Genomic DNA, 288,358 nt, shown 5'->3' with positions numbered 1-288,358 from the left:
CGTAAGTAGACAAATTGATGAAATAGCAGAGGATACTGAGGCACAATTTTTAGAGAGGATAAATGAGTCACCGTGGTACGCAACCCAGGTTGACAAGTCTACTGATATTGACCACAAAGCAACAATGCCTATTTTTGTGCAATATATTTTTCAGGAGGATGTGCATGCGGATATGTTATGTGCATTTTTGTTGCCAACCAACACTACAGCTGCAGAACTATTCAAGTCTGAATGATTACATAACAGGATAACTGAATTGGTCATTTTGTGTCAGTATATGCACGGACGGAGCAGCTGCCATGACTGGACGGCTTTCTGGTTTCACTACTCAGATCAAAGAGGTCACTTCTGAATGTGAGTCTACACACTGTGTCATCCGTAGGGAAATGCTGGCTAGCCAAAAAATGTCACCTGAACTTAACAGTGTTTTGCAGGATGTGATTAAAATTATCAACCACATTAAAGTACATGCCCTTAACTCATGTCTGTTCACGCAGCTCTGTGAGGAGACGAATAGAGAGCACACACATCTTCTCTTATACACAGAAGTGAGATGGTGTTCTAAAGGTAGATCACTGGCCAGAGTTTTTGAGTTATGAGAGCCGCTCCAGAGATTTCTTTTAGAGAAACAGTCACCACTGGCAGCACATTTCAGTGACACAGAATGGGTCGCAAAACTTGCTTACTTGTGTGACATATTCAACCTGCTCAATGAACTCAATCTGTCACTTCAGGGGAGAACGACAACTGTGTTCAAGTCAGCAGATAAAGTGGCTGCATTCAAAGCCAAACTGTAATTATGGGGGTGACGAGTAAATATTGGGATTTTTGACATTTCAAACATTAGCAGAGATTTTGAAAGAGACTGAGCCAGGGCCTTCTTTCTCCCAGCTGGTGCATGATCACCTATCTCAGCTTTCAAAAGAGTTTGAGCATTACTTCCCAACCACAATAGACCCCCGAATTGGGAAGGAATGGATCCATGACCCATTTGTGAATAAGCCAGGTGAATCACCTTTGTCCATGCTAGAAGAGGATCAACTGCTTGAGATCGCAAATGACGATGGTCTTAAAAGTATGTTGGAGACTCCAAATCTCCATACGTTCTGGATTAAAGTCAAGGCGGAATATCCTGAGATTGCCACAAAAGCACTGAAAAGCCTGCTTCCATTTCCAACATCCTGTCTTTGTGAAGCAGGGTTTTCTGCAGTGACAGCAACCAAAGCGGGATCACAGAGTAGACTGAACATAAGCAACACACCTGGGTGTCACTGTCCCCCATCACCTCCAGATGGACCATCTAGTTGCAGGAAAACAAGCTCAGGGCTCCCACTGATTCAGCATTATGGTGAGTTGTATAATTATTTTATTATATATTACAATGAAATAATAATAGAAATAAAGTGCACAATAAATGTAATGCGCTTGAATCATCCCGAAACCATCCCCCTCAACTGGTCCATGGAAAACTGTGTTCCGTGAAACCGGTCCTTGGTGCCAAAATGGTTGGGGATTGCTGGGATACATGATAAATATCCAAAAATCAATTGTATTTTTATGGAGTAGCAATGAACAATACGAAAATGAAATTACAAAAACATTCCATTTACAATAGCATCAAAAAGAACAAAATACTTAGGAATACATCTAACAAAATGCAAGTCTTGTATCTGAAAACTACAAAACATTGTTTAAAGAAATTGAAGACAAATATTTGGAAAGATATATCATGTTTGTGAGTCGGAAAACTTAGTATTGTTAAGGTGACACTATTCTTCAAATAGCCAAAACAATCTTGACAAAGAACAACAAAAATGAATACTCACACTTCCTGACTGCAAAACTTAATTTAAAGCTATGTAATCAAGATTGTGTAATACTCACCTAAGAATAGATATAGTTCAATGGAAGAGAGCTGAGAGTCTAGGAATAAACACTCATATTTATGGTCAATTGACTTTTGATAAGGATGCCAAGACAATTCAATAAGGGAAAAAAAGTCTTTTCAACAAATGGTGCTGAGACAATTGGAACCTACATGCAAAAGAGTGAAGTTGGATTCCTACCTCACACCACACACAGAAGTAACTCTAAATAGATTGCAGACCTAAATGCAACACTTGAAACTATAAAATTATTAAAGAAAACATAAGAATAAATCTTTCTGACCTTGGATTAGGCAATAATTCCTTAGATATAACATCAAAAGTGAAGGAAAAAATAAATTGGACTTCATCAAATTAAAAACTTTTCTGCTTCAAAGAACACCATCAAGAAAGTGAAGAAACAGGACTTCCCTGGTGGTGCAGTAGTTAAGAATCCACCTGCCGATGAAGGGGACACAGGTTTGATCCCTGGTCTGGGAAGACCCCACATGCCTTGGAGCAACTAAGCCCGTGCGCCACAACTACTGAGCCTGCATGCCACAGCTACTGAAACCTGTACACTCTAGAGCCCATGGGCTGCAACTACTGAGCCCACGTGCCACAACTACTGAAGCCTGTGAGCCTAGAGCCCATGCTCCACAACAAGAGAAGCCACCACAGTGAGAAGCCCATGCACCGCAACAAAGAGTAGCTCAGTCTCCTCAACTAGAGGAAGCCCTCACACAGCAATGAAAACCCAATGCAGCCAAAAAATAAATAAAAATTTTTTAAAAAGAAAGTGAAGAAACAATGTACAGAATGGAATAAAATATCTGCAGGTCATTTTTTCTGAAGTTTTTAAATCACCGTTTCAATTTCATTACTTGTGATTCACCTGTTCATGTTTTCTATTTTTTTCCTGGCAAGTCATATTTTCTATAACAGGACTTGTATCCACAATATGTAAAGAACAATTAAATTCAACAATAAAAAGACAAACCAACTTAAAAATGGGGAAAATTGAATACAAATTTCTTCAAAGAAGATATGGAAGTGGCTCTAAGTACATGAAAAGATTCTCTACTACACTCTTCATTAAGGAAATGCAAAAAAAAAAAAAACCCACAATGAGATAGCACTTCATATCCACTAGGCTGGCTAAAATTGAAAAGGGTTGATGAATATGTGGAGAAACTGAAAGTATAATACATTGCTGGTAGGGAGGTAGAGTGGTGCAGCTCATTTGGAAAACAGTTTGGCTGTTCCTCAGAAAGGCAAACTTAGAGTTATCATATGATAACATGAAGCAATTCCACTTCAAGTATATACCCAAGAGAATTAAAAATGTATGTCCACAGAAAATCTTGTACATGAATGTCCATTACAGTATTATTCATAATAGTCAAAATGTGGAAAATTGAATGTCCATCAACTGTTGAATGGATAAACAAAATGTGGTGTGTCCATACACTGGAATATTATTAAACAGTAAAAAGGAATAAATTATGATACATGCTACAACATGGATAAACCCTTAAAGCATGGTAAAAAAAAACCAGACAGAAACAAAAGGCCACATATTTACAATTATATTTATATGAAATGTTAAGAATTGGCAAATCTACAGAGACAGAAGATAGATTAATCACTGCCAGGGTCTGCAAGGAGGAAATAATGGAAAGTGATGCTTACAGGTACAGGATTTCTTTTGGGGGGTGACAAAAAGGTTCTGGAGTTAGATAATGTTAATAGATGCACAACTCTGTTAGTATACTAAAAGTTGAATTGTACATTCTAGAAGTGTGAATTTATGGTATGTTAATTCTATCTCAACAAAGCTGTTATTTTTAAAAAGTCCAATAGACAGGGAGTCATAGAACCTGGATTCTAATCTAGATTCTGTTATAATTTTACAAAATGACTTCAGACAAGTTTCTAATCTTTCTGGTCTCATTCTCCTCATCTGTAAAATGAAAAATGATGCATAAGTGCCCTTCCATTTCTGACTATTTATGGTTCCATGCCTCTATCACTTCTTTCATGAAACAGTCCTTTGCCCAATTATCTAAAACTGATCTTTCCCTGCTTTGAACTCTCATAACATTCACTGCCTTGTTTTGCTACTATTTGTGCTTCATCTTATCTCCTCTACTAGAAATGTGAGATAATTAAAGGAAGACTCAGGACCATCTTGAACATAACAGAGGTTCAATTTTTAGAGACTAGGGACATGAAATTATTTATATTTAGAAGACATTGTGTGAATGAAGCCATCAGTCAAAAAATCAAAATGTTAGTTTTGGTTTACATGTCACCAAAATAAGGGATTGGTAATTTCCCTAAATTTGACACAGATTTTATGTTACTTCTTGGCATAATAGAACTTTAAACTTGATAGAGAGCTTGATACACCACATTAATTCCCTTTTATCCCATACAGATGAGCTTCTGCCCTATTTTAAAATAGATTGCCTGTACCGTGGCAGCCTCACTGATGTTGATATTAAGCATGATGAAAATCCAAAAATGAAAAGAAATAAAATGCTTGAACCAGTATTTTTTAATTGCAATTAACCAAGTATTTAGTATTCCAGTAGGTGTTCTGAACCACACTGTTTTTAAGGAATGAAATCTTACCAATAGAAGACCTCAGTAGAGTACACTATTATTAAATCCTCATTGAGAGGTTAGGCCACTGTTTTCCTGCAATCATTATTGACTTTGCAAAACTTTTAAAAAATAGAAAATTATACAGGCTTTGCTGCTTTATATAACTTTCCATAGTATATGTTTGACAAACTGAAATTTTTAGACTAAAAAGAAAGTTGAGTAAAAATGTAACCAACTGCTTTCTTACTTCCTTTTTTCTCTAAACACAAAAAACAATTATCTGAAAACTAATCTTCAATTTTGTATTCTTTCCTCCACTGCTGAACTACATAGTTTAACTCAAAAACATTTATCCCTCATTATTAAAAATACAAAAGGAAGAATTATGGAAAATTAGTCCTAGCCTGCTAGGATTCAACTATAACCTCATCCCACCACATTCCCTTTTTACTCTGCATAACTACCAGTTCAGAATACCTGACTCCATTCCTAAATGCAGAGTTTAGAAAAATTTTGTAATTGATAAGAAAAAAACTAAAGCAGCATCAAAACATGTTGAGAACCTATGCAAAATTTGGGGTGCATAACTGGTAACACCTGAGAATATTTTTTATTCTACACTTCATTTTGCATATGGGATGTACCTGAAGATCATGTTTTATAATATTGGAGGTGGTTTCAGTAAGTACCCACATCTCTCAAATGTATTGAGTTAAAACTTGTATATAGTATTATTTTTTTCATCTTGGGCATAATAACTTCTATCTTGCTGTCATTTAAAATTTGTATTTAATAAACATTCATTGAGTACTACCTATTCTTCAGGTACAGATAATAATAATACACACAAAAAAATCAGATTTATTGAGTGTTAATTAGAGTACTAGGCACTATATGAAATTCTTTAGAGTCTTGTCTCAATCAGCCCTAAAAGCAATTCTGTGAGAATGGTAGTTCACACTTACTATCCACATTTTACAAATGAGAAAATTGAAGGTTAATGACATGAAGTAATTTGCTCTAAGTTACACAACGAACAAATGGTTCAACTCTATGCTAAACAGTTTAGGGGCACACAAACAAAAAAACACCCAGATGTCCTCAAACAATTTACAGTCCAGTGAGGCTGTCAGAGAAGGAACCAAATAACAGACGTGAACTGTAAGTGATGATTCATGGTTCAATATGAAACCAATCAAATTAAAGGTTACAATTTAAGCCATTAGCGTCATGGTATGAGGTGTGCATTGCTCAGAGTTCTCCAGAGAAACAGAACCAATAGGATGTGTGCATAGAGGGAGACAGAGATTTCTTTTAAGAAATTGACTCATGTGACTACTGTGACCCAGGGAAGAACTAATGTTGCAGTTCAAGTCCAAAGACCATCTGCTAGCAGAATTCCTGTTTTCTCAAAAAAGTTTAGTCTTCATTTTATTAAGACAACTGATTGGATGAGGCCCACCCACAGTATGGAGGGCAATCTGCTTTATTCAAAGTTCACTGATTTAAGTATTAATCTTATCCAAAAAAACATCCTCATAGAAACATCCAAAATAATGTTTGAGCAAATATCTAGGCACCGTGGTCCAGCCAAGTTGACACATAAAATCAACCTTCACATGATGCTTTAAAAATATATAATAATAACTCATACCATGCCCTATGATAGAGTCTTACAAATTTGTCTTTGCCAACAGAGCTACACAGTAGAAGACTACTCAACATTCTGTCATAACGTACATGGGAAAAGGGTCCCAGGAAGAACAGACCTATGTATATGTGTAAAAGAACCACATCTTGCACACCTACAACAAGCCAAACGTTGTCATCAAACTTGCTGTAATAAAAAATAAAAAATTAAATTAAAAACACGAATTGAGGACTATGTTATATTTACTTGTCTATTCTCAGTGTCTATTACAATGAGGAACACATAGAATCTTTTTAGGAACTGTTGCTGAAGTAGACTTGGGCTTCCCTGGTGGCACAGTGGTTGAGAGTCCGCCTGCCGATGCAGGGGACACGGGTTTGTGCCCTGGTCCAGGAGGATCCCACATGCCGCAGAGCGGCTGGGCCCGTGAGCCATGGCCGCTGGGCCTGCGCGTCCGGAGCCTGTGCTCTGCAACGGGAGAGGCCACAACAGTGAGAGGCCCGCGTATCGCAAAAAAAATAAAAAATAAAAACATGAAAAAAATACTAGTAGACTTGTCTTGAATTGAATTGAATTAAATTCAGTTTCTGGCCTTTTAAAATCTCTATAAAAAAATGTGTCCAGAATAAAAAAGTTCCATTGATAAATCTAGCAGTTTGGGGGCTCGTAGGTCTATCAGTTTCCATGGTTGCCCATTCTGTGGTAACAGTTATATACTAGTCATATGTTCTACATGACAAATTACTACAAACTTAGTAGCTTAAACCAGTACACACTTAATAGTTTCTGTGAGTCAGGAGACCAGTCACGGCAGAGCTGGGTGCCCTGCTTCAGGGTCTCTCCCAAGGTGCAATGAGGGGTCAGCCAGGGCTGGCATGTCATTTGAGGCTGACTGAGTCACGTCAGGGGATGTCAGTCCAGAGATGAGCCCAGATGAACCACCCTGCCTCAAAGAGAAAGATGGCGCATGAACCACCCACCTCAGTCCCATTGTCAGGAGGATTCCTGAGTTCTCCCCTACAGCTAGACACCCCCTTGGAATGAAAGATCAGCCTCTGGGAATTGAACATTCAGTTTTCTAAATGTTGAATTGAAAGAAACTGTTAAAACTGGAAGAAAATGATTTCTTACTATTTAGCAAGCTAAAGGTTTAGTTGATTGACCAGTTGGGATGTGTGTGTGTGTATGTATGTGTGTGTGTGTTTCTCTTACTATGCTGGAGATACATATCAATATAGGTATACACAAAATTTACTGTTGAATTTATACAAAATTGACTATTTCCAGTGTCTATCACAACGAAGAGCACATAGAAAGGTTTTAAGACCATTGTTGAATTAAATTGAATTAAATTCAGTTTCTGGCCTTCTAAAATCTCTAAAAAGGAAACTGTTCAAAATAAATAATTGCCATGGATAAATCCAGGGGCATATGCTTGTATACACACATTATATATATATACACACCCATCTTTTTTTTTGGTTAAACTATTTGAAAGTTGTTTTCAGACATCATGACACTTTTTACATTCCTTGCAATAAGTTGCCCAAGTTTGCAAAGCCGGTCAATGGGAGTGCTGGGCTTAGAACTCTGGCAGTCTAAGGTGGAGCCTATGATCTTAATAACTGTGCCGCTGATTCAGTTAGGGAAAGCTGAAAGAAGTATGATAGGTGGAGTAGATGGGGCTCCTGTCAACCACAGTCAGGATGAAAGCAACACCAGAGAGCTTGCGGGGAGAACATGGGAGAAAGGGGGAAAGCAGGTCAATTAAAGGTCAGAGAGATGGGAGGGGAGAGAGGAGAATTTTTGTATTAGGAGAGATGACAGTCAAATGAGAAGTGCTACTAAGACAGAATCTCCCACTTTTTCCTTTTTTCTAGGGCAAAACAAACTATTTTATACTTGATATTTTAGAGTTTAAACCCCCAAAGGGCAGAGAGCAGGTTCTGCTTGCTCCTTTGGGCTTCCAGTGTTGTATGCAGTCAGTTTCTTGGTTAGACAGTTAGTCTTTGCTTCTCATGTAAATGGACATAGATTTCTGAAGCATTGAGTTATCCAGTCATTAGAATTATATTTAACAGTAGATGAACAATATACCAACCCTCATGAAAGCTTTTTAAATTTATGTCTTTAACTATCATGAATATAGCCCTGAGGATCTGTAATACAGGAACAATGATAGAGGATGTACAACATGAATATGTATTAACCCTTGCTCATAATAGCTGAAGAAGGAGCACCCAAAGAGTTAGAAAAAAATCCTCAAATTCTTTAAAGATGAAGTACCCAAGTTAGGTCAGAGGGTTATTTATTTTGTTTAAGATCGAGAAACTAACTTCATCTCTGTAATCAATACTCAGACATAGTTCTGTATCTCTGTATAGCTTGGTATACAACTCTTGAGAAAAAAGTATTAGATGAAGGAAGGAAAGAAAGCAATCTTAGACGTTTATCTAATAATTAAGAAATAAAAAATAAATGAAAACCAATATTGCTGATATCACTCTGCTTCCCCCACAAGGCTGTCCGTTTTATTTGCCCACTTGCCTCTTCCATCCTCTTACTCTTTAAGGCAGCAACTTGCAAACTTTGTTCACAGTAACTTATGGTGAGAAATACATTTTGTACATACAAATATATTTACAGAAACATTTGTATTTTAAAGTATTATATTTGTATATTTTCAATCTTTTCATTCTCTCAATTAATGAAGTCTTTTTCCATCTGATTAACAACCTTGTAAACGGTCAAAGAATCAATTTGGTGAGCTTAATAAACATTTTAGAAAATAGAAAAAAAAGAAAATATCAAAAGTACATCACAGGAAATGTAGGTTAAGCATTGTTTCGCGAAAATTTTCTTTCAGCTTTGCATGTATGTAGGTGTGTGTGTTCTGGACACAAAGCAAAATGTATTTCTCATGGGGGGGTCTTAGTCAAAAAAGTTTGACATGTTACTGTTTTGTGGCATTGCAGTTTGAAAGACACTGCAGTCTATGGGACCACAAGTAACTACCCTTACCTTCAAAAAAGCTCTATTGCAGTGTTCAGAATGTTGAAAGTTCTCATTATGTCACATCTCAGTGTCTTACTCTCTGGCCAAGGGGAAAATGAGTTTGAGAAATGTGACTACACAGAAAGCCATTTGGGCATATGGATCAAAGACACACTGAATCTTGATGTTCTGCTCGTTTTTAGATTCTTGGGAGCACAAAAAAAGGTAGAGATAAATGCAGACAATATCAAAAAAGCAACAAATGCTTTCAACACTAAAAATGCACTTACAAGGAACTACTAGTAAATAGTAGCTATTTCTATATTGACTGAAATACCATGATTGAGCAACATAAATTCTCTCAAATTTGATGTCAGAAATATATGGTTCTGGTGCACAGGAAGGGGACTTCCTTCTTAATTATACGTAAGCCTATTTTCACCAACAGCAGATTTCTATGGTGAGAGCCACTATAAATATCTGGAGGCAAAGATAATCAGATAAATATGAACTGAGTATTATGGCCCAAGAGAGGATAGCATGACAATTGTTAAAACTTAATAATCAAAGATAAATAAAACTTTTTATCTTTGTATAAAAAAGGCATTTTATAATCATGGGAAGAAGTTCTTAGTAAGGAGAAAGCTTGAGTTGATTCCTAAAGAACATTTTGTCTTTTTATGTTTTAACAGTAAGAATTATTAGATTAAAAAAAAAACTTTGAAAAAAAATCAGCAATTACAGCTGAAACAGTACACAGCAGCTAAACCAAGAGAAGATATATAAGTAGTGCATTGAACCAAGGGGTTTGATAAGATTACCTAACGACTTTGTCCTTTTCTAAGGACAAAGATGGATTGAGGTGGTGGTGATAATCCCTGTAAATTCTCTTGTGAATGCTCTAATTTTCTTAGTGAGGAAAAAGATATTGGGGTTTGGAAAGAAAGAAAAATATTTAAAATCCTCATCAAGAGAGTGGGGAAATGAATCTTTAAAAAAACATCTAGTATGACTGCCTTGCAGAATTAAGGCTCTACTTCTGATTTCAAGTCAATATGGCTGTGTGTTTTTCTCCAGACGATTTTAGTTTCAGAGCTGCAGATATGGAGGAGGCAAAGAGTTGGATTTAACCAGGATTATGGATCTGCCAAATGACTAAGGCAATGAGAGAGGAGCAAGGGAGTGGTGGGTGTTTACAGTGGAGTGATTATAATGATAAAATTTAATCTGGAAGGATGTGAAGTCAACTAAAAAACATAGGATCAAAAGATCAGAGGTCTCATTGGGGTCTGTAGATGGCTGGGGTCCTAAATACTAGAGAGAGAGGGCTGGAAAGATAGGATGTGGCAGTGATAGAGGAGGATAGTTGATATGGAGGTTATGAAGGAGTCCAGGCCTGAGCCTATGATAGTGGCTAACATTAGGTTGAGGACAAGATCACTGGAGGAAAGGTGGTCAAGGAATTCGTAGACCAAAGTGTTAGAAGAATCACTGATACATCTATTGAAATCTACCATAATTAAACAGGAGTGTTATTGGAGAGAATGAAACAGGTGCTTTTATCACCAAGAAATCACGAAAAATAACCCAGGAACCCATAAATGATGGCAACAATGAGGGACAGGTTTCATATCATCTGATGGCATAAGATTCATGGTTGGTTGTTTTTAGAAAGGAGATGGGGAGAAACATCTGAAAGCAGCAATGAGGAGCCAGGAGGACACCTACCCCTCCTCCAGATCATTAGACCTGGGGCTCTGAAAGAAAAAGCAGCCACCACTTGAGAGGTTACAAAGAAAATGTGACCTTAGGGAAGAGTCAAGTTTGCCTTAGAGCAAGAGGGTAAAGAGAGGCCGGGGATATAGGTTATTCTGCTACCAACAGACTCTGAATTCAGGGAGCACACTAGGTGAGTTTCAAGACTTGGGGAGGGTGAAAGGAATAAGGCAGTGGTTTTCCACTGGGACCACAAGCATCCGCGTCACCTGGGAACTTGTTAGAAATTCCATTTCTTAGGCCTGACCCTATGCCTACTGAATCAGAAGCTAATTCAGGCCCAGCAATCTGTGTTTTAGCAAACCCTCCAGTTGATTTTGATATGCAGTAAAGTTTGGGAACCATTGGAACAGGAGCAGATTCACTTGGGCTTACGCTGTAAAAGAGGAGGGTGACCTGCAAGTCTGGGTGTTTTAGGGTGGCTGACGTCATCATGGATAGAGGACAGAATGAGATTATGTCTGGTTTCAAAGCAGACAGTGGAGAGGAGCCTTGAGTGCTGGGGAAAGGGGGAGAACCGGGAAAAGTAGGTTCTAGGGCTTTTCACCCCTAAAGGTCTAGAGCAGGGGTCCCCAACCCCTGGGCCATGGACAGGTACCAGTCCACGGTTCCCGTTAGGAACCGGGCTTCACAGCAGGAGGTGAATGGCGGGCTAGCGAGCGAAGCTTCATCTGCCGCTCCCCATCACTCCCATTACCGCCTGAACCATTACCCCCTCTGCCCCGCCCCCCGGCCATGGAAAAATTGTCTTCCACAGAACCGGTCCCTGGTGCCAAAAAGGTTGGGGACTGCTGGTCTAGAGGATCAGAGATATAAATTTTCCCCATCTCTTTGGCATGAAGTGTCACTATTGTTCCATGTTGTCACCACACTAGAGCTTATACCCATCAGTATCTCTCTTCCTTTCCCTCCATTTTGTCTATCTAAATCAAATCTTTGGATTACAAGTCACAGAAAGCCACTGTAAAGAGCTTAAATGAATAAAGGAAAATTTATTCTAAGGATATAAGGATTCCAAGGCAAAAAGGGTAATGATATCTGGTAAGGAGTTTTCTCAGTGTGTGTGTGTCTGTGTGTCTGTGTGTGTGTGTGTGTGTGTGTATTTCTAGAACAGTCTGGGTTAGGTAAGTACCCTGGTCAGCAATAGCTTCAGATGTGCTGTCATAGAATGCAAGCATGGTTGTCCGGGGCCGTCTGTATGAGCATAGTTAGGAAGGGGGGCATTTCTTAGAGGAGTGTCGGGGGCTGGGCTGCCCCCACAAAATGTGTTCACTACTGACACTTTGTTCTAAATCAAAGACTTAGCATAATTTAGGTGGATAAATACCTAGTACGTTTCTTTCAAATGGAAAGTGGGATAGCAACTTGGCTAAGTATATCTTTTCTAATTGTTTTAAACACTGACTTAATAATTTTAAAAAGCTTTTTTTGTGAGACAGAGGGTAGCAGTTACCTTGAAATTGTAGCATATATACTTACGCAGCATTTAATAGATCAAAATGTTTCCTCTCATTGACTTAAATAAGATAGACCTATCATTCTGGATGTGTGCATGTGCAAGTGTGTGCACACACACACACGCATGAGTATATTTTGTGTTGGATGTGTGTGCTTTACCAACTCTACCTGTACCATATATGACTTCTGTAAGGTAACAAAGTACGTTTCACACTTTTGACATTATCACAGACGTTTGTTGAGTAAACTTTCCCCAAATGGATTTTAATTGAGTAAGCCTTTTAACTTCTCGGACTCCCCAAATATTTTATTATATTTTAGTAATACTTTCTACTCTTCTATAAGTTATTTCTATATATCTGTAAGATAAAAGCAGGAACAGAAGCCCTAATATAGCTAAAGCCAAATGACAAAACAGACTCAAAACATGCATTAAAACCCGGCTCAGAAGGGACCCTCTGTGTGGTCAATGGCCTGTGCCTATGTTCAAGATCTTTTCCTCCCTCCTTGCTGTCTGTCTCTGTCTCTGTCTCTGTCTCTCTCTCTCTCTCTGTTCTCACTTGGTCTGTCCAAATGCCATACTTCTGGGGTTTTTTCTTATTCACTTTCATTACTTGTGATGATATTTTCTCTTTCATGTCTCAGGAAAACATCTGAACAGCATTTGTAATGCTCAGCAAGCTCCTGTTTTTCTGGGTTAAAGCTCAGAGACCAATATGTTTATGCAGAACAGATATTGAAGGTTCCACAGACTTTAAAAAATACAAGTGTACTGCCCTCATTTTTATCTCAATTCATCTTATTCATGAGATATTTAAAGGAAATAAAAACAGACATAAAAGTCTTCAAAATACCCATCCAGTTGTGTAGTAGTTCATTTTTTTAAACAAACTGATTATGTGTCATTGCTTTGATGATGCCAGGCAGAATGGAAGGTGTAGGTGTTACTAATATTTTTATAATGTTCTGGATTTGGATAACATTTCTCTATCTTACTTATTGGAAAAAATTACTTGGTCCCAGGCTATTTACATTATTTCTGTATTGATGTTACTAAGTGTAGAAAAATGCCACAAAGAATTTCTCAGTTCATAATCATTTTTATTTTCAGTACTTTTCCACTTCAATCATTGTTCTCTTGCAGAAAGACAGTGAGGGGTGGTAGAACTTACACTGATTTGGGGAGACCTGAATTTTTCTATCATTTCTGCAAATAGGTGAGGTTGAGGGCAAGCCCCTTAGATAAAGCAATATTTATAAACACAAACTTTTAGAATCTAACACTAAAACAAAAGCTTGCTACATAAGTTTTAAATGAATGGATTTCTTGGTTAGCCCCTCTTCACACACCTAGACACTAACAGAGTAAGTTTTCTTTAAAACCTTGTCTTTAGTCAGAAAGAGAAAAACAAATACCATATGCTAACACACATATGTAGAATCTAAAAAAAAAAAAGAAAAATGGTTCTGAAGAACCTAGAGGCAGGACAGGAATAAAGACGCAGACGTAGAGAATAGACTTGAGGACATGGGGAGGGAGAAGGGTAAGCTGGGACAAAGTGAGAGAGTGGCATGGACATATATACACTACCAAATGTAAAACAGGTAGCTAGTGGGAAGCAGCCGCATAGCACAGGGAGATCAGCTCGGTGCTTTGTATCCACCTAGAGGGGTGGGACAGGGAGGATGGGAGGGAGACGCAAGAGGGAGGGGATATGGGGATATACGTATATGTATAGCTGATTCACTTTGTTATACAGCAGAAACTAACACAACATTGTAAAGCAATTATACTCCAATAAAGATGTTTAAAAAAACAAAACAAAACTTGTCTTCATTACAGGTTGACCAGTTGTATAGTCTGTCTAATCTGGACAACACAGATTTGATACCACATGAGGCCTAAACCAGTTAAGACTTAAGTGTGCTTTCATTTGATGTTTTCTTTATGTTTAAAACCACATTTGTTTAAAACCACAATACCGGGAATAAATGTTGAATTAAATGTGTATATTTTGCATAACCACAGTATTTGCCAGTGACACATGCTCTTCACACAGAAAGAATTCACAGGATGTGAGTCTCCCAAACGTTAAAGTGTATCTAAATTAGGAGGAGTAAAGACAAGGGGAGAGGGGGAGAGCGAGAGAGAGAGAGAGGAAGGGGAGGGAGGAGAAGGAATGGGTACCAAGTTCTGAGCGTATATAGTTTACAGCAGCACCCTATATAGGATAAAGATATTATAAACCCAAGTAGTGTCATCATAACAGAAAACAAAATAAAACAAAAAGCAGAAACAGGCAGAGTTAGACAGAAGTCCAGTAGAAGTATTCTAGTTCCTGACGGCCTTAGCAAGAGGGCTGAGGATGAGGGCACCGTGGAAGGAAGGATGTGGAAAAGGGAAAAGAGGAAAAGTCGGGAGTCTCCATCCTATGAATGTGAGGGTGAGGGTCTTTGCTGACCTTCCCCCAATCCTGTGGAAACCGAGAGAAGGAATGAGACCAGATAGCCCTCCTTTCCCTCACCCTCCACATCCAGCACCAAATCCCATCAAGCCCCCTAGGGACACTGCTCCTGACTGCCCCCCACACCACTTTGTTCTCCCTAACACAGGGCTGCATGGCCACCAGCTCATCACCTCCGCCCTGGATGACTGCAGTCACCTCCCAACCAGGCTGTCAACCCCAGGCTTCCTCCACCACCACGGTGCCTTGTCAACTAGAAACCATAATGACTTTCCAAAACAAACTAGCCGTCATCTTCAGCCATCATCTTCAAGATAAAATCCACGCTCCTTCTCAGCCCCTTCCATCCCTACCTCTGCAGCATCACTTCTCACCTTGGGATGGAAGATGGCAGGGAAGTCGTATATTTGTCCACAGTCTGGCACTAGCTGAATCACCTGGATGACATCATACTTCCCACACATTTCTATACCCCCCTACTCATTGCCTGGTGGCCCGAATTGTCTCCTCACGCCCCCTCCACCCCTACCCGTGCCCTTCACTTTGCTCAGACAACTCTCTAAAGTCCCAGGCCCCAAAGGCAACATAATGCAGAGGCTCCACTGAAGAAACTCTTATGGGCAGAATCGAAATGGAAGTGTGTTTGAGGTCCACCCATTTATGTAGGCATTCTCTTTGGGACACTCTTCTCCTCCTTTATATCCATTACATTCTCATTAAAAGGCATTAGATTAGACCTATACCCATGGGGGGACAAGCCCCTGGATGGCATCCTGCCCTTCCCCCCACCAGACACCAGCCATCGCCCAGGGTCCAGCCAGCGCTTCCTGACAAGCTGGAGCAGTTTACCTTCTGGAGCCTCTGCAGGGGCTAAATGCTCAGACCTCCACCCTCAGCCTGACAACCTGTCTCAGTGTTGAAAAACAGTTCAGGGTAGCACTTGGGACCAAACGTGTCATTTTCCTTGTCAAAATGAAAGCTGTAAATATTAAATCTAATGCTTAATGTATCCAGATATTGAACACAGGGAATTTTATCTTCAGCTTAATGGTCTGTCTAAAAACATCAAAAAAGATTACTTAAAAACTCTGGGCCTCAGAGGTCCTATGAAATTACACAAAGCAAGCCCCACCCCCCCATCAATTCCTCCAAGTTTTAAAAAATTTATTGGAAAACACTTATGCAATATATGAACTCCTTTTTTCTTAGCCTTAGATACTGAGACTGTGTGCTTGATTGCTGGGGGGTGGGTAAGAAAAGCAATAGGATAAGATGAAATTTTATTAGATTACAATCTAAAATTTTAATAGACTTTCTGCTTCTGGGAATGGATGGCAAACCTTATTCAGCATCTTCTTGAGCAGGGAAAATGTAAAAGCATGGCTTTCCTCCTTTAATATAATGTGACAATAAAGAATGGCAGAGCTTTTTAATTTTCTTTTTAAATTCAGATATTTGTGAAAACCTGATTACAACAGAAAGACAGGAGAAGGTAAATGAAAGCAATAGAAAGAGAGTTAGAATGTAATTATTTTCTCAGTAAAAGGAGACTTGGATCCAAAGGTAATTGTTGAGATTTTAGGAATAGAGAAATTATAACACTGGACCTTAGTAGCTTTATCAAAAACTCGCCCACAAGCATACATTAATCTGAGACCTTAAAATCCACTCCATGGCCAGAGTATTTGTGGTGCAGTGATGCGTTTGCTTCCAAGGTCTTACTGAAAAATTCTTTGTTGACACAAACAGAATCTTTATTGTCTCTAGTCTATAAAGAGACAGGGAGTGTTTTGCATACAATCGCTATCTTTCTGCCCAGCGAAAATTATGAACCATGAAGTTTAGAGGGGTCAGGACTGCTTTCAATTGTTGTATTAAATCCAAGACTTCATCCTGTACACGGCTGCCTGTTCTAGAGAAGAGTGTTGCCAATTAGGGGGAGAAGATGTTTGGAAAACTGGAAAACTTCCAAGTTCTCCCTGAATTCAGAATTTCCAATATTTTTAAAGCACTATAGATTCACAGATGGTAATAGTATCATTTGCTTTATCCGCCTTAAGAGTGCTCTCTGATGTATCTGCTTCTGAGATAATAATAACTCCATTATGGATCCCACATTTAAGGTTCTTACTTTAATGCCCCAGCATTTTGGTGCATGTCTGGCTGACCCACAACACAGCAGCCTCGTTAAGGATAACTCCTGGGCTAAAACAGCATCTAACGGGTTAATGAGGCTGGGCAGTGTGAGCCTGTAGCAGCTGCTCAAGCAGCAGGCTGGGAAAAGCTCTGTTGATTTCCATTCTTCACTGCTGAGTGATGAAGGGCAACCTATATGCTCGAAGTCTAGTCAGGCCACAACCTGTACTGATGTACAAAAAAATTCAATTCAATCCGTGCCCCAGGTCAACAATTACTCCATGATATATGATATGAGGGTAAAGTCAACGCATTTACAGTGTATAAGGGGCTAAAACCACGGGGCTTGGGAGGTTAGCCACTATTTTGTTTATCCTTTACTGGGGAAAAGATTTTATTAGCTCCGATATAGAATCTGAATAATTCTTTGATCCATGATTATATACATCTTGATTCATTTTATTGATGCTTTCAGCCATGATATTGCTCATCTGGTCACTTTGGATCTCTGCACTCATTGTGGGATACAGAGCCCAAAACTCTACTACTAAACATAGCCCACTGCTTTCCAACAAAAATACTAAGTTTTCAAAGATTAAACAATTTTAATATGAAAAAAGAGTTCGTCACAAAATGTTCTGGATACACCTGAAACATCTCCTTTGTTTGAATTCACAGGGTAGAAGAATCACCTGGAGTGCTCCCCAAAAGATTCCTGAGGCCCACCTCCAGGGATTTTTATTCAGTAGGCCTGTGGTGGGGTCTGAGAATTTACATTTCCGAAAAGCTCACAGGGGCCACCAGTGTGGCAGGTCCACCAACCACACTTCCCCCAGCAGCACTGTTCTAGAATGCTGCTTTCTTCATCTTCCTTCTCATTCTCCTTTTCTGGATTTTTTTCTTTTTTTTTTATTCTTTTTTTTAATTGAAGTATAGTTGATTTACAATGTTGCATTAGTTTCAGGTATACAGCAAAGTGATTCATATATATATATACATATATATGTGTGTGTGCGTATATATATATATATTCTTTTGCAGATTCTTGTCCCATATAGGTTATTATAAGATATTATAGTTCCCTGTGCTACACAGTAGGACTTTGTTGGTTATCTATTTTATATATAGTAGTGTGTATCTGCTAAACCCAAACTCCTAATTTATCCCTCCCCACCGCCTTTCCCATTTGATAACCATAAGTTTGTTTCTGTTTCTATTTGTAAATAAGTTCACTTTTACCATTTTCTAGATTCCACGTATAAGTGATATAATGATTTTTGTCTTTCTCTGTCTGACTTACTTCATTTAGTATGATAACCTCTAGGTCCTTCCATGTTGCTGCAAATGGCATTAGTTAATTTTTTATGGCTGAGTAGTATTCCACTGCATCAATATATATATACACCACAGCTTCTTTATGCTGGATTTTTCATCTCCATGACCTCTAACTTGACGTGTTCTAAGACTCAGGTCTACACATCCTCTATCTTCCCTCTCCAAGCATCTCATTTAATCCCCGGGCTCTATATCATATCTATAAGCTGATAAAGCCTGATTTTCCCCCCTAAACTCATGATTGTGTATCTACTTGCTATTTGACAGCTCCTGATTCTCCTGTCAAATCTGGTCCTCTCTACTGTTCTCCAACTCAGCAAATGGCACCAACACTTATAAAACTGTTCAAGCCAAATCCTTCATCATCTATAGCTCTTCCCTTCTCCTCACATCCCACTCCAATCCATCAGTAAATCTCATTGGCTTTCTTTTCAAAATATGTCCAGAATCGGGCCATTTCTTACTGTCTACCCTGGCCAAACCCCCATCATCTCTTGCCTGGATTACTGCTATTATTTTCCGGCTCATCTCCCTACCTGTTTCCTTGTCTCCTACCCTACTACCTACACAGAGCAAACAGTGACCTTTTAAAATATGTCAGTTCTCCTTCACTGTTCTGCTCTCATCTCTCTCCATAGAACCCAGAACGAAAAGCTGGAGGTCTGACAGTATCCCTTAAGGTTCTCCATGATCTGATCACATTCCCCTACACTTCTCTCACCTCCTATGCTTGCATTTTCCCCCTCACTCACACATTCTGGCCACACTAGCTTCCTTGTGCTTCCTTTCCCACGCCAAGCATATTCCTGCCTCAGTGCTTCTGCACATGCTGTTTCCTCTGTCTGGAATACTTTCCCCCGGTTATCTCCAAGGCTCACTCCTTCAATCTGTTCAGGTCTCTGCTCAGATGTCTACCACAGGGGCTTCCCCAAATCCCTCTTTAAAAGAGACATGGCCCCGACCCACGACACTCTCCAATATCCTTACCCAGTTTCACTTTCCTTGCCTTGGCGTTTATCATCCCTGGTGACTTCTTATTTATGCATTTGTTAACGGCTTGCCTCCCTTCACCAGGATGCAAGCTCCATGAGGGAAGAAATGATTTTTCTATCCACTGTTATATTCCTGGTACCAGAAATAGTATCTGGTCTGTTGTAGGAGCTTGATAACTATTCAGGGACTACATGAATAAACTGATTGAAAAGTGATCATTTTAGTTTGTAAAAAAAAAAAAAAAAAACTGACTGTTTTTTTTTCTTCCTCTCTAGAACTGATTCGTTATTCTTCTCAGCCTTAATCACTTTAAGATACAACATTTCTGCAATATTTACTTCAAGGGATTTATATGGATAATTTATTTCAGTAAAAATTACCCAAAAGACTGTTTGTGCAAGTTTTGGTTGCACACTCCCAATAAAAGTCTGCAAAACTCTCAGGCCACTCCACCTCCTTTACCCCACACCCATTTTCCTCGAGTCCAAGACCGTTAGCCTGAGAAACAAGACCGTTAGCCTGAGAAACAGGATCTTTCTGAACACTGTAAGCTCAGAAAGAGCTGCTCAGTCTATATGGCAAGCTGACTGGTCACAGGTAGTCACAATGTTGGACAAAGAATGTAAAGTTTGAGACACTGGCCACTGCATAGAGCGATACTGCCTGTTTGAGATGCTACCAAAGCTAATGAAGGCAGCTCCAGAGTCCTCGCAGTTGATAAATACGAGATGGAATAGTTGGAGAGTTGGGTAAAGAAACCAGTCTGAAAAGAGCTTTGGAAAAATACTCAGCAGTACACTGCCACCATTCATCCCTTACACTGAAAAACTGTATTAGTGCTTAAAATGACTCCTCTCACTAACTTTCCACACCAACTCAACTTCGTTTAACTCAATTCAGGCTCACAGGCTTCTACTCTGAACTCCACTGTCTTTGTGCTTTTGAAAGAGTAGTGACATTGATAGTTGAACCTGTGGACCATCTTGCACGTTTTCTAATGTGATTTGTTGGGCCAAGGCTTGCAATGAAAGGCAAAACTATTAAAAAAATAAATGCGTGTAGAGATTAGAGTCCACATTTTGAAATGTCAGTAAATACAGTATTTGTGTGACAGATCATAATGATTTGTAAAAGGCGGCCATATGTGTATCAAGCTCTCAGTCTTCCTAATGTTTTTTTCTTAAAAAATCTTTTATTTTTAAATCTGAAAAAAAACGGCATTAAACGAGAATCATCTTTCAAATTTTTGGAGGAATGCAGACTAAAATCCCACGTCCTCAGCCCATGGATTTTTCTCTTTCAAAGAGAAACCAGGGGAACGTTCCCAGCTTGTGCGTTCCTGTCATATTACAACATTGAGGGCGATAGAAAGGTTTAAGAAAAAAGAAATCAAGGATAGAACATTCATGTCAGTTCTTCAGTCTTTAATGTACTGTTTCACTACTTAACAGTGCCTAAAGGTAGTTTGCCGGTGTACTCTCACAAATAGCACCATTAACAGAATTTTACATGCCTAGGTCACTTTCCTTTGATCCCAAAGAAGTCTTAAACATTGTACAAACAACAGACTGGTGGCTACATCCCTGAAAGACAGTCACTTCTGGGGAGTAGAGGTGGTCCCTGACATAGCAACAGAATGTACAGGATAATTTCAGACAAAGAACAAAAGCAAACGATGGTCCTTCTGAAAACCGCTAAGGATGTTAAGTGTTTTCAGAGAGTGAAATCAAACACAACGGCCTAAGGCCAGTGGAGAATTGTCCTTGGAGACAGAACCTCTGCTTAAAAGTGATTAAGTACTTAATGGTCATCACAGACCTCCAAATTTCATAGTTCCCTATATGCAAACCATGTCTCCAAATGCACTGAAATTACATCTCAGGCATAAGCTTTCTTTTGTTCTGATGCCAGTTTGTAAGAGATCTTTACATGAACAAAAGCTTGTCTTTACAATAACCATCTTTCTTTAGAAGAGGCAAGCAGTATACTTTTGGGATGCCAAATCGCACAATAGAGGAAACCAAATAATTCCAGCGAGGTTTGATGAGCCCTCAGCAAATCCTACAACAATTCTAGTCATCTGTCACTCAGGAAGTATCTCATAAAGAACTGTGTGGCATTGCTACTGTCTATTACCTGCAATGTTCCTTTTGGTTCACTTGAGATTTTTAAAAAATATATAATGAATGCATTCAATAATTGTTTGAATTGCTGCTGTGCATTCTATCATAAATGGTTTATGGATAACCATCAATTGGTTCTGCTCATCAGTCTAACAAGTGCAATGTACTACTCAGAGCAAAGGATGACTATTTATTTAAGAGATCTTGGCAGGAAAATTTGTTGCATGCCACAACTTTACAAAGAACATTAAAATCAATGACAATTTATAAACCAAAAGCTGGGAATTATGCTTTGGATTCCCATAATTCATCAGAATAAAGCTGTCAGATACCTTTTATTATAAATTAATAGCATGTTGTCTAAGAGCCCTGTGGAACAGATGTTTTGCCAGTTCAGTACTGACATCTAGTGGACAATGAAAAATACTCCCCCCTCTCCTCCCAACTCTGGAATTTCCCTCTTTCCCAAAGTCAGAAGATTTTATCATGCAAGAAACTGCATTTGAATTAAAGTTTTGTGTATTTGTGTTTGAGCTAACAAATAGACATTGGAACTTTTAGTGATAAACATTGGCAATGTGTACTTATCATAATTTAAAACCTACTCAGCTTCTTTTCTTTAAAGCTGTTTCTATAATATATTGTGAACTTTTTAGGACTTTTCATACTTGGGGACTTAATTACTAATTCTCTACTGTTAAATTAACTATACTACTTAAAGCGTCAAACTTCCAAATCCAGTGTTCTCATAAAGAAATAGAAAAATAGTTCTAAATATAGTTTTAAAATAAGCATTTACTTAGCTTGTATATGATTCAAAGTTAGAATTCAACTTAATTATTGCGAATTTTTCTCTCCAGTTTAATGTGACTTACGAAAGGCCAAAATATTGCAGAGAGAGAGAGAGAGAGAGAGAGAGAGAGAGAGAGAGAAAGAAAGATTGAGAGAGAAAGAGAGATTGAGGGAGAGACTGCGTAAACGCACTGTTTGTGGATTTTACTTCCTTAAACAATATTTTCCGGTTGGTCTGCACAATAACATTCCATGGTCATTAATGTATTGAAAAACTGAAAAACATCCTCATGTACACTGGCAACCTCTCAGGTACACAGTCTTGGCAAAGGGACCCCCTGGAGCAGGCTAGGTAATTTTATGCCCCAAGTAAGGGACAAATCTGAGACTTCCCAAGTGTTCCAGGTTACCTGATCTGGATGCATGCTGGACCTTCCAGGGGACTGAGGAGATCAAGGAGAACAGCCTCTTCGGAGCCTTTTGGAATTTAGAGTTCCTAAAAGTGAAGAAAAGAGAAATAAAACTAACATTTCCTGTGTACCTGCTTTTGTGTCTGGCACTGCGATAGGCACTTTACATAAGAGATGAATGAAGTACAGATCAGTGATGAACATCATTGGTCCAACTTTGTATTCCTTAAAGGAAAACGAATGACATGCTCTAGGGCAGGCATCAAGCTGAAATTTCTAGGAGAGAAGGAATAATATCTTTCTACCTTGATTTTTATTGAGAGACAATGGTAAAACTTAACCAGTGTCATAATCTGCCCCATTCCAATTTACCAAACTATAAAATGGTGAAACAGCATATGAAACCACCTTACACATATCGTGAAGTTTATAAAATCTATTCTAGGTTACTTTCTTTAGGTTACTTTAGGTTACTTTCTTAGGTTAACATCTTTCTAAACTAGCTTTTCAAAAGTCATTAAAATAAAGATTCATTGCATGAATAAGGACAACTGAATAGCATTTTATCAACTAACCTGCCCTCTCCATGGGCAGCTTTTTTATATTAACTAAAAGACAAACTAGGCTGTCTCCTGCTATCATGAACAACTAACTTCAGAACCCCTATCACACTCACATTAGTTTTTGACTAACTTTCCCTCATTCTAAAAATAATTTTTAACTCTCTAATCATTCTAAATCTTATATTCTCATCTAGCTATAGACCTGCACAAACTCCCTTTACATGGATACATTTCAAAGATCCTCATTAATGGAGAAGTCCACCAATGCTTATGTAAAACTGTCACCTTTAGCCCAGAAGAAGTGAGAAGAGCTGGTCCAAGGAGGCAAGGCTTGAGAGCCAGATAGATAGGACATTCAAAAACTCAACAAGTGGGACTTCCCTGGTGGCACAGTGGTTAAGAGTCCACCTGCCAATGCAGGGGACTGGGGTTCGAGCCCCGGTCCGGGAAGATCCCACATGCCATGGAACAACTAAGCCTGCGTGCCACAGCTGCTGGGCCTGTGCTCTAGAGCCGGTGAGCCACAACTACTGAGTCCGTGTGCCACAACTACTGAAGCCCATGCGCCTAGAGCCGGTGCTCCGTAACAAAGAGAAGCCAGCGCAATGAGAAGCCCACGCACAGCAATGAAGAGAAGACCCCGCTCGCTGCAACTAGAGAAAGCCCGCGCGCAGCAACAAAGACCCAACACAGCCAAAAAAAAAAAAAAACCTCAACAAGTGCAGGTCTAGGGTGGGTGTTTTAAGTTCAGAAGGAAGTAGGTTGAGTAAAAACAAAAAACCTCATAATGTGGAAAGGACAGCAAGAAAATGGGACCCATAGGTCTAAAAGGAAAGATCGTATGGAGGAGAAGCAAAGCTGAACTTGAATCCCAGGACAAGTCACTGTTTCTTCATGCAGCCCGCTGTGCCCAAAAGTGCAGCAAGAGAACCAGAGACCTGCAAGGCCAGGTTCCTCCTGATGAATATGAGGTCAAGTTTTTCCATTTACAACTTTTATTAAAGTCTTCCCCTCACTGTTATTATTTTAGGTTATGAGTGAAGTAAACAGAATCATTACACATTAGATCTGGAAGGGACCTTGAAGAACACTCCAACTTCTCAGCCCCAGCCTCGGAGAGGTTAGGGGTGCCGGAAGTTGGTAATACACTAACGGAGTGACATGAACAGTGGGATGGGAGGTCATCAGGGCTGAGACCGTAGAAAGCCATCAAGCCCAGGAAAGACTGAAGGCCTGGAGGATGAGGTAAGGCTAGGAGTAAAAACTAGGAGAGAGCCACAGGCCTGTCCCAGAATTACCAGCCAGGCAGAGTCAAAATTTCCCAATGAAGGGAGCAGGACACATCCAGGTGCTCAAGAGCAGAATCAGGCTTTCTACCAGAACTCAGGGAAGCGAGTGAGAAATCAAGGCAAGCAGTGCAAGAAAGGAAAGCAGAGCAAGGCAGATGAATAAGAACCCAGAGATCCACAAAAGGAAAAAGGACAGTCAAGCTCACAATCCAAAGCAAGACTTTAACCCTAATGTCTACTACCCGGAAAGGACTTCAGAAACTAAGGTCACTCTGACTCAGGCTCAGAGATTCTTTACAGTTCCGTGAAGATGGGATTCAATCCCAGCCCAGCTAACATGGGAGGTTGAGCTTGTCACTGAACCACCTGGATAAGGTGATGAGTAAGTGGGCATTAGGTAACCAGAGTGTCAAGAAGGCAGATCCTAATAAAAATCTATGTCAGTTGAATGCACTATACGTATCTGAAACTGTGAATCAATTAGATGTGTGATTTATCCACGTGCACTAGTATTTATACACACATGCAGAGACGGCAACTTGATAACCTAGAGACATTCCTTGTTCATTTCATCTCCTTATTTCCTCTCCCTTCAACTTTCAGTCATTTTACTCTTTGTTGATAGCCTTTCAGCACAGATTCCCCAATGCATTTTGAAATTATTTTCCTGGGTAAATTCATACCTTCTATTTATTTTTCAATGTTGTTCTGAAAAAATGTCTACTTTAAAATGTCATTTCCTAGAGAAAGGGTACATATTTATTTACTAAATGTTTATGCTTCTTTTGACACTGCCTTAGCATTCTGTGTCCCACTAGGGGCTCAAGAACAAGACATGTGGTGAATTCAAATCAGTCTGTTTTCCAGATGAAAATTCTGAATTTTACCTAAACATACCAGAAAACATCTTTTTATTGTGTATTAAGAAAAACGAGTAAATTCTAATTAAATGGTTTAGTTTATATGATGAAAATAAAATTACATCTAAAGGCATCTTTAACTGAATAATCTCAGGTTAATAAGTGAATAGCAGCAGAAAGAAAGCTGGGTGGTTTATAAATTAATGGATGTAATCAATGATTTATGGTTAATTTACTTCACTTAAGTCCTTCCTTCAATCTACCCCTGAGACTTTTATCTTTGAATTTCCAAATAAAAAAGCCAAACTCTTATTTGGAGAAATGGGCAGGGGAGGGGTCATTGAAAACTCCAATAGCTTTCTGTGTATTCCTTTTGATATTTTATCTGTAAAGCTTTAATAGTTACACAAGAACCACATGTTGATGTAATGTGATAGTCCCAAGCAGAGATATCGATGATTGTAACTGATGAAATAACTAAATATCAACAGTAAAAGGACCTCCAAGACAGTAAAAAAAGAACATCACAGAGGGAGGAAAATGAGTTGCTGGCCAACATGTAAACAAGAATTTGACCCTGTTTATTTCTTCCTTCCTTCAGAATCATTGGAGAATTGCTTTGTGCCTTGAACCTCTCATGGTCCAATTTAATATCTTCCTGTTTTTAAGAAGGTGTTTTATGCAACTTACTGGAATATCTCCAGGAAAAAACTGAGAGAAGCCGAGAAATAGAGGAAGGAAGGAAGGGAGGGGAGAGGGAGGAGAGAAGGAAAGAAGAGAAGGAGGGAAACTCATAGGAATACAAGGCTCAGTATATAATAATGCCCTTGGCAAAAGCTTTCCAAGTCCCCCACTCCTGTCTTAAACTCCCATTTATTTTGCTATGATATATGGTGTCAAAATAGTGATCCCTGAGAACAAAAATTTTTATTTTTGCCCCCAAGCCAGTAGGTAAAGAGAAATGCCAGTTTCTCTGAACTCATGTTTATTTTCAACCCTGAAATGATCTCGTTCACAGACCTCAAAGTCTCTCAAGAGAATTTCAGAAGCTCAAGAAAAAAAGGCCTACCCCTTTCCATGTTCTCGCTAACTGTGCAACAGAGGAAAATGACTGGGAAGAAGGGGGATTGAGCGTCATGTCTGCTTATCCTATGTTGCTTCAAGCTAAAGAATCTGCCAAGACTCTTCCTGCTTCAAGGACAGAAATTTCGTCTTCTGCTTCCCTCTTCACTGAGAAACCACTGCAGGCTCTCAAAGTGCGACACACTGAATAACCATCCAGACTTTTTTCCAGTTGCTTAGGAAGAGGTTCGAAGCTTCACCCTGACTCTATGAAATCTAAATGTGGAAATTCCCAACTGCCCTTGCTTCCCGCCTCCAAAATGTACCCACATATAGCAATGTGTTGTGTAAATGCTACTGCATCTGCTTATGGGTGAGTTTTTGGTGATTCACTGTGTTCATGACCTATAGATGTCTGTCTACATCTGCACTGCCCAGAGTTTTCTCAGAGAGAAAGAACTGGATCACTATACAGATATACTTTTCTTTTTAAAAAATCCAATCTGTAAAAATGCCAACAAAGATAAATCTTTGCACCAGAAGACATCTTGGATATCATTTTGTCTAAATTCCTCATTTTAAAGATTCGTTTATTCATGCATCTAACAGATATTTTTAATCCCAGAATTTCCCAAAGATGTTAAATGACTTGTTCAGGGAAATTAAATATGGTGTTCAGTGTTGCACAGAAATTTAAAAAGAATTTGAAATACTGTATGGTATCATTTATATATGGAACTTTAAAAAAAAAAAAAAAAAGAAAGCTGATCTCATAGAAACAGAAAGTGATATTTTGGTGGCCAGGGTCTAGGGGAAGGGGAAAATGAGGAGATATAGGTCAAAGGGTACTAACTTTCAGTTTTAAGATGAATATGTTTTGAGGTTCTAATGTACAGTTTGGGGACTATAGTTAGTAATTCAATATTGTATACTTGAAATTTGCTGAGAGTAGATCTTAAGGATTCTCACTACACACACACACACACACACACACACACACACGAAGAAGTAACTATGTGAAGTGATGGATGTATTAATCAACTTGATCTTGATAATCATTTCACGGTGTATATGTGTATCAAATCATCACGCTGTACACTTCAAATATATACAATTTTATTTGCCAGTTATTCCTCAATGAAGCTGGAAAAAATTTTTTTAGAGTTTAAAGTTTCCTAAAATATCATCCATGTTATTTCAACTCCTCCAATTTTAAGAAGTGATTATTGGTATTTCCAGGCCAGTCAAATCAAAGCAAATGTTAGAAATGTTTAAGTTTCCCATAATCACTCCTTAAGGCACTTTCTTAACATCCTTTCTCCCTCTAAACTCATCGTAGTCCCTATTCCCAGCCTCTTCTTTTTCCTCAGTGTCAAAATGAATATGGAATTAATCAAATAGGCGAGGGGCGGCAATCGTTCCTGCAAAGGCCAGATATTTCAAGCTTGCAGCCATATGGTCTCCATCTCCTACTCAGCTCTGCCATCGTAGCACAAAAGCAGTCACAGACAATAAGTAAATGAACAGGCTGTGGCTGGGTTCCAATAAAACTTTATTTACAAAAACAGGCTGAGGGCCAGATTTGGCCCACAGACTGTAGTTTACTGACCTCTGATATAGACTATTACCTGGGAGTGTGCCAGTTAATTCACCGTCTTTCTTAGAAGATAAATTGCCTTTTCCTCTAATTACAATGCTCATCTTTTGATGAAATCCCTAAGGTAGCGCACTCCAACAGAACTTTTAGCCATGATGGAAATGTTTTATATCTGTGCTATCCAATATGATCACCACTCATATGTGGCTACTGGACATTTGAAATGTGGCTGGGTGACTGAGGAACTGAATTTTAAATGTAAATTAATTTTTACTAATTTGAATTTAAGTAGCCACCTAGGAGCTCATGGCTATCATGTTGGACAGTGCAGTCTTAAGGAGTAATGAAGACCATCAGGCACTATTTTAGACAGAGCCAAAATATTGGAAGGTCTATTGTGCCCTCAAATCACAATGTGTAGATAAGTATCTATACCATTATGCCTATGACCAGCCCTGGGCATTTCAAAGGCATTCTTTTTATAAAATAATGCTTTTAGTTAACTCTCCCAGTAGAAAAAGTGTAATTTAATTTATATACCTTGAATTTTCAAACAACTTTTGGGAATCCATCAGTTGGAGTAAATGTGTGACATCTTCATTTCTCTTTTGAGTTAATAAATAAATTGCACCTACAACTGTAAGAGTTGAGGATTTATCACTGCCTTCAATGTGCTCACTATCTATCTGAAAATACAGATAGAGAAAGCAAATCCATATCCTACAATGTCTTAAATTCCCTATTAAAGGTATGTATTTCATTAATAGGCACAGAAAACAATTAAATTGCCCTGGAATGAGTGAATCAGAGAAAACTAAAAAGAGCAGGAGACATTTGAGCTGGGCATTGACCAGGAATAGGGAGGAAAAAGTATTTCAGGAAAAGGGAACAGCATTAGCAAAGTCATGTAAATGGGTAATGCGTACTGGTTTTAGGGAATGATGAGTAATCTGATATGACTAGACCATAGGATGGAGAGGCTAGAGATAAATTCAGAAAGAAAGGCCAGGACAAAATTGAAAAATCCATTGTATGTTTGGAAAATATGTTGCAAGCACTGAGGAGCTATCATAGGTTTTAGAACTGGAGGAGTGATGTAGTTAAGATTTGTTATAATTCTGGCAGCAGCATTGAAGATAGTTAATAAAGACTGGTGGCAGGAACAGAGTGCAAATAAAAGCTTTGTATTAATTGTTAATGCTGAAGATAACAAAGTTTAAGAAGATCATACATCACTGGATTAATGATTACGAATGTTACCCCTGAACTTGGTAAAACACAGGGCAGAGGTCACAAACTGTTAGGTTGTCTGACCAAATTTAGCCCACAGATGTGTTTTGTTTGTCTTACAATGTTCCTTTAATACCTTGATTTGGTTACCAATATTTATACACCAGGAGATTTTACATGAAAATCCAGATTCTCTTTAGAAGGTCCAATTCCTTTTAAAAATCATAAAATTGGACAACACTGGGTCTGCGTTCTTTCCTGGCAACAGTCAGCTGTGACTGGGTAGCAGTTGTCAGCCTCGCCCCACAGACTGTCTAGTTCTCCATGGTCCCCACCATTTCCTATTACTTGACATCTAGTAGGTTTCACTCATTTATAACACCTACCTGGCCTCGAAGGTGTTTGAGTGTTTTACTCCTACTTAAGATAGTTAATTTGGCTGAAAGTTCAAATTTTCATTTTGTTTCAGAAACTTCCTCTATGAATGTTATCTTCTACAATACCCACGATATTTTTATTCTAGCCACAATGACTTAAATATCTTGCTTTCTTTAAAATATTCCACATTCCCAACCTTTTCATTAATTTAGGCATATTCATCTTCTGGAATGGCTTCATCTCAAAAATTTGGAAGAAAGAAATGATAAATAATCAGAAAACAGACATTGGACCTTAGCCTTAAGCAGTTATGTTGTTTCTTCTGTTGGACCTTTTGCAGTTGGCAGGTCTTAGGTTCAACTGGCTATCCTGCGATGACTTGTACCAAATATTTATGTGTGCCATCTTCCCTAGGACCTCCTGGCAAGTATGGAAAGACCAGTTGTCAGGATTTGGCCAATCCTGAAGCTTAGGCTTGCTGTTGGCTAGGAAAAGCTCTCAGTTATTTTCAATGTCTGGTAAAAGTAACCATTTTGTAAAAATTTTTATTTTTGGCTGCATTGGGTCTTCGTTGCTGTGTGCAGGCTTTCTCTAGTTGTGGCGAGCGGGGGCTACTCTTTGTTGTGGTGCACAGGCTTCTCTTTGAGGTGGCTTCACTTGTTGCAGAACATGGGCTCTAGGCATGCGGGCTTCAGTAGTGTGGCACAGGGGCTCCGTAGTTGTGGCTCATGGGCTCTAGAGTGCAGGCCCAGCAGTTGTGGTACATGGGCTTAGTTGCTCCGCAGCATGTGGGATCTTCTTGGACCAGGGATCAAACCCATGTCCCTTGCATTGGCAGAAGGATTCTTATCCACTGAGCCACCAGGGAAGTCCCAACTCATCCATTTTGAGATAACTTTTCTAGTTGGAAGTTAGAGGGTTTAACCCGCTTAGTATCAATTAAGATTCAATTAATGAGCAATATCAGCACAGGTCAAATTGGAATTAATTTTTTTTTCTGAACAAGAGCTCTTTTTATTTTTTTTCCTGTTTTTTTTATTTGATTTATTTTTTAATGTCTTTATTGGAGTATAATTGCTTTACAATGTTGTGTTAGTTTCTGCTGTATAACAAAGTGAATCAGCTATATGTATACATATATCCCCATATCCCCTCCCTCTTGAGTCTCCCTCCCTGGAATTAATTTTAAACTGAAAAAGTTGTAATACATCAAGTCCTTGACTGAGGAGATGCTGTAGCTTTGATGACATGCTGCGTGCCAAATAACAAGATGTCCACATATGATTGTCAGTAATTGGTGACATCTTTTCTTCTTGATTTGCAAAACTGTGAGCTATGTGTGCATGTATTTCTTTAGAACTATTTTTATTGTACAAAAATACTGGGTAGAGTGAAACATGTTTCTTATGTGTTGGTATAAAGCCTCTATGATCTTACACAGAACAGTATAAAACCACATTTGCCTGATAAAAAGTCTGTATTTGTTTGAAGTTTCATAAAGTGAAGAGGGGCTGGAGCTGTGAAACCATGAATAATTCTTACTGTGATTACGTGACTGTAGGGACAGGAGGGCAAGGAAGGTTTGTGAGGAACCATTTTCTCTCTTTTAGTAAGAGTTTACAATGTCCCACTCTTTTTAAAAAAATGGGGGTTGGGATGGAGATCAGGAAGTGTTTCATGTGTATATTCCTATCCTAGAACCAGAAGTAATTGTGATATTTAAATACTAAATCCCACCCGTAGGCTAAATTTTGAGAGAGATGATTCTATCAATCCCTCTGTTCTATAAATAAAGCATTTAGGGAAACCCCGCAGAGCTGCCAGGAGGAGACACAGCACAAAGGCAGTTGCCTCTACTCTAGGCTCAGAACTTTGATTCCATATGGCTCCTCCCGAGCTGCTAATACTGGGCAGAGAGTCGGAGAAGAAGGTCGTTTTGCTAGCTGGGGCTAAAAATTACTCCTTCATCAGCTTGACTAAACTAATGCAACCAATCAGATGCTTAGGAAAAAAATTCTTGCCGAGGCTAAATGGCAGGTAGCCAAAGAGGAAAAAAGATCAAGAAGTTTTAGATCCAAGGCAACAACTTTGAGGCATAAGCCTAACTCTACCTAAGGAGCCTTAGTAGTCTCTAGGGCAATACACAGATATAACATCTATGTTGTCGAAAGCACTTGTCGTCCATGCTTGATAAGTTCTTTTTAACCCCAAAAGGGAAAAAAACCCACACAAATCCTTCTTCTATCCACATTTCCCCTCTTAAGAAGCTCACTCTTGCCTAAGCAAATTCTTTCCCTGTTCACAGGGAGCCCACACTAGACTTCGCTTTGGGATTATTTTCTAAATCAGAACAATTTGATGTAGCATGTTGACTCGGGGTATGTTTGGGTGTAGACATCTTCCATCAGCCATTTAAAACACACACACACACACACACACACAGAAGAGTTAAATTATGTTAGAAGAGACAATTGTGAAAGATTATGAAATCTGAGAAGGTGGGGTGGTCATAAAAATTCAGAAGGCTTCCATATCGCTTTATGAAAATCTCTAATTTCTCTCTATATTTTAAATAAACTGAAACTGTATTTTGGAATTACAGTGTGCTTTAGGGAAGAAACACCAAGCAGAACTCCAATCAGCAAATCCACACTGAATGAAGAGCCTTGCCTCTGTATCAAAAATTGGTGAATGGGCTTCCCCGGTGGCGCAGTGGTTGAGAATCCGCCTGCCAATGCAGGTGACACGGGTTCGATCCCTGGTCCGGGAAGATCCCACATGCCGCAGAGCAACTAAGCCTGTGTGCCACAACTGCCGAGCCTGCACTCTGGAGCCCGTGAGCCACAACTGCTGAGCCCGCGTGCCACAACTACTGATGCCCGCATGTCACAACTACTGAAGTCCGCGCGCCTAGAGCCTGTGCTCCGCAACAAGAGAAGCCACCGCAATGAGAAGCCCCAGCTCGCCGCAACTGGAGAAAGCCCGCGCGCAGCAACGAAGACCCAACGCAGCCAAAAGTAAATAAAATAAATAAATTTATTTCAAAAAAAATTGGTGAATGAATGTACATTTATATGTTTTAAGTTAGAGTAAAACATTTAAGATGCACGTGTAGCACTTTTATGAGCCTGGCTTTCACCATCTTCGATTCATAAACCAAGTCTCAGTTACATCACATAGGACTTTTAATATATATATATATTTTAATATATTATATTCATAATAATTTTATTTTATATAAAGTTTTTTAACGTTTTATAACTAGTTAGCCTTTCAGAGGATAGCAAACCCCATACCCTTAATAATCTTTATAAAAGAGTTTTATTATATTAAATACAACATATATATTACTAAAAGTGCTAAACAAAAGTGTTGGAAACTTTAAAAAGACTTTCCTGTGTAGTCAGGAACCTAGGAAAAGTAATCACATTATGGCTCAAAAATTCTATCTTCAGCATCACAAACTTTTGAGTATTAATCTGAGAGTTTGAAGTACAGAACACTCGAGATACAAGTGAATTCTCTGAAACTGTTAGCAATTTGGCTTATAAGGACTGCAGGCCCCTCCTAAAATGTACACATTACATGCATTTTGAATGCCTTGTGATGCTGAAGCCCTGGCCTACTCCTCATCATGTTCCTTGTCCCATCTCTGGGACTCACGTGCACTTTCTCACCCTACACCTCAGAGTGAAACTCAAGAATAAGAGAACTTCTTTACATATTACTCGGTAACTTTTTTTTAACCTGTTAAACCATTTTAAAGTGTATAATTCATTGATGTTAAGTACATTCACAATATTGTGGAACCATCACCACTATCTACTTCCACTATATACTTCGTCCTACTGATGGGCTGAATTTATTATTTCCAGGGTGAATATATTACAATTCTGACATCTCTTCCCATACCACTTAGTAGTTTAATATTCATTAAATACTAAGACCAACGATTAATAAAGCAAAAGAACTTTAATGAACCAACATTTAGTATGCAGGTCTTGAACTGCTTTTCAGAAGTGACCACTTTAACAGTTCTGCAAATCAGTTCAGTGCATACTGGGAAAACAGGGATACGTATTCACTCTAGCCTACCCATCTTAAGCAATTTTGCAGTTTTTTCAACGTGACAGTCATTCGAATTGGGAGACTGGGATTGACATACATGAAGTACTATGTATGAAATAGGTAACTAATGAGAACCTACTGTAGAGCACAGGGAACTCTACTCAGTGCTCTGTGGTGAACTAAATGGGAAGGAAATCCAGAAAAGAGGGGATATATGTATACATATAACTGATTCACTTTGCTGTACAGCAGAAACTAACACAACATTGTAAAGCAACTATACGCCAATGAAAAAAAAAAGATGCCAGAAAGTGACAAAAATAGTTTATCTCTAATAAAAAATAAAATAGTGATGCATAAATAATATAATATGGCATGCAGCTGTAATATTAATTTCAATTTTGATTTTCCTCGAACTTAGCTTTACTTAAAACAATTTAGTGACTGGAACATGTTGTCAATGTTTTGGCTTGAAATTCAAAAAAAAGAAAAAATCAAGAAATTAGTAGAAATAACCAGAAGAATAAAACATGAGACTTAACTTAAAACAAAGTGATAGTCATTTAAAATTCAATTAATAAAACACTAGGTCTGTTTAGATGAGCCCCGTAAAAAGGACAGGCCCCCAAATATGACCAATTTGATATATCTATCTTTTTTAATATATAAATTTATTATTTATTTTTTTTTGGCTGCATTGGGTCTTCGTTGCTGCACGCGGGCTTTCTCTAGTTGAGGCGAACGGGGGCTACTCTTCGTTGCGGTGCATGGGCTTCTCCTTGCAGTGGCTTCTCTTGTTGCGGAGCACAGGCTCTAGGCACGCCGGCTTCAGTAGTTGTGGCATGCAGGCTCTAGAGCACAGGTTCAGTAGTTGTAGCACACAGGCTTAGTTGCTCTGTGGCATGTGGGATCTTCCTGGACCAGGGCTTGAACCTGTGTCCCCCTGTGTTGGCAGGCGGATTCTTAACCACTGCACCACCAGGGAAGTTAATATATCTATCTTGATTCTCAAGATGACTTCCATTTTAAGTTAAAATCACCAGACACCATCAGGAAAAACAGCAATGAATTCCAAATCAAAATAACTGGACCCTGCGCTTGATTCCCCAACATAATAGCTGTTTAACCTTGGGCAAGTCATCTAATCTCTCATCCTCAGTTTCCTGGTTCATCAGTATAAATAACAATACATACCACCAGGGTTGCTGTAGAAATTAGAATAATACATTAAAAAAAATCTTTGAAACATATAGGGTGTTAATAAATATTAGGATGATATCAGAATAATAATAATAATAATAGTAGCCATAATGGCTTTTTCTCTCAGTTACTGACTGAGAGTTCAAGCCATAGAGGTTTGCCATCCAACAAGGGAGAACACACTTCAATTTTTTTAAAAAAGAAAATATTTCAAAGTATATACTCAGGATGGATATTTTCTTAATTCCACAAAATTAAGTAGAAAAAAAATCTATAATGTCTCTAAACCACTTTCAAAAGCAAGTAGTGGAGTAATCTGAATTAAAATACTGATATAAGATAAAGAAATGTTAATCCTTGAGATCTCAGAAAGAGAAAACTCCATTCATGCAAGGTTAGAATATTGTTCCTTAAAGGGAGAAAAACATCTAGGCTTAGGTACTTAGGTATATGGATAACATCTGGTCCCTCAAACCAAATCACCAATCCCTACTTTATCTTTTATCTCAGCATTATATAGGGCAAAAGAATGAAAGAAAATATTGCTAAAAGCAGCAAATTTACATCCATCACAAAATGATCATACCACTTCCCTTGTAGCCCAGAGTGCATTTAATGTAATTGAAGAGAGAAGAAAATGCTTTAAAAGGAATAGCACTTTTTTTTTTCAAAAACATAACTGAAGGAGCTTTGTGCTTCTGTCCAAGATGGAGAAAGAGAAACCATGTTTACCTTTCTCTTAGAAACAACAAAAAAAAAACAGGCAAAATATATGAAGTAATGGCTTTCATAATGTTGGATGTTACTGAAAAAGGACAGAGATCCCTGAAAGATGAGAAACAAATGAGGTGAGCCCTGTAGTTGTTCAGTGTGTTTCCTCAAGAGAGATTCCAGGCCACGATACAAAGAAAGGGATTGCGGGCTTCCCTGGTGGCGCAGTGGTTGAGAGTCCGCCTGCCGATGCAGGGGACACGGGTTCGTGCCCCGGTCCGGGAGGATCCCACATGCCACGGAGCGGCTGGGCCCGTGAGCCATGGCTGCTGAGCCTGCACGTCCAGAGCCTGTGCTCCGCAACGGGAGAGGCCACAACAGTGAGAGGCCCTCATACCGCAAAAAAACACACACACACACACAAAACAAAGAAAGGGGTTGCAAGGAAAGCTTGGTAGTTTGCCTGAGTTGAGGAGACCTTGCTGAGAGGTTAAGACAGCTAGAGTTCCCCGAGCAGAATACTGGAGAAGAGAGAGATGCACAAAAAGAGGACTGATGCAGGTCATCTGCAGAGGATTCTCCTCATGACTTCTGCTGAGTACTGATCAGAACATGCACATGTGGTAACTGCCCAAGACTGGGGACAGAACCACCTGAAAGAATTAGAGGGAACAATCCCAGGAGCTAAATGAGAACTGGAACTAGTCCCTGTTCCCACCAGCCTGAGTGAAAAACTTTACAATTCAGAGGAATTACACAGAGGCCTCAGAGGGATTTTGCTTGAGTGATGGGTCAGAATTAGCTCTAGATTAAATGCAGCTTTGCCCCACCTAAAAAAGTTCAAGAGCAAGACCAAAGAGGATTGAACTGTTTCCAAGTAACTTACCTGCATCACAAAACAAAATGCAAGAATATTATAGGAATACGAAAGATATGGAAATCAAGAAGATGAAACTCTCAATGTCTAACAACCAAATATAAATAACCAGGCATGTAAAGAAGCCAAAAATATGACCCATAATAAGGATAAATATCAGTGAATTGAAAAAAACCCAGAAATGACAGATGACATACTGTAAACAAGGCCATTAAGTTACGGTAACTGTATTCCACAGGTTTAAGAAGACAGAAGACTGCACGTGTTAAGCAGAGACATAGAAGACATTAAAAAAAAAAAAAAAGACCCAAACCAGACTTGTAAAAAATGAAAACTACAAAGTATGAGATGAAAAATACACTGGCTGGGATGAACTGCTGTTTAGACATTGCAGAAAAAAAGATAATGAACTTGAAGGTATAGGAATAGAAGCTATCTAAAATGAAGCTCAGGACTTCCCTGGTGGCACCCTGGTTAAGAATCCGCCTGCCAATGCAGGGCACACGGGTTCAAGCCCTGGTCCGGGAAGATCCCACATGCCACGGAGCAACTAAGCCCGTGCACCACAACTACTGAGCCTGCGCTCTAGAGCCTGCGAGCCACAGCTACTGAGCCCATGCGACACAACTACTGAAGCCCGCACACCTACAGCCCATGCTCCGCAACAAGAGAAGCCACCACACTGAGAAGCCCGCGCACCACAGCAAAGGGCAGCCCCCACTCGCCGCACCTAGAGAAAGCCCATGCCCAGCAACGAAGACCCAATGCAGCCAAAAACAGATAAATAAATAAATAACTTACTTAATTAATTAAAATGAAGCTCAGAGAGAAATATATTTTTTTAATATACAAATCATCAGTCAGCTGTGGAACAACTGCATACAATCTAATATGCCTGTAATTGGAGTCCCCAAAAGGAATAATAAAACATTTTTGAAGAAATATTGACTGAAGGTTTTCCAAATTTTATGAAAATTTTAAACCACAGTTCCGAGGTGTTCAATGAACTCCAAACACAAGGAATGTGAAGAAACATGTACCAGACACGGTATAACCAAATTATTTACAAAATGGTTAAAAGAAAATATAAAAAGAAGCCAACACAAAAAGACATTATGTGTTAGGAATTCTGGTGGGATTCAGCAACATCTCTGCCACTCATCTCCCAAGCCTGCTGTTCCTTCACAGGCAGTGGATTACAGGTCACCTTACTTCCTTTCTTCCAGTTCCATCCCTTTCTTAAAAACATTCCTCAAAGTTCCAGCATATAGTTTTCACCTTTCCAGTATTTCTAGCATTTTTAGTTTATTTCTTTTATCGAGGTAACATTGGTTTATAACATCATATAAGTTTCATGCTTACAACACTGTATTTCTACTTCTATATACACTACAGTGTACTCACTACCAAAACTTTGGTTTCCATCTGTCACCATACAGTTGACTCCCTTTATCCATTTCACCCTCCATTCACCCCTTCCCCTCTGGAAACCACTATTCTGTTCTCTGTATCTATGTGTTTGTTTTTGTTTGGTTTGGTTTGTTCATTAATTCTGTTTGTGATATTTCACATATGAGTGAAATCATATGGTATTTGTCTTTCTCCATCTGATTTTTATTTCACTTAGCATAATACCCTCAAGGTCCATCCATGTTGTTGCAAATGGCAAGACTTCATCTTTTTTTATGGCTAACCAGTATTCCATTGTGTATTTGTACCACATCTTCTTTATCCATTTATTTGTTGATGGGCACTTAGGTTGCTTCCATGTGCTGTGATGACATAGGGGTGCATGTAACTTTTTGAATTAGTGTTTTCATGTTCTTTGAATACAGTATTTCTAACATCAATACAATGTGTGTGATATTTATTTTTTTCTTTGGACATTACAGTGGAAATCTAGAAAGAATTTTATTTACATGTAGTATACATAAATAATATATATATATATATTATATACATATTCAAGATGACTTATACCCAGAAATCCTAGAAGTTTCAAATTTTTCAAGACACAAAACCATCAAGGGTTCTCTCTGTGATTACTGCTATTTCTTTCAAGTTTAGAAACTCCTTCCCCACAGGAAATGTATTTCCTTCTAGCTTTTTCTATTGATATGATGATACCGTTTTTCAAATAGTTTAACAATTACTACATAAGATGAGAGGAAGGACTAAATTTACAAATTTGTAGGGAAAGTTACATCTAGGGAGGGATCAGTTTATGAAAGAAATGTGAAAAAATGTTATTGCTCATAAATCTAAATTTACGAACTAGATGTTAGCCTTATGTAAATCTGAACATTTGTGTTCCTCAAGGTCAAAGTGTATTTGTGAAATTTCTTCAGAAATAATTAAATACAGAAAAATAATCAGGCATTATTTGCCTTTGGCTTCTCTGGTTATCTAGCAATTAAAGCTATTGCTTAATTTTCAGGCTTTGTAGAATCATTAGCTTGCAAACAATGCTGGCAACATAAACACTTAGTCATCATGGTGTGGCTTCAGCATCATTATTATTTCTGAATAAATACTAACTCTTTGATCCACCCTTTTCATAAGCAGGTATGAAAATGACACAGTGAAACCTGAAATAATAGTATTCTCACTAAACCAACATTTATTTTTTTGTTATACTCATTTTAGTTTGTCTTTTAATAGGTGGGTTTTTTATTCTTTTCCATTATGGTTTATTACAGGATATTGAATATAGTTCCCTGGGCTATACACTAGGACCTCGTTCTTTATCCATTCTATATATGAGTTTGCATCTGCTCATCCCAAATTCCCAATCCATCCCTCCCGGGTCCCCCCTCCCCTTGACAACCACAAGTCTGTTATCTATGTCTGTTGAGTCTGTTTCTGTTTCATAGATAAGTTCATTTGTGTCATATTTATATTCTGCTACTTTCTACTTTAATGAGAATAAGGTAAGAATACAAGTGGCTAACAATCACTGGAGGATCCTATGGGCCAGACTCTGTAGTAAGTGCTTTCCACAAATTAACTTACCTATTGGTTCCTTGCTACTATGAGTCAGGTGCTGATGGTCACACCATTTTATAGGTTAGGAAAGCAAGCCTTAGGTTGCTTAAGACACTTTTCTTAAATAGCCATGAATCAAATATAACACTGAATTTGCATGACATAGGAAGACGTACCGCCTAATTGTAAACAGTGTCTCTCTACCATAACCTGCAGGAACATTTCTTCCGTGATCCTGTCCCGTACATATTTTTTGCAAATCTCTCCAATCTGCTCAATATTGAAGAAGACGATTCACTTCAGTGAAACTTGTGTGGCTATTTTAATCATAAACAATTAATTTCACTGTGTATATGATTCACATTGCATATGAGACTCTTACAGTATATGTCATAGAACAAATTACCTAATTTTACTTCTTCTATTAACAATTATTTGACACATCTTTACACTCTATCCCAATGTTGAATTTAAAGGACATTTTTAATCTCAGTATTCTGAAAAGACATATTTTGCAATAATTAACATACTTGTTTCATATAAATGTAATATCACAAACATTTCTTTTTTAATGAAAAAAAGCAGTCCCAAGGACTCTAAGACACATATTTTAAATGAAATGCATGCTGGTGTTCTTGGTACTTTACTTTAACATGCTCCCTAAAGCCTCCTGCCACTACCATCACCTAATCAGATATTCTTCATTTTTAGTGTTTTCTCATATTATCCCCACTTCCTGACAGTTTGCCAGATTCTCACAGACTTTCAGAATTGACGAAACACACTGTGAAAAAATGTCTTAACACTGTGCAAAGTTTTTCATGTATTTTATTGAAATACGTGCATATTACTCACAATATTGCTTAATAAGACATAAAACTGGAAAGTGTTCAAAAGTTAAAGCCCAGGCTGCTGTCATCATCTTCATTCCTGTGAAGTTAAATTACTTTTGTTGAAGACAAAGGAAAAAGGAAATAACTTTGGGGTTCACAAAATATCCCTCCTAGATACTGGAAGAAAGCAACACATTCTGTTTCCTATGAACAGAGATTTCCAGCTAGAATGAATTGTGAAGGACATTGAGTCTAACCCCATTACTTTATTTTTTATTTTTTTATAAATTTATTTATTTATTTATTTTTGGCTGCGTCGGGTCTTCGTTGCTGCTCACAGGCTTTCTCTAGTTGTGGAGAGCGGGGGCTACTCTTTGTTGCGGTGTGTGGGCTGTTCATTGCGGTGCCTTCTCTTGTCACGGAGCACGGGCTCTGTAGTGGCACGCGGGCTCAGTAGTCGTGGCACGCGGGCTCAGTAGTTGTGGCTCGTGGGCTCTAGAGTGAAGGCTCAGTAGTTGTAGCATGGGCTTAGTTGCTCCACGGCATGTGGGATCTTCCCGGATCAGGGCTCGAACCCGTGTCCCCTGCACTGGCAGGCAGATTCTTAACCACTGCACCATCAAGGAAGTCCCCGTTACTTTAAAGATGTGAAAACCGAGGCCGATCAGTTTCCAGAGTAAGTCAGTTGAAGAATCCAGAAAAAAACGTATTCTGATCTCACTTCAGTGCTTTTTCTTTTATGGTGCATGAGCTTATTCAGATACATGTAGTTCTAGGAATAGGTCATTGCTTTTATTATTAACTGAATTATCGTATTATCCCTAATTCAATAAACTAATAAAGAGCTTAAACTAAGCCAATAATTTGTCAGTTTCATTAATAAATGAGATAGATAGTGGGAAGCAGCCTCATAGCACAGGGAGATCAGCTCGGTACTTTGTGACCGCCTGGAGGGGTGGGATAGGGAGGGTGGGAGGGAGGGAGACGCAAGAGGGAAGGGATGTGGGAACAGATGTATATGTATGACTGATTCACTTTGTTATAAAGCAGAAACTAATAATAAAAATTAAATTAAATTAAATAAATAAATGAAAAAGATAAGAGATTTCTTAGTAGCCTTTGGTGTTAAAGAAAATTAAACCTGCCCTCAAAGTCTTTCCTGATGACATAAAGAATATATGACAGTTCATTTTTTAAATGTACACTATAAAATAAAAATATATGAATAAAAATACAGGACCAACAAAAAAATATCATTGAGATCAAGACGTGTCAGGCTGGTGTGGGTTGGATGGGATAGGAGGAAGATACTTAATACTTAATTCTTCAGAGTTCCTGTAATGGAAACTCAGATTAGGCTCTGAGATCCTGAGCGGCCACAGTAAAAAGGAAAATCTAATTATGTCAGTCTCATTGCCCTCAAGCAAAACAAATCTTCTTATAAAACTTGATCAAAAACTAATATTCTTATTTGTAGATTTAACTAGTAATAGTTATAAGTATCCTTAGCAAATACAATAGAAACTACCTGCAAGAACATTTGATTGTTCCCAACTTAATTCACTTAACTGACTTGAACCAATTAAGCTACATAGGGGCCCTGACAGAATGGCCCTCTTCACTAAATATCTCTTAAAAATCTGACTTATCTCCTCATTCTACTTTTCTACTTTCCTTTCTAAAGTGAGAAATCTCTTTTCTTGATTGTTTTAGAGCATTCATTGCCCTTCATATTCAAAGTCCATTTAGAGCAAATGATTTCATAGTAAATGACAGATAGATAGATAGACAGATAAAAACTTACACATATATACATACACATATATATAAGAATCATAGACTTTAAAGTTGAATTGAATCTTACATATTTTTAGTCCAACTCTTTTATTTCACAGATATGAAGAAATATACCCCCAAAGGTGTAATATTCTACTCATTGTCTGAATATTAATTAGTTTCCAAACATCTAGGAAATGTCTTTTCTTGGTGTTATAAAACTTAGGAAACTCAGACTTGCACATAATTATAATTGTTATTTTATTGTTTTCCAAACTATTATTAGTGTAATTGCTGAAGGGTTATCCAGAATGTTGCCAAAGACATGGTACAGTACTATGTTTTCTATGTTTTCCGAATATTCTTAATGGATAGTTCTTTTGTTGTTGTTGTTGTTGTTGTTGTTGTTGAGTCGGGTCTTAGTTGTGGCACATTAACTCTTAGTTGCAGCATGCATATGGGAGCTAGTTCCCTGACCAGGGATCGAATCCAGGCCCCCTGCATTGGAAGCATGGAGTCTTAACCACTGCACCACCAGGGAAGTCTCCCTTAATGGATATTTCAATGTGTATTTTTTTTCTAAGGGGCCAAAGGACACAGGACAGTTTGAACATGTGTCTGACTTAATGATCAGTCTTTTGTACCTCAGTATAATCATCAACGAGGTACTCTTTCTAACGAAAAAGGTAAGCAACTATGGTTCTCTTTCTGTTAATACTGAAATTCTCATATCATGTAAACAAAGTGTATTAGGGTTCTCAGTTGCAAGCACATTCTTGATGAGGAATTTATTTAAAAGATCTTGCTCACAAAATTGCCATGAAGGTACAATTTTGGAAGAGGGAGAGAAACAAGAGATTTCCAAAAATACAGCCGGAGTGACATCACAAAATCAGTCTGATGAGGACACACATGCACCACCCCACACAACAGTCCACTAGAGCTTGTCCTGCCACCAGGACCAGAACCTGACCCTGATGGTGCTGCTCTAGGCCTGCCACAGTGCCCCTGGACCCCCGTGTTGCTGTCTCTGCCACCACCCACCAACAAAATGAATTCTCTGTGGTCCCTCTTCATTGCATCAGCTGCTCCCAGTTCAAAGTTCGAAGCAAGTACATCCAAATGGCTGTTCAATTTTCCCATCCCTAGCAGTAAAGGTGACTCAGAAAGCAAGTAAGTGGCAATTTTGAACTCCACAGTATGAGGTGAGATACACCTTCCACCAAGATTCTTAAGGAGGGAAATTCCTCCAAAATAAAGGAATGGGGTTCTGAGGCACATGACTTGTGATAATTAGCTAATTCAAATCTTAACCAAAACCCCATAATCAAATATTTTCATGTAATATTCTAATTTTATCACTAGCAACATTGTTAATAGCTTAATTGATAGTGATCAGTCTTCAAAAAAAAATAGCCAGCAAATAAACCACCTTGTGAGTCACTCTTTAACTTGAAAATAACTATAGATTCATTTACTTTATCCAGATTTTGACTCAACTATGATGTCAAAGTTTTCTCCATGATAAAAAAAATATAATTCCAAGTCTAAAATTTCTGACCGTAGCTTCTAATTGACAAGTTAGCATACCTCCGTGTGGTATGGACAATTTCAAAGTTTTTCTCCCATTTCATTACAAAATTGTCCTAAAAGATGAAATTCAAATAAATAAGACATTTTTACTGAACCCACTGAAGAACATCTTTTTCTGAAGAAATATTCTATCTGAACAATCCAGTCACTTCTGGCCTAACAAGGGTCCCCAGGTCTGGGATGAGCTGCCCCCGGCCACAGATTCATCTATCTAACCAAAATGTTTGCTAAAAACTAGCATCTTCTTGTAAATTTTCTGAACAGCTATCTAGATATAACAATGTCATGATTTTATGGAGAAGACGACACTCCTTCACAATATAGACAACCATCTAGACAGTGTGAGGTGCCCTAAAATAAACTCGCCCCTTGGTCTTGTACCAATGCCTTAGATTCACGGTGTACCCAAGAAATTGTGGACTTCTCTGACTTTCCAAATTCTTGTTGTATCAGAATTATTACTTGTTGATCCACTAATAATTTGTTTACATTTTATGACCTCTATTTCCTCACTTGTACAATGAAGTTAATAATTCCTACCTTATCAGGTCATGGTGAGATTTAACCCAGCTGAGTATTTGAAGCACAAAACCACTCACAGAACAGACCCCTCAATACATGTCAGTAACCCTGTCCATTTTAACATAAGATAGTGAAGGAATCAAAGGTCCCTACTGAGATGCAAGTGTCACCTGACAAATGATTAAGTGGGCATCAAGCAGAACCAGAGGGAATGGTAGAGGCTAAGATGCGAAAAGGCAGAGAGTACGGGGTTTTGGCAGCCTGTTGGCACTCTGGTTAACAGGGGGAACATGAAAGTTGTACACACTTAGCAGCAAGTTCTAGCAATGGTTGGCAGAACGAGTCAAGAAGAAAAGAAAAAAGATACTTTAATAGGACAAGACCCTAGAACAGGATAACAGTTAAGACCTAGTTAAGCTTACCAAATCCCTACACTGGCTTAAACAACAGACCAAGAATTTAGTCTCAGACACTATACGTTCTTCAAGATTTAATTCAATAAGAACATTTTCGATGCTACACCCAGACTATCAAGATATGAAAGGTTGGGGGCTTCCCTGGTGGCGCAGTGGTTGAGAGTCCGCCTGCCGATGCAGGGGACACGGGTTCATGCCCCGGTCCGGGAGGATCCCACATGCCGCAGAGCGGCTAGGCCCGTGAGCCATGGCTGCTGGGCCTGCGCGTCCGGAGCCTGTGCTCCGCAACGGGAGAGGCCACAACAATGAGAGGCCTGCGTACCGCAAAAAAAAAAAAAAGATATGAAAGGTTGGAAATTCCAGTCAAAATTTGGCAATTATGCAGACAACAAACTTTGCTAACAATCACTGGGACATGATTTCACTCTGCTTTCTTGAACAATTTTCAGGAAGGCTTCTTACAGGTTTTGCTATGAAACAAATATCACTTCCTATTCAAGAGAGATTTCTTTAAAGTGTCCAAGTAACAATAGGGTCAAGGAGCTTAATTTTTGTGATACAGAACTTACCGAAATGAAGGAAAGAAATGAAAGTAACATTCAAGTGGTACAATTTAATTACCAAATGTAAGCATTCCTTCTGACAAGTTGATCTTTTTTTAATAAATGTAATTAGCATTTAAAGGCATTGTCATGATGGCAAATTATGTCACTGGGCTTTTTTCAGGCAGTGTTTTTCAATTTGGAAATAAGAAACTATTCATTTAGATATCCCTTCTAAGACACAAAAAGCAAGGAAATGGCCTTGATCAGAATCAGAAATTGAGACCACTTATTGTAACTTTAATCCTTACCTCACTTTTTTTTTTTTTTTTTTTTTTTTTGCGGTATGCGGGCCTCTCACTGCTGTGGCCTCTCCCGTTGTGGAGCACAGGCTCTGGACGCACAGGCTCAATGGCCATGGCTCACGGGCCCAGCCGCTCCGCAGCATGTGGGATCTTCCCGGACCGGAGCACGAACCCATCTCCCCTGCATCAGCAGGCGGACTCTCAACCACTGCGCCACCAAGGAAGCCCCCTACCTCACTTTTGATGTGCTTTTGTGACTGTCCAACTTATTTAAATCATTTGGTGATTTTATAATATCTTGTGAAATAGCCAAACTTCTCTGTGTCACTAAAGATACCTTATCTTTACCAACTCAGAGAGATTTTATGAGTAATAATTATAAAGTGATTTGAGACATTTCATTTGAATGCTAAATTTTATTAGAACTTTTATTTATGCATTAGGTTTTTTTGATTGAACTAACTCAAACATATTTACCTAAAAATATGTAGAACTCTTAAGGCCTCTTGAGTTAACCAAAAGCAATTTTTTCCAATAACATTTAATAGTCTCCATTTCTTTTTTAAGAAATAATACTACTGTGAGCGTTTTTGTAATATTTCACCCACTAAATAAAAACTTATGGCAGTTTAATTCCCCAAATAAAAAGGGGCTGCTGTAAACATAACTGAGCTACCAGGAAGCAGATGGTTTTAATTACCTACATAAAAAGCTATTTAAAATGGGAATTTGGAAAAACAATCTAGAAACAATACTGATTGTAGAAACATATATTTTAATTAACTGGGGCTTTAAAAAAGAATAACGAGTGATTATTAAATGCTACCTAAACTCCAGTTGGCATTAAAGGCTTGATATGGAACCCTTGAGTGGTTCTGCAGCAACCTTCAATAACTGCATTTGCATATGTAATTGTACACTTGACCTCTTATGAATAAATTGAGGGGCAGAGGATTACTTGAAATCAGCACAAGCCCACTTGCGTGATGATATACAATAATAGCCATGTTTGAGTCAGGAGGTAAAGAGTACGTATTATATTCTGTACAAAGCATCCTGAATTTCATACCCAAGAACATTCATTGGGACTTCAGAACCAAAGGCAAATCATGCTGGATATGTTCCTCCTCATTCCATAAAGATGGTTTTTTAATTAGAGTACAGTATAGGGTAGTGGTTAACAGCAAATAATCCCAGGGTGAAGGGTTGCCAGATTTAACAATAAAAATATGGGACATCTAGTTAAATTGGAATTTCAGGTAGACAACAAATAATTTTTAAGTTTGTTGCTGTATTTCATGGGACATACTTATACTTAAAAATTATTTGCTGTTTATGTGAAATTCAAATTTAACTGGGTATCCTATATTTGATCTGGCAACCTTATCTAGGTCCCAATTCTGTCTCGTTACTTGCTAGCTATGTGAATTTGGGCAAGTTATTTAATGCCTCTGGGCCTCAGTTTCCTTATCAGTACAATGAGGATAATAACAGTACCTAACCTACGGGCTTGTCTGACAATTAAATGAGTTAATATCTATAGAATGTTTGGGGTTGTGCTTGGTATACAGTGAGCGCTATATGTTTTGTTAAATAGTATTCCTGCCTGGAAGGAAATATTAAGTCAAAAAGAGATAGCCTTAGAGTCTGCATGGAAAAGTCTTTTTCCCTACTATTCCTGAAAATATTTGTGCATTAATTACAGGTACATGTGCCTCAAATCTTTCTCCATCACCAGTCTCCTTTAATTCTCGTACCACCACATCCCGTACCCACACCTCCTCTCCTCTCCCGCCCTTCACTGGTTCCCTCCATAAGTCACTGCTGATGCTCTGGCTCTAGGGAAGTCACACCCAAACCGCTCAGGATTACACAGCCCTTGACTACTCAAGTAGTTGCCTATGCAGACTAGCCACATTTATCCAGAATTGGACAAATACAGGAGCAAGTGTAACTCAAAAGAAGGTGGGAGATCCTTCACTACAGCGGTCAAGGTGGATAGTATTTAACTATGTTATGTGGACATTCTCCAGGAGTCTGTATTTCTCCCAAGTGGTGATTCTTTTCTGTCCAATCTCCAAACAGAAAGCTCTTGTTCTCTCTCCCCCACCCCCGCAAAATGAAATGCGGTCAACCGCTGCAAATGAAGCTTGAAGGAACACACAAGTAGGACTGCAGGCAATGGAGGGCGTGCGGGCAAACTCCATGTTCCAATAGGAGCAAAGCAACTAATCAGGGCCATATGCAGATAGCACCAGGAAACTAGCTGAGAGGGAGAAAAATCTCATTCAAAATTCCGAGAACAGGGCCTCCCTGGTGGCGCAGTGGTTGAGAGTCCGCCTGCCGATGCAGGGGATACGGGTTCGTGCCCCGGTCTGGGAGGATCCCATATGCCGCGGAGCGGCTGGGCCCGTGAGCCATGGCCGCTGAGCCTGCGCGTCCGGAGCCTGTGCTCCGCAACGGGAGAGGCCACAACAGTGAGAGGCCCGCATACCGCAAAAAAAAAAAAAAAAAAAAAAAAAAAAAAAAAAAAAAATTCTGAGAACAAGACTTGGTTCTTAAAGTGAATTTCCAGCAGTATTTCCTAAAATTCTAAATGGTATTGGGGACCCCATATTCATTTTCTAAGGCTACTGCAGGAAATTTCCACAAACTACGTGGCTTAAAAACAATAGAAATTTATTCTCTCCAAATTTTGGAGGCCAGAAGTCCAAAATCAAGATATTGGCACGTTTGGTCCTTCTGGAGGCTCTCAGGGAGAATCCACTCCATGCCTCTCTCCTGGTCTCTGGTGGTTGCTGCCAATCCTTGATATTCCTTGACTTGTAGATCGATCACTTCAATCTCTGCCTCCATTTTCACATGGCTTTCTTCCCTGAGTCCCTCTATGTCTTCTTGTCTGTCTCTTATAAAGGCCCACCCTAATCCAGGGTAATCTCCTCTCAAGGTCAATTACATCTGCAAAAGCCCTTATATTACCAAATAAGGTAATATGGCGAGGCTTCTGGTAGACATATTGTTTGGGAGTGGGAAAAAGGGGACAACATTCAACTCAAGAGACCCCAAAACAAGTAAATGACATTTCAGGGTAGACCAGCTAGCATGAGAACAAAATAGTGTATTCAGAAGAAAATTAGTAGAAGCTGGGCAGTACAAGGTGAAAGGAATTCAGCTTAGACCTGAATGGAGACCTGCCTCTTGGAAATACTAGACTAAGGGTTTTCAACATTTATTTAGTGAAGAGGAATTAAGAGATTGATTTTAAAAAACTCACTATCACAGGTAATTTGCTAAAAACCATTCTAATAAACCCTAGAGAGTTAAATTTTGGTCATTCTTAACAAATCATTTTTATTATCTTCAAAATTCCCCCATTTACCCAGCTTTCCCAATCCCAGCACAGAGATTGTAATATAAATAATGACAAGAACGTGGTGCTCATAGTCATAACTAGATAAGTAGAACAATTCTGGGGAAAGCTGTCTTATTCAAACTTTTTCTGTCTACATGTGGTACATGCTACCCAGTGACATCTGGAAACAGCCTGAGGTCTTCTGTAGTCTAAAAATTTTAACTTTCATCTTTAAGAATCTCTTAATTGTCAGGCGGTAAACCAGGAGAGTTTTTTATAAAGACTTTATTTGTTAGAGAAGTTTTAGATGCATAGCAAAATTGAGGGGAAGGTACAGAGATTTCCCATAAGTCCCCTGTCCCCATACATGCAATAGCTTCCCCCATTATCAACATCTCCCACCAGATTGGTACATTTTTTTACAATTGATGAGCCTACACTGATACATCATAATCACCCAAAGTCCATAGTTTACATTACTGTTCACTCTTGGTGTTGAACATTCTATGGGTTTGGACAAATGTCTAATGACATATATCATCATTATGATATCACACAGAGTATTTTCACTGTCCTAAACATCCTGTGTACTCCACGTATTCATCCCTCCCCACCAATCCCCAGCAACCACTGATCTTTTTACTGACTCCCTAGTTTTGCCTTGAGAGTTTGTTTTTAATATTTTATATAATTCTCACAGCCACACTATAATGTAGTTTCATCTATTCTTTTTATACTTGACAAAGTCAGAATATAAACCTATATCTTTCTGACAAATAAACCCATGCTGTTCCCTTGATAGGTTGCCTCTCAATCCTTCCTATGAGGTTGAAGAATACATATTGAATATGGGAAACCATTCTTGTTATGAGGTTCCATCATTCATTCGCCAACCATGTTCTCCTTCTTCTCATCCTTGAAACGTGTAGCACAGGGCTATATACTTAGTGTGCTTTGTATAAATTGGTCACAACTTGCTGAGTGCAAAGTGAAAGGTCCTACAATACACCTGGCCTAATTAGACAAAACCCAATCCATTAGGCAGTACTAAGAAACTAGTTATGAACTTCTGCAAATGTCTGGGAAGTTCAATTAGATAGAATGATGAAATTTCACATTAAATACCTCCCAGTCTGGTCAAACAACCTTCAAGGGCTGAAACTTCTGACTCAGAAAAGCATCTCTTCCTAAAAATGCAAGGAAAGTAACAAGAAGACAGCTGTGTTGATTCAGTTGAAGGAACAAGGCCATGCTGTTTCGAATACCATTTAAAGGTAGACCATATGAAACTCAGTATTTATACATTGCAATGCAGATTTTGTGGTTAGTAAAAAAAAAAAAAAAAAAGTACCATGATCCTTCGAATTTAACAGATTATTCTCCACCCATCCATCAAAATAATGTTTTAAACTAACTCTTGGTCACTCAAAGGTAGTTTACCCCATGTACCTAGACCCTTTGCTTCTCCTCCTCCTAATTAGTCACGATGATAACTATGAGCTTCCTATTGAAAAGCAGAAGGGACAAGGAAATAGACATGAAATTCAAGCCAAATAATTTGGATACTAATTTGAAGTTCATAGGAAAAGTTTGGTAGAGAAAACAACTACAACCACACACAAAAAAAATATTGATTGAAAGTTGTTTTTTGGAAATGCCCCGATGTTTGGTATCTGTGGTCTAACTGGAGGATTATTTCATTTTTGTTCTTGCTAACCAGAGCAAACAGTAACATCAGGGACTTCCACTATTAGGTATATCTCAAAATTTTCAAAGTCTGTAATAAAATCTAAAGAATTTTATTTTTGTCCTGTTTTAGCTACAAAAATATAGTCATGATATGATAAAATTATTCCATAGAATAATGGTTAAGAGTTTTGCCTTCTATAACTTTTCATGAACCCAATCAGCTGTATTCCTAAACCAGGGATTGCTAGAATTTGGAAAGAGTTGTGCAGGTTTTTATTATATTTATTTTAATATGTTTGTAATGGAATTTCCAGGGAATTGGAAGAAAGTTACCATATAGCAGGGAGTTGTGAAGCTGTGTCACCCATCAGCATAACTAAGGGATCTTTGGTTCCCAAGGCCAATGGTAGAAGTAGGAGAGCTGGAAGTGAGTGCAGAGCACAGTGTAATGGGGCAGGAGAGCAGACTTTAGCTCCTGACTCTGAGAGCCACCTGCCTACACTGGTTTTCAGAGAAGGTGGGAGATGGAGCCTAGTGACAAGAACTAGCCCATGGCCCACATGACTGAAAATAAGTTCTTTGGTTCTCTTGAGTTGTCAAGAACACCCGACCTATGCTCATTTATCCATTCATTCAGCAAATATATATTGGTCCCATACTTTATATTTGTATTAGGACAGCTTCTCCAGGTTGTTGTGGCCTCTTATAGTCACTAAAATGCAGTAATCAAGACCATTAGAGGTGTATTGGTTAACAAATGCCTAGGAACATAGTAAATATCTATCAATGGCAGTTTAGTTAAATTATCATCAATGTATACAATGGAATACTATAAAGTAGCTTTTAAAAGACAATATAAAAAATATTCAACATGAGGGAAATTTTATGACATGTTGCTAAGCAAAATTTGAAACTATTTTAAAATATAATCTCATTTAAAATATAGGTACTATATAAACACATACATTTTTAAATAACTGGAAAGCTATAACCAAATTCTAACAATATTTTTCCTTGGGATGGTAGAGTTACAGAAAATTTTTACATTCTAAACATCTGTGATAGATTGAATAATGCCTCTTCATCCTCCCACCCCCAAAGATGTCCATGTCCTAATCCTGGAAATTTGTGAATATGTTACCTTATGTGGAAAGAGGGATTTTGCAGACGTGATTAAGGTAAATATCTTGAGATGAAGTTATTCTGGACTATCTGGGTGGGCCCAGTGTAATCATGAGGATCCTTATAAGATGGAGGCATGTGGATTGGAGTCAGAAAAGATGTGATGACAGAAGCAGACATTGCAGTGACGAGGCAAGGAGGTAAGGAATGCAGACAGTCTCTAGAAGCTGAAAAAGACAAGGAACAAATTCTCCCCTAGAACCTCCAAAAAAAACACAGTCCTTGATTTAAATTTTGTAAGACCCATTTTGGACCTCCAAAACTATTAACAGAATAAATTTGTGTCATTTTAAGCCACTGTTTGCAGTAATTTGTTACAGCAGCAATGATAAACCTATACACATTCTAAACGAATTTTATATTTTTTAAACAAAATATCAGTAATTTTTAAAAGTATATCACAAGTGGCTTTAATTGCCATTTGTCTCATTATTGCCAAGGTAGAGCTTACAGTACCTCACAACAAGCTATTCAAAAAGTCCTTAAAACTGCCAGCTCTCTACATGGATGGACCTAGAGAATGTCATACAGAGTGCAGTAAGTCAGAAAGAGAAAAACAAATATCATATATTAACACATATATGTGGAATCTGAAAAAAATTGGCATAGATGATCTTATTTACCAAGCAGAAATAGAGACAGAGACGTAGAGAACAAACGCATGGATACCAAGGAGAAAGGGTGGGGTGGGGTGGGATGAACTGAGAGATTGGGATTGACATATATACACTATTGATACCATGTATAAAATAGACAAATAATGAGAACCTACTGTATAGCACAGGGAACTCTACTCAATGCTCGGTGGTGACCTAAATGGGAAGGAAATCCAAAAAAGAGGGGATATATGTATATGTATAGCTGATTCACTTTACTGTACAGTAGAAACTAACACCACATTGTAAAGCAACTATACTCCAATAAAAATTAAAAAAAAAAAAAAAACTCCCAGCTCTCTAAACCTACCACTGGAACTATGGTATGTACTAGGTCCTATGATGTAAACTTCTACAGCTTATTCCCGCTGTGGCATGCTTAATTTATTCATAATTGTCCTAGATGAAAGGGTACCAAGAAAAATAGAAATCTTGGCATGAATGTTAAGGCGATCACCAAGAGCCTTGTATGTTATTCCACGATATGCCTATTTCCTTTCTGTCCACACTCTACCCCGTCACCTCTACCCCCAGTCCCATAGTTCTGGTAACTACTTTAATAGTATATTTTCTGCCACTGTAACTGTCTGCCACTCTAACTGTTGTTGCTGTTCTTTTCTGTTTTGTTTTGTATGTGGGAGTAGTTTTTATAAGTCCAAGTGTCTTTTGCTTTGCAATTAGACATCTTTACCTAATCTATGTTGTCTGCCTCTTTATACTTTAAATACAAATTATTATCCCATAAACCAATTCTATACACAAATTCAATGTATTTATAGAAGGTAAAATTTTGTCCTTAAGGAGCTGACAATCTACTACAGAACCCCAAAAAGGACATATGGTAAGGTAGACATAAGCATAGGTTCCATCTAACAACCTAATCCTAAGAAATTTGAGAAGGTAAAAAATGATAACTGAGCTCTACAGAGACTGAGAAATATGAATAAATCTAATTTGGTAAGATAGAGTTGGAACAATTCTTGAATTTTTGCTACCACCAATTATAACACAACTAACACTAGTTCAGAACCTCATAGTTTATGACACACTGTCTCATCTAGCATTCTCTCAACTGCCTTGTGAGGTAAGTGGAACCACATCTCTTATCGTTATCCTTATTGAACACTTATTAAAAAACAGCAAATAAGTTAAATGAGCTGATGAAGGAAGCACAACTGTAGCTAAGTAAAGATCTTCCATCACCTAATTTGCCCATTGCCACACTACTTCCTAGGAAGAGAAACACAATTTAAATGAATCATTAGAAATGACACTGTGACTTAAGAACAAATATATCTCTAGAAAAACAGTCACTGAAAAATAATGGTATTCAGCTACTCACCAATAAACATCATAGCCATCTGAAAAAGCTATCTAAAAGTGAGCCATAGAAAACTATATTTGTAATATTAAATTTTTTTAATTTATTTATTTTATTTATTTATTTTTGGCTGCATTGGGTCTTTTTTGCTGCACGTGGGATTTCTCTAGTTGTGGTGAGTGTGGGCTACTCTTCGCTGTGGTGCACGAGCTTCTCATTGCAGTGACTTCTCTTGTTGCAGAGCACGGGCTCTAGGTGCACGGGCTTCAACAGTTGTGGCTTGTGGGCTCTAGAGCGCAGGCTCAGTAGTTGTGGCGCACAGGCTTAGTTGCTCCATGGCATGTGGGATCTTCCCAGACCAGGGCTTGAACCCGTGTCCCCTGTGTTGGCAGGCAGATTCTTAACCACTGTGCCACCAGGGAAGTCCAGTAATACTAAATTTAATTAACTAACCAAATTGCAACAGTTTTCCCAGTGAAAGTTAGAACAAAAATGACCAAAAAATAAAGCTAAATTATTTTCAACGATTATTTTGAATCAGATGCTATTACTGCCACCTCCAATCTTCACCCCAACTATTCCCAAATCCCAAAATGAGGGACAAGACCAGCACTGAAAAAAGATGGGTAACTCAACAGTGAAAAGCTGAAAGCATTTCCTCTAAGACCGGGAACAAGACAAGCATGCCACTGTCACCAATTCTATTCAACACAGTACTGGAAATCCTAGCCACAGCAATCAGACAAGAAAAAGAAATAAAAGGAATATAAATTGAAAATGAAGAAGTAAAACTTCTGTTCACAGTCACTGTTGGCAGATGACATGGTACAATACGTACAAAATCCTAAAGACACCACAAAAAAACTACTAGAAATCATCAGTGAATTCAGTAAAGTTGCAGGATACAAAATTAATACACAGAAATCTGTTGCATGCCTATACACTAACAATGAATGATCAGAAGGAGAAATTAAGAAAATAATCCCCCTTAGAATCACATCAAAAGGAATAAATTACTTAGGAATAAATCTAAAAAGGGGGTAAAAGGCCTGTATTCAGAAAACTATAGACACTGATGAAAGAAACTGAAGACAACACAAACAGATGGAAAGATATACTACGCTTATGAATTGGAAGAATTAATATTGTTAAAATGACCATACTACCAAAGGCAATCTACAGATTCAATGCAATCCCTATCAAAACACCAATGGCATTTTTCACAGAACTAGAGCAAATAACTTTAAATTTTGTATGGAAACACAAAAGACCCCTAATAACCAAAACAATCTGAAGAAAGAATAACAAAGCTGGAGGTATTACGTGCCCTGATTTCAAACCATACGACAAAGCTACAGTAATCAAATCACTATGGTACTGACATAAAAACAGACACATAGATCAATGGAACAGAACAGAGATCCCAGAAATGAATCCACACTTATATGGAAAGTTAATCTATGACAAAGGAGGCAAGACTATACAATAAGGAAAAAACAGCCTCTTCAATAAATAGTGCTGGGAAAACTGGACAGCTACATGCAAAAGAACCAAATAGGACTACTCTCTCACACCGTACACAAAAGTAAACTCAAAGTGGATTCAAGACTTAAATGTAAGACCTAAAACCATAAAACTTCTAGAAGAAAACATAGGCATTACAATCTTTGACAAGGGTCTTAGCAACACTTTTTTGGATATGTCTCCTCAGGCAAGGGAAACAAAAGCAAAAATAAACAAATGCAACCATGTCAAACTAAAAGTTTTTGCCCAGCAAAGGGAACCATCAACAGATCACAAAGGCCACATACTGAATGGAAGAAAATATCTGCAAACAATATATCTGATAAGGGGGTAATATCCAAAATACACAAAGAATACACACAACTCAATATCAAAAACAAAAAAAATCAACCAACCCAATTAAAAAATAAGCAGAGAATCTGAATAGACATTTTTCCAAAGAAGGCATACAGATAGTCAGTAGGTGCATGAAAAGATGCTCAGCATCACTAATCATCAGGGAAACGCAAATCAAAACCACAGCGAGATATCACCTCACACCTGTCAGAAAAGCTACTATCAAGAAGGCAACAAATAACAAGTGTTGGTGAGGATGTGGAGAAAAATGAATCCTCATGCACTGTCAGTGGGAATGTAAATTGGTGCAGCCTCTATAAATAACAGTATGAGAGATGCCTCAAAAATTAAAAGTAGGACTACCATATGATCTAGCAATTCCACTCCTGGGTTTTTAATCAGAAGAAGACAGAAACCCTACTTAGGAAAAGATATACACACTCCTATGTTCATTTCAGCTATATTTACAATAGCCAGGATATGGAAGCAATCTAAGTGCCCATCAATAGATGAAAGGGTAAAGAAGATGTAAGATATACCTACATATATATATATATATATATATATATATGCATACGTACATACATACATATATACAATTGAGTATTACTCAGCCAAAAGGAAAGAATGAAATCTTGCCATTTGCGACAACATGGATGGACCTGGAGGGTATTATGCTAAGTGAAATAAGTCAAACAGAGAAAGACAAATTCTGTTTGATTTCACTTATATATGGAATCTAAAAAACAAAACAAGTGAACAAATACAACAAAACAGAAACAGGGTTATAGATACAGAGAACAAACAGGTGGTTCCCAGGGGGCAGGGGAGGGAGGAGGAAAATAGGTGAAGGAGATTAAGAGGTATAAACTTCCAGTTGCAAAATAAATGAGTCACAGGTATGAAATGTACTGTGTGGGGAATATGGTCAATAATTATGTAATATCTTTGTATGGTGACATTGTAACTATACTTATAATGGTGATCATTTTGAAATGTATAGAAATACCCAATTACTATGTTGTGTAACAGGAACTAACATAGTGTCATAGGACAAATGTATTTCAAAAACGAAGAAACAAACAAACATAAAAAAAGAGGTCAGATTTGTGGTTACCAGAGGTGGGGAGTAGGGAGACGGGGAACTGGATGAAGGTGGTCCACACGTAGAAACTTCCAGTTATAAGATAAAATTACTAGGGATACACTGTACAACATGATACATATAATTAACACTGCTGTATGTTATATGTGAAATTTGTTAAGAGAGTAAATCTTAAGAGTTCTCATCACAAAATATTTGTTCTCTTTTGATTTTTTTATCTATATATGTATGATGGATGTTCACTAAACTTATTGTAATAATCATTTCATGACGTATGTAAGTCAAATCATCATGTTGTACACTTTAAACTGGTACAGTGCCGTATGTCCATTACCTCTCAATAAAATTAGAATAATTAATTAATGTTTTACAAGTGAAAAAAAAGATGGTCAAAAACTTGTTTTGCAACTTTTAGTCCCTCACCCATATCAAGGTTATATTAAGAAAAAATTATGCAAAATTTGGAATTACAGCAAGAGGATTACTCTGTGCCCTTTCAAAGTTATATGGAAGCATGGTCGATCAAGTCCACCTACAGGTTACCTGATGCTCTACGGTAGAAGTCAGCAAACTTCTTCTGTAAAGGGCCACACATAAATATTAGGGGCCTTGTGAGCCATATATATGGTCTCTGCGTCATCCATTGCCGTGTGAAAGCAGCCACATGCAATACGCAAAAGAATGGCTTTGACTGTGCTGCAATAAAACTTTGTGAGTAAAAATTGGCCTGGCTTCCTTGGGCCTACAGGCTATACTTTGCCTACCTCTGCTCTACAGAAAGGTAACATTCTTCTTTACCATAGCTTGGGGCCCAGAACCTGTGAAATTAGATATTAACTGGTAGAAGACTGATAAGTTACAAATTACTTTTTGTCCAGGAGAGATGCAAATGAGTTCTACCGGTCGAAAAAATAATCCCCAAGGATACCATTTCACTGCTCTGCAGGACATTAGCCAGTTTTGTACCTAAATTTTGTATCTGATTCTGTATTCTTTCTTCCACCAAGTATGTTATACTTATGTACTTCAGCATCCCTATCTCCAATGGACCCATCCCTCATCTTCATTGCTCATTTATGAGAAACATAAATCTTTGACTTGTGTTCATTGCATATTTGTACAAGAATTATGCTTTTAACTTCAGAAAAGAGGGCAAGGTAAGAACCTGGAGGACGACTTCTTTGGAGAAAGCTAGCTTGTGAGTGCCCCACCTGCCTCCTTGGAGGAAGGTACATAAGGTTTACAAGGCTTTACACCTTACAAGGCTTGAGGTGCATCTCCTGCAGTGTGGGAGACACCCTGGGCTGGGCTGGTGTTGCCTCATTCCCGTAAATTCTAAATGGCAAGTGACTATGGCTGGCTGGCTGCTCTGCTGTGCAAGTAAAGAGACTTGGCAGCCCTGGGGGTGCCCTAGGCATCCAAGGTTTGTCAGGGTAAAGAATATGTGAGTATCTCCTTCTTTCTAGACGTGGGCCATGCAATAGGGAACCAGACTGGAGTTGTCTTAGATTCAGCCAAGAGAGGCTGCTGGAAGGGCAAGGCCTCACCACATACCAAGGGGTTAAGGAGGGAGTGAGCAAGGAACCAGACAGAGTCAAGTGCTGGAGCATGGGGTCCCCAAAGAACTCACAGAAAGCACCCTAAGAGAAAGGGACCAAGAGAAGACTAACACTACCCAACAATAGCATCAGTCAAGTAAACCCTTTTTTGCTCCCTTTGGTTCCTCATTTTCCTGCTACAATTCCAAGGAGGTCCAAAAAATAAGCCTATAGAGAAGGCATAAAATCTCTATGCAGGGAAATAGAAAAGAAGCTGGCCATGTTTTTCTAACTACAGGCAGCCAGCTCTCAGACACAAGCTGGGATAGAGGGAAACCTTTCGGTGAAATGGCACATTTTGAGTATTACGCTGATACGAGCATATTTATTACTAAACTGAGAATACAGTGATTAGAGCAACCTCTATTACCAAGAGTGACCAGAAGGAAGGTCTTTTTTTTCAATTTTAATTTATTTTTTGGTTGCATTTGGTCTTCATTGCTGCACGTGGGCTTTCTCTAGTTGTGGCAAGCAGGGGCTACTCTTCGTTGCGGTGCACGGGCTTCTCATTGCAGTGGCCTCTCTTGTTGTGAAGCACGGGCTCTAGGCGCACAGGTTTCAGTAGTTGTGGCATGTGGGCTCAGTAGTTGTGGCTTGCGGGCTCTAGAGTGCAGGCTCAGTAGTCGTGGCGCACGGGCTCTAGGGCACACGGGCTTCAGTAGTTATGGAGCATGGGCTTAGTTGTTCCACGGCATGTGGGATCTTCCCAGACCAGGGATTGAACCTGTGTCCCCTGCATTGGCAGGCGAATTCTTAACCACTGAGCCACCAGGGAAGTCCCAGAAGGGAAGTCTTGAGAGTCTCCATAAATGGCAAGTTTGTGAAGCAATGAGGAAAAGGAACAGGGTGGTTTTCTGATGACAGCCCCCTGCCCCAGTGAGAGAGGAAGGTGAAACTGTAGCTTCCCCAAGGGGGAAAAATAATAAGTACTCCGAGAATTTCTCATTTGGAAGGCACTTTGCTGTGCCTGGAATTCAGAGAATTTAGCCCATATAAATCAATAAGGAAAGGGGACAACCCGAAAACAGGACAAGTTCTGAGTGACCGACCACATTTTGTGCTGGAAATTGCATCTGAGGTTTTTCTCTTTACTAAAGAAAATTTTCTCAACCATATTTTAATTCATTTACTCATTCACACAGTTCTTAAAAATTCATTTTAAACCTCAATTAGTGGTTTTTTCAAATAATTAAGTACATATGCCATCCAGGAGGCCATTTTATAACTTAAATTTGCTTGATTTTCTAGTAAGATATATAGACCAGTGATTCTCAACTAAAGGAGATTTTGCTACTCGGGGGACATCTGGCAATATCTGGAGACACAATTGGTTGTCACAACTGGAGTGATACTATTAGCATCTACTGGATAAAGGTCAGGATGCTTCTAAACATTCTACAATGGACAGGGCAGCCTTCCACCACAAAGCATTATCTGGCACGAAATGTCTATAGAGCTGAGGAGAAACCCTAATATAAACTGATTTTCAGAGAGAGGCTATGTTTAATTGTTTTAAGGCATAAAAACAAAATACAGCCATACCCTCCTGTAAGTTGTAGATTATAATATGAGCTGAAATAAAATTTTAGAGTCTTAAATTTTTTAGTCTGCATCTAATTTTTTTTAAGTTTCATTTCAGGCTGGTTTCATTGAAGGTGTATGCTTATATGCCCAGATTTTTGTTAAATAAATATGTTACAAACATCCCATTGTTTATCTGGATCTAATCCTTAGTTTTCTTTATCTAACCCATTTTTATCCTCTACTGTTCTGAGAATTTAAATGCTGCCAACTGCATAAGTGCTTCTCACATGTTCATCACATGCTTATTTTTCAAGCAACTTCTCAGAGAAGATGTTCCCGTACAGATACTCTCCTTTCCACTGTTTACTGCCTTTCTACATAAATAACAGATTGCAATAGTGATATCACAGGATCTGGTAGGGGAAAAAAACACCAATAATAATGTTTTTCTTTTCAGTCAATCTATTAGCAGTACATGTGCCCTTCCCATGAGCCATTTTTGCTACCCATTACCAGAGCTACCAACCGTCGAAAAAAATCTTTGCTTTTAAAAATAACTCCCTTCAGAATCCTGTCATTTATTAGGTTGGAAAACTGATTTTTGGTTTTGATATATGGATTTAGATTTTTGTCTTCCAATATTTGTGATGAGAGACAAACTCATTATGGTCTCTGGTACTTTGTCACATTCTCAGATTTCAGAGAATTGAGAATGAACAGTGGTATTGATATATTATATATATATTATATATATAATATGTATGAGATAGATAAGTAGGTAGGTAGATAGATAGATAGACAGATAGATAGATAAAGCTAGGAAAAGCTCTCAGATTTTAATTCCCAAATTTTAAATCCCCTTTATTGTAAAACCTAATTGTATATAAGTAAAAATAATTCTATTTTTTTCTGACATCTACAATTAATTCAAGCCATAAAATCATGGATATCCAGAAGACTGTGGAGCATATTTTTATCAATCTAAATCTATTTCTTGAAATCTGAATGTTTTGAGTTGGACCTCTTACTCGAAAAGATTCAAGTTCCCTTCTAAAAAGGGCATATGGTCCAATTCTGCTGAGCAACATAAATAATTTCCTAAGGCAAGACTTGCCTTAAAGGTCAACTAGACAATGCCTAGGGTTAAAGTCCTCTTTTGGGAAGGGTGGGCTGACCAGCAGGCAGCCTTGTTCACCTCTTTCCTCTCCTTACACCTGTAATTATCAACCTCCTCTCTCTCTCCTTCCTCTACCTTCCCTCTGATCTCTCCCAATTTATTTTATTGATGGAATTATCTTTTAACTCTTGATTGCATTTATTCCATACTCATGCACATTAGTTTTATATTCTGCCTAATGATTTTCACCCAAAACTCCAAGCTTGTAGAGGCTGCTATTGTTCAGAGTGGAAAGGGTTTGGTCCTTTAGTAAGAGCCATAAAGCTGAGATGAATAGCAAGAAACAGATACAGATAATGAAACACTTCCACTCACCCAGGATTCATCAACTGCTTCTATTTCTGCTGTTGGCATATGCCTTGCTACTCATCCGCTATAGATTGCAAAGCAAGACGTTGCATTTCTATACTCCAGTTTTTCTTAACATTTAGAGATTTTGAGTCTTGTGTAGAAGGAACGCTGTTTAATTAAATCATTTGTATCTAGTCTCATATGTTGTATGTGAAATCTCTCTCACCCTTCCAACTCCTATTTTCTGTTCAGAGTTACTTATGATTGATTAGTGCTCACTTGCCTTTTTATTTATAGGCATTGGCTTTCCATTTAATATTTCTTAGTGCACTTATTTTTTTAACTGCTGCTGCTTTGATTTTTTGGCATATACACTACTGCCTTCTGGACTGTGCTAAGCTTTGACAAGACTGAAGAGGAGGCCCGACGGAATTTGTCTAGTACAGCTAGCACTACACTCAAAATAACTTTTCCTTAAAAAAATCTATTTTTACTGGTTCAAGTCTCGTCTAATCTTTCAATCATAAGGTTGAACCTTGCATTTTGTTTTAAAGTACAAGGGGTAACACTGAAGACGTTAATAAATAGGAAAAAAAATCACTTTGACCTCTGTACATTTAACATGGGTTAATTGGATAAAATTAAATCTGTTGTTTGATTCTTCTGTGCTAATCAGCTTTGTAGGCCAAAAATATCAAACACTTGGTCTTTTCCAGTAAAATAGCTTATAGTGAAGATCTTTTTTTCCCTTTGCCAGTTCTGTAACTTCTTACATGACACGGAGCACTATTTCCAATCATAAATGAATATTCAAGCAAGAGATTATCTAGCTTGTCCTAAGATGGTTTCTAATAGAATTTGTTCTAACACAACTGCCTGTCCAGTGTGCGTTACCTACGATTCATGCTAACTTAGTACCATCTAAGTTATTTGCTTTTTAGGAAAATAGGATTAACAAAGGAAATTGAAATTATTAGGAGATCAGGAGGAAAACTGTTTAACTGGTCCAAGTTTGCTTGTGGCTGACTGGAGCACTCCATCATCTCCTGATGGGCTCTGGATTCACTATGTTCTTTGAAGCTTTATGGGAAATTAATAATAAAATGAAATGGGAAGTGGCAAAACAAAAATGATTCAAGAAAAATAACTCATTATCTGTAGCTTCCCATGATTGTGGAAGATTGTAACTACTGATTCAAGAGACAGAAGAATTTTATCTTATTTCATTTTTGAGTAGTGAATAAATGTACCTGGTTACAAATTAAAACAAAATTAAAAACAACACAGTGAAAGGTCTCCCTCCCACTACTGCTTCTATCTGCCCTATTCGCCACCTGCCAGTCCCAAAGGTAACCAAATGTATTAGTTTCTGGTGTGTCTCTTCAGAGTTTCTTTATGCAATTATAATCAAATGTAAATTTATATTCATATTCTTCCCATTATTTTATACAAAATATAGAATATTATATACATCATTCCAGATCTTTTTAATTTTACTACTCAATACATCTGGAAGAATTTTCCATTTGTATACATAGAGAACTTTTTCCTTTTTTAGAGCTACTTTGTATTGCATTGTAGGGAATGGGCCAAAAATTATTTTTAAATCAGTTCCCTATTAATGGGAACTGAGGTTATTTTCAACTTTTTGCTATAATAAACAAGGTTACACAAATAAGCTTGTATGTAAGTCATTCTCTTTGTGTGCAGTTTTATCTGTAGGATAAATTCCCAGAAGTGAAATTGGTGGGTTCAAGGGAAATGCATTTATAATTTTAATAGATAATGCTACATTGCATTTTATAGGGATGGTACCATTTCAAACTGATAGGTGAAAACTGTTTTTTGGTATAGGTTTAATTAACATTTATCTTATTATGAGTGATTTGAATATATTTTACATTTTTAAAGGGCCAGTTGTATTTCTTTTCTTGTGAAGTACGAGATCTGTTTATATTATGTGTCCACTTTAAAAAAAACACATCACCGTTTTCTTACCACCCTCTAGAAGCTCTGTATACATTATGGAGATTAACTTTTTACCTATAGTAAGAATTGCAGATTATTTTTGCTGATGTGTTATTTGTATTTTGATAGTTTTTACTCTTCAGAAGTTTTTACTGTATTAATATATATATATTTTTTAACGTGGTCAAAGTTATGTCTCTTCTTTTATGACTTCTGAATTCTTATTCACAGTTAGAAACACTTCTCTATGCCAAAGATAGAAGTAATTCACCCATGTTTTTTCTTCTACTACTTTTATGATTTCATATTTTATATTGAAATATTTAATACATTTGGAGTTCATCATGGTGTATAGTATGAGCTATGGATCAAATTTTATCAACTTTATCTTTCCCAATAAACTTATTATCCTAATACCAATATCATTCAATGAAATTTATTCCATCTTTTCCCCACTGATTACAGGTGCCACATAAATTAAATAAGTAAATGCATTTGTAATATTTAGTCAACAATTGCTGGTTTAAGTTAAGTATTGCAACAATATTATCATATACCATTTTTTCAATTCTCTCTTCCTTGAAACAGGAACAGAAATTAACAGCTCAATTTTAAAAAGAGTTGACTTTGGCCCAATCTATAATGTATAAAGGAAATCACTAAATTCATAGGAATACTTCTTAGCAATAGCTTTGTGAAGGTCACTCTAAAAGAACTGTTATCAGAGATGACCATTAAAAAGTATGTCATAATAATAGACAGTAGCCATTAAGTGCCTATTACTAACTGGATAATTGATTAGGCAATATTGTATATTTTATGTCACTTAATTCTCACAATAATCCTACAAAGCTTATCATATCCATTGTGCAATATAAAAATAACTGAGGCTCAGTAAGTACACAGCAGAGCCAGGAATGGAATTTAGGTCTGCCTTCCTCCCAAACTCATGCTCTATAATATACGGAGATTCATTCTCTCTCTATGTATATATATACATAGATAGAGAGATAGATATACACATATATATGTATATACACACACATATACATATAAACATATATAATACTTATAAGGTTTATAAATATATGCTATATAATTATTTATGTTCATATATACATTACATAGGCAAACTGTGATAAAAATACCTAATATTTATTGAGTGCTCGTATGTGCTAGGCATTGTTAAGTACTTTGCATATTTAACTCAATTGGTCCTCATTTAAAAATTCTTCTATTAACTCCACTTTCCAGATGGAGAAACTGAGGCGAAGAAAAGTTAATTTGCCCAAAACTCACACAAAATAAGGGGTGGAACCAGAATTTGAACTCAGATAACATGGCTCAGTGTCTTGCTCTTCCCTACTTAACTAGACCATCTCATTATACACATGTTTAGCAATAAACATCATGAATAGGTTAAAGTTGATCCTATATCAATAAATCTTCAATTAACCAGAATGCCCAAGGACTGGAGCCAATAGAATATTTGGTCTCCCCAGCGTTATATGGATATTCCAGTCTTCCTACAAGCTCTTTTTTTTTTTTTTTTAGCATCTTGCCCGGGTAAACACAGAATACAGAAAATAATGTGACCTTCCTTTGTAATTAAATATCCTGCGGGAATATCCAGTCATCATCAAAACCATAATAGGACCATTCATTTGTCTCCTCCTCTCTAGGCCTTTCCTCTTCCAGCCACTCTGCCAGCAGCTGCCTCCACCACACTCCAGCCCAACTTTGGACACACCTTTGTGACAGCCCTTGACACTTAACTTCATGCCCTTGTTTCCTGCCAATCTCCCTGCTTTTCCTCTCATGCTATTTCCCACCTCCACTCCCATCCCCATCCCGACTTCCATTTAAAGGTATCAACTTACTCTTACTTATATCCAGACCCAAGCCTGGCACAGAAGAGTGCTCATGAGTATTTGTTTTATTAAATAACAACTTAGATGATCTCCCTCTTCCCCTTTCAGCACTTCACCTTGCTTCCTGGAACGCCCTGGAACTTTCTCCTTCCAAACAGCCCCCAGCCCCACCTTTAGCCCTGTGTCTTCAAGTTGCCCACCACTAAACCCCTACTCAGGCAGTGTCTTGTGATGAGATTGTTCTGTGCTTCAAATTGTTCTTTCTTCATTTAATAAGATTCTTAGCTTCTTAGTGCTCTGATCTTAGCCAAACAGCCCTGAGGGAAAGCAAATCAGCTGAAACTGTAATGGACACTAAACAGCCCAAAGTGCTGGGTTCTCCAAATGAAATCTATTTTTAAAAAGGCAAAGCTAAACTGACAAAATGAACTACTAATAAAGCACTGAAGCTGCTTTGGCAGAGGAGGAAGACACCTTCCTGAGGTTCCTTAAATACCACCTACATAGCTACCCCTTCTTCACACATCCATTATGAACTCAAATGTATGTACAAAATGTAACAAAAAGGAACCCAAACCCCAAACCATACTTTAAACACTTGAGTTGTATCTGTCATTGCTACATTCTCCATTTTCCTAATACCCTCTTTTTATTTTAAAGCCAAGTGCAGAAGTTTTCCAGATAATTCAGGGTTCAGATTACAATCAATTTTAAGTATAACTATTTATCATCCAATCTCACTACTTCCTTTTTAGTTTATGAAACCCCACTGAGAATTTTACCAACCTACACAGACTGACTTTTAGCTAATTGCATTTTTATTTCATTGAAAATGTAGAAAGAGCTGAAAAAATCATTAATTCCTCTACATAAAAATTTTATGGCATATTAAATCACTGTGGCAATCCATTTGATTCCCCATATTAACAAACTAAAAAATTAAATCATATCATCTTCTCAACAGATTCAAAAAAGCATTGACAAATCTTACATACATTTCTCATAAAAACACTCAGCACACTACGAACAGAACGGAACTTTCAAAACCTGGCAAAAAGTATCTACAAAAGACCTATGGCTAACATCACACCTGATGGTTGTATTAGTTCTTTAGGGCTGCCATAACAAAATACTACAGACTGAGTGGCTTAAACAACAGAAATGTATTTTGTAACAGTTCTGGAGGCTAGGCTGGAGGCTAGAAGATCCAGGTATGGGCAGGATTGATTTCATTCTGAGGCCTCTCTGCTTGACTTGTAGATGGCTCTTTCTGTCTTATCACGGTCCTTCCTCTGTACTTACGCATATTTGTGTCCTAATCTCTTCTTCAAAAGACACTAGTCATACTGGACTAGGGGCCACCCATATAACCTCAATTTATTTTAACTGCCTCATTAAAGGCCCTATCTCCAAATATAGTCACATTCTGGAATGCTGGGGGTTAAGACTTCAACATATAGATTTTGGGAGAACACAATTCAGCCAATAGCAACAGTAAAAGACAAAGCCTTCCCTTAAGATCAGGACAAGGCAAGGATAACTATTCTCACTACTCTATTCAACATTGCACTGGAGGGTCTAGTCATTTCAGTAAGGCAAGAAGAAAGTAAAAGGTATCCAGATAGAAAAGGAAGAAATAAAACTGTCTTTACTCACAGGAAACACGATGGTCATCTCTATAGAAAATACAGTGAAATCTTCTACTCTCCAAAAGAGACATACAAGTGGCCAAGAGGCACATGAAAAGCTGCTCAACATCACTAATCATTAGAGAAATGCAAATCAAAACCACAGTGAGGTATCACCTCACACTGGTTAGAATGGGCATCATCAGAAAATCTACAAACAACAAATGCTGAAGAGGGTGTGGAGAAAAGGGAACCCTCTTGCACTGTTGGTGGGAATGTAAATCGATACAGCCGCTATGGAGAACAGTATGGACGCTCCTTAAAAAGCTAAAAAAATAGAATTACCATATGACCCAGCAATCCCACTACTGGGCATATACCCAGAGAAAACCATAATTCAAAAACACACATGCGGGCTTCCCTGGTGACGCAGTGGTTGAGAGTCCGCCTGCCGATGCAGGGGACACTAGTTCATGCCCCAGTCTGAGAAGATCCCACATGCCGCGGAGCAGCTAGGCCCATGAGCCATGGCTGCTGAGCCTGCGCGTCCGGAGCCTGTGCTCCACAAAGGGAGAGGCCACAACAGTGAGAGGCCCGCGTACAGCAGGAAAAAAAACAAAACAGACACATGCACTCCAATGTTCATTGCAGCTCTATTTACAATAGCCAGGACATGGAATCAACCCAAGTTTCCATCAACAGATGAATGGATAAAGAAGATGTGGTACATATATACACTGGACTATTACTCAACCATAAAAAGGAACAAAACTGGGTCATCTGTAGAGACATGGATGGACCTATAGTCTGTCACACAGAGTGAAGTAAGTCGGAAAGAGAAAAAAAAATATCGTATATTAATGCATATATGTGGAATCTAGAAAAATGGTACAGATAAACCAGTTTGCAAGGCAGAAATAGAGACACAGATGTAGAGAACAAACATGGACACCAAGGGAGGGAACAATGGGGCGAGGGTGATGGTGGGATGAACTGGGAGATTGGGATTGACATATATACACTAATATGTATAAAATAGATAACTAATAAGAACCTGCTGTATAGCACAGGAAACTCCACTTCACTGTACAGTAGAAACTAACACAACATTGTAAAACAACTACACCTCAACAACAACAAAGAATAAAAATTAAAAAATCTTCTAAAGGTAGCTGTTAGAACTAATAAATGAGTTAGCAAAGTTTTAAGATGAAAGGTCAAAATACAAAGTCAGATGAATTTCTATATACTGCCAATGAACAATCAAAAATACAATTTTTAAAATACCCTTTACAAGAGCATCAAAAACCATGAAATACTTGAGGAAAAATCTCATAAAATATGTGCTAAATCTGTACAATGAAAACAAGCAAACAAAAAAACATTGCTAAAAGAAATTAAAGAAGACCTAATATTGTTAGGATGTCAACTCCTCCCAAATTGATCTGTAGACTCAACTCAATCCCAGTTAAAATCTCAGCAGGCTTTTCCGTTGAAATTGGCAAACTGATTCTGGAAATGCAAACTGGCAAAATGATTCTGGAAATGCAAAGGGCCTATAGCCATAATAACTTGAAAAGGAAGAAGACAGTTGATGAACTAAGTCTATCTGATTTCAAGATTTATTATAAAAATACACAACTATCTTTATTGACTAAAAATACTCAAACCAATAAAATGGAGCAAAGAGACCATAAATTTTTCTACCCATATGTGAAAGCCGACTTTTTAGAAAGATGCAAAGGCAAATCAGTGGAGAAAGGATTATTTTTTCAATAAATGGTAAACAAATAATTAAGACATGAACTTCAATGCATACCTCACACCATATACAGAAATGAACTCAAAACAGATCACAGACCTAAATGTAAGATCAAAAAATATAAAACTTCTAAAAAACATAAATTAGAATCTTTGTGACTTTGGAGTAGGCATCAATTTCTTAGAAATGATGAAAAATATGGATATGTCTATCCATCAAAAGAAAAATTAAGGGCTTCCCTGGTGGTGCAGTGGTTGAGAGTCCCCCTGCTGATGCAGGGGACACGGGTTCGTGCCCCGGTCCGGGAAGATCCCACATGCCGCGGAGCGGCTAGGCCCGTGACCCATGACCACTGAGCCTGCGCGTCCGGAGCCTGTGCTCCACAACGGGAGAGGCCACAAGTGCAGTGAGAAGCCCGCGTACCGCAAAAACAAAAAAACAAAAAAGAAAAATTAATAAATTGGAATTTATGAAAAATCAACAGTCTGTGCCTCAAAAGACACATTTAAGAGAATGAAAAGACAAGCCACACACTGGAAGAAAATATTTTTAAATCCCATAGCCAACAAAGAACGTGTATCCAATGAACTCTCAAAACTCAGTATAAAGAAAACAACCCCATTAGTAAGTGGGCAAATGATTTAAATAGACACTTCACCGAAAAAGATATACTGATGGCAAATAAGTACAGACAGATGCGCAATATCATTAGTCTTTAGAAAAATGCAAATTAAATCCAGTTAGGTACCACCACACATTGATTACAATAGCTAAATTTAAAAACCTGACCATACCATGTGTTAATGAAGATTTAGAAGAACCAGAAGTCATTTACATTGCTAGTTGGAACATAAAATGGTATGTGCACTTTGGAAAACAGTTTGGCAGGTTCTTAAAAGGTTAAGCAGGGCTTCCCTGGTGGCGCAGTGGTTGAGAGTCCGCCTGCTGATGCAGGGGACATGGGTTCGTGCCCCGGTCTGGGAAGATCCCACATGCCGCGGAGTGGCTGGGCCCGTGAGCCATGGCCCCTGAGCCTGCACGTCCGGAGCCTGTGCTCCGCAACGGGAGAGGCCACAACAGCGAGAGGCCCGCGTACCGCAAAAAAAAAAAAAAAAAAAAAAAGGTTAAGCATACACCTAGCATACAATCCAGCCATTCTACCCCTAGGTATCTACCCAAGAGAAATGATAGTACATGTTCATGTAAACACTTTGAATGATTGTTCATACAGCTTTACTTGTAATAGCCATAAGCTAAAAATTATCAAATGTCCATTAATAAGTGAATAAAGAAACAAACGATGGTATACCCATATAATGAAATATAACTCAACAATATAAAGGAATGAATCGTTGATACAGACAACAACATAAGTGAATCTCAAAATAATTATGCTAAGTGAAAGAAATCATAATAAAAAAATTAACTATATAATTCCATTTATATAAAGCTCTAGAAAATGCAAGCTAATCTATAGTGACAGAAAGCAGGTCAGTGGCTGTCTGAAGGGGGCTAGAGGGAGAAATTATCCAGAGGCACAAGGAAAATTTGGGCATGGATTTGTTCACTGTCTTGACTGTGGCGATTATTTCACAGATGTATATATACATATGTATATTATATATATATATATACACACACACAAAATATACAAACTTAAGTGCAGTTTATTGTATGTCAGTTATACCTCAATTAAGCAATTGAAAACAATTCATAGGAAATATCTCGCTGCCCAGATATTTCCAAAGTCAAATTTTCACTAAAATTCGCGCTGCCTCTGTTTACGCTGTCCTCCCAGATTAGGAAGCTCTCTCCTCTCTTACTCTTACCCCCATCACTCCCCCTCTGTCTATTGAAATCCTTCTTGCTCTCCAAAGTCTAATTCAAGCTCAAATAAAATGCCATCTTCTCCACAAAGCTGTTCCCAATATTCCATGTCAACATGAGCTGCTCCGTCTGTATAACCCGCTCTGTTTATTTCCTTTTGCCTTAGTAATCTAGTTAACTTGTACATACTCATCAGCTCCACTACACTGACAGCTCCTTGAGAGAGGCAGGCTGTTAAATTTTCTTAAAATCTATCTATGGCCTAGAAGAGGTTTTGACTGTAGAAATTCTCCGTAACGGCTTCAAGGGTGGACAGACGCATGGAAGGAAGAAGCAGATGATAACATATTCCATTCCCTTAGCTCAAGTTTTCTTCTGGAAGGCAACTTCGATTCTAATAATCCAGTCGGTGCAGATGTGCTAAATGGCGCTCATGCCTTATCTATACAAGGAGCTCATTTTGAACATGTCTCCCTGGAGATAACCTCTTAACCCAAAGGAGCTATTCTTGTGGCAGACATTTCAGACATTCTGGAAGGCTCTTGGGGAAAATAGCATTAAGAAAAACAAGACCTTACAATGCCCATGCACGATCCCAGGCTGGCAGCCCACCCTCAGAACACTGGTGCAGTAAATGACTCTCACCAGCTGAGCCAGTAGATGTTTTCAAGGCTCCTCAATGATCTCTAGGGAATAGCTATGAGATTTGAAGAATCTGACTTTCTCCTCTGTGTTACCTGAAAATGACAGATTTCTGTTACATTAGTCTTTACAGATGGAGAAACTGAGGGACACAGGGGTCTGGAGGTCACAAAATAGTTTAGAGGCAAAACAAATTATTAAGTATTTCTCCGGAGCCCAGGTCAGAATCTCTTACGGGGTCTTTTAGATCATGTTGCTTTAATATTTCATTAAACACTGGGAAAATACTTGACATCCTACCAAAATTGTTGTGCACTAAAATATATAGTAACAGCAATGCTAACAGTTAGGGGACACAGATGACTTATCTGGATAAAATAGAGGGTCCAATAATATTTTCATCAGTGGCTTAGTTTAAGAGCTGTTTTTTTATAGGCTGATCTAACTTACTCCGAAAGAAATGGAATATGTGTTTCATGTTTTAGCAGCTAAACAGAGCCTGCAAAGGACTGTGGGAAGGACCTTTGAGGTTGAAGTTAAGAAATATTAACTCTTTGACCACTCATAAACCCTGAGAGTATAATAAATTATGCATTTTATGAGACTGTAAAATCCAGGAGTGTAAGAACTGTGTCTTGCTTCTTGATATATTCCCATTTATTTGTTTATTTATCAAATATTTTCTGTGTAAACAATAAGGAAAGATTATTTTGCACTCGGGACATGGTAACAACGAGATAGACAAAGTTCCTTCTCTGAAGGGGCTTACGTGGTAGTGGGAGGAGACAGCCAATCAACAAACAATCCACATAGCAGAGGATGATAAATGTTCTGTGGAGAATTAAAATAGGGCAAAGTACTTGATAGTTACCAGTTGGTCACAAGATTGGGTATTCAAGAGAGATATCTGGAGAGGCAACATCTAGGCTGAGAAGTAAATGATGAGAAGCCAGACACTCAAAGAGCCAAGAAAGCACCTTCCAGGCAGAAGGAACAGCCTGCCGAGGCATAAAAGAGGTTGGCATGTTCCAAGAAAAGAAATAATACAATGTAGATGGAGCCTGGGGGTGGAAGAAGGGAGTGACGGGTGATGAGGAAGAAGAAGCAGTCAGGGCACAGCCAAGGAGGGCTTGTGAGACAGAGGAAGGAGCCTGGGTTTTATTCTAAGCTTGACAGGAAGTTAGCAGAGGGTTTGGGCATTGGAGTCACATGATCTGGTTTTTTTTTGTTTTTTTTTTTTTTTTTTTTTTTTTTTGCGGTATGCGGGCCTCTCACTGTTGTGGCCTCCCCCGCGGCGGAGCACAGGCTCCAGACGCGCAGGCTCCGGACGCGCAGGCTCAGCGGCCATGGCTCACGGGCCCAGCCGCTCCGCGGCACATGGGATCCTCCCAGACCGGGGCACGAACCCGCATCCCCTGCATCGGCAGGCGGACTCTCAACCACTTGCGCCACCAGGGAGGCCCGATCTGGTTATTTTTAAAAGAGCCCTCTGGTTACCGCATGGAGATTGGAGTGTGGGGAAGGCAAGGGTGGAAGGAAGAAAACTAGCTAGGATAGTATCACAGGAGTACAGGAAAGAATGGACAGTGACTTGGACTAGGGTGGTAATAGCAGCAATAGAGAAAAACGGATGGGTTCAAGATGTTTTGTAGGTAAAACTGACAAGACGTGACGCTAGCTAAGTCAGATGCTGAATTTGTGGGAAAGGATTAAAGGGTAATGCCTAGATTTTTAGCTTGACTAACTAGGTTACTAGGACTTAATACATGCTCATCACTGGGGTGGGGCCCACAAGTGTACCTTTTTAACAAGCACCCTGGATGATTTCTATGTATGTAAAAGTTTGATCACCACTGACTTAAAAATGGGGATAATTCCCACGTTGACATGATACTTAGGCACATTAAATAGCATAAAAGATGAGGGTGATGTAAACACTCCCAGCCCAGGGCCAATGTGGTTATAAAAAAAAAAAAGTAATGCACAGGTGTATTTGTTTATGATTTTGTTTCTGCACAGCTGAATTTCCTATGAAAATTTCCTAAGAAAATATTCAGTAAGAATAAGTCTTCAAATATCTAGAAGCTGATTATCAGCAGTGTTAAGGAAAACAAACCTGTCTGTTTACTAATTACTAAGTAATTGGAAGGAAATTATATTTTATACTTTTGTGAGTTCTTAGCTTTTTCTATTTATATGACTTCTTGGTGTGACTACGGACAATGGATGACAGATTCCTGGGTAGGTCTTCACACTAAAGTTACAAAATTATATGTGAGAATTATAGTACCATCTTCAAGGAGTTTTTGTGAGAACTAAATGAGACAACACAGAAAAAGCACCCAGCCCACTGCCTGGAGCACTGCAGAAACTCAACAAATGGTGAGATGTTATTACCATTCTTCAATTAAATAAGATGCACCTATGAAAAAATATAAAATGAAGAGGGAAAGCTTCTGAGATCTCTACTGTTTTAAAAAGATATTCTAACTCAGTTTTGTTTCTTTTTATGGCTGAGTAATATTCCATTGTATATATGTGCCACATCTGCTTTATCCATTCATCTGTCGATGGACACTTAGGTGGTTTCCATGTCCTGGCTATCGTAAACAGTGCTGCAATGAACACTGTGGTGCATGCCTCTTTTTGAGTTATGGTTTTCTCAGGGTATATGCCCAGGAGTGGGATTGCTGGGTCATATGGTAGTTCTATTTTTAGTTTTTTAAGGAACCTCCATACTGTATCGACATATATAGACTACCGAACGTAAAATAGTTGGCTGGTGGGAAGCAGTAGCATAGCACAGGGATATCAGCTCGGTGCTTCGGTGCTTTGCGATGACCTAGAGGGGTGGGATAGGGAGGATGGGAGGGAGGCTCAAGAGGGAGGGATATGGAACATGTGTATGCATATGGCTGATTTGCTTTGTTGTGCAACAGAAACTAGTACAGTATTGTGAAGCAATTATACTCCAATAAAGATCTATTTTTAAAAAAAGGATATTCTAAACTAAGCTTAAACTGTTTGGGGACACGTACTATCTGGGATTTACCTCTCCCTTTTATTATTAGCACAGATAATAAAGCGCCAACCACCATTCTTCATGAAGACTGCCCTCCAGGGAATAAAGCTAACAACTCGCCCTCCAGAGAATACAGCTATGGAATGGAAATTGGCCCCTTTGTTGGTCCTCACTCCAGATCCTTCCTTGATCTCTTCTCCCCAAGATGATGTGGCCATCTCCTCAGGCATGTGATTTGATCAGTCTCTTTTCTCCACCCAGAAGATGTCAACCTGCCTCTCTCTCATTATGTATTGATCATAAGGAAAAAACCATCAATTTCCAGGTATTTTCCAGAAAGTTAACCTCCAACTCTTCATTATAACCTAACTTTCAATAATAATATTTTAGGAGGCTTACCTAAAGCATGAGTCATCTATTTCTCAAAACATTCTGAAGTTTATCCTTAATGAAACCAGGCACTCAAAGAGCTACCCACCTGGACGTTTTGGCCCCTTGTAGAGGTGCTTTTGTGCCACATTTCTCCAGTGTCACACCACAATGCATGACTGAGCATCAGTGGTACCACCATGAGCATGCTCAAGCCTACCACATCCTGTGATGTCACTTGTACAAGGACTCACAGAAGACAGTTTTCTCTCAGGCCCTTAGCAACTGGGTGCTCAAGAAACAATCTTGAGAAAGAAAAACGGAACTGGAGGAATCAGGCTCCCTGACTTCAGACTATATTACAAAACTACAGTAATCAAGACACTATGGTACAGGCACAAAAATAGAAATATAGATCAATGGAACAAGATAGAGAGCTCAGAGCTAAACGCACACACATATGGTCACCTTATCTTTAATAAAGGAGTCAAGAATATACAATGGAGAAAAGACAGCCTCTTCAATAAGTGGTGCTGGGAAAAATGGACAGCTACACGTAAGAGAATGAAATTAGAACACTCCCTAACACCATACACAAAAGTAAACTCAAAATGGATTAAAGACTTAAATGTAAGGCCAGACACTATAAAACTCTTAGAGGAAAACATAGGCAGAACACTCTATGACATAAATCACAGCAAAATCCTTTTTGACCCACCTCCTAGAGTAATGGAAATAAAAACAAAAATAAACAAATGGGACCTAATGAAAATTAAAACCTTTTGCACAGCAAAGGAAAGCATAAACAAGACGAAAAGACAACCCTCCAACTGATAAACGATTAATCTCCAAAATATACAAGCAGCTCATGAAGCTCAATATCAAAAAAACAAACAACCCAATCCAAAAATGGGCAGAAGACCTAAATAGACATTTCTCCAAAGAAGATATACAGATTGCCAACAAACACATGAAAGGATGCTCAACATCACGAATCATTAGAGAAATGCAAATCAAAACTACAATAAGGTATCACCTCACACCGGTCAGAATGGCCATCATCAAAAAATCTACAAACAATAAATGCTGGAGAGGGTGTAGAGAAAAGGGAACCCTCCTGCACAGTTGGTGGGAATGTAAATTGATACAGCCACTATGGAGAACAGTATGGAGGTTCCTTAAAAAACTAAAAATAAAACTACCATATGACCCAGCAATCCCACTCCTGGGCATATACCCTGAGAAAACCATAATTCAAAAAGAGTCATGTACCACAATGTTCATTGCAGCACTATTTACAGTAGCCAGGACATGAAACCAACCTAAGTGTCCATCAACAGATGAATGGATAAAGAAGATGTGGCACATATATACAATGGAATATTACTCAGCCATAAAAAGAAATGAAATTGAGTTATTTGTAGTGAGGTGGATGGACCTAGAGTTTGTCATACAGTGTGAAGTAAGTCAGAAAGAGAAAAACAAATACTGGATGCTAACACATATATATGGAATCTAAAAAAAAAAATGGTTCTTACGAACCTAGGCACAGGACAGAAATAAAGACACGTATGTAGAGAATGGACTTGAAGACACGGGGAGCGGGAAGGGTAAGCTGGGACAAAGTAAGAAAGTAGCACTGACATATATACACTACCAAATGTAAAATAGATAGCTAGTGGGAAGCAGCTGCAGTGCACAGGGAGATCAGCTCGGTGCTTTGTGACCACCTAGGGGGGTGGGATAGGGAGGGTGGAAGGGAGACGCAAGAGGGAGGGGATATGGGGATATATGTATACATATAGCTGATCCACTTTGTTATACACCAGAAACTAATACAACATTGTAAAGCAATTATATTCCAATAAAGATTGTTAAAAATGAAAGAAAAGAAACAGCCCCCTAAAATCCTAGGATTTACATCTCCAACCTGAAAGCCTAACTCCCCAGACTGAAACTTCTCTCTGAGGCTCTATCAGAGCAAGCGGTCAAAGGGAGACCTGTTCACCTAACTATGCATGTCACCTGTTCTAGCTCTTGCTCCATTCCCCGTATGTTCATTAGAACCGGAAATCGGTTTTATGCCAATATGACAGTACAAATAGAAACATTTGCCTTTTGGAAAGATCATCTTGGTCTACCAATGGAAGTGTACCACTAAACAATTTCTTCAAGGTTTTAAAATTGAGAAAATGTTTTTTGAAGACTACCCAATAAAACCAAAGATGTGAGTTCTGATCATTATCCCATGAAATGTTGTAAAGTATTGGTTAAGGCTCCCATCTGCATGCGTCAAAAACTAACCCCAACTCACCTAAAAGGAGATTTTTTTAAAGAATGTTGGGCATTAACAGATAAGGAAACTAAACAATGAAGTCTGTGGGTCTGTCAATCAGAAACTGTTCCCAAAATTATGAAACCACCACTGCCAGCCGCAGGGGCACAGACCCTGCAGATGGCTCTACTGTCAGACGCCACCAACACGAGGCACTGGACCAGGACACCATCTTAATGCCCCACTGCCTTCAGGAGCAGGTGCAACTGCCATCTCTGTCACCACTTTATCCGAATGGAATCTGGCCAATCCTCTTCCCTTTACCAGCTTCCCACATATATTTAGGCAGAAGTGTGTGTTTGGCAGAATTTGAGGTCATGTGCCCACACCCTACCCACAAGAAATGCCAGGAAGGTGATTACCTGACATGTCCACCTTTACAGTGGGAAGCAGTACCTGCCTCACAAAATGGGAAATTCCCAGATGTTGGAACGTTAAGATGTTAGGTAGCCAAACACCATAAATGACTACTTACTACAGCAATTGATCTACTTCTATTTAGTAGATGAATTGGAAATGTCACTGAAATATGGGATATTGTAGTGAACATATAAAATCGTTCTGAATCACGGTCCTCCCATAAGGGTAATTTCTTTTGCTTCCCTGATATGGGACCTCTAAAACTGAAAGCACAGAAATAAAGGCAAAACAGATATTTCCAATTTTTCACAAAGGAGAGGCCCAGTCCTTCCTATCTGCCAACTTAGCTCACAATTCCTTCATTCCTGCTCCTTCCATTTTGCATCATGGATGTTTTCCCAGGGAATACGGAAAATGAATGTATCCAGAATCTTGACTACATTCTGATTATACCTCAGCTAAAGAAATTTCAAGAGGATAGAGTAGCTCAGTGAAAGGAGAATAAATCTAAAACTTTATATCATGATGGATAATTATATGTTACAGATCAAAGAATATTTCAAACATTGGACAATAATAATTATGGTTCCTAAACATAAATCCTAGATGGTCATTTTCTCAGCATTATTTAAGCAGGTTTTCCTGGTTACCTGAGGGTAAGCCCTGTGTCTACCTAATATTTTCTGTTAACTTCAAATTCCTAAGTATCTATCACGCTTTATATGGGCAATCAATAAATACTCATTGACTGAACAAGGTTGTGTCACTTGTGTTTTAAGAGGTCAACAGAAAGGATCCATGAGCAGTCACTCTGAGAAAACATGCCTCTGTCCCTGCTTTTTGGATATTTGCCCATCTGCCTTTTTGAAATTTACCTAGCTGTGATAGATCATGTTAACTAATAATGAATCTATTAAATATTTGGTGAATGAGTTACAAATAAATTCATTTGTATCCAAAATCAAAAGGAGAATTGTATTTTAAGATATTGCATTAATACCATATTAACAAAACAGCGTCATGAATTCATTTTTGGTCTAGGCAGGACACAAGTGCATAAAATACGTGCGCTGAATGCCTGAACATTGCCCTTCACCCACACTTCTTTTTTTTTTGGATATTTTTTATTTTAACAGATCTTTATTGGAGTATAACTGCTTCACAATACTGTGTTAGTTTCTGTTGCACAACAAGGCGAATCAGCCATATGCATACACATGTCCCCATATCCCCTCCCTCTTGAGCCTCCCTCCCATCCTCCCTATCCCACCCCTCTAGGTCATCGCAAAGCACCGAGCTGATCTCCCTGTGCTATGCTGCTGCTCCCCACCAGCCAACGATTTTACATGCGGTAGTGTATATGTGTCAATGTTACTCTCACTTCACCCCAGCTTCCCCCAGCTGCCCCATGTCCTCAAGTCCATTCTCTATGTCTACCTGTTTATTCCTGCCCTGAAACTAGGTTCATCAGTACCATTCTTTTTTAGATTCCATATATATGCGTTAGTATATGGTATTTGTTTTTCTCTTTCTGACTTACTTCACTCTGTATGACAGAGTCTAGATCCATCCACCTCACTACAAATGACTCAGTTTCGTTTCTTTTTATGGTTGAGTAATATTCCATTGTATATATGTGCCACATCTTCTTTATCCATTCATCTGTTGATGGACACTTAGGTTGCTTCCATGTCCTGGCTGTTGTAAATAGAGCTGCAATGAACATTGTGGTACATGACTCTTTTTGAATTATGGTTTTCTCAGGGTATATGCCCAATAGTGGAATTGCTGGATCATATGGTAGTTCTGTTTCACCAAGGAAGACATACAGATGGCCAAGAGGTACATGAAAAGATGCTCAACATCACTAATTATTAGAGAAATGCAAATCAAAACTACAATGAGGTATCACCTCACACCGGTGAGAATGGCCATTATCAAAAAATCTAGAAACAGTAAACGCTGGAAAGGGTGTGGTGAAAAGGGAAGCTTCCCGTACTGTTGGTGGGATTGTAAATTGATACAACCATTATGGAAAACAATATGGAGTTTCCTTAAAAAACTAAAAATAGAACTACCATATGACCTACCCCACACTTCTCATAAGGGGTAGGGACAGGATTCTTTGCGGCCCCAGAGACATGTGAGAGAGGCAGGCAGAAAGAAGCTGGGCTCTGAAGGGCACAGGAGCAGAAAGCATACAGGATATGCAAAAAGAGTCAGGATGGGGTCAGACTGAAAAGGGTGAGCAGAAATGGGAATCAAGGTGAGACCAAAATAAAGAGCCTGGGACCAGGAGACAAGACCACAAGACAGGAGACAAAACTGTGCAGAAACAGGGAATGTTCAAAAATAAAAGGCAGAGAGAAGGAAGTGAATCCCACACCCACCACTGCCTGGAGCAGTGGTTCTCAAATGGGGGCGAGTGGGAATCACCCAGAAGCCTAAAAAAGGACAAGAGACCAGTCTGGCTCCTAGGAGTTGGAGAGAGCCTGGACCTTTGTATTTTCACCAAGTTCCCCAAGAGATTCTGATTTGAACCAGAGCTTGAGAACCACTGGCCTAGAGCATCAGTTAATGGATGAAGAGAGTGGACTCTGAAATATTTCAACGACTTACGTAAGTGAGAAATTATATTTCCCTAAAATGATCTGCGTTGCATTTCCTTCTTCACAAAATGCATTTTAGGATGGGCAGTGACCTCCCCTGCCACAGGTCTGAGCAGGCGTGAGAAACAAAAACGCTTCCTCCCAAGACGGAAATGGAAACAAGTGAAATGTTGTATATGATACCTTCACCATATTGTCATTAGCCTCAATGTCTAGAGTTCAAAAAAAAAAAATCAGGGCTTCCCTGGTGGCGCAGTGGTTGAGAGTCCCCCTGCCTATGCAGGGGACACGGGTTCGTGCCCCGGTCCGGGAAGATCCCACATGCCGCAGAGCGGCTAGGCCCGTGAGCCATGGCCGCTGAGCCTGCGCGTCCAGAGCCTGTGCTCCGCAACGGGAGTGGTCACAACAGTGAGAGGCCCGCGTAACGCAAAAAAAAAAAAAAAAAAAAATCAGATCTTTTGCCTTTTCTTCTTCAATTCACTTGCTCTTCACTCTTTAATTCAGTGTTTGGCCACAGAAGACTTCATATACGCATACCACTGTGGGCACCAGTCCCCACACAAGTGAGGTGCTCCCTCTGGCAGATCTCAGCTCTGCGCTAAGAACTGGGCTTATGCAAACAGGCGGCTTCTCAAGCGTATTTTTCAATCAGCTGCCGTTTTCTCCCCTCACCTGTGCCTCTGGCCGATTCATTAGTCTAGTTCTGCCTAACTTCTGACTGACTTAATGAATTAACTAGCTCGTTAATTGATTAAGATAAAAATCAAACCGAACAAAGCATTCAAATCTTATCTCAAAACCACAACATCCCTGTTTAGGAAATGTGCTTTATTCTCCTTGATGACAATGATTGAGGTGGGGCCGAGAGATCTTCCTTAGAGCTTTGAGCCATTCTGCTGAGTAGAGGACAGTGCAGAAAAAAGGGAAGCATCCACCCTGTGATGTTTTAACAGCAACTGAGGTGTATCTGTGTACGTGGAAGAGGGAGGGGCATGTGTCATCTGGGTGCTTGTGACTGAAGAGTTAGGTTGGGTGTTAAACCCATCAATTACACATACTGAATCCAAACTCTTCTGCCCCTCTAGATCAACTGAGGGTCTTGCCCATAACTGACATGGTCACTGACTCTAGCAGCCAAAATCTGTTTCATTTCATGTGAAGAGGAATCAAAGTTTTGTATCCCTCTACTGTTTAAGACAACTGACCTTTCAACCAATCACATCAGAAGCATAGATTAAATACTTGATGCATTAGTCACTCTTCCAGGCCTTGGACATTCAAAGATGAAAAAGGCATGTCTCTTATCCTCCAAGAGCTCGCAGTCTAATAGAAAAGACAGACATAACTGAAAACTAGACTGGCTTACACCTTCCAAACAACCTCCAAAGCTGTCTCAGGAATCCCCTGATATAGCAGTGATGCTCTTCTGTGAATCTCTTTTTTCAAATCTATTTCTACTACCTTCTTGTCTTTTCTTTTCAAGTCAAAGTTAATTCCTTTCAGTTTCCTTCCTAAAGCATTCTCAGAAGCATTTTAGTTCCATGATCAAAATTCAGAAGACCAAAGGCATTTTTCTTAAAGTGCTAGAGATATCTAGTTCTAGACTCTTCAAAATCCCAAGAATTTAAGATCTCCCTGGGGATATTATAAAATGAGTGTACTAAAAAAAACACACCTATGTGTAATCAAAAGCTTAACGAGATCCAGAGCTACACAGCTGTCCACATCACAAAGACAGACACAGTATTGAAGGGAAAAGAACTTGGGCTTTGAAGCAAATGGAACTGAGCTGGAATCTAAATTTGAACCTTTCTGGCTGTGTGACGTTTAGGCATGTTGCTGAAGCTTTTGAAATTTAGTTTTCTACTGTTTAGGAGCACATAAAAACTGGCTTGAACTGTGATGGTAGGTCTAGAAAAATGTTTGTGGTATGCCTTGTGCATAATGGCTGCTTTATAAATGGTAGCTATTACTGCATTATTCCGAACTCAATTACTTCTGGAAATTAAATTATTAACAACAACTTGGATAATTACATACCAATAAAATCACTACTTAAAAAAGCTGGCTTCATAATGAAAGCCTAGAATAAAATAGTTCGTTTTTCAGAAAAATAGGTTCTCTTGCCCTGTATACTTGAAAATACACAATTATTGACTTAGCTTGATCACTGCTGGAAGACTCCCCATCATCTTAAGCCTGGCCTAGAAGAGCGGGGAGCAAAGCCTCTCACTTTGCATTTCTCTGGTGACGCCCTGGTGTCCTCAGCCCCTTGTTTCCTTCTCCCATTCCTCTTCCTCTTGCCAAATGTGTTTTGTGTGTTTCTCTCGTCTTTAGTACTTCCATCCTTTATGAGACATGAAGAACATACACGAGGAAATACTAAGTAGTCATGAGGCCAGAGATAGATGGACCCCAGGCTGAACAGTTTCTCCCCTGTGGACAGAAACTCCATAATAGCAGAAACCCCATAAAAGCGGGATGATGGAGGAGGCTGGGCCCTGCCCAGATAAGAGATAAAAGACCACATAGTCCTCATTCTCGAAACCAAGGAGACCTCCCTGACTACACAGGCGCAGAAAGGCTCCCTGGAGGTCAAAAAGGGAGGGGACGCCACCTCACAGTAAGTGATGTCACTACCCATAGGCCTCTTTGCGGGAATCCACCTTGGCTAAGAGATGCGCACACACACAGGGGAGAACCCTGGGACATACCAAACACTGACTCAGAACCAGGCAAAGCAAGATGATTGGTCAAAGGAAACCCAGAAGAAATGCCCCATAAAAGTGATTCAAACTGCCATGAGGGCGCAGCTCTCTCTCTGATCCCGCCCGTGTGTTTATCCACATGTACTGTACTCTTTTTTTCTCCTAATCAACACTTTACTCGTTTCACTACTTTCTGTCTTTGTGGGAATTCTTTTCTGCAAAGCTGAAGGGCCAGAGCCTTGTCACTGATCACTGGTCTAGTGGCTAGGATTCAGGGCTCTCACTGCCATGACTCGACCTCAATCTCTGGCCGGGAAACGAAACCCTGCTTCAAGCCACTGCAGTCAGAGACCACCCGAGATCAGTCAGAGCTCCTTGGAAGGAGGGAGAAACTATTAACTGAATGAAGGCTCTCTCATTATCTATTTTCAGTTTTCCAAATTCTCCTTACATTATCAAGTGTTGACTAAAGCTGCTAAAAATCAGTCGTTATGGACATCTACTGCATCATGACGAGAATCTGGCTACCCAATGACCAATAAAAATACAATCTTCTCTGTTAGGGTCCCTGAGAGCCTCTGAACTAGTTCTAACCATTTATAAATCTAAATAGCTTTATGATTAATTTTCTCATGATAAGGCTGAAAGGCTAAATAAAACATCAAATTTAATTGTTTTTGGTGAGAAATATATCAACTGAGTGAACCATCATCAATTATCTCATGTTGGTCAGAACCTTTGAGTGGCACTTACTGTATGTATATATCATTAAAAATAATGGGAAAACGAATCATTTTAACAACAGTGCCAAAGACCATGTTTCAAAACAAGGAATCTGCGAGTGAAAAAAAATAAAGCCTATTATTCGGGGGGCCAGATTTGGGGAGACATTAGCCTATCTTATTTATCTAGTAGTAAGAATTTTATTAAATCATAACACTTTCTCAGCAGCCCTCCCCATTGCCAACATCACAGGTCTCCAAAAGGAGGGTCCTTTGATTTCTTGGATGAGCCCCTTTATCTGTTCTTGGTAGCGTCAGACAGTTTCTGTGTCTCTCGGTGGCTAAATCATCAGCCACCATAGCTCAATGGATGATCAATAAAGAGAACTGAAAGAATTAACATTATTCCATAAATGAAATGCATTCTTGTGTTTTCCAGAACTGCATAATGTATAACAAAAAAATCAGTTAGAAAAATTCATTCGCTGTAATATATTCACAGAATACCTCAAGAGTTATAGTTAGAAATAGAAGATACTGTCCTAAAGCATTCTCAGGTCTGTTAACATCCAAGTACTCTATTGTAAACCAAACTAATTATCACAACAAACCTGTTTTAATTAATTTTATTTATTTATGTGCCTCTCTTAATTGCATTTCCTTTATAGGACTCATACCTTTCTAACACTGCATGGGAAGATAAACTATAAGTCTGTCTGCCAAGAACAAACTCTGGCTGGACAATTACTAGGGAACTTCTTCTATCCAGATAAGCACTGGAAGACATTTCCTGTCGGCAAAATGGATTCTTGACTTGCCCAGCCAATCATTTCATCTCTGTGAAGGAAGAAATAATAAGGGAGACACAGAAATGCTGAGTCTAGCGGTGTTTAAGAAGTGAAACAGGCTAGAGAATGGAGGACCCCTGGAAGAATGCAATCATCTCATCTAAGATATGTTAAGAGCCAGTGACGGGAAGACCAGAGCCCTAAGAAAATAGATTTCAAAAAGATTAGTTGGGTAGGATCCTTAGAAACTCCGAGAGGGGAGGTGGCCCAAGAGGGAAGAAAAGCTCACAGACATAAAATTCTGACAACGCAATGTCAAATCATCCAGCTGAGGAAGAGGAAGGAGAAAACATGGCAATCAAATGTAGGTGAGCTACAGACAAGTGTCATGGACCTGAAAGAGCAGTGTCAGGCAGGCTAAAAGCCAAGAATGAGAAAAGGCTTTCAAAAATGCTAACAATCAATGAAAAGAGCTTTTTTTCTTTGAAGTAGATAAAGAAACTAACAACAACAACAAAAAAGGGATACACAACTTTGGGGCCACTGAAAGTGAAGGCATGACAGAAAGTCCAGGATAATCAGGTCCTGTTTTGTGTGTATCTTCTGTCAAGAGAAATGTTAGCTCGCCCAGAAAGGCAAGAATGAACCTCACACGGTGGGATTAAAAACCAGGACTGGGCAGAATCACGTTCAAAATGCCAGGCAGTTTTATAAGATGAGCTAAGTGCTTCTGACCAGGTGAATTCCAGCTCAGGCTTCTGAAAGAAACCACACAATGAAGTGGCTGGACCACACTGGAATTTGCATTAAGGAAACTTGGAGTAAAGGAAAGGCACCAAAAGAGTGAGAGGAGCTAATATTGACTTAATCGACTTAAAAAGATGAGGAGTAGAAGAGAGTGTTTCGTTAATTGAACTCGAGTTCTCTGTTGATTCTGAGCAGGGCTGGAGTTGAGAAAATCAAATGGGATCTGTATGGAGCCAACCTAGACTTGTGACGAACAATTCAAGACAGACCTAGCTCATTTTCTCTTTTGATAAAATTACTGGAGTGGGAGAGAAGGAAAATACTGTGGACATATAAATGTCTGAGTTTCAGGAAGACATTTGACAGGCTTTCTCATTTCACCTTTGCAGGGAGTATTTTCCAAACTGGTGTCTGCAGAGAACAGACTTCCACAAAATATTCATAGGTATTCCAGGAGCAGGGTTCAGGCACAAGTACATTTGGAAAACATTAGTTAAACAAAATACAGATTTTGAAGAGAAATATATAAAATAATGTGCACTGTGGCTCTTGAAGAAGAGAATATAGTAAGGAGCATCTCCCAAACTTTTTAAAATATGGCACTGAATCCTGTCTAGGTACATCTCTTAATATCTTCTTGAGGGCTTCCCTGGTGGCGCAGTGGTTGAAAGTCTGCCTGCTGATGCAGGGGACATGGGTTCATGCCCCGGTCCGGGAAGATCCCACATGCTGTGGAGCGGCTGGGCCCGTGAGCCATGGCCGCTGAGCCTGCACGTCCGGAGGCTGTGCTCCGCAACAGGAGAGGCCACAACAGTGAGAGGCCCGTGTAATGCAAAAATATATATATATATATCTTCTTGAAATAAAATGTGAGAACTGCTTTATTGAGACAAGAAATATGTATGGAATAGAATCCACAATTAGAAAGTGTCCTGATTATTACATCAACCACACCCATAAACAGAGTCCTGGCTGAAGAGAGGTCTCCTGTGGGGTGACACAAGGCTTTGTCCTTAATGTTGCCCTTAACATCATAATCACTGACTTGTTGGAAAAATTGGGTGGTACTTCGTAAAACCATGGATGCTATAGGCTAGGAATAGACAGCCAATATGTCACCTCAGAGAATCAAAATCCAAAAAGATTTCAGTTGGATGCAAACATGAGTTGATTCTAACAAGATGAAGTTGAATAATAAGGTCCTACATGTGGTAGGGGAAAAAAGTACAAGTGCAAAATGGAAGTAGGTTGAGGGAGGAGAAAAGTTAATAGCTGTGTATGTGAAAAAAACTTCAGATTTTGGCAAAAACCTTATTATAAATTAACAGCACGATGTAGCTGACCAAAATAATCTTAATATGCTCTTATATTATTAGAATTATAGAACCCAAGACAATGGAAGCAATAGGCTGCATCTACTCTGCTCTGGTTCCACCATATCTGGGAAACCTGTTATGCTTCAAAGACACATTACCAAGCTGGAAGGATCCAAAGGAGCTACCCGTAGGGTAAGGGGTACGAAATCAAGTCACTTAGCATTAAGAAATGAGACAGAAGCTAGGACTGCTTAGTCTACAGAAGGAGGACTGAGGGGGCACAATAGTTGTCTCCAAATATTTGGAGAACTGTCTTGTGGAAAGAGAACAATAAACTTCTACGGGACAGAACTGTGTTGAGTGAAGGCATCAGGAGGTACAGTTTTGCCTGAACCCATTCTCATAATTAGAGCTGTTTGAAGATGAGCTGACTCTGACGTGTGTGAATTCCCTGTCATTGGTGTGTTCACTCAGAGGCTTGACAACTGGTTAATGGAAGTAGAGGAGAAGCAACTCATATGGGAGAGGAATGGACTCCTACAATTCATACTTTGGGCTAGGGACACAGGCATGATGGTCCTCACCTGATGGTCTAGAATTGTTGGAGGGAATCAAAATGCCGGAACCGAGGCCAGAACCTGTGCACCAGGACTAAACTGAAGGAGAGCACAGGTCCTAAAATCTTAATCTCTTGGTGTTAGTCTTGGGCTAGAGGACAGACAGGCCACTCTAGAAGGAAGATGGAGACTCCGCCTTTATGACAGGGTCAGCAGGTCCTAAATCTTACTGAAGAATTTGAGTCTGAGGATATTGACCTGCCTGGAGTTATGTATTCCCACCACCAGAACTAGCCCAGCGACTGAAACAAAACTCAGCATGGGGTGGGAGGGTCGGGCAGCTTAGGGAAGTAACGGATCCTTCCAACCATGAGAAGGACAAGCAGTAGATGCTGGGAAATGATAAGTCCATTATTTATGAATCTTGGACCTGTAATTTTTATCTGTAAAGAATATTATCTCCAATTTTACAATTTCAGATTAAACAGCAGTACTTTCTATTTCAACTTTAGTCTTAGATAGAAAAAATGGTTCCCTACTGGGGTACAAAAATGGATTTGAGCATGAATATCTGAAAAAAATCATGGAATGTGTGACTATAAGAGGGAATATGTAGATTGAACTTGAGATGGCTACTTCATGGAGAATACATTAAAATTCAAAATACCCAAGAAAAGCTGGATTATCTAACACATAAAAAACAATAATAGAAAAAGTAATAATAATAACAATAATTATAGCAAACTCTGTGTGCCGAGCACTTTTCGATGCAGTATATACGTGAAAAACTGTTATTCCCACAACAACCCTGATGTAGCTACTATTATCATATCATTTTTACAGAGAGAAAACTGAAGCATAAAGCGGTAAAGTAATCAAGGTAAAAACAACTGAAGGGTAATACACTGAAGCAGAAAACAAAAAAGGCACACATTTAAAATGGGGCACAAATTAACAAAGAAAAAGAAGAGAATGCTAGAACCCCCTGATGCTCAGGGTATGGGAAAGCAGACATCTCATATGCTGTTGGTGGGAGTACAAACTGATATAGCATTTCTGGAAGGGAATTTGGCAATAGGTATAAGAACTCTTAAAAATATCCATTCTCTTCCTCAATCCAGTAATTCCACTTCTGGAACTTTTCCTAAAGAAAAATAAATATGTGAACAAAGGTTTCTCCACAAGATTATGCATTGTGTCATTGCTTATAATGGGAAACAAATTGCTTCAGTACATATGATAGCTAAAAATATTAAAATGCAATGCAATCTCTAAAAATGACACAGTAAATATATCTATACGCATGTAAAGATACTCCTTACATTTTCTAAGTGAAACAAGCAGCAAATTTATTCTGGGGAAAAATCTGGAAGTGCATGTAATCAAAATAAAAATGATAGTTTATCTGAATGGTGGGATTATCAGTCAACATTATTTTCTTTCTTTGGAGTTTTTTGTATTTTGGGATATTATGACAAGGAGCCCATGACATGAGAAGTAGTTAAGAGTATAGTTAAGAGCAGGTTCTGGAGCCAACACATGGGAGTTCAAATCCCAGCTCTACTGTTACTCACTGGGTGATATTGGGTAAGTTAACTTCCTCATCTGTAGAACAGGAATAAAAATGATACTTCACAGGGTTGATATGGGAATTAAATGAGTGAATACAGTTAAAGCACTCAGAACAGTGCCTGGACCCTGGTAAACAACAAAAGAATTAGTAACTATTGATAATATTATTGCTTATCATATTAAGCAACTTCTCAACAACAAAAATAATATCACCAACCAAGTCGTATGTTCACAATAGGAAGTCCTCAACTTTCAACCTGTACCTTTGTGAATTCTCATACATAAGAACGAATCAACACTCCACTTCAAAGAAGAAAAAAAGTCAACTTCGCCTGTTACCAAGAGATACTGAAGGCATCATACCCAGCCACTTCATTCTCAGAGAGCACCTGTTTGTTGTGTCTGAGTCTGGTTTTGAGGGATTTGATAGTGGTACAGCTATTATTAGCCACACCATGTCCAGTTAAAAAGCAGCAAGTTTGAAGTATGGTAAAAACAGGCATATGATTACAATGGAAATAAAAAGAGAAAACATTTTTTAAAACTGAAAGTGGTGAGAAGATGATGAAATGTTACACAACCAGGTGAGATGAATCATTGGACCAGAAGGAAAATTCTTTAGGGAAAAAAAAAAACAAAAAAATCATGTGACATTTGAAAAATGCCTGACCTAGCTGATCTACAGGAATCAGCAACAGGTGAGGAAAAGTGAATAAGGACAATGAACAACTATGAGGACATGGCCAGATGATGAGCATCAAAACTGGACATCTACTCACTGGCCATTCGTTTGAGAACTTAAATGCTACGCATCATCAATACACTGCAGATGAAACCTTTGTTACAAACCATAGATGAGTCCATGCGTCAAGGCCTTGTTTGAATCTGCCCAATTTCCTTATGGAGCTGAGAGGTGGTACGAACTTCACCCGAAGCTCAGAGTTCCCCCACGCTAGTTACGCAGGAACCAGGCAGGGAGCGTTTAATGGTCTCAACAGACCTGCTATGCAGACAAAACCAATATTTTGGGAAAGCTATCTGATAGACTGCGTGTTAACTGGGAGAAGAGCATGCCTTGTTTCAACTCTCCAAACATATTTTGTGGGAATGCGCTTGGAAAATGAAAGCTTAAACCCTTCACAGGAATATTGCTCTGGCTTTGTTATTAACTTTAAAGCTAATCCTAAAGCCTGTATTATACTTTTCAGGCTTTAAGTGGTATTGTGTCATTCTGATTTATGTGCAAATGGACTTAGGAACGACTTTTTTATAAGTAGAGTGACTTCTGTACTTAGCCTCAATGAGGTGCCCAGAAAACTTGGAAAAAGGAAAATAAAACCAGCTGATGAATATATCATGTATAGATATACAAAGTCACCTGGAGGAAGCAGAATGGTACCCAGGCCAGCAAGACTCAATTATAACTATAGTAATTATTTTAATATATCCAAAAAAAGAACAAATTAAGCAAAAAGCAGTGTTCAGCCTGTAAATAAAAAAATATCATTTAGAAAAAGGCTGGCAGAATCCAGTCTAGCATTGTCCAAGAAAGAGGAGTTGAGGCTAATGGATAACTCTAACAGAAAGATGGATACATCTTACTATATCAGGCTGATTCCATTAAACATGAAATTCATCTAATTCTGCCCATTCTGTTTACTTGATAATCAAGTAACTCTCAAATTATGAGCTAACTTCCTATGTAGATATCCCTACAGAGACATAATGCTGTGTTGACAAAGCCCATTATAAACATTCTGGCCCTTGTGACCATAATTTTACATTGTATATTATTAAATTGGCTGATTATTGTTTTGTTTTCTATCTAGCTTGACAACAGAGAAAATCCATATTAATCCTGTGTCCATACATGTGAAGCCATTTCTTACTGAAATTTTAAAAACTGACATTCTTATTTTATCCATCAGTCTTCCTAAACTTGGTTAATGTGAGTCAGCCCTTAAGAAATGGATCCACTCTTCTTAAGGAGAATATGTAAGACTGAGGAATCTGACCTTGGGCATAGGTAGCTAAGGCCATCCTATTCAATCCCCACTGACCCTTCCTGGTAGTAATATCCTGATGTTGCTGTTAGCTGCAGGCAAGCATTCTACATTTCTACATGGAACAAATTCAAGAATTCTCTCTGCACTCAGTAGTGTTCATTCTGGGCTCCACTGAAAGACTCATAATTTGGAAAGGAACCAGGATTGGAGAAAGCAACAAATAAGATATTCTGATTAACTATGTGTTTTCATCCTGGGAAATACAAGACTGAGGGGGACAGAGGAGAAGTGGTCAGAGCTATGAGACTGCAGAAAAGAGTGACCCTAGCAGCAGCTAAGTAGACTGTGGATTCCAATTACAGTCATCCCTCAGTATCCACAGGGAATTGGTTCCAGGTCCAGGGTAGTAAAATCCGAGGATGCTCAAGTCCGTTATTTAAAACAGCAAGTACAGTCAGCCCACATCCCCAGTTCAACCAACCACAGATCAACTTTGAATTTCGGTTAAATACGCGAATGCTGAACCCACAGGTATGGAGAGTCGATTATACTACCTCTTTTTAAACATGGTGCTCTCTTTGGCACTGGTTTAGGAACACTGAATGTACTATGATTCCCTGCCTAATATACAATAGCACTGCTTGCTGTCCATGATCCTATAGAAGCTACTGGGCCAAGTTATAAAATGCTATCACTTTGAATTCACTGCAGAAACTTTACAATAAGTGTCCCACAGTCATTTGAACGACTTAATCTACACATAGAGATCTATCCTTTCCTCTGCTTCCTTGAGACACTGTTTATGATATGCTCACTAACAAGCACAACTGATCCTCTCATTAAGTCAGATTATTTTCACTGCAAGAATGAGAGTAACCAACAAAAGCTCCTCAAGAGGTTCACAGAAAGGAAGTAGTTAAATGATAAAAATGTGAATTGTTATGCGGCAAGCTGTGTACAATTAACTAGAATTCAAATATACACCTTGTTCCAATCCAAGCCATTTATCAGATAAAAATAGTCTGCTACAAGAATGTCATGATTAATGAGGTGAGACTCCAGCTAATTACTGTTTCCTCCAGAAGTAATTAGGTTGGCATTGCTAATCAAGATGAATGAACACTCTGACCTGCTTTTTTAAGTGTAAAACTATGAGCCGCTACTGCAATAACATCATTTAGTTCAGGCAGTGTAGTCTTTATTAGGCTTGTAGTTTGATTAAATTCTTTTGTTACACTAGGCTTTCCACACATGAACAGATGAATGCTGTGATGTTCAAAGAGTTTTTCACCCTTAATTAAAGACTGAAAAGTCTTGTTCAATTCACAGGGCGATACATAGGACAGCTCTAAATTGATAGCTTTTAACTAGCGAATAAGGGAAGGCGGCTTAGGGCTTGTCCACCTGTGAGAGGTTTCCTCCTCCTCCTTCTGTAATTCCACTTATTACGGCTAAGAAATGAATGTGAAATACTTTTATTAAACACCTTTTTCATTTCATCATAGCCTCTTTTAAGGAACACAATGCATATATCTGTACTTACTTATTTTTTAATGCAATGAATATAAGCGGGGAGGAATACAGCTGATTCAATGTCATTAATAGAACAAACTGCGGTGTGGAACGCAGGTCTGTAAAAGCAGCAGAGTCCACACTTGCTGAGGTTTACAGCAGAGCGACTAACGTTTCATACTCATGGTGATGGTGAAGATGTGAATATATTTCACTTCTTTTTTGAGCCAAGGGACTAACTCCTTGATCAATCAGATGAAGTCTGAAGATGATCACTTCTTAATTAATCTCTTACCAAAAATGTCAGTATCTTTGCCCCCAAGTTAGCTTGCTAGAGGTTTGTCTTAGATCCTGGCAACTGCATCACTTCCACGCACTTGAGAAGTTTTCTTCATCTGCCTCCCCTTTCTTTACTTTTTCACATATTTCCATTTTCTGATTCTTAATGTTTTTCTATAGTTATTCCAAAAGGGTGGGATTATCCTCTCCACTCTATCTCTGCCAGTTGGTTTATATTTCCACTTGCCAGGTTGGGAAATCCTATTTTTATATCTTCTACTTAATTATATTCCCAGTCTAGAATGTGCTGTCTCCTCTTTGATTGACATGTTTAGACCTCCTGCTGCTTTGTTTTTCTCTGCAATTTTGTATACAGGAGGATAAAATAATCTTAACTTTTGACACCTCTTCTAGGTCTAGGAGTCAGTTTCTTTTTCAGGGTTTTTCCTTGTTGTCGAATTTTATAAATGGCTTTTAGTATTAGTGATCTCCATTTTTTAAAAATTCTGTCTTCATTTAGAAAGATATGAATACAGCTACCTGCAGGTCCTACAGTGTCTGTTCTGAACTCTTTTTAACAATCATCAGAAGCCAGGCATTCGAAGCCCCACGCCTGACAGAGACACAGAGATGGAAAATGGGCCACAGTGGTACACAAAGCCCCATTGTGCAAACAGAAAGCCTACACACCAGTGCCTGCAGCACCAGGATAGGTAAACGTGTCAGGACATGCCCCACTGCTCGAGGGTAATTGTCAGGGTGTCATTATACACGACACTTCATTCTCTTTCCTAATTTTCCAGTTGGGTTTTGAATTTGTCATAGTTCCATGTCATTTACTTTACTCCATCATTATTCTACACTAGACTGCCTTTCTTAAATGCAGCTCTCCTCACGTCTACGGTTAGCGTTAGATTTCGTCTTAGGATGTTGTATTAAATAGCTCCCAAGTTTTTTTAGACTTGTCTCTCGGGTTCTCTCTTTTCCTTGGTGCCTGTCTGTTTAGCACAAGGATAGCTCCTGTTCTGCCTGATAAACCCAAGCTGGTATCTTGTGCTTTCTGCCATGTGTTATTTAATTAAAACATGTAGTTCTTTCTTGGTCTTCTAAATAGTTCTGGCACCATAATAGTTGCTGAGACTTGGGGCAGCAAAAGAACTTAACATAAAGCTCTTGACCTTGATCTAGCCTTTTACAGTTTCATAAATTTTTGTTTGTTGATTGTAGTATGTAGTCTCAACTCCCTGGCGAGAATTAAAGATAAGAACTTTGGGTTCAGGTCCAGTGCCAGGGACTTTCAGTACATATTCCTAAGGCTACAATATATATGAGAAATTCTTAATGTACTGAATTATACTTCCTGAAAAAAAAAACTTCAGAAGAGATTTTCTATGAGAAGATAATGTCTTTAAGCTGGACTCTATGACTGATCGACTAGTTGAGTTTATTCAGCAAAAAAAGAAGTTAAATAGTAAACATGTAGCACAATATCCATCAATAAAGTCATCCACAATGTTACCCTCCTCCTTAGTTCTTTTTAAATATCATCATATTTAATGGAATTATTTGGATTTCTCCCAACCCTACACTTCACCAGCTTGTTTTGAAAACTATTGCATGGAAAATGAAAGTTAATTTAATCCTCCTCAGGCTCCCTGTTCATTTTTTTTTTTTTCCAAATTAGAGTTCCTGTGTTTCCAACCCAAGACTGTAAGTTTTGTGATTCGATTTCCTAATTATAAGGCAGGATTCTTTTTAAACTGACTTTTTCTGAATTCATCACAGGTGTATGAATACTCAATAAATAATAGTGGCTGATCCTGAGAATCATGACCTCTAGGAGTGAGCAGGAAAGAAAATTCTATTAAGGCAGCAGTGATAAGTTTAGAAAGTCTGAATCTCTTCTCTCACGGTATTATTTAGGGGTAGACTAAGGATGGACAAACTGTGGTTTCTTGAGTAAAACAGGTGAGGAGGACAGGAGTTTGTACACACCAACCTCCTGAGACCAAGACACAAACCCAGCCAATAGCAGGGGCTCCCTCAGTCAAGCAAGGCAAATGCCCAGAAAGAGTGGCTAATTCTGTCTTGATTTAGCCAACTGTCAGCACTAGGGTTGCAACAGATGGTGCAAGGTCCCAGCACATTGAATGGAATCCAGGGGACCATTGACATTTAGAAGTTTTAATATCAACTGTTTCTAATCTGAGGCCACCTATTCATTTAAATTATAGTCACTGGAAAAGAGGAAAGAGGACCAAGAACAGCAAGGGGCTTATCCTCTCACTGAGGTTCAAGAGCTGGGCTCCAGAACCTCCGGAAGAGACTAGAAGCCAAGATCGAAGAAACCAAAGCATTAACCCACTCCGAGACAGTGGAGCACACGGGAGAAGAAAAGCTGTGACTTATGGGCGCAGCCCAGTGGCCAACTGGCCTGCCGAGACATAATCATTCATCCAACAACCATTATACTGCAAGAATGAGGGTTCCAGCAATCACAGAGTTTACAAATGAGTGGAGAGATCACTCTAAGTCACTAGCAATAATAAAGTATGAAAATGCTAAAATAGAACAGCAGGAGTCCCGAACACAGTCTGAGATGGGCAGGGGAAGACGTCAGGAAAGACCTCCCCTGGAGGAACTTGTGTTTAAGCTAAAGCCAAATCCAGAGTCTGATCTGCCACGAAGGAGAACCTCAGAGTAATTCAGGAGACCCATGTTCAACCACACCTGCTAGATCCATGAGAGTATGGTAGAGGAAGTTAGGAAAATACACATTATTTTTTGCTGGCTAGGGATTTGACCCTAAAATAGTATGTGGAAACCTTGATCCTGGTGAACTCATATGAGCAGAGAGTAATATTTTCTTCTTGGATGATATGCAGTTTAAGCCATCTAGACTCCCATTTACCAAAGTGTGTTCCATGGACCACTAGTCCCACAGAATAATCTACATCAAAAAGATTACACGGTCAAGCGCCTTTGAAAAACTCTGAATACTTTTTCCATCTCTTTAAGAATCACAAATCATACTATATACATGTAATTAAGTGTATAATCTAATTTATTAAATAATTACTATTAATATATTTATATGTGTAAAGTTATGGCATCTATAATATTTATACAAATATGTCTCTTAATTTATTTAAATATATAAATAAAAGGACATATTAATTAAATATATATACATTTAAGGTACTAAAAAGATTTACAATTAAGAAATGTGCTTGGGGCTTCCCTGGTGGCGCAGTGATTGAGAGTCCGCCTGCCGATGCAGGGGACACGGGTTCATGCCCCGGTCCGGGAGGATCCCACATGCCGCAGAGCGGCTGGGCCCGTGAGTCATGGCCGCTGAGCCTGCGCGTCCGGAGCCTGTGCTCCACAACGGGAGAGGCCACAACAGTGAGAGGCCCGCGTACCGCAAAAAAAAAAAGAAAAAGAAATGTGCTTGAATTTTATAACCATGGTAATTCACAAATTTATTTAACCATGGAACTCATTTTTATGTAAAAACTACTAATATTTCTTGGAATTAGTGTTCTATATATCATACATCAGCAAATTTTTCCATAAGGGGTGAAATAGTAAATATTTTAGGTATGGGGGGCCATATCTGTCACACAAACCAATTTTATTATAGTGCAAAAGCAGTCATGGACAATATGTAAATGAATAGACATGGCTGTTTTCTAACAAAACTTTAGTTACAGAAACAAGCATTAGGCCGGATTTGGCTCTTGGGCCATAGTTTGCTGAGCCCTATTCTAGACAATCACTCACAACTACAGTCCCCAGACCAGAGTTCACCCTTAGCCATCCAGTGACTAGTGGGCTAGCAAGGGAAGACTGATAGCCAACCCAAGTAGAGAAAATCTTAGGCCTATATTACCCAGAGAGAAGAATCCAAAAAGAGGAACTCAATGAGGAGAAGGAGAAAGCCCAAGAAATTACACTGAATAAAAAGAAAATATTTTAATGTATTTGCTGAACAAGAGAGCTCCATCAATTAGGACCATGGACCAATCATGTCCCTGGCCAGATCGCTCATCCGCATTTTCCTGAGTAGAATGAGTGGGCAGTACTTGAAGTCCCCCAGCACCAACATGCAGAAATACCTGAAGTGAAATTGAAGAAAGCAAAGACTGGGGGGTAAAGGCACAGGTTGACAATGGTCAGAGATGCCTCTCTTCACTATTCCTGCCCCCTGTCTTCAGGTAGCCAATAATCAGGGTCTGCCCTAAATATGGGGTGATAAGGCAGCTTTATACCTTTTGAGATTTCTGCAAATCTTTCCCACGGTCCAAAATTCCATCTTAGAGACATAAGTGATCCTACATGTCTTGTAGGAATGCAGAAAAGACAAAGGAATGGATGCCAGAACAGTCAGATATGTGCTGTCCATGGCTCCAGTCACGGACTACCAGGAATACAACTGCAGTTAAACAAAGTGGGATGTATTGACACGTTGCAATGGGGGAGAATACACACATAGAGAACCATGGGGCCCCCCAGTAAGAAGCTGTTAAGGTTGTGTTATGGGATTGGGGCTTCGCTTAGATGTTTGTGGGGAGGATTCAAGAAGTGGGGCTTTGCTCTGGATTCAGTTTTTGTGGTTGGACAATGCTCAGATTTGGGGCTGTGTTTGGACATGATTGTGGAGTGGCCTTGTTTTGTCTTGACCACACTGGACCAGTGGCTTCTATATCAGAGTACCATCAGAGAACAGATGGTATGCTCAACTGGGTAACTGAGAAGAGATTAATAAAGAAACTCTTATAATCACTTAGGAAAGGGGTAGGAAAGGCATAGGCCCCCGGAGTTAGTAACAGCAGCAAGCTGTCACTATCTCCAGCTCTGAAGAGCAAGGGGAGGGCCCAACAGTAGCCCCGGACAAGAGACTTAATGGAGAAGGTTGATGGCAATGTGGCCTTTGCCAAAGGGAGGAGCCCACAATGGCCCAGCAGCGAGGAGTCCAGGGAAATGAACACCCTAATCTCACTTTTCTTCCTCCCTCCCATCTCCTGCCAGTGACTCCCTGTTTCCAAATCCAACTGGAAGCCAAACAGCAAGGAAATCTGTGAATGCAGCCCATCAAGTCAGCCTCCTGGGGCACAAAGAAAGGTGGAATGTAGATGTGGAGGGAAAAATGGAAGATAAGTCACCTTCAACTCAAAGATTCTACTGCTCCACGACACTGTTTAGTGTCTTCCATTCCCAAACTGGTAAAGCAAATCAGGCCACGCATAAAAAAGAAGCTGCCAACCGTGACATCCTCGTTTCCCCTTCAACATGGACACATCTTGTTGGGGTTTTTATTCACGCTTTGCTAATTGCCTGCCGTCCTCACTCCCCTTCCTAGTCTCCCATCAGAGAGCTCCCATCCACTCTCCCTGACCTCTTTGCACAAGCATTCTTCCACCTGTTGTACTCTGCTAATGGACCCCTCTGGGCTGGTTCCTGGACAAGTCTCCCCTCCCCCAGTCCCAGTCCCCTGGCCCTATTCACACAACCTATCCATGCTCTCCCAAGGTGGTCTGGTGCTCCTAAGGCCAAAACAAATCATAATTCTTTATACGTTTAATCTGGGGGGAGTGTGAATAAGGAAATGTATTTAGGGCCAAAATTACTCAGAGATTGGCTTCATGACCTCTCCACAAGGAAACTCCACAATCATGCCACTCTATCAGTCCCAAAATATCAAGGACATTATACAACATATTATTAGTTTACACATGCTCATTTATAATTATTCACTACAGTCTAACCTAGGCAATAATTGAATTCAGGAAAATTCCTTTAGACCATTATTTTGGTTAAAGCTTTCAGACTAGAAATAGAAGTCGGCTGTAATCTCCATGAGGGCAGAGACTATGCCTCATTTTGCTCACTGGTATCTCTAAAGCATGTAGCAAAGTGCATGATCTTGGTTCTTAAAACCATGTTAGTTGAATAAGTACTTAAATAACATCTTCTGGATTCCCAAAAGAAAAAGAAAAAAAGATGGTATCCCAATTTTGAGTATTATATATTTTTCTTCCCTTTAAAAAAAAGAAAAAAGAAAACCAGGTACAGAAATGAGTATATCATTCCTGTCAGCTTATAGCTTATACTCCTAAGCAATCCATTTAAAGGTCTGCTAATTTTTCAGTCTATTTTCCCCTTCCTGTCTGTGCCCCATTCACATTCCCCTCCTCAAAATAGGAGGAGGCTTAATGTATTTATAATTAAACTTTTAATTTTGAGATAATTGTAGATTCATATGCAATTGTAAGAAATAATACAGAGATCTTTTTCCTCATTTTCAACATCTTGCAAAGCTATAGTACAAGATCACAACCAGAATATTGACACTGATGCAGCAATATACAGAATATTTCTATTATCATAAGAATCCCTCTTGTTGCCCACTTATAATCACACCTTTCCTCCTGCCCACACTGCCTCACTCAGCCCTGGCAACCGCAAATCTGTTCTCTATTTCCATATTTTGTTATTTCAAGAATGTTATACAAATGGAATTGTACAGTACATAATCCTTTGGAGACTGGCATTTTCACTCAGCAGAGCTCTGGAGATTCATCCAGGTTGTTGCATGTATCAAGCATTTGTTCCTTTTTATTGATGAATAATAGTCCATGGTATAAATGCACCACAGTTTGTGTAACCATTCACCTGTTGGAGGCCATTTTGGTTATTTCAGTTTCTGGCTACTACAGCTAAAGAGGCTGTGGACATTCACGTAAAGGTTTCTGCATAAACATAAGTCACACGGTCTAACTCAAAGCCAAGTGAGAAGTCCACCAAGTACACCTTGAGCCCTGGCAAGGGGGTGGATGTATTACGTTGCTACAGAAGAATGAAGTTTAGGGACCAATCATCCAATCTACCACAGCTGCGTAACCTCCAGCTCTCAGCTACCAAAAATAATGGAGCAGGGCTTCCCTGGTGGCACAGTGGTTAAGAATCCGCCTGCCGATGCAGGGGACATGGGTTCGAGCCCTGGTCCGGAAAGATCCCACATGCCGCGGAGCAACTAAGCCCGTGCGCCACAACTACTGAGCCTGCGCTCTAGAGCCCGCGAGCCACAACTACTGAAGCCCGTGTGCCACAACTACTGAAGCCCGCGCACCTACAGCCTGTGCTCTGCAACAAGAGAAGCCACCGCAATGAGAAGCCCGCGCACCACAACAAAGAGTAGCCCCCGCTCACTGCAACTAGAGAAAGCCCGCGTGCAGCAGCGAAGACCCAATGCAGCCAAAAAATAAATAAATAAATAAATTTATTAAAAAAAAAAAATAACGGAGCAAAATCCTTTCTTCAACGTTCTCTCTTGTAGATCTTGAATGTGTGCTCAACTGATATGCACCCAAGAGTGGGATACTAGGCCGTAGGGCATTGGTATATTTCTCCAAACACTACCGGATTGCTGTGCATAATGACCATGACCGTTAACACTCCCATAATCAATACAAAGGAGTTCCTATCTCTTCACATCCTTGCCAAGACTCAATATTTACCCCTTTTTTTAACTTTGTATTTTCTGATATTTGAAAAGTGATATTTCATTGCTGTTTTAATTTGTGTATCTTAGATAACAGATGACTTTATAAACCTGCTACCACTTAGACTCTATAATTTAAATTGCCTATTCATATATGTTGTTCATACTTCAGTTTTCTGTTTATTTTTGTTGATTTTCAGTCCTTTCTATATTTGGGAATTATACCTTTGTCAGTTTAAGATGCTAAAAAGATTCTTCCTATTCTGTCATCTGTCTGTTAGTACTGTCTGCAGGTTTCTTTACTGAACAGAAATCCTTTTTTTTTTTTTTTTTTTTTTTTGCGGTACGTGGGCCTCTCACTGTTGTGGTCTCTCCCGTTGAGAAGCACAGGCTCCGGACGCGCAGGCTCAGCGGGCATGGTTCACGGGCCCAGCCGCTCCGCAGCATGTGGGATCTTCCCAGAGTGGGGCACGAACCCGTGTCCCCTGCACTGGCAGGCGGACTCTCAACCACTGTGCCACCAGGGAAGCCCAGAAATCCATATTTTTGATGTAGTGAATTTTATTAAATTTTTACTTGAATTCATCTGGAACCCACTTTTATAAGTGGTATAAGATAAAAATCTAGCAATATTTTTCCCCATTTTAGTGAGCTTTTTTATTGCATTTTGTTCCAAATAGTTCACATTTTCCCCCATTAATTTGTGATGCTGCATTTATTTTATGTTGAGTTCCTGTATTTAAATAAATCTATTTCTGAGCTCTTTATACTCCAGTGGTCAATTTACTTATTCATGAGTCAACTCAAACTATTTTATTTCTGAAAGCTATGTAGTATGACAATATCTTATAGGATAAGAATCCTCATTTTATTATTTTTCAAATTCGATGTAGCTATTTATTAACTTTATTGTACATATTAGAATGTGTTTGGCAAGCTCCTCAAAAATCCAGTTGGAATTCAGCACTGTTTGTACATTATCTGGGGGAGAATTAACACCTTTACTAAGTCCTTTCATCTATCAACATGGAATATATCAATAGTTCCATTTATTGTAATCTTTTTTTTTTTTTTTTTTTTTTTTTTCTTTCTTTTTTTTTTTTTTTTTTGCAGTACGCGGGCCTCTCACTGTTGTGGCCTCTCACATTGCGGAGCACAGGCTCCGGATGCACAGGCTCAGTGGCCATGGCTCACGGGCCCAGCCGCTCCGTGGCATGTGGGATCTTCCCGGACTGGGGCACGAACCCGTGTCCCCTGCATCAGCAGGCGGACTCTCAACCACTGCGCCACCAGGGAAACCCCATTTATTGTAATCTTTTATGTCCTTAACAGGATTACAAAATTACCTATGCTAAGTTCTCATGCATCCCTTGATAGTCTGATTCATAGATATAGCATAGTCTTTATTGTTATGTGTATGTTATCTTATAGTTCATTAAATTTTTAATAAAATTTGATTACTGATCAAATTGATTATTTGATTATTGCTGATTTGAGGAATACTACTGATTTTTGTTAGATCTTTTATCTAGCACATTTGATGAACTCTAATTAGCATTATTTCTAATAGCTTTTTTTTGTTGGTGGTCCTGTTGGATTTTCTATGATGATCATCACATTATTCTCAAACAGTAACAATTTCCTTTTAAACCATATATCTCATACATTCTTCTTGTCTTATAGCATTGAACATGACTTCAAAATCACATTAAACATTTGTAGTGATAGTGGTTAACTTGTCCTGTTCTTAACCTTAATGGACATGTAGCTGAATTTTCTCCAGGGTGTAAAAAATTTTCTAAAAGTTTTCAGAAAATATTCTTTATCAAAATAGAGAAATCCCTTCCATTCCTGACTTTATAAGATTTTTAAAAATTATAAGTCAATATTGAACTTAGTCAAATGCTTTTTCTGCATCTATTGAGATAATTTTTTAAAAGTCTTCTTTGTTTCATATATGTGGGAAAAAATAATAATAATGTAGTTTTAATGCATTGTTGGATTCAACTAGCTAGTATGTTACTTAGGATTTTTACATCTATGTTTATATACTAAGGGGCCTGTATGTGTGTGTGTGTGTGCGTGTAGTAGATATAGATATAGATATATATACATTACTACAATATGTAATTTTGAAATTAAGGTTATTCTAGCTGTATAAAATATGTTAGGTAGCTCTAAATTGTTTTCTATTAGTGAAAAATAAGATAGAAATCAACAGATCCTTAAAATTTTAATAAAACTTATCTACAAAACTGTCTGGGCCAAAGGATTTGGAGAGCAAAGATACATGATTTCTATTTCCATTTTCTACAATTATTAGTTATTTAATTTTTCTCTTTCTTCTTGCTTCATTTATGTCAGTTTATGTTTTTTATCTTGAGTTATCAAATTTATTAGCATATAGTTGTTCATATTTTTTAATCTCATACCTATAGTCATGTCTTTATTTTTATTTTTTACTTTATTTGCACCTCTTTTACCTTATTAATCTTTTCAGACAACAGCTTTGGGCTTTGTTAATCTCTGTTGTCATATATTTCATTGATTTCTGCCTTTATGCTTTTAATTTTGTTCTCTCTCAGAAAGGTCTTCTCTATTAATATTTTTCAAACTTCTTGAACTGAGTGTTTAACTCATTTTTTTTTAAATGAAACATCCCTTAAAGGACTGTTTTAACTGTATTATACATACTTTACCATGTAAATTTTCATTACTCATCGATTCTAATTATTTTTCCATTTTCTTAATATTTTATATTTACTATAAGGGTATTTAAAGTGATGTTGACTTCCAGCTATATGGACATTTAAAACTTATTCTTGGGCTTCCCTGGTGGCGCAGTGGTTGAGAGTCCGCCTGTTGATGCAGGGGACATGGGTTTGTGCCCCGGTCCGGGAGGATCCCACATGCCGTGGAGCGGCTGGGCCCATGAGCCGTGGCCACTGAGCCTGCGCGTCCGGAGCCTGTGCTCCACAACAGGAGAGGCCACAACAGTGAGAGGCCCGCGTACCGCAAAAAAAAAAAAAAAAAAAAAAAAAAAAAAAAAAGTTATTCTTTTATTATTGATTGGTGGACTAAAGCTATAGTCCGTATGATCTTGTTCTTTGGAATTGACTAGAATTTTCTTTATCAGTCACAGTTTGGTGTATGTTCCATACATTCTTTACAAGAATGTGTATTTCCTACTTATTGAATAAATCTATGTAGATATGTGTACTTATAATATACAAATCATACATGTGACATCTATAAAACTTTACATCCGATAATACATTTTACACATAAGTTTAAGCAAATTAATTATCCTATTCCAACTCTCCACATTTAATTTTTATTGTGTCTTTGATTTACCATTTTTGAGAAGAGTGAATTAAAGTCTCCAACTATGATTATTGAGCCATCTGTCTCACCTTACAAACCTATCATTTGTTGCTTTGTATATTTTGAATCTATATTGTGCTATATATACATATGTGTGTACATATATATAAAAACACCATATCTTTTTATCTGATTTCCATTTTGCCATTTATAATGTCTCCCTTAATCCTTTATGACTTTGGTCTTGAATTCTATTTCTCTGATATTAAACTGATATCAGGGTATTTATTTTAGTTCATATTTACCTAACAAATATTTTCACTTCTTTACTTTAAAACTTCAGTGTCTTATAGACAATATACTGCTATGCTTATAATCAGGTATTCCCACCATCTTATTTTATATTTTCTGTTCACTCCATCTTTATACTTTCTCCCTACTTTACTTTCTTCAATACAGTAAGCCAAAATTTCTTCTGCTAAAAAAAATTTTATGCATGTTATTTCCATTTTCTGGTGGATAACCCATCTTAATAAGACCCATATTCATGTTCTTTTATCAACATCAATTTTCTAAACTTTCAATACTTAAGAATATCTTCCTACAGAAAAACTCCTTGACATTAGTCCTGGCAATGATTTTCTGGATATGACACCAAAGCACAAGCAACAAAAGCAAAACTAAACTGGTGGGACTACATCAAACTAAAAAGCTCTGCACAGCAAAAGAAACAACAAAATGAAAAGGTAACCTATGGAATGGGAGAAAATATTGGCAAATCATATTTCTGATAAGGGGTTAATATTCAAAATATATATGAAAATAATACAACTCAATAGCAAAAATATAAGTAATCTAATTAAAAGATGGGCAAAGGGCCTAAAAAAACATTTTCCAAAGAACATATACAAATGGCCAACAGGTACATGCAAAAGGTGCTCAACATCACTAATCACCAGGGAAATGCAAATCAGTACCACGATGAGATATCATCTCATATCTGTTAGGATGTCTATTATAAAAAAGACAAGAGATAACAAATGCTGGCAAAGATGTGGAGTAAAGGAAACTCTTGTGCACTGTGGGTGAGAATGTAAGTTGGTGCAGCCACTACAGAAAACAGTATGGAGATTCCACAAAAAATTAAAAATAGAACTACCTTATGATCCAGAAATCCCACTTCTGGGTATATATCTGAAGGTAATGAAATTACTATCTCAAAGAGATACATGCACCCCCACGTTCATTGCAGCATTATTTATAATAGCCAAGACATGCAAACAACATTGTGTCCATTGATGCATTAATGGATAAAGAAGTTGTGGCATATATATATACAATACAATATTACTCAGCCATAAGAAAAGGGGAATGCTGCCATTTTCGACAACATGGATGGACCTTGAGGGCATTATGCCATGTGAAATAAGTCAGACAAAGACAGATACTGTAAAAATCTTTAAAACAAAAACAAAAAAAAAAAAACTAAACTCATAGAAACAGAGAGTAGATTGATGATTGCCAGGAGCAGGGAGGTGGGGGAAATGGGTAAAGGTGGTCGAAGGGTATACAAACTTTTAGTTATAAATTATATGAATAAGTTCTGGGGACCTAATGTCCAGCATGGTGACTATAGTTCACAATACTGTGTTGTATACTTGAAAATTGCTAAGAGAGTAGATCTTAAAAGTTCTCACCACCACCAAAAATAAAAATAATAATAATAATAATGGTAAGTGAAGTAATGGATGTGTTAACCTTATTGTGGTAACCATTTCACAGTGTATACTCTGTACATCATAAACTTAAACCATGTTATATGTCACTTATACCTCAATAAAGCTAGGGGGGATATTTTCCCACAAAATGAAAAAGTATTTTATCATATTTTCTCTCTGGTTGCTGTACACTACCTTCTACCCCTGGACACATGGACATATCTTAGAATTTATTTCTGAGATAAATTATAAATGATATAATTTATATCATTATAATGATATACTTCTGCTTCTTTATGAGGAGACTTTTCTTGTTTGGATCATAATAAACTTTTCTAAGTTATTTAAAACCCATACTTCATATATCAATCAACTCATCCTCCTGGATTTACTCCCCTCCTTCCTGGAGCATTTCTTCTAAGAGAGTTTTAAAATATGGTCTTTGTGTGTCAAAATTTCTAAGGCCATGTCATGACTGAAACTTTCTTTATCATAATCTTGCATTTAAAAGATAGTTTAGCTAAATATAAAATTATAGTTTGAATAGACTTTAGAATTAGACAGATCTGGAATTAAATCCCCATTGTGCCACTATCCATGTTATCTTGAACAAGTCGCTTTACATCTGTGAGCCTCACTTTCCTCATTTGTAAGGAAAGAATGTTAATGTCTAATATGCAACATTGTCAGCACAGTTGGTGATACATGCAAGGTAACTGAAATGTTATATTAACCAGGGGTTTAACAAATATTGGTTGCTTAAAAAAAAAAGAAAAAAGAAACTATAGTTTGAAGTTATTTTTCTTTAACATGTTGACACAATTACTGCATTGTCTTCTTGCCTCCAGTATTGCTATTGAGAAGTCTAGTTTCAATATGATATTTTCAATTTTGTGGATCATCTTTATATCTGGAAACTTTTAAAATTTTCTCTTTGAATTTGGTATTCTAAAATTTCACACCTCTAGGTGTGAGGTTTTCCTTATTTATCTTATCTGGTACTCCATAAGCTCCTTTATATAACTATTGCTCATCTTTTCTTAATTCTGGAAAATCCTTTGTCATTATTTCTCAGTTGTTTTCTCGCCTCTGTTAAATTCCCCACCTCTCCTGTCTTCCTGAGACTCCATCATAGGCATATTCTCATTTATCCTCCTTATCATAAATTTTATTTTCTATTTTTTTCATTCTTTCCTGTGTCTTCTGCGAGATACTCTTAGACTAACCTTCCAGTTTACTAACTTTTTCTTTGCCTCCACCCTTCGTGCTATTTAACCCTCATTGAAATTGTTTATTTCAATTGTTATACCCAGTGTTTCTACTTGGCTCTTTAACTGCTCCTTCATGCTTCATGTAACCAATATTCTTCCATCTCTTTGATGACGTTTATTATATTTATTTTAAACTCTTAATCTGTTTCATTAATTCTGATTTGCTTTTGATAGATAATCCAGGTGTTGTCTCTCTTTAGGCATATTGTGCTCCTCAGCTCTCTGGTTATTGTTGTGCTTCTCAGCTCTCTGCCAGTTGAAGATTATTTTACACTAGAGGAATTGCCTGTCTTAGCTGAAATGTGAGAAGGGCAAAGTTCAGACTTCTGCTTGTTCTCTTCATAGGTTTATGAAGAACAGGTGATCACACCCCAGGCCACGGAGCTCAGTATCTTGACCAGTTCTACTTATTGCCCTCTGTCCTGTGACCCCAACTCTCAGAGGATATTTTTACTCCTCTAACCTTGAAACTGCTCTCTTCTGAGGGTTTTCCTTCCTTGACATATTGATCTAATTTGGAGTATGGAGGTGGGGAAATAAGGAGGAGGAAATGTTTGGGGGCAGCAAGTCATTCTTTATCTGTTATCTGCTCCTCACTCAAGCTAGTCTCTGGCACTGCCATAAGGATGCCCCACAAACCCTTGAGATACTAGGCTGGCACTACCGTATTTTCTGTTCTACAGTTACATGGGAGCAAATTGTCATCTCTCCAGGGCAATGTATCCAGAGGGAAACATCCACAACTCAAAAGCTCCCTTCCAACTCATTACCAATACACACAAACACACACATACACACGAGATCACAACTACCTTCTTGAGTGTTTCTCACAGTCATTAATTTAGTTATTCATACACTGTAAGGAAGAAGCCAAATGCCTTCTATGGCCTAGTCTCATTGATTCCTAGTCTCATTGTTTCCACCATATTCAACTTGTTATTAACAAGTGAGTCACCAAGTCTAGCGCAAGGTAAGGGGAATTAACCTCCACTTCTTAAAATGAAGGAAGGACTATTAAAGAATTTGCAGCCATCTTTTAAGAATCACCACTGAAACGTAGAATAGTACAAATGAATGATAGCAACATAGGGTTTAACAAACCAAGTGCCATATCAAATTTTAGGACTTTCTTTGTAAATTAACAAAGAATTTCAAGGACGTAAAAGTGATACGTCTTTTGTCATGATGTGGAGAACAAATGTCATTCAAGCTTTTCTCTAAACATTTATAATACTGAAAAATGCTGACTAATGTTATAAGAACTCTAAGATGTTAGAACTGTTCAGGAAAAGTATCCAACACTTTGAAATAAATCAAAAGATGCCAAAATTACTTTTCAATGTCATACTGGAGCACTGTCTAGCAGGTCTGCCCAAGGTTTATTTAATTCTCTAGGAGAATATATCTTTGTTTGACTCATTACTTACTGTTCATTAAAGCCCAGACTCTATGTAGACACATATTAATTTGTGGACTTTAATCTGATAAGTGATGATTTCTCTCCGATAGAAAAATAACCCTAATGCTTATGGTTTTACTGCTCTGTGAGATAAAACCTGTTTTGTCTCTTATTTAGCCAGCTTTTTTTAATCATTCCTTTCAGAACAGACAATATAAATCTTTGTTCCTTAAATTCTTTAAACCAGCTTTACCTTCCAGCTGGATCCCTCATGAATGAGTTACATAAATTTTGACACGTTCTTACTTTATATTTGTATGAGAGTCATGTTTTTAACTTTTTGAAGAGTATACTTCAATCATCTGTGAGCTTTTTCCCACTAGGATACACTCATCTGCTGCAGTCTGTTACACTGTGATGTCCAAGAAGTACACCTTATGACTTCTTCCCTCCCAGGAACATCTCTCTTGAGTCCTGGCGGAAATCCCAAGGGCCATATAACTTTTCTGCATTGACTGCCTGTTTTTTATTCTTCTGATTTTGTTTTTATTTTCATTTCTCATTGTTAGTCTGTATTTTGTCAAATCTGTGGTTTTGGCCATGCCTTTTTCCACCATCCAGCCTAGGGATTTATAAATAATGGACCATTAGGCCAATCTCAACTAGGTAGTCTAGAGATCACCCTGCATATATCAATACATGAGTCTGCTTCGCACATGACTAATAAGTTACTCCCCATTGGTACAAAGGGTGATTGGAAATCTGATTTTATGGTATGACTCTGTCAATATAATGGGGACCTTTGTCAGATGAGAGGTGACAGATATCTAGTTTGTTTGACTTTTTGGTTTGTTGCTTTGTGTGCAAGTGAGCCCAACCCAATTAGGGAAAAGTTTTATGCTTACTCAAAAGGAGAAAATCTCTTTGAGATCTAGATGGGTGAGTTTTTTGTTTCTGTTTATTTTAGACCTGTGTCTGTAGTTGTGGAATTGAAGCTGCAAGCTTTCTGTGTGTCTCTGTGTCAATAACTGAGAAAAGCATTTTCCTTTCACTGCGTAACTATGAAATATTTTCCTACCTCTGGAGGATATTGATACATTAAACCATAAAACCTCAAATTAAAGTAGCTCTGTTCTGCTTGGTTATAGAGACCTATATGGGCTTACATAAATTTAGTATTTCTGGGCTTCCCTGGTAGCGCAGTGGTTGACAATCTGCCTGCCAATGCAGGGGACATGGGTTCGAGCACTGGTCTGGGAAGATCCCACATGCCGCGGAGCAACTAGGCCCGTGAGCCACAACTACTGAGCCTGCACATCTGGAGCCTGTGCTCTGCAACAAGAGAGTCCGCGATAGTGAGAGGCCTACGCACTGCGATGAAGAGTAGCCCCCGCTTGCCACAACTAGAGAAAGCCCTTGCACAGAAACGAAGACCCAACACAGCCAAAAATAAAATATAAAAATAAATTTAGTATTTCCAGAATTATTATAAAATAAAGAAACTGAACTTCTAATGCTCTGAATGTGCTAGGCTTTAAAAAGCAAAAAATAGAACCTTTCACAGAAACTGCTAGCTCAGAAGCATTTTTATATAATAATCCAAGTTCATGCAATGAAACTGAACAATACTGGACAAACCACAATGAATTTTCTAGTTTTGCTTAAAAAGAGCTTCCTGTCTTTTCCCTAGTCTTATCAATGTGAAGGATAATAAAAGCATACCTTTTTAAAGATTTGTATTTACTTATCATGAAGAAACTAGGAATCTGAAGTTCTTAGATTTTATTTTTTATCAGTTTATAAGTTCACATAATATTGCTATTATACAATTTTTAATTGAGGATAATTACTCTTCAACTAAATAATTACAATTTTGATAAATATTTTATTTCAACAGTAATTATGTCCTGTAGTGTGTCAACTGAAACTTGTTTTCCAAGGTCTTTTTTTTTAACTTTAAGACAGAAAACTAATATTGAATTGAGTTAATTACTGGATTATTCTTGGATACCTGACAATATCTAAGTAAGCATAGTTTGTTGTGGGGTTTTTCTTTTTAATAAATTTATTTTTTTAATTTTTGGCTGTGTTGGGTCTTCGTTGCTGCGCGCAGGCTTTCTCTAGTTGTGGCGAGGTGGGTTACGGGGGCTACGGGGGCTACTATTCGTTGCAGTGTGCAGGTTTCTCATCGCGGTGGCTTCTCTTGTTGTGGAGCATGGGCTCTAGGCACGCGGGCTTCAGTAATTGTGGCACGCAGGCTCAGTAGTTGTGGCTCGCGGGCTTAGTTGCTCCACGGCATGTGGGATCTTCTCGCACCAGGGCTCGAACCTGTGTCTCTAGTATTGGTAGGCAGATTCTTAACCACTGTGCCACCAGGGAAGCCCTGTAAGCATAGTTTTAATATATGTGCTTTTGTTTCTTTTTCTTGCACATTGTAGAGGTTACACCTCTGAGCTCTGTTAACAAATGTATTAGTTTTTCCTACTTTAAGAAGGTATAAAAAGGCGTGTGTAGTTATAAAATATGTGTGTGCTCGTACGTTTTGTGGTCTGCTAAAAGGCTTGTGTATCACAAACAGTTCACAATGAACTACCTCCAAATTTTTTCTGATTAATATTAGTTAGTTACTTTGGTTAAAAACTGTGTTGTTGAAGGTATACTAGAACAATTATGTACAAATGTGAAAGTAAGAAAATGGGGTGTGTGTTTTTTCCCAAAGGAAAAAGAGAGCGGCTTTGTCTTAAAGTACAGTGTCTTGTTTCAGAACATGGAAGGGAATAATGAAAGAAAACTTATATGGATATAGAAAGTCATAGAAGGTTACAGAGAGTAAACTCCATTTGCTTTGGCTTCGAATAGCTGCAAGCAATGAGTCTGAAAAGAGGAAATGAAATGTATAAAAGGAAAATCAGCAAAGTATGCTTAGTTTGATGCATTAATTCAAAATATAATGCTTTCATGAAAGACTATAACTGGGTTTTCTCTCTGTTAAAATGAAAAATTGTTCTCAGAGTAATTAGTTTGCTCTTAATAAGAGGTAGTAAAAAGATATTCTTCACATTTTCTGTTACCAGCCCAGGTAACAGAAATTCTGTATCTCAGCAGAATAACATTTTGTGTGCTTTGTGCTGAATTTTTATGCCCTTACTTATTTTCTAAAGCAAACAACAGTAACAGGAAACTTAGAAGATAGACAATAGAAATTATACAATCTGAAGAAGATAGAGAATAAAAGGTTGAAAAACAAAAGTGAACAGAGCTTAAAGAACTTGGGGAACACTACTGAAATGTCTAATATATGTGTAATTGGAGATGCAGACGACGACGGATAGAAGTTGACTTTCTGGATTAATAGCTGCTCACCACTGCAGGGCTCTAGATTTGTCGACCATATTCCAGAGAGGTTTATATGTGCACATTAACATTCCTGGTTGCATCAATGTAAATGAACAGAACAATACACGACGTAATAAAACCTTTTTGTGATCAAGAATAATCTTTGGAGTTAATTATTATCATGGGGGGGGGGGGTTGTAATTTGTTAAGAAAAATGATCCAAAACTTGAAAACGAAGCAAAAGGATGACAGCTTATCTTTTCAATATCATACTGTGGCATTCTCTAATGTGTCTGCCCAAAATCTATTTAATTCTCTACAAGAATGTACTTTTGCTTGACTTACTATTTACCATTGACTATAACCCAGACTCTGAGGTCACACTCTGATCTATAGACTTTTATCAAGGAGGGATACAAATGATTTCTTTGATATGTGCTCCCTTTCCATTTGTACAAGTCATAATTTTAATTTTTTGAAACATTTGACAGGATGAAATCACTGAAATTCAGTTTTTTGGTTTTTTTGGTTTTTTGCGGTACGCGGGCCTCTCACTGTTGTGGCCTCTCCCGTTGCGGAGCACGGGCTCCGGACACGCAGGCTCAGCGGCTATGGCTCACGGGCCTAGCCACTCCGCAGCATGTGGGATCTTCCTGGACCGGGGCACAAACCCGTGTCCCCTGCATCAGCAGGCAGATTCTCAACCACTGTGTCACCAGGGAAGCCCTGAAATTCAGTTTTTGAAAAGTCAAATGATTGCATATGAAGCTTTGGTTGTAGGCAGAGACTGACACAGAATATTCTCCAAAGAGTTATTTTTGTGTGTTTGTTTTTAGGGGATGACCGCTGTAGCCTGAGACACTTTCGTGTGATTTCATGAGGCAAACAAAACCGAGATGTATGAACTTAAATGCTGCTTTAAAAATCATTAAAAACCATCCTAAAATCAATTCAAAAACTGACCAGAAGCCACTGCACTTTGCTCCAAAGAGAAATAACATGCTGAGTAAGCAATGCAAATGCGCCTCACTCTTCTCCAGACTGAAGTAACCTGCTGAGTCAGCATGGTGACAGCTACAATGGCAGTAAAGTCAAAAACAGCAAAACCTGCCGAATGACAGCCAAAAGATGGACATTTCATTTACTCTGTTGTTAGTAACTATATTAGTATAAGTTTCTAGGAAAAGCATAATGGCAGAATGTGGTAAAAAACTTTTTGAAATATGCTCTAGAAAGCCATCTCAAAAATAAAAGAAATGCCATAAATTCCCAAAAGATAAGATAATCAGGTTTTTCATATCATCTGATATTTTTGATCAAGAGACCTAAACTTAAATCAATCAGAAGTTTTGACTTGAAAGGACGGCAGTAGCCCTGGAAATAGATGCAGCAGCTGTTTTCCCACAGAAGATGAGGCTTCTTTACACAATGCTCCAAGTATTTTCCTAAAGTCACCAGAATCAGTTCTTCTAAGTTCACATAAACACACTGAGTTCTTGCTGTAATGGTATCTTTGGGGCCCTCACTCTGTGCTGTTAGATGAATTTTTTTTAAGTATTTTCTGCTATCTCCAAAAATTAAACAGGTTTAGTTGGGCTCAGTAAATAAGTACAATCATTTCCTTCTCCCCTCCCCCATCAAAAAAAAAAAAACTGAAACAAGTAAATTTCCAGAATACGCCATGTAATAATGAGAGAAGACTGCTAATGAAGATGAGATGCACACCTTGAAAATACTCTGAGAGAATGGAACCTTAAAATACCCTTAAAATCTGATATTTTTGAAAATTTTTATGAGTTTGCTTTTTTCTATTTGGGCTTGAGATTACTACTTCAAGAAGCTTATATTGTCAATGCGATGACAGTTATGAAGTGGAAAAGAAATGCAAAGAGGGTAACATTTCAAGTTTTGTTTTTTTTTTTCTCACAAAGTCCATGCATGGTGGGAGAAAAGTAAAGACAAGAGGAGAAAAATAAAGCGTTAATTAGAGGACATAGTTTTGAACAAACTTGGGGAAAAAATTACATGTTTTCTTGTTTGGGTGTTTTGTTTCATTGTGTTTTGTTTTTATATGTGTGCTATTCAGTGAGCTCTGTGGTACAGGATCTATTCGGTATCCCCAACTCTTAACCTTTGTAGTACCAAGAATTTGGTAGACATTCCATAAATATTTGTTAAGGACATGATAAAATCAAATAATTAATGAGCTATTAAAAACCGCTGTGATGATTACCATTATTTATAAATCAGATTTCGGTTAAGGCTAGATATGAAGAAGTGTTTCCGGCCAGAGCTTCTCAAACTTTAACAGTCATACAAATCAGCCAGATATCTTGTAGAAAGGCAGATTCTGACTCAGTAGTTTAGGGTGAGGCTGAAGAGCCTGCATTTCTAACAAGTTCTTAGGTGACGCTAATGCTGCTGATTCATGGACCACATTTTGAGAACTAAGGTTCTGGACGATCTGATGGCTCTGTGTCAATAAGGAGGCTCCAGAGTAGGGCGTCAATGAGAAGTGTTGGGCACCTGGACCACAAGGAAAGAGGAAGGCTTGGGCCAAGCAGGCATGGCAATAGTGGGGGGGCAGGTGACCATCCAACAAGTGTGCACACTGCCCCTTTCTTGCTCTACAAAATGAAAGCTTTTATCTCCTGCTTGAAAAAAAAAATGTTTCAAGACTCAGCAAGAAAGTGGGAGAAGGGAACAGAGACTGGCTCTTCACCCGTGAAATCATATTCTGACCATCCACGTGGCTTTATGAGGCCAAGTGAGAAGGGTTGTGAAAGACCAGTCTCCTCCCCTTATGGCACCTTCTCAAGGGTCCTCATTTCCTGGAGGAGAGAACTTGGCTACAATCACAGGAGACCCATTCCCCAAGGACTCTGAAGCATGGAGAAGAATGCTCTGGCATCACTGGCCTCTCAAACAGTTTTCACCAATTAGCTGCCCCCTTTCCCTCTCTCTTTCTGCCCAGTCCTTGACTCTAATTCCTCCCCCTCTGCTCCAAGACTCACAAATATTGAAGATACCAAGATGATTCACCCTGCTCCTGCCCTCTCCCCTATGCCCAGTCAGCCATCAGCCTCCATCATGGCCATTGTACTCAACAGAGGTCATGATGCACTCAATGAGACTGTCCCTTTCCTGAAAATATAGTTTAAGGGTCAGAGTGACTGAATGTATTCACCTACATTTCTGGCCCAGAGGTTACATGAATCTCTCATTTTAGTCCCTGACGTTATCTTTTGAGTTCAAGTTTTCTACAACACACACACAAAAAGAACAGAATTCAAGGTATGGAGAAAATACACGGTTATTTTCTGTTGCTCACTCTTCACCAGAGATGCAATGTGTAATCGTTTCCTGCCTCCCCTCTTATTACAGTGAGGGTCCTGGGCTGGTGCTCCGCAGTGCCAATCAAGAGGCAGTAGGATGATGGAAGTAGGAAGCTGGATGCCGCTGGGCTGCCATGCTCAGGGCAACCACGTGGCACAGCTCCGGGGGCTTAATTAACTTAGATGCAATGTGAAAGGCATCCTCTGCAGTGGTGTGATTCTACAGCCCTGGAAGGGACTCTTGAGAGAAGATGACCCACAGGAGGAAACTGGGGGGAGGGGGTGTACAGGTGGGCCAAGAAAGGTAAGTGAATTTCAGCTCTCAGGAATTTTTCTCTAGAACATTTCTCTTTAACTCTATATGGGTATATATACAGTAACAATGATGATTAAAACGTATATTGCCTCAGGAAAGTATCAGTGCCATTCGTTAACTGCCAGATCCTCTCCCTGGCTTTGTAACAGAAACACAAACTATTGTCTCTTGTGTAAACTACTGAGCATTTATTTCTAATGCTCATGCTTTACAATAAGGACTATGCATAATACTAAATGTGTCAGTGTCTATTATTGGGAGTCTTAATTTTATTTCAACAATAACCTACAGATTTTATTGTAGTTGGTATGTTTCCAATCCTGAATTCAACAAGTAAAAAAGGAAAAATTATCAACAAGAAATGTATGACAAAGTAAATGGGTTACCTATAACATAATCTACCCAAAGAGAAAATCTAAATGAGTAGTTGTGTTTCAAGAGAAACAAAAGACCAATCATGACTGACACGTGTCATCTTAACGCAAAATAAACAATGTTAAATGCTTGCAATTTTAAATGCAATGTTAGAAGCCATTGTGCTTAATCCCATTTAATCCTAGCAACAATCCTATAAAATTGGTACACTTATTGTCTCCATTTTACCCCTAAACAAAGTAAAGCACAAAGGGGATCAGTAACTCCCTGCAGGCCGTGCAATTGGTAAGGGGCAGGACTGGAATTCAAGCCCAGGCAGGCTTGCTGCAGAGCCCAAGATTTTGCCACTAAGATGTACAAAGTCCCTAGAACCAGCAAGCCACATTTGTTCCTCTGTACCTGACACTGGGCTGAGCGTTTTACATATATTATCTAAAGTATTAACATAAATCCGTGGCATATTCAGTTCTACTTCGGCTAGTCTGAAAAAAGAAAGAACGTCAGTAAGTCTAATGCGAGCCCAAAAGAGGAAGAATTCCTTGAAGTTTATCCAGGATTGTTCAGAGGAGGCAGTACTCTGGCCAAATAGTTTGAGCACTTCAAATAACTTAGCCATAGGAGGGGTATTTCAGATCAAGATCATCCAAACAACACCTCTTGTTCTGAAACAATAATTACCAAACCTTCTGGTTATACATTATTTCTTAGGTTTTCTTTTTTTCCCCCTACAAGGAGAGAATGGAAGAACCACTGGCATCCTCCACAGCTTTCTCACAGTAAATTAATGAACTGGCATTCTGGTTTATACATCACTGTTTGTGAGCTGGGACACATCAAGCCTGTCTGCTTGACTAAACTATCAAAGCTGAGTTCTTTGATCTTTTATATCAAAGACCACACCGAAGTTCTGTCATTTGGGGTATCCGTTGGTGAAGTAGCAGACCTCCTGGCCTTTCAAGAGGATGTAACTATTTTGTGCCTAACTAAACGTATGTGTGCTCATTTTTTTTTCATGCATTGTTTCTTCAATCACACACAATTTTTAAAACTAGGGGAAACATATCTCTTGACTATGAATTAGTTGCCGTGAATTCTAAAGTACACAATTCCCTTGCAAGACATTTGGTCCTATCCAAAAAGTCCATAATACATTTGGTCCATAAGACATATGATCCACACCAAAAGCTCCTTGAAATCTGGTCCAATCCAAAACGTCCATGAGCACATTTGGTCCATGCCAAATGGTTTTAGACAGAACCAAATATCAAAAAAATTTTGGCATGGACCAAACGTCTGCTAACCATACAATTCAACAAGAAGATGAAAAAAAAGTAGAAGGAGAGAAATAACCATTGATGAATAACCAGTGGTAGTACTATTTGGGGAGAATGACTTTAAACCAAAATTATTCATGTTCCCAGTAGAAGAAGCTGTATAGAAATATAAACCAAAGTCACACAAAATGAAGGCTATATAAAAGCCTTAGAGAAAGTCAGAGTTCTTTGGTCTATTCCTAATTTCCAGAAAATACGTTTACAAATGGTCAGGCAACTGAGCATCTGAGATCTAATTGTGTCACATCTAACAAACTGGTTTGATGTTCTCCTTTTAGAAAAGCAGATGGAGTCGTCTAAGACTATGAGAAACCCCTGAAGAAAGATGTGACAGTCTGAGGAACAGACTTAAACTAATGTTTAAAAAATAAATGCTTTCGTGAATTAGCAAGGATTTTGCAATCCAGATCTAAATGAGATTTTCATCATTCTGTAAACAATGCCACAGTAATTTTCTGGTTTTCAAGAAGAAAAAAGGACAAGAATTTAAGAAGTTAAATAAAGAGCAATTGATGGGAAGGAGTTCAGCACGAAGGCAACATCAAGGAAAATGGCTTTAGATAGTTTTTCTTCTATTAAAAATGTCTTTAAAATACAGGGCAGTGCAGAGAATAATATAATAAACACTTATGCATCTACTACATAGTTTTAATAAACGCTCATATTTTGTCATACTTGCTTCAAGTCACTTTTGAGAGAAATAAAACCTTATAAATACAGTTAAAGTTCCCTCTATTCCCCTTCCCAGTCCAATTCTCCTCCCTTTCTCCCCAAAACTCATTATTATGAGTTTTGATGTGTACTACATCTATTGCATATGTACACAGTATAAAAATAGATAGTACCCCAAACGCCCAGTCTATATTTAAGTAGATAACCAACAAGGACCTACTGTATAGCACGGGGGACTCTGCTCAATATTCTGTAATAACCTAAATGGGAAAAGAATTTGAAAAAGAATAGATACATGTACAACTGAATCACTTTGCTTTACACCTGAAACTAACACAACATTGTAAATCAACTTTACTCCAATATAAAATAAAATTTTTTTAAATAAAAAAATAGTACCGTATATACAAGTATATATATGAACTGTGTGTTGCATTAAAATACAGACTGGAAAAACACCAAACTTGTATATCTCATGTAATTCATGTATCTCATGTACTTTCAAAATATATTCTTAAAATTTCTTTTAAACTGAGAAATTTCAGAGTTAGTTGACATGGCTAAAAACCAGTGGCCATTTCTTCTTGGAAAATAATAAGAAAAGAAACAAAATTTAGAGCAAGGACTTTGTTATAGTGAATTCTGAAAGCTATTTTATAAATTCTGAGAAGATACCAAGAATGAAAAGGGATTTCAAAGGTGGTGATGTGACCAAAAATTCTACAAAGAAGCTCACGTTTTATAAATTTGAAATTAGAAATGTGGGCTTCCCTGGTGGCACAGTGGTTGAGAATCTGCCTGCAAATGCAGGGGACACGGGTTCAAGCCCTGGTCCAGGAAGACCCCACATGCCGCAGAGCAACTAAGCTCATGTGCCACAACTACTGAGCCTGTGCTCTAGAGCCGGTGAGCTGCAACTACTGAATCCCGCGTGCCTAGAGCCCATGCTCCACAACAAGAGAAGCCACCACAATGAGAAGCCCACGCACCGCAACGAAGAGTAGTCCCTGCTCGCCGCAATTAGAGAAAGCCCACGTGCAGCAACGAAGACCCAACACAGCCAAAAAGAAATAAATTAAATAAATAAATGTTTTAAAAAAGAGAGAGAAAGAAATGAAACAAGTCCAAAATAGATTTCAAAGGTGAACCCAGGTACTATAAAAGATTATGGTGGCTCATTGAACTCTCTTCCATGCATGCTAAGCTATTCTCTGGGAATAATTTACACAGCTTTGGAAATGACAATAATTCTTCAAACCTCTAGGGTACTGTTTAGTGAGTTATTATCTGATGTACTAAATTTTCTTAGCACCTAAATTATTCTCACAACATCAGCTATTCCCTGAGATTAAGTTATGGACTCCATAAACCATACAGTTTTCTGATTACTTAAGTGTTCATGTGACTTTCAAATGTGCTCCACTTATTCACAGAAGTAATTTAGGCCACCTAGAAAATCCACCTAAACAAGTGAAATTCACTCTGATGCCACTGTGTCCATATGCTTTAAGACAACAGCATGAAGAAGGTCAACCTGATATATGCAAGTCTATTAAAGAGAGAATCTATTGACTGTACCACCAATCCAAATGGCCATTATGATTGGCAAGCAAAGCCAACTGAATAAAGAATGGTTCACTTATGGCTCTTATGTAGTCAGAGCTTTAGTAAGTTATAAATGCTCTATAAGTCTGGCTCGTGGTCAGACTTCCTGGGATCATTAACAGTCCCCTGATAATTTTAGCAAAGAGAGAGGTATCGATCCCAGTATTTCAGTCAAATTCTAACTTACAGAATTATAGCCAACTCTTCCCAAATACCCTCAGATTAAGTGATATATTCTGCGAGGATAACCACCCCGCACTTCTAATGTGCTTCTCCCAACCCACGCCTCTTTGACAGGCCAAAACCAACTCCTGCTGGCCCAATTCAGTAGCACAGAAGCCTTGATGGATTCACAAAAGCCTCCTCTCCCATCACATACTCAACAAAGAATGAACCTATTTTAATCCTTTTCTAGCAAGAAATGTGTTTTCAGTCATTCCACTGGCAGGATCAACTGAACATAGTATGGACAGACACTTATTTACAACCACCTGATTTTTCTACAGACCTTCCCAGGAGCAACAGAGAGAAGACAAAGTGTAAGGAGCAAAGTTGTGACCTTCGACTCCTGATGGAAGAAGAGAAAATCATCAGCCTAACTGTTATTCCCCTTGGAAATCAACATTAGCTTTACTGGTTCAGAAATGGAGATCAGAAAACACCAAACAATTACATTATTTTAGCCAACTGAGAAATCTGATCATTACTTTTTCCCTAAGAACACCTAGGGGAGATCATCTTTTTTTTTTTTTTTTTTTTTTTTTTTTTTGCGGTACGTGGGCCTCTCGCTGTTGTGGCCTCTCCCGTTGCGGAGCACAGGCTCCGGACGCGCAGGCTCAGCGGCCACGGCTCACAGGCCTAGCCGCTTTGCGGCATGTGGGATCCTCCCGGACCGGGGCACGAACCCGTGTCCCCTGCATCGGAGGCGAACTCTCAACCACTGCGCCACCAGGGAAGCCCGGGGAGATCATCTTTAAAGGGGTGTAAACTAACATGGCGTAAAGTGGTCCAGCAGGTGAGGAAACTGTGGTGTCCCACCAGTCTGCAGGATAACTTAGGATGAGAAACCATAGACTAGGTGATTTTTTTCAAAATCATTATATGTCTTATAATTTTGTCAACAGGAAACTAAATAATAGGGTATTTATTTGTTTGACTTCATTTGAAAACTCAGTTGATTCAATGAGAAAAAAATGAACTACCACGGTTTGGTATAACATAGGTTTTAATCCCATATGCATTAACAGGTTAACAGAGTTTTAGTTTTCATATGCTTGTTTTGTATCATGTTTATATAGCTCAAGCTACCTATAAACTCTAGGGCGGGATTCTTCAGTAATAAGGATTAGAGGCATTATTATTGTGGGAAATAATATAAATGACCACAGCTCAGAAGGCATTAATGCAATTTCTATGCATATAAACTATAGCATAGTTGGCTGTGAAACATAAATACATCTAGTTAACACATAAGCACATTCTGAGGGTCTAAAAAATCATCTTTTCTCTTTTTAGGCAGTACTGACACTCATTAGCACCTTTGAATATAATTTCACGCAATTTAATTTTCTTATTTATAAAACTGTTTCTAGGTGTGATTATTGTTCATCCATCACAAGATATATTTTTTAAAATAAAAACTGACAGCATTCACTTCCAAAATTTATGTATGCTGGTAGAATGCTCTAATTATACAACAAAGTGATTTTGTTAATGTATTTTTTTTGGTATTTGGTTATACTCTCTAAAGATGTTTGCAAAGTTAAAAAAATTAAACTCCAAAGTCCAGGTATTTTCCATTAACACTATCCACAATTTCTTTGTGGAGTGTAACTACATAACCCAAGGTCATGTCTGGTAATTCTTTCTCAAGTTCCTTTTCTTATTCTGCATAACCAGAAACCCCAAAGACAGGGATAAATAGCATCTTCGATATAATTGTGGGCTCCCTGTTAGCAGAGCAAACTGTGACAGCACAGTCTGAAAGAATTACTTCAGAAGGAGGGTCCTGAAAGTGAGAAAACTCAGGAAACTTTCAGACAGCCTTTATCGATTGGTGAATCCAGACAACAAAAGTACAACAAGGTAAAACATGGCAACTCTAGCTAAAAATACTGTACTGCATATTTGAAAGTTTCTAAGAGAATAGATCTTAAAAGTTCTTACCACAAGAAAAAAATTGTAACAGTGTATGATGGTGGATGTTAACTAGACTTATTGTGGTTGTAATTTTGCAACATATAGAAATATTGAATCATTATGTTGTCCTCTTGAAACTAATATAATGTTCTATGTCAATTATACCTCAGTTTAAGAAAAATAAAAAGTGCTACAAAAAAAAAAAAAAGTACAACAAGCTATCCCCAGTACTAAACAACTCCAGAAAGGTGTTCCACTTTAGGTTAAGATACAGGTGCAATCATTCATTCATTCAATATTTACTGAATACCTATTAGGTAAGGTCCTAGGTAGCAGTGGTCCAAGGATGAAAAGGATGGGTCTCTGCTCCAGTCTAGTGGGGGAGACAGATGCACAAGGGATTTGCCTGTGGTGGTTAAGATTGGGTGTGGCAGATGAGCTCATCCTGGGAATGATGGGTATTCCGGGTAACATCAGTCAGGCCTGCTCTGTAGGAATATCCATGTTAAAGAACAATCAAGAGCAAAAGACACTGGCCTTTGGGCTCCTCTTGCGACTGTGCATCAGAGTCTGCCGGCAGAGACCCTATAGTCTCCGGCTTAGAAATTCTCCCCCTTGCGTTATGAGACCATGAGCTCCTAGAGGACACCCCAAAACAAAGGGGCCTGGTGGGCCATTCTGCCTACTGCATTGTTTATTTATCCTCTCTCATAATTAAACCTTCCTCTAATCCTACAAGGTAATATTTGCAAATGGAGAACACCTGGCTATCCAACATGATGAATTTTCCAGGCTTCTGGGGAAAGAGCCGTTCAAGCCAAAAGAAATCTAACATGTTCCTAGAAAGGAACCCGAGCCCTTCACAATATGAATACACAGGCACAAGGGTTAAATGTATAATGTATATTCAGCACAGAGAAAGCATGAATATTGTGTCTCTGTGTGTGTGTGCGTGTGTGTGTGTAACCATAGAATTCTAAGCTTGTAGGGTGTGCTTTACATCTATATCATATGTTATCCAGATACCAGTTGTATATTATAAGCTGCATATGCAATACCATATGGACACCATAAAATATCACATGTGGTGTCAGGATCATTTTACATTTAGTGCATGATTAAAATGTCATATTATATACCTATCTTTTCTGTGTGTACATGGATTTGTCTCATAAATTGCTTTTATTATCAAATTCAGATACCAATCAAAGTTAAAGTCTCTTTATTGAGATTTAATAAAAAGCAATATGGAAACGTGAATACAGTTTGGGTTTTTTCCCTAGATTTTTCTGCCATGCAGCATTTAACACTGGTGCAGCTGTCAATACCCATTCATCTGCTATCGGGCAGCTTTTTCCTTTCACTCACTGTGACATTTTTAAAGTGGCAAAAAAAAAAGCTTAAAACAGCATATTTGTCACTTTTTTCTTTCTAGTGACCTTTTAAGCACTAGGAAAAATTACCCTGTATGTACTAAATGCTTTAATCATTCCACATACATTTCATAATAGTGCTTTCTATAGGGGTATCCTTTAATTAAGTTTAAGAAATTTACATTGTACTTACTGCTGTTCATTTAATTATTCAAAAATTTAAACATAAGAAAACCTCATAGCTCTTAGCTATGGCAACCGTGTGATGCAACTGTAATCTATATTAAGAATCATTTTTTATAAGGAGAATTTCAGAAATAACTTGTACATACCCTCGGCTTCCAGCCTTTAAGTACTGATAAATTGCTACATGAAGTACTTTTCTTCAGTATTTAAGAATTTTAAGAACTTAAATTTAAATCTAGTGAAGAAAAACGAACTGTCTTCATGTTTCCATATTGCTTTTTATTAAATTTAATAAATATTAAGAAATTTATGGAAAAAGATATATGGATGGTGAGACATCACAGTGAACATTTTGAGGAGGAAGATGTTAAGACTGAGTCTCAAACCTATTTTGGATCATCTGTGAGACCTTGAGGGAGTCACTGTGTATCTCTGATGGCACCTGGTATCTCATCGTGCGCAAAATAAGATACTGATAACCACTTCTCTCCATCACAATGTGATTATGGGGACCAAATTAGCAAGTATCTGTGAATATGCCCTGAAATCTATAAAAAATGAAGAGTAACATGACTTTTAGTTCAAAAACAGATACTCTGTTTTAGAAGTGGAGAAATTTAAAATTCTTGTAACACACCAGAAAGAAGTCAAGGGTTTAAAACAAGCTAAAATATCGACATTGGCAGTACATTATTTTAAAATTAGTGTCCTTTCTAAAAGCAGAAACAGGGCTTCCCTGGTGGCGCAGTGGTTGAGAGTCCACCTGCCGATGCAGGGGACATGGGTTCATGCCCCGGTCCGGGAGGATCCCACATGCCGCGGAGCGGCTGGGCCCGTGAGCCATGGCCGCTGAGCCTGCGCGTCCGGAGCCTGTGCTCCGCAAAGGGAGAGGCCACAACAGTGAGAGGCCCGCGTACCGCAAAAAAAAAAAAAAAAAAAAAAAAAAAACGGGTTGGAGGAAGAAGAGGGAAATCAGATTCCACAGTCTCTGTGAGAGAGTTACAGGGAGACAGTGGCTGACAGCAACCAGCAGTGGCCCCAACAGGAAGGCCTCCACGCAAGGGCAGAAGCTGCAGCAGGGAGCAAAGAAACCAACACAAAAATCCCAGCTTTCCTCTCCTCGCCCCCTACGCATTCATTTAAGCAAACACTTAGTGAATTTCCACGTCTTAGTCAGCTCCGGCCGCCATAACAAAACACCCCAGACCGGGTGGCTTAAACAACAGAAACTTACTACTTACAGTTCTGGAGGTCCGGCTGCAAGTCCAAGATCAAGGAGCCAGCGTGGTCAGGTTCCGGAGAGAGCCCCACTCCTGGCTTGCAGACGCCTGCCTTCTCCCTGCTTCCTTTTATGGTGGAGGGAGAGGGGAGAGGTTCTCAGGTGTCTCTTATAATGACGCTAATCCCCTCACGAGGGCCTCACCTCATGACCTCATCTAACCCTGATCACCTGTGAAAAATCCCGCCTCCTAATCCATTACACTGGGGGTTAGGGCTTCAGTATATCCATTTTGGGGGGACACAACTCAGTCCACAGCACTCCACTATTTGTGAACAAAGTCCCTATCCTCATGGAGTTTACATACTCATGGAGGAAGGCAGACAATAAAAAAAAAAAAAAGATATATATAATGTTAGGGTAATAGTGCTATAAAAACGTTAGTTCAGGGCTTCCCTGGTGGCACAGTGGTTGAGAGTCCGCCTGCCGATGCAGGGGACACGGGTTCGTGCCCCGGTCCGGGAAGATCCCACATGCCACGGAGCAGCTGGGCCCGTGAGCCACGATTGCTGAGCCTGCGCGTCCGGAGCCTGTGCTCCGCAACGGGAGAGGGCACAACAGTGAGAGGCCCGTGTACCGCAAAAAAAAAAAAAAAAAAAGGACGTGAACAGGCCTTTTCCTACCCTCACTACTCTGTGACCCTGATAATCCAAAGTGAATGGCTGAGCACCCTAGGACAGAATATCTGCTTCACCACTTAGGAGTCAGTCACCAAGAGTAACCTGGCTTCTCAAAGCACATCTCTGCAAAAGAGAACATAATACCTATCCCAGAAGGTTCTTTGGAGTCATAAATAATGTATATTCAGGGTCTGGTATACGATAAGCTCTGCAGAAATGGTATTTATCACTGTTTTTCTGGCAAGAAATCTCTTAACAGCACTTGGCTCTATCGGTAACATGGAGGACTTACTGATTTTGAAGTTCAGCAAGAATCCAGCCAGGGTTCTAGAACGTTGCTGTGGTAGCTCTCGGGCGCCACGTGAGGACCCAGGGGAAGGAGGAGAAGCAGTGAAGGCGGCAGGGGCTGAGGCGGGAGCGGGGGCGGGAGTGAGCGTGGACCGGAGTCTGAGGTGCAGACCGGGGTCTGAGGCGCGGACCGGGGTTTGAGGCGCGGACCCAGGGCTGAGGCCCGCCCCCTCTCCCTCCCGCCTCAGTGGCCACGCCCAGGGCGGAAGTGGCCGCCGCCGTAAAACGCGGCGATCATGGCGAGCGCAGCCGCGGCAGAAGCACCATGGCGTCATCTGTCCCATCAGTTTAGCATCCCCCAAGGAATCTGACCGCCTACTTACACAGAAACTAATTGCCACTCAAGTCCTTCAGGGGTTTTGGGAGAGGAAGAGGACTGCAGCGCAGGATTTTCATTTGGGCAAAATTAAATAACCTGGTAAGAGTTTTTACGTTTGGATCTTATAGATGAGGAGTACTACGAAAGGTACCGATATTGATGCGTTGTGTGTTGCCCCAAGACATGATGATCGAAGCGACTTTTTCACCTCATTCTATGATAAGTTGAAATTACAGGGAGAAGTAAAAGATGTAAGAGCTGTCGAAGAGGCATTTGTAATAAGTTATCAAGCTGTGTTTTCATGGGATAGAGATTGATATTTTGTTTGCCAGATGAGCACTGCAGACTATTCCAGAAGACTTGGACTTAAGAGATGACAGTCTGCTTAAAAATTTAGATGCAAGATACATAAGAAATCTTAACATTGCAGGGTAACTGATGAAGTTTTACATCTAGTACTAAACATTGACAACTTCAGGTTAACCCTGAGATCTATCAAACTGTGGGCTAAATGCCACATCTATTCCAATATATTAGGTTTCCTCTGTGGTGTTTCCTGGGCTATGCTAGTAGCAAGAACTTGCCAGCTTTGTCCAAATGCAATAGCATCAACTCCTGTACATAAATTTTTCTTGGTATTTTCTAAATGGGAATGGCAAAAGCCAGTCCTATTGAAACAACCTGAAGAATGCAATCTCAATTTGCCTGTATGGGACCCAAGGGTTAGTGTATTATTTTTTCCCCTAGAAATTCACACTGTGCAATAACAAATAAAAATCATCTGCAAAAACTTCAGGGAGACTTCCCATCCTGTTACCTATGAGTGGACATTACACTTTCTTTCAGTCTCAACTGTAATTGCCCTCTGAAGTGAGAAGTGTAATTATGTACCCTGTGAACTACATTTAATTGTACATAATTTGTAATATCAAGGGCACTAACTTTTTAATTCAGTCTATACAGAACTACCTTGTAAGTAAAAGTTGTGTGGGCATTTGTGCTTAAAAAATAATGATAAAAAGATACTTAAAAAAAAAAATCCAGCCAGGAATCAAGATGCAGTTCTCGGACTTCCCTGGTGGCTCAATGGTTAAGAATCCGCCTGCCAATGCAGGGGACATGGGTTTGCACCCTGGGCCAGGAAGAGCCCATATGCCGTGGAGCAACTAAGCCTGTGTACCTCAACTACTGAGCCCATGTGCCACAACTACTGAAGCCTGTGTGCCTAGAGCCCACGCTCTGCAACAAGAGAAGCCACCGCAATGAGAAGTCCGTGCACCTCAACGAAGAGTAGCCCCCACTCGCCACAACTAGAGAAAGCCCACACACAGCAATAAAGACCCAACACAGCCAAAAATTAAAAATAATTAATTAATTAATTAATTAATTTTTAAAAAGATGCAGTTCTCCCCATCCTTCAAGTAAGTCCTCTTGAAGGCCTCCTCTTTGGCTTTGGCATCCTGGTAAAGCAAGGGCTGGGAAGGACAGCCCTCCCCTCAAGGCCAAGGATCACTGTTAGTTTGCAACCTCAGGAATTTGGTTGGTTACCTGGGTGAAATTCAAAATTGGCCCCCCTACCCAGAGGAGAGACCAATGAAACAGGCAAACCACTCCGGATTGGTAGGTGGCAGGTGTAATCAGCAAGGGAGATTACTTAGGAGGCTTGTCTTGGGACCACAAGATGAGTAGGTCTCTGCACCTGCTGGCGGGAATCTTAAAAATGTATATAGAGGCCTTAATTATGTTCAGTCATGTATGTACCATCCAGATGGTCTCAACAATATCTTACCCCTCAAGGCTATGTCCTTGAAATAGCTCCTAGTGTGGAAATGGTGGGTGAAATGTACATTCCAAAGACAGGGGAGAGGGCTAGGAGCCTCCAATTGCCCGCATCCAACTGGCAGGTCAACTTTGACAATCGTGATGTCTTTATTCCCTCACCATCATTTTCTCATACAGACAGGGAAGTGGGACAATGGGCTGGCATCATGCCTGGTAGTAATCGGACTGTTCTAACAGAGTTCACTAAACATCGTTAAGAAAGGGGAGTACTAGGGTCACTTGAAGCCATCATGTCAGGGAGGTTTGGAACAGGAAATTGGGCTGGGTCTTAAAGGATGAATGAAATTTGCCAGGCTGGCAGGACTGAGGAGAAAGATTTCCTAACAAATACAACAGTGTGTCCAAATCGCAGAGAAATGAAATGGCGTGATGGTTCATTGTGCCGAAGTCTGATTTGAGAGCAGACGGAGATCAACAGAGACTGTCTCGTGGCACCATCCTGAGAAGTCTAGGTTATTTTTGTTTGTTTGTTTGTTTGTTTGTTTTGGTACGTGGGCCTCTCACTGTTGTGGCCTCTCCCGTTGCGGAGCACAGGCTCCGGACACACAGGCTCAGCGGCCGTGGCTCACGGGTCCAGCCGCTCCGCGGCATGTGGGATCTTCCCGAACCGGGGCACGAACCCATGTCCCCTGCATCGGCAGGTGGACTCTCAACCACTGCGCCACCAGGGAAGCCCGAAATTTAGGTTTTATCCTGTCTTCTGCGGGGACCCAGTGAAATGTTCAGTAGGGCAGTAACTTTCCCAGATTTGTGTTTTAGAAAGATCATTTAACATTTGTGTAGAGATGGGTTGGTGGGAGTGGGGTGGGGAGAGTGCACAATGAGAGATTAATTGGTAGACTTTGGAATGGTCTAGACAGGAAATAGTGTGCGCCTGAACTAAGGCAGCACCGGTGTAGTGGGAGAAGAGGACAAGGAGAAAATGGAATCAACAGAACATAGTGAATGAATCTAAGGAGTGGGTAGGAGAGCGGAGCTGAGTTTCCTGGTTTCCTGACTAGGGTGCTGGACTGGACAGTGGACAGAGTAAACCTAATGAAATGATATATTTTTCAAGGTGGAAATGCTCAAACGCGAATACACCAGAAAACATAATGAAGTAGTCCTATGTTTGCACTTATCTACAACAAATGTTTAGATTTAAAACACACTTTTGTTTGTATTTGACATCTTGAAATAAAGGCTAAACTACTCTATTCCTATATACTTTAAATCACTTTGAATGTGCAGTAGCTACAAACACTAGGCCATCTTCTGGGCAATGATACGCTGTTCCAAATTGGGAGAAACTCGGTAATATTATGTCATGCTTGATAATGTTCTCACCAAAATGTGACATAATTTCCCTTCCACTTACACCGTAGTTGCATTCTTAGAAAATTCTGTATATGTTTACATGGTAAAAATTTACTGTATGTTCATAGGTAAAATGGTGTTACATTCCAGGCTTAGAAAATTGTAAACAGCGTTTTTCACTTACATGGATGCCTCTTGGGAACATCTGAAGTTGTACAGAATACAGGACCATTCTTTGTGTGAGACTGTCCTGGTATTACAAAATCTTGAGTGTCTCTGCCTCTCCATATGCTATGGTGACACTTAAGCCACTGAAGCACCTAAATCATTGGGACAATTCAAAATATTCCCAACAAATTTCCTAAACATTCCCCAGGGGATGTATCACTCTGACCCCACTGAGAATTAGTATGCTCGGGGAATGTTCCAGAGAGAACACCACAGCATCTTCTTTCTCAGCATCTGTGGGCACCATTGCAGCCCAGAAATTAAAAATCAACTACCTTAAAGGGAACTTTGATCCTGATAATTGAGAAATTTTCGTAGGTTTGACTCAAACTGTACAAGACACACTAATGTTTAATCAGAAAGTATGAGAAGGAAAAAAACAATATCTTATCCATTCTTTCGTTTGTAGAAGAAGTCTCATCTCTGTCTCTGAGTGTTGGTGGGACCTTAGGCAATTCATGAACTGTAACAGGACCTGCTAGTCCAGGGGTAGAGTTAGGGGTGAGATATGGAGAATGACCCTGGCTTTACTTTGTGGCTGCCCTTGCCCACTGGTTTGTTTAATCCAGCGGCGTGTTGGAGTCGGCTTGTGCTGGCTTTTGAGAGCCAATCCCAACTTTGTGGAATTTGGGGGCTGGTTGACAATATATTAGAAACTTGAAATTGACCATGACGATAGTATTTAAATCATGGAAATTGGAAGACACTACAAATAAGTCCTCTCCCTACCGCCTGGAGCCAGTGGTTAAGCATTTACCAGCACCCCACTGGTTGAAGTTCTCCTCTACCCTGTAGGAAAGGGAAAGGTTGTCCCTGGGAAGGCATTATACAAAAGCCCATCCTCTACATCCCAGCTGGTCTCACAGGCTGCTCGTTATAACTTTAGCGCTTGGTGATAATGCTTATGTGTTAGTTGTGGACACCTCAATGCTGTTTCTCTGAAGCATCTGTACAAGGGTCTGTGCTGAGCACCGATATAAGCAGCTAAAATGACTCACCCCAAACAGACACCTTTGGGAGATGCTAGCACTTCAATCTGGCAATGAGTGCATTCCAGCCCTCCCCTAATCCTCTTACAGCAGCTAAGTTTTACTCAAAGCTTCAGCTTGGGTATAAAAAGCAGACTCACTCCTTCACTCAATCGGCTGCCCCTGCAAGACCAAGCTTGGGGAAAAGCCACAATTGCCTCCAAAGCAACTTGAAAAGGACAAATCCCTGAGCTTCAGTTTCTGGGCTAAAAAGAGTTAAGAGTTTTGTCAGCCCCGAGTCACTAGAGGCTTCAGAAGTCCGTCAAATCTGCCGACTCAACACATTTTGCTTTAAATAGGAAAGATGCCAACTGAAGTTGAATGACAAAAGAGATTTCCAGGGGGTGGAAAAACTAAGGAGAATGTCCGGAAAAATAATATGTAGGGATAGTAATTATTCCCACTTCAAACAATCTAACAGCCCTTTTACTAGCTATTCTGCCTCCTTTCTCCACCCTGTCCTCTGAGCTAAGTATTATTTTGTCTATTTTACAGGTGGCAAAATTAGATTGGTCAGATAAATAAGCTAGTTCCAGGACACTTGGAGAAATCAGAACTAAAATTCTGGTCTTCCAAGATCTTCCTCTCAATCACTCTGACTCTAGATACGTGTTCCCTATTTGGTAACATGAAGACAACAGAACTAAAATATCCCTCGAACCTCATCCATGCTTAGGCTTTCATGTACATGAACCGCTTTTAAAATAGTTGAAAATAGTCAAACATCCACTTAGTTCAATTGAATTCTAGTACATCTTTTAAAAATCAATATAAGCTACAATAACTCATATGTTATTTGATCCTTATATTTTTTCTCTTTTCCTCTTTTAAAGCAAATTTATTGAGATATAAAACATGCAATAAGCACAGTGAGTGTACAATGTGATAAGTTTTACATACGTATAAATCCATAAAACCATTATCACATCCTTCTATCACTCCCAAATTTCCTCGTGTCTTTTCTAATTCCTCTCACTTACTCATCCCACCTCCTCTCTCAGGCAACACCTGATCTGCTCTGTCAATATAGATAAGTTTTCATGTTCAAAGTTTTATCAGAATGGACTCATACAATGTGTACTCAATATCTGGACTCTTTCATAGAAATTTTGGGATATATCCATGTTGTTGTATAGATCATTAGTTCCTTCCGTTTTATTTTTAAGGAACATTCCATTGGATGAATATGCCACGATTCGTTTATCCATGTACCTGTTGAAGGACATTTGGCTCTTTACTAGTTTGGGGTTTTTACAAATAAAGCTGCTGTGAACATGCATGTAAAAATTCTTTGTATGGACATATGATTTCTTTTCTCTTAGGTTAATACCTTAGAGTGGAATGGCTGGGTCATATGTAAGTGTATGTTGAACTTTTTAAGAAAGTTAAACTGCCAAACTTTTCCAACGTGGCTTTACCATTTGACATTCCCAACAGCATAGTTTGAAAGTTCTAGCTGCTCCATATCATGGTCAACACTTAATATGCCAATCTTTTTAATTTAGCCAATTAATAGGTGTGTAGTGGTATCTCATTGTGGTTTTAATTTGCATTTTCCTGATACCTAGTGATATTAAGGATCTGTTCATGTATTTAGTTGCCATGCATGTAGCTTCTTTGGTTAAGTCTGTTTAATTTTGTTGCCCATTTTTAACTGTGTTATTTTCATGTTATTGAGTCTTGAGAGTTTTCTGCATATTGTGGATACAGTGCTTTAGCAGTTATATGCTTTGCAAATATTTTCTGCCAGCTTGTGGCTTGTCTTCTCATTCTTTTCTCCTTTGGAGAGAAGTTTTTTAATTTTGATGAGGTTGAATTTATTAATATTTATTTTATACATCATATTTTTTGTGTCATAGCTAATAAATCTTTATCTAGCCTAGTGTCACAAAGATTTTTACTTTTGCTTTCTTCTGGATGTCTTATAGTTTTAGATTTTACATTTAAGTCTCTGATCCATTTTGAGATTTTGAGTTAACTTTTGTATATGGTATAAGGTTTGAACTGAAGTTTGTTCTGATTGTTTTGAATATAGATATACAGTTATTCCAGCACTATTGTTGAAAAGACTATCCTTTCTCCACTAAATTCTCTCTGCACCTTTGTCAAAAATCAATTGTCCATATATGTGTGAGTCTGTTTCTGGACCTTTCTGGTTCATTGGTCTTTTTTTTCTATCTTTATGCTATTACCATAGTTTATTGATTACTGTAGCTTTATAAGTCTTGAAATTAGGTGATATTACCCTTCTAATTTTGTTTTTCTTTTTCAAAGTCATTTTGGCTCTTCTAGGTCCTTCGCATTTCCATGTGAATTTTAGAGTCAGCTTGTCAATTATCACACACACAGCCTGCTAGGGTTTTGATTGGGTTTGTATTGATTCTATAGATCTCTTTGGAAAGAACTGACAACTGTATTTCTATATATGTGCAACAAACATTCAAAATTTTAATATTAAAAATAATATCACTTACAATAGCATCAAAAATATGAAACACTTAAAAATAATTATGATAGAAGATGTGAAAGACCTGCTCACTGAAGAATACAAGACATTGCTGAGAGAATCACAGACCTAAATAACCTGGACAATAGAACTTGTTCATAAGTCAGAAGACTCAATATTGGATTGATTTCTCCTTCCCTTTAATAATAGAAGCTGTTGTACTTTCACTTCTCTTGGAGGTAGATGTGGCCATTTGACTATGTTCTGCCTAAAAGAATCTGAGCAGAAGAAATATATGTAACCTCTGGGTCATATCTTTTTTGCTTTCTGTTTTTCCCTTCCAGGGGGCTAGGGAGGATGGGGACAGCACTCGAGAACAGTGCCTCTTCAAGTCTAGCCCCCTGACCAGCAACATCAGTATCACTTGGGAGCTTTTTAGAAATGCAGATTCTCAGTCCCCACCCCAGATATACTGAATCAGAAACCCTGGTCTTGGGGTCCAGCATTCTGTGTTTTAAAAAGCCCTCCAGGTCTGACACAGGCTAACATTTGAAAACTGCTGCCCTCGGGAATGCAAAGCATCAAGTAGGACCTAGTTGGCTGACATCCTCACTGAGCAGAGTTGCCTACTCTCCCTGAACCACCAGCTTACCTTCACCCTCTTATATGATGGAGAAATAAACTTCTCTTGCTTGAGACTTTTATATATTTTTTTTGCTCTTCTGAAATTTTTTTATTGGAGTACAGTTGATGTAGACTTTTGTAATTTTTGTCTATTTGTTATACCATCCCTAACTCTGCCCCCTTCTTTCCTCCATGTGGTATTATCCTGTCCTTGTATCAGGGAAGTTTCTCTTTTAAGATATTCTGTTTACCTCAATGATATCAAGAGCATCACTTAATGTCAAGGATTGTATAGGATTGTACACCGAAGGGTACATCATAATAATAGGTAGTACCTTTCCTATATAAATTTTGACACTTTGAAAAGTTGGATAAATAATAAAGTTACATAAAAATGCTATAATCAAAGAGATATAAATTATCACATACAAGTCAGTCTTAAAAATTAAAATATGAAACATGCCATTTCCCTTTTTGCATAATTTCTCTTCTTTTTCTCTAACTTTGAAGAGGAACTATGAGGTTTTTCCTTTCCCTTCAAAGTATTAACTTTTTCAATCCACTCCTATCATATAGGTACTTTAGTCATCAATAACAGCAAGAATTACTCTGAAGACTTGTGCAAACGAATTGAGAAGATATGAATAGCCCTAGTGGCTGAAAGTAAAAGAAAAATACTTTAAATAATATTCACACTGACTATCCTAATCAAATCTTCAAGCAGGAAAAAAGAGAAAGAAATATGATGTAGAAAAAATTTCGTATTATTTTAATCATTTAGGTAGATAGAGAGAAGCTTTTAATCATATATATGTATATGTGTGTGTAGATAGATATCGTAGACAGATAGATAGATACTTCCCAAAATATAGTGAAATACAGCCTAACTGTATTTCGTCAACTCTTGATGAAAATTTTTCAATGATTCATCATGAAGCACTTCTTATGATGCTTGAATGAGCCTGTCAAACAACTTGAATACTTCCTAGTGACAGGAGATTCAAGTGTTCACAGCTCATTCAATATTCCACTTATTTGTTAAGCACCTACTCTGTACCAGGCAGCCTCTTCAATTTTTGAACAGCTATAATTGTTTAAAAGTTCTAACTCATGTCGAGATGAAATCCTCCTGTAAAGAGCTTCAACACCTCTTAAAGAGCTTCAACACAAAGTGTTTCTCCGTTGCAGAAACAGTGTACTGGGGGTTGGGGACAGTGATACAACTGCCTCTAGGGACCTCACGGTGTCATGCGAGCAGGGGCAGGACGTCTGACGGTGGAATAATAAACGCCAGTACACAGACATACAAAGTGCTCTCTGAGAAACTGGATGCAGAAGCCACTACCTCTGCTAAGGGAGTGGTCAGAGAAGGCTTCAAAGAGAGCATGCTATTAGAGAAAGGGTGAACAGTACTCAAAAGAAGAAGAACATTCCAGGTCCAAGGAATAGTATAAATACAAGCCTGGAAGCCTAAAAGAGCACAACATATTTGGAAACTTCAAGTGGCTCCGTATATCCCGAATAAAAGGTTGTGGAGCAGACGATAAGACTGACAAAAGCCTGTTAGAGGCAAATTAGGAAAACACTTGTTCTTCGTGACAAGGAGTTTGAACTCCAGGCTATGGGGAATCAGTAAAGAATGTTAAATGAGGAAGTGACATGATTGACTTTCTTTTTTTAAGTTTTATTAATCAGCTTTGTTTTAAGCAGATGTGGTGTATAATTCCCTAGAATTTATTTTAATTTTTATTTTATATTAGAGTATAGTTGATTTACAATGCTGTGTTACTTTCAGGTGCACAGCAAAGTGACTAAGTTATACATAGACATATATCCATCCTTTTTCAAATTCTTTTCCTATTTAGGTTATTACAGAATATTGAGCAGAGTTCCCTGTGCTATACAGTAGGTCCTTGTTGGTTATCTATTTTATACATAGTAGTGTGTATATGTCAATCCCAATCTCCCAATTTATCCCTCCCCCCCTTTTCCCTTTGGTGACCATAAGTTTATTTTCTGATTTGAAAAATTACTCTGACTGAAGTTGAGGATGAACCAGAGAAAGGAGAAAACATAAGAAAGAATAGAGAGGAGACCTGTAAATGGTTTGTTTCTTCCCCTTTCCCTCTCCTACCTTCTCTCTGTTCCTTCCTTCTGAAATAGGAAATATGTCTAAACAAAGGTGATACGTGTGAGGAAGAGATGAACCAACAGATTTCAGAGGTAAGGAAGTAAAATCATCATCAGTACTGTTTGACCAGTCCAATATGGGGATTGAGGGAGAGGGCTCTAAGTCTGCCCCCTGGGGCATCACAGAATTCTTCCCTATGATAAATCTTCAGTCATTTGAGAATAATTATCACATTCCTTCCCTCACCACTCAAAAAAGCACTCCTCTTCGACCTAAGGACAATAAAATGCCATTCCCCAGTCCTCCTGTCCTCCAGTGCTCGATTAGGTAAAGAGGGTGCCTTATCTAAAATTTCTCAACTCAACAATGTACTCAAACTCAGTAAGTAGATAAATGCATTCTTCTTCAGCCTATAGGTATTTACACCAGCCAAAACATCTCCCTCGCTGTTCAGCTGTCAAGAAAATATATTAATGCTTCTAAATCAAGAACAAAAATAAAATCACTCAGAAATAAGTTTAACATTTCATATTTTTGGCACTTGAAATATTCCTCTATTTGTGCTATCCTGAGCATATGACTTGCAAAGTGAAGTAGAAGTAGCCATAAATCAGGCTACTCTTAATACCGCTCCTAGCAGACATTTGTCAGGAAAAATAATTAACATACTGGCTAAGAGAACACTAATAAAGCAGTGTATTGCATTTCATTTGGTCCTTATTCAACAATAGCAAAGAGTTCCAAAGCAAAAGACAAAGAAAATTAGAATGATCATTATCCTATACCCTGTCCTATTGATGAAGCACATTCTTGATGCTGGCAAAACTCCTGGACCTGATCTTTCTTTTTTAACCTACTGATTCTTTTCCATCAGTGACAGACTTGTTCTGCCACAAGAGATGGGTTTCCAACTTGGCCTGAGGGAGGCATGTGGGTTAGAAACAATATTGTCATTGGCCTACTTTTGGCAAGATTGGTGGAAAATCAAACAACTGTTGTGGGCTAATAGTGCCCTCTGTTTTCCATTTTAGCTCCCATCAACAGAATTACCAGATGGCTAAGAAGCCACTATAATAGAGGTAATGTTCCAATATAGTGGAAAAAGACCAACCCAATAAACACTCTAACATTTATCTAGTCGCTTAAAATAGCAATCTAAATGTTTAAACATAAATTTTGTTAAAAGAATACATAGCAGAAACTCTTGAAGCCTCACTCCTTTCACCAGAATACTTGGTCTTTTTAGAGCAATATATTCATTGCAGATGCCAGCACTCTCAAAATAACTCATCCATCCTCCCAAATGCCAAACCTTATAACCCAGTGGACCACAATCACCTGCAAGATTTGTAAGACTCTTCCTAAACCCCCCAGAGATTCTGAGTCAGTGGGTCTATGATACAGCATAAGAATCTGTAATTTTAAAGAATTTTTCCAGACGACAGGGGAACCATTTAGAGAAGTGTGAGGTCTACCTGTGGGAGAAATTTTTAAATAAAGGTGTTGGACAGGGAAGCAATCAGTTGGGTGGATTTTCCGTTTACATATATCCTCTGCTCCCACCCACAGGTTTCTTCATGCCTCCTAGTGGATGGAGGGTGAAGTACCCAGGGTGAATGTGATCCCCTGGTTGAGAACCAATGCTCTTTGGAATAAAGAATCATGGAACTGCTTGGAGGAAAAACAAAAACAAAAAGCTTCCTCTCTTAAAGTGTGAACATGTAAAACTAGTAGGATTCAATTATAGACCCACTGTTTTCTTCAACACCCTCAATTTTGGTTCATTCTATGGGGTTAATGCTTCCTCTGCCCCCAAAAGAAATTCTGGGAAGATGGAATTGGTTTTTCCAGGCATTCTCAGAGAATAAAGTCATTTTGACTGAAAAAGAGTCTCATAATTGAAAGTCAAAATTACAGAATTTAAAGCTAAAATTTCCCTCCTCCCCATTTGGACCTGCACTCCCAATGGGAACCCACACATTCAAACTTTTCTCAATTTCCCCTCTTGCTTCTCCCTTTCCTACATCTCATTCAGTCAGCTTCCTCTCCCCTACGCAAGACTGAAGGTGGAACTGGGGTCAGGAGAGAGAAGGTCCTGCCTGACTAAAACCGATGCCATCTGCCACTGGCTCCCTCTGGCTGGCTACTGTGTAAAGCTGACTCACTCACGAGGTGCATGAGTGTTCTTTGTGGAGCTCCTGCCCTCACTGAGACCTCTCACACACAGAACTAGGAAAATCGCTTTGCTCTGGCTCCTGGATCACAGGTCCTGCAGCAGCTCCTGACTTCTTGCCGCCTTTCTCAATGAGCTCTCTTGCCCTACCTGCCCCAAGTGCTTGGGCAGGACTCAAGGCAGTCCAAGACCAGCTTTCTTTCTCACAGGTGGCCCATATTTGATCCATGGAAAAGACTCATGTCATTCTCTGTCCCATCATCCAAGCAGGAAGCTCTAACCAGAGAATCTTGCTTTTAGGTGCTTAAAGCTTGTGTCAGACATTGGTCAACTCTGCCCCTTGAACAACAGGAAACCAATGTATTCCTTTGAAGCACATTTTGCTTGACTTAAAGCAAAAAGAAGCCTCTCCACTACTTTATCTCCATGAGGAAAAGGGATGAGCAACATACTAAAAACTCTCTCTAAACAGTCCTCTCTTATATCTCCAACTAAGTCCTCTCAATCTCTCCAACTTCTTTCATAGACTGGTGCCAGATGATCTGCAAAATCAGTCCATAACTACCATCTTCTCAAAATGTGTCTAAGTGATGCTGCACCTCACTTGGCATGCAGTGCTTCTATTGTCTTGTGGCCTCAGGTGAAACAGGGATTTAAAGAGTTCCCTTTTACATTTGGGTGGCTAAAATCCTAGTCTTTTAGGCTGCCAAACTGAGAAGGGCAATGAATTTCCATTAGAGGATCTGAACATGCCCTGCATTTACTTGGCTCTTTGACGTTTGAAGTCTGGGCAGACTGGCAGGTCCCATTTGCCAAGGAGCAATTACTTCTGTAGTAATTAGGTCTGAAATCATGTTGCCTCTTTGAATCAAAAGCAGTTATCTGCGCGATATAACATTCAACCAGTGCAGACACAGAAGAGAAAATAAACAGCCAATGTTTCTTCCACCAGATGCAGCACTGAATTTCACACAGATAAAGATTCTGAGAGTATTAAACATTACAAGACTATAATATTAGAATACCGAAGACTTTTTTTTTTTAATTTATCTTTGGCCGCGTTGGGTCTTTATTGCTGCGCTCGGGCTTTCTCTAGTTGCGGCGAGCAGGGGCTACTCTTTGTTGCAGTGCGCAGGCTTCTCCTTGCGATGGCTTCTCTTGTTGCGGAGCACGGGCTCTAGGCGCACGGGCTTCAGTAGTTGTGGCTCGCAGGCTCTAGAGCACAGACTCAGTGGTTGTGGCGCACGGGCTTAGTTGCTCTGTGGCATGTGGGATCTTCCCCGACCAGGGCTCAAACCCGTGTCCCCTGCATTGGCAGGCGGATTCTTAACCACTGCACCACGAGGGAAGCCCCCAAAGAGATATATTGACTAAAGCCATATTATTGTTATTTCTATTTACAATAGGGTAGAACAGGGGGACAATGTGAGGGAAAAGAAGGAATCTTAAGTGGTAAATGGAAAGCAAAATTTAGATATATCAAGTATTCTGAAGATCAGCTAGTTTGATTCCTTTGTTTTACATAAAATAATAACAATAATAATAGGCAACCCTACTGAGCATTTACTATGCCTTAAGCACATTGTATATGTTATCTCATTTAATCATCACATATATGAAAGACTGGTAGATTAGATTATTGTTCTTGGGTGTTCACTCATTCCCATTCTCTGCTATGCAACCTCACAGCACATTATGGAGGGCAGAGTATACTTCTCTACCCCATTGGTGTTGGGCTTGGCCATGTGACTTGCTTCGACTAATGGACCGTTAGCACATGTAACACAGATGTGTTTGTGTAATTTGACTTGTCATCCTGAATTCTTGAGATTGTTGTTGGTTCAAGAAGAATGAAGAAACATATGGAGCAGACCTAAACTCAACCTGAAACCTAGAGCCAAGGTCAACCAGTGAGCATCTTCAAGCAGATATGACCCAACAAACTTGCAGGAGCATGAGCTAGGAAAATTAATGCTGTGTAAGTTGCTGAGTTCTGGGCAGATTGGGATGTGCCATTATTTTGGCAACAGCTGACTAATATGCAGACTTAGACAAAAAAATTTCTGCCTATGACCACTACCAAAATAAAGTTCAGAATAGTCATATTCCCAGTTTTCTCCCATACTACCAACTTATCTCAATTTAGATACCTTGACTCTAACCTGTGGTCACTGCTGGATGTTAAGAATTTTATTGGGAAAAGAGTTCTATATGAAACTCACAGAAATTCTGAATTACTAAGAGAACTAAAAATTTCCTCCTCCCTTTTTTTGTTTTTGTTTTTGCTGTGCATGAGATAAAGACAAGCAAAAGGACATCTACAGTTTGACTCAAGCAACATATCAGCTTTAGAATGAACAAGAGTAAAGCAAATTGGCAAAAGTTTTTCATGCAAAATGAACCATCAAATCCCAGGACTAGAAGCACATAAATCCTTGGCATTAATCAATGGGTATTTATTGAGTGCTCATGCAATGTTAAGCTGAGGGCAAAGATGGCAGGGGGGAGTGGTTGCTTACTGATTGGTTAAAAATAGAAGTATAGGGCTTCCCTTGTGGCACAGTGGTTGAGAGTCCGCCTGCCAATGCAAGGGACGCAGGTTCGTGCCCCAGTTCGGGAAGATCCCACATGCCACGGAGCAGCTAGACCCGTGAGCCATGGCTGCTGAGCCTGCATGTCCGGAGCCTGTGCTCTGTAACAGGAGAGGCCACAACAGTGAGAGGCCCACGTACGGCAAAAATAAATAAATAAATAAATAAATAAAAGTATGAAAGAGAGATCTCCCTTGAGAAATTTTATCCTCATTAAAAAGTAACTCTTGGGCCTTCCTTGTTGGCACAGTGGTTAAGAATCCGCCTGCCAATGCAGGGGTCATGGGTTCAATCCCTGGTCCAGGAAGATCTCACATGCCACAGAGCAGCTAAGCCTGTGTGCCACAACTACTGAGCCTGCAAGCCACAACTACTGAAGCCCATGTGCTCTAGGGCCCGCGTGCCACAACTACTGAGCCCAAGTGCTGCAACTACTGAAGCCTACGTGCCTAGAGCGCATGCTCTTCAATAAGACAAGCCACCTCAGTGAAAAGCCCATGCACCTCAATGAAGAGTAGCCCCCACTCGCCACAACTAGAGAAAGCTTGCACTCAGCAATGAAGACCCAACATGGCCAAAAATAATAAATAAAAATTTTTTAAAAAAAGTAACTCTCATAGGTTCAAATCATTGCTTCAAATCCCAAAATATTCAGAACTGCATAGAAAGTCTTAATTTGCTTCAAAAATAAATTCCAAATTTGCTAACAAACAAAAACATCTACCCCACCCTCAAATAAAACCTACAGCAAACATCAACACAATAGTGAAACTTTTAAAGCATTAACTTTAAAATTAGAAAAAAGACAAAAGCCTGATATCACCATTTCTATTCACATTATACAGGATATCTGAACCAGTAAAATAAGAAAAAGAAAATAAGTCAAAAACATGAGAACTAAACAGGAAAAATCAACAGCCATCATTTTATGCTTGTGTACATAGAAAAAAAAATTATATAGGTAAAGTGTTAGAACTATTAAGAGATTTTAACTAGGTAGCTAGATATAAGATTATTAGTTTTTAAATCCATATTAAAAAGTCAATTGTACATTTACACACCAGGAACAGACATTTACAATACACAACTTTTAAAAATACCCCCTAAAAATCAAAAATTAAAAAAAAGTTGTATAAATAAATTTCACAAAATCTTTGCAAGATCTCCGAGAAGAAAAATATAATACTTCACTGGAAGGCATGAAAGATGACTTAAACAAATGAGAGACATACCATGTTCATGGATTACATGAACATGTATGTATTCTAACCATATCAGTTATCCCTAACATGTTCTGTATATTCAATTTAATTCTAATCACAGTTCAGTAGGTTTTATGGAACACTAAAAGCTAATTTTTTAATCATATGTAGATTAATGGGTAAATAGAGAGATAGTTATGTGACAAAGCAATATGGCAAAAGGTTAATTATGGAATCTAAGTAGTGGGTTCTGGGCCTCCCTGGTGGCGCAAGTGGTTAAGAGTCCGCCTGCCGATGCAGGGGATACGGGTTCGTGCCCCGGTCTGGGAGGATCCCATATGCCGCGGAGCGGCTGGGCCCGTGAGCCATGGCCGCTGGGCCTGCGCATCCGGAGCCTGTGCTCCGCAACGGGAGAGGTCACAACAGTGAGAGGCCCACATACCGCAAAAAAAAGAAAAAAAAAATAAAAAATAAGTAGTGGGTTCTTGGGTGTTTGTTTGCTATAAAATTCTTTCAACTTCTTTTCATTCTTGGAACTTTTCATAATAAAATGTTGAGGAAAATCATATGGAAATGTCAACAGCTCAGAATAGCCCAGACACTCCTGAAAAGGAAGAGCCAGGTGCTTTACCACACAGGAAATTTTTGAATAAAAATTATAATAATTAAGAGAGTGTGGCATTGGTATGGGAAAAGAAAAATCAATGGACTATAATAGAAATCAGGCATTTATGAAAACCTGATTTATTTCAGATCTGACATTATATATCACTGGGGAAAGGGTGGATCATTCATTAAATGGTTCTAGGAAAATTGGTATGCAAATAAAAAATAATTAAAATGTTAACAACAAAACTTTAAAACTCAGGAAAAAGAATATCTTTTAAATATCTTTAAATTAATCATGGCACAAAAAAGTATATAATAAAACCGTTTGCAAAAAGAGTTTAAAACAGAGAAGATTAAGCTATATATATATAGATAGATAGATAGATTAAGATATATATATATATATATATATATATATATATATATTAGGGTTTCTAAAAGAATAAGGAAAACATTATTAAAATTTATGGAATGTTTTTCTTTTCATACTAATAACACTCTTGCAAACATGGTGAACATTCTTAAAATCCACTGGACTTTGTAAGAAGGGTGGCAGCACCAACCCCCCAAAATGACAGTACAAGAAGGGCAAGGATCCTCAGTATGCCCAGGGAAAGTAGCATTATAACAGGAATCAGAGTGACTATGGTAAACATAGACTAAGCTGTTTTTTCTAGGAAAAGGCTAAAACTACAAAGAAGATTGCACTAAGGCTTGAACGTATTGAGCCCAAATGTAGATCTAAAAGAATCCTGGATATTTAGAGATTCAAGCTTTGGAACTGGGAGGAGATAAGAGAAAGGGCCAAGTGATCCAGATCTAAGCTTCATCTTTTGTTATGAAGACAATAAAATTTTGAGGTTATGTTCACTTCATTTGGTTGCTTTGTTCTTCGGGGAGGGAAATAAGCTAGTGTCATCAACAAAATTCCCCTTGTGGGGAAATATACACTTTAAAAAATTGTATGGAGGGCTTCCCTGGTGGCGCAGTGGTTGAGAGTCCGCCTGCCGATGCAGGGGACACGGGTTCGTGCCCCAGTCTGGGAGGATCCCACATGCCGCGGAGCAGCTGGGCCTGTGAGCCATGGCTGTTGAGCCTGCGCGTCCAGAGCCTGTGCTCCGCAACGGGAGAGGCCACAACAGTGAGAGGCCCACATACCGCAAAAAACAAACAAAGAAACAAAAAAAAATTGTATGGAGTGGAGGGATGAGGATACAATTTGGAATGAGCATATCGGGAGCCACAGGTGTAGTAGTAATGATCTGTTTTTTTAATTGGGTGATATATATGAATGTTTATTTTATTTATAGTTATAAAACTGGATACATACTATTTTATATATGATATAATATACAAAGTAAAGATTTTAGGTCAAATGCAGGATGCTAAGAAACCTAATAGGAAAGTAAAAAATCTAAAAAGCTAATCGAGATAGAAAGAGATAAGCAAACTCTCTTAAAACCTTAACATTTTCATGTCCCTCAACTTTAAAGAAAATAAGCCAAAATAAAGGTGGCACTAGCTTATATTTTACTTTAGTAAATTTGGTAAAGCATCCATGAAGTATAATCTAGAAGCTTAAAAACTACACAGGACTTCATGAAGTTCTTTTTTATTAGCCTTCCAAAATTTATGAATTGTAGCTAAGTATGTCTTTCTGTCTTAGGAAAGAGAGCAAGGGAGTAGAAATTATGACCAAATATCCTTCCCTCCCTCCTTCCTTCCATCCTTTCTCTCTCCTTCTGTATTAATTTTAATTTTCTAATACTGTATAACAAATTACAAAAAGAAGAAGAAGGAGAAGAAGAAGAATAAAAGAAGAAGAAGGAGAGGAAGAAGGAGAAGGAGATGAGGAAGAAGAGGAAGGAGAAGAAGAGGAAGAGGAGGGGGAGGAGGAGGAGAGGAAGAAGAAGAAGAAGAAGAAAGAAAAAGAAAACCACACAGAAGCTTAAAACAAAACAAAGTTATTATTTCACAGTTTCAGGTCAGGAGCCTGGTCACCGGTCAACTGGGTCCTCTGCTCAGAGTCTTGCCAGGCCAAAAATCAAGGTGTGGCCAGAGCTGTGATCTCATCTGCGACTCAGAGTCCTCTTTCAAGCTCATTCAGATTGTTGGCAGAATTCAGTCCCTTGTGGTCGTAGGACTGAGGTCCCAGTATTCTTGTTACATGTTGGCTAGGGGGTCACTCTCAGCACCTAGAGGCTGCCCTCTGGTCCTAGCTATATGGCAGTCCTACAACCTGCAGCTTACTTCTTCAAAGCCAGCAGGAGATATCTCTTTCATGTTTCAAATCTAACTTCTTTTAAGGGCACACCTGATTGGGTCAGGCCCTTCTGGGATAATCTCTTTTGATTAATACAAATTCAACTGACTAGGGACCTTAACTGCAGCTGGAAATCACAAGTTATTTGAGATGTGTGAAATATAGAGTGACTTGTGACACTGAGGGAGAGAAGACTAAAGAAAAAAGCTAAGTCACATAAGACATTGTAAGCCAATTGTGGGATGTGGCCCTTATCTTAGCAACAGTTAGAACTCATGAAGGAGTGAAGGTTTTTAAGAGCAAAAATGTGAGTAAGAATGATAAAGAGGACAAGTCATTTGAGCAAGTATTTGTGGAATGAAAGGGAAACCTGTGGCAAAAATAACTCTAGAAACTACCCCCAAAATAAAACGGCATGCTCCCAGAAATGCTTGAATTTGAAAAACAATTATTATAACCAGAAAAAAAAGTCATATGCCCTTCCTCCTCTAGCCTACCACAAATAGACACATATGGCTTTTGATAAAATAGCTGAGAGAGAGAAAAGGCAAAATGCAAAGAGAATAACCTTTAGGGGAGAAGCATACTGCAATCCATACTGTATCTTCATCTACTGTTGCCGGGTAGGGTAAAATTTCAGCCTTAAATATCCTTGAAGTCAAAGTCAAAGGAATACAGAAAACTTGGCCAGTTACAAAAGTCATTGTGTCCACAGAATTAATTGTTCAGAAGAACGAACATGCCTGATGGTGAGATTGAGTGAAACTTTTCCTCTGTTATTTTAAGTAATACACCAAGCGTTAGGAGAGGTCAGAACAGAGGAATGACCAATGCACAGGTGAGTTTGATGAAAAATGTCTCCTGATGAAGGGAAGAGAGCATATGGCTCTGCAGAGAGAAGGGGCACATCCTGATCATAAATTTATCTCCATCTGCGGCATTCGATTACTTCTCATTCGCTGTGTCAAAGGCCTTATTTTGTGACTGGAGTATCCTGTGTGTATAATAACTTGCCAGCATCATCTCTTGGTTCTTTTCAGGGATTAACTACTTGCTAAATTCATTTATCAAAATTAAAACTACGTTTGCAGAATGTTGCCCTCCAAATCCCAAGAAACTATGAAAGATTAACCTTTTGCAGATCCTTCCAGACTGAACACCACTGGGTGACATCAATGCAAGTGATTAATAAGAGCTTTCTAAGGTCCAGGGGAGATGCTGACAGACATTTCCCTCAGATGACAGCATAAGTCATCTCCTAATCAACCTATGAAAACACACACCCTGATACTCTCCATACTAATGGAACACTTCGAATTAATATTTAGAATATCCATAGGAGTTCTGTTTTACGTTAGTACCAGAGGTTTTTTTCAAGTGTATCAGACCACCTCGATGCTGTAAAACAGAATTCATTAACTCAGTCTCGTTTAATCGTTCTAGAAGCAACAGTAGCAGCAGCAGAATGAAAGTCAAATCCAGAGTGAATTAGTCATAGCTTTTCTGTGATGCTGTTTTTTTTTTTAAATGGCATTAGCTAACATTTTTATCCCACTGACCCCTGTACCGTCCGAGTTGTATACAGCCTGTATACTCACCACGGAGAAGCACACTCCTCTTCTGTCTTATTTCTTCCTCGTCTCTTTACAGCCCGTGGTGCTATCTTGGGGCCTTAGAGGCATTTCATCCAAATATCCACATTTGCACAAAATGTTCCAACACCTTCCCAGTACAATCCTTGACATTTTCCCTCCCCTCCCTGAGAGGCATGTGCTGTGAACCTGCTCCTTCTTGCATGTGAAATGGCAGCTGGGCTCATTAATGGTTCCCTCAGATCCTCTACGGACTTTATTCCTCAAAACAAACTCTTTGGCTCCGTTCATAACAGGTCTGCTAGCACCCTAAATAAAGTGCCAAGACTTTGCTTCCCATTAAAGGGTACGGGTTAGACCTGGATGGAGGTATAAAACGGTACGTGTCCTATCAAAGTATTCCCAGATTCCTTTAATTACACTTAGGGAGTTGTTCCCTTTGAATCCCCTAAACAGGTGGTGAGTGATGTTTTCTTTTTCCCTCAGGGGCTACTAGCTTACAATATAATCATTTAACTGGGAAACACACGGGTTATGCTGAAGTCATTCATTTTATATATATCTGGTATACCTAGCATTACTGAGCATATATGGTTACCATGCACTGTGTGAAGTGATTTATATGCATTATTTCCACCAATCTTTATAACTCTGTAAGTTATGTTTAATTACCAATATCCATTTAAACATAAGGAGACTGAGGTACAGGGAGTGTATTAATGTGTCCAAAGTCACTCAGCTAGCAAGTGGCCAGACCAGGAGTCAGACCTGGTCAGTCTGGCCCCAGAGCTTGAGCCATACTCACTGACTGCCTTCCCCTTCACCCTGGGTGAAGCTCTGAAGTAGGTCCTAGAGTCATGTGGATGGATGCTGAAGACAATATTTCTGCCCCACATCCGCCCAGAGCGTAAATTCCAAGAAAAACACCTTAAAGTCTATTACAGAGCTAAGAACAGAGTGGTGGTCCAGCATGGAAAATGGAATAACTAACTCAGCCTAGAGGACTGAAGAAAGCTTCCCCAGGGGAGTGACATTCAAGCCACAAATGTGACAAAGAATACCTGAGGAAGAACAGACAATATACTATAAAGTACAATGTTATAAAAGGGGATGTACCAGGAAAGGCAAGAAGCTTGATATGATGGCATGAGACATGGGACCATGGAGAGAGGAAGAGGATGAGAGTGACGAGACTGAAAGGTTAAGTTAGGCCTTAATTGTGATGCTAAAAAGTCTGCATATTATTTTCAGGTAAGGGAGCCAACTGCTTTTAAGCAAAAGGATTACATTATTAATGTTAACTCTTGGGTTGCTTTTTTTTTTTTTTAAAAGAACATTAGCCAAGTTAAAGTACAGATAATGGAGTAGAGAGAAAGACCAGAAGAAAAGGCACCTGTTTGGAAGCCAAGACAACAGCAACAGCAAGACATAAAGAGGGGCGGCTTCCCTGGTGGCACAGTGGTTAAGAATCCGCCTGCCAGTGCAGGGGACATGGGTTCGAGCCCTGGTCTGGGAAGATCCCACGTGCCGCGGAGCAACTAAGCCCATGCACCACAACTACTGAGCCTGCGCTCTAGAGTCCATGAGCCACAACTACTGAGCCCGCAGTGCTGCAACTACTGAAGCCCACACGCCTAGAGCCCGTGATCTGCAAGAAGAGAAGCCACTGCACTGAGAAGCCTGCGCACAGCAAAGAAGAGTAGCCCCCACTCGCTGCAACTAGAGAATGCTCGTGCACAGCAGTGAAGACCCAACACAGCCAAAAAATAAATAAATAAAGTTAATTAATTTTTTTTAAAAGCTTAAAAAAAAAAAGACATAAAAAGGGCCTGAGCCAGACCAGTGGGAAGGAAAGGCCAGAACAAGACACATGAAAAAATTTCTCCACACTACTTACTCCACCATTTTCATACCATATAGTTACTTAATAATTTGTTTATTTTCTATCTCACTAGATTATAAGTTCCATGAGAACTTACAAGGATTTTTGCTGAATCCTTAGTGCCTAGAACACTGCCCCACAGAACCTCCATAAATATGTTTAGAATAAGTGAAGTAAATTCAAAGGAATTGAGGGATAAATTGGATTTAAGAGATGAGAGAGTTAAATGACTGAAACTTCTAACTAAGGAAACTGAATGGATGGTGATAGAGATCAAGAACCCACAAGTCAGTTTTAAAGTGTCTACAGAATTCAGACTGATGTATGTTGAAGGCTGTTTAACGTTTGGAACTGGAACACCAGGGAAAAGTTGAGACTGGTTTTAGAGATTTTGGAGTCATCAGTATAGAATTAGAAAGAGTCCTGAAGTCATGGAAATGGACAAAACCAGGCAGAGCCCATGAGAGGGAAGGAGAAGAGAAGTAAGGAAACCATGAGCAACCACAAAATTTAAGAGATATTATAACCAAGAAGGACTCTATGGGGCTTTCCCAGGAAAGACCCCCCACCTCCCCTGCCCATGTCCCCTCTGCCTGCCTCTTGTCTGTAGAAAAACTTTAGCCAAAGAAAAATAAATTTAAACAGAGAAATAAGAAAATGCAAAAAGCAAAGGAAAATAGTCAAATAAGACAAAATAATAATAGTTCAACCATTAAGTAAAGTCAAGGACCTTTAGTTCCTCCTTAAGGGCTATAGATATATTTTGAGCCATATCCTTTGAGCTGTTTTGCAGATTCTGAAACCCCCACCAGGTGGAAGGAGTTAACTACATGATGACCAGACTGTAGCCATGACATGAGTTGCTCCATCTTACACAATTCTGAGAACAGGCCTCAAGCGAAATGGGAACGAACCAGCCCTGGAACTGAAGATTAACTGTACCTAAAACAATCAAGATGACACTGATCAGACCACCACATGACCAATTTCAAGATGATTGTTGGAGCTGACTGTGCTGTTCTGCATGTAACCCCCTCCCTCTGTCTATACACCCTTGAAACTCCCCTTTAAAGGCTCCTGCCCTGTGATTGGCAGTTGGGAGTTGGTTCTTTGGGACATGAGTCCATCTTCTCCCCGGGTTGCTGGCCTCCTGAATAAAGCAACCTTTCCTTTCCCACCAACACTTATCTCTCGAGCATTGGCTTTCAAGGTGTGAGCAGCTGGACCTGAATTTGCTGACAATAGGAGAGCCAGTAACAGAAATAAAGAAGAAACAGTGAGAAAGCTAAGAGAAAAACTGGGAGAGAAGGGTGTTCTGGAAAAAACAGAGGGGAGAGTCTTGAAAAGCAGAGCCTGGGGATGAGTTGTGCCATTAACCTTATCTGAGTAAAATCAAATGAAGATAGAAATCAACTATACTTCAATAAAATATTGTTTTTAATAAAAATAAATAAGTAAATAGAAAAAATTGAATGAAGATAGAAAATAGGACTTTCTTTCCTTCATTAAAAATAAAAACCACAACTTGCACCAGAGCACATGGACTGGCAGGCAGAGCAACACTTCCCCTTGAGCCAAGGATCTTTGTGCAGGACAAAACCTGCTCGACCTCCAGGAGGTGGTCCTTGCTAGGAATTAGGCAAGGAATTATTTCAGGGTAGTGAGACCAGAATGCAAGGACCAACAGAGTCATCCATCTAAGATAACGGAGAAAAGAAAAGTAAAGGAGAACAGGGCAGGAGATGGAAACAATCCATCTTTGAGTTTAAGGAGCATGGTGAAGGTTTGAAACAGAGGAAGATAAAACTTATTAGAGGTTAGAAAAAGGGTGATCTGATCTGTATTGATAGTTCACCTGAGGTTGGATCCTAGTGCCACAAATTGCACAGGTGTGTAATTTTTTCCAACAGGGTTCAGAAGCTCAGTAACAGGAGCAAAGAAAGCAAGTGGTTAGCTTCATCTTAAATTGCTGTAGAAATTTACATAATGCTCTACTACCCATTTTAAAAATTGACAGCAATCACAAAAGTCTAGACTGTAGGAAACTATAGGAAAAATAACTTTAGTTCGCTCAACAAATAAATCGTAAGTTGAAAGAGAGAGAAAGAAAGCAGGAATCTGTACATTGAAAACATATGAAGAGAAAGAGCAACGCATCACAATGTGGGGACATATTTGGATACTGAGTCCAGCAGACAAATTATAAAGTAATATTTAAAAATTGGCATGGCAGGAAGTAGAAATGTGAACATTAACTGGATTTTGTGCTATTAAGGAATTACTCAAATTTTTGGAGTAACATTGCCATTGTGGTTTTGCTTAAGAGTCCTCAGGTTTGAGAGATTGATACAGACACACAGATGAACTTGGTACAGGGCTGGAGCTTGCTTCAAAATCATCTGGAAAGTGGGAAAGTGGGTGGGGACATAGGTAAAGTAAGATTGGCTATGAATTGATAACTTTGCAGCTGGGTGATATGTACATAGGGATTCATTATACTATTCCGTGCACTTTCATATAGGTTTCAATTTTTCTATAACAGATTTTGTTTAAGGACAAACCAAGATTCTATTCAGTGAATAATGGAAAAATTGCATTACTCCTAATCATGGCCAGTGAGTGAGATAATGAAAGAGAGGGGAAATTTTTAAAGGGAGGATACACAAGTCAGAAAAAGGCAGAAAGATGAAAAGGACTGGAACACAGAGAAATAAAGGCATAAACACAAACAGAAAAAGAGGAAGCAACCAAGTGAAAGACAGACTTGTGAAATGACATTACCACCTTGTGGTCTTTTAGGATATTGCCCCTAAATACTCCAGCCATGATGTTTTTTCACACCTGTAGGCATTTGTGGGGATGTCATGCCTACACTTGCACCAGGTGTAACTGAGGTCACGGCCATACCTAAGCTTCTGTCTGGAGGTTTCTTATTTGTGACTGAAATTTAGTTGACTCTCCTAATATTATCAGACTGTACTTCCACTCATTCTCACAAGGTTCCCACATTTACTAAGTTTTATCATCCTGAATGTCCCACTTTATTTTCAAGGTTAGCTTCTAGTTTGGTATTTCAGGACTTTGTGAACAAATATTTGTACACCTTATCCAAACCCTTAGTGCATTTTGTTTGTTTGTTTGTATTAAAAAAAAAAAAAACAGGGCTTCCCTGGTGGCCCAGTGGTTGAGAGTCCGCCTGCCGATGCAGGGGACACGGATTCGTGCCCCAGTCCGGGAGGATCCCACGTGCCGCGGAGTGGCTGGGCCCGTGAGCCATGGCCGCTGAGCCTGCGCATCCAGAGGCTGTGCTCCGCAACAGGAGAGGCCACAACAGTGAGAGGCCTGTGTACCGCAAAAAAACAAACAAAAAAAACAGTTTTATCGAGATATAATTGATATCCAAAAAATTGGACATATTTAATGTATACAATTTGGTGACTTTGGAGATATGCCAAAACCATCAGGACAATCAAGGTAATAAACCTATTCATCACCTCTATGTTATATCATCTATTTGCCACTCTAACTCCAGCCTAATCTTAACTTCTAACTCCTCCATCTCCTTGTGCAGTCTACTCACGTTTCTGTAACCTTGTCCAACTCCACAGAATTTACTTTTCATTGCAGTATGTGACAGAGCAGCATATGGTATTCATACAGTGTGGGAGTGCCCCCCGAGACAAAGGAAAGGATTGGGAATGTGGAACCAAAGGGATTCTATAGCTCAAGTGGCCCCACTAGTCAGCCAGATGACCCAAAGAAGAACGTTCCATCTCATACCCAACAGCCCAAATAGCCCCGATGCGATTGCTATCACCTGGTATTATCTTTTAAATTCCTCCTCCTCTCCATCCACATTCCTCCTGTGTGAGCTCTTGCTGGCCTCCCTGGCACGGACTATGCTAGTCTCCAAGCTAGCTTCCTTGCTTCCTTCCTGTAGTGCCCTCACCTGACCCTCCACACTGCATCTACTTCTCCAAGATGCAGATCAATCCTGTGATTCTCCGCTTAATACCTTCCAGGGTTTCCTAACATCCACGAGAAAAAAATCCTAACTGCAGACTGCCAAGCTCTTCCCAACACAATTCCTGCTTTCTAGACTTATCCACTGCAGTGTCCCCAACGTACACACTCCGCTCCAGCCATGCCAGGCTGCTTGCTATTCCCAACAAGGCCACTGACTGTGTCACACTCCCTTGCCTTGGCACAGATTGTTATTCCTGTCTGAAAACCCATTTTTATGCCTGGTTAACTCCTAATCTTGGTTTGTCTTAACTTAGACACTGAGTTAAGACTCAGACCTAACACAGCTGACCTCACTTCCCACCTGAGTGTTCCCATAGCACCTTAACGCTATTACACTTAACTTATTGTGTTGTGATGATGTGTTTACAGGTCGCTCTACAGCCCTGCCTCTAGTCCACTTAGACTCAAATGGAAGGCAACTGGAACTGTGCTGTACTTATTTAAGCTTTCCCAGAACTTAGCACAGTGGCCCGCAAGGCGTGGGTATGCAATAAAGATTGGCTGCCTTCTCCTCTGCAGCTATTTGTGGAAATCTGATCTCCAAAGTATAGAGTGGGTGGCCAGAGCTTTAATGAAGAAAAGAGATACCATTTGGGGCTGATTGGGTTGGGTATTTTTTAATGATACTTAGCCAGTGTTAGCAAGGATTCTCTCTTAAACTTCAGCGAGGAAGTAAAAATGTGTTCAAGTCTTGCAGAAGTAAATACAACAAAATATATCAAACATATGTATATCATTAAACCCAGAATTCCACGTGTAGGAACTGAAACTGACAATATGCACAAAAAGCTTGATACAAGAATATTTGTCACTTGACAATATGCACAAAAAGCTTGATACAAGAATATTTGTCACAGCAGTATTGATACAGTCTAAAAAAAATCTGGGAACCCAAAATGTCCAGAATAGGAGCTTTAAAAAGCAAATTGCAGTATAACCATATGATGGAATTCTAGGCAGTCATTAAAAATTATGTAACATGAAATATAAAATTATTCTCTTGAAAAGCAAAAAACAAACGCTGGTTATAAAACAACTGTGGCCAACTTAATAGTGCATGCGTGTGTGTGTGTGTGTGTGTGAGTGTGTGCACACGTGCATGCCTGTGTTTATTTCTATCATGGACTAATGCAATAGACTTATGTACATACATACACTTACACACAAACATAAGATACCCATGCATAGTGAAAGTTTGGGAAATATATATAACCAAAATGAAAATAGGCTTATAAATAATGTAATTGTTGGCTCCTCTGTACTTTCTTTTCTTTTCCCCTGTATTTTATTTTAGTTATTTATCTTTTAACGTCTTTATTGGAGTATAATTGCTTTACAATGGTGTGTTAGTTTCTGCTGTATAACAAAGTGAATCAGCTATACATATTTCTCTGTACTTTCTGATTTTTCTCCAGTGAACAGGTATTGTCTTTAAAATAATAAGAGGAAAAATAAAGGGTTTTTTTTTTTTTAAGAGAAGAGGAAGAAGAAAGGAAAGGCGGTGGAGTCCCTGAGGCCATCAAGAGAGAACCTAAGGGGCTTCCCTGGTGGTGCAGTGGTTGAGAGTCCGCCTGCCGATGCAGGGAACGCGGGTTCGTGCCCCGGTCCGGGAGGATCCCACATGCCGCGGAGCGGCTGGGCCCGTGAGCCATGGCCGCTGAGCCTGTGCGTCCGGAGCCTGTGCTCCGCAACGGGAGAGGCCACAACAGTGAGAGGCCCGCATACCGCAAAAAAAAAAAAAAAAAAAAAGAGAACCTAGGAAGCTCACCTGAATCTAAACGAGCATCTGAATGTTTTGTTTTTTTTTTTTTGAGCATCTGAATCTTAATAACACAAAGACCAATGGAGTTTTACAGAAGGTTAAGCCAATTGGTCATATGTGCCTTAGTGTCAGGTACTCAGATCAATATGTACTTGAGGTCAATGTCAGTGAATGGAAATGATTTGAAGAGGAGGGAGCTAGAAAGAGGAGGTGATACCTGTCAATATTATGGGTCAGACTATTCACATAACCCTTCTTTCCCTGGTTGCCCCAGCTCACCCCTTCACTCACCTCCATCCTTACTACAGGGACTTGGAGAATACTAGAAACTTCCTTTATTCATGGAGAACAGGAGGGATATCTGTGGAAGTAGTGCACAAAGAATATCTAGGCCAAGTGTCTGCCCAGACTATCTGGATCTTCTTCACTAGACTTGGGCATCCCTCCCCTAACCCAGAGTTCAGTGGACAGAGCTTAGTGCTTGGAAATTTATTAAGTTTAGGTTTCATCAAAAATGTCATACTGTTTGATTTACAAAGAAAACCAATAGGGAAAATCTCCTGTCTCACTAGAATGGATATCAAATATTCATTTTGAAAATTCTTTTGTTCTGACCAAAAAACCCACTAAAATCATACTAGATGAAAGAGGGAGTTGAAGGTTGTGATGGTTAATTTTAGGTGTCAACCTGACCGTGTCAAGCGATACCTCGATGGCTGGTTAAACATTATTTCTGGGTGTGTCTATGAGGGTGTTTCCAGAAGAGATTAGCATTTGAATTGGTGGACTGAGTAAACCGGATGGCCCTCCCCAACGTGGATCGGCATCATCCAACCTGCTGAGGGAGGCGAAGGAAGGGAAGCTGTGCTCTCAGCTTGACTGTTTGAGCTGGAGCATCAGTCTTTTCCTGCCCTCAGTGCTCCTGGTTCTCAGGCCTTCAGACCCAGGGCGGAAACTACACCATTGACTCTCCAGCTCTCGGGCCTTTGAACTACACCATCGGCTTTCCTGGGTCTCCAGCTTGCAGACAGCAGACCATGGGACTTCTCAGCCATATGTATATGTATATATCTCCTATTGGTTCTGTTTCTCTAGAGAAATCTAACTAACAGAAAGATGAAGAAGTAGAGATAGCAAGAATACACTAATTTTAAAGAACTTTTTGGCTGTGAAGTCGAGAGAGAAGGGTGGAGATGAAGAGAGGTGTGCATTGTTATTTTGTTTGCTTTAAGGCAAAAAGAGACTTTTGCATTCTCGTGTCTCATGAGGAAAGCTATTAGAGGGGAAATATTGAACATAAAGGAGAGGACACAGAGGGAGGCCCTGGGATCGAATGAGATGGAGAGCATTAGAGCATCTCTACCTCCGAGGTTGCAGAAAAGTAAGTTATGGGGATGCATAATACTTGAAGTTTGGAAGATGTAGTGTGGTGGGACTTTTTATTTGATTCTTTGTGAAATTAGAGGCAAGATCAACTGCTAGAGGGAAAGGAGTGTACAGGGGGTGGAATAGTGGTTTTAAGAGTATGATATATTTTTGGATGATGTTCTCTTGGAAAAGATACTTCATCACAGGTGGTGTTCTCTGGGAAGCAGACACTGGGACAGAGTTGGGGGTACAAAGGATCATTAGAAAGTAACACCGGTGAAAGAGGAATTATGCCGTACCAGAAGCTCAGGGTTGTTCTCTATTGTTGGACATTCAGAGGAAGCAGACCCGACTTGGTAGGTAGGAATTCATGCTATTAAGCTCATACATCATAGCCTTCATCACTGTTAATGTGCTCACATCATCTGTGTGCCTGTCGTGCTAGCCCTAGCGTGGCCACTGATACAGGCTTGCAACGTCAAATGGCCAAGCCATTTTTTTTTTTTTTTTTTCTGTACACGGGCCTCTCACTGCTGCGGCCTCTCCTGCTGTGGAGCATAGGCTCCGGAAGCGCAGGCTCAGCGGCCATGGCTCACGGGCCCAGCCGCTCCGCGGCACGTGGGATCCTCCCGGACCGGGGCACAAACCTGCCTCCCCTGCATCGGCAGGCGGACCCCCAACCACTGAGCCACCAGGGAAGCCCGGCCAAGCCATTTGACTGCTTATTTGTTTAGTGCCTCTCCCATGGTGGATTCTGTCTGGGGCATGGTTAATGTAAGAATGATCTTTACACGTCATGTCCACTCCCATATATTCATCCATATGTCTCTTAGATCTTGTCACCAGTCTCCCCATCTTTTTTCCTTCTATCTCTGACCAGCTTGTCACTGCCACTAGTCCTCATACAGTGTAACTTCCTTCCACACAAAGTGGATAGCCTAGTGTACCACCCACTGGGAATATTTTCCTTCACTGTAGTTTTTTCAACACCACCCTGAGTGGGGCAGTAATTCAGCTGCTGCCTACATCAAGCTTACATCTACAAAACAAGCCAAACCGTCTATCAACCAAGCTGAGGATTTTCCGCCTTCCTTCAGCTGGTCCTACAGGCCCTCCCACGTGACCATAGGTGTGAACTGGAGGAGAGGCAGTGGTGCAAATATGATGGATAATGTAGGGGGTGGGTTATCTGCTCATTCATTCTGCTTGAATCTTTTGGTCCTGCTCATATTTGGTCCAGATGTATTATTTCCAACCTATAATGGACTACCACTGAGCCCACCTGACTTTATAACCTGGTATGACCAACATGATCCAGATCATGATGGCCATTTTAAGACACATGGTTTCTTGGGGTCCCATGTTCAACTGTTCCATCTCTATTGGGGACTAGTAGCACACTAACAGCTATTTTTCAAAAGGCAATTAATTCTCTGCTGCATATGGCAAGACTTCACTCCCAAACCTCAAGGGGCCAGTTTGTGATTCTTCCACTGGGAGAAACTCCTCACTGAATCTTTCTCTACCATTGACATCTCCAACACTGTAAGGTCTATGAAACCATACAGCCCAAGTGGCCGAGCTACTTACACCAAAGGCTCCATTTGTTGCAGAGGTTACCAGTTCTAAGCCCCACTCGAATCTGGCAGTCTCCCATATCACTCACTATAGGGGAGGAAGCAGTATTCTTAGGTGTGGAATGTGGTGCCTCTGGAATCCAAGCAGACCTATTATGCATTGTGACTCCTTCTTCGTAGTCAAAAATGCACAATATAGCATTTTCTCATTTCCTTTGGGAGGGGACATCATACCATATTCCGACCACTGGACTCCAAGAAACTTTAAAGAGGTAGATCTATGAATCATATTAGGGCTTATCATGTATCTGTTTTACCGAGGCTTCCAGCATGCTAGCTACCCCTGACCCCGTTTATCTTGCCTCATCAGCAGAATGTCATTGCTGTAATGGATCAATATGATGTTCCAGGGGATGTCCAGATGGTCTACACCTATTTGGACTATATTATGTCAGAGAATGAGAAAGTTAAACATCTCCTGGAATAAAATTACAAATATATATTGTTTTTCTTTCCGTGTAAATGAATACTCTCTCTGATCCCGGCATGGCTTAAGTGTGATTCATGTCAATCAGAGGCAAAAAAGGACATCAATCAGAAGTACCCACTTGCATCACAGAGCAATGGTCTTGAAAGCCCTCAAAGAAGAGAGGTGCAATGCAGTCACCCTGGGAGAACTGCCCAAGCCTAAGGAGTGGAGTAACCACCCTGGGTACCAGCAGAAGAAGGGCATGCAGAGTAAAGGATGCTAAAAACCACGCTCACTGCCCTTGGATGCTGTAGACCAGAGCCAGTACCATGGTCAAAACATATAGTAGAGAATCAATGCATGGGCCTACAAGTGGTTCAATCCCAGGAGTCAGCAGTAGACCACTGGTAACCCAGAACCCTAAACTCATTCTGGTCATACGTGAGTAAGAGTCATTTCAAAGGCAGCACGTCAGAACTCTTCAGGCAGTGGTCTTGAATGACCCGTTGATGTGCTGTAGCTGGCTGACACCAGCTCATGAGAGCCAACTGTTAGCGTCTCTTCCCAACTCTGCAATCAGTGACATCATGTTAGTAGCCTGAAATTGGCCACAGTGAGAGTTTTTATACCATGGGAACTGGCAAACACTTCAGGGCTTTCTTGTGAGATAGCTGGTGGTTAAAGTGCTCTTAAAGGCCAAGCTACGTTAGAGACTATGAAACTGTAGGAGCATCAGCTAGCAAAATTGTGCCCCCCAGCAGGGCCAGTCCCAGAGGCAAGAGTGGATGAGGCATATGATTGGATATATCAAAGCCTAAGGATTGGTTAGACAATGATGAGAGAAAAACAGAGGTGGCCAGTCGGTGAGGATGCTGGTAGGAGGGCCTGAGTTGACACACCAGAGTCTAGGCTGTATAATGACAGGCCAGAAGAGGGATGTTCGGACAGAAAAGGAAGAGGTCCAAGTTCTGGAGGTTTTAATGAAGGAAGAGAAAAAGTAAGGTGGAAGAAAATGAAAATCAAAGAAGTTAGATGAATAGGAAAGTGTAGCCAAAGACTGGTATAACAGTTTTATATTTCTGTGGTGCATTTTCAGATGACGACCTAGGCACAGACTATGATCAACCAGATAGGATGCTGACATGAAATGGAAATGTTAAAATTTGAAGAGGGTAAAGAACTTCCAGCCTGGGTTGCTGGAGGGACATTCTCAGGTACAGCTAAATTGTCCGTGGTGATGACAGCAGTGGGGATGAGAGAGGACTGTGACTGAGATCCTGAAGTCCCTCGTGAGCAGGAGGCCTGACCAGAAGAATAGAAAATGACAGTAAGAAGAACAAGTTGAGTATGGCATAGTTCATGAACTTCACATAAGGCAAGTGTCTGCTAGAAAGAAACAGTAGTGGAAGGCTAAGAAAAAATCTACGGTGCTCTGGACCCGAGGCACACGGATTAAAGAAAGCATGAGCAGCCTCTGCTCTGGGGACTCTGACTAAGTGGTATCCTCAGGAGAGAAGTTGTTCTCGGTTCAGGCGAAGAAGAAAATACCTTGTGAAACAGTTAATGTTTTTATACACTCTTTCCTTAAACCCCACCCGCTAACACACCCACACATACTACCTACTTGCCTTCCCTACGTACAACAGAAAAACCCTAAGATAGTCTGCGTTCCTGCCATCTGTATCAGTCAGCTTGGGCTGCCATAACAAAACACCGGATTAGGTGCCTTAAGCAATATTTATTTTCTCACAGTTCTAGAGGCTGGACATCCATGATCAAGGTGCCAGTTGATTAGGTTTCTAATGAGAACTCTCTTCCTGGGTTGTAAACCCTGTGTGCTCACAAGCCCTTGCCTCAGCGCACTTGAAGAGAGTGAGCAAGCTCTCTAGTGTCTCTTCTTATATGGACAGTAATCCTATCGGATCGGGGCCCCAGCCTTAAGAACTCATTTAACCTGAATTACTTCCTTAGAGGCCCCATTTCCATGCTGGGGGTTAGGACTTCAACATATGAATTTGGGGGAACACAAACATTCAGTCCATAAAACCATCCAAATGCTAGGCAAAAGTGACCCTTATTTGGCAAGAACCTACATAATATTTCAGAGATAAAAGACTCAAAGAAGTGAAACTCAAAGCCCGAGACCTCCAAAGACAAGGTACCTCCCTGCAGTAGCCAGTGTTCAGATAAGGTGAAGCTACGGGGAGAGTCAGCTCATGTACCAGCTGTGTGACTCAGCAGTTTAAGTAGGAGGCACAGCAAAGGAAGGGCAGGGATGTGCCAAAGTGCAGAATAATACCGAAGAGTCCTAGGTTTTATACGGAATCTTTCAAAAGTAGTTTGGTTACTGTATTCTAGCATTTTAGAACTAGAAGGGACGCTAGCGGTAATCTCATTTAATCTGATCATTTTACAAATGAGAAAATGAAGCCCACAAGACTCCTGGTCATTACTGGGAGTTCCTGCCACCTGAACAGAAGGATCTTTCTACTGTGTGACACTTTACCTCTAGTTTCTGGCTGTCTCCAAAAAGATGTTCTGAGTTGACAAGGAAAAAGAACAGAAACTAAACTCCACTCAACCTATACAAAGACTGGTGCTATTAGCAACCCCCTCTAAGCTTTCATTTCTTTATTGCAAAAGACAAATGAGCTGCTGTTGTCAACATAGTATCAGGTAATATGAAGACAAAGGAAAAGAACGCTGCTCCTCTAACCTAGGAAGGAAACTCACTGGCAAATGTAGCCAAGTGGTTACTTTTCTTTCTTGTTGATTTTTCTTTTTAGACCATTTCAAAGCTGGAACTCAGAAATCTTTTTTAGCAGGATTGCTTTAAGTTGTCATAAAGACAGCCTTTTACAAGGCACCTACACAGCCTTCTGCTTCCATGTGAAAAAAAAAAAAAGAATAACTGCAAGAAGCACAATAAAATTTTAAATTCTTTTCAAAGTGTTACAAAGAGGAAAAAAGAGAACAGTTTGAGTTAGATTCGTAAAATGTGGTGAGAATAAAAAGGCAATCCTTTATCGACTAATTACTAAATATATATAGATTTTAATAAAAGAGACTAAGTCATTTTCAACTATTAAGATTCACAATACAGAGACTTCCCTGGTGGTGCAGTGGTTAAGAATCTGCCTGCCAATGCAGGGGACACGGGTTCAATCCCTGGTCCCGGAAGATCCCACATGCCACGGAGCAACTAACCCCGTGTGCCACAACTCCTGAAGTCCGCGCGCCTAGAGCCCATGCTCCGCAACGAGAAGCCACCGCAAGGATAAGCCCGCGCACCACAATGAAGAGTAGCCCCCGCTCGCCACAACTAGAGAAAGCTTGCACACAGCAACGAAGACCCAACGCAGCCAAATAACTAAGTATTTATTAAAAAAAAGGTTCAAAATACAAAGAGTTGAGAAAAACAGTGAGAGAAACTGCAGTAGAAACCAGAATGTTTGATTCATAATCTTGTGTCGAATTAAAACAGTGCAGTAAAAATACCTGATATGTCAGAGTAGTTTTAGGTTGATTCCTCTTTTGTGATATTCTGGTTGGGTTAAGGGAGCAGAGGAGATAGTCCAATGCAACTGCCAAATCTTCAGTAAAAAGTAGACTGTTGCCTGCATAACAAGTTATTAATGATGGCCACTTTAAAAAATAAAGTTCTGGTATAAATCAATCATGTTTGGCTTGGGTTTTATTGACACTTATGCAATATTATGAGAAAAACAATGACAGATTCTGACTGAAACTCATCTAGAGAGAAAAAAACCTTTCACTGCTTGTTTTAATGTTATGGACATACATTTTAAAAAATATACACTGGTTGAGGGGGCTTGAAAAGCTGCTGGGATGCTAGATTCTAAGAACACTGAATTCTGGTCATCTCCAGGAAATCAACAACAGTTAACAAAATACCTACAAACTTTTCCAAATTTGGGCTCAACTAAATAAACTAACATCAAGCCATGCAGAAGTATATGAAAAAAGTAGAATGGATTTCTAACTTCCAAAGTAGTGAAGTACAGCTCCCCTAATGAAATCACTTTTCAGGTATCACATCAACTCAGGAAAAGTTATCCTGGATAGCCATTTCCGAGGCTCATCTCTCTCCAAGATCAAATACTGCCTTCTGATTTTACTTGTTTTTTGCTCGATTGGAAATATTTCCTAATTATTCAATACTCTGATTCATTCATTTAACAAACATAAAGTGAAGTCCCATTACATAACTAGCACTATGTAAGGTTAAGATACCATAAAGATAAATAAGGCTCATGTTGTGAAGACTCATAAAGTATACCTGGGGAGGCAAACTTATAGCCAGACAATTATGGATAAGTTCACTGATAAGAGGTGTTCCTGGGCACTGCAGTGAAGCAGAGGAAAGGGCCAGAAGGGACAATAGCGCAAACACGGAGATGGCTTTCTGGAAGCGATACTTCCAAAGTAGTTTGCACAAAGTTTTTAAAAGCTTTAACAAAGTCAAGAATTAACCTGGTCAAGAGGATGAGAAGCATGGAAAAAAGCACAGAGTTTTGAACAAGATTGACATGAACTATGTCCCAGAACTATAAGTAGATGGCTGTTGCTCTATCTGAAAGTATAAGGCAGTAGGTGAGAAGAATCTGAAGCTGAAGAGAAGAGCTGAGACCAAACCAAGGAAGGGAAGTCTTCTGTGCTTGGAGAGCCATTTTAAACAGTGAAATCGTCAACAAAAAGCACAAAAATGGGAAAACATGGTAATAAATACATAATGAAAACATTTACAGTATGAGAGCTAAAACAAAAGGCAGAACATCAGCTTGTTCAACCTCAGCTGGGAATTCACGTGTCAAGGGACTCAAATTTTTCATCACTCTGCACAGGCACAGGTCCACAAATGACCACAAAAGTGCCCCAAAAATTGACTTTGGAGTTATAAATAAATTTTAGCATGTAGGCGAATTCACAAATATGGAATCCATGGATAATGAAGATAAACTGTGTACTCACACATACACACATAAATATATACATGTATAACACCACACATTGACAATAGAGAATATGCCTTCTTCAAGAACACAGGTTAACAGTGCCCAAAGTGAATCATGTATTAGGTCAAAACATCAATAATTACCATAAAGTAGAAATAAAAAAACACTGTCTGATCACAATGGAATAAATCAAGATATTAAGAACAAAACCAAAATTAAAAAGGTTCTTCCACCTAGAAATTAAACAACTTGGGTAAAAAGGAAAATATATACAAATTACACAATTTCTGAATAATTAAAACACTGCAAGTTAGAATATATGGTTTTTGTTAACATCTATGCCAATTTACAGTATCAGTTAAATTCCCAACTGAAAAAGCTACATTAAAGAGGTTCCACATTGAATGATGGAGGAATATCTCCTATTGGACCAAAGTTCTCAGATAACTATAAAATTGGGATATAAAAGCACTAGAAAGCAATCACTAGCAAAAGAAACCAGATCAGGATTTACATTTAGAAAAAGAGCATGTCACTGAGTTTCCCATTTTATTAACCTGAGGGCAAGCCACAAATCAGAGGTTTGTGGGGCACCTAAAACTCAAAAAACCTGCAGTCTTTACTTGAAGAGCCAGAGGACAGAGTTCAAAGCAACCGCAACAGCTGGAAAGTATGGAAAGAAACTGAGAAAGACCCAGAGATGACACTAAAATCTGCATACAGACCGACCAAATCTCTGGCTGACTTCTAAACTACACAGGTGTGGGGCACATTCCAAGCAGCCCAACTAAATCTAAAAACAAAAACAAAAACAAAACAAAAACAAAAAATTGATCAAAAATTTTAGCTGCTGTCCACCAAGGAGAGCCAGAGTTTGAGTACAGCCAAGTTACATGCCTGCTAAAACAAACAAAATCAATATTTTTCAGAGGATCATAACAGAATCAAGAGTCTCTACAACATATCAATCACAAGTCCAGGAAACAAATCAAAACTACTAGACATACAAAGAAACAAGAAGATACGAACCGTACTCAAAAGAAACCAAATCAACAGATGGTCCCTTGGATGATCCATTGTTGAAATTCGTGGACAAGGATTTTAAAGCAACTATGCTCAAGGATGCAAAGACTATACTTACATTGAATAAATAGAAAATTTAAAGAAAAATAGAAACTCTAAAAACAATGAAATGGAAATTATAGAACTGAAAATAATAGCCAAAATTTAAAAAGTCACTGAATGGACATAACAGCAGTTTGGAAATTAGAAGGGAGGAAAGAAGTCAACGAAGTATGAAGACAGATCAACAGAATAATCCAATCTGGAAAACAGAGAAAACAGACATTGGAAAAATAATGAACAGAGCATTAGTGACCTGCCGAACAACTTCAGTCTAACCATGTATAATTAGGGACCCATAAAGGGAAGAGAGAATGAGTCTGAATATATTACCTGAAGAAATAATGGCTGAAACTTCCCCAATTTGGTAAAAGACATAAATTTACAGATTCAAAATGGTCAAAATTCAAGCAGAATCATAAATACAAAGGAAATCACATCTAAATACATCATAATCAAATTGCTAAAAACCTATTAAATACAGGTCTTGCAGGCAGCCAAAAAACAAACAAACAAAAACCCCAAAACACCACACTACAGAGGACATTCATTTGAATGATCACCAACTCATCACAGGTCAAAACAGTGTTCTTAGGAAATATAAGTATTGAAATATTAAGGGGTAAAGAAGATTTATGTGTGTAAATTGCTCAAGTTAATTCACAAAAAGAAATAGAAAATGGTAAAGCAAAGGAAGCAGAATATTACTGGGGGAATCTGGAAGAGGATATATGGGAGTGCACTGAAGCATTCTTCTGACTTTTCTAGTATTTCCTAATTCTGTCAACTGATGGAATTTAGAAGCAGTAATGCCCAACAAAGAACAATTAAGGCAACCAGGCCTTAATTTCTAAATATTCTCTAAAAAAAAAAAAAACCAACAATGTCAGGGATCTGTGAAGAAATAGCTGAATTGAGGGTTGGGGCAGGGAAAGTACAAATCTAGCCTGGAACACTTCATGTTGCCAGAAAAGGAAGTGCTCTAAAAATGAGGTGGGCAATGTTGCAAGAATACAGCAGCCAACTTGAAGGAGCTCTCAATCACCAAGCTGGAACAAACTGAGCCACAGAATGACTGTAATAGAATGACAGCCCACAGAATATCCTTGTGTCCTTACTGGTTGGATAAATAAATAAAGGTAAATAATAAAGGAACAGCTCTTCCTTACAGTAAAATTCCAATTTATGAATGTAGAAGGAAAGGGAGAAATAGAAAATCAACATCATGCAAACATCACAATATTGTTGCAGGAAAAAACTGCCAACGGATGCTAAAATTAATAGCAAAGAAACCGCACAACTTCCAAGTATCCTCTTCCACAAGCTAATTAACAATTAAAAGTAAAACGTGGGGAGAGAAACCTGGCAGACACTTCAATTAAGTAACTAAGGTTAAAACCACTAGTAACATGTATTAACATCTTACACCTCATATGATACACTGAAAAGGGCCTATTTCTATGGTAGTCTTGACAAAAATACATATCTATATTTTCAGAGTAAGGAAATAAGAAAAACAAATGTGAAATGGTAGAGGCAAGGAAGAACTCTGGAAAGCTGAATCAGAAATTGGAGGTGTCAGTATGGACTCAATTTCTAAAACATACATGAATATGAGCATGTGTGCATGCGCACACACACACGTACGTGCGTGTTCCCTTGCTCTGCCAGCTAAAAGGGCCTAAGATAAGTAATATCCCAGGAGCAATGAGTATCCCTAGTTCTCAGATCTAAATTTCTAAATACTAACACCCCCAAAAGGAACCAGGCTCCTTGGAGAAAATGCCTGATTCCAGGGGTCAGGAAGGGAAGTACAAAATTAGTCTGCAATTTCTTGTTTTACTAGAAGGTAAGGAAGTGCTCAGAAAATTTCGGGGTATATCAAAAGGACATAGGAACCAGATTTGATGGGGTTCCCCCAAGCCAAATCTCAGACAATTTAACATCAATATATATAAGTGTAGTAACAAATTATAATGCACTGAGGGCTTCCCTGGTGGCGCAGTGGTTGAGAGTCCGCCTGCCGATGCAGGGGACACGGGTTCGTGCCCCGGTCCGGGAAGATCCCACATGCTGCGGAGCGGCTAGGCCCATGAGCCATGGCCGCTGAGCCTGCGTGTCCGGAGCCTGTGCTCCGCAACAGGAGAGGTCACAACAGTGAGAGGCCCGCGTACCGCAAAAAAAAAAAAAAAAAATTATAATGCATTGAATAAAACAGAAACCCATGAGTATACACTTAAAATACAGTCACATGGGGCCTCCCTGGTGGCGCAGTGGTTGAGAGTCCGCCTGCCGATGCAGGGGATACGGGTTCGTGCCCCGGTCTGGGAGGATCCCATATGCCGCGGAGCGGCTGGGCCCGTGAGCCATGGCCGCTGGGCCTGCGCATCCGGAGCCTGTGCTCCGCAACGGGAGAGGCCACAACAGTGAAAGGCCCACATAACGCAAAAAGGGAAAAAAAAAAAAAAAAAAAAATACAGTCACATGGATGGTAGATCAGAGAAAGATAACAGACAGATACAAGAGGATGATTCCTTACAGTAAACAGAGATAGATAGATGATAGACAAGAGATTCCTTACAGTAAAAGGTTGATATACGTGAAGCATGCAGCAGCACTAGAAGTGACTAATTTGCAGCCATCACAATAAAGACTGGTTTAGATAATTATCAAGTATTGTTAAATCAGGGGAGGAGGACAGGAGATGTTTGACAAGGAGCAAAATACTTAAATCTTAAAGTATCTCCCCACAGACTGCTTATTAGTTACCGCAGGGAAAACAACTATACAGTGACGACACAGAACAATACTTTGACCAGGTGATCAAAATTAACAACAACATTGATTTCCTCAGATGTGATACTCTAACAAGGACAAATCACTTCTGCAGTATTTTGGCTGGAATACATAACCTCAATCTAATCACTAGAAAACACCAGACAAACCCAAATTGGAAGGCATTCTAATAAAACACACAAACACACACACACTGCTGACTATTTTCATTATGGAAAATTGATCTTCATGATAAACGTTATCTGAAGGTAGAAATCATATCTTACCTTTGTATCTCCACCATCTATCACACTACCTGAAAATTAGAAACTGAGCTTAACAAACATTAGTTGAATGGATAGTCCTTGCCTAGACTGTAAGATGCTAAGTCCCAAACAGTGTCTTTATTCCTGCTTCCAGCCCCAAGCACAGTGAAAACAAAAAGTATAGTGGCTAGAATAATGAATTTTTAAACTAAGTAAAGAAAATTTGTTCATAATTTATACAATATTCTACACTCTCATCTCAACCAAATTTTCAAAAGTAAACTTTTTTCAAAACTTTTAAACACTATATTAAAAAACCAGAGATTAGAAATTTAAAGACTCACTTCAAATATACAAATAGTTATACACGAACATTTAAAAGCTTTTTCTACAATAGGAAAACCACAATAATAAGTTGAAGTAACCAGATTTATGGATACAAGCAGTTAGAACTCAACTTTATTGTTACAACCAATTTTTATTTACAGAATATAAATCTCTTCAAAAAGATACATTCCTTCATTTAATCAATGGTAAAAGGCCTTATTAAACAGAAATAAAGCCTAAACATCACTTATATTTAAACAGAAATACAGATTCATTAAAAGTTTATGAACACATAGCAAAACTGCATTTTTATTTAAGCAGTTACATGAATGAGGCTGTTTTTAATTTTCTTCACTGGTAACCCCATTTTAACCAGAGAACAAATTTTACTTAAATTAACAGTAGTAAAAATGTAAAAATTAAATTTTAAACATGAAAAGAAGCAACAAAAAACAGGAAGTATCTTCATTACCAAACAGATTAACAAGTTTCCAGACACTCAGATACTTTCTGAGGCATATCAAAACACCTACATCAAACGTTGCATTCATTTGAGAGGTATCAATACATTTTCAGTGCTGAGACTATTTGTAGCACTTACAGTATTTACAGAGCAGCATTATACTACTATGGTTCACATTTGAGAAACATAAATTTAACCTTTATGCCACAATTTCCCAATTCAACATACAGCTAATGCAATGACAATTATTCATTTTGTTTTTTTCTTCTGAAACTGATAAGGACATTGTCATTTAAGAACATGGAATAATGCCAGGTCTTCTTTCTTAAAATAATGGTATATTTTAAAATCCAAATACTTCAAATCATGGAAACTTCAACCAGCTATACAAAGGCTCCTAAATACAGCAGAGTTTAAAAGTTTCCTTTTTGCAGATTCTACCAATTTATAATTACTTTAGTACATGTAAGTAACAGGAAACTTCTTCAGATTATTGAACAATAAAAATTACAGGGTGTCACTATATAATTTAAGTAGCAGCACAGCACAACCATGCAAGTGCTCTCATTTCCTCCACTGCTTTTGGGGGTTCTTTCCCAGTTCACAGGAGCTAGTTTAAACAGATACTATCAGGTCTTAATCTCTCAAAAGTTCCTTTTGAAATTTAATGGAACAATTCAAATCAGCCACCTTTTTCTTACTCTTCACTAACTAGTTCAAATGTAACATGTAATGTTTTCAATTTGTATAAACACCTTGTGTTTTGTTAAAATGATTAATGGTATTAATACCATTAATGGGCAAGGTATAGACAAAAATATGCCTACATTTAGGGATTAAGAGCATTTTACAGAGCAATTTTTTCGTAACTAGAAAGCCATAGGATGCATAACGAACACAGATTTTATTTTAACTTGCTGTTTGATAACATCAGTAGCATAGTAAGTGCATTAAGTATAGGAGAGAAGAGAAAGCAGATTCCAGAACAGAAACCTATTAAAAACTTGAATTCTGAATGCCTCAAAGTCAAAAGGGTATTTTCTATAAGCACTATATTATTTTTTCTATTCAAATAGTTTAAATCTGTCCATTTCAAATTATGATCCAGAAAGGAAAATTTTAGTGTTAAAAACTGTTCAGAAAAGTCTAATTCATTGTGTAATATATCTTATTAATTTCAGTTTTCAAGTATTCAAGTAATGCAAACTCAAGCATTTTCTTTTATAGCAATACATTTACGGACTAAACTTCAAAGATGGGGGAAAATTCATTTAAAATAATCGTTACACTTCTCTGTCTGAAGACATCAAACCCAAGACATAACATTGTAATCTCACAAGTGGTGTGTAGCAGAAAAAAAAGGTGGTTCCATATAACTAATGTCTTTCGTTAAAAAAAGAAACAAAAACAAAACAGATTGCCTTAATATGTAACTAAGTTTCCAGTCAAAGACATTCTAAAAATCTAATGAAGAAAATTCAGAGCAAATCAATTTTGAAATAAAGATAAAGCTGCTTTACCACATACTTATAATTCACTTTCCTCTGTGCATAAAAACTACTAGCATTTGCCTTTTGTGTAAAGTAGTGCAAGTTGCTGCCAGTAACAAAACTCTCCTCCTAGCATAAAGCATTGTTAACTTTGTCTATCAAGTGAATGACTGACTAATATTAAAAGCTTAAGTCTATATCACTTTGGAATGCAGTATAAAATGCTTATTAAAAGCAATTTAAAGCAGAAAATCAAACTGATAGTCTTCTCATTTACATTATGAAGGAATTCAAAAATGGTACAGAAAGCTTTGTGTAATGTAAAAAAGAAATATCCGTATAACTTTAAAAGTGGAGGTTTTTAACTTTTAATTGAGAGTGTTTAGGGGGAATTTTTCCTTCAAATTTGGAAGGTTTCATAATAAATATATTTACGAAGTTAAATATTTTTAGTTCAGCAAAAATGGAATTAGCAGTCATTAAAAGAACACATACCTTTTCTGTGTTTTACAATCCCATAATGAACAACTTTATACTTAGAGAAGCCAAATGAGACATGCTTAAGCTGAACTAGGAGCTATTACTTATCATCTCCCTTGTATATGTGGGACTTAAGATTCACACTGAGATATATAAAAACTCAAAGTTTTTTTTTGTAGAAAAAGGTTAACAGCCTTGAAAACAGAAAAGGATAACACTTCAGTCTGCAATCATAAAATTATATTTTTAATTTGCTTTAGCTTAGAATCATGACTCAAATAATGGAATTCTAACAATGTATTAATTTACTGCTTGCAGGAATCTAACCTCCAAAAACTAGTGGTCAACTAAAGATTGAAGAGGGCCTCCCTGGTGGCGCAGTGGTTGAGAGTCCGCCTGCCGATGCAGGGGATACGGGTTCGTGCCCCGATCTGGGAGGATCCCATATGCCGCGGAGCGGCTGGGCCCGTGAGCCATGGCCGCTGGGCCTGCGCATCCGGAGCCTGTGCTCCGCAATGGGAGAGGCCACAACAGTGAGAGGCCCGCATACCGCAAAAAGAAAAAAAAAAAAAAAAAAAAGATTGAAGAAAAGTCATATGAGGCACTGAGAGGCTAAATAAATAAGTACTGACATTAACAAAAACTGACAAACCCTATTTCCAGTCCCTCTTGTTATCCCACTGTGCAGCCCGATTTGTTGGCTATTTCCAGTCTAAAACCAAAGAGCTGGATCATGACCTTACAGAAAAATGTCTACAAAACGGAAAGGAATGCAAAACAATACACAATCTCATATGCAACATACAAGTCACACTAATTTACAAATTTTTATTTACACTGTTTTATATACATTCCAGGCAGACCTAGTTGATGAGTTTTGTGCTCATATTGATCTCAAATGATCATGTGAACAGTATGATTTACTACCACATCTCTTTAATTCCCAGAAAGTGGTGGTAGCATGGGGTCAGGAGGGAAAAAAAATCAAGTATTACTGGTCAGGTAAGATCATACAAGTATGTAAGGAACAAAGGGAAAACAAATTGTGGAATTTTGCTTGCTAAAGCATCCAGGCCACTATGGTCTATTGATTAACAGTGAGTATACATGAATGCCACTTCTCTAACAACCGTTTTCATATTTACAAAATGAGCTTACTATCAGTTGAGTTATTAGGTAAGGCATTCAAGGTTCCTTAGCTTAACATAAAAAGGCAAAAGACATCTCAGCAAGCCACAGGACAAATTTTAGAGGGATGTTTTCCCTTTAGAATCCCTTAAATGATCAATTAAAAGGGAAGCAAATTTTGAACCCTATTATTAGGCTGAGGCATGATCCCAAAAACCTGTACAGGAAGTGGGAACATCGTAATACCCAAAATCTAGCCTAGAAGTGGGGGAAATATCTTAAATACCTTATTTTGTTCCCAAGATTCATTGCCTAGGGCTAAAGTGAGAGCCTTTATTCCCCTCTACATTCACTTCTATATGAATCTCTCTGAACCACTTACAAGAGTATCACAGCTAGCAGCTATGCACAATCTACCAGCAATGGCTCAGTGAATCTCTATTCAAAATAGTGTGAAGAATGTGGAGTAAGGTAGAAAAATGATCTTTTCTCTTCCCACAGTTCTCCAAGATATATCTACACCTTTAAGAAGTCGGAAAGCAAAAAAAATCAAGAGTACTACATATTCTTCATTGTTCTAAGAAAATGTTCCAGCCCCAGAGGAAATTCCACCAAAAACAATTTTTCAAGTTCACTCTTAACATTATATAAAAAGCTATTCATTGTTTAATTGGTTCCTTTCATTTAGTTAATTAGGTAAAATTCTATTGATCCTACAGTAATACGGTTTATAAAAACAGAAGTGAACATGTGTAACATTGGGGAGGTAGAAAACAAATCTTGGTCTAACAATGTTATAGAGACACAAAACAGATTCTAAGATTCTATTCATGTAACTAGAATTTACCATTTTAAATGGCCTGTAAGTGTTTCTACTTACTTTATTAGCTTTAAACATCTTGAGATAATCCAAGTATTTTAAAGCACTTATCTGAGAATACAAGTCACTTGGAATAATACATCAGACTCCCCAGAAGATTTCTCAGAGGATTAATCTGTAGCTGCATATTCTGAATATGCAGATCCATTAAGCCAACTTTGTACATGGGCACTTATGTGACCAAAGTGCAAAGCTTGTCAGACTAATTTTCTAAGCAAAGTTAACCATGACTGCTCAACTCTACACAGCAGTCTTCAAAACCGGATGCTTGCTTATCTATCCCAAAGATCTAAGTTCCTTCCAAATAATAACTGCTGTCCTCTCACTCTCAGACAGACAAAAGCAAACAAACAAAATCAAAAGAAATCAAACCAAACAGAAGCCCTCCTACCATGAGTATTTTTGCTTAATTCACATTGTTATATCAGATTTTAAGTGTACAAGATTCATGTTCTAAATGTTCCTTATTTAATTCTTTTAACCACCTCAACTTATTTCTCTGAAACTATTGATACATTTATCAAGTAATCATTTGCTATCATTCTAAAGACATGGAGCCAGACTAAAACATTAAAACCACAGTGTAAGGAATGAATCTGAAGAAGTAGAAAAGAATTAATCTAAATGACATTTTCTTGTTCCCAAGTATGATAAGCATTCTGTCTTTGTTTCAAAAATTAGCAATTGCTGTACTAGCTACTATTTAAAAACAAACAAAATATACAACATCTCAATAAGTAAAACAAAATTTTTGGTTAGAAACAATTTGATATAGTAAAATTTTAAAAACAAACTGTAACTTAAATGACCATATATAGTATATGAAAACATTATTTAATACAGATTTTGGTAACATAAAATCATCATATATCTATTCCAGGATTATATGGTAAATATTAATATTTATACTGCCAGACTATGTAGCAAGAGGGGAATTTAATTCTAAGATGTTCCCCCCCCCAAAATGCTTTCCAGTACTCCAGAAAGATGTACCACTAGCACAGACAGTGAATGTAGTTCACTCTCCTAAACAGATATTTTTCTATGAACATCTTAAGTTATCTAAACCAGTGTCCGGCATTCCAAGAGTAAATGATTCATTTAACTAACAGTGTGTCAAAATAAAAAGGTTACACTGAACACCTAAAATGTTTACTAAAATTAATCTTATTAAAGTAAAACTTAAAAAAAAAAATTCTCTCTGGAAAATTTTTGTTGCTTACACTCAACAAACAGATGAAACAGATGAAAACAGTCACAGAATTCATGTTCAATTTATAATAAATAATTCACATATAACATAGATTAAATTATCAAAGGATTAAACTGACATCTTTATACCTTTTTGCTGATTTAACAAACTTCTAACCCACCATATACTGAGAGCAGTAGGTGTATTTCTTAACATCATTCAGACTATTTAAAAAATAAATTGGTTGCTTAGAAGCATAATTTGTAAAGCAAGATAACCAAATTAAAAGAATTTTAACATATACTGGCTTTTTGGAATTTATTAAAATATCCACAAGCATTGTTCAGCTACTTAAGAATAATTAAATGTCTTCTTTACTCAGGCACCTTTAATGCAGTAACCTCAGGCTTCATCTTAAAGTATTGGTTAAAACGAACAATTGCATACCTATTGAGAAAACAGAGTAACAACATAATTACAGCTAAAAACCTTAATCCTCCGTTTATTTCCACCCACCCGTTCTAAACTGATTTTTTTTAAGTTTTTAAATTTTCAAGGGACATATTTTTAGTTTATTGCACCACCTACTGGACACTTTTCTAATACTGAAATCATTTAACAGATTATACCAGATTTCCTTGCAGACCAATTATTAAATGTATGCACACTCTGCAACATTTGACTAAAAATAATAACTACAATGTCCCCTATAAATTCTGAATGTAAATCCCAAAAGAGTAGAGACAAATGTAATGCATACAGTAAAATTAAACTTACCCAAGGAAATCAAACTCAATAGTGGAGTATTTGGCTTGAATCAAAGCCCACAATCCCCAAAAGAAATGTGAAGCCTAAAAAAAGGGAAGAAAAATCAAGAATTATGATAATGCATTTCTTTGTAAAACAAATATTAAATTGTAAGTTTTTTCCTTTTTCATCAACTCCATGAACAATACTTTCTTGATGCTTTTTTAACACAAAGTATCTAAAACACAGGTAATACTGAAGTGTACAGTTATCTGGATTGCTACAGACCACTTTTGTCCACAAAAGAGGTTATAATAAATTATAATCACTAAAAAAGAAACAGAGCCCAGTTCCCATACCCTGCTTTGTGTGGGCAGAGATCAGCATCAGCACTGATACATGTTGTTAGTTAAGTGTTTTTAATGGGTCATAATTGCTAACAGGGTTTCCTATAAAATACATTATCAAAGGATTTTGTTTCTTAAAATATATACAAAAAGGAAAATTTAAATCTCAAAAATAAAACGTATACTGAAACCTGAAGATGTTCAGGGGGTGACAAATTTCTGAAATCAATTTTTATTGACCCACCAATTCTGCGCAATCAATGATGATATAAAGTTACACAACTTGACTTATGTTGGAGAAAAATGAGTCTTAGGACTTAAAGAGTAAACAGATGACTGGATAATTAAGAGCTACACAATAATTTTGTATGTGTGCTTTACAATCTATTTTCCTTTAAACACGATATTTTAAGATTCTGAGGGAGGAACCAAGATGGCGCAGTAGAATGACATGTTCTCACTCCCTCTTGTGAGAACACCAGAATCACAACTAGCTGCTGGACAATCACTGACAGGAAGAAACTGGAACTCACCAAAAAAGATACCCCATATCCAAAGACAAAGGAGAAGCCACAATGAGACAATAGGAGGGGCGCAATCACAGTAAAATCAAATCCCGTAACTGCTGCGTGGGTGACTCACAGACTGGAGAACACTTATACCACAGAAGTCCACCCACTGGCGTGAAGGATCTGAGCCCCACGTCAGGCTTCCCAACCTGGGGGTCCGGCAATGGGAGGAGGAATTCCTAGAGAATCAGACTTTGAGGGCTAGAGGGATTTGACTGCAGGACTTCCACAGGACCGGGGGAAACAGAGACTCCACTCTTGGAGGGCACACACAAAGTAGTGTGTGCATCACGACCCAGGGGAAGGAGCAGTGACCCCATAGGAGACTGAACCAGACCTACCTGCTAGTGTTGGAGGGTCTCCTGCAGAGGCGGGGGGTGGCCCTGTTTCACTGTGGGGACGGGGACAATGACAGCAGAAGTTCTGGAAGAACTTCTTGGCGTGAGCCCTCCCAGAGTCTGTCATAAGCCCCACCAAAGAGCCCAGGTAGGCTCCAGTGTTGCGTTGCCTCAGGCCAAACAACCAACAGTGAGGGAACTCAGCCCCACCCATCAGCAGTCAAGCAGATTAAAGTTTTACTGAGCTCTGCCTACCAGAGCAATAGTCAGCTCTACCCACCACCAGTACCTCTAATCAGACTTACACAAGCCTCTTAGATAGCCTCATCCACCAGAGGGTAGACAGCAGAAGAAAGAAGAACTACAATCCTGCAGCCTATGGAACAAAAACCACATTCACAGAAAGACAGACAATATGAAAAGGCACAGGGCTATATACCAGATGAAGGAACAAGATAAAACTCCAGAAAAACAACTAAATGAAGTGGAGATAGGCAACCTTTCAGAAAAAGAATTCAGAATAATGATAGTGAAGATGATCCAGGACCTCAGAAAAAGAATGGAGGCAAAGATTCAGAAGATGCAAGAAATGTTTAACAAAGACCGAGAAGAATTAAAGAACAAACAAACAGAGACGAACAATACAATAACTGAAATGAAAACTACACTGGAAGGAATCAATAGCAGAATAACTGAGGCAGAAGAATGGATAAGTGACCTGGAAGACAGAATGCTGGAATTCACTGCTGCAGAACAGAATAAAGAAAAAAGAATGAAAAGAAAGGAAGAAAGCCTAAGAGATCCCTGGGACAACATTAAACACAACAACATTCACATTATAGGGGTCCCAGAAGGAGAAGAGAGAGAGACAGGACCAGAGAAAATATTTCGAGAGGTTATAGTCGAAAACTTCCCTAACATGGGAAAGGAAATAGCCATCCAAGTCCAGGAAGTGCAGAGAGTCGCATACAGGATAAACCCAAGGAGAAACAGACCAAGACACATAGTAATCAAATTGGCAAAAATTAAAGACAAAGAAAATTATTGAAAGCAGCAAGGGAAAAATGACAAATAACATACAAGGGAACTCCCATAAGGTTAACAGCTGATTTCTCAGCAGAAACTCTACAAGCCAGAAGGGAGTGGCATGATATACTTAAAGGGATAAAAGGGAAGAGCCTACAACCAAGATTACGCTACCCGACAAGGATCTCATTCAGATTCCATGGAGAAATCAAAAGCTTTACAGAAAAGCAAAAGCTAAGAGAATTCAGCACCACCAAGCCAGCTCTACAACAAATGCTAAAGGAACTTCTCTAAGTGGGAAACACAAGAGAAGAAAAGGACCTACAAAAACAAACCCAAAACAATTAAGAAAATGGGCATAGGAACATACATATCAATAATTACCTTAAACATAAATGGATTAAATGCTCCAACCAAAAGACACAGTCTTGCTGAATGAATACAAAAACAAGACCCATATATATGCTGTCTACAAGAGACCCACTTCAGATCTAGGGACACACTCAGACTGAAAGTGAGGGGATGGAAAAAGATATTCCATGCAAATGGAAATCAAAAGAAAGCTGGAGTAGCAATAGCAATACTCACATCAGATAAAATAGACGTTAAAATAAAGAATGTTACAGGAGACAAGGAAGGACACCACATAATGATCAAGGGATCAATCCAAGAAGAAGATATAACAATTATAAATATATATGCACCCAAAGTAGGAGTACCTCAATACATAAGGCAACTGCTAACAGCTCTAAAAGAGGAAATCAACAGTAACACAATAATAGTGGGGGACTTTAACACCTCACTTACACCAATGGACACATCATCCAAAATGAAAATAAATAAGGAAACAGAAGCTTTAAATGACACAATAGACCAGATACATTTAATTGATATTTATAGGACATTCCATACAAAAACAGCAGATTACACTTTCTTCTCCAGTGCGCACACAACACTCTCCAGGATAGATCACAGCTTCGGTCACAAATCAAGCCTCAGTAAATTTAAGAAAATTGAAATCATCTCAAGCATCTTTTCTGACCATAAGGCTATGAGATTAGAAATGAATTACGGGAAAAAATGTAAAAAACACAAACACATGGAGGCTAAACAATACGGTACTAAATAACCAAGAGATCACTGAAGAAATCAAAGAGGAAATCAAAAAATACCTAGAGACAAATGACAATGAAACCACGATGATCCAAAACCTATGGGATGCAACAAAAGCAGTTCTAAGAGGGAAGTTTATAGCTATACAAGCCTACCTCAAGAAACAAGAAAAACCTCAAGTAAACAATCTAACCTTACACCTAAAGGAACTAGAGAAAGAAGAACAAAATAACCCCAAAGTTAGCAGAAGGAAAGAAAACATAAAGATCAGAGCAGAAATAAATGAAATACAAACAAAGAAAACAATAGCAAAGATCAATAAAACTAAAAGCTGGTTCTTTGAGAAGATAAGCAAAATTGGTAAACCATTAGCCAGACTCATCAAGAAAAAGAGGGAGAGGACTCAAATCAATAAAATTAGAAATGATACAGACTGCCAACAAACACATAAAAGAATGCTCAACATCATTAATCATTAGAGAAATGCAAATCAAAACTACAATGAGATATCATCTCACACCAATCAGAATGGCCATCATCAAAAAATCTAGAAACAATAAATGCTGGAGAGGGTGTGGAGAAAAGGGAACACTCTTGAACTGCTGGTGAGAATGTGAATTGATACAGCCACTATGGAGAACAGTATGGAGGTTCCTTAAAAAACTGCAAATAGAACTACCATATGACCCAGCAATCCCATTACTGGGCATATACCCTGAGAAAACCATAATTCAAAAAGAGTCATGTATCAAAATGTTAATTGCAGCTCTATTTACAATAGGCAGGAGATGGAAACAACCTAAGCGTCCATCATCAGATGAATGGATAAAGAAGATGTGGCACATATATACAATGGAATATTATTCAGCCATAAAAAGAAATGAAATTGAGCTATTTGTAATGAGGTGGATGGACCTAGAGTCTGTCATACAGAGTGAAGTAAGTCAGAAAGAGAAAAACAAATACTGTATGCTAACACATATATATGGAATTTAAGAAAAAAAAATGTCATGAAGAACCTAGGGGTAAGACAGGAATAAAGACACAGACCTACTAGAGAATGAACTTGAGGATATGGGGAGGGGAAGGGTAAGCTGTGACAAAGTGAGAGAGTGGCATGGACATATATACACTACCAAATGTAAAATAGCTAGCTAGTGGGAAGCAGCTGCATAGCACAGGGAGATCAGCTCGGTGCTTTGTGACCACCTAGAGGGGTGGGATAGGGAGGGTGGGAGGGAGGGAGACGCAAGAGGGAAGAGATATGGGAATATATGTATAACTGATTCACTTTGTTATAAAGCAGAAACTAACACACCACTGTAAAGCAATTATACTCCAATAAAGATGTAAAAATAATAATAATAAAAAATAAAATAAAATAAAATTAGAAATGAAAAAGAACTTACAACAGACACTGCAGAAATACAAAGCATCCTAAGAGAGTATTACAAGCACCTCTATGCCAATAAAATGGACAACCTGGAAGAAATGGATGAATTCTTAGAAAGGTATAACCTTCCAAGATTGAACCAGGAAGAAACAGAAAATATGAAGAGACCAATCACAAGTAATGAAATTGAAACTATGATTAAAAATCTTCCAATAAACAAAAGTCCAGGACCGGATGGCTTCACAGGTGAATTCTATCAAACATTTAAAGAAGAGCTAACACCCATCCTTCTCAAACTCTTCCAAAAAATTGCAGAGGGAGTAACACTCCCAAACTTATTCTATGAGACCACCATCACCCTGATACCAAAACCAGACAAAGATACTACAAAAAAAAGAAAATTACAGACCAATATCACTGATGAATATAGATGCAAAAATACTCAGCAAAAAACTAGCAAACAGAATCCAACAACACATTAAAAGAATCATACACCATGATCAAGTGGGATTTATCCCAGGGATGCAAGGATTCTTCAATATACACAAATCAATCGATGTGATACAGCATATTTACAAATTGAAGATTAAAAACCAAATGATCATCTCAATAAATGCAGAAAAAGCTTTTGACATAATTCAACACCCATTAATGATAAAAACTCACCAGAAAGTGGGCACAGAGGGAACCTACCTCAACATAATAAAGGCCATATACGACAAACCCACAGCAAACATCATTCTCAACGGTGAAAAACTGAAAGCGTTTCCTCTAAGATCAGGAACAAGACAAGGATGTCCACTCTCGCCACTATTATTCAACATAGTTTTGGAAGTCCTAGCAACGGCAATCAGAGAAGAAAAAGAAATAAAAGGGATACAAATTGGAAAAGAAGAAGTAAAACTGTCACTGTTTGCAGATGACATGATACTATACATAGAGAATCCTAAAAATGCCACCAGAAAACTACTAGAGCTAATCAATGAATTTGGTAAAGCTGCAGGATACAAAATTAATGCACAGAAATCTCTTGCATTCCTATACACTAATGATGAAAAATCTGAAAGAGAAATTAAGGAAACACTCCCATTTACCACTGCAACGAAAAGAATAAAATACCTAGGAATAAACCTACCTAGGGAGACAAAAGACCTGTATGCGGAAAACTATAAGACACTGATGAAAGAAATTAAAGATGATACCAACAGATGGAGAAATATACCATGTTCTTGGACTGAAAGAATCAATATTGTGAAAATGACTATACTACCCAAAGCAATCAACAGATTCAATGCAATCCCTATCAAATTACCAATGGCATTTTTTACGGAACTAGAACAAAGCATCTTTAAATTTGTATGGAGACACTAAGGACCCCAAATAGCCAAAGCAGTCTTGAGGAAAAACAATGGAGCTGGATGAATCAGACTCCCCGACTTCAGACTATACTACAAAGTTACAGTAATCAAGGCAATATGGTACTGGCATAAAAACAGAAACACATATCAATGGAACAAGATAGAAAGCCCAGAGATAAACCCACGCACCTATGGTCAACTAATCTATGACAAAGGAGGCAAGGATATACGACGGAGAAAAGACAGTCTCCTCAATAAGTGGTGCTGGGAAAACTGGACCCCTACATGTAAAAGAATGAAATTAAACACTCCCTGACACCATACACAAAGATAAACTCAAAATAGATTAGAGACCTAAATGTAAGACCGGAGACTATAAAACTCTTAGAGGAAAACATAGGAAGAACACTGTTTGACATAAATCACAGCAAGATCTTTTTTGATCCACCTCCTAGAGTAATGGAAATAAAAACAAAAATAAACAAATGGGACATAATGAAACTTCAAAGCTTTTGCACACCAAAGGAAACCATAAATAAGACCAAAAGACAACCTTCAGAATGGGAGAAAATATTTGCAAATGAATCAACGGACAAAGGATTAAGCTCCAAAATATATAAATAGCTCATTCAGCTCAATATTAAAGAAACAAACAACCCAATCCAAAAATGGGCAGAAGGCCTAAATAGACATTTCTCCAAAGAAGATATACAGATGGCCAAGAAGCACATGAAAAGCTGCTCAACATCACTAATTATTAGAGAAATGGAAATCAAAACTACAGTGAGGTATCACCTCACACCAGTTAGAATGGGCATTATCAGAAAATCTACAAACAACAAATGCTGGAGAGGGTGTGGAGAAAAGGGAACCCTCTTGCACTGTTGGTGGGAATGTAAATTGATACAGCCACTATGGAGAACAGTATGGAGGTTCCTTAAAAAGCTAAAAATAGAATTACCATATGATCCAGCAATCCCATTACTGGGCATATACCCAGAGAAAACCACAATTCAAAAAGACATATGCACCCCAATGTTCACTGCAGCATTATTTACAATAGCCAGGTCAGGGAAGCAACCTAAATGCCCACTGACAGATGAATGGATAAAGAAGTTGTGGTACATATATACAATGGAATATTACTCAGCCATAAAAAGGAACGAAATTGAGTCATTTGTTAAGACGTGGATGGATCTAGAGACTGTCATACAGAGTGAAGTCAGAAAGAGAAAAACAAATATCGTATATTAACGCATATATGTGGAACCTAGAAAAATGGTACAGATGAACCGGTTTGCAGGGCAGAAGCTGAGACACAGATGTAGAGAACAAACGTACGGATAGCAAGCGGGGAAAGCAGCACGGGGAGAGGGGATGGTGGTGTGATGAATTGGGCAATTGGGATTGACATGTATATACTGATGTGTATAAAATGGATAACTAACAAGAACCTGCTGTATAAAATAATAAATTAAATTTTTAAAAAAAGCAGACTCACAGATAAAAAGAACAAACTAGTGGTTACCACTTGTGGGGGTGGGCAATACAGGGGTGGGGGAAAAAATGGTTATCATGGGGTTATATGAAGTCACGTGTATGAAACTTCTGGAAATTGTAAAGCACTACAAAAATTTTTTAAATCTTTCATTCAATAAAAAATTATGTACAATAAAAAAAAAAAAAAAACGGGCAGTGTTTTGGTCAGTTCAGTAAAGCTACACAGAAAAGATTGCCAAGCATATGCTGGCTCCTAGTTTTTATGCCTTTTGTGGTTCAGATGCATTTCTTTCATTCTGATGACTTAGGAATACTTATCTCCAGCTTGCTTTTTCCCATTAGTTTCTGTCTACTTTACTGTCTTCAGTTTATCTTGTTTAATGACAGATTTTTAAAGCACTTGGTATTTTACTTTTTTAGTCATCATTCTTTTTATATCCCTACTTATTACATCTTATTAGAAAACCTATTTTGTTCTGTTTCAGTTTTTTCTGCTACATATTTATGAGCCTTCCAGTTGGCCTTCTCTTTGAAAGCATTAAACAGAATATTGGTATAAATTATATCGTACATACAAGCAAAAATAAAATAGTTGCATGTGTACTTTTTTAACATTTACATAGATAGATATTTAGCTTACATTTATCTCTACCTATGCATTTTTTGATTAGCTATAATCCACATCCAAATATTTAGACCATCTGTTCTCATATCTTGAAAATGGACTGATCTATAATTTTCCCTACTGGAAAATACCTTATACCTCATACCTTACTATATATCCAGCTTTAATTTTCGTATCTTTCTATAGTGGTCAGATTCTACTAAGTTTTACCATTGCATTGTACTCCTTAGCTTTTCTAGGCTGGGACTACACGATACTGCATTATACAGAGTTAAATATTTGATAATCTAAAAAAAAAAGTTTCTGATAACACTAAGACTTCACTTCCCAAGAAATACTCTGTTCTAACTAGAAATACTATAACTAGAAAAAAAATACTAGGTGTGTGGTTGTAAGCAACTTAATTAACCCCTCTGTACGTTTGTTCCCTCATCTGTAAAATGCAAGTGAGATATTATAATTTATAATAAGATACAGACATTTGATCTTCATTCACTGTTCCTGGCTCATAGCTCCTTGGACTTTCCTAAGCATAGAGCAACTGGGAGCATCTTTTGTTATAATATTTGGTCTTTTGTCATTGGTTCCTGAAATAGTTCCACAGCCATAAATGTGAAAGGAATGTGTTTGTTATTCTTAACAAGCCCCTTTCAACCACATGTTAATGAGGTGTCTTTTGGAAAGTCCCTAAGCTTGAGGGCTGGTTGTCAGGGGAAGTAACCACGTGATTAGAAGGTTGGAACTTTCCGCCCCACCACCTCCAGACTTCCAGGGAGGGAAGAGGGACTGAAAACTGAGATGGCCAATGATTTAATCAATCTTGCTTTGGTAATGAAGCATCCACTAAAACCTAAAAGGAAGGGGTTTAGAGAGCTTCCATATTTCGTGAACCAGAACCTACGCACATGCTGGGAGGGTGGTACACCCGAAACTCCACAGGAACGTAAGTTCCCACACCCAGGACACTTCCAGACCTCACTGTACTGTACCTCTTCATCCAACTGTTCTTCTGTATCCTTATAATATCCTTTATGATAAACTGGTAAACAAATGTAAACATTCCTTTGAGTTCTGTGAGCCACTCTAGCAAATTAATAGGCCCCAAGGAGGGAGTTGTGGAAGCCTCCCATTTAAAGCCAGTGGACTTGAGAGTGGCATCTAAAGGGGCGAGGGGGCAGTCTTGTGGGACTGAACCTTTAACCTATGGAATCTGACACTATCTCCAGGTAGACAGTGTCAGACCTGAGTTAAATTTGTAAGACACCCAATCACTGCCTGCTGAGAACTAAAGAACTGATTGGTGTGTGGAAAAAAAACCACATCGGAGCAGCTGGCATACAACAAACATTCAATAAAACGTTAATTATTATAATTATATGAAACCAGAATGACAAAAATGATGAAGATTTTTTTAATGGCTTTTTTTCTGTCTAAGGAAGTGTCTCACGTATTGAAAAGTGATTTATGAGATGAGATGCCTTCCTTCTTTTGAAAGTCTAAATCAGTGGTTCTCAAAGTGGTCCGTGAATCCATGGAAGACTCTGAGGCCCAAAACTATTTTCATAATAATACTAATACGTTACTTGTCTTTTCGACTATGTTTACATTTGCAATGATGAAAAAGCAATACTGGGTGAAGCTCCTGGTACCTTAACATAAGTCAAGGCAGTGGTACCAAATTGAATTAGTATAGTAGTCTTATTCTTCACCACCACCACACACTCACAGTACAAATCCAGCCTCACTAAAGAATGTCCTTTAATAGTTAAAGTCCTTTAACTATTAATTTTATTAAATCTCCACCCTTGAGTACATGATATTCTGTGGGCTGATATAGGAAGTACACATAAAGCATGTCTGATGCATACCCAAAGCATGAAGCCTGTCTCAAGGAAAACCACATATGACTGAGTTGTGACCTAAACTTGCACATTTTTAATGGAACATCATTTTTACTTGAAAAACAACTGACATATGAACTAGAGTTATTAGACTTGGGTATTTGGCAGACACTTCTCAAATATAAAAAAGAGAACTTGTCATTTCAATGAGAATAACTGACAGTATTTGTTGCCAATGACAGACTTTGACTATTCAACCTAAAATTAGAACTTTGGAAAATCTGTATTCAACTCTGTGAGCTTATCAGCTTCTCAATAAAGTACCTAAAACTTTTCTGATACTGGTGGTGATATCAATAAATGTGATTTTTTAAATATCACATAATGAGATGTATCAACTTTTAGAAGATCTATAAAGCTCAATAAATCCATATTTTCCAAATAACTAATGAATGACATTCAAATTACAAAATCACGCATTGGTAAAAGAACCATTCAAAGTGCAAGATAAACTAATGGAGTTTAATGTAATAGAATACAAAAGTTAACTTATGTGTTCAGATTGAACATTACAATTAACCTTTAAGAAACTATCACTTGCTGAGTTTTGGTGAAGCATCAAAAAAGAATATCCACAATTCTCTGAAAAGGCAAAACACTCCTCCTTTCCAACAACTCTATGTGTGTGAAACAGGACTATCTTCATATACTTCAACCAAAACAATACATTGTAAGAGATGAAATGCAGGAGCAAATATGAGAATACAGCTTTTGTTATGCCAGACATTACAGAGGTTTGCAAAAGTATAAAATCATGTCATCCTCGCACTGAAGTGTTTTTTGATTTGGAAAATAGCTATTTTTCATTTTTAAAATGCTGTTTATGTTAACATGAGCTTTTTAAAAAAACAGGTATTTAATAAATATTTTGAATTTGTTTTAATTTCCAAGATGGTAAATACTGATAATTAAACCATATAAACAAAATCTCGTAGAGGTCTTCAAATAAGTTTTTGAAGCGTAAAGTAAGGTACTGACACCAAAAAGTTTGAGAACCACTAGTCTTAATCACCTCAGCATATTCTACTGATATAAAAATCATCTGCAAATGGTATCATAATCTCTTCCTATTAGGTGGGTTCGGTAGTAGAAAAGACTAAAATCAAGGGACATTCTACACCTAAAAATAACATCAAAACAGCTCTCCTCACCATTTCAAGCAGTGCTGGCAAATTTATTTCTCAATTTTTATTCATATAGTAATGGAAAATAACTAAATGATTCTAAACTAGAGAAGCATTATACATAAAACTTCACTTTTTTGGTAGGTAACACCTTTTATAGGGTGAAAAATTAAAAATTTATATGTAATATTAGACTCATAAACAGATAAAAGGGGAAGTGAGGAAATAGCCCATTTGTCATTTTGCATTCCCAAAAATGGCAAAGAGAGAATATTTAAGTACAAATAATATAATAATCTGTGATTCTATGATTTACTAATACTACTTCTCTCAGATTTGCAAGTTATGGATATGTAAGTCTCTCTATCAAAGGGTATTTTAATTCTTAGGCTACCCACATCTGTTGCAAAGAAAAATTAAAAGCTTTATATGGTGAACAAATAACTAAAATGAATCCTCAAACTGTTTCCTGAAAACCTCAATATAACTTTAATATTTTACTTAGAAAGAATCTGAAGTCTGCCAACAATGTGCCTAAAAGCTCCTCAAAGCTTAAAAAACCCCTGTATTCCCTATTTGGTTTTGTAATGCAAATACCTACTTTTGTTTGTCATCTCCTCAACATTAATTAATTATAGTAAACAATTAATTAGAAGTGAAATCTTTTAATATTGAGAAGTCTGATCATACCATTTACTGAACATTTATTTATTTAGAACATTACCAAACATTTATTTACCAAACAATAAACATTTACCAAACATTTATTTATTTAGAACACCTCGATCTTATTCAAACCTCTTTTCCTCCCTAATCAAAACAGCTTTATAATGTATGTATGTGCTGTCTTCTTCATGACAAGTGATCAAGGAAAGAGGAGGAAACAGTATTTAAGACACATCCATAAGGAACAAGAGGAACTTGCCAGAGAATACCGGGAAAAGGGCATTCTAGGTAGAAAGGAATAATGTATACAAAAGCATACAGGCTTAGAACACCCTGGACTGTTTAGAAAACAAGATGACTCTGCCAGAGAGGAGGTGGGAGGTGAGAAATTTAGTGGGAAATAAGACAATTTGTAGATGCTATCATTTGGATTTCATTCTGTAAGTCATGGGGAGTCATAAAGTAGGAAAGTGACATAATCAGATTCATAAATTAGATTCTAGTTATTAGAAAGAGCACTTTTAAAATATACAGTGTGAATTACAGACAGAAAAAACCTGGAGGTAAAGAGACCAGTAAAGACTAACATAGGTGAGAGACAAAGGCCTTAATCAAAGGTCATGCAATTAAGGAGAAAGGGTTGGAACTGACAGAATTTTAGAATAGAACCTGAAAATAGAAAAAATGTGAGAAGAAGAGGAACACATGAAAAAAAATTCCTTCTTTCCTGGTTTCAGAATACAGCAACAGAATGGACAGCATTTTAATTAAGTCAAGATAGTACAATAAAGAATAAAGGATGGGACAGAGGATAGGATGCAGAAAATAAAATTCAAGTTTGGACACCTTGTGGTCAAATACTAATGGGACCCTGGATACATACAGTCAGTACTGATCTGGAGCCTGTCAGTGGGATCATTAACAGAAAGGGCAATAAAAGCCATGGGACTAGATCACCCAATAAAAGTATATAAAGTGGGGAACTCCCCAGCAGTCCAGTGGTTAGGACTCCATGCTCTCACTGCTGAGGGTCTGGGTTCAATCCCTGGTCAGGGAACTAAGATCCCACAAGCCGTGTGGCACGGCCAAAAAAAAAATAAAGTACATAAAATGAAAGGAGCGAGGCCCAAAATCTAAACACAAGGAAACACTAGCATGTAAGAGGGTTGGAGGAAGAGTAAGAAGAAAGAGGAGCCAGAGAAGGAGACAAGCAGGAGGGCACAAAAGAGGAAAACCAAAGAAGAATGGGACCACAAAAATTAATGAAAGGAAAATTGGAATCAATGGAAAATAATGTCAAATGCTATGGACAGATCAAGTAAGATAAAGACTGAAGAGTTTTAACTGGATTTAGCAATTATGTCATTGTTAAGAAAACCCTATATTCTCTACTTTAAGACCATGCTTAAATAGAATAAATAGAATAAATAGAAACAGCAGGCATCCTAGGACCAACTGGAGAGCATGCCATTAATTTAACTAACAGTTCTACTCAAAATAGACATCTAAACAGCAGGTAAAGAAGTCACATTTCAGCACACCCTCTTACTTAAGATGTATTCTATATGGCTCTGGGGGAATGCTGCTCTTAAAACTATGGAAACAGTACACCTGTGAGCCACCAATAGGGTCTATTTGTGAAGACTACATAGCAAATATTCCCCATGTCAACTGCAGAGAATTATATTAAAACTAAAAAGAAGTAGTAGCTAAAATAACTTCAACCCAGTATTCAATTTAATTAGTCTCAACACCTTAGCTGAAAGCTCATTCTAATGGCATCACATCATTCTCAAAAGGTAATTTAAATGAACTAAAATTTGAAAACTTAAATGCATTTAGAGTAAAGAGAAGTGGGTCTTGAAAATAATAAAGCATTACAATATCAAAGAGGCAGGAAATAACTGCTAATCAAAAGAAGGTCAGTAAGACAAAATACTGGTGGTTATGAAAACATAATTCTACCAGTCCTTCCAATCTACTTTTATCATGTTAACATGATATGTTAACATGTTAACGTGTGATGATTAAATGTATTGTAGAAAAACCTTACTACCCATAAGTCTGTCCTTGATTATGTTTTTTATAACATAAAGAAAGAGAATTAGATATTAAAAAAAACTACTTCACACATTAATCCTAACTCTAACTAGAATCCATTCATTAAACAAATAATTTCACTGAGCACTTAACCATGTGGCTAGGCACTGTTGTTCTAGAGGCTGGGGATATAGCAGCGAATGAAACAAAATTTTTGTCCTCAAAAGCATTATAGTGGGAGAATTTTAAACAATCTCGTTTTGTCATTATTTTAAACAAATAACAAGTTCACAAAACTCAAAATGGGCAACTGTTTAAAAAATGATGAAAATTTTTAGTTTTTAATATTATATCAAGAATCTTTCATTAATTGTTTAAATTTAAACTTACCAATGCAAACTGATTGACTTGAATGAAGAGTATTTCTACTTCCTTTTCAGTAACTTCAGACCCAAAACCCTTATATTCTTTGTACGCTTCAAGGTAAGAACGCAGCCACTGGCCCTGCAGTTCTCTATCTGGATAAAGACTATAGTCTACATCACTCACACCTAAAACAGAAAAGAAAGTACACTGAGATTTTTAAGAACACATTACACATCTTGTGCTAACTTTAATAATCCCTACCATCTACATATTTTTTCAGAAAAAAATTATTAAATGTTTCCATTTGGGGCTGAAATACTAGATATTATTAAGGAAATAGCATTTACTAGAATAATAAACCAATCATAATGTATTCCAAATTAAATTCTAATGAACAATACAGTTGATCACCATAATCAATTCTCATTACCTCAATTTTTCCTCAAAGTATGAAGCTTGAACCACCTGCATCAGAAGGCACAAATCTTCGATTTTAATAAGCACCTCAGGAGATTCTTATGAGATTCTTACGCACACTAATATCTAGAGCATTTCCTAGAACTGTGGCTCTAAAGCTTGTTTAATCATTTCTCACAGAGTAAGAAATACATTTTTATATTGAAACCTTATACACACACCTGATATTAAGTTTCACAGAACAATATTTACCCTAAATACACCTTCCAATTCTGATACTTTCTATTTCTTTTCCATTCCTTGCTTTAATTACCCCACGTACCTGATCTCATGATGTATAGTTTGAAAAATACTAATCTAGTTCATAGTATTTTGCCTAGCATTCAAGGTTCTTCCTAAGTTGATCCAAACTTACTTCTCTGGTCTTATGACACTCTATTCTCCTTCATGGATTTTATATCCTACAGAAATAGGTATACTGATCTTGAAGATTTCTTCCTTCTTCCTGCAGTGCCCTCTCTTTCTCTTCTATCTGCACATCCAAACTCTACCTAACTTTTTCAATTTTTTTCTACACAAAATCATATTAAGATCACTCTTTTGTATCCACAGCAGTGACTATCCATATTACTAACATGGTGATATCTCATTATATGCACAACTGCTTTCCCTTCCTATAGATATTTATGTACAACACGTATGTGGGAATACGGCAATGTATAGAGGCTTGGTGGAGGGAAATAACTGAAAACATGTAAACTAAAACTTTCCCCCAACTTTCTTTACCCAGTCTGGTAACTTAGAAGTATATGAAAATACATGAATACATAAATATATAAAAATACAAATTCAGCAATGAAAAGTTCCTGCTAGGTATAAACCACTCAGGGGAATTCCCTAATCTTCACTATTTTAGAGCATTTCATGTTTCTAAATATAGCCATTAAATGTATTTTAAATTAATTATCCTTACATAAAAAAACTTAAACTTTTATCTTTGATGGTAATAAAAGGTTATTTTCAGGGGTAAAAATGACCAGCTTTTCAATTATTCATAGCCAATGACAAAAAAAAAAAAATTATTGCGCTCTTTAGTTAAACAACATTCTAAAAGCCCAAGTACACAATAGAAACAGCAAAGGCTTTTAAATGATTAAAAAGTTGGTTTCAAATCTTAGTTCTTTGCATTTTACTGTGACCTTGGTGAGTTACTTTACTCATTTGTAAACTGGGAATATTACCCAACTTATTGTTGTGTAGAAAAAATCAGATGAGATGAGATTTACGAAGCAACTATGTCAATTCTTAACAAAAGCCACACACAGAAAAAGCCACAATCATTATTTTCCTTAAGAAATTAAGGAAGAGGTCATCATCTCTTTCCTCCAATAATAAAGAAAAACCAAAAAGGTCAGGAATAAAAATTGTTGCTCAAACCCCCAGTTGATCTTCTTTAAAGAAAAGAAAAAACAATTCGAAAAGCATCCTTTTAAAATTATACATGCTACTCCATTAGAGGAACATCTTCCTCTAGATTTTACCTGCAAATTCATTGAAATGATTTCCAATATCATATGCCAGGTAGTTGTATCCAGAATATTCATAATCAATGAACTGTACATCACCTATGTGAGACACAAAAACAGAAACATAAGAAATCACATATAGGATCAGAAAATCCCTATGCTATTTATAATTAAATAGCTTCCAATATTTTGTCTCATTGTACGTGCTTGGTTACATGCACTTCTGAGACAATACAGGGTAAGGCTGTGAATTTTATGGCAATGAGCTTTACAAAATTCAAATTATTTATCTGGGTCAACAGCTTCTTTGTGAACATTAGTGTCCACTACACTAAAGAAAAGTCAAAATACAGTCATTCTCCAAGTTCAAACAAAAGCAAAATATGTCTTTAACCACATGGGGGCATCAGTTACTTAAAAATTCAAGTTTGGTTAGAAATGAAAACTATCTTTGGAAACTTAATAATCTACGCAACTTTAACAAAAAATTAATCTATGATACTCCAACAGTGAATTGACAAGCTAATCTATATATGGAAATAAAATACAGACTTTCAAAGACCTGAATTCTGAGAACCCTGCACTTACGTAACACTTGCTGATCAACATAACAACATGCCTAATTTAAGAAGTTAGTTGCTATCAAACTCTTACATATTCCTGGAATGCTACATAATTAAGGTTTCCAATAGCATATTTGAGCAGCCTTAAGGTGGTTGTTTTATCATTTAAAAAGAGCAAAGGTATAGTTGCTTTTAAATATTTTTTTAATTTGAGAAATTTTTACATAAACTAAAGAGATTCCTATTCTAAATTAGTGCTAAATACAGATACAGATATGCGTATTTTATTATAATTCTCCAAAGACTATCCTGTTCCGCCTGCCCAAGGGACAAACTCCTGCTTATGAACACTTCATTTTCAAGTACTGAGTATTAGAGAGGGTTTGGCTCAACAGAGATATAGGTCCTATTTTTTAAAAGACGAGAGAAAGAGAGACAGAGAGAAACGTTAAAACAAAAAAATCAAAATGGGTCACTGTCTACATCAAGGGATCACAAACTCAAAGGCTAACAGGGCTCAACAGTTAAAATGGATACATGAACAGAGATGGCTGTAAGAACAGTTTCTAAGCTGCTGATATTGAGAAAATGCAGAGCATGTGTCTAGTTACATTGTCTTTTAAAACATCAAGCTGAGGTAACAAAACAAACTTCTGGTTTATACACACTGGCTTTTCCCAGATAAAAGAGCTTTTGAACTGTCATGTGTCATACAGATTTATATGTTTAATCTGGGGATGTATGTTGATCATATTCAAACTCAGAAAAAGAGAATTATATGACAGAAAAATGTAATGGCAAGTGGAGTATTTTAGACAAAAGCAAAAAATTTAATGTAATTGTATTTAATATTTAATTCAAAATTTTCATAATAGTCAAGTCTAGAGTAAAATAAGTGAGATTACCAAAGTATAAAAGCCCAGTTACCAAAATCTATATGCATATTGACAAAATAATATAAGGTTTTTAAAAGTTGGTGACTACATAAACCACTGCAACTCAACCAGTTTAAATTCCTGAATTCACAAAAATTATTCCACAGAAAGTCTTAGAGTTAACCAAATCACTTCACTAAACTGCAGAATGGGAAGACAGAACAAGCTTTAACCAAATCACTTTACTAATAAGCTCCAAAATGAAAAGTCAGAACATATTTTAAAATTTTTTTCTAGGTACCCTTGGGAATGAGAGAGTAAAGACCACCATCATGACAAAATACTTTGCAGCCATGATAAAAATTTCATTTTCAAAAATTATTAAATGACCAGGAGAATTACAAATGTTATATGAAAAAAGACACAAAATAGTAAACACAGTGATCCAAACTATTAAAATATTATGCCTGGAGAGGAAAAAAGAAAAAAAAAACATAATGCATAGGGGAAAAAAGATGAATGGAAATAAACCAAAACAAAATGTTTCTACTAGTTTCATTTCAGATGGTAGACAAGTGACCGTTCTTCCTTTATTCTTTGCAATAAACATTACTTTTAGGAGGAAAAAAAAAAGACAGTTTAAAAAGATTAAGATGAATAAGAGACTAAACACGATCTGGGAAATACCTAACCACCCAGCCTTCAAGAAATCAGGATTCCAGAGGATTTACCAAGTTGTATTACTGAGCCAACCAAATAGTTTTAATAAACAATGTTTTAAATTGCAGCTGTTGATTGCTTTAGCTCTTGTAAACACAAATTCTTGTAGAGCTCATATTAACTGTTACATGCCAATAAAAATACACAGCCCAGTCCTGAAGCTTACTTTTGCCACATAAACAAAAGCTTCAATTTCAATTTTCAAAATTATATTTAGAATTTGGCAAACATAAATAAATTGGCAGGTAAAACATGCCTGCTTATAAATACAATTTAAATAAAGCATAGATCATTTTAACAAAAGTTAAAATCTGTTTCAGTATGAAAATTTTAGCAATGACTTTTTGTAGTAGCATTAATTCATTAAAACTAGCCTTTATTTTTAAATGCTATGTTGAGTTTATAAATAATAAAATTTTAAAAATAAGAAAATGAAGCTAACAAGATACAGATGAGGCTGTTACCAGGCTCCGTGCATGTGAACAAGTGATGCGATAAACCTCCAGTCAGTGCGTTTAAGAAGCACGGGTGCGCCGCCACATGGCAGCAACAATGGCATACCTAATCTGTAGCAGATGAAGAAAATTTGGCAAACTCACATTTTACAAGACACAAAGCTTAAAAGGAAAAAAATTTTTTTTAAATCTGCATTAACTATTCTTTTCAAACAACTGCAAACAAAGTGGAACTCAACCTTAAATTTAATCTTCTGCAACAAAGTAAAATTAAAGAGGCCTGCTTCCCTTATTTTGGGTGCCAGAAAAATCAAATTACTGGAAAATGCTCTCCTACCAAAAAAATGCACTGAACTTTTTTCTTCTACAAATTTAACTTCTGAATTCTAAAATTCCCAAGTATTTAGAGGAACATCCACATCACTATAATAATTAATAGCTCATATGGCATGACTATCTTGTTAATTCTTTAAGATACGAATTTTTAATTGATTCAAGGGTGGAAAGGAAACGAGAATACTCCCGAAAATTTTACACAAAATTTTATATAGGCAGATTCTGAGGGGATTCTCAATTTTCCAGATTTTCAAGGGATCCTTGACCCCTAAAAAGTAAAGCATTGCTTTAAGAGCTAAGACTATTTTATCTGTATATAATTAGCACACTGACTAGCACTGACAGCGGGTAAAGCATAAGATTACTGAATAAAACTATAATCTGAATTTTCAAAAGTGACATTTTTCTTTTTTCGTTTCTTAACGTATCTTCGCAGTAATGAAATCCACACTCCACTGAGTTAAATTGTTCAAATTTCAGTACAGTTTAAATAATATTTAAAGTACTTTAAAACCAAAAAAAAATTAGCTTATTAACTAAGGCTATATAATTCACATGATACATTCATTTGGACTCCTTTTATTTATTGTTGTTACAGAGAAAGGGATAAAGATGAAAAGCAAAATAGCCAATATGAGAACCTGAAAATGTTTCCAACTCACTCAACTTGCTCTACACTGTGATGTAAGGCAGAAAGAGAACGGAGAGAAAAAGTAACCATGATTACACTAATGTTGGCAAAATGTTCTCTATTACACAGAAAAAGGAAGTATTCTGTTCTGGGAAACTTTCGCTTCACCCCTTACTCTAGTGTCCAGTAACTTTACCCTGGACGTGTATACCTTCACCACACAGCACTCATCATTCTGAATGTAAACTTCTGTATTGTGATCTGACTCGTCCACTACATGGCACATGGCTTCCTGGAGAGGCAGTAAGTCCCTTCCACTTTTCCTTATGCAATCCACAGGGCAAATCCTAGCACACAGGAAGTATTCAAATACTAGTGAAATAATGGCGGTTTTGCAGAAAATGCTCAGACACAATGATAACACACGTTTAAGTGGCAGTGGGGGATAAGCATGAAATACTGAGGAACAAAATATGGCATTTCTAACATTCTTATTCCAGTATATGATTGAACATACAGTGGGAGTGAATGTATGAGTAAAGAAAAAACACTGAACTAGTAACTATTTTAGGTAGCTCTTCCTTGACAGTTCAGGTTTTTACAGTCCATTTAAAGTTTTTTATTACCTGATTTAGGGTTATTTTATTTTATACTAAATAGTGATCCAGACTACAAGTTAAAACAAGGTTAAGATTATCCTTCACAAAAATTCCACCCTAGAAAATATAGGTTAGCAAATAAAAAAATAAATTTAAATTTTAAAATAAAACAAAAAACTCTTGTTAAAATATCAATAAAATAACCATATCAATGCCTTTTCATGAATAATAATAAAGTGGATAAGATTTAGAGTCAATCAAGTGACTAAGAATGGTGACTCACCCATTTTCTATTTATATTGTTTTATTTAAAACTCTAAAGAAAAACCTGGCTTACTCTGTAATTCCCAGAAAAGCTTCCTTTTTCTTCCACTCATTTGTATTTCCTTAAATAGCTGTGAATCAGCTTCTTGCATTTGCTGACAGAGAAAATAATCAATGGCAGCCATTTTAAGTTACATATTAGGTCTTCAAGTGAGCTTTTTATGAAGCTTTTATGAATGGGGGAAAAGGAGAAACAAAACAGCCACCAATAAACATTCTGACAGAGCATCAAGACATGAGACAACAAACTCAAAAGCTTTAGCAATTACTTCTAACATGTCAGCAGTTAAAGGATTAGTTGAAATTAAAATATTAGATTTGAAGTCAGTCAATAAGCAATACTGAAATTTGTTCTACTTAGTATAAATTCTTTTTAATTAATTGCTGATTAATTTAAAAGATGACTGATATAAGTCTTATCTTACAATTCTGGAGCGAGAACCACTGCTTTTGGTTTTACTATTATATAACAAATTCTATCATATCATTAAGTATACTTTTCTTACCTTTTTAAGATGTCATTTCACTGAAGCCAAGGAATGGGCTGCTGTTTTACCAACCACCTAATTCCTGGCACTGACTAACTTTTCAAAAATCTTGACAGCTACCATCAACTTCAGAAAGGAAGCTTACTCTTCTCCCATATTTCTGAGTCCTGTCAACTGACATGATGAAAACAAGTAGAAGCAGTATTTCTTCTGTGATGCCTACCAGTTCTGTAACATTCGCAGGTGAAAATGCCTATAAACTGCAGAGTGCTCACAGTCTTTGTGTGTGTGTATATATGAGTACGTATTACACATATACATATATACATTTTTAAACTTTAATCACTCAAGTTATAGTTAAGATAGAATCTGTAAATTGCACTTAAAGATAATCTGAATTGTCACCGCATACCAATGAGCCATAAATCCTTCTGGCTTATACTGATAGTAACCATTTTCACTTTTTCAGAATCAGATACATTTTGTATAATGCACCTCCTATAAACATAATACAGGGGTTGGCAAACAATGTGTTCTCAAGCCAAATCCACCCCAGTGCCTGTTTCTGTAAACAAAGTTTCATTGGAACACCGCCACACCTATTTGTTCATGAATTATATGAACAGTATATGGCTGTGTTTGTGCCACAACACAAATCTGAATAGTGGAAACAGAGACTATAACATGGGACGAAAAGCCTAAAGTATGTACTACATAGCCCCTTACAGGAAATGTTTGCCAACTCCTATCATGGTATAATAGCTGCAACTGAGAGCTGCTAAGCACCCAGTCTGGTGCTATTTACATTATATGCATCATCTAAAATCTTGCCAGGAACCATCTGAAGTAGATATCATCTCCTAAGTTTCAAATAAAGCAAATAAAAGTTCTAGACTATCAACAGTATAAGTACTTCCTAGAAATCTGTTAAACATTCAGAGTCCTAAGCCCATCAGTAGAAATTCTTGTTCAGATGGTCTTGGATAGAGCCCAGAAACCTACATGTTTCCCAAGTACTCTAGGTGATTCTGGTGCAGATGGTAAAGGATCAAATATAAACACTTAATGAAGAGATAAAATGAATTGTCTAATACCACCTACTTCCATATGTGATTAAGCAGGGATCTGAACACGAGTGTGCTTGGTTCCAACATCTATATTCTTTTTGACTTCTCTTTTAAGTTACTTAAGAGTTAAGAGTTTGATTACTATTTTAAGAGTAATATATCTGCTTGTAAGAGTTACTTAGAGATTTTCAATCTAGTTACAACATATAAAAAAATCTAATTTACTACGTTTGAAAAGTACATGCAGAGACTTCAAGATGATCCAATATAAATTCATGAAGTTTAACTAAAATTTGTACTTCCAAGAAATTAAGGGTCTGAAACACACTACAGAGAGATACTGAGCTTGATGATGCAAAGGCTAGTCCCATGGCTTTCATCTTGTTATTTTTATATATATCATAGGTGGATACAAAATGGTGAAGTCCTGACCTCAAATCACATGAATGATTTAACAAGTGATAACAAATCAAACACATTTGTGAACATAATACATAGCTTAATCATTTATTCTTTGTAGAAACCATTTTAATTTGAAAAGACTTAACACTTGGCTTTTAGATGCTATAATAAAGTAACAAGTTCAGGTAAAGAACTTTGCAGTGCACATTTCTAATTTTCATGATCCTCCTTGATATTGCAATTATAAGTACTAACGCTATGCTACAGCTCAAATATATATGTTTTCTGCTTAATAAACTTACTAAATTTATATAATTTACCTTTTATAAAATATGAGGCATGTTACTTCTCCTTATAACTAAAGACAAATATGTCATAGTCACATTACTTCAAAACCATTAGCTCCTAATTCGAAAGAGTAAGATAATAATAAAAAGAACAAGCTTCTTGCCACATTGTCATGAGTTTCAGATTTTACCTGAACAACATTCCAACCATGTTTTCTTAATGCTTATGTATCAACTAATCACATAGGAATTGATTTTTTTAATGGATGCCACAAAGTCCAAAGGTAGCCTTCCTAACGGACAGTATAAAGCCATTGGTAAGAAAAAAATAACAGAATATCTCCACAACTAACACACAAACATAACCACAAAGACAAGAAGAAACAAATGGTACATAATAGACTTCTGTGAAGGGCAAACTCTAAAACCTATATCAACATATTTACACTTGTTGAACTGCGAGTTTTATTCTTCTGTGTAGGGAAGAAAAATTAGACACAAAAGTATGATTTAGGTAACTCGTGGTAAAGTAAACAATGACAACCTTGAACTCTTAAAGCCAGACTGAAGCATAAATATTTTATCTGAAAATATGAGAACTTTTCATATCACTAATCAGTAGTTTAGATAGGCAACTGGTTAAATTAAAAAGTAAAAATTAATTTTTTTACCTAAGACATAGTAATCTGATTTTTTTGGTCCCTTATGTTTTAGATTATAAACAAGTTTGTTCAGTGGAATGAATATTCAAAAGAAACTTATAAAATAAAAATATGAAAAGTTAAAATTATATTCCAAAGGAAATAACAGATTCTCTTGATTAACTTGCAGTTAAAAATAAAGCTGAGTGTCCACTTCAAATGTAAGATGAAGACCCTCACTTGAAATTCCATTATATCAAATAATGTGTTATTAGATCTTGCACTGAACTTAAAAGCTAATATACATCACTTTAATGCATAACTAATACTCTAGTCTCACAAATGGCATTGAGATTTGGTTACTAGTATATAATGTAGTACATATATACTATGACAATTATATATAATAAATGGATAATAATAAATTAAAGGACACTGTCAAGTACTTAATGTTTTGGGGTACACCTGAAGTTTTCAAAAAACGATTCCACACAGACTTCAAGACATTCAAAATAAAGATGTTAGCTCAGAAAATATTTTAAAAATGGAATCTCTAATCCAGATTAAAATATCAAATATAAAAGGTACTTAAGTATGTTTTTGAAAATATGTGCTTCAGTCTACCACCCTTGACAGTGTTCTTTGGTTAGTTTTCTTCAAATTAAAGTCAGTTACAAATATTAAAAGCTTTTGCATTAGAACAGTCTCAGCTTACAATCTGATAAGAATGGTCATAAATAGTAATTTAACATAATATGACCACTTAATCAGAATTCTTTGGCTTCAATATCTTCACAACAGCACACTTTTAATTCAAAATAATCTTCCAACTATGATACCTATGTTCAAAACTGGTTTCCTACAAAATGCAATAGCTTCAAAGTTCCAAATAGACTTTTTGAATTAATACTAATCTTTCAACCAAAATTGTTTTAAAAATGTCAATGTAGTATTGAAGGGCACCTACCGTTTTAGCAACCAAACCTCAAACCACTTTATCCAATAATATAATACAACCAAGTGTTTCTTAACAATAAAAACACAGAGAATTTGAATACAGCAAGATAGGAACAATCCCAAAAAACATTTAACCAAAAAGTTCACTGAGCATCTCAAAAAATGTTAAAACAATTTACTAAATTGTCTTGATTATTACTTTAGTAGATAAAATTTCAGCAACTACAAATAAAATTTCCTCCATCTGTGGCTCCCTCCTTAGCATCAAAATATCTAACAAATCAGTATAATAAACAGGTAATAGGAAACCTGGAGACATATTTGCTTCTAATACTGCTGTCCCCCCCGACACTCAAAAAATTTTCTATATTTATAAAACAGTGCAGTGTCAGCTGGTTTTTCAATAACCCCCATTACAAGCAGGTGCATTTTCAAACCATGAGCTACCAAAAATTTACAATTAAATTCATAAACCAAGTCATTTTATCATTTTTCATTTAAAACTCTAACAGAAACCAGAAACTTTCTAATAAACCAATTCTAAGAAACATATTTTATACAGCTATGCAGAGAATATATATTCCTAATTTAGCACAGTTACCGTCACTTTGTAACCAAAAGAAAACGTTGAAGACTGCACACGTTTTTAACCCTTGCATTTGAATTAAATTTACTGACACAAAGATCAAAAGATTGTTAAGAACATGAAGAAAAAAACCTTACTCACTGCTAAAGTCAAACACCTACCTTGTTTCTCATTGTAGATTATATTCTTACACAACAGGTCATTATGGCAAAGCACAACAGGTGAGCCCAGGTTAGAAAGAATCTTCTTCATCCAAGTCATTTCTTCCTGAAGAATCTGAGGGCTTGGGATATCCCTTAGGAACCTTTCAGTTAAAAAAAAAAAAGAGTTATATCTTGTTTATATTAATGGCAACATTTTTTAAAGTTTCATTAAGGAATAAAATCTTCTTTTCTTTTCTTTTTGGTCATATAGAACTTATTTTTTTCCTTCTAGTTTTATTAAGATATAATTGACACACACAGCACTGTGTAAGTTTAAGGTGTACAGCATGATTTGACTTACATACCTCATGGAATGATTACTATAATAAGGTTAATGAGCAGCCATTATCTCACAAAGATACAAAATAAAAGAAAAAGAAAAAAATTATTTTTTTCTTGTAATGAGAACTCATGATTTACTCTCTTAACAACTTTCATATATAACGTACAGCAGTGTTAATTTATCATGTTTTATATTACATCCCTAGTACTTATTTATTTTGTAACTAGAAGTTTGAACCTTTCGCCTACTTTCATCCAACTCCCACTTCCCCATAACCCACCTCTGGTAACCACAGATCTGATCTCTTTTTCTCTGAGTTTGTTTGTTTTTGAAATATAAATGACCTGCAGCACTTTGTTACTTCCTGGTGCATGACACAGTAATTCGATATTTCTATACATACCAAAGAAAATCTATTTTAATAAGTTCTTTCCATTTAAATGCACAGACTTCTGAATTAAAGCAAGCCAATTATTCTAAAGATTAGAATACAGAAAAACCATTAAAAAGAACTTAAACATGAATAAAAAGAAACAGAGCAACAGATAAAATGCAGGGCAGAAAAGTAAAAAATATATCAGTACAAAATGGGGTGAGGGAGGGCTTCCCTGGTGGCGCAGTGGTTGAGAGTCTGCCTGCTGGTGCAGGGGACCCAGGTTCGAGCCCTGGTCTGGGAGGATCCCATATGCCGCGGAGCAACTAGGCCCGTGAGCCACAGCTGCTGAGCCTGCGCGTCTGGAGCCTGTGCTCCGCAATGGGAGAGGCCACGATGGTGAGAGGCCCGCGCACTGCGATGAAGAGTGGCCCCCACTTGCCACAACTGGAGAAAGCCCTCGCACAGAAACGAAGACGCAACACAGCAAAAATAAATAAATTAATTAAGTTAGGACTTCAACATATTCATAAAAAAAAAAAAATGGGGTGAGGGAATAATATGTATATCTAACAGCTAACAATTACTAACACTATTCTAAATGTCTTATATTTATCTCCATTTTATAGGTGGGGGAAACCAAGACACAAAGAGTTAAATAAAAAGAAGTTTAAGTATATTATGTAAAATTACAAAGATAGTCCATTAAAGAACTAAAACATCTATTTCAAGCTTGTAAGGGTAAATGTAGTATAAATCAGCTAAAGTCACATTTGACAGTCAATAGATATTATCTACTATTGATAAATCAACTCATTATTATATGATAATCATACAATCATTAATCATATAAAATTATGATACTATCATATGGTAACCACATCACAGAATACTCATCTTTACAGAGAACTGCCTCAGTAGTCAGACTGGGAAGGGTGAGAGTTGGTATGGCAAGAAGGATTAGTGATCATGGCTTTTTATCCTAAACTCTTTTCTGTACTATTTATTGTGCTGTATTTGTAATAATTTGATAAAAATACAATGGAACAAAAATAGGGTGCTACTACTAATTCCTCAATAGCATCATCAGGCTTACAAAATAAGTTCTCTTCATTCTTTCTCTGTATCGTCTCTCAAATTACCCCTTACATTTCCATTTTATAACACAAAAAAAGATTCTGTATCACTGAGTTTACTTTAATGAATTTGCCTGTTCATTGTTCTCCCCACTCCTGCATTCTCTTCTACACATAGCTTCCAACAGAGATCCTTATATGCGCTTTTTAAAATGGTGTAATTATTCAAGAATTTATTTTAAAAGTACTGAGTTGAATGGAAATAATAGGATTCAAAGGATTATTAACATAATTACAATCATGTACAGACAAAAAGGAATGGAAGAAAATATGAAACATATTTTTAATATTTTAACTGTTTCTAATGTTTTAGTTGTATATGTTCTGTTGGGGCGAGGTTCTTTCATTATTTACCACACTGCATCTCCAGCTTTACCCAAGTATCACTAACCTCAAGCATCTGAAGTAACCTTCTCTGACTAATAATAATTTTTAAAATAGCAGCTAACATTTATTTAGCACTTATATGGCCAAACACGGTTCTAAGAAATTTGTATATACCAACTCTATTAATCCTCACAGAACCCCTAAAAGGTAAATATACTACCTTTGTTATTTATGTTTTACAGAAAAAGAAATAGGTAATTTGTCTAAGGTTACACAGCAGAACTGAGATTTGATCCCAGGCAGTCTGGCTCCAGTCTTGTGCTCTTAATCCATACAGCACCATACTGCCTCTCAATTCTGCACCACTGCCATCTACTTATTTTAAAGTGATTTTTCCCAAAATCTTTCAATAAAATAGCTATTTCAAAAGAGAATTTTTTTTGTTTTTATGTTATCACTTTCTGAATATCCAATACACCGGACACACTTCCAGGTGTCTGCCTATCCCAGTTAAAGGGGTATAATATCCCTATCCATTCAAAGTTTGACAAACTACATGTAAATAAAGCACACACAGAGTGAGTCAAACTAATCTTTGAAATAATCAAACTCAAAACAGTACAGCTATTTTTCGCTAATGGATTATAAAAAGTTAAAAGAAACGAGAAAAAAAAAATCCACAGGTCCTGCTTACTTCTCCTGCTCTTAAAACAAAGACTTCCTGAATACAAAAGCTGAAATCTTCATGTACACTTTAGGTATAAAGACAAAATAAAATTTCCAATTTTTGTACTAGTATTAATCACACTATGGAAAAACACGTCTGGTGTGGTTTTGAGGCATGTGCCGCCAAGTATTTCAGAAGGTCGCAGCAGGACTGTGCTCTGGGTGTCTGTCAAGAGTGGCTGCGATGGCGGAGGAGGAGGACTCAGCTCACCTGCTCCCACTGGCGCATCAAAATGACAACTACTTACAGAGCTGCTTACTCTTGACGAGAAAGACCAGAAGACTGGCACAAAAGATTTTTTAAAGGTATAAAGAAGAAGCCACAAGAGGACGAGTAGAAGGGGCAGAGATGCAGCACAGTCAAGACCCGTACCCCTGGGTGGGCAACCCACAAACGGGAGGATAATTACAATTGCAGAGGTTCTCCACAGGACAGAGGACAAGCCCCACAGCAGGATCCCTAGCCTGGGGACTCCTGCACTGGGAAGACATTTGGCTTTTTAAGGGCACACTTTCAGGAGAACCAGAGGGCTGTGGGAAACAGAGACTCCATGCTTAAAGGGCACATACAAAATCTCACACACTCTGGCATCCAGGGCAGAAGCAGTAATTTGAAAGGAGCCTGAGTCAGAACCACCCGTTGATCTTCAAGAGCCTCCTGGAGAGGCAGGAGGCATATGGAGCCCACCCTGGGCTAAGAGACACTGGCAGCAGCCATTTTGGGGAGCTCACTCAACCAGGAGGACACTCGCCCTGGTAAGTGCCATTCTGGAATCCTCCCTCTAGCTTACTGGCACCAGGACCCAGGCCCGCCCTAGCAGGCCAAGTTTTAGGACCCCTTGGGTCCCTCAGGCAGCATCCAGGGATCTTGCCCCACCCACCAGCAAGCTGACACCAACTTCCAGGACATGCTGGACACCAAAGCCAGCTGTGCCAGGAACCAGCTCTGCCCACTGGGGGTCTAACACCAACTCTGGGGAACCCCAGGGCCCTGTAGCCAGAAACACTGGGACCTGGCTCCACCCAGCAGCAGACCAGCACTAGGCCCAGGACCCTCTGGGATCTGGGCCCTTTCTACCAGCAGGCCGACACTACATCCGGGACCTCTGGTCCCACAACCTGCCCCCCCAGACCCAGTTCTGCCCACCAGAAGGCCAGCACTAGCCCCCTTAACCCTGTTGCATGTTGTATATGAAAGTTGTTAAGAGAGTAAATCCTAAGGGTTCTCATCACAAGGAAAAATAATTTTTTCTATGTCTTTATTTGTTTAGTTATGATGGATGTTCACTAAACTTACTGTAGTAATCACTTCATAATGCATATAAGTCAAATCATTATGCTGTACACAAACTTACACAGTGTTGTATGTCAATTATATCTCAATAAAACTGGAAGAAAAAAAACATGTTTAAATTATTTGGATTCTAAATACTGATTTACACATTTTTCTATATAGGAAATGAAATACCTTAGTCACTCTGAACCTGAAGTCCTACAAAAGCTGACACTCCAGTAAATGAATTTTCAACCTCATGAGACTTAAATAGTCACAGTAAACTAAAACCCAAACTTTTTCACACTCCAATATTACTACACTGTCCCCAGTATACATCTCTAGGCCCCTTCAAAACAGCCTTCCTTTGGACAGAAGGAATTTTTTTAAAAAGGTCTCTGTTGTCAACTCACACTACGAAAAATGTACCCATTCATAGTAATCTTTATATTATGTTTACTGCCAAATAAACGTTCCATATTTGTTTCTTGGCTCACCACTTCCCCACTTTTTTAGGGGTTATTTTTCTTCTTCTTCTTTTTTTTTTTTTTTGAGTCAGCTGTAGGAAGGGAAGGACATTTCTGTAGTGCCTTCTGAGAGTCAAATGAATTAATGCTTATTTTACTTAAATGCAAAGAGATAAACCAAACCAGATTTTATACACAGAAACCTTACAGTTATCTTTGAAACCCTATATATGAGCAAAGCAATGTAAAACATAATTTAAAATGTAAAAGTAATTTTACCTTTTATTAATGTCTTCATCTGCAAATCCTGTGGGAATGAGAGAGAAATATTTTCCCATCTTTAGCCATAGGTTAGATTTGGGAATCCAGCCATTGTGTGCATGAATAGCATGGATTTTAGCAAGCTGACGTGCTATAAGCCTGTTTAAAAACAAAATGGCATAAGAAAGAAAGTGTTAAGCACCATACAGTTCATATCTACTCATAGGTAAACTAAAATAACTAGTGTGCCTTTACCTTATAACATGATTTATTTTTACCATATATAAGATTCAAAATAATTTGGCAAGTCAACTCTCACAAGGAGAGGCAAACAAATGTTTAAAGCATAAGTAGGAAGAAATACCTAAAATTAATACAGTAATTACATATTGTGTCCAAAAGGGACTGAGTGTCTGGATATAGGCAGCCTATTTTGAATATACAATGTTTGTGACCAGCAGAACAATACACGACTATAAATGATTTCAAGGCACATATTAGGTATTAATCACTGATGCATTTAAATTACACGGAGTCATTTTAATTTTGAGCTTTTGAAGTCACTGAAGTTAAAGGGCAAAAGGGACTAAAGTAAAAAGGTAAATGGGCAGATAAATAGGTTCTATGCGTTAATTTCTGTAAGTGTGTTGTTAACAACAAATACTCTGAACAAACGTTAGGATTTTATGATGTCAGAATCAATACTGATATAACAACAAAATAGTTTGAAGCTGTGTAGTATATTTGTGTCCACACCATCTTTGTATCGTCAGAACCTAGTACAGCAAATGTTAATGGAGGAATAAGCATACCAAATAGAAATAAGAACTAAATTACCATACAGTCCATAGAATAGTAGGTAGAAACATGACTTAACAATAACCTACAAATAAAAGAACTTAAAACTGGCAAATTTTCAAGATGCTAACAATCTAATGTAACGTTCCTCAAAGTACAGTCCTAGGACCTACAACATAGCACCACCTATAGGAATTTCTAAGGTTCCACCTCGGATCTACTGAATCATAATCTCTATGGGTAGGCCCCCAGCACTGCATTTTAAACAAGATTTCCAGGTGATCCTAATTCACTGTATAATTTGAGAGGCACTGATATAATGCTCGAATTTTGCTTCTGAAGTCACTGAGGTTAAAGGGCAAAAGGGACTAAAGTAAAAAGGTAAGTGGGCAGATAAATAGGTTCAGTGAGTTAATTCCTATAACTGTGTTAACAAGTTCTCTGAACAAACATTAGCTTGACTATGTACTAAAATCAATCTTTGGAAACTTAAAAAAAAAAAGAAAGAAAGAAAGAAAAAAATACAGAGGCCTGGGTACTACCCCGAGAAATTAATTGGTTTGGGGTTCAGCCAGGGCGTCAAGATATTTTAAAAGCTTCCCAGATGACTAATACACAAAAACCACTTAACTAAATACACAGGGAATCTAGCATTGTAGTAATCCTTCCCCGATCTGTGATTAAATAACACAGTTTATATTATATTTTTATACTACAGTGAATATTCTCATCTATCTAGTTTTTAATAAGAGTCCTGACTTTCCTTTGGAGAAACTTCCATCCCCCTTACTTTTAGTTCACTTTTGGTTCAGTCAGAGCTCATCTCAATCCTAACTCCCTATCCCACCGGCACCACTAACTTTAGGAGCAAAGAGATGACACAGACTTGCCCAGAGCATTCCATCCTTCAGGCCAGAATGATCGGGTCAGGGCATATTACCCAAGCTAGGCCAAAAAGATTTGATCCCAAGACTTTGGTTGAGGTGATCAGAAAAGGAGTGACACACTCCCCACACTGCAAATTGATTAGATAAGCCTGTAACTGCTAAGAATCATAATTGTCACTCCTTAGAAAAGTCTGCCAGAAAAAAAAAGGTAACTCACGACAAAACAGACAGTGATATTCCTAATGGCACTATTAGAGCCCCTGGATCCACCCATGCTTGAACTTAGTATTCTCAGATATATGAATCGACAAATTCCTCCTTCTTTGAGTCAGTCTGAATTTTCAAATTATTATTCTCAATAAGTCCTAATCATCTCAGAAGTGTTTAGGCATTACTGCAAGTGAGTTTCAGTTCTACTACAAGAAATATTTGAAGTTTTGTTTGAAAGAACACAGCATTAAAGAACCAATAGATTAACTAATATTCTTCATCTTTCAGTTTGGATGATTGTAATTCAGCTGACCACATCTCGTTTGATGTTTGATGATCTGAAAAATATTTCACAGTAGGGGAAAATGTTCAATGCCTGTTAGGAGCAGAAAACTTATTGGTCTGACAGCACTTGATGCAACGAAAAGAGGTCTATAGGACATGGCCCTTGCAAATCTTTGATACCCAAAGCTGTAACTGAATTAGCTGTTACCCTACTGATTCTCTCATGTACCCAGGTACAGAAACTGGTGAGTTTCTCTTGTCTTCAGAGTACCACTGGATTTTATTACTGAATTTAAAATAAGTAATAAAATATTTGTAATGCTGTTCTTTAACCCACCTAAATTTTTAAAGAGAAACCAGCTTATATTGTTATTCTGAAGCTTAAAGTTTACATGTAGATCACATTCAGCAAGCTCCTCAGCCTAAAACTGCTGCCAAGTGTAGTGTCTGATGCATTCAATATTTTCTCCTTGTTTTCTACTCTGGAAAATAAGTATGATGAGGTTTCACTGTAATTGAGTAAAATTTGCTTTCGGCCTTTATCTTGATGATTAAGTTAGGATTCTATGGACGCTGAAGTTATGTGAAAGGAGAAACATAGATATCATATCTGAGAATATCTTTTGCCTTTAAGGCACTGCATTCTTGTCTAAAATGGAAAATTTGGCTCTTTTGAGAATAAAATATAATTGAGTATGCAACCATGTGAAGAATAAATCTTATTTTGGGGGGAAAAAAGAATCCTAATGCATTACCAAAATATTAAAATCTGTGATCTTTTTAGGTATGTGTGTTTTGGTCCATACCTCTGAAATTACCAAATAAACATTTTTATATAAATTAAATCATTATTGCTTAAATGATCTTCCCCAAGACCATATACTCTACAAGAATATAGGAAAAAAATCTATTTTTATATCAATCTCTCATACAGTATTTGCATAAAAAGCTAGGCCCAAATGAACGTGTAGTACTTTAAGCATCAGGAACCTTCACGACAAAAACCAAGTGATAATAAAATCAAAACAAAGGAGAGTACAAATATACACATATATACACGCAAACACACATATACATAAATAGATGTATATGTGTGTGTGACACATATATATTTGAAGCCAGTAAAAACTGGTTTTAAAACTTTAAGGAGGGGAATTGGAACAAAAGGCCTGAAGAAAGGTAATCCATGTTACATAAAACTCAAGGGGCAGTCTATATCAACAGAACATTATGAACTAGAAATGTTTACTCAACAAATGAGACCAGTGATTCAGAAGAAGGGTCACATATTAGAACAGGTATTTAATACCAAAAAATTTTATTTGCTGTTTTAAAAATAAATAATAATGTCTATTTTTTATAGTTTTACCCCAGAGTTCGTATGAGACCCTGATTTGCAAAACACAAAATGTAGTCTCAGAAGTTGTCCAAATGTAAGTTATTTAGCTATGAGTGACTGGAATGACAATTCTAAGGTAAATACTTCAAAATGGCCACAACTCCAAGGGGTTCTTACACGTTAATGGAATCTGTTGAACATGAATAGCTGCTACAAGAAAAAGCACCTACTAATTTTGATTGTCTTTACTCTTCTGGCAGAAAGGTGGCTAACTGGAGCTGAGTCAGGATTTGAACTGATGATGTGAAGCAAAGGCCAAGGCCTTTCCACTATAATATACTGCAGTAACACTGCACAGAATTAGTTGGGTTTTCTTCTGACTTTGCCCTTGTATTTTAAGTCTAAACTTAAGCAAATCATTTCATTTCTCTGAGTCTCAGATTTCTTACAAGGAAAATCAAATTACTGGCGTAATCTTAAAGCTCTCCTTCAAATCTAACATGATACGCCCCTGAATACCAGAAAAAAATTTACATAAACATTTATTCAATTTAGAGATTTAAGTTCAATAATGACAACAGGAATTTCACATTCATATTCATATACAAAGATCCTGTAGACTAACTTCCCATTTCATACCAATTTCCTACTAGGTATAATAGAAATGTTAAATATACATAAACTATGGAGTGAAAGGCAAATTTTCCAAATTTGATTTTGATTTTTATCAAAAATTATCAAATATTTTCTCCTTTGAACAAATTTCTGAAATTACAAGTGAAATTATAAAAATTATTTTATATGCAATTTTAAAAACATTTCTGCATAATGCGATATATACCTACTCAAATGGAAAACAAACTAAAATATTAACAACCACCATACAATAGAAAAATTAATATCTGCAAAAAAACTATACCAAAACTTAAGAGCAAATGATTAATACCTTCTAAAGTAAATTATAGATATATTTACCTTACCTACAGGTGCACTGTTAAAATAGAATTCGATTATATAAGGGACAAAGTTAATGTTAAATGATAACATCATGCTTACATAATAGGTAAAACTATATTCAGAATAGTGTTTAAAATATTTTGTAGCATTTTCCTATGTAATTAAAAAAATAGCAGCAAATAATAATAGTATACTTGACATTGCTTTATCAATACTACTGATAAATACTATCACTAAGTTATCATACAAGGGGCAAAGACCATGCCTTATTCTTCTATCCTAGCATTCAGCACTAAGAGGAGGTCCTTAACAGATATTTGATGAATAAGAATCATCATCTTGGCAACATACTCAGGATACATTTAGAAACTTACCAACTTACCAGTGGATTCTACCACTATTAGAGTTTTTCTCTGGTGGATTAAAATTTATCCTGGATTTTAAAAAATCTCATATAAGAACTGTGCCAAAATTAATGCCTAGCTACAGAAAAACAAAATGACCATCCATTTGAAATACTGCCTGTTCTTTAACAAGACACATCTTGTATAATAAGCCTTTTTTGCAAAATCCAGGATTCAAGTCAATTTCTACAGGTCTCAGAACTACCAGTGTATCTTTTCTGTAGCAAAATTAACAAGGAAAGGAAGAAAATCTATTATACAAATATCCTCGTGGCAATAACAAGTATAGTTCAACTGCAAGCATAGCAGCTACATACTTAAAAACTAGGCTTTGCTAAGAGTTTTTAAAAATTAAGTCCTACTTACAAGTTCCATACTCATCTAAAATTTTTGATAAATTGGTGTTGAACAAAACACGCAATTTGTGAAGGATGGATTTGTTAGGAAAATTTATGGTTTTTACTAGTAAATGAATTCACCAAAGTTGCAGAACACAAAATCAACACATGAAATACATTGCAGTTCTACATTATTGATGAACAATCCAAAAAGGAAATTAAGAAAACAATTCTATTTACAATAGCAACAAAATACTTAGGAATAAACTTAACCAACGAGGTAAAAGATTTCTATACCTAAAACTACAAAATGTTCCTGAAAAAAATTAAATACAGAAATAAATGGAAAGACATCCCATGTTTGTGGACTGGAAGACTTAACATTGCTAAGATGTCAATACTACCCAAAGTGATCTTTAAATTCAATACAATCCCTATAGCATTTTTTGCATAAACAGAAAAAAATCCACCCTAAAATTCAAATGTAATTTTAAGGAACCCCAGATAGCTAAAACAAGCTGGAGAAAGATTGGAGGTCTCACACTTCCTGATTTCAAAACTATTACAAAGCTACAGTTATCAAAACAGAGTGGCACTGGCATAGCCTCAGACATACAGAAAAATGGAACAGACAGCTCCAAAATAAACCCTCCAATTTATGATCAAATGATTTTCAATAAGGATGCCAAAACCATTCAATGGCAAAGGACAGTCTTTTCCACAGCTGGTGCTGGAAAAACAGGATATCCACATGTGAAAGAAAGACGTTCCTTAATTCTTTCCTTAAATCATACATAAAAATTAACTCAAAGTGGATCAAAAATCTAAATGTAAGAGCTAAAAAAACTATAAAACCCTTAGAAGAAAACATAGGAGAAAAGTTTCATGACACAGAACTTGGTAACAATGTCTTGGATATGACACCAATAGCACAGACAATAAAAGTAAAAACAGATAAACTGGACTACACACATCAAAATTTAGAACTGTGCATCAACAGACAAAATCAACAAAGTTAAAAGACAACTCATGGAATTAAGTATTTGTAAGTCATATATGTGATAAGGAGTTAATATCCAGAATACATAAAGTACTCTTACATCTAGACAACAAAAAAAATCCCATTAGAAAATTGGAAGAGGACTTGAATTGACATTTCCCCCAAGAAGATACACAAATGGCCAAGAAGCATAAGAAAAGATGCTAAAACATGACTAATCATTAGGGAAATAGAAATCAAAACCACAATGAGATACCACCTCCTTGCAATTAGGATGGTTACTATCAAAAAAAACAAAATGGTAAGTGTTGGCAAGGACTTGGAGAAACTGGAACCCCTGTGCACTGTTGGTGGGAATGTAAATTGGTGCAGACACTATGGGAAACAGTAAGGCAGTTCCTAAAAATATTAAAAATAGAATGACCATATGATCCAGCAATTCCACTTCTGATTATATACCCAAAAGAATTGAAAACAGATATCAAATATCAAAACAGATATCAGATATCAAAAAGATATTTGCACACCCATGTTCACAACAGCATTATTCACAACAGTGAAAAAGTATCAACAGAAGTGACCCAAATGTCCACCCATGGATTAATGAGTAAACAAAACATGGCCTACATATAAAATGGAATATTACTCAGCCTTAAAAAGGAAGGAAATTCTGACACACACTACAACGTGGATGAACCCTGAAGACATTATGCTAAGTGAAATAAGCCAGTCACAAAAAGACAAAAAGGTATGATTCCACTTACATAAGGTACCTAGAGCAGTCAAATTCATGCAGACAGAAAGTAAGATGGTTGCCAAGGCTGGGGGGTAGGGGAGAATGGGAAGTTGTTGTTTAATGGATATAAAATTTTAGTTTTGCAAGATGAAAAGAACTGTGGAGATTGGTTGCACAGCAATGTGAATGTACTTAACATTATGGAACTGTATACTTAAAAAATGATTAAGATGGTAAATTTTGTTATGTGTATTTTATCACAATTAAAAATAAAAAATGTTAACTAAATTAATTAAATGGTCATAAGAAAGAATACAGTTCTTAAAAAGAACTGTATTAGAGCAATTCAATTGTTTTCTATTAGTAAATTTTATATACAACAGAGAAAAAACTAGGTAATAAAAAATTAAATTTCTGATTTTCACTATCATAGATTGGTCCTTCTTCTACCTAGTCTCAGTAAGATAAGGTTTTACTGCACTAACATCAAGGCAAATGCTACTTTAAATTCCATACTCAATAAAGCCAAATGTTTGAAAATCTCAAGGCTGCAGAGAATCTCCTCAAACACCCACTAATACTCACTAATTTCTCCTCTCTTGGAAGCTTTAAAAAAATTATAATAACAGGCATTTTTTTTTTTTTTTTTTTTTTTTTTGCTGTATGTGGGCCTCTCACTGTTGTGGCCTCTCCCGTTGCGGAGCACAGGCTCCGGACGCGCAGGCCCAGCGGCCATGGCTCACGGGCCCAGCCGCTCCGCGGCATATGGGATCCTCCCAGACCGGGGCACGAACCCGTATCCCCTGCATCGGCAGGCGGACTCCCAACCACTTGCGCCACCAGGGAGGCCCAACAGGCATTTTTTTGAAACTGGAAAAAAAAATCCCTAATCCTACCATCCCAACAGAATTTATTTCTTTTTTACAAACTCCCTTTGAGTTTTCACATAGGCAAATTATTTCCTGATTGTAGCCACAGTTCAACTAGTAAGCTGACTTTTTTCCTCTTAGTCCTGCATCAGACATCTTGCATGTTTTAGACAATATTCAATAGTAACAGAACACTTATTTGTACTGATGTACCTGAGTTATATCTAAATATGAGTTGTTATGACACAATCAAGCATATGACTTTCTTTTATGACTTATTATATAATGCCCTATTGATTTCCGAAAGAGAACATTACCAATTTTACTTGCAACTCACAGTGTATCAGTTCCACTACAATACCCTCAGCACTGGAAGTTGGTGTTTTTCAGTTATGTTTCTTGATAAGTGAGCAATAACTCATTTTAAATTGCATTTCTCCCATTATGTCTGTTGCTGAGTGGCTTTAATTATACTTCAGCCAGTATTCCCACCAAGAGGCAAGTTTTAGAGAAATACCTGATGAGAAAATTCCTAAACACCTTAATTTGAATTAAAAAAAAATTTAAAGGTCTCTGCAATACTTGATTGCTACACAAAGGTTCAAATAAAAAAGATCATGATAAACTTCCGTAAGTTGAATGACTAGTTAAGCATTAGCCTGATGCTATTCGTCTTTACCTATCATCTCCCTCAGACTCCTCCATGCTCTGCCTCATCCTTTAAAATCCAATTCAAATGTTACCTCAGTTAAACACTGCCTAATTTCCCAACTATACCACAGTAAATTATTTGTACTTTTTTTGAAAACCTTTTCTGTTCCTCTGTGTCTACTATTTAGCTTACTTTTTCCCCAAGGTTATTGTCTGTCACAGACTGTAAATTATTAGTAGAGCAGCTGACTGAATCATTTTTCATCCCCTAGACTACATTAAACATAAATACATTCCAATGCCTTTTATATTCAAAGTAGATACTCTTTATTATAATCATAATATAGGCAAGTAGCTACGTCTGAAGAAGCCAAAGCAAGAGAATACTGTGGACTTTGATCTATGGCTCAAGACCCTTTCAGGAAGTTTGTGAGGTTAAAACTATTTTCATAAAGTATTATTTACCTTTTTCACTCTCATTTTCTAACAAGTACAGTTTTTTTTTGTTGTTTTTTTTTTTTTTTTTTTTTTTTTTTTTTTGTGGTACACGGGCCTCTCACTGTTGTGGCCTCTCCCGCTGCGGAGCACAGGCTCCAGACACGCAGGCTCAGCGGCCATGGCCCACGGGCCCAGCCGCTCCGCGGCATGTGGGATCCTCCCGGACCGGGGCACGAACCCGTGTCCCCTGCATCGGCAGGCGGACTCTCAACCACTGCGCCACCAGGGAAGCCACAAGTACAGTTTTGAGAAGCTACATGAAGTGGTGTGATGTACAGTACAGTTTTGAGAAGCTACATGAAGTGGTGTGATGATGTCATCATGTTGACCGACAACTAAAAGAACGTGCACTTGATAATCTTTCATTCTAAAACCTTCGTGTTCTAATTTCTAACATAGTAAACACTGATAAATATAATTCACATAAACAAAAGCTCTTTGGGTCCTCAATAACCTTTTAAGAGTTGTAAAAGGATCCTGAGACTGAAATGTTTGAGAACTTTTGATTTAAACTATCAATGAACTTGCTGTTTTCAAATCAAGCCCAAAAGAAAATTTCAGCAATTTTAGAAAAATGATCGAGCATATGCAAGACATTTTTCTTATAGAAAACATAATACTTTGAATTAAATAATTTTTAAGTTTAAAGAGTAACAAAGATGTGTTAACAGAATTAAGACTCATAGTAAGCAAGAATTCTGAAACTATGAGCAGCTGAGTAACGAAACTTAGTAATAAGAAATGTGTAATGCTTTGATTCAAGCACTACTTTAAAAAATTGAGAAGCCTTGACCTTCTGCGACAGGCTAATCCAAAACCTCTCACAGTCCTTTCTTTTGCACAGAGTTAACTATGAGAATTCAGAAAAAAAGGAATGTTTTTTTCTTTAGCAAAAATAAAACAAAACCCGAACAAAAGAAAGTTTCTAAATTAACCAACTAGCTGCCTAAAGAAAAGGCAGTTTTAAAAAACACTTCCTTAGTGCACTTAATACTCTTATTTTTCAAAAGGACAAATTATTTAGGAAAAGAAATGTACCTGAAAATGGCGGGGTTGCAGACATGCTTTGGATCCAATGCTTCTCCCTGTATAAATTCATAGCACAATCCATTATTGAAGGTACAGTAGAGTTGTGGTGCGCAGCCGTGAGCCTGCAACACTCGGAAACTCTTCACTTCCTCATCTCGATCGACTAACAACTCAGTCTTATTGCCATAAATTCGCACCAGGACTACATCCTCCATTGTATTACCCACATAACAGCCAATAAGTTTGTTTGTGATTCCATCTGTGAAAAGCTGACCAAAAAAAAAAAGAAAAAATGGGGGAAAAACAATTATTTACTTTTAAGGAAGGAATAGGAGGTAACTTGAAAATCATTAAATATTAATTGAAAGAAAATATCTACTTAATATAACTTTTGAATACAATTTTGCCTAACATGTCTATAATTTTAATTCTAGATTTAAACAAAACAGAATACCACTGTTTACTATGTTGTGTTGTACAATATACACATTCTCTCTCCTGTATCTAAATAGATTGGAAAGTCTCTAAAGACAGGGAAAGTGGCTCTCTTGCTAGCATAGTATATGATATTAAAAAGTCCTTAATAATGTTCATAAGTTTAAATATACAAATATACCATAATTTATATTATGGTAAATCTCCAATTTATAAAAAACTCAACTTTAAATGTTATTTCCAAAGATTACTTAACATAATATGCATTAAAAATTGTTTTAAGTATTCGGGTTATAATAATTTAAACTTGAATGCTACAGCTAAAAAAAAAAAAAAGAAGCACAACCTTAATTAGAGGAAGATAGAGATTTCCCAGGCATTTTCTAAAAGGGAGTTTGAGGACTCTTCAAGAGTTTTAAGTACTTACAGTCCTTTTTTAGATTTGAGTACAATGGTATATTAAAAAGTAAACAGATGATTAGCAATATTAGTTCTCTAAGTCTATTCAAAATTGTAGCTTTCATTTTCCTCTACACTAATTTGACACTAAAACTAACTTTCTATTTACCCAATTATAACTCAGAGTTTTTGGAGGCTCTCAGTGGAATGAAGGGATAAAAGGTAAAAGTGAAAGTAAGCGTTAAGGACATTTTTCCAGAGACAACTGGGAAAGAAAAGGAATAATGGACAAAGAATAAGTTTTAAATGTATACACATTTAACTAATGCCTGGGAAAGAAGGTAAACGTTTCTGTTTTGATAAGACTGTTGTAATGATAAATGACATCTGAAAAGGCTTTAGGTCTTAAGTTGAAATTTGAAAGAAAGTATTTATGTATCCTTATTCACCTTTGAATATCTATGTTTTTTGGGTATGCAGACATACAAACTTTGCTTTCCACCTAGATTTCAAAAAGATGGTATGTAGGGAGACACTGACAAGAAGCATATGCCCTTAAACTAAACTCCAATCATCATTTTATTAAAATCTATGTTGAAAGCATGTTGTTTCCTATTAAAATGCCATAACAACTCACACATATTATTCTGTAACTCCTCCAGATGTCATGTAGAGATGAAGTATTTCAATTATTGTAATGAAGTTTGAGAAGCTAACATTCTGAAATGCTTGTAATGAAAGACATTCTACACTCCTCAAAAGCCAGGCGTGAAATCTATGTTTTCTACATCCTAACAAATAGTAAGGACTTAATACTTAAACACTAGCTTGTCTTCTTGATCTAGCTTATAACAAATTCATTCTTTCATTCTTGCCTATAATAAATTTCTTTAATTGTGCACGCTATATTGTACATTTATGTGTACATGCAGAAACATACATATAAAGACATACGCACTTAAAAAGGCTAGAGATGTATAACATTACTGGATAAGATTATTGAATACTATATAGACATTTCTAAGTATAACATAGAGTCACAACTCCAATGACACTAACTCTAACATACTCTGTTGCACAAAACAGCCACACTTGCAATGAAATGATAGTTACAATAAACCCCTGGAGCAAAAAAATAAATATATGAATAACTTCATTTACAAAAGTAGTTTATGTATAAATAAGGATAAAAATGTCTGCAAAGATATCCAATAAAATATTAGGTAGTTTAAATCTTGTCTGCTGTTTTCTTATTTCTAAGTAGTTTAAACTTTTCTCGTTTGGCTTATATACGTTTTCTCACTTCTTTTTTTTTTTCCTGTAATCAATCTAGTTTACATGTGAAAAAATTAAATAGTGAGAAAAACGAAAGGGGCTAGGAACTGACCTGGCATGTACAGCAAGGCCTGGAGATTCTGTTGAACATAAGCAGTTTCATAGAACATCAATATCAGATGAGGCCACTCTGTGACCATAATGCATCAAGACAAAAACAAAGTCACTCTGTAATCATGTCTGAACAAAGACAAAACTATGCATTTTTTCCAAACCACAAAAATGACCAAACACTCCCCTATTCTGGCTAATGTGAGGGACTGCCGTTCCTTTTCAAGGAACAGCTTCGGTCCTGCTTCATTCCTCCAGTCCTCTAGGTATGATAAGTTACCCACACAGTCATAGACTTGCCCCACTTCCTTCCTGACAACACCCAAATGCAGAGGAAAGCCTTGCTTCCTTGAACCCTCTCCCAAATCACCAAATTCAAATCTTATACGAAGTCCTTTCTAACACCCACATACTGAGAGCCCCACCATTCCCCATGGAATAAGTCTTCCTTAAGGAAGGAGTAATAAACCCAATTTGTTTGGCTTATCCTAATGATCTCTTGATGGAGATTTCTGACTTTAAAGATGTATGGATAATGCTTTTTGCTCTTGTATGGTTCCCACCTCATATATAAATCAACAATTAATTCAAGGTGCTTCAGCCTTCTGAAACACACATTTAAAAATATACTAGGCATATGCTAGGTATGTGTACTATACTAGATATATACTAGAAATATAAAATTCCACCTCAACGGAGGGGGGACAAAACTACTACAAATCTCACGGAGCTCCTTTTCACAGGGTTTATCCTGCACTGTTTGTCAAGTATTTAAGATAGTACCAGTTCAGAGGATGAGCTACAGAGCAAGACTGCTTGACTATAAATTCGAGCTGTGTTATCTGTAAGCTGGGTGACTTTATGCAAGTCACTTACCTGTATGTGCTTCATTCATCTCATGTTTAATATCAGCACATTAGAATCTGCTTTATAGGTTTTTATGAGAATTAACGACTTAATATACACAAAAGCACTTACAACAGTTCCTGACACAAACTAAGCTCTTATCAACTATGGAGATAACTACATATTTAAATCTGAACACAAGACAGAAAAATAATTCATGATGGGATCATAAAAGTTAATAATTAAGACAACATCTATGTTATAGATTAGCCCTAGACTCTATGCTGCTGCACTGGTATCACCTAGCAAATCTTGAAAGCAAGACCCAAAGATGTAAACTATTCCCAAAGAACTACAAAAACTATCGAGTGCCTAACAAGGTAAAATTCACAATGTCTAATATCCAATTAAAGATTATTCGGCATGGGGAAATCCCTGGTGGTCCAGCAGTTAGGACTCTGCGCTCTCATTGCCAAGGGCGCAGTTTCAATCCGTAGTCGGGGAACTAAGATCTCACAAGCAGGGTGAGGCGGCCAAAAAGAAAAATATTATCAGGCATGCAAAAAGGGCACAACCCACAATGGGGGGTGAGAGGGGGGTCAATTAATTGAAACCAACCAGAACTGACACAGATGTTAGAATTAGCAGGTGTTAAAACTGTATTCCAAAAAAAAAAGTGTGTTGTATTCTTACAACAAAAAATTAAGCAGAGGGACTTCCCTGGTGGTGCAGTGGTTGGGAATCCTCCTGCCAGTGCAGGGGACACAAGTTCGAGCCCTAGTCTGGGAGGATCCCACATGCCGCGCAGCAACTGGGCCCATGTGCCACAACTGCTGAGCCTGTGCGCTGGAGCCTGTGAGCCACAACTACTGAGCCCACGTGCCACAACTACTGTAGCCCGTGCGCCTAGAGGTCATGCTCCGCAACAAGAGAGGCCACCGCAATGAGAGGCCTGCGCACCGCAATGAGAGGCCGGCGCAACGCAATGAAGAGGAGCCCTTGCTCTCTGCAACTAGAGAAAGCCTGAGGGCAGCAACGAAGACCCAACACAGCCAAAAATAAAAAAGTAATAAAAAAAATAAATTTGTAAAAAAAAAAAAAAAATTAAGCAGAGTCATTGAAGACATAAAAAAGACCCAAATTAAACTTCTCAAGATGTCTGAAGGGAAAACACACTTAGATGGGATTTAACACTAGGTTAGGTAGTGGAAAAAACAATTTAGCAAACTTGAAGACATAGGAATAGAAACTATGCAAAACAAAATACAGAGGAAAAAAAGAATTATCAAAGAGAGAGAGAGAAGAGCATACATTAGTTGAGAGACTACATATAAAATCTGAGTCCTCAAAGAAAGGAAAAAAAGAGAACAGAAACATTTTTTTTTTTTTTTTTCTTTTTGCGGTACGCGGGCCTCTCACCGCCGTGGCCTCTCCCGCTGCGGAGCACAGGCTCCGGATGCGCAGGCCCAGCGGCCATGGCTCACGGGCCCAGCCGCTCCGCGGCATATGGGATCCTCCCAGACCGGGGCACGAACCCGTATCCCCTGCATCGGCAGGCGGACTCCCAACCACTGCGCCACCAGGGAGGCCCCAGAAACATTTTTAAAGAAATGACAGTCAGAAGTTTTCCAAATTTGATGGAAACCTATAAACTCAAGATCCAAGAAGCTCAACAAGCCCAAGCCAAAGAAACATGAAGAAAACTACACCAAGGCACCTCATAATAAAACTGCTTAAAACCAGAGACAAATCATTTAATGATACCAATTCATTTTAATCTTCTAATCACTCAGGCACATTTCAGAGTCATCTTGACCCCTCCCTCTCCATCCCCCACATAAAATGTTTTCTTCCTAGGTAATTCTGAAATCCACTCCTGTTTCTCCATCCCCTTGTCAATCTCCTATTTGCAGTATTTTAATAACCTCATTGGTCTCTCTTAACGCCAGTTTAACCACCTTCCCACCTTTCAAAAAAATTCACTCACTAACTGCCACCAAAATAATCCATCTAAAATACAAACATGGGGGCCTCCCTGGTGGCGCAGTTGTTGAGAGTCCGCCTGCCAATGCAGGGGACACGGGTTCGTGCCCCGGTCCGGGAAGATCCCACATACCGTGGAGCGGCTGGGCCCGTGAGCCATGGCCGCTGAGCCTGTGCGTCCGGAGCCTGTGCTCCGCAGGGGGAGAGGCCACAGCAGTGAGAGGCCCATGTACCGCAGAAAAAATAAATAAATAAATAAAATACAAACATGAACATGACGACTGGCAATCTTCAACTGACTCCACATTGTTTAGAGGATAAAGTTTAAGTTCCTTAGGGCATACAAGTTCCACAATACCTCCCAAGTTATCTAGTGATCTACCTGACAAATTCACCCTTCTTTTTCTTCACCTCACTAACTTCTAACTTCCTTCAAAATTCCAACACAGGAGTTATATCCTCCAGGAGACAATTCCTAAACTCAGATAAGACGTAAATACTTCTCAGTGCTTGCTAGTGCCCTATATATAGCATTACTAAAATGCACTGTAGGGACTTCCCTGGCGGTCCTGTGGTTAAGACTCCACAGTCCTAATGCAGGGGGCACGGGTTCGATCCCTGGTCGAGAAACTAAGATCCCGCATGTTGCACAGCATGGCCAAAAAAAAAAAAGTACTGTAATTTCTTAATTATATTTGCCACTCCATATGTACTGTGAGTTCCTCTGAGATTTGGAACATATGGAAATAAGAAAAAATAAAGGTGAAAAACAGGAATATAAAAGATGGGTCAAAGAGGAAAAAAAAGTATGATGGTACAGTGAAAAACTCAACCATATAAGTAGTTACATTAAATGTAAAAGAACTAAATAATCCAATTAAAAAACTAAGTATGGGGCTTCCCTGGTGGCGCAGTGGTTGAGAGTCCGCCTGCCGATGCAGGGGACACGGGTTCGTGCCCCGGTCTGGGAAGATCCCACGTGCACGGAGCGGCTAGGCCCGTGAGCCATGACCGCTGAGCCTGCGCGTCCGGAGCCTGTGCTCCGCAACGGGAGAGGCCACCACAGTGAGAGGTCCGCGTACTGCAAAAAACAAAACAAAACAAACAAACAAACAAAAACTAAGTATGAAAAAGAAAACTATATGCTACTTTCTACAAGAGACATGTAAAAGAAAGCTGATGTAGCTACACCATATCAGACAAAATAGATTCTAATGATACATTCCAGGAGATAAAAAGGGATGTTTTATAATTATAAAAGGATTGAGTCATCAAGAAGATACAAGAATTCTAAATTGAGTGCATACAATAACATAACTTCAAAATACATATAGCAAAAACTGACAGACTAAACAAATTCCACAATAATTGTCTGAAACTTGAGCACATCTCTAAGAGCTGATTTTTTAAAAACAGGGAAAAATCATTACATCTACAAGAGAGCTAAGCAATAGAATTAAAAATCCAACTTAACTGACATACACAGAACACTGTACCCAGCAAGAGAATACGCATCCTTTTCAAGTATACGTAAAATATTACCAAAATTGACTATAGGCTTGACTATAAAGCAAGCCTCAATAAATATCAAAGGATTAAAATCATCCAGAGTATCTTCTCAAGCTACATTGAATATGAACTAGACATCAATAACACAACACACATACACATATACACACCTCAAATAAAATGGTTAAGATAGCAAATTTTAGGTTGTTTTTTTTACCACAATAAAGAAAAAAAAACTTAATATTCTCCCACTTATTTGAAGTGAAGCAATGCACATCTAATCCACTGCATGAAGAAAAAACTACAGTAACTAGAAAGCATTAGAAAGCATTCTAAACTGGATGATAATAAAGTCATATTAAAACTTGTGGGTGCTTTCCGGGACATGTAAATAAAAATATTAAAATAAAAAATGCAAAAAATTAGTGATCTTAGCTTCTAGCTCAAGAAGCTAGAAAAATAAGTCAATTAACCTTCGATTAAAAAACAGAATTAGGAAGAAAACAAAAGGGCAAAGTTATCAATAAAACAGAAAAACTCAACAGTCAAAAACTGTTCTTCAGGACTTCCCTGGCAGTCCAGTGGTTAAGACTCCGTGCTTCCAATGTGGGGGTGCGGGTTTGATCCCTGGTAGGGAAACTAAGATCCCATAAGCCACAGTGGCGCAGCCAAAAAAATACAAACGAACAAAAAAAAAAAACTTCTTTGAAGATAAAGTTGATAACTTCCAAGCAAAATCATCAAGGAAAAAGGATACTAATTATCAATAAAGAAGTAAACTTTATTAGAGTACAGACATATATTAATATAAACAACTCTTCCAAAAACAGACAAAAAAGAAACAGATCCCAACTGGATACCAAAACTTGTCAAGGACAAGGAAGGAAAATTACAGACCACTCTCTCTCATAGTTGCAAAAATCCTAATCAAAATATTGGCAACCAATACAACGATATATAAAAAGGAGAATACATCACAACAAAATGGGGTTTACTCCAGGAACGCAGTGGTTCTTAACAAATTGTTTTAAAATGTCATTGTAATTGAGCTCAATAACAGAAAAATGGAGGCAAATCACGTAACCATCATGAGTTGCAGAAAAGTACTTGATAAAATTCAACATTTATTCATGATGAAAATACTTAGCAAGCCAAGAATAAAATGAAACTTCCTTAATCTGACAGAGTATCCAAAGAAAGCCTACAGCAAACATCATACCTAATAATAAACTATTGAAAATGTTCTCCTTCAGAATGGGAACAAGGCAGGGATGCCCACTATCACCTCTTATTTCAATACTGTGATGATGTCCTAGCCAGTGTAGCAAGACAAGACAACAAAGGGCGGAGTCAAGATGGCAGACTAGGAGGATGCAGAATTCACATCTCTGAACAACTAGGGCAGCTACCGGGCACCAGTGGGTGACCATGGACACCTAAGGGGACAGGAGGAACCCCCAGCAACTGGGTGGACGGGGGGTGTGGGGGGGGAGTGAAGGGGGAGGAGAAGTGGAGGTGGGACAGGAGTGGCGCCCCTGAGGGGTGGCTGGGGGAGGGGAAGGGATCCCATGGCTGAAGGGGGAAATTGGGGGGCCACTGGGAGGACAGAGGGTCAAAAGGGAGCATGGCCAGGTTTCCCCTGCCCACTTTGCCCCCAGGAGCCTGCTGAGATCCCAGGCCTGATCCTCTGCCCACCTAGGCCCCCTCCGGCCATGTGGGTCCTGAGGGAGTGGGAGGGAGGGAAGGGGAGCAAAAGTAAAGGCCAGACCTAGGGGACCTGCACTCCTGACGGGTGGCTGAGGAAGGGGAGGAGTTCCTACACCCAGCAGGACCCTCCCACGGTTAGGGGTCCAGCAGGAACAGGGGAGACCCTGGGGGAAACCCAAGGGGAGGGGGGCATGGAGAAACGGAAGGGAATGCAACCAGTGCTTTTGCTGTCCACATTCTACAGAGGCACCAGGGAGCCTGTTGGGCTCCTGGGCCTAATCCTCTGCCCTTGGAGCCTCCCTCCTGCCATGCAGAACCCAAGCCCCGCCCCTACACCCCCACCCAGGGCTCCATCTCTACAATCGGAGAGCCCCTCTGAGACCCGCTCCAACCACGCTGGGCCTAAACCCCACCCACACACCCTGACCCAGGGCCTTACCTCCAAACTCCATAACTCCACACTCCAGAGGCCCCCCCTTTGGACATGCTGCCTCTCCCCTTCCGTGCAGGTCCTAAGCAGAGACCCCACCCCATGCCTGAATGTCACCCAGCCTAGGCTCTGCCCCCAAAGCCTTTTCCGGCTGCAGGGTGTGGGTCCTGAGCCTAAGACACCCACCCCCGCCACTACGTCCTGCTCCACCCTAAACCCCACCCCTGCGTATGTTCCAGCCCCGCCTAAACTCCGCCCCCCCAGAGCCAAAGCTTTTTATTTTTTTATTTTTTTTCCTCTTTTAGATTGGGGTTCTGTTTTACCTTGTCATTGATTCACTGTTGTTGATTCACTTATATTTTTATTTTTTCTCATAAATCTTTTTTCTTTCTGCTTTTATTTTATTTAGACTTTGTTATTGTTCTGCTCCTTTTGGCTTGTTGCCCCCCTTCCCCCCTTTTTTTTTCCCGTTGTGGTTTTGTTTTACCTTCTTGCAGTTGTCTTAATTATATTTTTATTTTTCCTAATATATTTTTTATCTTTCTAACTTTGTTTTTTATTCTTTGTTATTGTACTGCTTCTCTTGTTTTCTTTTTCTTTTTCCTTTTTTTTTTTTTTTTTTGCCACACAACGCAGCTTTAACGATCTTGGTTCCCAGGCCAGAGGCTGGTCCTGAGCTCCCATGGTGGGAGCGCCGAGTCCAAACCGCTGGACTAACAGAGAACCTCAGACCCCAGGGAATATTAATCAGAGTGAGGGCTCCCAGAGGTCCTCATCTCAGCACCAAGACCCGACTCTATCCTGCAAACTCCAGTGCCAGACACCTCAGGTCCAAGAACTGCCTGCAAACTCCAGTGCTAGACACCTCAGGTCCAAGAACAAGTAAGACAGGAAGACAGACCAACACATAAAAAAAAAAAAAAAGAAAGAAATGGCAAAAAAAAAATGTTACAGACGAAGGACCAAAGCAAAAATCTACACCACCAAATAAATGATGATGAAATGGGCAACCTACCTGAAAAAAATTCAGAGTAATGGTAGTAAAGATGATCCAAAATCTCAGAAATAGAATGGAGAAAATAAAAGAAACATTTAACAAGGATCTAGAAGAACTGAAGAGCAAAGAAACAGTGATGAACAACATAATAACTGAAATTAAAAATACTCTAGAAGGACTCAATAGCAGAATTACTTGAGGCAGAGGAACAGATAAGTGAACTGGAAGATAAAATGATGGAGATAACTGCCAGGGAGCAGAATAAAGAAAAAAGAACAGCAAGAATTGAGGACAGACTCAGAGACTTCTGGGACAATATTAAACGCACCAACATTCAAATTATAGGGGTCCCATAAGAAGAAGATAAAAAGAAAGGGTCTGAGAAAATATTTGAAGAGATTATAGTTGAAAACTTCCCTAACACAGGAAAGGAAACAGTCAATCAAGTCCAGGAAGCACAGAGTCCCATATAGGATAAAACCAAAAAGAAACATGCCGAGACACATACTAATCAAACTATCAAAAATTAAATACAAAGAAAAAATATTAAAAGCAGCAAGGGAAAAGTAACAAATAACATACAAGCAAATCCCCGTAAGGTTAACAGCTGATCTTTCAGCAGAAACTATGCAGGCCAGAAGAGAGTGGCAGAACACATTTAAAATGATGAAAGGGAAAAACCTACAACCAAGATTACCCAGCAAGGATCTCATTCAGATTCGATGGAGAAATCAAAAGCTTTACAGACAAGTAAAAGCTATGAGAATTCAGCATCACCAAACCAGTTTTACAACAAATGCTAAAGGACCTTTTCTAAGCGGGAAACACAAAAGAAGAAAAAGACACACAAAAACAAAGCCAAATCAACTAAGAAAATGGTAATAGGAACATACATATTGATAATCACCTTGAATGTAGTGGATTAAATGCTCCAACCAAAGACATAGACTGGCTGAATGGATACAAAAACAAGACCTGTCTACAATAAACCCCCTTCAGACCTAGGGACACATACAGACTGAAAGTGAGGGAATGGAAAAAGATATTCCATGTAAATAGAAATCACAAGAAACCTGTAGTAGCAATACTCATATCAGATAAAATAGACTTTAAAATAAAGACAGTTACAAGAGATAAAGAAGGACACTACATAGTGATCAAGGGATCAATCCAAGAAGAAAACATAACAATTACAAACATTTATGCACCCAACATAGGAGCACCTCAATATATAAGGCAAATGCTAACAGCCATAAAAGGAAAAATCAACAGTAACACAATAATAGTGGGGGACTTTAACACCTCACTACACACCAATAGAAAGATCATCCAGACATAAAATAAATAAGGGAACACAAGCTTTAAATGACACAACAGACTAGATAGACTTAATTGATATTTTTAGGACATTCTACCCGAAGGCAGAAGTACACTTTCTTCTCAAGTGCACACAGTACATTCTCCAGAATAGATCACATCTTGGGTCACAAATCAAGCCTTGGAAAATGTAAGAAAACTGAAATCATATCAAGCATCTTTTCAGACCACAATGCTATGAGATTAGAAATCAATTACAGGAAATAAACAGTAAAAGCCACAAATACACAGAGGCTAAACAGTGTGCTGCTAAATAACCAAGATCACTGAAGAAATCAAAGAGGAAATCAAAAAATACCTATAAACAAATAACAGTGAAAACACAATGATCCAAAACCTGTGGGACACAGCAAAAGCAGTTCTAAGAGGGAAGTTCATAGCAATTCAAGCTCACTGCAAAAAAACAAGAAAAATCTCAAATAAACAATCTAATCTTACACCTAAAGCAAGTAGAAAAAGAAGAACAAACAAAACCCAAAGTTAGTAGAAGGAAAGAAACCATAAAGATCAGAGCAGAAATAAATGAAATAGAAACAAAGAAAACAATAGCAAAGATCAATAAAACTAAGAGCTGGTTCTCTGAGAAGATAAACAAAATTGATAAACCTTTAGCCAGACTCATCAAGAAAAAAAGAGAGGACTCATTAGAAATGAAAAAGGAGAGATTACAACTGACACCACAGAAATACAAAGGATCATAAGATACTACTACAAGCAACTATATGCCAATAAAATGGACAACCCAGAAGAAATGATCAAATTCTTGGAAAAGTACAAACTTCCAAGACTGAACCAGGAGGAATTAGAAAATATAAACAGACCAATCACAGTTAATGAAATTGAAACTGTAATTTAAAATCTTCCAGCAAACAAAAGTCCAGGACCAGACAGCTTCACAGGCGAATTTTATCAAACATTTAGAGAAGAGTTAACCCCATCCTTCTCAAACTCTTGCAAAAAATTGCGGAGGGAGAAACACTTCCAAACTCATTCTATGAGGCCATCATCACACTGATACCAAAACCAGACAAAGATATCACACACACAAAAAAAATTACAGGCCAAAATCACTGATGAACATAGACATAAAAATCCTCAACAAAATACTAGCAAACAGAATCCAACAACACATTTAAAGGATCATACACCATGATCAAGTGGGATTTATCCCAGGGATGTAAGGATTCCTCCACATATGCAAAACAATCAATGTGATACACCATATTAAAAAATTAAAGAATAAAAACCATATGATCATCTCAATAGATGCAGAAAAAGCTTTTGACAAAATTCAACACCCATTTATGATAAAAAAAAAACTCTCCAGAAAGTGGGTATAGAGGGAAGTTACCTCAACATAATGAAAGCCATATATGACAAACCCACAGCAAACATCATTTTCAATGGTGAAACACTGACAGCATTTTCTCTAAGATCAGGAACCAGACAAGGATGCCCACTCTTGCCACTATTATTCAACATAGTATTGGAAGTCTTAGCCACAGCAATCAGAGAAGAAAAAGAAATAAAAGGAATACAAATTGGAAAAGAAGAAGTGAAACTGTCACTGTTTGCAGATGACATACTATACATAGAAAATCCTAAAGATGCCACCAGAAAACTACTAGTACTAATCAATGAATTTGGTAAGGTTGCAGGATACAAAATTAATGCACAGAAATCTCTTGCATTCCTATACACTAACAATGAAAGATCAGAAAGAGAAATTAAGGAAACAATCCCATTTACCATCGCAACAAAAAAGAATAAAATACCTAAGAATAAATGTACCTAAGGAAGCAAAAGACCTGTACTCAGAAAACTATAAAACACTGATGAAAGAAATCAAAGATAACATAAACAGATGGAGAGATATACCATGCTCCTGGATTGGAAGAATCAATATTGTGAAAATGACTATACTACCCAAAGCAATCTCCAGGTTCAATGCAATCCCTATCAAATTACCAATGGCATTTTTCACAGAACTAGAACAAGAAATTTTACAATTTGTATGGAAACACAAAAGACCCCGAATAGCCAAAGCAACCTTAAGAAAGAAAAACGGAGCTGGAGGAATCAGACTCCCTGACTTCAGACTATACTACAAAGCTACGGTAATCAAGCCAGTATGGTACTGAAAAATAGATCAATGGAACAGGATAGAAAGCCCAGAGATAAACCCACACACATATGGTCACCTTATCTTTGACAAAGGAGGCAAGGATATACAATGGAGAAAAGACAGCCTCTTCAATAAGTGGTGCTGGAAAAAATGGACAGCTACACGTAAAAGAATGAAATTAGAACACCCCCTAACACCATACACAACAGTAAACTCAAAGTGGATTAAGGACCTAAATGTAAGGCCAGACACTATAAAACTCTTAGAGGAAGAAATAGGAAGAACACTCTATGACATAAATCACAGCAAGATCCTTTTTGACCCACCTCCTAGAGTAAGGGAAATAAAAACAAAAATAAACAAATGGGACCTAATAAAACTTAAAAGCTTTTGCACAGCAAAGGAAAGCATAAACAAGTGAAAAGACAACCCTCAGAATGGGAGAAAATATTTGAAAATGAAGCAACTGACAAAGGACTAATCTCCAAAATATACAAGCAGCTCATGTAGCTCAATAACAAAAAAACAAACCCAATCCCAAAATGGGTGGAAGACCTAACTAGACGTTTCTCTGAAGAAGACACAGATGGCCAACAAATACATGAAAAGATGATCAACATCACTAATCATTAGAGAAACGCAAATCAAAACTACAATGAGGTAATCACCTCACACTGGTTAGAACGGCCATCATCAAAAAAATCTACAAACAATAAATGCTGGAGAGGGTGTGGAGAAAAGGGAACCCTCCTGCACTGTTGGTGGGAATGTAAACTGATACAGACACTATGTAGAACAGTATGGAGCTTCCTTAAGAAACTAAAAATAGAACTACCATATGACCCAGCAATCCCACTACTGGGCATATACCCTGAGAAAACCATAATTCAAAAAGAGACATGTACCACAATGTTCATTGCAGCACTATTTACAAGAGCCAGGACATGAAAACAACCTAGATGTCCATCAACAGATGAATGGATAAAGAAGATGTGGCACAGATATACAATGGAATATCAGCCATAAAAAGGAACGAAATTGAGTTATTTGCAGTGAAGTGGATGGACCTAGAATCTGTCATACAGAGTGAAGTAAGTCAGAAAGAGAAAAATGAATTATCATATGCTAACGCATATATATGGAATTAAAAAAAGCAGTACTGATGAACATAGTGGCAGGGCAGGAATAAAGAGGCAGACGTAGAGAAGGGACTTGAGGGCATAGCGGGGGGTGGGGGGAAGCTGGGATGAAGTGAGAGAGTAGCACTGACATATACGCTACCAAATGTAAGGCTAGTGGGAAGCTGCTGCATAGCACAGGGAGATCAGCTCGGTGCTTTGAGACGACAGAGGGATAGGATAGGGAGGGTGAGAGGAAGGCTCAAGAGGAAGGGGATATGGGGATATATGCATACATATAGCTGATTCACTTTGTTGTACAGCAGAAACTAACACAACACTGTGAAGCATTTATACTCCAATAAAGATGTGGGGAAAAAAAAAGACATGACAACAACAGAAGTAGGAACAGGAAAGCAAAAAACAAAACTGTCATTATTTGCAGATACAGAGAAAATGCACAAAGTATCTAAATTAAAACAAATAATTAGAACATGTGAAAAATTCAATGTATTAACATATCAATTGAATTTCTCTATACCAACAGCAAACCTTTTTTTTAAAATGATATTCTTTAAATAATATCAGAAAGCATCAAATTCCTGGGGGGAAAAAATGACATGAAAAATGCAAGATCTCTACATTGAAAACTTCAAAAGTTTGAGAGAGGGCTTCCCTGGTGGCGCAGTGGTTGAGAATCTGCCTGCTAATGCAGGGGACATGGGTTCGAGCCCCGGTCTGGGAGGATCCCACATGGCGCGGAGCAACTGGGACCGTGAGCCACAACTACTGAGCCTGCGCGTCTGGAGCCTGTGCTCCGCAACAAGAGAGGCCGCGATAGTGAGAGGCCCGCGCACCGTGATGAAGAGTGGCCCCCGCTTGCCACAACTAGAGAAAGCCCTTGCACAGAAACGAAAACTCAACACAGCAAAAAAAATAATTAATTAATTAATTAACTCCTACCCGCAACATCTTCTTTAAAAAAAAAAAAAAAAAAAAGTTTGAGAGAAACTAAATAAATAGGATATACCATATTTATAGATTCTAAGACTCAGTATTGTTAATGAATTCACTTCTCCTCAAATATCTATAGATTCCACAAAAATATCTATCAAAATTCCATCTAGTTTCTTCTGAGGAAATTGAAAAGCTGAGTCTACAATTTACATGGCAATTTAAAAAGCCAAGAATAGTCAAGGCAATTTTAAAGAAGAACAAAGCTAGTGTCTCATACCAAGGATTATAGTAACTATATCATACCAAGACCTAGAAGCAACTTGAGAGTAGTCAAGACACTGTGATACTGGTGCAATAATAGACAAAACAGACTAAAGGAACAGAATTCATAAACAGACTCACATACAGTGCCACCTGGTTTATGACAAAGGTAACACTGTAATGGTGGAAAAATGGTGGTTTCAGGTAACACTATAATGGGGAGAAAATGGTCTTTTCAATAAGTGATACTGGATCACTGGATACTGATAGCCATTCAGAAGAAAAATGAGTCATGACCTTCTCCACCTTACATCATAAACTATTTCAGATCAAAATGTAAAATAGCAAAACAATAAAGTTTCTATAAAACACAGAGGAATATCTTCAGGACTTTGGCATAGGAAGAGATCAAGACACATACCCATAAAGAAAAAATTGAAAAACTGGTGTTAAGGCTATCAAAAGACACTACTAAGAGTGAAAATGCAAGCCACAAACTGGCAGAAAACATTTATAATACATTTCTTTAAAAAAAAGGATGCGGGGGCCTCCCTGGTGGCGCAGTGGTTGAGAGTCCGCCTGCCGATGCAGGGGATACGGGTTCGTGCCCCGGTCTGGGAGGATCCCATATGCCGCGGAGCGGCTGGGCCCGTGAGCCATGGCCGCTGAGCCTGCGCGTCCGGAGCCTGCGCGTCCGGAGCCTGTGCTCCGCAACGGGAGAGGCCACAACAGTGAGAGGCCCGCATACCGAAAAAAAAAAAAAAGGATGCGGGAATTCCCTGGCGGCCCAGTGGTTAGGACTCCGCGCTTCCACGGCTGGGGGGCCTGGGTTCAATCCCTACTAAGATACTGCAAAGCCGCACAGCGTAGCCAAAAAAAAGAAATAAGAACTCAAATATAGAATATGTAAAGAACATCTACAAATCATTAGGAAAAAAATAATCCAGGAGAAAAATTAGCCAAAAAAACTTGAACAGGCATCTCAAAATAGAAGACATTCAGATATCCAACCCACAGAAAAAAGATGCACTAGTTATTAAGAGAATGCAAATCAAACCCATAACAAGATACCCTTAATGCCTACCCTAATGATAAAAATGAAGACAGATAATAACAACTGTTGGTAAAGATGCAGCACCCCTGAAACACTCATACAGTATTGCCATTAGGGGTATAAATTGACACAACCACTTTGGAAAACTTAAAGTATCTAGTAAAGCTAAAATACACACCAGATGACCCAGCAAGTCTACTTCTAAGTATCTGCCTAACAGAAACAGATATTCATACTCATCAAAAGACTTATACAGCTATGTTCACATCAGCATAATTTGTAATAGCCAAAAACCGAAAACAACCCAAGTGTCCACCAACAGAAGATAAACTGAGGTATAGTCTTTCAATGAGAATAAGAAAGAACTAACTATATATACAGAAATAAATCTCTCATAACTTTAGCATATGCCAACCCCCCCAAAAAAGTATATACCATACGATTCCATTAAAAAAAATTCATAGAGAGGGAAAGCTACAATATCAAATCAGGATAGGAGTAACACTTGCTTGGGGAGAGTTGATGGATAGTGACTCCAAGAGAGTATAAGAGAAGATTCTGGGGTACCATTTCCCAAATCTGTTTCCTGACTTGGATACTTATTACATGGGTGTGGTTGCTTTGTAGGAAAATTCATCAGGTTCTACACTTAAGATCTGTGCACTTTTTATTATGTATATCACACATCAACAACAAATTTAACTAGAAAAGAGTTAATGTAATATTCAGATCAGAAAAAATGTACTGCCAGTTAATCTTTTGATTACCTTCAACTCACAGTAACCCTAGAGAAAATTTCCTAAAGCGATAAGGTTTTTAAAACTGAAAATAAATGCATAGGTACTTTAGTGCTTTGGTTTAAATTTAATTAATTTTCATTTACTATCTTAAAGAGGAGATACAGATATACATACATATACATATCCTCTCATATATATATATATATAAAATAAAATAAAATTTCTTTCATGTATTACATTCTCAACAGAGATGATACCAAAGGAGCAAAAGTTGGTTACTGAGGGAAGAAAAAAATCTAGAGATATTACAATAGCTTGTGGCTCTCTAAAGCTCGACCCTACCTGCAAAATCCTATTCTTTAGTATTTAATTTCTCCTGTTAGGTAAAAATTAACATAATTTAACCTTCTCTTTAGAGAGTAATTATTAAAACGTTGAGAAAGAGTGGAACAAAGAACATAGAGATATTCAGTAAATGTTTGCTTTTATATAGACTGAATGATCGATTTGTAGAATGAAAAAACTATGACCTAGGTCAGTTCTCATATTTTTCCAAAGTCATACAATGGCAAAACGGGATAAAAACCTGATGTCATGACTCTTAATCTGTTTCAGGGATACACCCTCAAGTTTATGGGTTAGCTAGCATGACCCTAGACTCACTGTGATATTGTTAAGTATTATCTGAAGAAAAGAATAAGGAAGGGGCAGTGGATGATCAATCCCTGATGCCTGGGTGTTTGCCAGATCACCCACAGTATGAAATGGCAGGCATGTTGTCATCTACTACAAGAGGTAAAAGTTAGTGAAACCTAAAAATGATAGCTCCAACCCCAGAAGAGTTGTCCCTGAATCCACAATAAAGTGCAAAATAATGAGAAATTGGCTAAATGCTTGATTGCTTGGCTGCTGTTAGCCATACTACCTACGACAGAAAGATAAAGACTGTTTTAGGGTAGATCTTGATGTTGCACCAACCCAGGTTCCAGATGGTCCGATACAACATCAGGCTGCTAAGCACAGAACTGTCACAAAAGAGAGTTCGTGCTCCACAGCAGGTAACTCTTCTTTGACCTCTGTAACTCACCCTCTGTTTACCAAAATGATTCAGGTGGGAAGGGGACAAAATAAGGAAACTACTGAAACCTGAGGATATAGTGTAAAGTTGTCTCATCATCAGAATGGTTAAGTTAGGAGCAATCTATGGTTTGAAGTCCATGGCATGTTTAGGCTAATGCAGGACCCACAGCTTACTACTGAACAGTTCTGAATGGCTGCAACTAACCCAAACATACAGCAACCTAATCCCAGCAAGACTGCTAGACTGGAAGAATGGATAGAAGTGGCTACCAAGTTTGTTTCCTGAGAAGGGGAATTGTGCGGTCCCTCCTCTGCATGCAAAGTGGATCGATCATTCCAGATGAAGTGGCTGATATACTGCATACGCAGGCCATACAAGCCTGGCCTTACAGTGACCAGGATATTCAACCACTTAATATGCCCCACCCCCAGGTCATGGTGAATACCATGATAAAGGTTTCTCCTTCTACATGGGTCCCCCATGTAACTCTCCTGTTACCAACATAAACTGTTCAGGATGCTGGATCCGATTTGCTGTCTCAAGCTTCCCTTTACGGGTCTTAGGGATGATAGTAAGAAAACTGAATTAAAAGTAAGAGGAAAAGATAAGGGAGATGGCAAATGACTTGTCCCAATAGAGTGAAAGTTTTTCATGGTTATCAAAAAACTGGATGAATAAAGCAGACATTGATGGGGTTGAAGCAAAGCTTTTTAATGAAGCATTATCAGATTGGATGGACTGATGGGACCTGCTAGTGGTCTCCCAGCATTGAGTGCTCCGAACAAATCCACCATATTTACTCTAGCTTGGGAGATTTTAAAAAGCCAGGGTACAAAGATGATATTAAGAGTCTGCCACCAATTCGGAAATAAGCAAATTGACTGTGAGGTCAAGATCTTGGCCCAACCCTCAGCAGCTGGGAACCCAAGGCCAAATTCACATAAGTGGGTAAAATGGCCTAGAGGTAGAGAAGAAACCTTTTGACAGGGAAGCCCAATGCACTTAATCCAAAACCTACGTGAGAGACTCTTAAAGGAGCAACAGTTACCCTGCGAGGACATGAGGATGCCACTGTTGATGGTGAATATTTGTATGCAAAGTGGAGTGCTGGAACAGGTATTATGAGAGGTGGTTCTGTCTCCTTTGCCTGAATGTAATACTGAGATAAATATGTTTTATAGTAACACTTTCCCTATTTTAGTACTGTAACAGAAGACATAAATTCACCCTTCAGCCAGGACTAATTGACCGTATCAATTAGGAACTTAAAGAATTGCCCAAACCTGCACAGGTTGCTCTTTGAAGCAATATAGAATACCCGGTGGACAAAAAGATATTACAGTTTTAATGACACCTTAGAAGTTAAAGTGATTATCAGTGAACTTGAAGGTCATCTTGAGACCCCCAAAACACAATCCAATACCTTCTTTCAGTACGTGACACTGCCCTGCAACTACAAACCCTGAGATGATAAAAATATTAAACTCTACCTTAGCTACTATGAAATTTCTTTAGTCCTTAAAGATGATTAAGATACCAAGCAGAGTTTCGCTATTTATTTATGGTCTAAAGTGACCAATTAACTGAATTCAATACTGAATTCAAATGAATGAGCTTGCACAGACCAATACAACGGGAAAGACAAGCTTCAATTATTCTTTAAGACAATGGCTACTGGACGAGCCCAGAAGCCTGGAAAGATGGAATTAATGCATGTCAGTTAACTGTTTTGTGGAAGTAACTATTGGACTCCACCATCTTCGAAAATAACAAAATTAAAAGTAATGTAAAAACAAAACAAAATACCATTTTCAGGTATCTAACCGGCAAAAAATTTTTTAATTTAATATCAGAGGTTGGACAAGGTATAGAGAAAAGGATACCTTCCAACACTGTTTTGAGGAGTATAAATTATATGAAAGTGAGAAATAGCCTAACAGTTTTGTGTCGACTTGGATTAGCTACAATACCCAGTTATTCAAACAAACACTAATTTAGATGCAGCTCTGAAGGTATTTTGCAGACGTATTAACCAGATAACTTCAAGTAAAAAAGATTATTCCCCATGAATGAGCCTCATTCAATCAGGTGAAGAGCTGTAAAAGCAAAACTTCGGTTTTCCTGAACATATGCTGCCTTAAGACTACATCAACTCCTGCCTGAGAGCTTCCAGCTTACCAGAGAATGCCCTACAAATTTCAGATTTACCAGCCTCCACACTTGTGTGAGCCAATTCCTTGAAGATCATAATTTTTTTTTTACTTTTAATCTTTTAATTCCACTAATAAGAATTTACTCTATGGATATACTTTAAAAAGTTATCCAAAATATACGTATAAAAGCAGATCACTGCAATACTTTTTTTAATACCTAAAAAATAAAAACGACTCAATGTTTTTTTAAAAACATGGGGCAGGTTATATATACTGACATGGAAATGTCTAAGATATATTACTTTTAAAATCAAGATACAGAATAATTTAATTATGTATACAAAAAAGAATATAGTTATATTTACTATATTTATAAACATAGGTAGATAATGTACGCTGGTAAATCTATAATTTGATAATTTTTTATAAGTTCAAAAGAAATTGTTCACAAAATTACCTTTGGGGAGAATGACTTGGTGTTGGGGGGGCTAGATTTTTTACTTTTCATTTTATAGCCTTGTTTTTTAAGGGCATGTATCATTTGTAATTTTTAAACAAAATCAACAGGGTTAGAATATGAGCCTTTCTAATTTTCCTCTTTATACTCTTTACAATTTTTTTTAAAACCTCACTTTAAAAGTAATTAAGTCACATGATGTTTAACATGACTAAATATTATGTCTGTAGCTATCAAAAATTGTGGTCAATACCATAACAGCATGGGAAAATATTTATGAAAGGCTACATGAAAAAACGGAATACAAATTGTACATACAGATGGCCAAACACATGAAAAGAAGCTCAACATCACTAATTATTAGAGAAATGCAAATCAAAACTACAATGAGGTATCACCTCACACCCATCAGAATGGCCATCATCAAAAAATCTACAAACAATAAATGCTGGAGAAGGTGTGGAGAAAAGGGAACAATCTTGCACTGTTGGTGGGAATGTAAATCAATACAGCCACTATGAAAAACAATATGGAAGATCCTTTAGAAACTAAAAATAGAACTACCATATGACCCAGAATACTGGGCATATACCCAGAGAAATCCATAATTCAAAAAGACACATGGGGCTTCCCTGGTGGTGCAGCTGTTAAGAATCCGCCTGCCGATGCAGGGGATATGGGTTTGATCCCTGGTCCGGGAAGATCCCACATGCAGCAGAGCAACTAAGCCTGTGTACCACAACTACTGAGCCTGCACTCTATAGTCCGTGAGTCACAACTACTGAGCCTGTGTGCCACACTACTGAAGCCCCGCGCGCCTAGAGCCCGTGCTCCGCAACAAGAGAAGCCACCACAATGAGAAGCCTGTGCACTGCTACGAAGAGTAGCTCCGCTCACCGCAAGTATAGAAAGCTCGCACACAGCAACGAAGACCCAACGCAGCCAAAAATAAATAAATAAATTTATTTTTAAAAAGACATGCACTCCAATGTTCATAGCAGCATTATTTACAATAGCTAGGGCATGGAAACAACCTAAATGTCCATCAACAGAGGAATGGATAATGAAAATGTGGTACATATACACAATGGAATATTATTCAGCCATAAAAAGGAACGAAATTGGGTCATTTGTAAAGACGTGGATGGACCTAGAGAGTGTTATACAGTGAAGTAAATCCAGAAAGAGAAAAACAACTATCGTATATTAACGCATATATGTGGAATCTAGAAAAATGGTATAGATGACCCTATTTGCCAAGCAGAAATAGAAACACAGATGTAGAGAACAAATGTACGGATACCAAGCTGGAAAGTGGTGGGGTAGAAGGAATTGGGAGACTGGGATTGACACATATACACTATTGATACTATGTATAAAATAGACAACTGATGGGAACATACTGTATAGCACAGGGAACTCTACTTAATGCACTGTGGTGTCCTAAATGGGAGGGAAATCCAAAAGGGAAGGAATATGTGTATATGTATGGCTGATTCACTCTGCTGTGCAGGAGAAGCTAACACAACATTGTAAAGCAACTATACTCCAATAAAAATTAATTTTTAAAAGTTGTACATAAGGTTCAATAACAACTATGTAAAATATTTAAGGGAGAAGTAGAAGGTAATAAACAAAATGAAACAGTTGATTTTTTTAAGAAACTATGAATAGGAAGTGGGTAGTTTTCTACTTAAAGTTTTAATATTGTGATACATCTTTTCAGTAAAACTAAATTACTTCATGATCATATAGTCTCTTATTTAAAAAATTCATACACAGTATATTTTCTCAGAGTACTGGAAAAAACGACTAATTCAAAATATTCTGTTTGTTAACTATTTTTTTTAAACTGCTATTGTGATTACCACTAGAGGGAGGGTAAAGTTAGGAGCAAGAAGAGAAAGCGGAGATATTCTGGGCTGCTGGTAATATCTTCCCTTTCCCTGGGCTGGGGCTACGAAGGTATTTATTCTACAACAATTTATGTTTCATTCATTTTTCTGTTTGTTTGTTGTATCTCAAAGTTTTTAAAAGGGTGATAAAAATTTACCTATTTATAGCCCATCAGATATATCAGAGCAAAATAACTCCTTATAAGACAAAATCCTGGGGACTTTCCCTGGCAGTCCAGTGATTAAGACTCTGTGTTTCCACTGCAGGGGACGCGAGTTCAACCCCTGGTCAGGGAACTAAGATCCTACATGCCACGAAGCATGGCCAAAAGATTAAAAAAAAAAAAAAAAAAAAGATAAAATCCTGAAAAATACAACCTGATTCCTTAAATATACGTTTCATTACTTCCCTTATTTTTGTCACCCACAAAAAAAAAAAAAAAACTTAAGCTTCCCACTTCCTCCCTCACCTGCAAGCAATTAACAAGTCCTGCACATTTATTTTCTGAAATGTCAAATCTGTCCCTTATTTCCATCTTCAAGGCCACTGTCCTAATTTGGATCCCAGCACCGCTTGTCTGTACTAACATAACAGTCTCTCCTAGGTTGTCTTTCACAAACATTTTTTAATGCAATACATAGAAAGAAATGTATTTATCCTCTAATTCAGTACATATATACTTTTATATAAAACTAAAAGCTTCACAAGATAATACCTTATTACTTGCAATGCGCTCTGATCTATCCCATCACATCTTATTCTAACTCATCTTTTTAAACTGTAGTGGTTTCAACCCACTATACTGATTTAGCATCCTCTTAGTGTGCAATAACCATCAGTTTCAAAACCACCAATGTCCTTTGTAAGTGATCACTTAATCCCTAATTCAAAACATTTCCTTCAATGAATGCTGCCTAAATTGTAATCTGCCAGTTCTCTAAAATATATATGATATAACTTACCTGCTTAAAAACATTCACCAGCTTCCCATCATGTCCGAGATAATAAAATACCACCTCCTTAAAGAGGCATAAAACGTTCGTATCTAAGCACTCCCTTATTTGAAAATCACTCCCACTTCTATTCTTGTTCATACACCATTCTGTCCAAGATACTCATAGTCTAGCTTTTGTGAAAGCAGTTTTTCTTTGCCCAGAAATACTTCCCCATTCCATCTCCTATCTTTCCTTCCAAGCTCAGTTCGGGTACCCCATCTTCTATGAAGCCTTCCCTTCTCCATTCTCCCGTGCCTACCTTCTGCTACAAGGAATGCTGCTGAAAAGTAGCATTATGCCAGTACAAAAAAATACATGTCAAAATTACTGAATTTTAGGAGCTTACAATTCTTTCATAACAACTTTCCACTTACAAATGGTGGGGGGAGAGCCTGGGGGAAGTTGGAGTACTAAAACATACTATGTATAATTTTACATATTTCATTTAATTCTCCAGATACTCTACTCTTAGTAGTAAAGTAGTAAAATTAGTACTAGTAGTAAAATGACTAAGAGTACTATAGTTGTTAAATTCTACTATTTTCTACTATGCTACTATTTTCCAAGGTAGAGAGTAAGTCCTTTTTATAGGGATTTTTAAATTTGCCAAAGGTGACAAAAGGCTGGAATCAGGATTCAAAAACCATCTTCTTTCCACTACACTATGCTGAGGCCGCAGAGAGTTGAAGTGGTTTGCTCAGTCCGAATCACACAGCTATTAATACCTGAAAATAAACTAGTACAGTAGGCTCCTGACTTTTTGGTCACACGTTATCAACATATATGGGAACCTATCAAACAACACATCTCTCTTAGCCATAGTCATATAGTCTTAGGTCCTACCACCCACTCAAATTCTTTATTATTAGATAGTAACTATCTTAAAAGAAAGCTGAAGTGAATCCCATTTCCAGAATAATGTCACATGTGGAAAAGTAATGCAAATTTATGTTTAAGGAACTTAAAGCAAAATCCTTCTATGAGCCAAAGATTTAATTTTTAAGAAATTACTGATATCACACAGAAATGGCTTCCCTGTCTTAATCATAATATACAAACATAAACTTTTCTCAAAGAGCAATAATTCATAAGATGAGTTCTCATCTCAGATCTGCCATTACAAACTCCCAAGTTCACTTTCATTTAACTATAAAATACATATTAACAGTCTACATCTATCTCACAGGGTCGTTGGGAGAATGTATGTGAAAGTGCTTCCTTTATAAATAGTAAAATATTATTAAATAAAAAACATTGTGACTGGTATTGTTTTAGAACTACTCTGCCTATTCTAAGATACTACACTCCACAAAGCTCACCACTCCTTTTATATTGTATTCTTTTAATTTTGCACAGATAGGGAAAAAATAATTAAACTTTTTAAGACTCTATCTAAAATGAGATATATTATCCCCTGTGTCCATAAGTTGTGAGCAAAGACTGGGCCCTCTATTATTCTGAATGCACTGAAGCCTTTTTTTGTTTGCTTCTGGCTTTTCCAAAATGCTCTCAATAGTTCAGCTGTCAAGAGTAAGTGTCAGGTAAAATAAGTATTACTAGAGTAAGCTTCTAAGGTATGTTTAAAGCATTTTATATCACATAAGAATTTTAGAAAAAAATCTTTTTAAAATATGGGCTGTATTACTGATACCTGTTTTAATCTGTTGACTATTAGGTTAGGTATGATTTTTATCTTTATACCTCAAAGGAAATAAAAGCAAATCTCAAAAGAAAATATTCCCATTGATATTTACTGAAGAAATCCTGAAGCATCATAAAAGCAGAGTTTATAATGACCTAGAATGTGGGAGTCAGATCTACCATATTGAGAGATGAATAACAATCTACTCTGCTTAGCAGTTGTTCCAGCTTCTGGATCAATAGCTTTGCTTGCAAATGGAGGGTTTATATTTCTAAATAACAATCATCCTAAGGGCAAAAAAAAAAAAAATGGTAGTATTTACCTTCACTTACAAATAAGTATATTAGAAGTTTGGACAATGAGTCCAAAGGTCTTCAAGTCAAAAGCTGTTACATGGGTATCAGATTAAGATTCAATCCCAAGTACAACAATCAAAAAACAGTTTGATGTTAGCATATTTTATCTTTTTTTTTTTTTAAACCGATATCCTAGCTTTACTTCACTGAGTTTCACCTAAAAAAAAAAGATAGTACCTATCTAAAATGGTTGTTCGGGGGATTAAATGATTAAAAACACACCTAATGTACCTCTGAGTAGCTATTCCTGCTGTTCTACAGACAAACACATCAACTGAAATTCCAGTCTTCAAAGCTTCAAACTCTTAAGTCTCTGCTTAAAAAGTAATATGGTTTGCCAGTACCAGAGTTTACCATGAAGTAGCAATGTTTTTAATTAATATCTGTTTAATTTATACTTGACTGCCAGAATATAACTCATTTTAATAAATATAAAAATCTTCTATAATAAACTACAAATAAGTTAATAAATAATAAACTAAAGAAGTCTAGAGTTTCAAATTGGAAGTTTCAATTAAACTAATTTTCCTTAATTAAAGAAAATATACTATTTTTTTAAAATTACACATGAAAATCATTTTGGATTCACTATGTCCTACATACTTGGCTAACAAACATTCCCTTAAATTTTCAAAATTTTTGTCTTAACTTTTTTCCAAAACATATGGGTCCTTTTAATCTGCTCCAAACTCTTCTAGGCAGTAAGAACTGAAGCCAACATTCATGAAAGCTGAAGTGTCAAGAACTGTTCTGGGCCCTAGGGCACTGTTCATATTTTATTCATTTTTGTATAGGTGACTACTTTACCAAAGAATCTGAGATACTGTTAAGTCAATTAACATTGCTGAAACAAATCAGTCAACAAAATAAGGCAGATGATGTGGCTACTTCAAATGAATACTCTTACATTATTGCTCAGATTTGAAACAAACCTAAAATATGCCAGCCTTTAAAATTACTTTGTGTTTGCAAGGGAAAAGGAGGTTCATTTTCGATATAGTACCTGAAACTCCAAAAGTTAAATACAAATTAGTATTCAAAATAAATTTCATGTATGCTTAATCGTAACTTATTAGAAATAAGCTATTAAAAATGCATAGGTTCTTAAGGACTTTTTCTCATTTTTGTCTATCTATGAATACAGTGGCTCAGGAAAAAGAAATATTCACAAGCCGCTGATCCTTCTAACATCAGATATTGTTAGTTTCACTAACATGACTAAAACATTTTCAGAAGTACCGATACAAATAAAATAACGTGTGCAGGGCTACCGAAGAACCCATGAGGACCACGGTCATTACTTTGGAATCGAGTACTGTCGCCAATCCCAGGACTTGAGAAGGTAAGACGCAGGGTGAGCATCAATGGGAGTACACCGACGGGGGAGGGGAGGGAAGGGAAATGAAAAGATCAGAGAAGATTAATTACCACATTATTTGTGAAAGGGGAGGAGATGGTGGCTTGGGCCGATGGGCGAGGACCCCTCGCAAGGGAGTGGAAAAGGTTCTTTTCGCACTTAGAAGGGACAGGGGAGTGGGAGGAGGGGCAACGATCAACAGGAACCTTCCCGAGGTGGAAGGGGTGCGTCACGAACATAGCCGCCTCTGGAAAGAGAAAATCCGCCCTCAGGACGACCTCAGTAAGCAATGGTGAAGGAAGGGGGAGTGACCTTCCCTAGGTGTGACAGAGGAAATACAGGATCACCTCCCAAAGAACGGAGGGAGACGACGTTCCCGTAGGTCCTGCCGGCTCACCGGGGACTAGAAGGGATTGTGAGACCGCCCCCGCCCCCCGGCCCCCCGGGGCCGCGTCAAGGTCGGGGCTGAGGTGTGGGCGTTACCTGCAGGGTCACCTCCTGAGGGTCCCAGTGCGGCCGCAGGTGTCGCAGGAGGCTCAGGGCCCCCTCCCGGCAGCGCTGCTCCTCCTGATCCTGCACCGTGACGTCCAGCTTGGGGACCTCCGGGGAGCCGGGCGGGACGTGGATGTAATTGGCCATGGCCCAGGCTACGGCAGAGACTACCACAACGACGACGGCGACGGCGACCACGAGAACGGCGGGCGCCGACAGGCTGCTGGATCCTTCCGTCCCGGGGCGCCCTCGCGGGAGGGCTGGGGGCGTTCAGACTGACGGCAGAGCGGTAGGAGAATAGCTGGTGGCGGCACTCTCGCCGACCCAGGTCTGGATAGCGGCTGAACTGACCAGGGACTGCTCACGGGGAATATCCGTCTCGTCTGCGATCGGCCGCCGGCGGGCGCGGAGCATGCTGGGACTGGCCTGACGCTGGCGTCACGCGCGGGGCGTGGCCTCGGCTGCGTTAGGATCAAGGCGGAGTTTCTAGCCGCGGGCACAATGGGCCTAGTGCCTGGAGTTAGGTTCCTCGGCCGTTTTCGGACAGTGCGGTGCGTGTGCTAGTCTTTAAAACGTGGGGCTCCCTCTTGGAATGAGCCTGAGCCCTGCCAAGCCACGAACGAAAGGCACTGAAGCGTTAGCTCACCTGATCGGGAGGGTCTTGGGGTCTGGATTTGAGGTAGGGCTGAGTTTTTCTGGGAAGCGAGGAAAGTGTCCTGAAATAACTCCAGGATCAGCCTCTGAATTTGGCCTGAGTCTGGGCAAGCTGGGTTAACTGGGTCGCCTTGATCTCGGAGCCGCTGTGTACTGAGGACTAACCACATAGTTGGGTTGGCAACTAAATTCCCATCAGCAGTATACGGAGATCATGGTATTTGGGACAGTTAAGATATTTGGGTAAGAAAGCGACTTCAAGATGTGTTTTTAAGGTCAGATGTTTGATCATACCGAGAGTTATTCAGAGTCGGCAAAAACAGGTTATAGTGTAGGATGAAGACGGAAGGAAAGGAGTTTTGGGGCTTAGCCGCTAGATGCCTGTTTCAGGGGATCCCTGAGTGGGCCTTGAAAGGGCTACCTTCAAACTTTTAGACTCATTGTCTTATAGCACCTAATTCCCCTGCTAGGGGAATACTGGAAACTGGGTAATCCACGAGTAATTTATTGGGACCTCCTAATTTCCCCTATGATTTGAGGAAAATGGGTTGAGATTTGACCTCTTAATCTGTCTTGCCTGCAGCATTTGGTAAATGGTGAATACGTTTGTCAGTGGTAAATTAAATCGCTAACTGGACTCAGCTTAATTAACAGTCAAAATGTTTAATTATCTCATTAGCATCAGTTTACATTCTGATTGTTCAGAAAGAACCTACTTATCTTTGTAAATCACAAAATAAATAGCTCACTTTCAATAAAGGTAAACTTCATAAATTAAAAAGAAGAGAGTTTTATAGACAGCAAGACAGTTGATTGAACATTTTCCAGACTTAGTCCTTTCTTTTTTAAATCGTATACTAGGAGAAACTCTAAATTATGCATTCCTTTCAATTTGGGGAGAAATAATCAATATACTAATTTCACATTTCAGGTAGTATCTGTTGTTGGGTTGTTTTTTTTGGGGGGGCGGCGCCACTCAGGGTGTTGGATCCTAGCTCCCCATCCAACCAGGCCCTCAGCAGTGAAAGTGTGAAGTCCTAACCACTGGATCGTCAGGGAATTCCCTCTATTGTATCTTTGTATAATTTGTATTTTTTATTATTAAACAGTTGGCATTTTAAGAATTTTGAAGCTATGGTTTGAATTGTGAAATGATTTAATAGCAAATTACAAAAATTATTTGGGGGATTATACAAGTTTGTAATTTTAATGAATCATCCATTAATAACTAGAAAGACCTAAAAAAAAAAAAAAAAAAAACCTATTAGGTACCTAAGAATAAAACTAGCAAAAGATGTGTAAGACCCTTATGGATGAAATTATATTAGTGGAGAAATGAACCATATCCATGAATACGAAAAGATGCTTATTAAAAAGATCTGTTTTCACTGAACAAACCAATAAGTATAGTGCAGTTACAATTAATTCACAATTGCGTATTTCACAGAACTTGTTAAAGTGGCATTAAAATTCACACCAAAACTTAAGGTCGAAGAGAAGCTGCTGTAATTCTTTGTGGGGGAGGGAGGGTTAGAGAATAAGTTGGGAGAACACATCCTACCAGGATTTACGATATAACGGTTTAAGAATGGGCAAATAGACAAGTGGAGCATGATAAAGATTTCAGAAAAAGAGCTACACACGTGTGAGATCTTTGAATATGATAAAAGTGGCATTGAAAATTAGGAAAGGATGGAGAAACAGTACTGGAATAACTGCTATTTGTATGGGAAAATTTTTTTGATCCCATTGTTACCCAAAAACTGGGTTTGCCTCTTTGTGGGTTTCAAGGTGAAAGACACAACCAAGGCAAAGAGCTGGAGAAGGTAGTATTTATTACTTGCAGCAAGTGAGAACACCAGGGATCTTTCCCAAAGCAATGTCTCCTCGAACAGCAAAATTGGAGAAGTTTTAAGCTAAGGGAACATGCCTATTCATGAATATGCTTGAGTTAAGGAGAATTCAGCATATTATTGGGGCAAAGGTCAACAGAGTCCAAGCTTTAGTCTTGGACTAAAGGGGAGGGGGGCTTAGTTCCTGTAGAACAACTCAAAGATATGTATCATTATGTATATCCTTTGAGGAGGAACTAGGACTGTTTTATAGCTGAACTGCGGCTGCTTGACTGCTTTTCCACTGTTGCTACATTCCTTTGTTCCCTTAAGGTCGTTAATTACTGAGACCTGTTCAAGGGCAAGCATTGCAGCCAAGCTTAGATCACAAAATGGCTTAGGCCAAAAATGACTTCTCTTATGTCAAGAAAGCCATGCCTGGTTTTCTTTCTCTGGGGACCCCCTAGCCTATCTGCTTACAGACTTAATTAAAATTTAAAACTTCTGCTCTGTGAAAAACTTCTCTGTGTTAAAGGAATGCAAATCTAAGACACAGACTGGGAGAAAATATTTGCAACAACAGATATCTGATGAAAGATTTGTATCTGAAACATGCAAATAACTCTGAAAACGTAACAATTGGAAAACAACCCAGTTTAAAAATGGGCAAAGGATCAGAACAGCCACCTCACCCCAAGATGAAATACAGATAGCAAACAAGCATATGAAAACATGTTAAACATCATGTCATTAGGGAATTGCAGCTTAAAACTACGAGATAACACTACACACCTATTAGAATGGCCGAAATCCAAAATACAACAAATGGTGGTGAAGATGTACAGAAACAGGACCTCTCATTCATCACTGGTGGGATGCAAAATGGTACAGCCACTTTGGAAGAGTCTGGAAGATTCTTACAAAGCTAAACATAGTCTTACCATGTGATCCATAATCATTCTCCTTGATGTTTACCCAAATGAGTTGAAAACGTACATCCACACAAAAAACCTGCACATGAATATTTATAGAATCTTCATTCATAATTGCCAAAACTTGGAAACAACCAAGATATTTGTGAATAGGTGAATAGAATAAAAAAAACAAAAACAGCAACAAAAAAATACTACTGGTACATCTATTCAATGGAATATTATTCAGCAATAATAAGGAATGAGGGATCAATCCACCAAAAAAAAAAAAAAAAAAAAAGGAAACAAATGCATATTGTTAAGTCAAGGCAGCCAATCTGAAAAGGCTATAAAATGATTCCAACTGTATTACATTCTGGAAAAAGCAAAACAATATTAGACACAATAAAAACATCAGTGGTTACCAAGTGTCCAGCCAGAGGGAAGAAAGGATGAATAGATGGGGCACAGGGAATTTGAGAGCTGTGAAACTACTCTGTATGATACTGTAATGGTGGATAGATGACATGAACTTTACAAAACCCATAGAACTGTACAACACAAAGAGTGAACCCTAATGTAAACTAGAGGCTGTAGTTCATACTTATGTCTTTGACAAGGCAGTAGTCATTTTTAAAATGTGAATAAATGAATGAAAAAAGTGTACAAGAAAATATAGGATCTGTTGGCCTTGTTCTCCGCTTTTCTGTTTTTCTTTTTGCAGATGCCGCCCTGCTCTCATCAGCCGCTGGCCCGCCATCTCCTAGAGTCCTAACACCATGCCTTCAATTAAGTTGCAGAGTTCTGATGGAGAGATATTTGAAGTTGATGTTGTAATTGCGAAACAATCTGTGACTATTAAGACCATGTTGGAAGATTTGGGAATGGATGATGAAGGAGATGTTGATCCAGTCCCCTTGCCAAATGTTAATGCAGCAATATTAAAAAAGGTCATTCAGTGGTGCACCCACCACAAAGATGATCCTGCTCCTCCTGAGGATAATGAGAACAAAGAAAAGTGAACAGATGATATCGCTGCTTCGGATCAAGAATTCCTGAAAGTTGACCAAGGAACACTTTTTGAGTTTATATTGGCAGCAAACTACTTAGACCTCAAAGGTTTGCTTGATGTTACCTGCAAGACTGTTGACAATATGATCAAGGGGAAAAATCCTGAGGAGATTCGAAAGACGTTCAATATCAAAAATGATTTTACTGGGACTTTTCTGGTGGTGCAGTGGTTGAGAGTCCGCCTGCCGATGCAGGGGACATGGGTTCGTGCCCCCGTCCGGGAAGATCCCACATGCCGCGGAGCGGCTGGGCCCGTGAGCCATGGCCGCTGAGACTGCATGTCCGGAGCCTGTGCTCCACAACGGGAGAGGCCACAACAGTGAGAGGCCCGCATACCGCAAAAAAAAAAAATGATTTTACTGAAGAAAAGGAAGCCCAGGTACACAAAGAGAACCAGTGGTGTGAGGAGAAGTGAAACTTTGTGACTGATGCTGTAACACTGTAAGGATTGTTCCAGATACTAGTTGCACTGCTTTGTTTATAATTGTTAGTATTAGAAAAACGGTCCACAAATGCAGCAGCAAATCAGTTGTATTAGCAGAATGTTGTCCTCATTGCATGTGTAGTTTCAGTACAGATTCCAAACTTATGGCTCAGTTTCTTCTAGTATGATCAAAAGTTCTTTTTTGCTCTGAATAAAATTGAACTGTGGGTTCTCTATAGAAAGTAGCATTTTGGGCTCTCCCTCTTTTTGTAAAGCGATTTCTGCCTAGTTTATTGTCCGGTTAACTTTAGTTTAGTGACTTTTAAAAGTTGGCATTGTAAGTAAAACAACTTGCAAAAAATTTTCTGAAATAGAATGAACAACGTATTATCTTTATTCATGAGTTGGAAACTGGAAAAAGGCTACTTGAGGTAAATGTTATCAGAGTGGGGTTATCAGAATGTCTTCCAGCTTCCTGGAGTCAGAGTACCACTGGTATTGATTAGCCTGTATGTAGCAGGGCTCCCTTAATTGGATCTGAGGACTTGTTTTTGCATTTTTAATCCTCTCAGCTTTGAATATGTTGGCTAGAGGCTCAGTTACTACTCAGTTTGTGTTTTGGGAGGAAACAGAATTAGACAGTTTGCTGGCTTTTCAATTAAAAAAGGCACAACCCATGTGGTGTGTCATCTTTTTATAATCAGTAATCCTACGTGGGGAAAACCATAAACACTGCTTGCATGTAAAAAATAATTTAACCTTTAATGTTAAAATGTATGGCATAACCCAGAAAGCATCAGTCACAAATGCAAAATACTTTCAATAAAAAGTAAGTTACATTAAAAAAAAAAAAAAAGAAAAAGAAAATATAGGATCAGGTCTCCATGACTGCAAGTTAAGGAAAGATTTTCTAAAGAAGGTTCATAAAGCAAACACCCTGAAGGAAAAGGACTGACAAATTTGAAAACATTAAAATTTAAAACTTCATGAAATTAATTAAGTCATAAAAAAGATAAAAGATAATTGTGACATATATGATGAAAAAAGGATTAGTATTCAGAATACCACTAATCAATAAGAAAGCCAAACCACCCAAGAGAAAAATGGGAAAAGAATATTAATTTTCAGAAGAAATCCAAACAGCAAATAAGCTTACAAAAATAATACTTCTATAACTAATAATCAAGGCAATGCAAATTAAAACAACAAGACACCATTTTATATCTATCCATTAGATTGGAAAAAATGTTTGAATTCTGACAGTGCCAAGTGTACATTACTGGTGGGAAGATACATTCATTTAAAAAATAAATAAAACTATGGAGAGCAATTTTGCAGTATTTAATCAAGTTGAAGATAGGCATTCTTTACCATCCACCAATTTCAATTCCAGGTATATACAAAAATCCCACATATGTACATGAGGAAGTGTGTACAAGAATGTACACTGTAGGGCCTCCCTGGTGGCGCAGTGGTTGAGAGTCCGCCTGCCGATGCAGGGGATACGGGTTCGTGCCCCGGTCTGGGAGGATCCCATATGCCGCGGAGCGGCTGGGCCCGTGAGCCATGGCCGCTGAGCCTGCGCGTCCGGAGCCTGTGCTCCGCAACGGGAGAGGCCACGGCAGTGAGAGGCCCGCATACCGAAAAAAAAAAAAAAAAAAAAAAAAAAAGAATGTACACTGCAGTATTAGTCATAATGGCTTATAACTGGCAACAACCCAGCTGTCCCTCAGTAAGCAAATAATTAGATAGATGATTGATAGATAATAGATAGATGGATAAATTGATAAGAAATATCCTACAACAGACTAATGATGGTAGGTGGAATACATCTATCTACTTAGACATATATTCAGGAGACAACAGGGGCCCTAGAAGTCAGAAATCAAACAGCAGCTTTGAGGACCCAACAGCAACCTCTGGTTAGTTTGCAAATAGCTGACTTCTCTGTTTCTTCTCTCTCCACCTGTTTTTGTCTCATTCTCTGCTTCTTGAAATCTCACTCACTCTTCAGAGCTTAACCTCCAGCAATCACCTTCACGGAGCTTATGTGGATTTTCCTAATCTAAATTTACTTCTTTTATGCATCCGTTAGAACATCTAAAAAATTCTGCCTTGTGCCACCCACACTGTAGATTTAAATCATAAAGATTGTGCCACATATAAAAGACTAGTAAAATGTTTATAACTTGCTACATAATAAGCATTTAGTATGAGGGAATAAAAGGATCACTGAATATACATCCAAAGGCTCTAGTCATAAATATTTTAATGACAATGGAGTTAACTTTAGTTAGCAGAGTAGTAACATAAAGAATTTGCAGAAGAAAATATTATGTGAAACGAGATTATATGGACGTGTCTAATAGCTAGATCATCCCCCAAACTGAACACATGTTTAAAATGAAATCACTGTTGTACGCCTAACAGAGAATCAGGGTTAGTTAATGTCATTGTAGACTGAACTGAAGATTCAGAAATCCAAAACACCTGTGATCCCTGGTGTTCAAGGATGTGCATGCTCTGCTCCACTGCTCCCCCTCTAAAAAAAAGAAAAAGAAAGAGCCTCTAGGTGTTTGGATTTTCAGATGTTACATAAAAATGAAGCTACACGTGTTCTGCTCTTCACAACTTTAAGAGAGCCTAAGGGAGCTGGCCATCTATAAAGCTACTATAACAAACACATGTATGCTCAGCTATATTAATAAGAGCTAATAAATATTTAACTCTATAAAACATGTCTATCAGTGTTTGTTCTGGCTTGCCTCTTTTTCCTATTCCTAGAATCAGATTATAACTCTATTTCATACAATAGACTAATTCCTTAATAACAAGATTCTATCATTTTCTCTTAATAGCCTCCATGGTCTCAAGGCAGTATCTTGCATATTGTAAATTACAATTGTGGATTTAGTAGAACAGAGAAATATTTTAAATGATTCCTACTTATAAGAATCTAAAATATGTAAGGGGAAAAATGTTTTTAAAGATATATGGGTAATGAGAGGGAATACACCTTACCAAATATTGAATCATATTATAAAGGCATAAGTTGAGAGGCTGGCACAGAAATAAACAGACCCTAAAAAAGAAAAATCCATGTATAAATGGGTATTCTATATGTAATAAAGATTAATAGTTTAAATCAGTGAGGAAAAGCAGATTAATTAAAAAATAATGTTGAAGTCATATTTTTCACAGTATTTGTTAAAATTGATTTAGTAGTTTTTATTATTGTTATTTATTTTTTTCCTATCTTTTTTGGTGTTTTTTTGTTTTGTTTTGTTTGGCCATGCAGTGCAGCAGCTTGCAGGATTTTAGTTCCCTGACCAGGGATTGAACCCGGGCCCTCAGCAGTGAAAGCATGGAGTCCTAACCACTGGACAGCCAGGGAATTCCTTATTATTGTTATTTAAGTGGTATTAATTAAAAGTTCACAAATGCTGATCAATAATTCATCTTAATTCTATATACATCAGTGGCAAAATCATCATTTTAAAAATGAAGAAACAGGGAATTCCCCAGTGGTCCAGTGTTTCACTGCTATGGGTCCCGGTTCAATCCCTGGTCAGGGAACTAAGATCTCACAAGCCATGTAGCATGGCCCCCCCACCAAAAAAAAAAATCCTGTGGTTTTTTAAATCCATTTTTCCAGGACTTAGCTGATGATTGTCATTTAATAGGCACTTAATAATTATTTGTTGATAATAAAATGGGTGACAGGCTAAATATGTTCTGCATTATACTTTAAAGCAATTTTTTCAGACTCCTAATGTATACTGAATCACTCTATATTGTTTTACTACCATTCCAACTTTCTCCCAAATGCACCCAATAGCTTAAACACCAATTCCCAATGTAAACATTTAATATCTCTATTCTCACTATTCGGTCCTCCATAAGAAGTGTTTGAAACTGTATTTTGATAGTTGGAAGTAAGGATTTCAGAGCAATTGTGTATGCACACAAACTACAAAGGGCTAATGCCTACTACTTGTGTGCCTACAGCACATGAAAAATACACAACAAGTAAGGGCCACTTTCTCCAACTTCAGACTCCACCTTGTTCCAAAGGATGAAACTTTACTTTCTAGCTCATTAAAGCATATTATACAGAGACTGGAGAGACAATGAAGGGGATGAAAAGAATTTGAGCTTTGTAAGTAGACAATCCTGCTGCAGAATTTGAGCAATTTATTTACTCTCCTTTAACCTCAGTTTCCCCATCTGCAAAACAGTGCTAATAAACAGGTCTGCGGAGAAGATTTAAATAGATGATTATCAAACCTTCAGGATAATGCCTGGTCCTAGTAAAGGCTCAAATATTATTATTAAGTTTTCATCTGGATTAAATGAAATGGTACATAATAATTAGCTATTATTAAATGAGGTGGTGCTATTATTATTAGATAATAAAAGGTAAAAGTCTTTCTTAACTTCGACCAGGGGTATTGTTCCAATGCTTAAACCTTAGTTCAGCAAAGGGATTTCAAAATCTAGAACTAAGTTATGGTTTGGGGGGGTCTGCGTAACGAAGGAAGCTTCTCTCTTCTTTCCTTGGGAGAGGTGTATCAGAGACTAGAGGAGAATATTCTGGGGGAAGGGTAAGGAGAATATCAAGGACCTACTTTCTCTGGCCCTTTGTGATCTACTAGGTCAGCTCATGTTACTCTCCTTTTCTTCCCTTTGTATATTTTAAAGCTGCTCTGAGTAACACAACCCGGAAAGAGAGCACAATAGCAGGGAATGAGGAATGAGGCAGTAACTGGCAGCTCAGCGATAATGTCTGCAAGGTACCTAAAACCGGAGCAGAGGCGAGGAGACAGGCCATTATTTTGGAGGATTGATGGATAATGAAAACTCTGAAGATTGCTAAAGAGTTAAAAGAAATACTAGTTTTTCAAGGAAGATGGGCAGAATGTTGCCCTATTAATCATAAACTGGTGAGATAAACCAGGATTGCCTAGGTAACTACTATATACTGTTAACAGATTATTTAAGCCATCCAATAGTAACCATCCAGAAGAGATTTAAGTACAGTAAGGCAAAATTCTGATGGTTTAAAGAGAACAAAGCCTACTGTACTAATTAATTAACTTTTATGATGGTGTCAGGCCATTAGCGATAATGAGAAAACATCGGATTTCATGTGTTTGGACTTTGGTGAGATGTGGTTCTTTCTTCTTGTCAACACATTAGGACCATATGGCCTAGGATCCAGTTATAAATTAGAAAGAAAACTGACTGAATATCTTATCCAAATGGTTAAAAGTACCATGGATGCCAAAATGTGCCAGATGGGGTTACTTAAGGATCAGTCCTAGGGTTTTTTAATATACTTATATGTGACAAGTATGAGACATTGTAGAAAACCAGCAGGAGTTTCTACCCACTCCAGCATCCCTGAGTCAGTGTTCAGCGATAATAATAGCCCAACCAAGGTACACATTCTTGACCCAAAACCATATGTCTGAAACAAATATGTAAGAGGTGGCTAATACAGAGACTTTCATATGAAAAAAATAAAAAGTTGGGTTGAGGAGAAAAGAGGAAGAGGCAGAGTGGTAAAAAAAAAAGTTCAAATAATGTAAAGTGTTCTAATTAGCCATAAAAAGAATACAAAACTTATGTATTTCTATAGATACAAATTATTCTTTTAATATTAATTGTATCTTGATCACAAAATAATAAATGTTAAAACAGGACACATGCCGGAATTCCCTGGCAGCACAGTCAAAAAAAGAAAAAAAAAAAGAAATTAAAGAAATAGAAAAAAAATTAAAACAAAACAAAACAACAGGACACATGACAAATCATACAAAAGCAAAATTATTAACCTGATGTTAAAAAGAAGGGCACAACATTAGGAGGCAAATGAATATTCCTTTTCTTTTAGAAACTTTCAGGGGTGATAGAAATGCTCTGTTTTTTAAATAAATTTATTTATTTACTTACTTATTTTTGACTGCATTGTGTCTTTGTTGCTGCATGTGGGCTTCCTCTAGTTGCAGGGAGCTGGGGCTACTCTTCGTTGTGGTGCACGGACTTCTCATTGTGGTGGCTTCTCTTTGCTGCGGAGCACAGGCTTCAGTAGTTGTAGCACACGGGCTCAGTAGTTGTGGCTTGTGGACCTAGTTACTTTTGCTCCATGGCATGTGGGATCTTCCCGGACCAGGTCTCAAACCCGTGTCCTTGCATTGGCAGGCGAATTCCTAACCACTGTGCCACCAGGGAAGATCAAATGAATATTCTTCTAAATAAAAACTAAGGCAGAAAGGAAATTAAAAATACAGTAAAAATATTTGGTAAATAATTGATATGAAAACAGTATCACAAGATAGGCCTCTGCTAAATCAGAACTCACACTTGTAGGTTAATTTATGATTTTGTGTTTATCATCAAAATTAAAAAAGAGAAAATAAGCACTGTATTTTTCATTGAAAAAAAAATACCCCAAGGAGGGGAAAGGGGGTGGTGGGCACAAGCCCCATAAAATTAATCTCTCTTTCAGCTTAGCCAAGGCTATCTTAGCTGTTATAGAATATGCAAACATAAATGGGATTCTTATGTACTGCCAATAACTAGTTTGGGAGAAAAATTGTTTTAATCATACTGGCAATTGCAGCCAAAAGAATAAATTACCCAGGAATAGAGATGTGTAAGAATGTTTCTCCTATAGTACACACTCATTTTTTTAAACTATAAAATATTAACATGTATAAAGAAATATCCTGTATTTTTTTTTTTACTCAGCAATAATTATCAATAACATTAGCTCCAGATGATTTGGTTAAAAATAATTTAATCACCAGAGCAAATGAGGAATTCCCTGGCGGTCCAGTAGTTAAGACTCGGTGCTTTCACTACTGAGGGCCAGGGTTCAATCTCTGGTTGGGGAACTAAGATCCCACAAGCCAAGCGACCAGAAAAAAACCCAAAAAACTGCAAGTGAGCAAAATGACAAAGTGGTCAAAACATATTTCCAGTAATTTTAAATTTCACACACATGACGCCTCATTTAGCAATTTCTTCATATATCGTTTAAAATTTTTGTCTGTTTCAGAATTTTTTCAGATTATTTTTGCTTTTCTTCCCAAGTATTTACAGCTGCTCTGAGCTATTTAAAATAGTGAAGTTTGAAAGTAATCTAAATATTCAAAACTAGATGATTTGTGATATGCCTGTGTAGCATAAATTTATGCAATCAATAAATTAAAATGTGGTTTCAAAATTGTACGTTTTGAAATGAAAACAAAATAAAATGTATATAATGTCTCTTCAATTTAAAACATTGTGTGTGTGTGTCTTTGTGGGAGCAGAAAAGGAATTAGGAAGATAGATGCCATTGCCTTAACAGAGGTCATGATTGCTTTTTCTTTCTTTCCCTGTCTTTCTTTCTTTCTTTCCTTCTTTCAAAATAGTTATTTATTTATTTGGCTGTGCAGGGTCGTAGTTGTGGCATGCGGGATCTTTTAGTTCCTCACATCTTTACCAGCACTTTTCTTTTTCTAATGGCCATACTAACAAGTGTAAGATGATATCTCATTGTAGTTTTGATGGCATTTTCTTGATGATTAGTGATGCTGAACATATTTTTATATACCCATGGGCCATTTGTGTGTCCTCTTTAAAGAAATATCTATGTACAGGGCTTCCCTGGTGGCGCAGTGGTTGAGGGTCCACCTGCCGATGCAGGGGACATGGGTTTGTGCCCTGGTCCGGGAAGATCCCACATGCCACAGAGTGGCTGGGCCCATGAGCCATGGCCGCTGAGCCTGCATGTCCGGAGCCTGTGCTCCACAACGGGAGAGGCCACAACAGTGAGAGGCCCGCGTACTGCAAAAAAAAAAAAAAAAAAAAGAAATATCTATGTATTAAGTCCTTAACCCATTTTTAAGTTGGATTATTTGGATTTTTGCTATTGAGCTGTAGGAGTTTCTTCTATATTTTAGATATTATTTCTTTTTCAGATCTATGGTTTGCAAATATTTTCTCTCAGTCCATAGGTTGTGTTTCACTCTGTTGATTGTTTGCTGCACAGAAGCTTTTTAGTTTGACATACTCCCATTAGTCTATTTTTCCTTTCATTGTCTGTGCTTTGGTGCCATATGCAAGAAATCATTGCCAAGATCAATGTTATGAAGTTTTTCCCCTAAGCTTTCTTCCAGGAATTTTACTTAGTTTCAGGTCTTATGCTTAAGTCTTTAATCCATTTTGTGTTGATCTTTGTGTTGGTGTAAGAGACCAGTTGCATTTTTTTGCATGTGGATATTCAGTTTTCCCATCATCATTTTTTGAAGAGACTATCCTTTCCCCATTGTATACAATACGTCTTGGCACCTCTGTCAAAGATCATTTCAATGTATATGTATGGGTTTATTTCTGGGTTCTCTATTCTATTCAATTGGTCTATATGCCTGTGTTTACACCAGTACCATGCTGGGTTTTTTTGTTGTTTTTTTTTACCATGCTGTTTTGATTACTGTACCTTTGTAATATGTTTTGAAATCAGGAAGTGTGGGGTCTCCAGCTTTATTCTTCTTTATCAAGATTGTTTTGGCAATATAGAGTCCTTTATGGTTCCATGTGAATTTTGATTTTTTTTCAATTTTACTAAATAAATTGAATTTATTGAGTCTAAAAGGAAGGACTATTTAGGTCTCCCTAAATGACAGAAACAAAATATAATTACAGCCCATGCTATTTTATATAATTTTCTCACCTCACTAAACCTTGGCAAAGATTTTTTAAATTAATTTCTATTGAAATATAATAAACAAATAAAATTGTAAAATATTTTAAGGGTACAACATGATGATTTGATACAGCCATTGACATTTTCATAGGGACTGAACTGAATCTGTAGCTTGCTTTGGGTAGTATGGACATTTTAACAGTATTCATTCTTCCAATCCATGAACGCAGGATGTCTTTTGATTTATTTGTGTCTAATTTGTTTCAGCAGTGTGTCATAATTTGTTGAATCATTCTATTTTGGTAGATGTTTTGTTTTTCCCAATTGTCCTCTATTATAATTAACATTTTGAGTAACATCTTTGTGCATCTATCTTTACTTTCATTTCTGATTACTTCCTTATGATAGATTCAAAAAATAAGATGACTGTTCCAAAAGCTATAGCTATGTTTAAGATTTGATTCATGATGTCATATTGCTTTCCCAAAAGTCTTTTTCAAACTAACTTTTTATAAGCCAAGTGCATGCCCATCTGCCCTTATTGTTTAAGCCATGGAGATCTGGGGGACTGTATGTTAGCTGCAGTAAAACCCAGTGTATCCTGAATGTTACTTATGACTTTAAAAGGTTTAGGTTACAGCATCAAAATGGTTAAGGTTTGGGAAGATTTTATATGTTTTTTGAAACTTCACAGCATAAGATAAAATCTAAATTGAATCAAAAGATTTGTATTGGGGAACTAGCAGAAATTTTATAATGATTTCAAATGTCTATTGGGAACTCTGAAATGGAAAGTCAAGGGACATTTTGTGAAGCAGATGAAATGAAATTGGTTATGTCAAATAATATCACTGAGTGTTAAATTCTGCCAAGTAACTGGTAGGGAGAATTTACATGGGAAATGTTCCTTTGAATCCCATTTGAAATTCTAGAGCCTGAAGTAAAGATGATTCTGACCATTTTGGTATAGGTAATATAACTTAGTTGTTAATAATAGGTCCTTTAGTAAAATTCTCAAAACCCAAAGTCTCTAAAAGCCAAATAAATAAATAAATATATATATTTACATTTGGCCCAAACTCGTTGGGTACCAAATTCAGACCTGAAGTGAAATCAAACTACGTAGAGTCCTCATTTGTTCTGCTCCACGTGAATTAACAAGTTTAAGTCAGATATATTCATTTCTTTGCTTATGGGGAGGTTCCCAGACTCTGCTGAAAATGTTATATAAATTTTGGTAAATGCTCTCATTTACTTTTGTAAAATCTGAAGAATTCCGAATTCTGAAACATATCAAACCTCATGGTTTTCTGGTAAGGGATTACATACTTGTAATTGTTAAGATTTTTTTATAATGTGTACTGTGTGCCAGATTATTCTAAGGGCTGTATTTATTTTACCTTAATTTATCTTAAAAAACTTATGAGAAAGATATAGTGGTTATTTCCATTTTACAGATGAGAAAACTGACACACACAAAGGTGAAGTAACTTACAAGGGGTGGAGTCTAAATTCATATCATGGCTCCAATCAGACAGCTGGACTAGCTTAGCTGGCTTTTGAATCAGAGTGCAAGGTTAACTTAGCAATAAAATCAGGCTAGTTTAATGACCACTCACACTCAGTTTTCTCATTGTAAAATGAGAATAATATGATTAGCTAGCTTACCTGATTACTATCCAGATTAAATAAAACAAGTAAATCACTTAACACAGTGGCACATAGTACCTACTCAATATACCTGTGCTGTTGTTATAAATGTTGGTCACTTTAAGTCAACCTGAAATGTCAGTCTCAATGGGGACCTTGAAGTACTTCGAAGCAACTTAGAATTTGCATCAATAAAAAAGTAAAATATCTGTTTGGACTACCTAGGAAGACACCTTAAAAAAGTATGAAATCAAATGAAATCCAAATGAAACCAAAAGTTTTGCTTGTGCTATGGTTTGACCTGTAGAACAGTATTTAACACAGAGTGGGTAATCAACAAATATTTCTTAAATGAACAGGGTTGTAAAGTTATAAAGAGGCAGCCACATGCTTCAAATTGTGAAATGATGATATATGATGGTAGGTAATAAAAATGTTAATGGGTTCATTGGCTTCCTATAAACAAACAGTAGAGTCCACAGTCTATATTTCATTAGAGTTGTGCTAAAGATCCTGCCATACTTGTCTGGCAAGACATCTAACAAAGAAGAAAAGAATAGAGCTTTGCTTTCCATTTCAGTCCCTCAGGCTACAAACTGGCCAAGACGGGGGAAGAGGGGCACTTGGGTGAGCAGAAGTAGGTCAAATGAGGCTGAATTTTAAATAATTGAATATGATGGGAAAGCTCTGGGTTCTGCCTGGGATGTCCTTAAGAGATGAGGCAGGGGGATTTGATATGAGTTCAAGTCATTTAGAAAAATATAAGATTTATGTTTATACTATATTGAGGGGAGACTATTTAAAACTAGTTATGTATATTTTTCTGACAAAAGGGCTTTGAAAAACTTTGAGCCTGTAGAGAGTTTAAAAACCCATAAGATAGTTCAGAAGAAAATAATTTATAATATATATGAATCACCTGGTAGTAACATTAGTAACAAATACATAGTGTACCAGAACTGTTACATTATTTGTTTCACTTAATTTTATCATGCTAGAAATATCACTTGTGAATTGTGATTAATGATTTATAATAAAAGCAGTAGAGCTTTCTCTCCCCGAGAGCAACTCACCCACCCAGGTCACATCGATCACTTAATCACTGACGGTCGATTTATTGGGAGCAAATAAATAGCCTGTTTTGGAAAAAGAAAGCCAAAAACAGTAGAACACCCGAAGTTATGTCCCTCCAGTTTGTGCCTGAAAAAAGCTCCTACTTATATTTCAAGACCAGTACAGATCAACAAAATGAAAAGGCAACTTACGGAATGGGAGAAAATATTTGCAAACCAAATATCTGACAAGTGATTACTATTCAAAATATGTAAGGAACTCATACAACTTAATAGCAAAATAAGAAATAATCTGGTTTTTAAATGGGCAAAGGACCTGAATAGACATTTTTCCAAAGAGACATACACATGGTCAATAGTACAAGAAAAGGTACTCAGCATCATGAATCACCAGGAAAATGCAAATCAAAACCACAATGAGGGGCTTCCCTGGTGGCGCAGAGGTTAAGAATGTGCCTGCCAATGCAGGGGACACGGGTTCGAGACCTAGTCCAGGAAGATCCCACAGGTCGCAGAGCAAGTAAGCCCGTGCGCCACAACTACTGAAGCCCGCGTACCTAGAGCCCGTGCTCCACAACAATAGAAACCACCACAGTGAGAAGCCTGCGCACTGCAACAAAGAGTAGACCCTGCACAGCAACGAAGGACCAATGCAGCAAATAAATAAATAAATAAATTTTATTAAAAAAAAAAAAAACACACGCTGAGCTATCACCTCACACCTGTTAGAGTCACAATTATCAAAAAGACAAATGACAAATAAGTGCTAGTGAGTGTGTGGAGAAAAGGGAACACTTGGGCACTGGTGGTGGAAATGTAAATTGGTGCAGCTACTATGGAAAACAGTATGGAGCGGTCTCAAAAATTAAAAATAGAACTACCATATGATCCAGCAATGCCACTTCTGGGTATTTATCTGAACAAAATGAAAACACTAACTCAAAAAGAGATATGCATCCCCATGTTTATTGCAGCATTACTTACAGTAGCCAAGATATGGAAATAACCTGTGTCCATTGATGGATGCATGGGTAAAGAAAATTTGGTGTGTGTATATATATATATATATATATATATATATATATATATATATATATATATATATATATATATTACATAGTGTCATATGTCAATTATATCTCAACAGAGCTAAAAACAAAAAAGAAACAGTTGTTTTGGCACTAGATAGAGATGGGGGTTGTGCATTTACACATTACATTACATTGTGAATGTACTGAATGCCACTGAACTGTTCAGTTTTAAATGGTTAATTTTATGTTATGTCAATTTCATGTCAATAAAAAAAAGAAAGAAAAAGACCAGTAAAAATGTCACCTTTGGTAAAGTTATAACTAATATGCCTTCATATCATATTGTATTACAATTATCTGTTTATGTTTCTACTTCCCTAACTGGATTATGTTCTTAAGGAGAGGAACTGCATTTTATTTGTTTTGTATTCCTTACCTAGCCCCCCCGCCTCAAATAGTAGGCATTTAAGAAATGACTGAGATAATTACTGAATTGAGTAAGTCACATGTATTTCTCATCATTGAAAAGTTGAAGTTAAGTTTTGTATAACTAGCACATTTTGGGAAAGTCATTGATGTTTGTGATCATGAAGTGCTGAATGTGCTAGGTTATTAAGACCTTTTTTCATAAAATTACAGGAGATTTACCTAACAGAGCTGATAATTGACTTTATCACTCATCAAATTGCTGACACTAACACAGCTGCTAAAATTATAAAAAACATCTAAATTGTGTTGGCTTTTTAAAGATTGCTCTGTTTACTTCGGGCTGTGACGAACTTATTACTAAGTCAACGAACAGTTCTAAGAGATCTTAATTTCCCAGTAACGTGAGAGTGAGCTCAATGGTGGAATATGACCTAAGGCTTGCAATTCTACACGAGTGTTTAACTTCTTCAAGTAACTCATTAACTATTTGCCTTGCAAATAGAAAGGGCATGATGATTCTGAAAGAACTAGGCAGACTAATAAACGTTTCTGGAAATGGGAAATCCTTCACAATTTTACACTGTTATAGTGCTACACAGCTTGAGTTGTCTTTCATTCACTGAGATATTCCCTCAAATTTTTCACTGTATGTGTAACTATACAAACTTCAAATGTGGTGCAGTTAGGGTTGTAAAGGCTTCATCTGAACTTTGTTTTGTGACTCATTTCTCATAACAAGGAACTTCCAACTTGGCACATACTCAAATATGTGCACAGAAATAATTCTTCAAAGAAATAAACATGGTGACACAGTGATGAATTTAAAAAACATTCTATTAAAAAAGCTAATTTAATATTGTTTTGTGCAGATTCTTATATATGGTTGTATATCTTTTAGATTCTAACTAAAAGTGACATTGGTATTAATATGGCTATTATCTCAGTTTTACAAGTCTGGCTACAGGTATCTTCATATCTGTTGACTTGGGTAACGTGTCTAATGTAAATATAAAATTTTCTCAAATAAAGGAGAAATATTTTCAAAGTAGTACTAAGTGAAAACCAAGCTTAGCAACAATCTAGACATTTATTCCTGTCTTGTTCACCTTTTGTTTTTCTGTCAACCCCCCCCCCCAAAAAAAACCCTGAATTAATTATTTTACAATTTAAGAGTAAACTGAGCTGCAATGAAAGGATTTTCTTTCTTTTGGGTACATAACTATGTTTTCCGCACATAGGTGGGTATCTTGAACAAGGAAAATAATAGTTCCACTGAACTGAGTGCAAATCAGACTTTTATAGGGTTGTTATTAATTTATAATTCCATTAAAATAAAGACAAAAGAATAATACTCTTTTAATGAGTATGTGGATAAATATAACCAGAAAATCTATGCTGATTATATCTGTGCTCCCTGGGAGCTAAAGTAATAACGGTAGTTACTAATATAGAACTAACATTTATTGACCATTACTCCATGCCAGCCAGTGGTCTGCACACTTTGTGAATATCATTAACCTTCACAAACACTATGAAAGAGAACCATGATGAGACATGGGTTCTGAGGGGAACAGGTGTAGGACAAGGAAGGGAATAAAGTTTTGGACAGAGAGGTTAGTCATAATCTTAGCAGGAGAGCTCGGTTTTAGGTGGACTAGGTTTCAGTTCTGTTTCTGTGCATCTGTCCTAGCGAAATGTTCAATAAGAAAGAAGCAGTGAGTACAAATATATTCATCATAGTGGTTTTTAAATAGTAGAAAAATAGAAATAATATCAATCCAATTGTAGAATAATGGTGCATTAACTACAGTATATTCATTGGATAGAACCTTATGCTATCATTGAAAAGATGTTTCAAATAATGTGTACCAGTATAGAAAAATGTTTGTTGATAAAGGGAAACATTCTCAAAGAAATACAGTTCAAGTAGCCAAATATTTTTTAAGGAATTCTAATAATTTCCTGAGCTCTCGTCTAAAATTGTTAATAACTTCCCTTTGATACACCCCAGTAACACTTCCTATATCTCTTTTTCTCTCCTCTTCAATTTTCTGTAAACCCGTATTACTCTGGAGCCTCTTATTTACAAGCCACACTCCAATACACTTCCCCTTTTCTCAACTGTTTTGCGTTTCTGTTCATGCCTCTTTGTCACTTTTTTTTGTTTTTTTGTTTTTGTTGTTGGCTGCATTGGGTCTTGTTGCTGCTTGCAGGCTTTCTCTAGTTGCGGCGAGTGGGAGCTACGCTTACTTGCGGTATGCAGCCTTCTCATTGCCATGGCTTCTCTTGTTGCGGAGCACAGGCTCTAGGTGAGTGGGCTTCAGTAGTTGTGGCACGAGGGCTCAGTCGTTGTGGCTCGCGGGCTCTAGAGCGCAGGCTCAGCAGTTGTGGTGCATGGGCTTACTTGCTCTGCAGCATGTGGGATCTTCCCAGATCAGGGCTCGAACCCGTGTCCCCTGCATTGGCAGGCATATTCCCAACCACTGCACCACCAGGAAAGTCCCTGTCACTTATTTTTAAATTACCCTACATCAATTAGCTTTGCTCTTCTTCCCACTCCTTACTAATCTTGAACTGTGCATCTCAAAAGTCCATCAATCCAGCCTGGCAGAGTGACCTTTTCTCTGGAGGAAAAGACGTGGCGGGAGGGAGGGGGGGGCTAGGACAAAACAAAACAAAGCAAAACAAAAACAAAGTCAGCATTTTCTTTTTTAGCAGAGGGAGTGTCATTTCCACATTAAGAATTTTTTTTATCCTGTTCAATTATGAACATGCTAACAGAATTTAAGATATCAAATATTGAAACTTGTTATCAAGTTTCAAATATTGAAACTTGGTATTCAAGTATGATTATCAAACTGTTTTTTTTTTTTGTTTAAATGTATCAACTTATAAATACTTGCACCAGAAATCCATCGTATAAGGCTTTATCAACATTGGGTATTTTACTTCTTTGTTTCTTTTTTCATGTGAAACTAGGAAAAAATATTTTAAAATACTGATAAATACACAGTTACAAGAATAGCAACATAAATGGAAGAACTAAAATATAAAGCACTAGAAAGTTCTCCCCACCAGAAGGGCAAGGATTTTGTGGTACAAATGAAAACTTTTATTGGAACTATGTCCTAGGATCCTGCTAATCCCTTGCTTAGTCACATAAGTATGATTTACATATATCCTAGGTACACTGAGAGGTCAGAGTGCTGAGAAGTAGCCAGTTGTTAATAGGGAACATGTCAAGAGGAAGTAACACAGAAGTAGGGGCTTAAAAATACTTTAAATTGCTTCCTTGTTTTTGATTTTTAAAAAAATTTCCATTTCTAAACATAATTGATATCACTAGAGCCCTGCTGCTCTCTTTGATTAAATGAGAAAAGATTAATTACTGCACTTTGCACCACACTAGATACTTCCTGTAATATCCTGTTTTCTGTTAACTACTTAATCAATAATTCAATTAAAACTCAGTAGAATTGTAAGTAGGTGGGATGAAGTCTCTTGAGGTCTTGGATTTACTTTAAAATACTTCAGCAATAAAAAGAAAGAAAAAGAGGGTGGATAAAGCCAGGATGGCTAATACTGATACGTTTTAAAATCTCTGTGTTGCATGTATTAGGGTTCATTATACTAGCCGCTCCACCTTTGTGAGTGTTTGTAATTTTTCATAATAAGATTAAAATCAGTAGTTACATTGAAGGCAATTTCAAGCTCTTAGCTTTAAAGAATAAGATTTCACATTCTATCGATGAAGATTTTTTTTTGATTTATGCAGAATAGCATTGAAAATTTCTTATATCTGAAAATGTTGTAACCATCCAAGGATGAAAAAAACCCCATGTATACCATAAATATCAGATTTAAGATATTTTGACATTAACAGTAACACCAATGCATTTCTTATTACAAGTGAAAAATCCAACTGCTCCTTGATTCCAAGATTCTTCACTAGCTCTCTCCCACTTCCCACATCACCCCTCTGCTTGCTCTTGTACCTCTGGAAATTTAGCTCTCAATTATTTTTTTACACCATACCTCTACTTTCTTAGGAAAATCACCTGTGTATAAAATAGTGTTGCTTGTATTTTAAAATTAAAGGAAATTAACTTAGAGCAGTTACAGTAGACAAAGCAAGAGGTATTTAAATCCATACCGCCTGTCCACAGCCACAGATTTCCTCATCCTAAAACCTGACTTAATTCCAACTTTGTTTTCTTATCTGAATAGTTCTGAATAGTTCTCACTCTTGATTTCCCCCCACAAGTCCCATTTTTGCCTTGAAATCTCACCAAGCATCTCCCTTCACAGAGATGTGTTTCTGCCTCCAAATTCCTATCACATTTACCACTTATGTTCATACTCTTCTCTATTGTTACATTTAAGTATCTGAACTGAAATGGAACTTTTCTGAGAGCAGTGACTGCTTTCTAGATCCCTCTGAGGTCTCAAGAGGCTGAATGTGATGTTTTGTACATAGGCTGAACATTAGACTAAAACTCTGCTTTGGTCAGAACACACGCGTTCTTCCCTTACCCCTCTTTGGTTCCTTTTAGCTTAGTAACCAGCACGGACAATCCAATGTGAATCTTAGGGCTGTTATTGGTTTACCTAGCAACCAGGAGGGTTCCCAAGGATACAAACTCTGAAGACATACCCTTTTGATATGGTAATGAATGAAACAAAGGAGGTAGTCCTAAAACAGAGTACAGTTCCAACAAATTGGAATCATATGTCAATATTAGAACTACTGCATAATGAACCGTGGCTTTCTGGTCACAGGAAGAGCCATTATCGCCCTCTCTATAATCAAACGTTTTATTTCAGTCACATCAAGCAAACATCTCTAACATTTTAAAAGTGAAATAATGAGGACATATAGAGGAGTACCAAGAACGATATTACAACCAGCCATGTTCACATAAGCCAGATTCAGCAAACATTAGCATTTAGCCATTTTTCCTAAGAAATAAAAATTATTGAGTTGAAGCCCTCTTACCTGGTTTTCTTTCCTCTTTCGCCGGAAGAACAGCTATCCTGAAGTTGAAATGTATATTCTTCTTATACATGTTTTTACATTTTTTAGCGTATGTATATATCCATTATGTACTATGTAGTATTATTCTGTATGTTTACAAATGCACAAATGTTACACAAATATTATATAATACACTGTATCCTGCAAACTGCTTTTTCATTAAAAATTATGCACGGGTTTCCCCCGCTGTCTGAAAGTTCATAGAGCGTTCCTGTGAAAACTTTCCTAAGTCAAAATTCTGTAAAGCGAAGAAGCAATTTCCTTAGGACACATCCTGCTAACGGGATGCACAAAATAAGTCGAGATAAAGCACGATACTCACACAGTTCAAAGCTATGGCGGCTTGATGCTGAGTGTAATTCCCAGGGAAGGAGCTTGGCATGCCATTCTCACTGCTCTGGCACACACTGCCTCTATAATCGTTGGCTGCAAAACAAATGCTGAAGGCGATTTTCACTTTTTGCCGTTTTCCTAAAGGCAAAAGTCCTCTTTGGATTTCATTAAATTAGTGTAAACACATACTAATGTAGGTCTTTGGTGAAAGGGAAGCGGCGTAAAGCAAACGTTTGGAAAGCGGGGCATACCTGTATTTGAGATTGATGCCTGCAGATCTATTTAATAGATTCGTTTTAATTACTGCATAGGATTCCATACAGTGAATAACATACAATTTGCTTACTTATCGAAAAGCATTTAGATTATTTCCAATTTTTTGGAAATTATACCAAAAAAAGCCACAGTGAATAACTTTCACATGAGGACACGTGTGAGAATCCCTTTAGCGTATATACTTGAACATGAAGAAAACGTTAATATGATAAATTGTTACAGATTTTCTGGGGTTGGACCATGCTTATATTCATGGAATAAACCTTATTTGGTCATAACATTTTTTCAATTACTAGATTAGAAACACATTTTGTTTATGATCTTTGGCTCTAGTTCTTGTAGAACACTTAATTAATTTTGGTTCCAAGGTTACACAGCTTCATAAAATGATTTGGGGACCTTTGTGGTGGCACAGTGGTTAAGAATCCGCCTGCCAATGCAGGGGACATGGGTTCGAGCCCTGGTCTGGGAAGATCCCACATGCTGCTCAGCAGCTAAGCCCGCACGCCACAACTACCGAGCCTGCGCTCTAGAGCCTGTGAGCCACAACTACTGAAGCCCGCACACCTAGAGCCCATGCTCCGCAACAAGAGAAGCCACCGCAATGAGAAGCCCGCGCACCACAACAAAGAGTAGCCCCCGCTCGCCGTAACTAGAGAAAGCCCTCTTGCGACAACAAAGATGCAACGCAGCCAAAAATAAATAAATAAATTAAAAAAAATGATTTGGGCAACTTCCCTTCTATTACTATTTCTAAAACAGTTTGATTACAACAGAACTCATTTCACATTTTAAAATCACTGGAGTATCTTTGTTTTGTTGATATGTTTTGAACACTTTTTCAATAAATATTGGAAAGTTAGCTTTTTCAGAACATTACCCATTTAACAATATTTTTATATTTATTGATGAGGTGATTCACAATATTTTTCTTATAGTTTTAACAGTCTAAACTGTATCTATAGTTATATTCTCTTTTCATCCAAATATTATTTATTTATGGCTTCTCTTTATTTTTTATTTTTGCTAGAGACATACTATTTTATTTATTTCTTCAAAGAATAAGCTTCTCCATTTACTTATTGTCTCTTTTTTCTCATTATTTTCTACTCATTATTATTTCTATTTTCTTTGTCATTGCTTTATTATTCTTTTTGTAAGTATTCCATGTGTGCTTAAAAATATACATTTTTCTGATTATTGTGTGTAGTAGGTCTATTAAAAAATGAATCAAACTCGTTCACTTGTATTACTCAAATGTTCTATATCCTTTAGAATTATATTTGTTTGATTCATCAGTTTCCAATAGCATTGACAGTTTTTTCTTGAAATGTATTGCTAGGAATACATATACCAGTATCTTCATTATTATAACTTTTCATGTGTCAATTCTTTCTCATGATGCAGCATTCATTTGTAACAGTATTAAATTTTTTGCCTTAAGTTTTTGTCTGCTGTTAATACTTATATATCAACTGTCTTTTGCATAGTATTTTCCTTGCTAAATTTTTCCTTGTTTAACTTTTTCCATCATTTTATTTTCAGCCTTTTCATGTTGTTTTGTTATCAGTATATCATTTATAAGCAGCATATAACTGTATTTCTATGAATTTCTATTTTGAAATTATTTTGGACTTGCAAAAAGTTGAAAATCTAGTACAAAGAATTTTTATATACCCTTCACAAAACCCTCAACTGTTTACATTTTGAAAAATCACAATACAATTATCAAAATCAGAGAATTAACACTGACCCAATACTACTAACTAAGCAGTAGAATTTATTTAAATTTTGCCAATTACCCACTGTCATTTTTTTTTTTTTTCGGTACGCGGGCCTCTCACTGTTGTGGCCTCTCCCGCTGCGGAGCACAGGCTCCGGACGTGCAGGCTCAGCGGCTATGGCTCACGGGCCCAGCTGCTCTGTGGCATGTGGGATCTTCCCAGACCGGGGCACGAACCCGTGTCCCCTGCATCGGCAGGCGGACTCTCAACCACTGCGCCACCAGGGAAGCCCCCCACTGTCATTTTTAAGCCCAGGATTCAATCTAGAACATTAACTTTCCTTAATTCTGAAAAATTTTCAGTTTTCTGGTACTTCATCACCTTGACGCTTTTGAGGAGTACTGTACAGTTGTTTCATAGAATGTCCTCAACTTGGATCTCATTTTTCCTCATGATGACATTCAGGTTGTGTATTTTTGACAAGAATACAACATAAGTGATGTTTTGTCCATCTCAGTGCATCCTATCATGAAGTGCATAATATTGATATCTCACTAGTGATGTTGATTGTAATCACGAGGTTAAGATAATGCCTGCTAGCTTTCTCCACTGTAAAATTTCTATTTTTCCTTTTGTAATTAATATGTATCTTATGGAAAGATACTCTAAGACTGTAAATATCCTGTTTCTCAACATACATTTGCCTACATCCATCGATGACACTTTTTTAAAACATTTATTACCATGGTGTTTGCCACGTTGTTATTTTCTATTTGCACTATTCTTTCTACATTTGTTAATTAAAGTTCTCCTGTAAAGAAGAGCTTTCCCTCTCCACTTGTGGAATAAGAAGGAAGGTATTTGTTCTTTGTCCCCAGTTCCTGGCACAGCACACCTAAAACCCCTGGAATTTCCTGAGTGATAAGGGTGTTGTGAGCATCTTTTGTTCTAATACACTGAGTTTTGGCAGGCCCATAGATAGTTTCAGGATGGCAGCTCGTCCTCAGAAAGACCAAACTTTGATTAGAAGCTTGGAATGTTCAGCCCCACCCATCACTAACCTCAGGTGAGAGAAGAGGGGCTAAAGACTGAGCTAGTCACCAGTGGCCAAAATCATGCCTACACAGTGAAACTTCCATTAAATCTCCCAAATGACAGGGCCCAGGGAGCTCCCAAGTTGGTGAATATATCCACGTGCCAGGAGGGTGGCGCACCCCAGCTCCACAGTCTCCTGAGTTCAGGACCCTTCTGGACCTTTTCTTATGTACTTCTTCATCTAGCTACTTATTTGTATCCTTTATAATAAACTATAATATTAAATATAGCAATTTCTTGAGTTCTGCAAGTTGTTCTAGCAAATTATTGAAACTGAGGGAAGGTTCGAAGAAACTGACTTTGTGGCCAAATTGGACAGAACTGTGGATAACCTGGGTATAACTTGTGACTGACATCTGCAGTGAGGGCAGTCTAGTGAGACTGAGCCCTTAAATCTGAGGAGTCTAATATTAGTACTAGGTAGTTACTGTCCAGACTGAATTGTTGAACTGTAGCCACCTGGTTGATGTTGTAGAGTTGGACAAGTGATGATGGGAAAGACACCATGTATTTGCCATCATTGTGGATCTGTATTTTATTTTAAAGGTTATAATTAGTGGTGTGATGGAGCCAATTTATACTGGCTCAGAAGAGCCATTTGTTAACTTCTATGAAATTTGTCGGCTGGTTGTTAAATACAATCACACACACACATACTACACAAATGGTAGCATTTTTATGTACTATTTTAACCTTGACTTTTCATTAATGATATATCTTGGAGATTGTTCTATGTTAACAGAACTTTTTTTTAACAGATACATTGAATTCCTTTTTTACTTTTAAGATGATCTAAGTTTGCTTTCATTATGATTGGTCTAGGTGTAGATTATTTTATTTTATAATATTTTATTTTGGACTTTGGTATACTCCCTAATTTTCAAGATTTATGGCTTTCTTTAAGTCTGGAGTATCTTATTTATTATCTCTTCAAATACTAGTTCCCACCATGCCATCTCTTTTCTTGAAACTCCTCTTATTGCTTACTTATTATGCCATTTAATCACATAGATATCAAACTTGCAGAAGTATCATTTCAGTTAGTAGCAAAACCTATGCCCTGTGTTTTTCTTAAGGTAAGCTTTTGTTAAAAAAAAAAAAAGGCACCCCAACATACAGTGGCTTTAAAATGTCATTATTTAGTGCTCTCATATGTAAAAACCCTGGGGTGATTGGGCCATGTTTTCTGGACGGTTCTGCTCCACAACAAGTCATTAAATGAACCTGTTTCCCTCAGCCTGCATCTCCACCATTGCCTAGGGTGAGAGTTCTTAATCATTTTTGTGCCATGAACTCCTTTGGCACTCTACTCAAGCGTATGGAATTTCTCTCAGAATAATTTTTTTGTTTTGTTTTGTTCGTTTGTTTTCCGCTGTACGCAGGCCTCTCACTATTGTGGCCTCTCCCATTGTGGAGCACAGGCTCCAGACGTGCAGGCTCAGCGGCCATGGCTCATGGGCCCAGACGCTCCGCGGCATGTGGGATCTTCCCGGACTGGGGCACGAACCCGTGTCCCCTGCATCGGCAGGCGGACTCTCAACCACTGTGCCACCAGGGAAGCCCTTCTTTTGTTTTTTATTTCTTGGCTAGCCGCAAGGCACCCAGGATCTTAGTTCCTCAACCAGGGATTGAACCTGCACCCCCTGCAGTGGAGGCGTGGAGTCTTAACCACTGGATCTCCAGGGAAGTCCCAGAATAATGTTTTTTAGTGTGTGAAATGAAATACACTTGGATTCAAAGGAAACCAATTATACTGGATTATGGTTAACAAAATAGTGTCCTATTGTGATACAATAAAACATACTTTTCGTCTTCTTCTTTTTTTTTTTTTATTGGCTACATGGCTTGAAGGTTCTTAGTTTCCCAACCAGGGATTGAACACAGGTCCTCAACAGTGAAAGCGCAGAGCCCTAATCCCCGGACCACCAGGGAATTTCCAAAAACATATACTTGTTAATTCATTAATCCAACATAATCAATGGGTCTAATCACAACCATAACTCTGAAGTAGGACTGAGTTATGATATTTAAATGTTATTTAGAGAAATCTGAAAAAATGATAATGTGATATGAAAATATTCTTTTGGGTGGCAAATTCATAGGAATCAATATCACACTGTGGTTTGTGGTCTATACTCATAACTGGAAATATTAATTTTAGCTAATGGCTAGATAAGACAAGGGTGTAATATTTTCCCATTCATGTTCATGAACCTAAGATTAAGAACCCCTGCTCTAGGGTGTCTCTTTGGCTTGAAGCTGAGTCCTAGGCAGCTCAGTGTTGTCACTTACAGAAAGGGGAAGAGTACAAATAAGTAAGTGCACACTCAGTGTTTTAAAGTTCTACTCTGGAAGTGGCATATATTACTTCTGCTCAAAAGGACTTAGTCAGTGGCCACATTTAGCTACAACAGAAGGTAGGAAATGTAGTCTTCAGCTGGGTAGCTGCATGTCCAAATATAACTACGTTACATGAATTTTAGTAAGCAGCTAGCAATCTCCTCCACATTCTTGTAAGAAAAAATAGTTTTTACAAATTTTGACTTATAGAACAGATAAATGAGAAAGTGGGTTTAGCTGATCATTTCTTTGATGCATAAACTTCATAAGTATTTTTGTATAGTTTAGTTAGATGAAATATAGTTTCACATCACAAACCTATAGCAAATAACTTAAGTTAGGATAGAACCAGGGAATTAGCTCACCACAAAGTGGTGAATTAGGTAAGATTTATTTCAGTCATGAGAACATTCTCATTCTTATCCATTTTTTTCAAATACCCTCTCCACTTCTCTCCCATTTTATGAATCTCATCTTTCAATCTTAATTTCCAATATTTTATTTTGAAAATGTTCAAACATACAGGAAAGTTGAAAAAATAGTGCAAATGAATACCTGTATACCCTCCATCTAGATTCAATAATTGTTAATTGTTAGTATTTGCCTTATCCTTCTTTCTTTATTTAATATTATATATATATATATATATATTATATATATATTTTCTAAACAAATTGAATGTTAGTCACAGATGTCTGGGAGGAAGAAATTTTCTTCTGTCCTTCTAAGTTCTTCTGCCTGGTCCAAGAATTAAATTGGCATGGGATGGATTAACAGGAGAAAATCAAACAAAAATTTAATAGCATGCATAAATGGGAGAGACCCAGGAAAACTGAGTAACTCACAAAAATGGCTGAAATCCTCACCTGAGATACCATTTTCAGCTAAAGACGAAAGAGAATGTTGGGAGTAGTGGTTTGGGACTTCAAAGAGGAGGAAGGCAACTGACATGGAGATGGAAAGGCAAATGCTCCAGGTTGCAGGTTGGGTGCAGGTATACTCTATGTGTTTCTACAGCAGCTACCCAGGTCAACTCACCAAAGCACAAGAAGACAAGACAAACTATGAGCACACATAAAGCATGTGCTCGCACAATTTCCTATCATATTATATTCTGTTGGCCAAAGCAAATCACATGGCCAAGCCCTAAATCAGTGGAGCAGGAAAATAGAGTCCACTCCAAATTGGAAGAGGGGTAGAGTGAATATTTGTGAAACATTTATTTTATCTATTACACTACGATTTCCAGGAATATGGACACAGAAGAGGATAGAAAGGATAGGCTTCAAAGGGCAGGACACAGAGAAGCTTAGCTCTGGCCACGATTGGTGTCGGGAAGGGGGAAATTTACCCCTCTACCCTTCTTGGGTTCTCGTGGCTGGACTAAGAGTAAAACTGACAAAAGTCAGATTAACAGGAGTAAAAGGAACAGATGTTAATTCACAGAGGTCTCATAGAAATGTGACCTAAGAAGTGGACAGAGGAGGCAGCTTTTATACTTTTTAGACAAAGAAACAGTAAAACTGTGAGGAATTGTCAAGACAAAGAAACTTAAGTTTGGGGTGCTTAATTGGTGAAGAATCTAAATAGAGTTTAGTATTGGGGTAATTAATTAAATAAATAACAAGGTTTTCAATTATATCTCAATAGAACTGGAATAATTTAAAAAAGGAAAAAAAGTAGTAACAAGGTTGGTTTATAGAGGCTTTTCAGCCTAAATTTCCTACCTCTGGTGATAAAGGTGTCCTCCTCCAGAGGCTGGGAATGCATCTTGCACATGAGACATTTATTTCTTGTTTGACAGAAAGGAGGGTCAGGGTTTCCCTCTTTCACTGGCAGCTTCTTAAGAAACTTTAATTTAAAATAATCAATATGCCATTGAGACATATTTTGGGACAGCCTACCCTGGGTCCCAACATAAGAGATGGAAAAGGAGAAACAGCTCCCCAGACATCAAATATCAAGAATTAATGTGGAGGACCTACGACGTTGCATACGATGATAATAGTGATGAAATGATGATGATGCTACAGGTATCACAAAAAATCATAGACACTGATGTTGCAGAGAGAGAGGAAGAATCCAGAAATAAGAAGGAAAAAATAACATTTTTTTTTGATTGTATATGATGAATTATAGCTATTTGTGTGAGCTGCTTAGCCTTTATGATTCACAATCTTTATGTACAATAACTATCACAAACATTGAATACATCAAATTGTGTTATTTTAGTTATAGTAGAAAATTTATAGAATGAGTATTTATATATTTTTGGCATGCAATCTGATTTTTTGCTCATAATTAGAGGTATGCATCATCTAAACTAGGATAGAAACTAAGAGAATAGAAATTGTAAAATATATTTTAAACTATTTTACATAAATTAAGATAGTCAATAATTGGATTAGGTTTAAAGGAGATGGAAGAATGTAAGATACTTATGTACACAAGCCTATGTAACTTCTTGAATAGTACAGTCAACAAATAGTACAGCAAATAAGTTGTGAGGGGTTAGAGATAATCTCCAGAAATGACTGCCAGCAATTCCTGTCCATCCTGTACAACACATGCTGCTCCTCTCATTCAGACTGCCTTATGACTTGTTTTGACCAATGAAATATGGCAAAAGGTATATTGTACAGTTTTACCGGGCAGTTATGGACCTTTCCTTCAAGGAGTGATCTTGAACTTTTCAACCCTAGCTGAGCTCCCAGCTGGCTGTAGCTATAAGGGTAACCCTAGTCAACACCAGGTTGGCAGAGTTACCATTCAACTGAACCTAGTGGAGTCACAGAATCATGAGAAATTATAGTGATTGTTTTAAGCCATTAAGTTTTGGGATAGTTTGGTACTCAGTAATAGATAACTCAAAGAGAAATTGGTACTGGGCAAGGAGTCCAGTCACAACAAAAACCTTAAAATACACAGCATTGGCTTTGGGATTGGGTGGTGGGCAGAGAAGGGAAGGATGCAAGGAGACTGTTGGGGGAGGCTGAAGAATCAGGGAAGAAGCTGTCAATAAAGGCTGGAGAAATTGCAAGAATAACACTTCGTGGAGACTGGAAAGGCAATGAGGAAATTACTACTGGGGACTAGGAAAGAGGAAGTCAAAGTACGTGGTGGCAGAACAATTAGGAAACCTGACAGCTGTAGTAACTTGGAAGAGAAAAAGTACTCAGTGAACCTATAAATTTTTTTATGGAGTTTTCCAGGCAGAACATTGAAAGTGCCAGTTGGTTTCTACTGGCAACAACAAATGATAAGGTATTACAAGAGAAAAGTGAGAGTTAAAAAAGGGGATTGTTCTGTTTTCAAGCAGAATTTAGAGGACATATATATAAAGGGCCCAGGATGGTCTTTCCACCAAGCAAAAAATTCTCAAAGCTAAGAAATATCCTCAGAGCAAAGTTAAAATTCAGAGTTCTGCCAGTAAAACACAGTCAAGAGCAAGTCAAGGGTGCAGCTGTAAGATCCTTTGTTAAGACCTCAGAATGCTTAAGGAAGTGTCTTGTGGATCCTAAGAGTTACACCGAAGGGCTTCTAAGAATCATAAGGGCATCTGACCATGGCAGCCTAATATGCCCCAAATAGAAACACATGCCCTAAAATTCAAATGGTAGAAAGCAGGCTGCGAGACTGACTTATGGAAAAGGAATGATAACATAGGTGAAGCAAAGATCCCACAGAGGCTAAACCAAGAATCAATTAGACAATGAATTTGGAAAACTCCCAGGGATCAGAACTCGGACCTATCCATGGGGTCTGAGGACTGGGTCACAAGCTGACTTCAGATTGCTATGGACCAGTGACTTACATGTATCTTTCATTTCCTTTTTTAGAACATGAGTTCCTCTTGCAGTTATCTTATCCTTTTCTCACCAATGTATACTGGTATGTTGGGGAGTAGGGAGTGGGGATGGGTAGACAGGTATTTTAAACTCACAGGTCTCCAGGTAAAGATGAAATGAACCTGAGGAATCTCATCCACATCTGTATCTAATACAGATGACAAGATCTTGGACTTTTTGCTAGCAGCATAATGGGACGAGATTTGGGGGAGAGGGAGAGATGAATGTATTTTGCATATGGATGGAAGGTAAATTGTGCTGCTGGAGGATAGACTGTGGTAGATTGTTTCTCAAGATAACTATCTTAAGAAACAACTGAGCCAACAATTCCTCCCATCTCTGCATGTGCATGTTCCTTCACCAATCCAAAGGTAGATTCTAATTCCCCTCCCCCAGAATATGGGCTGGATTGTAATTTACATGGACCTATACAATGTATTAGAAGTGAGGTTCTAAGTTACTAGAGAAATGTAGATCAAAACCACAATGAGGTGTCACCTCACACCTGTCAGAATGGCCATGATAAAAACATCTATAAATAACAAATGCTGGAGAGGATGTGGAGAAAAGGGAACCCTCCTGCACTGTTGGTGGGAATGTAAATTGGTGCAACCACTGTGGAAAACAGTATGGAGTTTCTTTTAAAAACTAAAACTAGGACGACCATATGATCTAGCAATTCCACTCCTGGGTATATATCCAGCAAAAACAAAAACACGAATTCAAAAAGATACATGCACAGCAGTGCTATTTAAAATAGCCAAGACATGGAAACAACCCAAGTGCCCAACAACAGACGATTGGTTTAAGAAGATGTGGAATATATATACAATGAAATATTACTCATTCATAAAAAAGAATGAAATAATGCCATTTTCAGCAACATGGATGGACCTAAAGAACATACTAAGTGAAGTAAGTCAGCGAAAGACAAATATATGATATCACTTATATGTGGAATCTAAAAAATAATACAAATGGATCTATATACAAAATAGAAACAGACTCACAGACATAGAAAACAAACCTGTGGTTACCAAAGGGGAAAGAGAGGGAGAGGAAGGATAAATTGGGAGTATAGTATTAACAGATACAAACTACTATACATAAATAGATAAGCAATACTCATTTACTTTGTAGCACAGGGAATTATACTCAATATCTTGTAATAAACTATAAAGGAAAATAATCTGAAAAAATATGTATATAATTGAATCACTTTACTGTATACCTGAAACTAACATAATATTGTAATTCAAATATACTTCAAACAAAAAAAAACTGAGATTCTAGAACATCCAAGCACAGGTGGCCTTAAGAGGTTTCTACTTTTAAATTATAGTACAGATATGGATTTTAGGCCTCAAATCTTTGCTCTTGGTCCTTTGTATATTTTTTATTGTCATTATTATTGTGACAAGCCAAAGTTGAGCACTTGTTCTTGTGTTCAGTATTGTTTGTGGGCATTTGAGGCTACCTTCGTGAATACATTGGTGTAGACTTAATCACTCAATGTCCCTTTTTAAAGTAATAGTTTAACTACCACACAATAGCTATTTCAGTAAACCCCTTTATCTGAGAAATATGGTTAAGTGGTTATGGTCTTAAGGTAAGAGTAATGAATATCTGCTACTGTTTTCTTCCCAGAATCTACCCTATTCAACTGGCAACAGTATCTGAAATTTTCCTAGGGGAAATGAATCCTTTATAAATCGGCAGTGTGGTTACTGTGGGACGTGGCCCTGCCCAGGTTTGATGCATCACACTTTCCCTGCCCAGAGAGACTGATTCTGAGGTTGGTGCATGAGCCGGATCAGGCCAATTAGTCAATGTATTGGAACCCTTTGAAAAGAGAAGCTATTTGTCTCCGAGTTACTGCTGGTAGGATTTAAACTTAGAGCTGCTGAATGCCACTTTTATTACCACATGTGTGGAGAGTCTTCATGAAAGTGAATCCTAGAGGGAATAGAGCCAAACCGAGGGATGGAGGGAAGCAGAATCCTGATCGCATCATCTGAGTCTTGGAATCTAGCCATGCTTGGGCTTTTCAGTTATGTGTATCAGTCAGTAACAATCCTTTTTCTTGATACATTATTAGTTCTTGATTATTATTTTCATTGTTATATATTATATCATTATTAAGTCTTAATAAATAAAACTTGTTCTTCAGCCTATTTTTTAGGGTTTTTTTGAGTTTTTTAATTGAAGTATAGTTGATTTACAATGTTGTGTTAGTTTCAGGTGCACAGCAAAGTGATATATATGTATATGTATATATATATATATATATATATATATATATATATATATATATATATATAGGTTATTACAAAATGTTGAGTATAGTTCCCTGTGCTGCACTGTAGGTCCTTGTTAGTTATCTAGTTTATGTATAGTAGTGTGTATATGTTCCAGCCTATTAGAATTGAGTTGTAATTAATGACTGAAGAAGTCTGACTAGAGCTTGTTTGCAGAGCAGAGGTAGAGTCACAGATGTGGAGGGCAAACTTGTGGTTGCTAGTGGGGGGGGGGCGGGGAAGGGGCAGTGGGGTGGATGGATTGGGACATTGGGATTGACATATACATACTATTGTATGGAAGGGTAGATAACTAATAGGAACCTGCTGTGTAGCTCGGGGAGCTCTTCTCAGTACTCTATAATGACCTGTATGGGAGGGGAATGTAAAGAAGAGTAGATATATGTGTATGTGTGACCAATTTACTTTGCTGTACAGTAGAAACTAACACAACACTGTGGATGAACTATACTCCAATAAAAATTAAAAAAAAAAAAGAAAGAAAGGAAAAGAAGCCTGACTAATACAATGGCATATAAATTCATCAATTCTAGGACTTCCCTGGTGGCACAGTGGTTGAGAGTCCGCCTGCCGATGCAGGGGACACAGGTTCATACCCCGGTCTGGGAGGATCCCACATGCTGCGGAGCGGCTGGGCCCGTGAGCCATGGCCGCTGGGCCGGCGCATCCGGAGCCTGTGCTCCGCAATGGGAGAGGCCACAACAGTGAGAGGCCCGCGTACCGCAAAAAAAAAAAAAAAAAAAAAAAAAAAAATCATCAATTCTAGAACTTGGAATTTCAGATCATTCTGATCTTACCTCAGTGTCTTTCCAAACTGAATATTGGCTAAGACTGGGCCATACTAATGAATAACACTTTCTCCTTTTCTAGAAGTGAGTTGTAAGAACCAGTGCGATTGTGCTGTTGCATCTACATGCATGCTTATCCCACAGTTCCCGCACAATATTTTTTTTTCCAAAGGCATGGAGAATGTTGTAGTATAATAGAGGAAATAAACAAAGCATTCTCAAGTGACTGGTTTATTCATTTTAGGAGAGAGTATGTACAACGAAATGCAGTTTTGCTCAGAAATGAAAAGGGTCCTCTCTGCTATTGTCAAACTTGTTTTTATCAACTCCTACCTTATATTTTATTTTGGTTTATCAGTCTTGAGTACTTTATTGTCAGGTCTTCATTGGTAAACCCCTTCCCTATGACAGTACAATGTGTACTCAATTTTGGAGCATGGAAAATACATGTACTTGTTTTGGACCTGCAGTTTGGATATATAATTGACAGCTTTGTGCTTTGATGTTTCAAAAATTTGAAGGCTATAATGAGGAGTCACATTTACAATCATCAATATATTCTCTACAATGAATATGCTCCCTTAACTAAATCATGGTGCTGGAAAAACACACACACAAACACACACATACACACAAAGAGGTTTCTACTTTTTTGGGATCCAGCAGCAATATAAATAAGCTTGGGCTAGACCACTGAATAGTGAGAGACCATGCACTTCAAAAGAAAAGTCCTGGCTGCCAGTGCTCCCTGTTAAGGCCCCAGACTTATAAGGGAAGTCGTCCTGGGTATTTCCATCCAGCTTAGCTCTTAGATGCATGAACGACTTTAGCTGGCACTATATGAAACAGAGATAAGCCATTACCACCGAGCCCTGCTCAAACTGCAGAATCATGAGCAAATAAGTGATCGTTTTTAAAAGCCACTAAATTATTGGACTGATTTGTTATGCAACAATAAATAACTAAAACAGGGTGCCTAAGAACATTTTTGGGGGTGGTGGAACACATTTAGGGAAACAATGGTTTAATAATTAGGGATTCAAATATGTTGAATTTGAGATCAGAGTGGGATATATAAACAGAAATGTTCTGTCAAATTTATAACACCTTAAAGAAAATAAAACAGGATTATATATTTATAAAATAATTTAAGTACTGATTGGTTTAACAACTATTTACTGATATCTATTATGTTCCAGGCATTCTGCTAGGGGTTGAAAGACAACGTAAATGTTTCAAGATGTCTTAAGTTAACTTAGCCAGTTAGCAATTTTGAGAATATTTTTGTATGTATTTGTAGCTTTTAGCAAAGGTAAACAGGTCTATTTCTCTATTCTCTCTCCATTCCCAACAGCCTTGATATCAGTAGTATCTTACAAGAAAGATAAGCCATAGGCCAAATTCTGACAGATGTATTAAGATTTATTAGAATATCATTTTGATATATATAAAAATTATGGCCCTTCCATGATGAGAAAGCAGAATTCTATTTAAGAAACACATATTAAAGTGATGAAGGGAACCAAAATTACAGTATTAATATTTTCATGGTAGGTTTGAGAATAAGTTGTTTGTCATTGGTATATTTTAATGTTTTATGTTTTGCTGCTTTGAGGAGTATGGCATATTTAATATTTTACAAATTATCTTTATGATTCCAATATAAAAATTTCATTGATTTATATTTGCAGTTTTAAGTTGAAAGGCATAAGACAAAGTTATTAGGCTTTATAAATAGCATTATAACTTTTAAAATAACTTAAGATTCAATATCAATACATATATATATTTAATTTTCTAGATTTAGGAGTTATTTACATACTTGGGGAGTTTTGCCGATCAGACAATTGAACTATTTAACTAAAACTATAAATGTGACAAATATTAATCAAAAGCCTCTTAAAAGTAATTGTTAAATTTTTTCAGATTTATAAATTAATAATTTGGTAAGTGAAATTAAAAGCTTAAGAACAAATAAGATTTTTAACTTATAACTTTAATAAATCAAACATTAATTTTAATAACCTCAAGTAATCTTTTGGAGTCATTTTCAAGGACACCAAAATATTCTCATTGATATAATGCAGATCGAGAGTTCATCAATGTTAGGTGCAGTTTTTGCTGAAAAGGAATAAATGCTACCATGTATGTGTGTTCTTTTGCTTTGTTTTTCTATTTGTTTAACAGATAAAATTTACATTTCTAAAATTTAGTTTGAATGTTTAAGTATTTTAAGTAATAAACTGCTAAGAAAGAGATTTTTATTTTCTTTTTTTGAGTACTACACTGTGAGGAGCAGAATTGTTTAAAAATGGCCCAGAGAACTCACTGCAGTTTTCCCAGACAAAAAGCAGCTATCTCCCCGGGGGCAGGGCTGCCGTTAACCTCAGCTATCCATCAGCTGGTGGCTTCTTCTACCTAGCAGGAGGGTTACAATTTTCCATGGGTCGAAAGATCTCCAGAAAGGGCTGGATCTAGGATTTGTGGGGCCTGAAGTTTACAGTCTCCTTTTGATAACTTTCATTTTTATTTCCCCAATAAATCTTACTCCTTAACCATATCATGTGACACTGTGGAATTCACTTTGACCCTCTTCTTAAGTTCTGCTGTTTGTGTGCTGATTCAGTGCTATTACTTTACATCTCTTTCACATGCAGCAATGGGAGAAGTTAATTTGAAATTTTATCCTGCTCAGATACAAAGGAAGTGTAAGATACAGCCCTGCAGTCACAATTACGTGCAAGTGGAATGTAAGAAAGCTTAGAAAGACACTTGGAATAATTAAATTAGAAAGTGTCATTCCTATGAGCAAATTACAACAGATGTGAAAAATGTTTTAGGAATAAAAGTGGATATTGCTGTAAATTATGTGTTTTTGCACTATACAACCCTTTTTCATCTATGCGGTTAACGTGCCTTTTTTAGTAAATACATGATCTTCAAGAGAAAACCTATCTTGAAAGAAAAAAAACCTATCTTCAAGAAAAAAACATCTAAGTATATGAGCTTTGTTTTCTGCACATGCTTCTGAGTGATAAGTAGTTTTAGAAAGAAGACTCTAGAGGTTGGGGTTTTGTGCCTGGCTCTGCTCTGCCTTTTTCCTGCCATGTGACTTCACTTGAGATCCCAGGTAAAGCAGAGATCATACAGCTTACTCTGCCAACCTGACAAAGTTATTTTGTCGTTTAGCCAAGTGGACGTGAAAGGATCTTTAAAGTTCAGAAGAGAGGTGCTATTGTACCCATCACTTAGGCATTGCTCCATAATGATGAGCACACAGCCTGCCCTGTGCCTGGAATACACTGCTCTCCCCTCTTGCGTATTGGAAGGGCACTTCCCTTTAAGTCCATGTTCAAGAGCTATCACTTCCTAGAGCTTTCATGTGGGTGTTCAACTTCATCTGAAGTCTTCTTTAGTCTGAAAGCATTTACTGATCATCGGATTATTCAGCTCATACTTTTTGTTATTTCCTTGAATTATTGTATATATATATTTTAATTTGGCCACGCTGTGTGGCTTGTGGAATCTTAGTTCCCCCACCAGGGATTGAACCCGCACCCTCAGCAGTGAAAGTGCGGAGTCCTAACCACTGGACCGCCAGGGAATTCCCAATTGTATTTTTCTAACAGAGCGTAATGTCACGTATTGAAGGTAGGAAGTGTACAGTATTCAACTTCACAGGCTGAGCGGATGTCTACCTATTTTTTGCTAGGCAATGTGGCGATTCTAAGGTGAACATTCTTCTTCTTTCTAGGAGTATCATAATGTAGTAGTAGAGATGAGACATTTTACTTATTAAATATTCATATTTATTACCACTGAACACTATAAAATCATTAACATCTAGACGGTATCTGAAGCCGTAGGAGTAAAGGAGTTTGATCTGAAAAGATTTTAGAGAGAAGAGAGCCTAGGGGAGAGAGCCTCAGAGATTCAATATCTAAGACATCAGGAGAGGATACTGAGAGTCCAGGGAAGCCTGTGAGCCTAAAACTGCTCTTTCAAAAAGTCTATTTTTAAAAAATGGACACTGAAAAAAAAATTACTCAGTCATAAGTCATGAGGGAAATGTAAATTAAAACCACAGTAAGACACCGCTCCCCATCCGCTAGAGTGGTTAAAATTTATTTATTTATTTTTGACTGCGTTGGGTCTTCATTGCTGCCCACGGGCTTTCTCTAGCTGCGGTGAGTGTGGGCTACTCTTCGTTGCGGTGCCTGGACTTCTCACTGCGGTGGCTCCTCTTGTTGCAGAGCACAGGTTCTAGTCTCGCAGGCTTCAGTAGTTGTGGCTTGCAGGCTCTAAAGCGCAGGCTCAGTAGTGGTGGAGCACGGGTTTAGTTGCTCCACGGCATGTGGGATCTTCCGGGACCAGGGATCAAACCTGTGTCCCTTGCATTGGCAGGCGGATTCTTAACCACTGCGCCATCAAGGAAGTCCCTCTCATGTGGTTTTAATTTGTATTTCCCTAGTGATTAATGATATTGAACTTCTTTTCACGGACTTATTTGACACCTCTAGGTCTTCTTGTGAAGTATGCATTTGCGCACAATTATGAATATTAGTATACAAAGCCAATTTTTGCTCCACAGATTTCTTAGTTTGTTAGGATCATTGTTTTTACTGTGATGCTGTGAGTCATCAGTATTTTGTATTTGAATAAACTTTGCAAAAATTAAGTTTCAATGCTGATATCTTTAAATGGAATTTACAGTAACCTTCACAATCATGTTAGAAGTTTAGATGTTTTACCTTTGACAGAATGACTTTCAAAAACTTAATTTTGATTGCATGAATTGTATTAAAAAATTATTGAAATGAACTGATTTTTTTAATTTGAAGCATCTGATAACACTGACATAAAAACAGGCACCATTTAACTATTTGCAAAGCTCTTATTCTGCTAATGGAGCCAACACATTAACAGCTCTTGCTCCACTTTTCATAAGAGCACAAGAAAACATTCAGTAAAAAATGAGTGAAATCGGGCCTCCCTGGTGGCGCAGTGGTTGAGAGTCCGCCTGCCGATGCAGGGGATACGGGTTCGTGCCCCGGTCTGGGAGGATCCCATATGCCGCGGAGCGGCTGGGCCCGTGAGCCATGGCCGCTGAGCCTGCGCATCCGGAGCCTGCGCATCCGGAGCCTGTGCTCCGCAACGGGAGAGGCCACAACAGTGAGAGGCCCGCATACCGCAAAAAGAAAAAAAAAAAAAAAAAAAAGAAAAAAAAAATGAGTGAAATTAATGGAAACAGTCATTTGACCTAATGCATCACAAAGTGATATGTTAATAGGTTTTCTACACCTGCACATGTTAAATTTTTGGTCTTTGGGCATAGTCTTTTTAAAATAAGTACTTACTTTTCAAGTATACACCAATGCTTCTTCCATTGATTTGTGTCTTCTGGATTTTTAGCAGTCATTTAGCAGTTATTACTGTTGTCCCCATGGTAGATATAAATAGTGGCAAATATACTGTGCAAGTAACACTTCTATCATCAATGTTCTTAAGAAATGGAAACACAGTACTTAATTTTTCATTGAACATGCATGTTATGGGTTGAATTGTGTTGTTTTCCTTAAAATTCATATATGTTGACATCCTAATTCCCCGTATAACTGCATTGGAGATAGGACCTTTATGGAGCTATAAGATCATGAGATCAATGAGATCATAAGGGTGGGGCTATGATCCAATATGATTAGTGTCCTCATAAGAAGAAATGTCAGAAATCATGCTTACTTTCTCTTCAACATGTGAGGACACAATGAGAAGGTAGCTGTCACCAAAGAGCTCTCACCAGAACCCAGTTATGTTGGCACCCTGATCTTGGACTTCTAGTCTCCAGAATTGTGAAAAAATAAATTTCTGTTAAGTTACCCCCTCTATAGTATTTTGTTAAGATTGCCCAAGCTAATACAGATAGGAGGACACTAGAAGGTTTTGAGACAAGGAGTGACATAATCTGACCTTATATAGGGACTATTCTGGCTGCTATGTTGAGAAAACCTAGACAACCATAGGTAGCTAAGGGAAGAAACAGGAGGACCAGTTAGAAATGTGGTGGAATAATATACATGAGATATGCTGGTGGCTTGAACCGCTTGGATAGTAGCTAGCAGATGGTGAGAAATGGTAAGAATCTGGTTTCTGAAGCTGCAAGTGTGCTGACAAATTAAATGTGATGTACAAAAGAAAGAGGGAATCAAGGATCGCTCAAAAATTTTTTGCCTGAGCAAGTGGACAGATGATGAGAACAATTAATGAGATACGGAAGAATGCAAGCAGTAATTTAGGTGAAGACTTACTAGTAAGATCAGGAATTCTATCTGAGAATGTTATACACATCCAATCTGCAGGAGAGTGATTCTGGCTGTGGATATAAATTTAGGAGCTGTGAGCATTTAAATAATTTTTAAAGCCATGATGTAACATAGAAGAACAAATCTGACTCCATATTGAACCTATTGCTTGAGTTCTAACCCTTGTGCTCTGTAACCTGTGCTTATCATGCTGGCTCTGCACCTTTTGTAAAAGAATGTTGCCTAGAGCCTGAAATATGGAGGATAGCTTATCCTTAAGGCTCTGACCTTGAAAGGTATAACAATTTTCCATATAGATATAAAAAGTTGTAGAACAGAGAATAACATTTTTGTTGGAGGTTTGTAAGAACGTTATGACCAGACCTATGTGGACAACTGCAAAAGCAAAGGATTCTGGCAACAAGAAATTTGCAACAAACAGCCATACTTCTTCCTGTTTTAGTATAAAAGAAGCCTGAATTCTAACTCGGGTAAGATGGTTCTTTGGGACATTAATCCGCCATCTTCTTGGTCTGCTGGCTTTCTGAATAAAATTGCTATTCCTTGTCCCAACAATTAGTCTCTCAATTTATTGGCCTATCCTGCAGCAAGCAGTATGAGCTTAGACTTGGTAACTCTTCAACCAAAACAACATAATTCCAAAGGATTGAGTAAGAAGCAGAAATCAGAATCCAGCTGGCTCCTATTAAACTAGACAAACTAGACCAGGAATGGGCAAACTTTTTCTATAAAAGTCCAGATAGTTAATATTTTAGGATTTTCAGGCCATATGGTCTCTATCACAGAAATGCAACTCTTCCATTGTAGTGGGAAAGCTGCCATAAACAGTATGAAAGTGAATGAGCATGGCTATATTCCAATAAATTTGCATTTACAAAAATAGGCAGTGGGCTGAATTTGGCTTGTAGGCCATAGTTTGTGGACTTCTGGAACTCTAAACTGGACAGTAAAAGAGATTTTCAAAAGTATAAAACAATGTCAGTTTTCTCAGTAATTTGTTTTGAAGAATACAGTTTTGTTTCATTTTTCTTTCATTAAAAACATGCCCTTGTACACTGTTAATGGGAATGTAAATTGGCACAGTCATTATGGAAAACAGTATGATGTGATCCAGCAATACCACTTCCGGGTATTTATCCGAAGAAAATGAAAACATTAACTTGAAGGCCATATGTACCACCATGTTCATTGCCACATTATCTATAATAGCCAAGACAAGGAAACAACCTAGGTGTCCATTGACGGATAAATGAATAATGAAGATGTGATACACACACACACACACACACACACACACACACACACAGTGGAATATTATTCAGCCATAAAAAAGAAGAAAATCTTGCCAATATGAACGGCCCTTGAGGGCATTATGTTAAGTGAAATAAGTCAGATAAAGAAAGACAAATGGGGCTTCCCTGGTGGCGCAGTGGTTGGGAGTCCGCCTGCCGATGCGGGGGACGCAGGTTCATGCCCCGGTCCGGGGGGATCCTGCATGCCACGAAGGGGCTGTGCCCGTGGGCCATGGCCGCTGGGCCTGGGCGTCCGGAGCCTGTGCTCCACGGTGGGAGAGGCCGCAGCAGTGGGAGGCCCGCGTACCGCAAAAAAAAAAAAAAAAAAAAAGACAAATGCTATATAATCTCACATATATGTGGAATCTTAAAAAAAAAAATGAGCTCATAGATATAGAGAATAGATTGATGGTTGCCAGAGGCAGGGGGTGGAAGTTGGTGAAATGAGTGAAGGGGGGAAAGGTACAAACCTCTAGTCATAAAATACATGTCATGGGGATGTAACGTACAGCATGGCAACTGTAGTTGATAATACAGTATTGCATATTTCAAAGTTGCTAAGGCAGTAGATTCTTAAAAGTTCTTATCACAAGAAAAATTTTCGTAACTATGTGAGGTTACATACCTAGTAACTAGACTTACTGTGGTGATCGTTTTGCAATATATACAAATATTAAATGATTATGTTGTACACCTGAAACTAATATATGTCAATTATACCTCAATAAAAATTTTAATAAAAATAATTTTTAAGTATTTATGTTAACATGTAATGGGTTTTTAATTATCATTTTTAAATGAATTAATAGATTTTCTAAGTCTTGACTTTAATTTTTAGGAGAGTAAATATTAATAGGTATAAGCCACATAACCAAAATCTCTTTGAGGTTCTCAATAATTTCGAAGAGTATAAAGGGAGTCCACAATGTTTGACTAAAGTACTGGTTTAGAAGTTGGGGACTTGAGTAGGAACCAGAAAATGGGACCAAAGAGGACCAGCTCATGAGGAAAGAGGAAAACCAGAAATGTGATGTCCTGGAAGCCAAGTGAAGAAATTGTTTCAAGGAGGAGGGTGAGGGTAATTGTGCCAAATGATTGTCAAAATTCTAATGATAAGGACACAATCAAGGAATTGTGGAGCTTCCAGGGAAAGGAGGGCCAATTATTTGTGGTAGAACACTGAAGAAGAAGAAGGTGATGGCATCCAGAGCACTGGTTGAAGAATTTGCCTTAAATGAGTGAAAAGTCCCCCCTTCTGCAGAAACAAGAGGTAGTAAATAAAGGATGAGGGCAACTACTGGCAAATTTGTAGATGCAGGAGCAGGAAACTGAGGGAGTGCCGATCGAAGGGCTTGTATTTTCACCAAGAGGTTAGAAGGGAGACATCTCTTAGGATGAGGGTGTGATGTGTTTGGAGGCTTAGAGAGTGGAAAAAGTGAAAGGTGAGAAGATAGCTGACTAGAGAAATGAGAAGGCTAAGCAGGTAATGTTGAATTTCCACATGGGGTTAGAGATATGAATGTATCATCTAATTCACCAATTGATATAATTGATGGATATTCTCTAGCAAATATTTAACAGCTCAGGTGTTGGGACAGAGAAGACAGACAACAGAATGGCTGGACCAGTGATAGGTAAACTTTTTCTGTAAAGAGGTTGATAGTACATATTTTAGGAGTTTGGTTCATATGGTCTCCATCACAGCTATTCAACTCTGTCTTCGTATTGTGAAATCTGTCATAGACAATATATAAATGAATGAGCATTGTTGTGTTCCAATAAAACTATTTATGGACACTAAAATTTGAATTTAATATAGTTTTTTTAATAGTTATTTATTTAAATTTTATTTTTTTTTTATTTTTATTTTTTTGCGGTATGCGGGCCTCTCACTGCTGCGGCCTCCCCCGCTGCGGAGCACAGGCTCCGGACGTGCAGGCCCAGCGGCCACGGCTCACGGGCCCAGCCGCTCCGCGGCATATGGGATCCCCCCAGACCGGGGCACGAACCCGTATCCCCTGCATCGGCAGGCGGACTCCCAACCACTGCGCCACCAGGGAGGCCCTAAATTTTTTTTTTTAATTAAAAAAAAATTTTTTTTTCTTGCCATACCATGTGGCATGTGGGATCTTAGTTCCCTGACCAGGGATTGAACCTGCACCCCCTGCAGTGGAAGCACAGAGTCTTAACCACTGGACCACCAGTGAAGTCCCTAAATTAGTTTTTATTATTCTTCTTTTGATTTTTTTCAACTGCTTTAAACTGTACAAGTAAATATTAGCTTGTGGGCCATACAAAAACAGGCAACAAGTGGATTTGGTCTGTAGGGACCAGAGTTTGTGAGCCTCTACACTAGACAATGTGACAGATTAGAAAAAAGTTGCACCCTTGAAGAACTGCCCCAGAACTTTGAGTAGAGCCGGGGTTGGCTTTCATTTGTAGGGTGCACTTGTACAGTACACAAATGCACCTATGTGTGTGATGGTGCTCACAGAGTTAGAGTCTATCTAATGACATGACAACAGTAAACAAAGCATGGGAATTAAGGATATCAGCACAACAATGGCTGAAGTGATGTGTCACTGCAGTGTAAGCTGGATAGGAGTGGAAGTGAAGGTGGAAAGGGGCTGATAGACACCCAGGCAGGTGGGTCAAGGGCCCTTAAGTCTTGATGAACCCAAGGAACTGATGTAGTAGGAATGGTGAAAGGAAGAGTTGGAAGGAAGATGAAAGTCCTAGAGTGGTGTGTTTGAGTTCAAGATTTTAGAGTGAAAGGTTTTCAGATAATAACAGGATGTATGTGTCTGTGATGAGAAAGAAGGAATGACCAAGTTGTCAATAAGTGAATGTACAAACAAAGGTTAGAGGTTGCTACAGCTGATGACATAAACCATAAAGGAATAGTGAGGGTGAAAGTGTAATGATCTGAAAATGGTTCAGAGCCAGAGAGAAATCCATCAGTTGCTCTATCATATGCCTGATAGTCCCTGACCCTCTCCCTTCCAAAAATTAGCTCCCAACTTTTTGTTCCAACATCCCAAGGAACTAAGTCCTTCAAGATCCATTTTTTTCCTCCCCAAGAATTGGTCTAGCAGAAAAACAGCAGTGAAGAAACTTAGAGGCTAAAAGGTGAGGGAGTAGGAAAGCTGGGTAATATTTTTTGCTTCATTATATTCATATATTTCAAGTCCTACCAGTGCTCCAGCTGAAAGTATCAGAGGCTTCTTAAACTAAGTATATGCCCAAACAGAACTTAATTTTCTGCTTGACACAGTCTCCCAGCTCTCCCTACCTAAAATTTGCCTCCCCTTGAGTATACTCTATTAGTGAAAGACATCACCAACCCTCCCCTGCCACAGCTCCTTTCTTGGTTCTCCTTAATCCCCAACTGTGTTGAGATCCATTGCTACTCTTCTGCTTTAGGTTCTCATCATCTCTTACCTGGATGACAACAACATCCTTTCAATGATCTCCCTAATAACTCTGACTTTATTTAAAATTTTCATATATTGTTCATCATGGATTTTTTGCATTGATTTTTGAAAATATTGCATTAAAATATCATTGATCTTGTTGACTGAGTTTTTGGGGGCCTCCTTAAATGGTGCACACAAAGTAAGTGCTTCACTCACTTCACCCTTGTCCCAGCCCTACTTAATATCTCTGTTCTTGTCTCCCACAATCTGTTTTCCATTTAGCGAGGGCAGCCAACTAAAATACATATGTAATCATGTCACATTTCTGCTTAAAGTTCTTCAAGGGATTCCTCTCAGGCTAATTCGACAAGACCTCAATAAGCTTAGTCTTTTCCCAATTCCTGCTTACTATTTTAGCCTCTTCTCTAGATTTCCTCCTCCTTTTCTCATCATCACGATGGCTAACATTATGTCTCAGTACAGAATGAACAAGTTGTTCTTAAAGCTTTCCATATATTATCTCACTCTGTATGATGAGGTAGGGTAAATACTTTTATATTATATTATTTATTTATATATTATATTGTACCCAAAGACACTGAGCTATATACTTCCACACCTCCCTTTCTCTAGGTTTTTAAAAGCCTTTTCCACATGTTTCCACTGCCTGGAAGGCTCTCCAATCTCCTTTTATGTTTACTTCTTGTGGTAGACTAAATAATGGCCTCCCAAAGACATCCACAGCCCAACCCCCAGAACCTGTTACTTGACATGGTAAAAGACACTCTGAGAGGCTTCCCTGGTGTTGCAGTGGTTAAGAATTTGCCTGACAATACAGGGGACACGGGTTCAATCCCTGGTCCGGGAAGATCCCACATGCCGTGGAGCAACTAAGCCCATATGCCACAACTACTGAGACTGCGCTCTAGAGCCTGTGGGCCACAACTAGTGAGCCCACGTGCCACAACTACTGAAGCCCACGCACCCAGAGCCCTTCCTCTGTGACAAGACAAGCCACTGCAATGAGAAGCCCATGCACCGCAACAAAGAGTAGGTCCCGCTCGCCACAACTAGAGAATGCCTGCACGCAGCAAGAGAGCCAATGCAGCCAAAAATAAATAAATAAAATAAATAAATAAATAAAGAAGAAAAGAAAAGACACTCTGAGGATGTGACTATATTAAGAATGTTGAGGTGGGGAAATTATCCTGTATTATCTGGGTGGCTACAATGGAATCACAAAGGCCCTTACAAGAAGGAGGCAGGAGGATCAGAGTGGGAGAGAATGTGACATAGAAGTAGAGGTCAGGGCTTCCCTGGTGGCGCAGTGGTTGAGAGTCCACCTGCCGATGCAGGGGACACGGGTTCGTGCCCTGGTCCAAGAAGATCCCACATGCCGCGGAGCGGCTGGGCCCATGAGCCATGGCCACTGAGCCTGCACGTCCGGAGCCTGTGCCCCACAACGGGAGAGGCCACAACAGTGAGAGGCCCTCATACTGCAAAAAAAAAAAAAAAAAAGAAGTAGAGGTCAAAGTGATGCCACCATTGCTAGAAGGGGAACATGAGCCAAGCAATGCAGGTGGGCTACAGATATAGGAAAAGACAAGGAGCCAATTATCCCCTAGAGCATCCAGAAGGAATACAGCCCTGCTGACACCATGACTTTAGACCTCCAATGTCCAGAACTGCAAGATAATAAAATCATGGGTTTTTAAAACTGAGATGTAATTTACATAGAACATTGTATTAGTTTCAGGTGTACAATAAAGAAGATGTGGTATATTTATACAATGGACTATTATTCAGCCATTAAAAAGAATGAAATAATGCCATTTGTAAAAACGTGGATGCATCTAGAGATTATCATATTAAGTGAAGCAAGTCAGAAAGAAAAAGACAAAGATACTACTTGTATGTGGAATTTAAAAAAAGTGATACAAATGAAATTATATACAAAACACAAATAGACCCACAGACATAGAAAACAGACTTATGGTTACCAAAGGGGAAAGTGGGGGAGGGATAAATTAGGAATTTGGGATTAACATATATACACTATTATATGTAAAATAGATAACCAACAGGACCTACTGTAGAGCACAGGGAATTCCACTTAATATTTTGTAATAACCTTTAAAGGAAAAGGATCTGAAAAAGAATAGACATATATGTATAACTGAACTTCTTTGCTGTACACCAAAAACTAACACAACATTGTAAATCAACTATACTCCAGTTAAAAAAAAATATATATATATATATAAATATATATAAAATGATTCAATATTTGTATACAATGCAAAATGATCACCACAATAAGTCTAGTTAACATCCATCACCACATGTTACAATCTTTTTTCCTGCAATGAGAACTTTTAAGATTTACTTTCTTAACAATTTCCAAATATGCAATACAGTATCATTAACTATTGTTGCCATGCTGTACAAATGTGTGTGGTTTTAAGGTACTAAGTTTGTGGCAACTTGTTACAGCAGCAATACTTCCACAGGGAAGCCTTTTTTGATGCCCCCAAACTGAGTTAGATGTTCCACTCCAATGTTCTCTCCCCTCCCTGGCCTTG

The 288,358-nt window shown here is 38.0% G+C and overlaps 1 protein-coding gene and 2 pseudogenes across 1 annotated transcript; 2 read left to right on the top strand and 1 right to left on the bottom strand.

Moving 5' to 3' along the window:
• Positions 1–123,835: 123,835 nt before the first annotated feature.
• LOC132499473 (poly(A) polymerase alpha-like) lies at positions 123,836–132,331 on the top strand (annotated as a pseudogene).
• Positions 132,332–168,039: 35,708 nt separating this feature from the next.
• ETNK1 (ethanolamine kinase 1) lies at positions 168,040–239,617 on the bottom strand. The gene is made up of 8 exons (XM_060112430.1): positions 239,213–239,617; positions 211,478–211,737; positions 201,486–201,626; positions 196,580–196,722; positions 187,503–187,586; positions 185,569–185,729; positions 171,209–171,282; positions 168,040–170,878 (listed from the first exon to the last, which is right to left on the bottom strand). The coding sequence occupies exons 1-8, from the start codon at positions 239,366–239,368 to the stop codon at positions 170,806–170,808; spliced, it is 1,092 nt and encodes a 363-aa protein (XP_059968413.1). The 5' UTR covers positions 239,369–239,617; the 3' UTR covers positions 168,040–170,805.
• A 146-nt stretch (positions 239,618–239,763) lies between these two features.
• Positions 239,764–244,406, top strand: LOC132498900 (S-phase kinase-associated protein 1-like; annotated as a pseudogene).
• Positions 244,407–288,358: the final 43,952 nt, after the last annotated feature.

This window comes from Mesoplodon densirostris, chromosome 11 (genome assembly GCF_025265405.1).
Source record: "Mesoplodon densirostris isolate mMesDen1 chromosome 11, mMesDen1 primary haplotype, whole genome shotgun sequence".
NCBI lineage: Eukaryota > Metazoa > Chordata > Mammalia > Artiodactyla > Ziphiidae > Mesoplodon > Mesoplodon densirostris.
The sequence above is the reverse complement of the archived record's forward strand: the minus strand, read 5'-3'. Positions and strand labels throughout refer to the sequence as shown.

What these genes read in the sequence shown, in the direction of transcription:
- ETNK1 (XM_060112430.1), bottom strand. Translation starts at nt 239,368, where the DNA reads ATGGCCAATTACATCCACGTCCCGCCCGGCTCCCCGGAGGTCCCCAAG. An exon ending in CTCAGGAGGTGACCCTGCAG is followed by an intron (nt 211,738 to 239,212) that starts GTAACGCCCACA and finishes TTTTTTGGTCAG; the next exon opens with CTTTTCACAGATGGAATCAC. An exon ending in ATTGAGTTTGATTTCCTTGG is followed by an intron (nt 170,879 to 171,208) that starts GTAAGTTTAATT and finishes TTTTCTCAATAG; the next exon opens with GTATGCAATTGTTCGTTTTA.